Here is a 265821-nt window from a genome sequence, read left to right on the forward strand (position 1 = left end):
GCTTAACACATAGAACTTTAAAAAAAAAATTAAAATTATTATAATCAAATTTCGAGCAATCCAATTTACATCAATCATGAATATGGTGACATCGCAATTAACTTTTACATAAATCTCACGTGCAGCCTGATATTGATCTATAGCTTAATATTCAGAATTATCAGTTACATCAAACAGTTATCGGAGTAACTACAAATCCCAAATGAAAATTTATTTATCATGAAATATAAGTTTTTATGATATTCATCATTATGCCATATTTAATGCGAGTTTTATGGATCATCTAAAATATCAGGTAAGTCTCGCAACAAATTGTTTTTAAAATTTACATGTGAGTTTGTTGATAAGCTCTTAACTATATTTTTTACGATAAAGATATCGCCATACGGTTCCATGCCTTAGATTTCAAATTTCTCCCATTAATTTTACTAATCGTCAGTAACAATTTTAATTGTGACTGATTAAACTATTTTTACCATTTTTTTTATATCAATTTCTATCAAAAAGACAAAAACAATTGTTTTTCCAATCTCGGCGTGAAAAGGAACATCCCTCAACTGACTTGTGTCTTTATAGCCGTCTTGTACAACTGTCTTAACCATAGTAGTTTCGCCTCATCTTCGTTACGCCGATGAAATATTTTCCATTCTGGTGTGCAGCCCACAATCGCAATTTGCATATTTATTTTGCTTCACATTTCATCTTTCCAGATAATCTCTGCAATTAGACAACTAATTTCGAACATCTTGTTTCCAATCAGGGCCCGTAATATTATTTTATGTAATTAAACAATTAGTTTATGTTATATGCTTTGCATAATTCATGTGATAAATGCAGAATTTGCTTCTACTATTTGTTACCACACGCTTAACATAAATTTTGCATATTAGTCAACTTAATTGCTTGGTGATCGAAGAATATATCCCGTCAAATTTAGATGTCACATCATTATTGATACTCCTGCGATCTTGTTGATAAAATATGAAAAGTTCAGATTTTTATTCAGTTCAGTTGGAAAGGACAAAATTTAATCAGAATAAAGTAAAAATAATTCATGTATTTCTATAATCCTTATCCTGACACTTTACAATCTCGTCATGTACACTTCATAAAAAATTCTTCTATCTTTTTTTTTTCTTTTTTGTTTTGTTTTTCACTCAAATTGTTCAAACATCAGTTTTTCGATATTATTTAAGTATGGTTGGATATTATTTTAATGAAAAACTTAGAGTGAGAAGGTTTAATATCCGGAAAGTAGACGGTTAGAACCGTAATTACGCAAGTAAACTTTCAATAAGAGCTTGTTCTCTTCATGTTATCAAAACAAAATACTATTGCATGTTTGTCTTGGCTAGTGAGATTTAGCAAGAATATAGTTAATTATAAACGAGTTCACTTCTGCTGGGAGTAATTCGTGATAGACATACTATATGGGACCGTTTTGATGAGCTTAAAATAAGTGCTTTTTGTTTAAAGTAAAAAAAGTGAAGTAGAAGCTAGAAGTAAGTTAAGACTTATAAGTGATTAAAGTGTTAGAGAAAAAAGTGGAAACCACGAAACAAAAGCTAGGATCCCTAACTTTTTATAAGTGTCTCTTAACTTTTTACACAAACGATACAAATAAGTGCCGACTTATAACTCCAGAAACCAGACTTAAAAGCCTTGGCCAAACACCCACTATCTCTGCATAAAAGTCTGATCAAAACTTACACAATTGTAAATCAAAAAATTTTGAAGCTTTTCCCAGTAGCATAAATACAAGATTGAATAATTACACAACACAAGTGAGGAAACTAAAGAACTAGAGCTACAAATTTATCAGGTGTTAGTAGTGTTATAACAATTTTTCGAAATGATTGATAGAGGTATGTGAATAGTGTGACCTTTATCCCCGAAGAGTCCAATTTTTCCAAAGGTTACAACAGGGCTGTTAGCTGTGGCATTAATAGAAATGGTCAAGACTTGTCTCTCTCCGCTAGCAATGAAAAACTGCATTGGTTCTGCCTTCAAAGAAGCTCCCAAGGGAGCAGTCCATCCCACTCTGTACGTCTCATTCCTGGCGATGTTCATTACCGTTCTTTGGACTGTTCTTGACTGATTAAGTTTTGCAATTGTGATAGAAGGCAAGTTTAGGTCTGCGCCATTAATGGTAGATGTTTTGCAGCTCATACCAGTGAAATTTAGGACTACTGGTGATGACCCGTTTATGCTGCAGAGGAATGACATGTAGTCATCATAAGCTGCAATACAGAAAGCAGGTCCAGAGTTGGTTAACGTGCCAGCAGATACATCATACAAGTGACCGAGTGACAGTAATTTTATATACTTGAGCACAAATTTTAGAGTCCCGTTCAAATACTTTATTTGCATGATCACATCCCAGTTAGCCAATGCATTTTTCATGTATCTATCACTACGTTTTACTTTTATCATGATATTCAACTTTCGTTTGGTATAGTATCTATCACTAGGTTTTCCTTGTTGAGTAAGGCCTCAAAAGCCATAAAACATTCTTCATGTACTAGCTAACATGTGTGTATACATATATATTTAGTTATCTCCTATCTGGCCAAGCATCAAGGTACTTCAGAATGTATGCATAATAACAAAGGAATTGTTGGTTCAAATTCATGACCATGATAGTATATTCACACCAACAGTTATAGGACTCGAATGACTTACCCACATCAAAAATTAGTCCTGGATCTAATGCTGCAGTTGCATTAACGAAACCGCTCCCCATGTCAAAGGGTGTTGCAGGAGACTGATTCAAATCTGGGTTAGAATAAGCGCGTTGGGCCATCATGAGCTGACCATTTTTGTCATTCAGAGAAGCTGTTGTTGACAATGCAGATCCAATAGCTGAAGGACTAAAACTAGGAAATTTCTTTTTAATCAAAGCTGCAAGCCCTGCAACATGAGGAGCCGCCATACTTGTCCCAGACATCATTGCAAAATTTTCTCCTGAAATGTGATTGTAACAAATTAGTTCATCTTTTTGAAGCAGACTAGCGATATTTCACTCTTATACTTTATGACATCTATAGTGAAAGGTTGTGGATATTCTATATTAACTTACCCAGGAATTCAGAAGAGTCAGTTCCATGAGAACTCCAAGCAGACCAAATCAAGTTCCCGGGTGCAACCAGGTTAGGTTTTAGTATGTCAGCATTATCAAGAAATTTGTCTTCAGGATCTGGTCCTCTAGCAGAATAATACATAACCTTTGGAACAGAATTGCTAAAAGTTGCCTTCACTCCGCCTGAAATGGATGCAGCAGCCCCAAATTTGGTAATCTTCTGTGTGATGACATCTCTGCTCAAGGAAGAATTGTAGTATTGCAGTAAGATCTGCCAAATTGATCAGGAAATTTAGTATATAAAGATAAAGAAGATTGCTTAAACCAAGGTCATCTAGATTCAAATTGACCTTTTGTAGTTCAGAACAGATTCAGCGAGTATACAAAAAATTATGTTAAAATGAAAGTACACCTTAGAATCATCAGGAGATGAAAGTATTATCCCAGGAATCGCCATTGGAACTGGATTAAGCTGATAACCTATGACGAAAGGATCCAGGTAGAATACAACACCAACAGCAGAGAGATTTTTAGCTGTAGTTAAGGCCTGTTTGATGCTGGACATTCCTAGAACAAACCTTATTGAGTAGCTACAAATTAAGAGATTCCCTTGAATAATATCCCGGTTCAGGCTATTGGGGTCCTGGCATTCCCCCACATACATGTTATCAACAGCTGCTGTATCATTCAAAGCATGAACTGCAGAAACCATTGTGTACATTGAAGCATTTTTCGTTCCCGCTGAAAAGATCGAAGCATGTTAGAATATGTTCACATACTTGATACCTGTATCTCTATAAATAATAAACAGGTGAAAGTGTACAAGTAAACACAGGTACCAACAAATAAAGACTATGATAACTAAACAATAAAAAGTGCAAGCATAAGAACACTGATGTTGTTAGAAGATATTTAAAAGATACATTATTATTATATTTTATAAAATGTTTAAATAAAATTTCATACATTATAGGGAGATATAACTGATCAAAAATGAGTAAATTCCTAGTACATAGTACCTTAAAATTTAAGAATTCAGGACAAAGTTGGTAAAGTGTGGCCATGCTTTATAAAATTGGGGCAAGTCAACGGAGGTTGTTCAGTAAATAATCTGGATCATCCTTGCAAGTACAAATTCCTCGGGTGAAGGAGCTAAATTGCAGTTGGATCTAAGTAGTACATATTGTTCCTTATTTGTGTGGGAATTTAATTGGAAGAGCAATGAAGTTTTCCTGTTATAGGAATGAATAGTCTGCAGACTCCAAGATTCTTTTCATCACTTCTATTATTTTATTTTCATGGATCAATATATTCTAAAATGATTCATATTATCATTCTCATGCTTGGTTAATTCGATATCATATAATAATATATTGCTATTTAGAACTTTGAATTTGTAATTCTTTGAATTTTTATAATAGTATTGGTAAAACATAAAAGCTTGATTATATGCTGTTGAAAATAGATAATACTGTATAAAATAGGTAACTTAGAGAGTCAAAGGTCTAAAATTCATTCTATATCTGAAAGAAACGTGCTGAAATAAAAAAGATTTCACCTGAAACAGATGTACCATTTTTAGACTTGTAGAAAGTAGTTCCATAGCTTATAGCTACTGTATGCCATGTCAAAGATAAAGATTATAAAACTACTGAGCACACCAACTTACGTGCAAGCCCAACTCCAGGAATGGAGATGTTATTTCCAAGAAGAATAGAGTTACTATAGACCCTACCATGGGCTGCAGCACCAACAGTAAAGATCCATGGACTGAAAGAAGAAATGCTCTTAGCTGATGGTCCGGTATTTCCAGCTGCTTGTACAACAAATATACCTACTTTTACAGCTGCCAGCAAAGCCATGTCTATTGGGTTAAAGTAAGTTGCAATGCCTGGAGGGCGCCTGTTGGGGGTGATTGACAAGCTTATAATGTCTACTCCGTCCTGTGCTGCCTGTGTATAGAAAATTAGAGTTAGATTGGCTATTTTGAATTTTTGATCATTTCATATAGGTAGTTTATTACCAACACTAATGTAACAGACACAGGGTGTTAGTAAAGGTTCCCAGATGTGGATTGTTACTATGTGCTGCCACATGCAGGAGCAGGACTATTTGACGTTTAAGTAGCCTTTGCAGATATTCTTGGTAAAGTTTAAGATATCAGACTGGTAATTAACGTACATGACAAGCTTGCTCATTTTCTAGCATTTCATATGTATTGTTTTAGTAGCAGAGCTTTTTTGACTTATAACTGTTTTATCTGTATTCTTATCACCTGTATGGTTAGGTTAGCGTGTACAGCAGAACAATGTAACATTAGACGATGGACAAAATTAAGCCAGCCGAATAGCACGCCACTAAAAATTGCAATCCAATAAAGTAATTATGTCAAACAATTACCTGGTCTATGGCAGCAACCACATCTGCAGCAAACCCTCCAAAGCTCTTATACAGTGCTTTATAAACAGCAATGCTAAAGGAAAGTGAAATTTAGTTTAATACAGATGAGGTGAGAACCAGGACAGGATAACAAAATACACATTCATGAATTACTAATCACAGCAGTCGATATGAAATCAATGAAAAACTTTGTAACTGTTTCCTATCTATGATTCTCTGAGCATAATACTACTTTTAACTCTCTTGTGCACAAGAAGTTTAACTTCAGAATAAAGGTAGTAGCAAGTTATTATATATCCTGTTCTCTTTAAATTTAACAAAAAGGGAGGTCTGCACTCAACAGAATTTTATGCTTATTTGGCTGATTATATCATGCAATGATGCAAGGATAATCTTCAAAAAATGATTTGAAATATCAGTTTAAGAACAACAAGAAATGACATGAAGGAGTATCGGTAACTTACTGTGAACGGGGAGCCATCCCACTGGCATCTCCATAGTGATGCCCAGCAACTATAACTGGTATACCGTGGTTCCCTGCTGCAGTTGCAGCAGTGTGCCTACATTATTATTCGTCTATTTCAGAAACAAGATATGATCCACCCTCCACTACATAAAAAGAGTCTTATTTGTCAAATGGGTACTAACAGGACCGCAGTAAAGTACTGATACTAAACTTGAGGACAGAGTGTCAATTTTTACAATCAATAGTGAAAAGTGTACTTCCCGTGGAACACTAAAAAATTAAAAAGGAGTTCTGTGCAACACAATTACGAATTAAATAACAAGACATAAAGGGACTTCAGTAATGATAAACAAAGTCTGAAGTTTTTTATATCATTTAAAACAATAAGCTAGCCGGTCTCTAAATACTTGGGAAACAGCAAACAAATCTATGAGTAAAGAGTAACAACAGGAGGATTTTCCTTGGTGACTTGATCCAATATGATGCAAGAAAGAAATCTTCGTGCACTAACATGCAAGAGTGCAGAACGGAGGCAAGAATAGATAATTTCGACCTAATTTTTCATGTTCAGTACCCAAAAAGTGCATGGATTGGTTAGTGCGCGTGAGTATTCTTAAAATAAAATGTCCTAAGAAAATATTGCAGTAGTTTTTTTCTTGGAAACATTTGCAGGAAATTACATACACATACAAACTACCAAGTCTTGAACCATCAATCTCTTTCAATCTCTTGTACACCAAAGAAACTACTATTAAGAAGTGAAACCAAGAGATTTTGCTATATAACTCGGCATATGATAGTCAAGGGAATGAAATTGTTCCGAGGGACAATCATTTAAAAGTAGTACGGAACTACAAATTTGAGTTAGTTCTTCCGTTCCAGAAAGTGATCCTCACATAACCAGTAGGTGAAACTCACTTATTTTGACCTAACTCTAAGAAATTAGTGTTCAGTATAAAACTTCTAAGTTCCAAGAGCATTCAATAAGTTTTGTAATAAAACATTAATAATCTCAGAACCTACTAGATCCTCTTATCTCTAAGTTTTGCTGTTGACATAATCTATCATATCTATTCTATTATTTTCCTATATATTAAATTTTATCTTTTGCAGTCTATTCTAATAATTATTTTTCCTGGTTGATATTTTCCAGAGCTATATGGAAATTTGACTCTTCTCACTTACAAACAGTAATAATATTAATGCAAAAGTCAGAACTAATATAAACGATATAGACAAGCACAATTGTCCGTTAAAAAGACGAGTTGAGAATAAAGAGTATGTTACTAAACTCCTTTTAATCAACATCATTACTAAATTAAAAAGAATACTCACGTGCCATGGCCATCACCATCAGAAGGTGATGCATAGTCCTTAGATGCATTAAATATTCCACGTGTTATAGCAGATGCAGCAAAATGACGAGCACCAACAAGCTTTCTGTTGCATGAACCAGACGGGAAATCTCGAGTAATTTCACAGATCCCTGAGAAGTGCTTTGGAATCGGGTATGGATTTCCGGAACTATCATCAGAGAAGCTAGGGTGTTTTGGATCAATTCCGGTGTCAACAAACCCAATCACAACTCCTTCTCCAGCAGTCTCAAATCCACCATTTTTAGGCCACGCCCCTTGTGGTAGGCCCAAAAATTGTGGAGTATAAGTGGTTGCAGTTCTGACTGAGAAATCCAATACCACATTTGCAATTTCTCTCCTTTGTGAAAGTTTCACTGCCTTCATATTGAATCCATTGCAAATTAGTAAATTACAGTAAATTGCTTGATATTGAAAAGAAAATGACAAATCTACATGTAGTAAACATATTACTCTTATCTTTTAAAGCAAATTAGCAATGTAATAGAGTTGGTTATTAATGAAACCAGTGTTAATCTATAAAACACTACAACTAGCCAAACATATCCATTAAATTGTACCTGTGGAGGTGTAACCAGGACTGCAAATCCATTGATCAAGTAGTGGTAGCTATACAATTTTAGGTAATTTTCCCCTTTCAAAACCTCTCGTAATATAGAATCGTGGTAGCGGGAAATGTTATGACCATTATACCAGCCCCTTCTTGAGATATTGCTGATCAAATAAACATTTATATATTAAGATCATGATAAAAACTAGAGCAACCGCTCTCCATAGTCAATAAATAAACCCGAAACTGACAGTAGAAAGCAGCATAATAGTAAAACAAAACTTAGTGTCGGGCTAGATTAGTAGAGATTTGTAACCTATGAGGCTACTTATGTGACATGAATCATGTTCTTAAATTTGTATGAGCTCCATATAAAGAGTATTATAATGGAAAATAATATGCTTCCGCCAATTATTATCTCTTACTCCTAGTATCAAAATTCCAACATGAAGTGACTGAGCTAGAAATCCACTACAAACAAAAGTATCTGTTAAGTGTTAACAGACAGGAAGTACAGTCGATAAATTATAGTATTGTTCAGCAGCTAATTACTACAGAACTAATAACAGACAACTGTATATTGCAAAGTTGCAAACAATCCTTCAATGCAAAAAAATTCTAAAATACTAATCCCAACTATTTATCAAGATTCAATACATGTCACATGCTAATTAGTAATAACGAGTAACAAAAACAGCACTGCACTAATATGAGGTACTGAACAATAATGTGCATGATTAAATGATGATTATTCAAATAACTGAAAGAAAAATTCATCCCACAAAAACAACAAATATCTAAAATTGTACCTGGCCAATGGCTTGTCCAGTCTATTTACTTTCCCATCTTGTTTTAAAGGTTTAGTCTTTACAACAAACTCAGCATTGTAAACAGCACCAGGAGCTTCCTTCAGAGTCACAATATACACAGCAGTAACATTATCATTATCTTGACAGCAAACCCATCCCACTGAAATCCCCAAACAAAGCACCACTACTAAATGCACTCCATCAATCCTCCCCATATTTCAATAAATATTACTAAAAACCCAAGTCAATAATTCACTATTTTCTCAAGAAAAAACCACCTAATTACCCATATACAAAGATGCCACAAGAACTAAAAATAAACAATACAATGTGCTTCTATACTTATTTTTCAGGTAGTTTGACAAGTACCCAGAAGCTGAAGAAGCCAAAGAAACCTACCCAAATCTTGTGAGACACAAAACAGCAGAAAGGCCATTAAATAAAGAAGTGAAATTATGGGGTTTTCTTTAGTGAATAAAAGAAGACACCTTTTGTCACTTTGCAGAAAGAGAAGTAAATAGAAGTTGCATTCTGTGATGTGGGTATAAATTTAATAGTGCAAGGAAAGAAAAAGTGTACAAGTTTCTTGAATGCTGTGTACATAAATGCATTGTTTACTATTGTTACCTTAGAGAAGAAGACTGAAACTAGTAGGAGTATATTTTATGAAGGGCTTGTTCCTTCTACTTCTGTAGTGTATTTGTTTGCATACACATTCTTGGTTTTTGGCAGTTGGTTTGCATGTAAAAAATGGACTGAGAAGGCTTACTCCGAATAAAGATTAAGAGGGGTGTATTCGATTGGGATTTTAATATATTGTTTGATTTTAATGGATTGTGTCTGATTTTGATCTTGTGCTGATTCTTGATAAAATGTCGCAGAGTTGATAGGATTTAAGCACAATGCTTCAAAATCCCATAGGATTTAAGCACAATGCTTCAAAATCCCATTACTTTTGATGGGATTTCAAAAAACTTAAAACACACCGAATAATGCCACAAAATCCATCATTTTATGAAATGCAAAAAAATCCATCAGCATTTGAATACCATCAGATTTTAATGGATTTTAAACAATCCCAATTGAATACCATTGGATTTTAAAGCATAATTTAAAATCTCAGTTGAATACCATCAGATTTTGTAGCATAATTTGAAATCCTAATTGAATACCTATACTCTCGGATTTCATGAATGCAAAAAAATCCTTTAAAATCTCAATCCAATACACCCCTCTGGATTCATTGGTTTATTCAGTATGGTCTGTTTCATGGTCATGAAAGAGTCAATTTCGTGTAATAAAAAGAGAGGATTTTTAAGAAAATGTAGTAACAAAAAGAAGGGTAACCTTGTGACCTGAGTTTTGTACTGGGTTAATTTGATTTGACCCGTGATTTTGTTTGTTCTTGTGGTCATAGATATTGCAGAACACGTATGTTTGCAGGGGGCCAGGTGAGGTCTGAGGATTGGTGGGCACTGAAAAATCACGTGACAGATGCACTTTGTTTCACTCTTTAGGTTCTTGTTTAATGCCACCACTTTCATTAGGTCAAGCACCGAAATAGTGGTTCAGTTTTTTTGGGTTCGACATAAGCCCACTGAACATTTAGAGTTTGATTTTTTAATCTAACAACGTTGTTGGGCCAAGCACATATTCACAATTTTATCGAAATTCAGTTGGTTTCTGGATTGTGAATTTTTTATCCAGTTAACCGGTAATGAAAAGATTTTTCAGTCCATTAGTACTGATCGCAAATTTAGCCGGAAAAAAGCCCTTTTAGGGCTCATTTGTTTGCATCTTATTGATGCTTAATGGACAATATGCTGACCGCATCTGATATTAAGCTTGTTTGTCACTGAATTTCAAGCAGGCATGATCAATCAGATACCACTGAATGGCTCGGTTGCGAATTTGTAACTCAATGATTCAGCAACGACTGTTCGCATATAACCTTACATGTATAACTAACTAGTCTTATTATTTTAAGCTGTAACTAATTATCTTTGAATATTCATAGTAATATTTTATATCAAACAAATATATTTATTTAATAAAATTATTGTAAATTGATTTCATTCAAACATTTCAAAATTTATTTGACAAATGATATTATTGATTCTGAAATCAAATAACTTACTAGCTCAGATCATTCAGATAAAATAATGAATCAGATATTTTTAATTCAAATTTGTCAAATGACCCCTTAGTAACGAGTTTGAATTACAGTACTAATGTTGGGGTCGTTTGACAATAATATATTAAATTCTTAATTTAAACATATATAATAAAATTATTAATTATTAATTATTAAATACACGCTTACACCGCATATAATAAAATTATTAATTATTAAACTTTTACCCCCTCTGGATTATTTTTATCTTGGCGGGATTTGACATACATTTTAAAAATGCTATGAAGTATAGTTTTATTAATTATATTAAATTTATATATTTTGAATAATATTAAAAATAAAACTAACGAAAGAAATTGTAATTTACTTTGAATTTTTTTTGTTATTAATCGTAATAGTAAGAATTCACAAGTCAAATTTGACCTTTAACAATCAAAGTAGTTTAACACAGAATTTATTAAATCACGAAATTCCATAATTATTTCATTTGGGGGAAAAAGTCCATATAAAAGTAAATCAGAAGACTCTCCTTTCTTTCTTGCTCTCGACTTACTCAGCAAACAGAAAACACAAAGACACACGGATTAAGATCTGAAATCATGGCAGCAGCACCAGATCTATTGTTCTCTGTGAGAAACAATTTCTACCTGGGAGCCTATCAGGCCGCTATCAACAGCAGCAATATCCCCAATCTCTCTCCCGATGAAGCTGTCGAGAGAGATTCTATTATTTACCGATCTTACATTGCCCAGGGCAGCTATGAGGTCTCTCTCTCTCTCTCCATTCCTCAATTCATTCTTTCTAATTGTGTAATTTTGATCCGATCTGTGTGTTGTATGTTTAGCTTGTGATTAGCGAAATCGATTCCTCCGCTGCTACGCCTCTCCAGGCCGTCAAACTGCTAGCCTTGTATCTCTCTAATCCTGGGAATAAGGTGTGCTACATGCTCTCCTTTGATTGCATTTCGATTTCGGTTGAGCTTGTTTGGTTAAATGTATTGCTTATAGTGTGTTGAATTTACTATTAGTATGTTGTTACTAGTTCTAATTGTAATGTATGCTATGCATTTGGCTTATGATTATGTTGCACTTGTTATAAAATCAGTTTCTTGTTGTGCGCACAATTAACTTTGTGTGTTACTCTTGTGCATCGGTATTCTAAGATGTTTGCTCTGATCATTTGCAATAATTACTCTATTTGTAAAAACAATTGTATGAATGGATTGAGCGAGAAGAGTTAGGATCGTGTGGTCTTTGATGTTTTGAATGGAGTCATGAAGTTTACTGCGTCAGTGCTCTTATCAGAGTCTCATTTTAATGTATGGGTGCTTGGTTAGAAGACTTGTTTGCTTAGAATGGGTGACACATTAACATTAGGTGGGTGATGCATACCTTACTAGACCGATGCCATTCAATTTCATTCTCATTCCCATTAACATTTGAAAGACCTGTAAAATCATTGTTTACTATATTTGAACTAAAGTGTTTCTTAGCATTATGATCAGTGTGATAATTTTTTTTTAAAAAAAACTAACAATTGACGAAATTGTATTCTACTCACAATTGGTGCCTCAAGTAAGGTGGAATTATTCTATGTTCCTAAATATTTTTATGTTGTTGATCTCCCATGCATTTTTATATAAGTGGAACAAAGATTTGGTGGCTGACTTGTATAGTGTATAAGCATTAATTTTTCGATTTTGGACCAGATTATCCTGTGAATAGTGAAAATTTAAACAGATTTCGCAGCTGCAGCTGTCTTCATTGATTCTTTTATTTGTAGTCATCACTACTTAGCTGCAGTACCTTTTTCTCCATTCAAAATTTTCACACGTTAACTTCTGTCCGAACTCAGTGTTCTGTCTGAGTAAAATTATGTGCTTTGTTCTGTTACCCCCAATTATTATTTACTTGATTTCTCACCAATGATCCCGGTCTTCTATGCATCCATCTTGATCTTGTGATTTTGCCTCTCATTACTATCTACTTGATTTCTCACCAAGACACCAATGATCTTGTTCTTATATGCATCCATCTTGATCTGTGATTTTGCCAAAAAAACGTGAATCACTTTGTATTGCTTATGACTAAATGGTTGGCTTGTATGCTTAGCTTTAGTTTGTATTTTATTAATTCCACAGGAAAGTACCATCTCAAGCCTCCATGAGTGGCTGTCAGATCCAGCAATTGGAAATAACCCAATCTTACGGACCATTGCTGGGATTATATATATGCATGAGCAAGATTATAATGAAGCTCTGAAACACACAAATGCTGGGGGGACTATGGAATTGTAAGTTTTTCATTTTTTAAGGAATTAATTATCGGTCATTTTCTTTACTGCAATTAAGCCGAAATACTTGAGGGTATTACTTGACTTGTATAGTTCTAATCCCCATGCTAAGATAACTCTTACCTAAACTGTTTGCATTTACTGTTGCTTATATTTCCTTTACTTACATAGTACACACTACACAGACATGATTGCTTTTTTAATATTTTATAGGCTTCTGTTATGTCCGAACTCACGACTTCCTCAATTCTATCTATTTCTGCAGAACTTTGACAAGAATTTGATAAATTGGATTTTTTTTAGATATTTGACATTTTAGTACATTACTGATTTGGTTTTAGTGTTCTAAAACGATATATGAGCATGTAACAATTTAATGAATTCTTTAATCTAGTGCTTTGGAAAATTGACAAGCTTAAAGTTTTCAGTCTGTTACCTTATTATGGTAGCTGCTTTGTGGAGTCTAATCCGGATTTATGATGCTATATTAAATAAGATTATATGAGCTATTCTATACATTTGGTTCCTTATCTCATGGGCACCAAATCTCTTGGATTGACCTTAAACTACTAATGTCTCTGCCTCTCATAAGCTTAGGTGACAAATTTGGGAACTGTAAGTAGTACAGCTTACTTAAGTAAAGTGTAATAGCCTATATGCGGTATGTTGACTCGCTGTACAAACTGTGACCTAGTCGAAGGTATTCCCTGGCTTTATTTTGTTTGGAATATACGAATTTAGAACAACAATTGTTTTTTCTTTTCTTTTTTAAGGAAAAATTTGCAATATATATGCTAAATTTATTTCAAAAGCAATTCATTAAATAATGTTACTTAATTTTTTATATGAAATAGATCTTTATTGGAGAAAAATACTTATTATGATTATCATTTTAATTAGCTACTAAAAACTTATCCCTCCCTTACCTTAGAATGTTTAATTTAGGCTGTGAGTTGATCCCCTAAGCCGTTGCTTGCCAATTTTTATAAATTTTTAGATGTGTACTTGTTAAAACTGATTAAATGCATTAATATTCACAGGCGCATCAAAGTTGCTGTTTGAATTAAAATGACATCTTGCACAGTTAATCAGAATAAGATTGCAGTATGTTCAGTGCTTTTTAGCTGTGAACTATTTTTAATATGCAAGTTGGAGAAAGTCCAGTGATGTTTGGAAATAAGTGGAATTTATAAGAAGGTCAAAAGATCATACTCAATGCACTAGACAAGATTTTACATACAGCTTACTTTATATGATAGTCCAACAAGTCATGAAAGAAAACGTAAGAATTATATTGTCGCTACTATACAGTACATAGAGTCTAAGCCAAACGCCCCATACTTGGATGGCGGATTTCTGTTAAATAATTACTAGTCAAGTGACTTCTTATACGGACTCATACCACATTCTCAATATAAAGGGTAAGTTTTTAATCGATGACAATGCAGGATTCACCTTCCAATTTTTATTGGTGATTGTTTGGTTACTCTATTTTAATGAATGTAACGCTTAAGTTATTCGGCTTAGAAGATTAGCAAAAGTTAGGCACAATATCTTCTCTAGATGATTATATATGTTTTTAAGACTTCACTTATTGTTATTTCAGGCATGCTTTGAATGTTCAGATATTTCTTAAGATGCACCGATCAGATTATGCAGAGAAGCAACTGAGGATCATGCAACAGATTGACGAGGACCATACGTTGACTCAACTTGCAAATGCATGGATAAATCTGGCTGTGGTACCTACCCAAATTTCCTATGTTATTTTTTATAAATTGGCAAGAGGCTTCTAGTTTCTTCATTATAGTTTCTTTCTTTGTTTCAGGGTGGCTCAAAGATTCAAGAAGCGTATCTCATCTTCCAGGATTTCTCAGAGAAGTATCAGATGACTAGTTTGATTCTGAATGGGAAGGCTGTCTGCAGCATGCACATGGGAAATTTTGATGAAGCTGAATCATTGCTACTTGAAGCACTTAACAAGGTAAATGGATTAGTTATCTGATTGTTTTTTCCTAATTACCTATATGATCTAGAGCCCGTTTGGCTGAGCTTATGGCTTATGACTTAACGTGAATTATGTTATAAGCTGAGAGTTTAAAATGTTTGTTTGGGTAATTTTGACTTATTAACGGCTTATGGGTTATTAAAAATATAATAATAAAAATAAAAGTGTTTTATGAGTACCTTATGACTTATGAGTAATTTTTATCAAAAAAAAAGTTAAAAAAATTAAGTCAATGGAAAAGGTATCTCAAACTAACTTCTGGCTTTATGTCAGCTCCTGGCTTATTTTTGACTTTAAGCCGGCTTCTGACTAATTATACAAACAGACATTTTTCAGCTTAAAGTTGGAAACAGTTTTAAGCCCAAGCATAAAGCCGGGACAAACAGGCTCTAGATGCAATTTAATTTTACAGGTCTAGCTTAAATCGTTTTTTAGCTATTCTGTTCACATATATGCTAAGTTCTACACATTTTTTAAGTCGACTTCCTAAGGTTGACCCATTGCGTTTCTAGTTATAGAAATTGAGTCTTTTTGTGGTGTAGAGGAAGGAGGATTGAGAACTTGGAGCGTTGTTTGAAATTGATCATATCAATCCTCTAATGGCGTGTTTGGGAACTTGAATTTCATTTAAAATTCTGGATTTGATCAAATGACATGTTTGGATATACAAAAAAAGTTGGGTTTGGATTTCATTTGAAATATATGACATCTAAATATTAGTATAAAGTTGAGAATTTGAAATGACACTTTAAATCATGTCATTTGAAATTCAAAATTTAAAATGAAACACTTGTTCCCAAACGCAATTGAATGTTAATTGACATAGTACCACCAACCTTTTGATCTCATTTTGTGCAGTTTTTTCACTCAAATCAGTTCTTGGTCTATCATCTCTACTATTTCATTCCATATAAGTGTAAACTTTCTGTGGTTGGTGCAGGACACAAAGGATCCTGAAACATTGGCTAACATGGTTGTGTGCTGCCTTCATCTTGGGAAGCCCTCATCGCGTTATCTTAGGTAATCAGAGTTACCGTCTCTTTGCTTCTCTTTCTTTGTGTATGGAAATCATTATTGGAGAAAGTTGTTGGATTGTATTGGAAACTTAATTTTACACCATATAAGATCTTTCACTACAAGCAACCACTCCGTCAACTTTCTTAGAAACTATATATGTGGAAGTTCAATGTTCTTTCTATAAGGATATTCAAGTTTCATTCTTTCTTTCTCTTCTTTTAAATCCCAAATTGATGATGTGATTCTTGTTCTGCGCCCTTCTACCAAAGTGTTTTAAATTTTATGGATTGAATCATGCATATCATCATTACTTTGTGAGTGTTTCAGAGTGATAAGTTCAAGTATTCCTAAGCACCCTCAAGTAGCTTAATACCCATATGGTATGCTTTTAGTGGAAACATAGGCTGCAATATATATCAGTACATATTTGACCTTGCATATTTATTATTTTTCTTATAAAGTCAAAACCAACGCCTGCCTGATAAACGCAAGACTAATATTCGAAGGGAATTGCATTGCCTGATTTTACTCTCGCAGTCAGTTAAAACTTTCACAGGCAGACCATATGCTTGTTAAACGTATATCAGCTGGTGAGGAGGCTTTTGACAGAGCAGTGCAGACAGTTGCTTAAAGGCGGGCGAGAGATCCAATGAATGAACAGCACAACCAAAAAAATATGTATGTACTTTTATGTGTGTCTCATAATTAATTTTTGTTTTTTTAACTGAGCATTGGGCTTGGACCACATTACTTTAAATCCCTAATACTTGTTGGGTTATTTTCTCCAAACTTGCAGAGAAAATAGGCCATGAATTCAAGAATACGCGGGAGATACTGGATTCGCCGTCATTGGGCTGTATCGTCACAAGGATGCCTATGCTTTCTCTAAATGTGTTTATGACTTTTTCTTTACCCAGTTTAAAGTGATATTAGGATCATTAAACATCTTTTGCTCTTTTGCACTTTGACTGGATTGCTCGAATTGGTCTTGTGACCGGATTTATTGCGATAACGAATTTTGGCGTTTATATACATATATATCATATATCAATTGGAATGTGGTTTTTTTGTTTGCTGATGAAATGGGTCCTTTCTCAACATGAAGGATCTTTATTCCCAAGGTTCAAGGTTGCATAATCCTTGTTCCATTCTAGTATATGGATTAGTGCCTAGGATAATTTTGTGTGTTAAATGTGTCCGGTCTCCGGAGCAGTCAAAGTTTGTTATCTGAAGGTTCAGTCTGAATCGTCCTATCAATCAGGAAAACAGGGGAAATTGTGCCATCCCTCGAGCTCCTTCAGACCTTACAATCTCATTTTATGCTCAAGGACTGAACAAATAATTGCGTAGATAAAATATGACTGCCAAGAGTTATAACAACAAAATTTCGAATTAAAATATTTTTCTAGTCATCTTAAAACATTTAACTGGGTGTGCAGCAACCTTCTTCCCTCATAATTTTTTTCGTTAATAGGGGTACATATGTACAATCACTAATACAGAAATTATGGATCAAATTTAGGTATATTAAACTGTTTGGGAGTGCTGTTAAAAATTGTTGTGCTGTCAGAAAAAGTGCTGGTAAAATAAGTGCAGTTGAAGAAATCAGATAACTGTTTGGTAATTTTTTGATATTTACTTATTTTGAGTTATAATATAAAAAAATAATGATTTTGATGAGGTTTTATAATGAAATCTATAACAGCATTCTGCAAAAGCTGAAAAGCAGCTTTTTCCAAAAGCATGAAAGTACTTGCTTTTTCTAACAGCAGCTTTTCAGCTAAAAACTGCTGCTCGGAAAAGCTGCTTTTAGATTTACCAAACAGTTTTTCACTTGCTTTTCAGCAAAAAGCTGCTATTGCTGTTTGCAACAGCAACCCCAAACAATAAATAAGTAAAATTGAAGCCTTTCTCTTTAATTTCCCCGCATCTTATTTTGGAGCAGAATTAACTGTATGTTCTTATTTATAGTTTTTATATGAATTTTGCACGGAGGAAAAGTGTATATATAGCTCGATCAACATATTTTTAATCAACTTCTGTCAAAAACAACGCATTTTTAACCAACTGATATTGAAATTAACTGGTCTATAATTCATTTCTCGAGATTACAAGAGGTATTTACAAGAAAATGAATTAATTAGCTATTGTTAGCCTAGCACTAGCTACACTAAACTAAACTTACAGCAAAACAAATAACATGACGTTGATAAACAACATCTGCAGGATTACAAAAATTAGAAATGATTAGTCGAAAGATTCGAATTATTCGAAGAAGAAATCAACAATTAAATCAGCTTAATGAGATCCTTGATGAGCTGAGGATTGGACTGGAGTTGAGGCTTTTGGATTAAGCTCTTAACAAAATCTCTAGGAACCAAACACTTCTCTGCTGAGTAAAGCTTCTCCTGAACCAAAGGAGATGTCACCAAAGGTTCTAGTTCAGGACTCTGCATTCCCTCATCATTTTCCTCCTGCAATTAATATTATATTAATAATCGCGACTCGAACCCGAGATCCCTCCCCAACCAAAAAAGACACATGGACAAGGTCAGAGACAATTTTTACCAAAGAAAGAGAGAGTTGGTTATTGCATGGAATTAGTGTTGAAAATGGAAGCATTGTTTGACCATTTTTTCGTAGTCACGGTTAAGTGACCAATTCTCCCAAAAAATATTGGGAAGAAGACTTATCAGCATCATATTATATTCTAACAGCACATATGAAATTAAGAAATTTAGTAACAGATGAGTGAGCAATGCAAGTTACCTGCATAAGTTGAAGAAGCCCAATCTGGGCTTGCATGAATTTGATGTATTTAGAAGCAGCTTGAAACATCTCAGCAGTGTTCATTTTCTGTCCACCAGGAATTAGCTTCCCAAGCTCTTGTGTCTTCTCTGTTATCTTCCTCCTGCGAACCCTCGCGGCTATACTCTGCTGTGACAACTTCCCTCCTGCATTCCCTGCTTTCTTCACTTCATAATCATTACACCCCTCATTAAAAACTGCTGGCATTGGAACTGGAAGTTCCGGCAAGACAAATTCAGGCAGCAAAGGCCCCATGTCATAGTTGTCATGAAAGGTCATTTCAGGAGAGAAAAAATAATTTTCTTGAATTTTTGAACGTTTCCCAAAATGACCAAAGCATGCATCCTCCTCTGCCATTTCCAGTGCTGGAATGATGTTTAGGGGCACCGTAGCAGGCAAAAGGGCGTTGTAGGCATCGACATTTTCACCCGAGCAGAGGAAGTGGTTGTTTGGAGTGAACAATGTGTCGATGCAAGTGTCAAAGTTGTCATGAAAATTGAGAAGCTCTGGTGGTAGAAGCAGGTCTTCAGAAACTAATTGGTCTTGCTCAAAAAAAATATCATTACAATCAGTAGTTATAGTAGTTTCATGATCCTGTCTGAGATGCTGATCAAGTAGTTGAGTACTCCAGTTGTAGTAGTAGCTAAGTGCCATGTTTTGATGCTAATGAACTCTAAATCACTTCAAGAACCTGCAAATTAACCGCAAATTATAGTGTTAGAATAATTAAGTGAATGTTTAGTACAGTGTTAGAATAATTAAGCAAGACAAGACAAGAAAGAAACAGAAAATTACCTGAGAGAGGCTAGCTAGGAAGTTGTCTTTATGTTAATTACAGTGTTTATCTAGTCTAAATAGAGTAATAGACATAAAGACTCTGCTCTTGAGAAAACAGGACAGTTAATTAAGTGTTATATAGAGATAAATAATTACACTCTGGTTTTTACAGTGGGAAAAAAATAACTGACGTGGGTAAATAAGTAAAATAGGAAGTTAACTAACAGGCTATATAACCTCTCTCACACACGCACTATCTGGTACCTGTATTTCCGATTTTCTCTCCCCATTTCACTTTACAGTTATCAACTCCCTCCACTTCAGATTGCTGAAGTTACATATTTAGGTCGCGTTTGTTTCACAATTTTTGGTATTATATATTAATCTTAAGTTAGGTGTAACCAGGTTATAACGTTGTTTTTTTTTTTTACAGAAAGGTTATAACGTTGTTGAATAAATTAAAATTGTATATTTGTTTTATATACAGTGTGTGGTGTGTAATTAATATTTTTTAGAAAGTGATTATTTGTATAATATAAAAACAAATATATTCATACAAACATATAAATGAAATGAAATAATGAGATATATATTAGTAAAATAGAATGATGAATTTTATTGCAAAAAAAGTAATTCCAAAAATATTAAGATTTATAAAATATATTTGAAATGATTATTAAGATGAATTAATATATTTATATAATATTAATAATAATTAAATTAATAAAACCAACAAGTGTATAAAAATTATTTTATAACATTATATGAAATTGATTAAATATCATTACATAAATAAATTATTAATAGAAAATGATATATCTCTGTGTGTGAATATGATATTGTAGTGTAGTATTTCGAAAGAGAACAAACATATTTACAATTAATATTTTTCAAACTAAATAATAGTTTTCCCAAACTTAATAAATTAATAAATTACAATGTTATAGAGATTAAATTTTATATAATTTCCGGTTCACATAATAACAGTAAGATTGTTTGGGCATTCTTTTCCACATCGTATGGAGCAATGTTTTGAGCTATGTTGGCACGGAATTCATATAGGCCTCGTTTGGTTGGATGTAACCCAACACCGTAACCTAAATTTCCTTGGAACTGATCTAGGTTACAGTGTTTGGTTGTACACCTTTTTATTTAAACTATGTAACTTAGAATTACTACGTACTCCAACTTCCAGCAAAACACCGTAACTACGTACCTCAGACATGGTTTTTCTGAGTTACACAGTAGGTGTTTGATATTTTTTTTCTAACTTTCCTTATTTATAATATAATTATTATATATAAATAATATTTGATATAAATTATTCAGTTATATATGTTAATTTTATTTAACTTTTACTTAATATTTTAAATAATAATTATAACTAATTATATTTTAAGTAAGTTGTTTAAAATAATATACATAAATATAATTTTTACTTTTATTATTATATTAATATAATTATAGTTATTCTTAATTATATTTTTATATAATTAAGTTATCTTACTATAATATTTAAAATTTTAAAAAAGATGTGAATATAATTATAGTAACATACCAAGCACGAATTTCATTAATATATTAATATATCAGCTCATTTCAATCTTTTTATTTATTTTATAAATCTCAATATATAATATTTTGTTTTTAATATTATATTAAAATTTATATTATTTTATTTAATATTACATATCAAATAATTTTTATTTTTTATATGTTATATAAATTCATTAATTTTATATTATACATATGATCAAATTTCAATTATACAGTTACATGCAAGAAAACATACCAAACACAGGTTTCAGAGTTCCACGATAAATGAAGATTGTAACCTAGTTCCATGGAACTTTAATTCCTGTGTAATTTAAAATACTGTCAACCAAACGAGGCCATAGACTTGGTGTTCTTCAACAAAATTATAACAATGTATCACAATTTCTCATTTCTCCGACTTTTACCTCACTGTCATGCTTTTCATTTTGTTAATTTTACATCCTGCTAAAGAAAGGAAGGGTCTCAGGGGCATTATCGTCAATATGAATAATTTGACTGCCAAATATTTGAGCTAAAAACTAGGGGTGTCCAGTTACAAAAGAAGACGTTGGGGCCAAAATTAAGGAGTGATGGTTGTTTGCTTACAAGTTACAACTGGGATGCCATAAAAGGAGAGGTAGTTAAGCTATAAAATAATAAATAATATAACAAAAAATGAACTATATAAATTTCCCACCATGCTAGACATGTTATGCCAGGTAGAATAATTTTGGCTTAAAAACCAACACTTGAAAAAAGGTCTTTATAAGAATTTAATTCATAAAAGTTATGCAGGGTTGATAAAATTTGCGACAAAACAAGTTGTAAACTATGGAGCAATGTCCCAACTCCAACAACTTATGACAACTGACAAACATTGGCTAGCCTCGAGTTGTCCTCAAAGGCACGAACTCCCTCCTGATACAACAGTGTACAAGGGGGTCCAGTGCTGATGACCAAACTCACTAACACTGGCTAGCCTCATGTTCAAGAAGGCTCAAACTCCTTCTGATACAACATTTGGACAGGGGGCAGGTGCAGTCCCCCTGGTGACTGAATCATGTTTGTCTAAATTACAGAAATACATAACAGGAGAGAATATAATTATATAGTTAAACAGTCTTCCCAAGTTCCATACTTTGAGCTAAAGGTCCCGCCGCCACTCTGCTGTGCATAATCAGAAATGACAGCACGAGCACATCTGTCCCATGTCTTTGCTATATCCCCAATTGACAATGGCTGTGAAAGGGTTCGGAGTGAGGTGCTAAATCTTGACCTGGCCTTCATTGAAAGATCTTCATAATCCTTGCTGAAAGAAATGAAATGTAGGATAGAGTAAGGCTCGGTGCCAAGGGTAAGGTGCACACTGAAAAGTGTTGAGGAATGAAACAGAACGCAAGCATGCTACCTTAGTTAATAAACAAATAGATGCTACTTTATTAGCATCTAATTTGATGCAGGTTAATGACGCTAAACCAATCCTAAAAAAATTTGCAGGAATACCAGCTACTAAGATTTAAGGATAAAGGCAGCCAAAACACAAAGAAGTTATATTTGTTCTATAAAATATCAAATACACAATGGGGGCTACCCAGTGCACACTTCAATTTTTCTTACAATCATGCTGGATCACCACGAGACTGATCACTGATGTTATTTCTATTTACGACTTATACCACTATCTTAGGTGAAAATATAAAAAGATAGCAACGTAGAGCACTCTGACTTCATGCCCTATTTTCAATCAGTTATCTTCCACAATCAGTGGAGTGGGGATGTCAATTGAAATATGAAAAAACAAAGAGCCTTAGAGCAAATAACTTATTACTCGACGGACCCTTGAGAAAAATGGAATGTGGGGAGGAGTATTGACAAGAATATCACTGCGAAATACATTATGTATTCTATATATCTCTCGCTGACTTCACGATTATAAAAATGACTATTTTAAAGAAAAATACAACACAGAAAAATGCAAAAAAAAAAAAAATCCCATTTTCTTACCTGTCTTCAGTCGGGAACTTGTCTAACAGTACTGGGCTACAATTTGGATAATTTTTGGGAACGAGCAATCTCAATGGCTGAATTGGTGACTGCATAGTAACAAAAGAGACAGTTGGTCATAAGAGCTAAAACAATGCATACATGTCTGTACAGACACATCTTTATCCATTATCAAAGAAATACGAAGAAAAAAATAAACAAATTATTAGGATCGAACAAATACCATTTGGGATGAAGCATACTGCGACTTCAAGTTTGGACTCAGAGCTACTGCACTATATGAACACTTGACTATAGTGCCTTCACCTACTTCTATAGTTGCAGCAGTTGCAGTCGCAGTTGGATCCACGTCTTCATCACTGATATCTACCACAGTATCTATCAGTCGTTGATTTATCTCCTTTATCTCTTCAAACAGTGCAAGATTAGCCTGCAACAAAATGAAAATAAACTCATTGTCATCATCTGTTGCAGAACAGCATATGTAGGCCAAGTTGCTAAGGCAAGTCAGCAATGGATATTAAATACATACGAAGTATATACTACTACAATTAGAAGAGATTAGTATTTAGTGTTTCATAGAATGTAAACAATAGTCTGGATGGTTTAACAGATTTAGTATTTGAGTAGCAGCTAATAATATCAGATTTGAAGTGTAAATCAAGATCAACTGCATTGCTAATATTTTTGGAGTACAGTACGAGTCAGTTTTATTCACTATGAAACCATTAATGGGTGAGGGTTGGGGACCATCATTTATATCCTTGATTATATAAACAATTCTTGAATCTTAAACCAAGCCACCATGGTATTGTTACACAAAAGCAGAAAGCGAACAAGCAAATGTTGATTGTTGTTGACCAACACCCTCTAATTTAAAAATCAAAACCAAACCTTTAAAAAAGTATTACCACTATAATGGTATCATATAACAAACAAACAGACAAGCCACTAGAAGCTTCATAGATTTTGTTTTTTAATCGTCAATCAGGTAACCAAGCCCAAAAATAGAACACTATGTACATAACAAGCGATACAGGAATTTAACAAAGTATAGTTAGTAGTTACATATACACTCAAAAAGTCTAACCGACTCATGACACATCAGTATATCAAGTACTAATCCAGGTTATTCACATTCAAAGTAGATTCTACCAAAAAAATGAGAAGGTGCATAACTGGAAACCGAGTGGACATGTGTGTTAAAATTTCCTTTGTTCACAAGCTTGCTGGGTAGAGCTGGCCACCTCAAGATTTACTCAGCTTAATTAAAATCATTAATGATTATATTTTAAACATCAAATTTGAATAATATTTTTGATAAACAAGTTTTACACTAGCCAGACACGAAGTATGTAGTGATATCCATCTACAGCCCAAAATTTATGTTGTGCATTTCAGCTCATGAAGAACAAAACAGCAGATTTTACTTTGTTGTAAATCTTGAAACTTAAAATTGCAGTCCTGATTTTTAGCATTCCTAAGGTATACTTTTGAAGATGTTTATAACATCAATGTTTTCATTAAAAGGACTACATTTGTGGAAAAGGAGTACACGCTAAACTGATTCATAGCACATCTTAACAAATTATATCAAGTATCAAGCAACATATAAATTCATTTGTTTACGGAATTCTTATCCATTGAAGAGCCTGTTTACATAATGACAAGACTTTAATGATAGTTAATCAGGAAAGATGGTACCTCATTTCTTGGTTTCTTGGCGATAGATGTTGCAGTCGACTCCAAGTCAGACAACTCTGAACCATGGAATGGCTTAAAACTATCAGTCATACTGCCTGTAGAAGATACAACATCTGAAGGCATAGCAGTCGTATAGCGCTTCATCTTTTTCGTCCCAGTAGTACCATCTTGCGAGATAAAGTTTCTTGCCTGTAGACGGCACTTGGTCATTGCAACCAAATCCTCACCAACAGCAGCTCTTGATCCATTGCCTGGAGCAGATCCTGCTACTCTATCTATCATACTAACGACTGATCCAATGTCACGAACAGAAGCAGTTAATGCATCAGATGACATTGACTTCATCTGTAAATGAAACAATAAAAAGTACGATATTTCAAATCGGCAGGAATATATATGCAACACATAGTCATACCAAAACTAAATTGCACTGACCACTTTAAGTAAACGTTCAATAGGCTGTTCTGTAGCATTTGACTTGCCAGGTACAACTGTGGCTGGAACTGCATGATGGCCTTCAGGACTAGTAAACTCAGCCAACAACGGTGAAGCTGATATCCCAGGAGTCCCTATAGCAAGAGATTGGGCTGGTACCAAGGAACCTGCTGTTTGGTGTTGTCCAATATTGCCAGGATTGGACAATGTTGAAACACCAGAATTAACCTTTTCTGACTCTCCTGGCATAGGTGAAGGAACTGATGGAGTTGAAGGAGAAGGCACAATAAAAGGTGAGTTCACGGATTGCAGAGGAGTACCATTTTTCGTAAGAGCACTGAGCATATTTTGCTGGTCTATCTGAGGAGATGCGTGCTGAGAAATCTGTGGTGATGCAGGTTGCAGCAGTTGCGGTGAAGAAATATGAAACTGATTCCCTGGCTTTAACTGCTGATATGCTGACCGCTGACTTGCAGAGTGCTGTTGCTGGAAAGCACCTGATTTAGCACCCATTTGTCTTATCTTCAAGTCAGTTGAATCAGACATCTGATGAAGGTGTGGTGACTGGTTTGACTGCATCTGTGCTGGCTGCTGCAGCTTTGTTTGCTGGAATTGCTGCTGTTGTTGCATTATCTGTTTTTGGATAGCAATTTGTTGCATTTGGCGCTGTTGCATTTGCTTCATTTGCTGGCTCTGCAGCAACTGTTCTTGCTGCTTCAGATGCTGCTGCTGCTGAAGCATATTTGAACCTGGCTGCATGGAGTTATGGTTTGTCTGTAAAGAATTCATTCCACTTTGCGACGTCATTAGGTTTGCGTTTGCCTGTTGCGGACCACTCGCATGATTTTGTTGTAGAGATCCACTAGCAACTTGCTGCATTGAATTCATCGAATTACTCTGTCCTGGATCTAAAGCAGAACTTGGCTGTAGTGAATTTATCATATTCTGCTGTGTGTTGGGAAGCCCAGATACAGGAGAAGAAGGATTATGATGCAAACTGGCTATAGATTTCTGCTGCATTGTCCCCCCTGAACCTGGTAAATTCAGTGATTGCATCTGGGAATTCATTTGATTTTCAAGGGGTTGCAGTTGATTCATCTGAGACTGTGGTGGCTGTGACTGCTGCATTGGGTGCATATGTTGGGGGGGAAGTGCCTGACCTTGTTGCATTGGAGGAATAGGCTTCCGAGGCCTATTTGAGTTAAGAATGCTCATAATCTGCTTTTCATATGAGCCCAGTTTATCCTTGTATCCGATTTGTATATTGCTCTTGGAAACTTGTAATAATGATATAAAACGCTCCAGCATGCTCTTAAAAGCTTTAAGCTTCTCAAGTTGCGGGTTCTTTCCTTGCTGCATATGTGGCTGTTGCTGTAGAAGAGACTCATTCTGGAAGACAGTGAGCATAGTAAATAATTATAATATCAATAATGTAAGTGGAGATCAATGTATATTCCGCTGTCAACACAATACTCCAGAGAAGAGACTTGTCATCAGTTTTTAAATTTTCTATAAGCTTGTCAAAAGATTAAAGAGACAAATTCCTGAGATGGTAATGGTAGACTAAAGATATATGTTAGAACACAAATATAAATTTTAAAGAAAAATACCTGATGCAATTTAGCAGCAATTTTCTGGTACATATCATTTAGATCCAAAAAATACATATCCTTCATGGCCTTTATCTGCAAGCAGAAGCTATATAGTTACGATATGATTACCCAAAAGATATTCTTGAGTGCAGAAGAAAGAAAAGAACTACAGCCCACATGCAGCTAATATATTACATTAATAAATTTATGACTAATTCATTCTAAGAGATTACTAATTCTTTTTGAAGGAATATTACTATTCATCAAGTAGATTATTTTTAATTTTAATTATGATGAATCTTGCCTAATGGTAAAACCATGTCAGTGCTGTATTTTTCCCACTCTACATGTATAACCACTGAGTTCATGAACAAAATCACATCTATATACCTTTTGATATATCTCCTCTTGCCAATCTCCACCATTTGCAGTGGAATCCTGAGAAGCTGCAGGTTGGGAAAAAAAAAAATTCAGTTATCTTCCAAGAAATCTGCCCATTACAATAGAATTCACATGAAACAAGCTCAGTTTGGTTGGAACAAACTTGAATTAGAACATGATAGGCATTTTGGCTTGTGAACAGCTTCATCATAAGTAATAATTAACATTATATCATACTACTTTCCCCCCAACATAGTGTAACTTTACTCTATACAATAATTCAAAATTGAAATACAAATGAAATACTTAATATAGTCAAATTTACAAAAAACAAATTTTAAAATAATAATATATGATAGCTAATAAGTAGATCTTCAACCTAGAACTCCACATCAAAAAATGTGAAGATATGTGCATAGAATTGTGATAGAACAAACTTATCAGTTACATTGATATGGTTTTGTACCCTTAGATACATCAGATATTTCAAGAGAATTTATCCATACAAAGTTGCCTGAAAATATATTTTACTCCTAGATACATGGTGTAATAACTGTATAGTGTTAAACACCCTGATTTTGCGGCTAATCTGGTAGATTTTTGCGTAGCCAAGAGAAGTCGATTATTAAAACTTTCAATTTCCCCAAAAAACAATTCCCATATAAACACCTATAGATACCCCCAATTTCACAAACCTGGCTTTTCCATTAAAAATAGTCGTCCCAACAGGTAGACAAATCATGTAATTACTGAATTAAAAAAGTTCCACTACAGCTGCAAACAGGAGAGGAGCAGAAGGGGGTGAAAAAAATTGTGAATTATGCTACAATGTCCATTCACTGGCTCACAGGAAGTAGTCACATATTTAATTCGTAACAGAACTCAGAAGTAGGTCTACGGACTCGGCATTAATTAGATATCATTATTTTTGTCATTAACATTAATTTGAAATGTATCTTCTAGATCTCATATCTTAACTTTAATATGAAAGTTACATTTATTATAAACTATAACTTGGATACTATTTTATTATATTTATCATGTATCACTGCAAGAAACCTGCAAATTATCCACCATACACAATTAATTGAAATAAAAGTAATATAATCACTACTATCTCTTTTATTACCTATTATTTTTCATTTTTTGTGAAGTGAAATATATACCTACCACAGTACATTACAAAGATGCATGTGGGTATATTAACAGCTGGGCACCATTAAGTTATTAACTTAATAATATATAAGTAACATATCCAGATACATTGATTTGTTCAACATAATGCGTCTCTTAAAAACTGTTTATCATCTTCCTCCAGTCCTCGTGAAAAAATCATGGACCCGTTCTGTCTGTGTCACTGTGTGTGTGCTGTGAGCGCGGGGGGGGGGGATCTGAACTTTAAAAGATTGCTTTAGGACCGGTGAAATTTGTGGCAGTCTGTTTTTCTGATACCGAACAGCAAGAACTTACTATACCTATTCATTGGTGGTACAGATTCCAAAGGTTATATGTATGTGTAAAATAGTTCAGTGCAGCTTTGATACAAAACGTATAAAATATATAGATAAGTTATTTAGCAAATACACACACACACATATATATATCAGAGCAATTTCTTATACACAACTGAGAACTACAAGAAAGTAATAAATAAAAAAACAGCTATCCAAGAGTAATTTAACAGATCTTTGCAAGACTATTATCGATTTATAATCGAAATGTTAAAACCCCACGATTATTCATCACATATTTAAAAAGCTCAGGATGCATGTATGAGTGTCATATTAAAGAAGTGCAAGAATGTGGGATGACAGGGATAAAATTACATACTTGACGATGCCTCCGGCATGGCTCTTTGTGGTTGGAAAACCTGCTTCTGATCAATTAGGTTCTGCTGCTGAAGCAAAGTACCCGGTGTCTGGAGCCTTTGTTGCATATCACGCTGCAATGGATTTGGCTGTTGTTGCAGACCTAGTTGTTTATGCAATTGTCCTGGCTGTGACTGTATCTGAGACATCATTTGCTGTGACTGCTGTTGTGTTTGACTTTGATTTGGCAACAGATTTGACATCATCTGCTGTTGCGATTGCTGTTGCGATTGCTGACCTTGACTTGGCAACAAATTGGACATGCTCTGCTGAGACTGCTGCATTGGAACCTTAGGTTGTAGCATGTGTACAGAGTGCTGATTATTTGGCATGACAGAGGTACCAGACTGAGCTCCTAGCAATTGGTGGTGCTGTTGTTGCTGCTGCTGAAGCCCACCAACACCGCCTTGAGGTCCCAATTGTTGCTGATGCATATGTGGAAGGTTGTTTGGCAAACCAATTAGCTGTTGCTGTTGATTGGAAAGATTATTTTGTTGACCTATCAACCGTTGTTGCTGCTGCATGTCTGGTATGCTATTTTGTTGCCCAATTAGCTGATTTTGTTGAATATTTGTATTGTTCGACTGCCCCACAAGATGTTGCTGCTGCTGCTGCTGTGTAGGCAGTATTGCTTGCTGTGGCAATGATGGTTGCTGTTGATGAATATTTGACGCTTGTTGCTGTCTTTGCCTCAGAGCTTGTGGATGTTGCTGGAGAACAGATTGTGTGGATTGCTGGGCTGATGATTGCTGATTCTGCTGAAGGCTGGAAAGTGGAGCAGACTGCATCATACTAGGTTGCATAACAGATTGCTGAGAAGAATGCAGCTGATTTGATTGCAACAGATTTTGCTGTTGCTGTTGCTGCTGTAGTTGCTGAAGGTGAGATTGCATCTGGGATTGTGATATAGCCCCTGATTGGAACTTCTGCTTCAAATGCTGCTGATAAAGACTCTGCTGAGAACTTTGGGATTGTTGCTGCGGTTGCTGTTGAGGAACGCCCTGTTGTTGCCTCCCCTGCATCTGCCTCTGGGAATTGCCGAACATATTTGAAGGAACACCCTGTCCAATTGCACTTCCTACAGAGTTCTGAACAACCCCAGAAATGTTTGGTATGTTCTGCATGTTGTTATTCTGGTTAACAACATTAGGAATATTAGTCTGTGGTAAACTGCCGACCGGGGGCAACGAAGATGTCAAACTAGCAGATCCTTGCATTCCACCAGAGCCAATATTATTGGCAATGTTCTGGGTTAGTAATTGACCTGACTGGGTCAAATTACTTTGAACTGGAACAGAAAGAGGTGGCGCTTGGCTGTTCAGCTGAGATTGCATGTTCTGAGAACCTGTTCAACAAGAGGAGAGTGATGAAAAACAATAAAGAAATAAGACTGGCAAGAAAATATACAATGAAAATAAAATTGCATTTGCATGGCAGTTAATAGACAACATCATGAAATATTTTCACCAGTACAAAAAATGTTTGTAGCAAAAGTGATGCAGTATGTGATGCGGGACGACTAACGGAAGTGATTAAAAGTAACAACCTTGGGTGGCTGAATGGGAACTCATGACCACCACAATTTTAATCCAGCCACAGATGAGATAAATGGCACAATATGTATATAATTTCAAGTGTAATAGAAGACGACAAAGCGGAGTATAAATAGTGTCAACGGAACCCTAATGGACTAGGGCCCATAACAAATGAAACCCTAATGGACTAAGGCTCATAACAATTGGGCTTCTCGCGAAACTAAATAAGCATTTAAACGGTAAAATCATCATTCCTTGGAATTAAACATAACTAGCAATGTGTAAAAAAATGAGAACAAGTCTACAGATTAGAACACCCCACTATGTTTATGATCTGGAAATGCTAAGAGTAACACATGAAATGATATGCATGATTATGCCACCAAGTTTCAAATGTCAGGCTCCACATGCACATATCTACATCACAATATATATTACAGAATATCTTTGAAGTCAGATAGAGAACAGAAGCCAAGAAAACATGTGCTACTTAACACAGCTGATAGTGCACAAGTACATTTACCTGGATCTGGGGGATTTTGGCCATTATTAGAAGAGTTAGATTGCATGGCATTAGGCATCGGATTTTTTGTTTCCATGGTCAGCATCTTTAATGATATCTTTCTTAGATAATCGGACTGAAATTGAATAATTACACGATTTTAATAAACATATCATCACAGTAAAAACCATCTTTAGAAGTTACTATAAAGAAGAAAATATGACAAGATAACAGAGGAGTAAATGTAATTTAACATCCATATTAAACACGCAATGCGCGGCTATACAACCTGGCTTGTTGCAGCAGTATAAATTTTCTCTTCAAATCTCACAGCAATTTTCTCGAGCTCTTGTAATCCCTCCTGTCCAGAAAATGGGAGATGCCTCTTCAAAGTGTCCATTCTACACATAAAACAATAAAAATATTACGGAGTCATAAGCCATAATAATCAATAATATAGGTATGACAAATTCTAGAACCCTAATACATATGATATGACAATAGTATATTGCATAGAATCATGAAGCTATAATAATCAGTAATATATGTCTAACAAAACTTAAACTCCTCACGATGAGAATCTAGAGTCGAAAGGCTGTAATCAGAACTCCACAAAATAAAATTTATGACCAATATAACTAGAACTGATTAAATTTACTTAATCCAAAATTTAACCAAGATACGATAATTTGTGTATACACGTTCATATTTCTTTTTTGGTAACATACACATTATATGTATATACATGTATCCACACAACCATACATAAAAGCTTAGTGAGTAATTGATATACATACATCTTGGTGACAATTCGTTGACGGGAATCAGCTTGCAGCTGACTCCGCCAATCCCCGCCAGCATCCATAGCTGGTTCCCCACCACTTTGAGTAGGTCTCCAGTTGTTATTATCCATCAACCCTAATTTTTTCAACGGAACATGAAGATCATTTTAAATTGGAACACGTTTGACCAAGTCAGCATCTATTCCAAATTCACCACTAACCTCGAATTCACAGCATCTGTATCGTCAAATCCGATACAATTCTCTGTAAAGAAACTTGACTTTCAACCTTATCAAGCAAATTCAAGAAACCCAGGGTCACAAATTAGACCAAACACCAAAATTTAAGAATCACAAATCTTTGTACACATACAAGTAGATATAACAACAGATGAATCAAAACATACACATAAATAGCTGAAAACCTCAATTTCCCAGCTTCTAATTCACAAACCTGGATTTTCAGCTTCAATTTCTTCAAATTGCATACAATTCTCCACAAAAACCTAAAATTTTCGATTTCATCACAAAATCAAGAAATAAAAAAGACCCAAATCACCAAACAGCAAAAAAATCAAAACTTCATTCAATTCAACACAACACAACTTTGTGTATTATGTGTGAGTGTGAACAAATGAATTCAATCAGATATACAAAGATATGGAGAGAGGGAGAGAGAGATTACAGTGTATCAAAATCGAGAGAAATGCTGCCCAATGAGAAGAGATGCCTTTTGTGTGATTTGCTTATTATTATATATAGGCAGCTATTGGAAACTTTTTACCTGGTTCACAGGGGTTTGCTGTTAAAACTCTTTTTCACTGCTCCATGAATGAAAGTTAACTTCTTTTATCGATCTAGTTTATGAATATTTCTCTTCTTGTTGCTATTTGAGACAATAGGGATAATTAGCTCTACAAGAGCTATATTTTTTGTATGTGTTTTGTAATTTTGTTAAGTAAAATAAATTTTTTAACCCGTTCAAATTATACATGTATACTAAATTTTTATAAAATATTATTAATTTGTTATGTCATGTAATTTTATTTTATTTTTGATGGATTATGTCAGGTAATTTAATGAAGGTATATATTTATTTCAGAAAAAAACTGACGTTCAATTATTATTATGAATTAATACATCAATAAATATATTTTATTACTTATGCTACCCATTATTACTTGTTACTTTGTTAGTATAAAGGATACATTAATACATGATAAATATATTTTTATCATTTATGCTGTCAATTATTACTTGTTAGTATAGATGATGAATACATAATTACTACTATGTGATTATCCACGAGTGAATATAATGTTTCTACTACTATAAATGATGAATGTGTAATTATTATGTGATTATCCAGGAGTAAATAAAATGTTTGTGTTACTAATTGATCTTAGTTGTGAAAATATATTATCATAAAGTTTAGATCATTTATTATATTACTTATGGGAGTTTTAATTGAATATATATATAATTATGCTATATTATTTTTTAGGAAAATGTTAGGGATCCTAGAAAATGTTCCCAATTTTTTTTCTCAAATCCAAATGACAATTATGATTGGTTCCTCTCACACTAATAATAACAGGACCACATGAATCACCCAATTGAAAATAGCTATATGTATGCCACGTATTTGGTAAAAAATTTGGGAACAAATTTTGAGATACATAATATTACCCCAACTTTTATAATATATATATATAAAATATACTCTCTATATCTCGTAGATTGTTTACATTTGGAATAGAGGGCTCGATACGTATTTTAAGATTTTCCACCCGTTCAATGTGTCATCTCTACTCTCTAGACATCTTGCATTATTTTCGGAAACATGCAATACTCTAAATTCCATTTTTTTTTTGAAACCCAATATTTCAACGAACACAATACTCTAAATTCACACCATCTTTGACGGGTAGAAATGTGGATGTTATGAGAACAGAATGGTATGTCACAACAACGGAACACATCATTAATTTTTTTCCAATTTTTTTAATGTATCTCTTCAAATAATTCTAACTTTGAAAATTATAACGCGAGTTAAAATTTAAGACAAAGACATTAAATTATAACAGAGTTAAAGACATTGAGATGGCAAACAGGAGTGGGTCAAAACAGGTTTTGTAAAAACCAAACCCGAATCAGATTTTATATATATTGTAAACTCGAACCCGAAAAAAACGGAAATGGGGTTTGGGTTCGAGTTCGGGTTCGGTTTGAAACGGGTGTCGGGTTTTCAAGTCGGGTTTGGGTTCGATTTGAAACGGGTTTCGGGTTTTCGAGTCGGGTTCGAAACGGTATGACATAAACCCTACCCCGACCCAAAAATAGTTCGGGTTTAAAAATTAAACCCAACTCCGAAATATTCGGGTTCACTAAAATCCAATCGGATCGGTACAAATTGGCATCTCTAACAAGACAATTGTCTTTTTTTTTTTCAAAACAAACTTCTGAATACAGCCCTTCGTATATGCCTTCATGGACTATAAGCCCCGAACCCCAGCTTTGTACATTTTGTAAATATTTATTGTTCACTATAAAACCCATTCATTTGGACATACTAAATAAACAAATGTGTTTATTAAATTTAACGATATCTAAGATAATTCAGTAATTTTTAAATATAAAAATCAAAAACTAGAACCATGCGGAGCGGGCAATAATCCTAGTACATAATATTACCCCAACTTTTATAATATATATATATAAAATATACTCTCTATATCTCGTAGATTGTTTACATTTGGAATAGAGGACTCGATACGTATTTTAAGATTTTATAAGATATAGTTTCATAAATTATTTTAATTTTAACATAATTTAATTTTCATTTCCGTTTTTTTATCATAGCAGAAAAAAATATGTATGCTTAATTTTATTATATTGTTGCCGAGATTTAAATATTAAATCGTTAGTGGTAGTTAAAATATCAAAAATAACAAAGAATTTTAATCATACTAGATCTATCAGTTATGATGTATTTGAAATGCATTTTGTTATAAAGTATAGTTTCATAAATTATTTTATTTTTCTGTCTTTTGTATAAAAAATTTAATATTTGAACTTTTATTTAAAAAAAGAAAATTTTGAATCCTCCGTGTCTCATTTAAATTTTGTTTCTGCAAATCACATTGACAATACAATCATAGCCAGAACCATGATAACTATTGTCACCCCCACTATATTTAGTTCACATGGTCATTTGCATTTTATAATCGCCCCACCCCATTCAGAGGGCCAAATTCGACGTACCACATTTTTTTCTCTACCGTAGATCAAAATCAATCCGAATATTCATGAAAATAAAACCAAATTTAAACAGTGCGACGGCTTTCAGTATTAGACCAATCAACTATTGATCATATAGAACAATAAAAATCACAGTTCTTCAAATTCCAAGCATTCTCTAACATAAGGCGTGACATGAAACATGAATAAAAACTAATCATTAAAAGTCAGAATCTTTGGTACTTATTAAAGAAAAATCACTATCACCAACCAAGCCCCGAGGATCATTTTGCTCCAGTATGATAGAACAATACCCCGATCCACTATTACAAGTACTGCAGGAGTTGCTCAAAAAATCAGTGCAAGTCAACTTTATGAAGAAAAGGTACAATGAATCAAAGTTTCACAAGAGACACGAGCAAAGAGCCAAGTTATATGATACCTTATAATATATAATACAGTCTAATAGAATCAATTTGGCATAATGTTTCAACACTATGTTACTTCCGCACATGTGTTACAGTAAAAAGTTTTTACAGCTTTTGAAATATATTTTGCGTTTTTTCTGATATTTTGCCAGTGCTCAAAAGTTTTAGAGTGAAATACACATAACAGAAATTATTTCATGAAATGGAAACAACCTACATAGAAAATTAAGGAACTAAGCTAAGGGAAAACTATTGAATTTGTTTTCACAATGGAAACAAGATATACAATATAAAAGTGAGAGGACCATGTTATTACCTGTACAGGGGTGAGAGGTCCAGGATTACAGACCTCCCCGTCATCCAACTCCGTAGCGAAATCTGAAATAAAAAAGAAATATATTCAGCCTGTATAACTTTGTACTAACTAGAAATTTTGAAGGTTAACATGTTCCCAATCACCAAACTATAGAGATCTGCTGGCCCTAAGAATTAGGAATGAACAATAATCGAGCATGAGCAACAGTGATCTGACGAATCAGCCCAGCCTAAAATGTTAAAGGTTTGCAAGTTCTAAGGCTTTGGAAGGTAGGAGAAAAGCTAATGACATGTTCGACAATTACTCTACCAAGTGTCAGGCTTTTATCTAACTCTAAGATACTTATTATAATTCAGAATCAAATAAAGATAGAAAACAAGAACATGTGTGCTACATAACACAGCTAATAGTGCATTATCAGATTACACGGTCGTGAAAGTACCTGGATTAGGAGGATTCTGGCCATGATTAGCAGAGTTAAACTGCACAACATTAGGCAACGGGTTTTTTGTCTCCATTGTCAGCATCTTTAAAGATATCTTTCTCAAATAATCAGACTGCAAGTTAGTAATTGCTAGATATTAATAAAAAAATAAGGACCGAGTAGGAACACTATCAATAACCACCAAATTAAATAATAAGTAAAACACAGCAGAAGACACACACCTACATAAACATGATACACAGATGATTAATGGTCATAATTTTAAATTGAACACATGATTTACTGCAACATAACCTGGCTTGTTATGTTCAGGGTATTATGTTCTATGCTTGCCGTAGGGTCTTCTGAAGAGCTGGGCTTATTCTGGATTGTAAAAGCCAGCTCTTGTTTCGGATTTTTATTTTAATATTATTGGTTTATCAAAAAAAAAAACCTGGCTTGTTGCGGCATCATAAATCTTCTGTTCAAATCTCACAGCAATTTTCTCAAGTTCTTGTAATCCCTCTTCTCCAGAGAAAGGGAGATGCCTCTTCAAAGTGTCCAGTCTACACATAAAATTATTTATAGAATAAAGGTCAACTGCTCAGCAACAAAATGAAATTAAGAATAGAGGTCTCCCAGTACTTAATTTCTCGTACATGGCTCATTACACAGAATAAGAATCTTCAGTTGAAAGGGTGAGAGAATATATCAAGGAGGATAAAGGAGACAACAAATTCTTTAAAAACATCGAATGGAAGCACAAAATGTCAGCTGTAATCTTAAACACCATTAAAAAAGTGAGAATGATGCTTACACTGTACCGCAAAAAATTTAATGACCAGAAAAACCAAGACCATCTATCAACAAATGCCTAACAAATGTCGCTTCCAAATATCGTGAACACCAAAACCAAGTAGTTTGCTTTTAAAAAAGACCACACTAGTTTGACCACCACATTTAAAAGAATTCACATAAAATACAGCCTGAGCTCCTCAAACACATTACACACTTTAAAATAATCAGAGACAAACGATTAGTAACGGAATAAATATTAAATTCATAACTCGTTTGTTCAAATATATCAAATTAGTCACTCATTTCAAAATTGATTCAACTTGGTCACCACTTTTAAAATATATATCAACTTGGTCATTACAAATTTATAATTTTGTATCAATTTAGTCATTGACAGATGGTTTACTTGATAAAATAATTTAAAATTAGTAACCAAATTGAGTCAATTTGAAACGAGCGACTACTTTGATATATCTGAACCAAACAAGTAATGAATGTGATATATACCTCACTTAGTATTCAACTACAAGAATAACACCAGAAGTTTTATTGCATAGCAAGCAGTATACCTCCATCATATAGCCCAACATATGGAAGGAGATAGACAATCTATCCTTGAATAAAACAGATTGTAACTAATATATTTAATGTCGACCACGTAAAATATCAATATTAAAACCATAACACTCGTAAGGCCGCAATTCAGTAATCCTACAAGATAGATTCTTGAAATTGTACTTAACCAAAACAAGAATCAAAAGATAACAACAATGCACATACATCTTGATGATAATTCTTCTGCGAGAATCAGCTTGCAACTGACTCTTCCATCCAGTTGGAGCATCGATAACCACGGGTTCATCGAGCTGAGAAGAGCTCCTGTTGTTACTATCCATCAAAACCTAACAGAACCAAAATTAAAATAACAAAAAGACCCACATGATCATCAGATCAAATTAGCAAAAAAGACCCACCAAACCAAAATTTCACAGCTACAATTAGTCTATAATCACACAAAATTCTCAACATAAAAAACCCAACTTTTACCTTTAGCAACTAATTGAAACAATAATTACAAACAGCAAAAACCCACAAACAAAATTGAATAATACAAGATACTCAGATAAATAAATTACAAGAAAATGAATGAAATGAGAGAAATAGAGAAATTACCGTGGGAGATCGAAAGGGGGTTTGCTTGCAAGCTAAGGAGAAGGGAGACTTGTGGGTCTTTGTGTATGATGAGGGGTATATAATTGATTAATTGGTGTAGCACCTTGAAAGAATTTACTTATACACACACTTTCATTTTTGTTAATTAAGTAGGATATATTAGGCCGGCCACAGTTGATTAAAGAATGCAACAGCCAATGAAAGTGCTGCTAGTCATCTCACACGCTGAGTCGGCGACTTGGAGCATGTGATCCTATTACGGAGAGTTTCGTTAAAGATATCCGGAAGGTTTATTATATCTAAAATTTAACACTTTTTTATTAATATTATAATATAATATTAATGAATTGAATTTCAATTAAATTATATTAATCGAATGATTATAACTTTTACAATTAATTATCTATTTATATATATTTTTCTATTATTAATACGTGATAATTTATTATTCAATTAATTTTAAATCAGATTTTTCATATTTTGTATATCGTCCTATGTATAAAAATAGATATTTGTCATGTAACAGATCAAAGATAGAATAGATTACGTAACGGTTCGCGTTTTATGCGTAGGTTCTTGTTAAAAAAGATATTCAAAATTGTATATTTATAATTTTATTTTTAGCATAATTATAATTTTTTTATAAAATATTATATGATAATGTATTGTCATGAATGTTTTTAGTATATGAAACTGTTCAATAATATAAGAAGACTTTTAATTTTAAAGAAGAATACCAAATCAAAAAATATAACCAAAATTTTGTACTACAAATTATATACGAGTTTACGAGGAAAGTGCTTATTTGCTACTTATCTCCGCTCCACAATTTTTCTTCTTGGAAAAATTATAAAGTGTAGAAAGGGTGAAATGATGAGATAATTAATATTTAACTAATACATTGTGATTAATCAATCAAAATTTTAGAAAATGCAGGATTATTTTTAAAATATTTTAGAAGATCCATGTCCGTAAAACGATACCTAAATCAACATCAAAACTGAATCCTTGCATAATCAAAAATTTTCGAAAAACCCCAACATCATTTTAACTATCGAATAATGGCAATAAAGATTCATGATACTAGCGAAGGAAAAAACTAGAAATTTTTGAGCAAAAAGTAAATAGCTGATGATAATTGATACAGATACAAGAGAGTAAATGTGATCCATGGCTAATCGGGCTTCGAGGGTGGAGAATGCCCACCTCGACTTTGCATTATGTACTTTTGAACAATTTGCATGATTAATAAATTTTAATTCTTTACAAAAAATAGTGTTGTTTTATAGTAAGATAGAATTTTGATCATATTTTAGATACACAATACTACATTATAATATAAATAAAACAATGAAAGTTTTTAATATGAGTTGTTGAAAACCATTATTTTAAAATTTATTATTTCACGAGTTTAACAATATCAACATAAAAAAATAGTACATCATCACGACAAAAAAAAAATTATAGAATATTATAAGGCTAAGAGTTTTAATTTTAACTATAAGATATATAGGGCCGTTTGGGTTAGATTAAAAGAAGTGACTTCTTACTTAAACTAAAGAAGTGCAGTAAAAGTGAGAAATAAATAAGTTAATAAAGTGTTTGGAAAAGAAGTAGAAGCTATGAGAGAGAAGCTCATTCTCAACTTCTTAAAAATGCTTCTACTTATATGGGTCAAGAGAAGCAGAAGTCAGAAGCAGAAGATCATTCTCAACTTCTTAAAAATGTTTCTACTTATATGGATCAAGAGAAATAGAAGTCAGAAGCTGCTTCTGTCTGCCAAACAGCCCCCACAGTGTTTCGGAGTTTGATTGTGTCAGGTGATGATTCTTTAATTGGCATAAGATATACTCCTCCGTCCCTCCCACATATTTTGAGACTCTTGTAAAATATGATTTTATAATTTTTTTTAAAATTTTCTTTTCTTAAATAAAAGTTTAAACATTAAACCTTTATTCATAGAAAAAAAATATTAAAAAAACATATTATGAAACTATATTTTAAATGAGCGTGGAAAAACGTGTCAAAAAGTAACTTAAAAAAATGAGGATAGATAGAGTATTCAAAAATTATTAAGGGAAAGTTGTTTTTTTTTTTGTCAGGGAAGGGAAAGTTGTTTGAAAAGCAAAAGCTAATTAATTTATTTTTGATTTTTGATTTATAAAGAAGAATTAAGTGGAGCTAGCGGGTTTTTATATTATAAAATCTTACTATTTTTTGTAAATTTTAGATTATAAAAAGTTGAAAGAGACGATACATAGTTCTTTAAGCCACCTATAACATTTTATCCCTCAAGTCCTGCATTCATTTATGTTTTCTAATACAGTTCTGTAAATTAGGATTCGGTAAAATATAGATTTTGAATTATATTAAAAGAAAAATACAAAATAATATTGTAATTTTTATTTTTTTCAGAAATAATTTCTTTTAAACTATTATATTTTACAAGAATTATAAAATATGTGTCGTAAATTTTTTTATAAAAATGAATGAAGAACAGGAGCATGTTATTGTTATATTTATAAACTCCAAAGTTATAATAAAACGAATACTACAACTTAGGAAGGAGTAGTATAAACTGGGAAGTCTCAACACCAAAGTCTTCAGTCTGACATCACCATTTGTCCCTTGTCCGGTTGTCCCTGAGTAGTCAGCATACTCTGACCGACTAGTGAGGATACTATATTCATATGACACGTAGTCATATAAAATATACTCCCTCCGTCCCGGCTAACAGTATATATCGGGAGACCGGACGTGGCCAGTGGCGGAACTAAAAATTCATGTAATGGGGCGTCATATAAATAACATAATATTATAATGGTCATTAAATTTCTGATCGGAGCTTCCGGAGAATGGTGTTTTGTTTGCTAGGCGAGATGGGGAGTATCCTTACTCTGTTTCTTAACTCTATTTCTTGACTTTATGTTTTAGTGCGTGTATTTCTTTCTTCTGTTTTAAGTGAACTTGCTGGGTGGGCCTGGGCTATTTTAACCTATGGACTTAGGAAATTTATGTGTACAAAAGTTTTGATTTTATAATTTAAGCAGGGGCAGCCAGATCAATCAACAAAATGAAGCCTGTAAAATATTTTTACATACTAGTTAAGCATGGGCAATGGACCCCCCAGTCTCACTGCTCCTTCCGCCACTGGACGTGGCATGGATTTTAATATTTTATTTTGAAATAAGTTGTAAAATTATGTTTTAGACGAGTAAGAGTCTAAATAACGTGTTAGAGTAAAAAGAAATACTCCCTCCGTCCCACCCATTTCTTTACACTTTCTTTTTTTGGGTGTCCCATCTATTTCTTTACATTTCAAAACTTACCAAAAATAGTCAATGGGTCCCACCACTTCTTCACTTTTCTTTCCTTTTCACACTACTTTTACTCCACTATCTTCATTTTATACATTAAAAATCAATGGGTCCCACCACTTCATCCACTTTTTTTTCTTTTTTCCACTACTTTATATATATTTCTTGACCTCCGTGCCCAACCCATTTGATAAGAAATGGGAGGGACGGAGTGAGTATATACAATTGAATGGGACTCGGAACGAGTAATATAATACTGTAAGCATGTAGAACAGATTGTTCCTGCCACTTAATAAACAAACAAAACCAAATTGAAGAACCCCCTTTCTCCAACTATCAGCAATGTTTCTCCAAATCCTGCTTGTTTTTTCACTCATTTCTGTCACACATGCAGCCATTGATCCTGATTACACAGCTTTTGTTCAATGCCTAGTGAAAAATTCAAGCCCAGGTGACAAAAACATGGTCTCATCCATTGTCTACACCCCACAGAACTCATCATTTGCTAGTGTTTTACAAGCTTATATCAGGAACAAAAGGTTTAATACTTCAAGAACACTTAAGCCCACAATTATTGTCACTGCTACTAAGTATTCCCATGTCCAAAGCACTGTGATTTGTGCAAAGAACATGGGGATTCAGCTTAAGATCAGGAGTGGGGGGCATGATTATGATGGGATTTCATATGTTTCTGATGAGAAATTTATTGTTCTTGATATGTTTAATTTTAGAAAAATTGATGTTGATATTGAATCAGAAACTGTGGTTGTTGAGGCAGGTGCTATACTTGGTGAACTCTATTATAAGATTTGGGAGAAAAGTAATGTGCATGGGTTTCCTGCTGGGGTTTGTCTCACTGTTGGAGTTGGAGGGCATTTGAGTGGTGGAGGGTATGGTAATATGTTGCGTAAATTCGGGCTTTCGGTTGATCATATGATTGATGCTAAAATTGTTGATGTTAAGGGTAGGATATTGGATAGGAGATCGATGGGTGAGGATCTTTTTTGGGCTATTAGAGGTGGTGGGGGTGCTAGTTTTGGTGTCATATTGTCGTATACTATTAAGTTGGTTAAGGTGCCTAGAGTTACTACAGTTTTTCAGGTTACGAGGACTCTGGATGAGAATGCAACTGATATTGTTCATAGGTATCAGTTTGTGGTGGATAAGTTGGATGATGGTCTTTTTGTTAGGTTAGTTTTGCAGCCGGAGGATGGGAAGGTTGAGAGGATGAAGACTGTTAGTGCAACATTTATGGGCATGTTTCTTGGTGGTTCGACTAGGTTGATGAGAGTGATGGATAAAGGATTTCCTGAACTCGGGTTGAAAAAAGTTGATTGTTTGGAGATGAGTTGGATTCGATCATCAGCATGGTGGGACAATATTGATAATAAGAGATCGGTGAAGGAATTGTTGTTCTTAAGGAATTCGGATGGAGTGAATTTCTTGAAGAGGAAATCAGATTACGTGCAGACTCCGATACCTAAAGAAGGGTTGGAATCAATGTGGAGGAAGTTGACTGAGTTAGGTAAAGTTGGGTTTGTTTTTAATCCTTATGGTGGAAAGATGAATGAAATTTCTTCGTCCGCTACTCCTTTTCCTCACCGGGCAGGGAACATTTACAAGATTCAGTACACAGCGAATTGGCATGAGGAAGGTCCAGAAGCAGATAAAATCTACATGAGTCAGATTAGAAGTTTGTATAGCTTCATGACACCTTTTGTGTCCAAAAATCCTAGAGGTGCATATCTCAACTACAGGGACCTTGATATTGGTGTTTCTAATCATGGTAAAGATAGTTACACCCAAGGAAAAGTCTATGGACAGAAGTATTTTGGGGCAAATTTTGAGAGGCTGGTGAAAGTGAAAACTGCAGTTGATCCAGACAACTTCTTTAGAAATGAACAAAGCATCCCTGTTAAAATGCAGGGGTGAGGCGTGTAAGAATGCGGACATGAATAACATGGTGTATCGGTGTTTACATCAGTATGTTATCTCAATATAAATGAATTGCTATTTTGCTCAGTGAGCAGCTCAATTTAGTGGCTTGATTGTGAATTGAATGTTACTTGGTCTAGACACCAGCCTTATATATTTACTTCAACGTTAATTAAGCGTGATCATAGTAATAGTATATATATAGTCCTTGTATGTTGATGTATTTATATATAACTGTAACATATCTTTGAGATTTGAAATTGTGTTGTCTACTTATTCCCATATAATCTATTCATGTAATCTTTTGAATTTTTACTTGCAGCGCTTTAAGAGCATTGATGGCATAGGTTGTGATCCTAAAACCCGAGTCATCTAAATTTCAGCAAAATTATATTTTTATGGAAATATATATCATTCTAAAGCTTGAAATCAAGCCGACAAATATAGTGTTGACTTGATATAGGTGTACAGCACAATGTCGTATATATGACATGTTCAAGATTTCTTACCAGCTAGGTTTTAGTTTTTTCCGTTTATGTTTCTAGTTGTCTGGAAACTCATTCAGTGTTTTTAAACCACCAGCTGAGTCTAAACAGGAGATGTTATTATGGCACAATTACTTTTATTTGAGAAAGAACAAATTTGAAGAGGTATTTTTGATTTACTTCTCATATTGCATGATCTATACTCTTGCAAAGGACAGATGACGGAGGCAAGGCAGCTTGACATGCTATAGTAGTCAATTGAATGTACGACAAATAGGAGGTTTGCAGCTGTTCTTTTTCAATTTGTTTATTGTAGTTTTAGTTCATTGAATGAAACTGTTATTAGTTCTTCAAAATATTATCCCTGTTCTCAACATATTAATCTTAATGGCGCCTTTTTCTTGAATATAACTCTGTCTAATTTGCAAATCTGGGTTGGAGAAGATATAAAGATGGTGCTGGAACAAATAAAGCCAATCTTCCTTCATTGTATCCCAGTGGTATTATAGGGTAACACAGTTGTTCCTAAGAGAGGCGATAAATAACTAGGAGGAAAGCAATATCATTTACGTGCCTTGAAGGTCATTATCTAGTTTCGTTGTATGTAATTCTCCATGTTGTTCCAACAATGTAGGTTCATAATGCGTCCTTGTTGTTCCAATAGTGTAGGTTGCTAATGCATCGTCCTATGAGGGGGCATGGACAGGGGCATGTCCCGCGTAATCTATGTAATCTCTTTTCTTATGTCACCTAGGTTATTATAAGATTATGGGCCTGTTTATGTTTAGTTGGCTTTGTTGTATCCTTATGGGAGTATGGTCTTGCATCTGAGGTTTTCTTCCAGCATTGTATTTTATTGAACTTTTTTTTGAGTAAAACTTGCAGTGCTTTATGAGCACTGAAGGCATAGGTTGCACTAGATCATACTTCCATGGAAATATATATATACGATTACAGATCTTGAAATCAAGCTGACAAATATAGTGTTGACTTGATATAGGTGCATAGCGCAACATTGGTATATTTAACGTGCAAATTTTCTTACCTGCTAAGTTTCCATATTGTCCTGACTTATGTTTCTTGTTGTCTGGAAACTCATGCAGAGTTTTCAAACCACCAGCTGAGTCTATAAGGGGGTTATTACACAGTAACTACTTTTATATGACATAGAACAAATTTGAATCTAAATAGGTATTTGGTTTACTTCACATAGTGCGTGAGTACACTTGTAAAGGACAGATGATGGAGGCAAGCCAACTTGGCATGCTATGGCCAATTACAATGTACGACAAACATGAGGTTTGCTGCTGTTCCTTTCAAATTAATTATTTTGTTTCCTTGTTTTAGTTTATAGAATCATTGTACTTTGTTTTTAATTCTTCCAAACATTTTTCCTTGTTCTCTGCATATATCAGTGGTGCCATTTTTTGCTAGTGCATCAATTAATGGGAAACTTCATTATCATGGTGTTGTTCTTGAGTATGGCATGTCTGATTTCCGAATATGGTAATGATGTTACTTAATCTGGTAAGTATAGTGGAATTCATGGAGGTCAGGTACACTCCTCCTCACTAGGCAGGAAATATCTTCAAATCCTGTTCTTCTAAACTAACAGAAAAGAGGATTATAAGAGAATAGGATACCAGTCAGATAAAGAGTCCTGCAAAATCATAATAGCATTAGTCCAAGTCCCTGCAAATGCATTCTCGACAATAGGTAGGTATCAGTATTACTAACAAGAATGTAGTTTAAAATACAGTTTGGCCTATGTGAAGATGCATTTTATAGAGATTTTGAATGGGTTGGTGATAGTGGACATTTTGGCTGGTTCAAGGAGATTTAGAAATGAACAGATTATCCCTGGTATGTTTGACACTTTGGTTAAGTAGAGGTATGTCGTAAGTTGGACCTAATGTGCAAACTGTTGCATAAACTCTGTGGAAGGTCTCGTACGAATCACTGTTCTTAATTTGCTTGTGTATTTCAAATAATTGCTTAGTTTCTGTGCACTAGAGAAAGAAACTACTGCTAGTTAGTGTTTACATTGATATAGCTGGCGAAAAGGAGTGAAAGTATTTTTACCACAAAAAAAACAAATTCTGGCCCAGATATATTCCTATGATATATCAAATATAAATTTATTTATGGTAATTCATAATCCTAATGTTAAATACTAGTATACTAAGACGTCTGAATGATATGAGATAGCATATAGTTTGGAATCAAGTTTTAGGAAGGTGGGATAAAATTATTAGGGACTTAACTATAAGATATCTTACATGATAAGTTTAATATAAAGATTAAAAGTCACGGAATGCTCAAGCACCCTGAGCACCCCTTCTACATCAGTTATTGTATACACACTTGAATTTGCGTATTACACTATCACTTATTTCTTACTTGCATAGAGGGTGATGCGCATCTTTAACATGCACATCTTCTAAAATTTTATTATAAGATATGCATCTCTTGAAATGCGTGTCTCGACAGGGTACTTCCTTCTTTTGTTTAGTAGTAAATTTTCTGTGATTTTTCAGCCCTATCTTCCAACTTGTGTTATTTTGGTTATCTTTCTTGATACTGTATGTTTGGCAGAGTTGTTGTAGCTCATAACTAAAGTTTTACAAGAATAGGCATGAACGAGTCTAGATTAGAACCAAAATCTAGAGTTTCAAAACCTCTAATAGAGGCATAAATGAGTCCAGATTAGGTATATTTGATAACTGTAAGATTCTTACGAGCTAAGTTTATGTATTCTCTGTTTCTACTTCTAGTAGCCTGGAATCTCATGCAGAGTTTTAAAATAATGTGATGAAGTCTACAAGGGAGACATCTTTATTACAAATTATTTATATATGAGAAAGAGCACACTTGAAGTTGTGTTATATTTACTTCGCTTATTGCTTGATCTTGTAGAGACTTCCAGAGGACAAATGACGGAGGCAAGGCAGGTTGGCATGCTATAAGCCAATATAAATGTACGACACATGAGGTTCATAACTGTTTTTTTTCAATTTGTTTCTTTTGCAGCTTTAGTTTGTGGAATGATTGTAATGTAGCAGATCTTTGTTGCATTTCCTTGTTTCCAGCCGTTGTTCACTAGGCTTCATGAACCTAACTACCTTATTGAATTAATGTTGAATTTACTTGATTATATTGAATTTATTGAAATGTCTGGGAAAATTTGGGAAACAGACCACCAAGCTACGACAGGGAAGTATAAAGTCTCTTTATTTATCTCATGCTTGATGATCGTTGATGTTGTATATCCAACATAAAGTTTTATAATCGTTCTACAACGTCCAATGGCTTTCTCCCGTTTTCACATCCGGAATTTGTTCAGCCTCAGTTGGGAAGTTACTGTTCTGTGGAACGTCGTGAATCACTAGCTCAAGTTACTTTTAAAGATCGACTCAAGGTACCTTTCTTGTCATTTGAATATATGACTTTTCTGCAAATAAATACAAATTTCCATATACTTTTTATTCCTTCGTGGCATTAAGTTTCCATATAGTTGACCAAATGCAAAATAAACAATGGTCTTGCCAAGCAAACCGAAGGAACATAACAATTTAATCTGAATTTGTTAATCAGTCAACAAACTCTTAATAATATGTAATCAGAGTGATTAAGTAATCAAATTGAATTTGAACTAATCATCAAATCAAAGTTGGCATCAACTACAAGGACTGGTCTACAGAAACAATGATCATAGTTGAAAGTTCAAATATTAATTTGAACATCTGATCTATATAGAGATGTTAAACTTAACAAGAAGACTTAACAACAAACATGGCATTTTCAGTTGAGTCATCATGTCACAGTTTTTCAGGTTTTATAATTGTAGTTCTGCTGTTATTGGCTTCAGAAGTTGATTCAAGTCCAATCTGGGAAAAATTTCACAGATGTCTTTCCCTCAATTCTGAGCACTCTATACCATTCGAGACGACTTTCTACAGGCCTAACACCTCTTCATTCACATCTGTTCTTCAGTCTACTGCCCAGAATCTCCGATTCTTAACGCCTTCGGTACATAAGCCTGAGCTCATTTTCACACCACTGAGAGAATCCCACATCCAAGCTGCTGTTATATGCTCTAAACAGCTTAGTATCCAGCTTAGAATCCGGAGTGGTGGTCATGACTATGAAGGCCTCTCATTCGCCTCAGAATTTGGACAGCCATTTCTTATACTTGACCTTTCTAAAATGAGGTCCATAAGTGTAAATATGCATGAAAAAACTGCTTGGGTTGAAGCTGGTGCAACAGTTGGTGAAGTTCATTACAGAATTGCTGAGAAAAGCAAGGTATATGCATTCGCGGCTGGACTATGCACGACTTTAGGCGTTGGTGGGCACATTACAGGAGGCGCATATGGTCCTATGATGAGAAAATATGGTCTTGGAGCAGATAATGTTGTTGATGCTAGAATTGTGGACTCGAATGGAAACGTTCTTGACAGGCAATCCATGGGAGAAGATCTCTTCTGGGCTATCCGAGGAGGTGCTGGAGGAAGCTTTGGAATCATTATTTCATAGAAAATCAAACTTCTTCCTGTTCCATCAATTGTCACAGTGTTTACAGTTTCCAAGACCCTGGAACAAGACGCGATAAAGATTCTCCATAGATGGCAAAAGATTGCACCTAAGCTCGACGAAGATATCTTCCTCAGAATCACTATGCAAACAACTGCAGATCAAAAGGGTAAGAATATCACGACAGTAACAAGCTCTTACCAGGCATTGTTTCTTGGAAGAACTAAAGAACTTGTCAGAATCATGTCACGCGTTTTCCCTGAACTGGGATTAAACAAGAAAGACTGCATTGAGATGAGCTGGCTAGAATCAGTGCTTTATCATGCAGGATATCCAAGAACAACTCCCACAGAAGTATTACTACAACCAAAGCCTTTGTTCAGGTACTACTTCAAAGGCAAATCTGATTTTGTGAAAGACCTTGTACCCGAATCAGCTCTCCAAGGACTATTCACAAGGCTTCTGAAAGAGTTCTTCCCTGTAGTGCAATTCAGTCCTTATGGCGGGATCATGAGCAAGATTTCTGAATCCGAAATTCCTTTCCCTCACAGAAAGGACTACATGTATAGTATCCAGTACCTCACAGCCTGGAACGACGCAAACAAGGATTCGTCAACAAACCACATAAACTGGATTCGAGATGTGTACAAGTACATGGCTCCTTACGTTTCCAAGTCTCCGCGAGCTGCATATGTAAATTACAGAGATCTTGATTTAGGTATCAACAAAAATGGAAACACAAGTTTTGTGGAAGCAAGTGCATGGGGTCTGAAATATTTTAAAGGCAATTTTGAAAGATTGGTTCGAGTAAAGAGCGAGGTAGATCCAGATAACTTCTTCAGGCATGAGCAGAGCATCCCAGCATTGCCAAAAAGAAAATATTAGTTGTGCTGGCTTTGATTTTTCATTCAACTATCTTCCTGCAAAACTGAATTATTTGTTATGTTGGTGCTCTAGTTTTATTTAAAGAACACACTATATGTTGTCAAACAAAAATAACCATTGCTATTCAGTTCTCTACTTCCCTGACTGAAAATGGCTTTATGTAGAATCTGATTGGTATCATTATGTGTTAATCTTTTAAAGGTCCTGATGCACCATACCGTCCGCCGTTTTTTCCAGTTGGATGACTTTAATCCTTGATTTTTGATGAAAATGTAGTGTCTCAACACAAAAATTACTCATTCTAAGATTTTTACTATACTCATTCTAAGATTTTTACTATCCATTATATTTTTCCACTGAACATACGGCGTCTAATAGATTGTTGGTGGTCTGTTACCCATCATTTACATATTAAGAGCATAATTAATCTTTTTTTTTTTTTTTGATATGGCCTATCGGAAAGTGACATACAATTAATATGGATCACTGTTCATGACCAAATTTAATTGAATGAATGATAGATTTTGAAACACAGTTTTTTTGTACAACCATTTTTTATTAGATGATGAATTTTTATTGGTTATCACCTCATTAATAATGCCAGTTAATGAGATCTTTTTGCATTTGTCAAAAAAAATAATGCCGGCTCTATGCACAAAAATCTCCGTCAACAAAAATTTGTCACCGGCCACACGCTAAAAACCCTTTGAGAAAAGCAAAAAGACCCAGAATGTCTGCAGAATCGCAAAACATATACTGACCCAACACCTTGAAAATGTAACAAGGTGCTACATCTGCATAAATGAGAACATCTTGAACCTCAAAAACAGTCTTGAAATGGATAATTAAACAGTTACTTTCATGACATGGCTCCTGAGTTTGTGGTGGTTGAAGTGTACAATGTCATATTTCCGCACATTCAACATGACAAGCTGATACATGCTCAGATTACTAAAGAGATGCCATAGATACAGTAGTTCCAAGTGATTACCTTAGATGGTTGAGATCCAGATCTATGGGAAAATAGCCCTTTAAATTCAGAAAAAGTTAATGTGATAGAAATGGCAATCAACACAACATGCAATATCTACTAAATAAAATGTAAATAATGCCAAGGCATAGTCGAACCATAGGGACTCGATGAGGAGCAGGGGCGGAACCGGGGGGGCTAGCCCCGGCGCCAGCCCCGGCTGAAAAAAAAAATATAAGTAAAATTATTTTTTTTAATTTTTAAGCCCGGGTACAAATTTAAAAATAATTATATATAAAAAAATTTAGCCCTAATAAAAATTTGAAATTTAGAAAGAAAAACTGAAATTAGATCAAAAAATAAATTTTCAACTTTTATATAACTTATTTGAAAATTTGTGGGGTTGAGATTTTATAAATTCAAATAAATTGAATAATAAGTGAGTTAGTGATATATTTAGATATAAAAAATTAAAAAAATTAAATACACAACAACTCATACGCACACAGAGTCATAGACCATAGTGACTAGTGTTGAAATCTATTGTGGGGTAAGTTAAAGATTATCATTTTATTTTCTGTTTTTTTTTCCTATTTTTCTGTTTAAAAAATAGCATTATCTTGATGTTTTTCTACTTTAATAATTGTTTTCAGGTTATTGATCTTGTTTCTCAAGAGATGGATAGTCGTTTTTCAGAAGGAAACACGGAGTTACTTCTTTGCATCGCCTCTCTTGATCCCAGAAATTCATTTTCAAGTTTCGATCATGATAAACTTCTACAACTAGCCCAATTTTATCCACAAGATTTCTCTGAAATGGACCAGGTTTTATTAACAAATCAGCTGGATAATTTTATTTATGATGTGAGAAATGATAATAGCTTCTCTAAGCTTCAAAATATTGCAGAGCTGGCTATTAAAATGGTCGGAACACATAGAAATACAGCTTATCCTTTGGTTTACCGCCTCATTGAGCTAGCCTTGATTTTACCTGTCGCGACAGCTACTGTTGAAAGAGTGTTTTCAGCAATACTTAAGACTTATTTGCGTAACAGGATGGGGGATGAGTGGTTGAACGATAGCATGGTGGTTTATATCGAGAAGGCCATATTTAAAGACATAGAAGATGAAGTTATCTTGCAACGCTATCAAAGTATGCAGAATCGAAGAATTCAGTTGTCTTCCATTCCTTCCTCCAAAAAAGGCGGTAAAAATGTCACTGGTTAACCAATAAAGGTATGCATATTTACTTTTATTTTTTTTGCTGAAATTTTAATGATAGTTTAGCCCGGGGTCAATATTAATCCTGGTTCCGCCACTGATGAGGAGGCTTTACAAGTACACTAAGTCATAATTCTCAGAATATCAGAACTGTAAACAGCGCTTTGGGGATCAATAAGCAACCAAACACAAGCTACACTGGGGAAAGAGGTACGTTAAGAGTAAATTCAGGAGACTAGCACAAGTAAAGACCAAGGTTGATTATTCAGGAGAGTAGCACAAGACCAAGGTTGATTCACTCAACTTCAAGTATAAGCAAAGCATTCCACTTATAGCAAACCAAAGGTCATTACTGATACAGAAATAGAAGTACTGATTACTGCCAACCTCTCTCCCACTAAAAACAGAAAGAATCAGTCATATTTTTTTAAAAAAAGAAAAAAAAAAGTGAAACAAACATATTTCGCACCTGCTGAATAAGATCCGTCAGATAACTATAATATATACTCCTCCGTCCCATTTTATGTGAGCTGATTTGACTTTCACGGAGATTAAGAAAAAAGTAATAAATGTAGTTGAAAGGTGGGTAAAGTAGTGAAACCTATCAATATTAAATACTCCCTCGGTTTCATATTACATGTCCACTGTTTAGAACAAAAAATTGTTTCAAATTACTTGTCCATTTCAACTTTCAATGGAGTGTGGCCAATATTTGTATTTTCAAGATGAGTTTTATACCACACCTTACTAAATTATATTTCCTAGATCAAATATAATGCCACATATTATACTTGGTCAATGCAATAAATACAATAACAAATGAAAGATTTCTACAAAAGTTGGTTTTTCTTAATATGCGTAATTTGTTCAAAGTGGACATGTATTATGAAACAGAGGGAATAATAGATTTGAGATGGTGGAGGAAAGTATTGGGTGTAATAGTGTTTATTTAATAAAAAGAGAGTATAAAATATAGAGGTAGTGGGTGTAATAGTGAAAAGTAATGTTCAAAAATAGTAAGTATTATAGGTTTATTCTTTTTGGGACGTCTCAAAAAAGAAATGAGGTCACATAAAATGGGACGGAGGGAGTACTATTATAATAAGCTACATTTACAAAATATGTTATGAATATACTTACGTAGATGTTCATCTTCTTATTAAAATGGGCAAGCTAGAGTTGGAGCTGGGACCAAGTTTTTGCTGAGCTCAAAACGTGCTTGTAAAATAAGACACAACTAAAATTGCCAAGAATTTTTTCAACCAGTAAAAAAATTCATAAATAATACAAAATCTTATACTTTATTACTTAACAACACATGTCTATACATGAGTGAAATAAATAAAATATGCTTCTCCATTCATCATTTATATACAAATAGCTAAAACTGAAAAATAAATTAATTCATAGTATGATATGTGCATAATTTAATATAAAATTAAAACAATATAAACATCACTTCTGTTAGATACAGATTTTTAATATCTTATAACGGTTTTTCTATGGTGTGCCCATGGGCACACATTAAGCACTAAAATTTATGAATTTAGGGGATTTTGATTGGCTTACATTCTTTAATAATGGTGGTCCCCCTGCATTTACAACAACCACACCAATCAAATCCCTCCAATTTTATAAGTTTTAGTGCTTAGCATGTGCCCATGGGCACACACTAGACAAACCCATCTTATAAATCAGCCCATCCAAAAAAGTAATAATCAACTTGTTCACAAGCCTATTAATTGAGCCAACATAACATGTGTTCATGCATCAATTTGTGATTATTACAATAATGATTGCTCTAAGGCCAAGGTAAGTTCAGGAGGCTCAATTTTTGCTCAAGCTCGTCTTGTTCATTCATAAGCCGAACAAGATTACACAGACCAACTTTCAACTGAGTCGAGGTCCAAGCCATTCAAGAGCATCTTGACTCATTTACAAACCTTATGATTTGAGATAACTTATACATTATATATTTATAATAATAACATAATATTATATAGCAAATTAACAACTAGAATAGCAGTGTTTGAACATTGGGAATGATATATATATATATATATCTTATTCTAGGATCTTATAGACATTTTAACAAAAGCCATAAATGGGGAGAACACTTATATGTTAATAGCACATGTGATCAAATAATTTAGGATCCGTATTTAACATTGTACGAGCAATTATGTAACACGAACTGTCAAGGCATGAAATACACATGCTTTCAAGAAGAGGAATAGACTAGCTCGCTAGATTACCTAAGGAAGAGCTTTACACATTAGGAGAAAATAGGCAAAGGAAAATTAAAATTTCTTTCTCCTTGATCCTAACTACATGATTTCTATAATACTGCAAATCAAAGAGGCAACAAAAACTAAATTCCCAACACATACAGAGGCACAACATATGAGTAATTAAACCAGGTGTACAAAAACAAACAACTTTAGCTTTGCAAAATTTACGCTTGTAGCAGAGCACAATCCATTCTCAAACTAGCTACATTATTAAGCAAAAGTCTGATTGATAAGGACTGCTGTTCCTTGCTCAGTGAAGAAAACCAGTTCCTTATACAATCAGCAGGACCAGGATCTTTAACTACTTCCGAAAGCCCGCTATTACTCTTAAAAAGTTCTTCAAACCTGATGGGAACAAGTCCAAGTAAAGCAGTCACAGTTGCTATTTGAAATGGTAATCCTGTCACAGCCGAGGCCTTTTGGTGCAGGAATGAAGACAATCGACCTCGAAGGGTTTCAACTCCACCATCATCATACCCACTTGCATCAACACCAAACCTACAAACGGTATATTTTATAGTAAACGTCATCATAATACAAACAAGAGATATTTGCACAATTTGGATTCCTTTTCCAGGCAGCTGTATTACAATAGGTTGTGTTACATGAAGGAGTGAAAAATTTGAAGATTATTTCTAAATGAGAAGGTAACTTTAAGATGGTCAGTCTGATACTGTTCATGTATAACTCATATCAAAGATATTCAAAGGGTAAAAGTGGCAACTTTAATGTGCAATTATAAGAAATGAAAGACTATTAGATAGGACTGACACTGTTCATTAATAAGTCAAACCAATGATATTTAAAGGGTAAAAGTGGTAACTTTGGTGTGCAATTATATGAAAGACTATTAGATAGTACTAGAAAATATATAAACTGAAGGGATTGGGATCTATTCCTTGGCTGAATCTTGGCATGCACCTCATCTATACTAAGCTATAATAATCGAACCTAAGTATTATTTGAAGTTCAGTATGGTACCCTCATTTTTTGTTTCTCGTTTCAATCACATCCGTCAAAATTTTCAACTAAGATTGACGTAAATCGATAAATATAATACTAAAAGAAATTCATACAAATGCCTAAGGTTCGATTCCCACCAATAATAACATACTAATTTTAACTTTTACAATATTAATTTTAAAGATAAAAATAAATATAAAATCCTGACAGCTATATTAATTCTATTTAAAATTTATTAAAAAAATATTTAAATATAATAATTAAAAAACTTAAAAAAACAAACCATTTAAAAAAAATAAACAGGCTTTAAGCTAGTAATATATAAACACCAATCATGGTCGAGCTTCATTGGTAACAGTATACAACTTATTTTACAGAAAAAACATATACTGTTCTTTTTATACTATTCTAAAGGTCTCTATAACAAACACGACGATAAGACGATAAGAGAGAAGACTTATAGTAACCATGTTAAACTGATAACATTTTTGAGTCCATAAATCCCGGTGAAACATGAAAGGATAGTAAAAATAATTAGTAGTGTAAGTTCCAAGTGGTTTAAGTAGAAAAAATTTAGGGGTCATTTCATTCGGAGAGTGGTATGGAGTTGGAATCGGGAATCGGGTTAGGGTCGTACGGGGTTAAGGTATCATTTCTGATATCATGTGTTTGGTTGAGTGTTGGAATGAATCTGTTTAATTTTAAATATTATGTTGTTGATTATATTATTTTAATTTTTTAGATGAAAAATTGTACTTTTTTTTTTGTTTGTAAATGAAAATATATTTTTTATTTGTAAATGAAAATGATACCTTTACCACCTTCTCATGCCCACCTCTGCCCTTGGATTTCCAAAACTCATATCATGGGTGTTTGAGGTATGGATATGAGAATAAAAAAAGTTCAACCAAACACGAGGTATGGTTTTGGTTGATACTTGATTCTATACCCATATATGATGCCTGATACCACTCAACCAAACGACTCCTTAATTAGAGGAACAATCTGAAGGATATTGCATATCAGTTTTGTAGGCATCAGGATGGCATCTAACAGCGGACAAGGATTCTGACATAGCATCCCAATACTAAGCAGAAGTTGCAACTGTTTTTATGTAGTACGAAAAAAGACCAAACAAGCAATCGTAAAATCTAGATTGAAAAAAAAAAAAAAGTCTTTTAACCAGAGGCATAAAAAAAACAAAGTTACCTCCCCAACTGGCCCAGTAGAACAACGATAGCAGGCACAAGCTTCTCAATGCCACAGGAATCAAGTATCTCCAGAAGTTTCCGAACAATATTTGTGAACGACCAACTCCAGTTCTGAAAAGCGAGAGGAAAAACAGATATGTCAAGTGAAGCCAAGGCGGAAAAGTTCTATTGTTTTCAAGAGAGAAAAAGAAAACAAGAAATTCAAATGTTAGTTAAGTTGCAGTAAGATCTTCAGATCTCAATAGTTCCCTATATTGGAAGCATCACCAGATATGTTGGTTAAACAACTAGGATCGAAAGACTAGCACCAAATTTGAGAAAGAGACATCAACAATAATGTCTTCAATAGTTTGTCTTTTTGTGTTGTAGTAGTACAAGCAAGTTCAGACAGTGATGAACATATAAACCACCACACAAGCTGTAGGATGAAAGATCATAATAGATAATTTCAAGCATCTAAGATCAACACAATAAATTTGGCATTATAAGTCAAAATAGTGACTCAATAGATTAGATTACCATGTAGTTAAAATATGGAATAACACGGAAAACGGAATCTTGGAAATTACTTCTCTCTCCCAAAATCTCACCAATTAAGGCATCACTCTCACCAATAGAACAATTGTTCTGAAGTCCTAGGCCCCCCTTCCATTAACTTTGCTTTATCTTCTTTGGTAATTTTATGTTTAACTTTCAAAAAATTTACAGCTGAGCCCTGCTTAATGTGTGAGACATAGCTTTACGTGATTAAAAGACAGCCAACACACAACTCAAGGCACCAAGCATCTCTCTGATCTACAGATCTCTGGAGCAGTGCGTGCATAGAATGTTCATTGCGAGCAAAAAAAACTGAAAAAGCATAAAAACTAAGATCCCCAAAGGAAAAAAGTACAGTACTGAGATCCAAAGATTCCCCATCACTTCCTCTCAGAGAAATTTAAGTTATCTTGCTTGTTCGAACATGCAAAGAAGCAAAGATCAAACATGTTTATTAGCGACCAAATTTACAATGAACATCTGAGGTCCACTTGAACAATTTCAAGAATGCACTGTCAAGAGCTAATGGGTATACTAAGAATTTCAGTATACTGCCAAAAAATCATCTCAAATGTCAGATTGTGCAGATGTTCCAAAAAGGTATTAACTTAAAGAGTAATCTATATATCAAACATTTAGTGGCAAACAATATTCAGATGGCTGCCAAGTCTGGTAAAAACAAACACCTACCAACAGGTCAGTTAGATAATCATACACTAATAAGGCAAATTCCGCAACAGTAATTTCAATAATAATAATTGTAATAAAAAAAGGGTGAACTTTACCATGATAGATGCTACCAGCTCAAGTAATGACAGGACATCGCCCAAATATAACAGGGTCCTGCAGGAAGTAGACATTCTTGTTTTCTGGGAACAGGGGACATCAAACTTATGACATTGGACTTGCGGGTTTTCTCCATCACCTGAACTTGGTTCTCTGTTTTCACTGCCAATCGGAGCTTCATAATTCATGTAAACAGTTGCTTCCCTCAGATCTTCATATGAGACATTCGATAAGACATAGCTATGAAGTTTTTTTATGAGCAGTGAAACTACTATATCCATGGGAATTGCATTCCCAGAATATGGGCAATTTTTGCACCGAGGAAACCCAACTTGTGGCGCGCTAATCGATGACATTTCCCTCTCTAAAAAATTAACTAAAGATTTTACTACTGTCATGGATAAGCTGTAGTCACAATTGTTGAAGTACTTGTCTCCAGAGATATATGCAAAAACATGAAGAATAGCGAGTGTCGATGAGTCAATTCTTCGCATTTTCAACATGTTGTATGAGGTCTCACATACAACACCAATATGATCAAATGCTAAACATATAGAAGCTAGTACTAAGGATGCACTAATCAACTGTTGATCTGAAGCAGCTTGAAAGGATAGCATATTCCTTCCACTTGCATTATTGTCAAGTTTAGGATCATTTACAGCCAACGACTCAGACAATACATCACAATGTACAACTCTTCTATGAATTAGAAAATCTTCAATGAGGCTAAGAAGCTCGTCCAAGTTCAATAATTCATCAACACTTTTTGTCTCTAAATCATCCATCACTGCAACAAAGATTTTTTTTTTTTTCTTTTTACGAATTACGTAATACAAATGAAATTCAGCATAAAGAAAAGAAATTAGAAATCAAATATCAAAAAACAGGATAGAAGCAAAAGACCTGAGTGCACTTTCTGAGCAAATATTTCAAAGGAGCGGACCAAGCTCCCATCAGCGAGGTTCTTGAAGTCTTCCAATGCACACTCAGGAATGCTTCGCAATAACATTGAAAAGAACACGCATACCATTTCCCTGAAGAATTAGATTAAAACAGAGTTAAGAAAACTACCCTGACACCTAGATATATTATCAAAGAAGCAAAACAATCATCATTTAATTAATCAAGTAGTCCAACCTAATTAAAACAGAACCAAATATTCATTTTGTAATTTCAGTTGCACAAATATCAATACTCTAGCTTAGATTAATAATCGCTTTTCAATCTTGGATTTTCAGAGACAAGGAGCTTGTTTGTTTAACTAATACATCTTCTTTGCAAGTATTATCATTGCATGTAGAATGTGAGAACATTCTCATACAAGCAGTGATACAAATCCCTCAGTCTACCAGATTTTACCATGTGTGGCAGTGTACCAACTACCAAGTCAAAGTCTGCAGCACATGACGTATCAATACAAAAGATCTAGGTAATAGGTATCTAATCAAAGTTATCAAATTTAAGTTTTAAGTAAATTACAAACAAATACAGTATTAATTTATCTTAGAAAAGCTGTTTTGCCAAATTCAATATTGTTATAACCTATATCAGTGCTCTTTGATCGACGATTGCAACTGTTTGTTCATCTTATTCAGTACATTTAACCAAATCTCCCATACTAGCAACATATTAAATTTCTTCGTGTAGAGGACCCAGATCCTGTTCTCGATATGAAGTAATTTTTCCCAGAATATGAAAGCTGACACCTTAAAATATGCAACATCGGGAGTATACAATCTTCTGTTTGCATAAAAAGAATTTGACTTCTAAGAAGAAACATAAATTCTGTCAGCATATTAAAACGACCGGAAAGGTACAAAAGGATGTAACTTAAAGAAAATTGTAGAAGAGAAGTAGAAAATGTATTCTGAATGGATCATTTACCTGGATAGAAGACCTTCAACCTTCAAAAGAGTAGACATCACCTGAACCACATGATCTGTTTGAGGCAGCATAGAGCACTGGGCCAGACACGTTCTTGTGGCAGATGATATCTTAGAAATGCTGTTATTACTGGTGATATCTGAAAATATAACAATATAGCAAGGACTGCAAGCAGGCTTAGGTTTACTTCCACTTGCAGCATTGAGCCCTTTATGACCACAAAATGACTGGCCTAAATTGCCTGGATCACTTGTAAGAAACGTGTCATTATTTTCCGAAGTCACATTCAAACCAGTGACACCAACCTTCTCTGGAAATGGCAGAACATGGCAAGTCCCGGAGGTATAGGCATTTAATTTACTTGAATCAATCTCCTCATCAGCACTGCAAAATGGCACCATGGTATCATTATGTGGTGATGCAGCATTAATGGAGTCATTGTCATCTGTTTCATGTGCTCCCACACTTAAAGAGCCTATCTCAGGAAGAGTTGGCGACAAGGGCCTCTCCCTCGCCATGCGATAAGTTTCTTCATCGAGAGGATTATCTAAGGAAAGCAATTTAAGATAGTCACCATCTTCCACTTCATCAATACTACACAAATAATTCCTGCTAGCATCCCCAGTTTCTTCATTGCATGCATGAGTCGTCCCTGTTGCATCACACATTGATCGAGAATCAGTGGGGTGCGAATATGTCTTCAAATTGTTGGACATGGCTATTTCTTTTACAAAAACTGAATGTTCCCTTTCTTGATTAGCGTAATTTATATTAGATGGCACGCCTTCTACGCTACATTCCAGCATATCCTGCTGCACAGATACGTTTTCGGTTATTTGTCGACACCACTTCTTACCCTCATAATACATATATTCAAACGATTCAACAGCATCGAGACTCCTATTTCTATCTCTATCAAGTTCAACCTCATCCACAACAGCATTGATTCTAAGAGGACATCTAACGCTATTCTCATCCAACGGCGCAAATATTTTATTGTGCATAGGCTTGCTCATATTATTAGACGACCCTGGGACAGTAAGTTGCATGTTTATTCCCCCCTCTGCCAACTTATCTGATTCACCAACAGATAAGGCCCATCCTTCCTGTGATCCCAGTAACGCTTTATCAGAAAAAGATGCCATATTGGAATTTGCCGTTCTTAACAATGCTTGTTTGGTACCTCCAAGCAGAGGCATCGCTTTAGAGCCAATACCTGATAGGGGTTCAGTACAGTCTTTAGATGAAAGTAAAGGTGCACTACATTGCTTGTGATGCTTGTGGGTAACATAAGCATCCAAGGGTGAACTAGACTTCATAAGTTCATTTCCATTATGGTGTTGTACCTGACATAATTCTTCATCCATGAATTTTCTTTTTAAACCTCGACTCCTTGAAACATTGGAATTCTGCAAGCAAGGTGATCCCTTATCGTTAAATAAACATTAACAAAAGATATGTGCATGCTTCAAGGTAAGAAAGCTAGATAAAGTTAAGTCTAAAAGTTTATAAATAAAAGTAAAATGCTAAGAAAAATCTAAGAACTTCTCATTCTAATAGCTGACCAATGCATATGTTATGATGTTATCTATAACATTGTACACTTACCTGGTGTAAAATGGTTTCTATATTAGTACAATTAAGAAAAGAAAAATTCATTATTCAGAAAATGACGAGTGTGCTGCATTTAAATGACCTACCCAATCATTATATTGAAAAGCCTATGTTGAACTCCCTATATCAACTACACAGCAACCTTGCTTCTGAGGAGGGGAAAACCAGTATAGAATATAAGAAGAGTGTCATCAAACTTTTGTTCTTGGTGATCAATTAATGACATCTACATAGCCTCAAAAGAACAAACAAGCATAATAAAATTACAAAAGAAACAAGAATCAGAAAAATAGCCAACGAGATATGAACTAACCTTTTCAAGGTCATTTATACCTACATCCCGGTGTGAGGAACACTTATCTAGTATGTCCAGATGATCAACAATACCGGAAAACGCCTCCTTTATTCGACGAATTTCCTGTTGTAGTAAAATATTACGATCCTTTTCGAAACTAGCAACTTCTTTTGCATGCTTTGCTTGCATTCTTTCAAGCTCTAATGTTTTTTTCAGAAGCTTTATGCTAGTTATATCAACAGAAAGGTCGCCAGCATCCTTCCCTGTATCTTGGGAGGACACTTGTTCACCTATTTCTTCCCGTAATTTAGTAAGCCTTCCCCTATCTTCTTCCAACTGCAGAGATAAACAATCAGCACGAGTACGTTCCTCTACAATCTCCCTCCTCGTGGTTTCTAAAGTTTTACTTTGCTCTTCAGCTTTAGCCATCTCCATATCTGCCCGTTGTCTTTCTTTGACCACCTTTTGTTTTTCTATCTCAAGATTATCATTTGCCTGTAAAACTTTCAATGACTCCGACTTCAAATTTGCTCTTAAATCGTGAATTTCAGCCCTTGAAATCTCCAACTGCAGTCTAGCCTCCTCAACATTTTTTCTTTCAATATCCGCAAGCCTCTTTTCTTCATCAGCCCTAGTTTTTTCTGTGTCCGCAATCTTCTGGAATTCATTGACTTTCTTCTTTCCTGCCTCGGATTTTTTCTTCTCACATTCTGCTCTCTTTCTCTCTTTCTCAACAAGTTTCTTGAGCTTATTAATTTCAGCCTCCTTTTTAGAGACAAGTGATTGATAAAGATTTACTTCCTTCTTTTCATCTCGAACTGCAATTTCTTTCTGCAACAAATGTATTTGAGACTCTAGAGCAGAGATTTCAATACCCAGAGAAAGCCGAACAGCCTGCTCTTTTTCTTTCAAATCTCTCTCCCTATCTGCAAGCACTTTTTGAGCCCTACATTTCTCAGTCTCGGCATTTTTCTTCTCAGAATCTGCTCTTTTTTTCTCTTTCTGCAAAAGCTTCTTGAGCTGACTTATCTCTGTTTCCTTATCAGATATAAGCCTTTCTGTTTCCTTGTTCACATCTTGAGCTCCCGAGTTCTTGCTCACATCTTGAGCTTGTGAGACAATTTGTTGCTGCAATAGCTCTAGCTGAGATTTCAGGGAAGAAATTTCAATCTCTAGAGGAAGTCGTACAGCTGATTCTTTCAATATTATCTCACTTTCTTTCTCAGCAATCATTGTTTCTGCCCAAACCTTCTTCTCATCAACTTTCTTCCTTTCCTCTTCAGCTTTATTTTTTTCGGAATCTGCTCTATGTTTCTCTATCTGAAGAAGCTCCTGGAGCCTGTTAACTTCTTTATCCTTATCGGAAATGCAGTCTTGAAGAAGAACCATATCCTTGTTTACATCCTGAGTTCCCAAAACAGTCTGTTTCTGCAGAGGTGTTATCTGTGACTTCAGTGAAGAGATTTCATCTTCTAAAGAAACTCGGACAGCTGATTCTTCTACTCTCAAATCTGTTTTACTCTCAGAAATCACTTTTTCTGCCCGACATTTTTCATCATCAAGTTTCTTCCTCATTTCCTCAGCTTTCTTTTTCTCAAAATCTGCACAATTTTTTTCAATCTGAAGAAGTTCTTTGAGCCGATGTATTTCTGCTTTATGTTCAGAGACACTTTCTTGAAGAAGAGCTGCTTCTTTGTTTGCATTTTGAGAGCCTGAGACAGTTTGTTGCTGCAACACTGCTATCTCAGATTTTAGTGAGGAAATCTCATTCTCCAAAGAACTTCGAATAGTGGATTCATTCATTTTCAGCTCTCTTTCATTGTCTGCCTGAAGTTTTTCAGCCCTGGCCTTATCTGCCTTGGCTGATTGCAGTGCTTCATTTGCTATCTTCAATTCCCTCTCAGCCCTCTTCTTCTCATTCTCAGCTCTCGTTCTCTCCTTCTCAAGGTGTTCCTTGAGAATAGATATCTCCTCTTCCCTTTCAGAGACGCGTGTCTGAAGACCTGCAACTTGCTCATCCATGTCTTTAGATCCTGAACATCCCTTTTGCTTCAAACAGGATATCTCAGACCTCAATACAGATATTTCATTCTCCAAAGTATCTCGGCTAGCTGATTCTTCGATTATCTTCTCTCCATCATCTTTTGGTTTTGTACTTGCCAGCTCTAGTTCTTGAATCAAAAATTCAAAATAAAGATAAGGCATTGTGCATCAGTTGCAATGCAATATAATTGAACACCAATAATCTAGTCCTACATATTGTCTAACAGTAATTGATGACATATAGCATTTGTCTTATTCCATAATGACATCAGAAAATACTCATCAGGGAATCAAATAACATATCTAGATATGGAGTCAATAAAGCATTGTAAATAGATAATAACGTTAAATCTAGAACAAAATAATGTGAATTCATCATTCAAACAATTTCATTGACAAGAATCAATAATATGATTTGTATATCAAATAACAAAATAATGTAAATTCATCAATCAAACAATTTCCTAAACATCAACGATGCAACTCAAATATAACATTAGTTTGTAAAATGCTGCTTGTTTTGGACATTCAAGTGGTGCATGTGGTCTCTATGTGTACCTTCATCACAGTGTGGCTTCGATATTAATGAAATTAAGAGACTCAGAAAATGGCGATTGTGAGTGCCATTGCAAAAAAGGAAGTTTTTTGAGGGAGCATACCTCCAAACCACCAACACCTCAAAGTCATACAAAATACAAGAACCTAATAGAAAAAGATGGAAGCTACAAGGGTAAAAAAAAAAAAAAAAAGAAAAACAATACTTTTTTTTACATTTGGCATTCCCTTGTAAATTATATAAAATTGAAGGATAAAATTTTAAACAATTCTTGCATTGGATAATAATGATGACATGGAAAGCTAAATCTTAATCAGTATTTACCGTCAAGTATATGAATTGCATTTACGAATAAATATAATTGATGTGTGTTGCATACATACCTTCCTTCAGCTTGACATTTTCAGCTTCAAAATTGGCGATTTTATCCTGGAGAATCTCTATAGCCTTCTTGAGAAAATTGCGACCCTCTTCCGACTTGGCAAGTTTCTGCGACAACTTGTACTCTTTCTTTTGTAACTACACATTTCAAATCCATAATTATCAATTCATCAGGAAATGACATGAAAATTAGGAATTGGAAAAAGTTACCAATTCACAGCAAGGATTAAGAGGCACATGCCGCACAACCGCGTCCTGCGCCATGCCTATACAAATTCACGATCATTCAATTAGGTTTAATCTTTACGGAATAAAGATAGAGAAATTTTGTGTGTGTAAATGCAAACCTATATGTGTGAATAAAGAGGGACGGGGCGAGAGAGAAAGGGAAGAGAGAGAGACAGACAGAGAGAGGGTGAGAGAGAGAGCCTACCTGTTCGGATCGAAATTCAGATCAACAACAAGGCTAGTTCCATACGCCCCAAAGTTGAGAGACGCATATATGCAGAAGTGTGTGTATTTCGTTCACATGTACCAAATTGCTAAACCCTGCAAAGTGTAATTGTGTAAACCCCCCTTCCTTTGTCAGCAACACGCACCAAGTATTCAAATCTATTGTTTTGCACTGTACTTGGCGTTTTTCAAAGATTTTTCTGTCTTTTTAATTACAGGAGAGGGTAATTCTTGTAGGAGTTGTTACGCTCGTGCTCGTGTTTATTCTCGACAACCCGAAAAGAAAAAGAAAGGCGAGGGCTCAGAGCATCCCCGCTAAGAGCAACTCCAGCAGCTTCCCTATTTGGGTCTTAAACCAAAATATGAGGAATATGGGAAAATAATCCACTCCAACAGTATCTTAATGATTCTCTTTAGTGATTTCCTAAATCACTAAGATCCACTAGCCATGCCTTATCTTTAGGTAACCTCTCTCCTCTCTTAAATCTTACTCCCTCCGTTTCAAATTACATGTCCATTTTAAAAAAATCACATAGTTTAAGAAATGTGGATTTTGAGAAAGAATAGGTGTATTAAGTCATTAATTGAACCTAATATGTGGTGTATGATTGATATTGGAAATATAAATCTGAAATATGTGAAGGAGAGTTGATTTTGGAAATATAAATTTATATTGAAAGTTGAAGTTGACAAGTATTTTGAAACAAACTTTTTTTTATAAAGCGGACATCTATTTTGAAACGGAGGGAGTATTTTATAATAAATTTTGAATACAAACATGTTCTCTATCTTCACCTATTGCAATAATGGTAACTTTTAATAATAAAATAGTATATAAGGAATGAATATAAGGAATATTGTTGGAGGTGAGAATAGCTATTATTATCTTAAGTCACTAGGATCCAATATTTTATATTTTATTTAAAGAATGGGCTAAGATGCTGCTGGAGATGCTCTAATCTCCTAACTCACTCTTAAATATAATATAAATTATTAGCTCTTAGTGATTTAAAGTGGGTTAATCTGAATTAGCATGAATCTCAATGACCAAGAATTGGCAATTTATACGGAATCCTATCGAAAGATTTCTTTTTATGAATTGTGCATTTCAAATACTAATTTCTGATAAGTCGTATCTTACTCAGACCAATAAATAGAGCTGAGGTTACCGTTAAAGCCGCTAGTAGAAAATCAAAATAACTAGTTATAGTAGGCATGAAGGAGCAACTCCAACAATACTCCTTATATTTACTCTTTATTTTGTTTTATATTATTAAAAATAAATTATGTGCATAAAAGTACAAAAGAAAGTGGATGGAGAGAGAATGTGTGGTTACAAATTTATTATAAAATATTAGTTAAGAGTGAATAGTAGCTCTTAAAAGTGAGGAGAGAGAGGAGAAATTTAGTGGGTGTTTGGGAACACTTATAAGTCCAGCTTCCGAGATTATAAATTATGAGCACTTATTCGTACCGTTTGTGTAATAAGTCAAGAAGCACTTATAAAAAGCTAGGAAGGCTAGCTTTTGTCTCAGGACTTCTGCTTATTTCTCAAACACTTTAATCACTTATAAGTCTTATCTTACTTCTAACTTCTACTCCACTTATTTATTTTAAGCAATAAGCACTTATTTTAAGTTCATCCAAACGGCCCCTTAATAAACTTAGGAGCAACTAAGAGACTATTGGAGTAAGAAAAAATATCATCCTACTCAAATTTCAATTTAAGAGCCACTGTGAAGAGGCTATTGGAGATGCTCTTAACGTATTTTTTACAATTAAGTTAATTTTTTTAATATTCATTTCAATTATTTACATAAGTCCATGCGTTTATGAAAGTCCAAAAACCAGTCACACTATCTTTGTAAAGATTTTTATTCTTTATCCTTCATCTAATTTTTTGACCTATATATTATAATTATATTTATTTTTAAACAAATTTTTATGAAATCAAAACTTAATTAATATTAAATTCCATACAGACAAAATAAACCAGTTTTATAATATTCTGTTCTCAATTTTGTAATTAAAAATTCAATAAAATTATCTAAAACAACCACCATGCGAAGCGGGTAAAAATCCTAGTTTGGAGAGGGGTGATTCTTGTAGTAGTAACAAACTAACAATACGCTCGGGTTTATTTTCAACAACATGAAAATATAAAGAAAGACAAGGGCTTAAAGTATTTGAAAAATTATCCCAATCTCATAAAATCTTGGAGTAATATCCAGAATAATAGTGTTGGAAAAAATGTTTCTAAATACCAGTTGTTAACACATGATAAAAAAACAAAATGTTACATAATGCATAAACTAACGTTTTGTTGGGCTAAACCTAAAAGAATGCTAGACGATGTAGCATTTTTTACAAATATTCAAAACACTACACGATGTAGCATTGCTAATTGATATTTGGGACCAATTTTTTGAATCATAATATTTAGGACATTAATGATGGATATAGTGATAATGAGACCAACACCCAAAGTATTTATACTTTGCCAATATTATTCCATAAAATAGGAAAAACGAAATGAAAACACGTTTATGTTAGTTATTTTCCGGATACAAGGGGAACAAATGGAAAATTCAAGTTTTCCAGATAATTATAAGACTGGGTGAATTTGAATAAATAATTTATTATTATAAATAAAAAAAGTGGATAATAATTGATAAATAGACGATGACTTATGAATAGTAAAAATATTTGAATAATTTGACTTATCAATTATCAGAATCCTGGATATCTATATCAATATTACATTATTTGATTGATATATTAAAAAATGTTTTTTTTCATAAATACTCAGATCTAAAATTTTTTTAAAAAAAATGCTGTCATTTTTTAAAAACAAATTGCAAATATATTATCTTCCAAAAATTTTTGCAAAGATCTCAAAGTTGCATTTGCAACCATACTTATAGCTACCGGCAACTAACTGTATATACAACCACAAATACAAATTTGAAGAAATTCATTGAAAATTACATTTAATAACAAAATGAGTTGGAAGTGGCTGTAAATGGCAAAAAAACTGAGTATCCGTGCCGAACAATACTAATATCATAATAATAACCATGAAATTAATTAAAAGCAAATATGAAATTGACCAAAATCAACAAACATCTTCATATTCCTATTAATATCAGACCCCTTCCTTAGTCGATCTCAAATAATTTGATTGTGGTGTGATGTTTGTGTTGTGTCACTGCGGTGGTGGCAGATTTGTGGGTTGCGGGGTGCGTGAGCAGAGGTGATGGGTGTTAGAGGTTGCACACGGAGATTGGGGATATGTGATGATATATATAGCAGACAGAGATAGGTGATATGTGATTATATTATTATACATGCACAAAAAATACCACCAATTAAAATCTGCATTTATTTCTATAGAAAGATATGAATATATGTTTTTTTCCTCCTAGATAAGTCTTTATTTCAGAAAAAAAAGAAGTATTACCCAAACATGTACAAAATCCTTGAAAAGAAAGCAAGACAATATAAAGTATATCCACAAGAGCATGTTGTCTCTTCATGTTCATTGCAAAAATGGCATCCTGACAGAGTGACAGGTTACTTTCAATCCAAGATAATTTCTTTTATACATATTCATCCATAATATCAACTTTCGAACACATGGCAACTAATTTCTCAAGATTATACCGTAGCAATATGGTGGGAGGAAAAGAACAAATTTGAAACAAAAGAATGGCACAAACACTAATATCTGGTCACACTATCACTTATAAATGCAACCTTCCATTACATTATCTACTCTTTGCAGCTGATTTTGTTTCTGGTAGTGTCCCGAATACTCTATCCCAAAATGAGGAAGTTATACCAAACCCCATCGTTTGAATACGGAAGTGGTGGTTCAAGTGATATCTCTGCACAAGGCAACAAACTTGTAAGTTGATTAGTTTTATCCCAAATTCCCAATATCAAAGAGTTATACTAAAAAAGTCCAAATGGTTTCATCAGTTTTATAAGTATTTAAATAGAATGATTAATGGGGGTCGGATGATCTGAAAATTGAATATCAAGCTTCATTGTGCGAGGATAAGTTTTAAAACAATAATATGTTCACAACTATACATTTATACAGAGGGATATGAATGCATGAAGAAGAGAGCATAAGTTCCACATTAAGTCACACCTAACTATGTGTGCGAGTTTACCTTGAGGTATCTTGGTACTTTACTTGTTGGCTGTCCATGGTGCAGGTAATAATGGGTCATATCATAACATACATACCCAAATAAAATACCTCCAACCAAACCCGGAGTAGTAGAAGGTGTAGCTGCAAGTTTTACCAGATTATACAACTGCAAATTATAAAGTGCAACATGTGTCAGCAAATCTGTGGTCACCAAAGCAAATTATAGGGTGCAACATGTCAGTAAATCTGAGGTCACCAAGAAAATTTTAACTGGAACAATTTTGGTAGCACGAAAAAGATTGCTTATATACTCAATCCAGCTTGCTTTGTTACTCAATATTAATTTTTTCTCTATCCTCCAGAATTGGGTAGTTGCCTGTGGGGCAGTGAAAGAGTTTCTTTCTAGGAATTAATTTAAGACCCTCAATTATGTAACTAAGTTAAATTATCATAGATGTGTCTTGATCAGGGGTTCAGAAAATTTAGCAATAAACTTTAAACAATACAACAAATTCTGCAGTTACTGCTAGCTCTAGCTCCCTTATGCTGTGTTCCAGAGTTTTTTTATGACAGAAAATAAAAGAAAGAGATGGATTTAATTTCTTCAGCATGTTTTTGAGTGATATTTTGAGAAGGCAAGGAAAAGCAATCTAAAGATTTGGAAAGAATTCTCTTCTATATTTGTCCAACAAATTTTCTTTTAACTTCTAAGAAGATTTGGAGAGAAGAAAAAATAATCGATTCTTCGTTCTTTCCTTTTTTTTCTTTAACTCTGGAACACAGCCTTAGTAATAGTACACTATTATTTAACTGACCCAGTGAAGAGAAATAGAATAACCATCTTATGCATTATAGATCCCTTTAATAGTAGTATTGAATTTCCTACACCAGTGTAAAGAAAAATCATCTTATGCATTCCGACACCTGTACCTAAAAACTAGGAAAACTAAAAGAAAACTGCAAATCTTGTTACTAATTGATCAATTTTAGGAATTGGTGAATTCCTGAACTGTTTTGTGACTGTTTATTTTATTTTTTGGTTTACATAGACGGAGTTTAAAAGATAAAACAGAAAATTAGAGGTAGGTTGAGAAAGATTAGAGAGAACTTTAGTAAAATATAGAGAGAGATAGACAGAAATGAGAGAGAGATATAGAGCAGATAATACCGGCACCAAGAGAATAGCTGCAGCAGCAGGAGGAAAAACAAGTCGCAGGGCATCCTGAGGATGCTTATGATGGCAACCATGCAGAAGATAATGTAAGGTATTCGTCCTAGAACACATTGTTAGCAGTATTAGTGCAAAGCCTGACATACAAAGTATCTGCTTTATTATATCCTTAACGCGGCTCTTTATAAATAACAAACCTATAAATACACACACACACAGAGAGAGAGAGAGAGAGAGAGAGGGAGAGAGAGAGAGCAAACCAGTAACCCTTGGTCTTAATGTGAAAGAGGAAGCGATGCAAAGTGTATTCCATTAATGTCCATATTAAAATGCCACACACAACCATTAGGGCAATTTGGGGAAAGTCATGGCCCATCCGGAAAGACTTGAATTCAAAATAACATACAACTGGGAACCAAATGAGAGGGATCACCCACCAATCATTCAGTGTGAGAAACTGTTTTAAGAATGGCATGAGTTAGTCTCACGATAATATACACATGGTCACCATGGTTAAATAAATTGGCTAGCAATGTGTGGAAATGCTACCTAGGCATATAATTGAAGTTGAGGAAGGGTTTGAGCTAAAAACTGTGTGTGTGTGTGTGTGTGTGTCCATAGTACCTCCATGACATCATTCTCAAAAAACCGAGGACCTTCCTTTGTAACAATGGGCTTGTGAACCCATTCCTGATAAGATTCTCCAAGATGCCCAACCTGTGATGTTTAAACATTCCGCAGATTTCATAAGCATGAACTGTACAACAGTTATAATGAATAATAGACAGACAAGCGAAGAAGAGATTATGCCAACAAGGAGGTGAACCTAGTTTTTGTTTCCTTTTTGGAAAGAGACCTAACTACCTGAGGGATAAAGTAAAGACAAATGCTAATTTGTAACTGCCAAAGCAGATTGATATAATGAGGACGACATTGCAACGACTAGTAAACTAAACATTAATTGTTCTAAAACTGGGCTTGTTTGCCTCCTAATAAGCAATGTAATTGACAGAGCAGTTGGGTAAATTCTACTTCTTAAAATATTGGATGTAGAACATTGTGATATATATGTACATATATCCAAAAGGAGTGAAGTACCGTAACCATAGAATATGCAGTATTGCGGAGAGACAGTAAACATAGATACATATTACATAAGAAGACAAAGAACAGTTTTGTACCTGAGCAACAAGAGGTTTATTCAAGTCAACAGTATAGTCTTTAGCTACCATCTTGGAACCTCAAAGTGCAGCTATACTGCATGAGAGCATGTTAAAGAAATAGGTTACGCATTGTCTAAGGTCTAACAAGCACACAATTTAGGAGTATTTACAACCAAAACTCCAGCATCATCAATACAACAAAAACCATCACATAGCTTTTGTTTCCGGTCAATCAACAAAAACAGAGATCTTCGAATCATTTACTCTTGGAAAAACTATGACACTGCTAAACCTACATTATCAGTAATATGACACCAGATCTAACAGTTAACTCAATAAAATCAAAGAAAACCAATATCAAAATAATCACCCATAATTTACAAAATTCACAAACTAACAACTCATTAAAACCCTGACCGCAGCATCGAAATCTTAACAAAGCACAATTACCATCCCACCTTAAAACTAATCAACACTAAATCAAGATCACATTTTTCAACAATTCTTGGCATCAAATACTACCACAAGTCCACAATGCTAAACAAACAACATAACAATACAAAATTAATCACAAACCGAAGCAAATAAAAAAAACCCGATTGTTAAAACACACAATGTGATCCATAAATCAACTCAAACCCCTAAATCAAATTAAAAAAATCAAATAAAAGCGCAAATCTTGATTCCAATGATACGTGTATACATACAAACGCACACAGATCTAGAGATTAAAAAGAATTACCCAAATTAGATATTGTGGAGTTTCTCTCTCTAGAAAAGCCGAGGACTTTGGAGTAGAGTGAGAGAGTAGATTTTGGTGGACGAAGAAAGCTCTACGACACGAGATTGTGTTGTGATGGGGGGTTATATATTGAGGGGGTGCTGGAGTGATCCTGGCCGTTGATTTCAAGTGATTAGAATGGGGAAGAGATGACTCGGCTGTGTTTGAACTGGGACAGCTTGGCAGACCTGGATACAGTACATAACGGAACAATAATACTCCGTCCTCTCAAAAAGAGTGAGCTGGAGGTTCACGGAGATTTTTCCAGCTTCACGGATATTAAGAAAAATGTACTCCCTCTATCCTATTTTAGGTGTCCACTTTGCAATTTTCACACATATTAAGAAATAATTAATACTGTCTTTGGTCCTTATGATAAGTCACTAAGACTTTTTGCACACAATTCTAAGTGCTTTGACCACACACTTAAAATTATTTTTTTCTGAATTAAAATATATATCATATATTTTAATTCAAAAAAAGAAAAATTTTAAAAAAGCAATTTTAAGTAGGTGGTCAAAGCATCTAGAATTGTGTGCAAAAAGTCTTGGTGCAGAGGGAGTATAATCTTTTTATCATCATCTTCCAGAGCTAATCAGCTTAGTTTTCATACATATTAATTACACATCTCATTAATTATTGTGTATTGGACCTTCTCTCACTTCAAATTACACTCTACATTCATAATGCTTCTAAATATATATATATGAGGGGTTGTTGGTTGTATTTAATACTATATTGAAAATAGTATAAATTTTATATGGGTTAAAGAGTATGACACATAATTTGGGAATTTTTTTTTTGGCAAAGTGGACACTTAAAATGAGATGGACGGAATAGTACGTTTAGTTGAAAAGTAGGTAAAGTGGTGGGATCTACCAATATTTAGTAATAGATTTGAGATAGTGGAGGAAGATAGTAGGTGTAATAGTGTTTATATTATTATAGAATGTAGATAGTGGAAGAAAGTAGTGGGTGTAATAGTGAAAAGTAGTGTTTAAAAAAGGTAAGTATGGTAGGTTCATTATTTTTGGGACGTCCCAAAAAGGAATAAGGGTCACATAAAATGGGACGGAGGGAGTAATAAATGGAGAGATTGGAGAGATTCTTGCGGTTTGTATTTTTATTTTTTTTTTTGGTTTTTTGGTTTTTTTTTATAAACGAGTTAATTCAATAATAAAAAGTCATGCGGCATCTACATAAATAATCGCGTCGAATAAATAAAATACGGAAATAATCACTGATTAATCCATTTTCCTTGAAGATAAAATCACGTGGTTTGTTGAAGATGATATTTAGACATGCTTCGCCACTTCGCTTCTTAAAAGATATATATATATATATAGGCTCATGATCAAATAGAAACCAATTTTAAAATAAAAACTAGAAACCAATACAAGTTAGTGATATTCTCAGTACAATTTAGTGATATTCTCTTTAGGATTTAGTGATCTGTGTTGAACGAATTAGTGAAAACTTAATCTCCAGATATGTTCCAGCTTAGAATCTCCAGATCTGTTCACGTTTTCGATTCAGATGATGGTGATAGTGGTGGAGATGGTGGAGGTGAAGGTGGAGATGAAGGAAAGATGATTGTGGCGGAGGTTTGGGCGGCTTGAAGTAGGGGGTTGGAGCGTTGCCGGAATAGTGGCGGCTTCGCGTTTGAAGTTGAGTCGAGGTGGAGAAAGAAGTATGAACGGGGCTGAAGGAGGTTAAAACAACGATTAAGATGGGGCTAGTGAAGATGGAGGTGGAGGTTGTGTTGTTAGAGAAATAATGGAGGTGGAGGTGGAGATGGAGGTGGTGGTTATGGAGGGGGCGGGCGGCATAGAGGTGGTAGTGGTTATGAAGGAGGCGACGACTGAGGTGGTGGCGGTGGAGATGGGGTTGGTGAAGATGAAGGTGGGGTTGGTGAAGATGAAGATGAAGATGGGGTTGTTTAAGAATTTAGTGGTATTTGCTTTAGGATTTAGTGATATTTCAGTTTGGTTTTTAGTTTCTAGAATAAGGAGGTTTTTATTGGAGTAATACTCTATATATATATATATATATATATATATATATATATATATATAATTGGTAGAAATTGCGTATTGGTTGTGATTGTAGATTAGATCGTGTATTAAAATTTAATTTTCTTTTGAAAAAAATATGAGAAGTAAGAGTGACTCACCAAAAATTCATCAAGAATATATAGTACGATAAACGAGCAAGCCTTTTTGTTTTTTAAATTGAAACTGGTGTTATTATCATAAAAGACATATAATAGAGCGTATATGTTGAAAGATAAAATAAATACAGTATTATAGAATAGTGATGCCATATATTGAGCATGTCGGGCAATTTGTCCTTTCAAAATAAGCCCTTTATAAGAAAAAATATATTTTTTTGAATTATTTTTAATATAAATATTAAAAAAATGTTTCATATTTGTTATTTAACAAAAAAACGAGGACTTATATCAGAGGAAAGTATAGTTTTATTTTACTTTTTTCTTCAAAAAAAAGTTCTTATTTCTCAAAAATAAGATTAGTCAAATAACGCCTATATTGCATTGTCCAGTTATTTTTTTAAACTCTAACGACGGAATAATATTGTTGAATTATGGGGGATAGTTTTGCCATATATTAAAATATATCAACTGTACATTGATACCTATTTCCATGTGTGTTACATATATTATATTACATATATATAATTCAAAGTTTGAGCGAAATCAGAGAAACGATCAAAATTAACAGATGCAAAGTGCTTGCTAATCACTCAATATATATATTCACGTACGCATAATGATAAATAATTATATTAAAATTTGTATTTTGTTCTAATAAAATAAAAAGAAAACTTTTGTGTTTCCTAGACTTTTGTTTGTATGTAAATATTAAAAGTGAAACGTATAGATAATTACTAAAAAGAAATCGTCATGTTTGTTCATTTTATCATCAGAAATGGCATAAGTTTTGGTACTAACGTAAAAAAAAAAAAAGAAGAGAAATCCTAAAATAAATTTTATACGATGAATTTGCTGATTTTAATTGATGTAGGTAGGCACACTATTAATGTTATATATTAATGAGAATGAAATTAATAAAATATTATCCACCAAAATTCAAATATGTGGTTATTTAGTATCATTTTCTAAAAAGAAAGTCTAAAAAAAAATACAGAAATGGAAAGAATCGGGGCAGGATAAACAAGAGTGCGTTGAGTGACTCTGGTTATCGACAAATAAAAAAGAAACAATGAGCTTGTAATTGTTTATACAAGGTCCGTGGAACGTGGGGTGTTTTATTTCACTGGAAATTCGTGGTTAAGACAAAACCTGGATTTTTTTCAAAGGAGTGATACCTAATTTTTTTCTGTCAGGAGAGTACTACCTAAAATTTTAATTATCCAGAAATTAAGAATTTAGATAATATTTGATGAACAATTGTATTAACAAATCGCTCCGTATACACAGCAGAGATGTCTCGATTTGGCTGGGTATTAATGTTGCTACTGCATCTAATGAGTAATGCGGTGGCGTTTGCGCACTTGCATTCGGGGCTAGCGGAGGTGAATATATTGTTGCCTCCCAAGATGACTCATCCTGTTGCGTACACGCTACAGGGACATGGTGCATGTTTCAACTGGTACATGCATGCATGCAATTAATCATCCTTTCGATCTTATGTTTTTATTTTGTGTTTGTCTGAAAAATAAATAAATAAATTTGGTTCAGGTCATGTGATAATCCTGATATTTTGTCTATCGTGCCGACGTTCGATTCGAGTAACGAATGCTCTACGAGTTCGCAGTTGAAGTCGATAGCCCCGTTTAGTGGGAGGAAGGAGACTGTTGTTTATGCTACTGATGCGGATACAGGGAGGGTCCATCGTTGCAAAGTTTACATTGATGATATTGCCAGGATCGAACTTTTCCATACTTCTGCTAAACTTGATATAGATGAGTTTGCCACTCTGCGTGTGGGTGCCTTTGATAGACAAGGTACGTTGTACTGGTAGTTTGTGGTTTGATTTATGACTTGAAAATTGAAACCTTTGATTCTGGTGTGTGAGAGTTTGCATTCAGCATTGTCTCTGGTTCCTGGTTTAATTTTTTACCAGGCATTTATACTTTGTGCCTCTTTTGAACACATGACATAGTTAATTCGTATGATTATGCTGTATTACTTGACAAGCTCATCACTATTTATACTACTGTAGTGTGAGCAGTGTTGTAAAAAGCGGGAATCACTTAATCGGCGAAGACGTGAAGTCACGTGACAATGATTAATCAGTGATTAATTGAATTGATCGAAGATTAATCGGATGATTAATTGAATAATCAGATATTTAATCAGTTCGGCGAGTTATGAAACAGATATTAATTGGTGATTAATCGTAATTAATCACCGATTTTTAGAATAAAGAGTATGAGTAATGCTAGCAGAAACGGATACAGAATTATGGACAGAATGACTTGAATTCCACTGTTACCTATACTTTGCTATTTTTTCTTGAGTACAAAGCTAAAAGAAATCATTAATCAGTGTTTACTGGTCTGCAGAAAATATGTTTTCATCTCTTGTGGGCGTACAATTCAAGTGGCAACTCATTCCTGAAACTGAGGGATCCATTCATCACCTTGTCCATGTACCTCTAGAGTTTTCTCCACTAACTAATTGCGGCGGCTTGTGCGGTGATATAGATGTCCGAATCAAACTGGAGGAAGCCGGAGTATTTTCAGACTTGTACGTAGTTAAAGGAACTGAAATCGGTCATGAACGCGTTGCAGTGGAGCTGGACGAGCCAATGTATAACTATCAAATGGCAGACAGTTTTGTTTTTCATGTTGCCGAATCTGTGTCACTTAATCCATCATCTCAGGTGTTTATTCTTGTTGGGGCCGATGTGCAATATTTTCCCGAAATTGAACGGGGAAGTATATCTGTGCCTGTAAATCTACCATCTCCGCATTATCAATGGGCTGTTTCGAATGCTACAGTTTGTTGGGTAGACACAGCATTGGGCAGAGTTCATGCATTGAACTTAGGTGTCACAACTATTGGCCTTGCAGATACTAGAGTTGGTGGAATTATACAATCGGCTACTCTGCACGTTGTGCTGCCAGATTCTTTGTATATATTCATCTTGCCGCTATCGCTTTCTGGTGATATTCCTGAAGGGGCGACGCCAGTTCCATCTGTTTCGCCTTGGTATGTTGTTGTTGGCAGACCATATCTCCTTGTTATGAAAGTCTTCTCGCGAGGCCACGAGGCAGAGGAGATGTATATAACGGAGAGTGATAATATTAGTTTGCATGATAACCATTCTGAGTTTTGGAACTTGTATCCACTTTCAGAGAATTCCAGTTCCACAAACTGGTGGTTGAATTCTAAGATCCTGAAGACAAAAGCTCCAGGTTTTGGTGAACTGACGGCAACTTTATCATACACTAGTGGAGTTCATGAAGCCAAAGAGGTTCTCAAGGTTGTGCAACAAGTCATGGTATGTGAGCAAGTGAAATTTGTCACTGAAAATCGAAGTAGAATTACTATCAGCCAGGAGGTGGAGCTAAAGGTAACAGGAGGGTGTGCCGTGTCATCTAGTAACTACAAATGGTTTTCGACAGATATGTCTATTGTCTCTGTATCTCCAAACGGCATTGTCCAGCCAAAACAGCCAGGGAAAGCTGTTATCACCGTCGTGTCCATTTATGATACTTTTAATAATGACGAGGTAGAGATTGAAGTTGCTTCTAGCCTCAACTTGCGGCCATCTCCTTTGGTTGTCGACGGTCATTCTCATTCTCATTCTCATCCTCATCCTGCTGAAGGGACTTGCAAGAATAATGAGACTAGTACTATTAAACATGAAACGATACTGACTTCCAAAGTACCGAATACCTGGCATGAATTAGCCAAAAAAAACCACCTCTCACATGGCTACAAGAGGCACGGTTCCACTCTGGCTGCCTTACAAGAACATAGATATAACATCTCTGTTTCTGCTCCATCAGGGATTCTAACAAATGCCCCTTTCTTAACAGAAGGCTACAGCTTCCCTGTGACATTCGGTGATTCTATAGACCACGGTCACGCACCAATCCAGTACGACTGCAAAGTAGAGCCTGCTTTCCTCGGGTACACGAATCCGTGGAGGGCCGACAACCACAAGTCCTGTCTTTTCTTTCCATACTCTCCAGATCACCTAGAACGTTCTGTCGGACATTTAGATGGAATCAGTCAGAACATAAGTGTCACAATAACCGCTTGCGTGCATGGAGCCTTATCATGCGGCTCAGCTTTCTCCCTTTTCGTGGGAGGATTCGCCATCCTAGGAATGAACCACAACTTACTACACCTAGACCTCACCCGCGACCACGACAAGTCCATCATAACTCTAGTCGGCAACACTGATGTTACAATCCAGTGGAAATCTCAGAGTGTTCTCCACATAACACCTATTTTCACCCGAAAAGACGTAGTAGCAGGGCGGGTTGAATACGAGATCAAAGCGCTGAGCTCCGAGAGCTTGAAAGACAAAGTGATCTTCTCACTTGGAGCCAATGGGCAGACGGCCGAAATTGATGTCAATTTCGAACTTCAAAAGCCCATGCAGCTGCCTACTCAGCTTACTGCGTACGAGAAGCTTTATATGATATTTGTTGTGTGTGTGCTTGTGTCAGTAGTGCGTCTCTTCTACGTCGAAAAACAGCCGAGAGCCACCACAACCATCGTGCAACGAAGTGAATACTTGCCGCCTCAAGCAACTGTTTGATTTCGAGTTTTTAGTTATACCGGCTAATAACCGGGGGAAGCATGAGTGTAAATTCAACATGTTAATAAATTATAGAAGTTTTATGTAAAATATTGTAAACACAACACTACTTGTAATAGAGTTATATAGAAAAAAAATTTTACGCAACATCAGTTTGCAGAAGATTTATACAGTACTCCCTCCGTTTTAATTTACATGTCCACTTTGTAAAAAAAATTATGTTTCAAATTACTTGTCCACTTCAACTTTCAATGCAAAATCATATTTCCAAAGTCAATTATACTCCACATATCTCGTATTTATATTTCCTAGATCAATCTCACTCCACATGTTATGGTCATTTAATAGAATTAATTTGTGAACAACTACTTTTCTTAAACTGTGTGATTTTTTGAAAGTGGACATCTATTTTGAAACGGAGGGAGTATAAAATAAGAATAGCGGTAGCTAGCTCTGGGAAAGGCAAAATCGTTCTAAAGATGGAGATAAGGACAAAACACAAATAGAATCAATGTCGGGTGGTAGTATTTGTACAGCTAGAATGCCTAGATACGCATGTCGGGCTTGCTCTGCATGCATGTTTTTTTCTACATGGAAAGTGAAAACTTGGAAAGTCGTGCTGAGCATGTCTGATTATTTGTTATAGGAAATAGAGCAAATATGCAAATCTGTTTTAATATATTGAGCAGTGAGTATATGCAAGTTTGTTAATTTCTTCAGAGCTGAACCTCAAGTATGAAGCTGGAAACGCTTTCATCTGATTCTTCTCATTCTCCACCCGCCAAGACCAACCACTTCTTCAAGATTATCCTCTCTGATGCTCACTCTCAAACTAACCTCGTATAAATTTTTGCTTATTATTTATAACATTATGCGTTTTAATGTTTTTGTCTGCTTGTCGATAATCTTGTGACTCACTGCATTTTGTACAGATGATTCCAAGAAAATTTGTAAGGAAATACGGGATGAATCTAGGAGGTTTGTCCCGTATTTCCTTAAAGGTCCCGAATGGCTTAGCTTGGCGGGTGACATTGAAAACACGCAACGGCGATGTTTGGCTCAAAAATGGTTGGACTGAATTCGCTAGATTTTACTCTGTAAAGTTTGGGCATCTGTTGATTTTTAAATATAGAGGACATTCTGAATTTAAAGTACGTATATTTGATTCGAGTTCCACGGAGATAGACTATCCGTCATTCAGAAGTGCGAAGCTTGATATGGGGGAATCAAGCCAAATGAGGAAGAGAGCATCTGAAATTCACCATTCTGCGAGTTCTCATCTGATGAGGCCTCATAAAAAGAGAGTGAAAAATCATGCTCCTAATGATGCTGGCCATAGTGGAGTCTTTATGACGCAAAATTTGCAGCAAGAAACAAGTATGCACCAGCTCTACTATGGTTTCTCCTTAAAAGTAGACGTTTTCTTAGAATGCAACTAACATGCTCGCTGGTTTGACATTTTCCAGAAAAATCAGGAAATTGTGCAAGTAAAGAAGCCGAAGCTAGAGCACTTGCCTTGGCTGAAGCTTTCAGAACTGATAACCCCTTTTTTGTCTATGTTATGAGAAGAACATATGTAGATGGGAAAGGACGTGGCTTGGTAATCACTAAACACATATATAACATATTTCGATCTCCAGTAACTACTAATTTTGCTTGTGTTTTGTGTCATTTGAAGAAGATGTAAAAATATCATATGCTTGAACTTGGCTGTTTTGGCTGGAATGAGCTGGAACAAAATAACATGATACCGGGGATGAGCTACCATTAGTTATATAGTGGAATCATGCCTTGGTTATAAAATTTTAAATTTGAAAGAAAAGTATGAATGGAGCACTATGGACAGTTAGGAAACTTATTAGTTATTTCTGAATTTTGTGTGTTTTCGACAGAAAGAGTTTGTCATTTTCTCCTGTCTGGCAGGTTATAAAGAAGGCCTTTGAAGAAAGTTACAAGAAGTGGAAGGACAATGACCAGGTTCATCTTCAGGTTGAGGGGAAAAAATGGCTGGTTCATTGTGATATGAAGCAGGACAGTTGTCGACTAAGCTCTGGGTGGGACAAATTTGTGCAAGACAATTCATTGACTGTTGGTGATGTTTGTGTCTTTGAACTGGTTGATGAACGTAGAAGATTACTACAGGTCGTCATATTTCGAGCAACAAAAGGAACAAAGGGTTAGAATAACTGGCTCTGAACATGCCAACTTCTAAATTAAAGACGCCACTTCTTTTAATCATGAAGCAATTTGCTTTCGTGTAATTATATTACACATAATTACACGAAAGCAAATTGCTGTACATTCTATTTGCCTGATGAACTCTGATGTCGAAATTTTCAGGCCAAGAAAATGAGATATTGCCGAGGGTAAAGAGTGAAGCTAAGCCAGCTAGAGTTGTTGCATCAGTTAATGCTTTCGCATCCAAATACCCTTGCTTCAAAGCCAAAGTATGCCCATCTTGTTTGTATGGTGCATCCTTGGTAAGTTTTTCATTTGATCTTTGCTACCTTTTTTCCAAGTCTCAAAACTCATACCAAGTATTGATTCTTGTGGTTGCAGACTGTGCCGCGAAAATTTATCAAGAAATATATAACCGAAGACTGTTGTCATGTTACCCTTGAAAATTCGGATGGAGAAACGTGGTTGGTCAAGTGCAGTGCTTATGAATCTGGTACCAAATTCGGAGTTGGTTGGAAACAGTTTGCACGAGCAAATCAGTTGGCTGTAGGTGATGTTTGTGCTTTTGAGCTGATCAATTTCTCAGAGAAGGTGCTGAATGTTGTCATTTTTCGAAACATATCATCAGATAGGAAGTGAACTTTGATCATAGATTCTTGACATTATTCCTGCATTCTGAACGCTTATTTATCTTATAAATGTTCTCTCATCCTGGTGTAACTGATTGATAAAAGCAGTTGTCATGCGCAATATATGATTTTTGGTTAAGGCTACGTACTCAAAATTCATTCTCAAGACCATTTTCCAAATCACGTGGTGGTAGACATGTGACTATTTTTAATTAGGTGGCTATGTGCGGTGTCCTATTAATAACGTGAGAGGAACCAATATGAACCAAACTGATAGATCTGAGTAAAAGAACATTGATTTTGATCTGATGTACTCTCAAAGATTTAAGGTTAGATATGTGTTATTAATAATTCAAAATCAAATATTTATATAGTTCCGAATTTATTTTTATTGTTTTGATTCGACTTAGTCAAATACTAAATTTTAACTAGTAAGTACGTATATTAAAATATTTTTCATTTTTTAAAAATTATGAAAGAATATTTTTTTATTTACGGTTTTTTCATGGTGCGGACACATGCTAAATACTAAAATTTATAAGTTTGATTCATTTTTGATCGGCTAATATTTCTTAATAATGATGTACCACTAGCATATAAAACAATCATACCCAATCAAAAAGACTCACGCATATAAAATTTATTGCTTAGCATGTGCACAAAACAAACCCTTTTATTTACAATAAAAAATAGTCAATATGACTGTTGAAAATTAAATAAAACATACTCCTTTTGTCCTCTTTTAATTGTTCATTTTAAAAAAAAAACACACATACCAAGAAATAATTGGTTCTATAAAATACATGTCTCTTTTGAAAAAATTATGCATATTAAGAAGACATTAATTAGATAAAAATTTCTCACACATAGTGCGTGTTTGTTTAGCGAAGCCGGAGCTGCTTCTGGCTTCTGTTTTTATTTACCCGTTTGTGTAAAGAAGTAGAAACACTTTCAAGAAGCTGAGAATGCTAACTTCTGTCTCAGAGCTTCTGCTTCTTTTTCAAACATTTTATTAACTTATTTACTTTTCACTTCTAGTCCACTTCTTTATTTTAAGCACATAATCACTTTTTTTAAGCTTGCCCAAACGACCCCATACTCCTGGTAAATGCATGAGTGTAGACTCTTATTTAACTCTTATTAAATGTTATACAACTTTCAAGAAGGGTAATTTTGAAATAATGTCGATATATATGTATTGAAAATTAAAAATGAACAAATATTATGGGACAAAAATTTCTTTCAAAATGATACTTGTACTGGCGTACTGAATAGTAAGTTTTAAATAAGCTCAAATGAATAATTGGTTCTGGAGTGAATATACATAGACATAGTCACATCACATACATAAATTTTGTTCTTGACAACCTCAACCTCAACTCCTCAAGTATGAAGCTTGAAATGCCATGTTCTGATTGGTCTGATTCCCCGCCCAAGCCACAACACTTCTTCAAGATCATTCTCTCTGATACTGAATCGCAAACTAAACTTGTAAGTACTTCTTACCCCATCAAGGATTCATATTTTTAAGAATTTTGTATTTTAGTTTTAATCTTTTGCACAATTAATTTGGTGATTTACATATCATACAGATGATTCCAAGAAAATTCGTTCGGAAACACGGGAACAAACTAGGTTCCCGTATTTCCTTGAAGGCTCCAAATGGTTTAGTTTGGAAGGTGAATTTGGAGAGAGATGAGAATGAGGTTTGGCTACAAGATGGTTGGCCACAGTTTGCGAAATTTTACTCTATACAATTTGGACACCTGCTGTTTTTTAAATATCGGGGACATTGCGATTTTAAAGTGCGTATATTTGATCCGAGTTGCACGGAGATAAACTATCCATCATCCAAAAGTGCAAAGCTTAAAAGCGGGGAATCAAGCAAGAAAAGGAAAAGAGCAATTGAAACTGACCATTTGATGCTGAAATTGCAGAAAGAAAAAAGTATGTAATCTGTTTTGTTTTCTCCTTTTAAGTATATATTTTTAGAAATTGAAACTAACATGCTACCCCACTGTAACTTATCTGACATTTTCCGCCAAAATTAGGAGATTGTCCGCAGGAAATTGAAGAAGCCAGAGCCAGAGCACTTGCCTCAGCTGAAGCTTTTAAATCTGACAACCCCGTTTTTCTCAGGGTCATGAAAATATCACATGTAGATGGGAAAAGGCGCGGCTTGGTAAACACTAACTCATATTTATACATAATGCTAATCTTTAATTTGTAATGTTGCATGTGTTTGGTATATTTGAACTTGGCCGTGTTGAATTGGATGAAATGAAGGAACTATGCTCCAGTTTAAATTTGTAAATGTCTTAAAAAATGTTTTAGTTGTATTCTACTCCTTGATACCTTAAAATCAAATAGATTAATATGGAGAAAATAGTAAACTTATTTTTGAGTTTTGTGAACTCTTAAGTGCTTTTATACATGGGGGTTGGTCATTTTCTCTTGTTTTGGCAGGTTCTAAGTAAGGCCTTTGAAGAGACTTATAAAAAGTGGAAGGACAATGACCAGGTTCATCTTCAAGTTGCAGGAAGGATTTGGCCGGTTAATTGCATTATGAAGTGGAACCGGTGTAGGCTAGGTTCTGGGTGGGACAGATTTGCACAAGACAATTCGTTGTCTGTAGGCGACGTTTGTGTTTTTGAACTGATAAACACCTGTACTAAATTGCTAGAGGTCCACATATTTTCAGCGGCAGAAGAAACAAACGGTTAGTTACTGGATCTGAACATCATTACTTTAAAATTGAAACATGCCACTCAATTTAATCATGAAGCAATCTGTATTCTTGTTTTCTTTTTCCGTTTTTAGATTTCATATTATTTTGGTCGAATTATTGGCTTTATGTTGTTTGCCTGATGAATTCTCTGAAATTCAAAATTTTCTGTGGCAAAGAAAATACGAGACTGCCAAGGGTTAAAAGGGAAGCTAAGGAAGCTAAAGTGCCTGCATCAGTCGATGCTTTCACATCCAGATACCCTTTCTTCAGAATCAATGTATACCCATCTTCCTTGTCTGGTGGATCCCTGGTAAGTTTTCCAGTTGATATAGCTAGCTTTTAGATCATTTAGCAATCGGAAGTCTCAAAATTTTATACCATGCCTTGACTGTTGTCCTTGCAGGGTTTGCCGCAAAAGTTTGTAAAGAGATTTATAACTAAAGACAGTTGCAATGTTACCCTTCGAATATCGGATGGAAGAGAGTGGTCAGTTAGGTGCGGTGTTTACAACTCCTGTACCAAATTTAGTGTTGGTTGGAAAATATTTGCACAAGCAAATCGCTTGGCTGCAGGTGATGTTTGTATCTTTGAGCTGATCAATTTCTCCGAGAAGTTGCTGAATGTTGTCATCTTCCGAGAAGTTGCTGAATGTTGTCATCAATGTTAAGCACACTTGGTGAATGTGTTCTCCCAAGTGTAAGCGGTCTCAGTAAGGTGCAATATGGGTTGTTATGATATTGTGTGCTCTACTCTCCATGGCTGCCATGAATCAGTCAGTATATGTAGCAAGAAATCGAATTCATGATTACTGTTATGATCAGTGTCTTGGGTGTACTCGTTTTTTTATGCGAGATCTTCTTTGACTGGATAGTCAAATTCCCTTTTTCATACTCCAATGCTTGTTTGATCTATCAACATTGCCTGGCGAAGAATCAGGGTCTTCTCTTGCTAAACTAGCTCTGAGTCTTTTCAACAGTTCATTGCAAAGACCCGTTTTGTTCAAATTGAAATTACAATTCTATTTACTGTTCAAAAAAAGGAAAATACAACTCGGTTTTAATATTGTCATATACTCCCTCTGTTTTTTAATATATGACGTTTGACTTTTTGGCACATACTTTTAAGTGCTTTAACCGGGTAGTTTAAAGTATTATTTCTGAAATTTTCTTTTTCTAAATAAAAATATGTAATCAAAATTTTAATTCACAAAAAAAAAATCAATTAAAAATAATAATTTCTACTATCCGGTCAATTTATCTAAAGATACGTGCCCAAGTCAAAAGTTTCATATAAAAAAACAAGGAAGTACTTCCTCCGTCCCATTTTAGTTGTCACATTTCTATTTTTGTTGGTCAAATTGACTAACTTTTGACCAAAGATTATAGGCCATTCTTTCATTATTTTAAAAAACTGAAAATCACATCTTAAAGTAGATTAAAAGTTGCTTCCGGTGACATATTTTTTTTATTTTTTCAATTGATAAAATATTAATAAATTTCAGTCAAATTTTGGTCAATTTGACCGGCACAATACCAAATGTGACAACTAAAATGGGACGGAGGGAGTAGTTTTTTAAATCATAGAGTAATTATCACGCTATTATAATAAAAGAAAATGTGTAACCACAGGTCATGACTATGCTCTTTAATAAGATTCTACGTAACTGAAATGGCATTGATTATATTGTAATATTCTTTTCTTGATTCATAGAAATGCTCTTTAATAAGATGTAGATGTAAATTATACGGATAAATTGCAGTACATGATATATTATAGGTGTATATAGTGTAAAAAATTCTGAATATCTTCAGGCTCAGGCAACATTAGAAGTTGGACATGGCCAAACCATCCAGCTTTTTTAAGATCATAGTCTCGAACGGTGACCAACATCCTAAGCTTGTAAGAATTTAATCTGATCTTTATAGTCTTACAGATAGGATTGTTATTGTAATGCATATGTTACAGGTAAGTTTTGTGATTTATGTTTGATGCAGATGATTCCGAAAAAATTTGCAAGTATACACGGCAAGAACCTGGATGACAAAATTTCCTTGAAGGTTCCAGGTGGTTCAGTTTGGCCGATTAAATTAAAAAGACACAAGAACAAGGTTTGGCTACAGAAAGGTTGGCCAGAATTTGCAGAACATTATTCGATAGGTTTTGGTTATCTGTTGGTTTTTGAATATCAGGGTGACTCTAAATTTCAAGTTCTTGTATTTGACCCAAGTGGTTTAGAGACAGACTATCCACTAACTAGTACTACTGAGAATCGTAATGTTGTTAGATTAGGCCGAGCTAAGAAGAGAGTAGTTGATAGCGATGATTCAACTAGTGTCGATGTGGTTAGGCCCTGTAAGAGGACAACAGCAAGCTCTTCTTGCAAAGCAGGCGAGGATGGACCAAAAGTTAAGCAAGAAAAAGGTACTATTATGTGATCTCCTTCGAGTTGGTCTTTCTGTGTTGTATACGGTTATGACTAACCTAAATATTGGTCTGTGTGGATTGTTGTTTTCAGCAGAAAGAAACGGTGTAGCTCTTGCCTCAGCTAAAGCTTTTAAATCCAAGAACCCCTCTTTCATCCATGTTATGAAATCATCGAATGTTGTTGGAGCATGGCCTAATGTGGTAAATAATACACATAATTACATGTCTGAATCCCAGTTTTTATGATCCGATGATCGTTTCACCTAGAGTAGAAAGTATAGTGATTGTATTATATGGTCTTTGGATTTATCTTGCACTCCTCTCATATTTAGTTGTTAAATGGTTTCATATGTTTCGAAATTTCACTCTAACATGTGTAAGAATTTATCTGGTTTCTGCAGTACATAACAAATACGTTTAAGGAGGCCTATAAGAAGTGGAAGAACAACGACAAGGTTATCCTACGAGTAGAAAACAGACGGTGGACAGTATATTGCAGTGTGAATTCCAATCAGTGTAGATTTGGCCGTAAATGGGGTAAATTTGCCCGAGAAAATTCACTGAATGTAGATGATGTTTGTGTTTTTGAGTTGATCAACCCCTCAAGAAAATTGCTACAAGTCTTGATTTTCCGAGAAGAAGAAACCAGCTGTTAGTTCATCTGCTCTGAACGTGAAATGTCCTTTGTCGTGAAGAACCAATATGCTTTCGTCTGTTTCTGTTCTATAAACTTTATTATCAGAAATAGAAATGAAAGATTGCTGATGAAATATAAACTTTAACTTTCGTTAGTAGATAATAGAGTGGTAACTACTTTATTATACGCTACATTTCAAATAACAAATGAGTTAACGAAAAGGTTTTCAACTCTTGAAATTCTGGCTGTTTCAATTTCCAACACTAAATTTCCAGTGTAAATAACGTAAATTATGCAGGCTTTATATACTCCACTAATCCACTCCAAATCACAAATATTTTCACCAGAAGTTGAGCTTGACATGGCCTCTTTTAATTGGTCAAATTCCCCGGCCAAATCAATACGATTTTTCAAGATTGTACTCACTGACATTGGCTCACATACTAAACTTGTAAGAATTCCATCAACTTGCACATTATAATGTCATTTCTGTGTTTTTTTTTTTTTTTTGTGTGCTGTTTTCACTAGTGCAAGTTGATCTATGGATTCATATTTATGTGCAGATGATTCCCAGAAAATTCGAAAGGCTTTTTGAGAAGAACCTTGACAATCGTATTCAGTTGAGTGTTCCAAGTGGTTCAGTTTGGTCGATTGATTTAGAAAAACAACAAGACAAGGTCTGGCTGCAAAATGGTTGGCCGGAATTTGCTAAGTTTTATTCCATAGGTTTCGGTTACCTTCTGGTTTTTGAGTACCAGGAAGATTCTAAATTTAAAGTACTTATATTTGACCCAAGCGCTTCAGAGATTGACTATCCAGCAAATTGTAGTACCACTCTTGAATTTGTGAAATCAACCAAAGTGGAGAAGAAGAGGGAAAATGAGTTTAATATTTCAGATGATTCGGATGAAATTAGCCCTCGGAAGAGAACTAGAGCAAGCTATTCTTGTATAGGTATTTCTATGAGGTATTCTTTACTTTTTCACAGATTTTTTACAATCAAGAACTGATATGACTATTTGAGTGTAGCAAATTCTAATGGGAAATCGGCCTGCAATGTGAAGAAGGATCCCGCGCTTGCTGCTGCTAAGGATTTTAAGTCCGAAAAGCCTTATTTCATTGTTTCTATGACACCATCACATATCAAAGGATCGTCTGGAATGGTAAATACTACCTACCTTAATCTTCTTAGTTAAATCTTTTTTAATCTTACTTTTCATCATTTCATGAAATTGGTCATTACTTTTTGTTACAGCATATAACGAAGACCTTTGAAGAGGTTTATAAAAAGTGGATGAAGAATGTTGAAGTTATTTTAGAAGTTGGAGGGAAAACTTGGCCGGTGTTTAGTTATTTTAATTTGAGCAACGACCGATGTGCTTTTAGGCATGGATGGGCAGACTTTGCACGAGACAATTCGCTGAAGGTTGGCGATGTTTGTGTCTTTGAACTGATCAACCCCTCTAAAAAATTGCTTAAGGTTCATATATCAAACAATATGTGAAGCTGAGTACTCTAACCAGAATGTAATAATTTCTGAGTTTCACTTTATTAATCACTGAGTACACTAAGAATGCCTGGTCCTATTGTGTGTTATGTTGAAATCAAGCTCTGTTTCTCTTCATACAGCTTGTGCCTGTAATAAAGACAAGATGGAGAATTTCAGTATCCCTGTAATTGACCAGTAATAAGGATTTTTGTGTTTCTATTTTTCCAGTATCTTATAGGAGTACTGTTATGTGCAAGTTTTCTGTTGGTTTTCATTGAGTAAAGCACTCAAGCCCAGAGCATAGTGACTACGAAGCTTTGGAAATGGGAGACATTATTCAAGGTTACTCCCATCTTCAAGATACAATTTGACCCGGATGTGACATCAGAAAAACAGAGTCCCTTCTTAGATTACTACTCATTTTAATTCGTCCATTTTAATTTTTTAATAGTTGAATTAACAAAAAATTAAGGATAATTTTTTTATTATTTTAAAATACTGAAAATTATATTTTAAAATAGATTATTTGTATTTTATATTGATATAATTTTTTTAATATTTTTTAATTATTATTATTTTTCAATTATAACTCTAACAAAAACCTTGGTGAATTTGATCGTTAAAAGTCAAAACTGTACCAATAAAAATAGAGGCAAGAGTACTACTTTGTTGGCAGATAAATTTTGGAAATCCCACTTTGAAATCAGTCTTGGGAAGTAGCTTAGGATGCACATCCCCTCCCTGGTCTTCAAGCCTTTCTGCCCTTTCTTGACTCCCCCAAAGCTGAAACCACCTCTTCTTAGCCAGATCTTCAGCACATACATGCAATCCTGTGCTCTTCATTATTAATAGACTAACCTTCGATATATTGTCCAGTCCCTGCATGCATGGATCCTTTGGTGAAGCCCCGCTACTTCTTCAAGATGATTGTGTCTACTATTACCCCTCATAGTAGACTAGTAAGTCCTTTCATACTTTGCTTATTATCCTTCTTTTCATAAACTCTGTGTAGGTAGTTAAGGCAAGTTGTTGGCTTGTTGTATGTAGGATCATTTACAACTTATAGCAGATGTTGATGATTCTTTCAACATTTCCATATTTGCATGCAGTTTCTTTCTTATTTCTTCATTTGAGGGGATGATTCTTCTGGTGATTGAATGTAGGTGGCCAGAGCTATGCGGTTTTTGTGTTTCAGAATACATGTTTTTTTTAATGGATTTTCCATTTTTTCACTAGATATCGGGGCTATTAATATTTATTATGACATTATTGAATCATATATTTTTTCAAAAATACCTAATTTCAAATTATTGTGCATAGAATGCCTCCAGCATACTCTCTCCGTCCCAAATTACATGTCCCTTTCGGTTTTCAAGAAGTCAAATTGACCAATCTTTGGTTTTATAGGATGTGATTTATATGCGGCCCTGAAGTTACTTTCCCCGCCTTCTTGCAGAATGGGAGCGTATGACCTCTGTGAATAATTTAATACAAGCTGATTAAGAAGATAAAAATTAATACCAGCTTGGATGCTGCTTCTATCCTCATTGGTGTGATGACCTGCACAAGTGCATAAGAGTTGACAATCTATAACTAGACTGGAACTTAAAATTATTGAAAACGTTAGGGTTAGGCAGTATGATATCAACTGAATATAATATGTTGGGTTTGGTCCGTCGGGATTGGGCAGATTGGACCTTTGCATCTGGTGTCCTCTAATCTGAAAAATATTTTGATGTGTCAAGGTGGATTAGATTGAAATTTGAACTTATGACTCTGTAGAAGTCTAATTGTTGAATACTATCTTTATATTTTAATTCATAATAAAGTCCTTCAGCATTCCATGTACACTTTACGGATTACTATCCTGTATACCCCTCAAAGTTTAGTTTTCTAAAGATTTAACTGCTAATCAGATGATTCCCACAAAGTTTTTGACTACATGTGGAGATGACTTGGCAGACTTTATTTTTCTTGAGGCCCCGGCTGGTTCAATTTGGCAAGTGAAACTGGAGAGAAGTGATTCTCAGGTTTGGCTTCAAAATGGCTGGCCCGACTTCGCAGAACATTACTCCATATGTTTTGGTCACTTATTAGTATTCAGATACAAAGGAAATTCACACTTTCATGTAATCATAATGGACAAGAGTGCTACTGAGGTAGAGTACCCCTTGAGTGCTACTAGTCATAGTGAAGAAACTGACCATGTTACGGGCTTGGGCAAGGGAAAAGAAGTTGCTGCTGATGATATTGGAAGAAGAGAGGATTTTACAATTTGTTTGGCATCATCTGCGCAGTATACAAAAACAGTTTTGGCTTCTGCAGAAGCCAGCCATCAGGTAAACCAGAAAGCGCTGCAGGTAACAAGTGAAGCTGAAGTATCAGCTAAAGCATTCCGATCCGAAAACCCCTTCTTCAAAATCAATATGCGTCCCTCTTATGTGGATGGAAGATGCTTGGTAAGCTTTTCAACAGATGCATACAAATACTATGCTACTTTACTAACTAATTGTGCGTCTCTCAAAAGTATTCTATTGTGCGTCTCTCAGAAGTTCATTTCACTCTTTTTCTTGCAGTCTGTGCCAAAAATATTTGTCACTACACATATAACACGGGACCATTGCAATGTTATCCTTCAATCATCAGACGGAAGATCCTGGCCAGTAAAGTGCACAACATCTCGTAGTTATCGTACAGCAGCCAGATTTACTAGTGGTTGGCGAAATTTTGCTCATGCGAATAGCTTGGCAGTGGGCGATGTTTGTGTGTTCGAGCTAATTAGTCACTCGAAAAAGTTGATTAATGTTAGCATCTTTCCAGTGACCAGAGGTCCAAGACTCTAGATTCCTAGAAAGAATCATCAAAGTACAATCGAACTTGTAAGATTTTTTTTTTGTTGACAAAATCGAACTTGTAAGATTACTCATTGAACTACCAGTAAATACTGTCATCTTGATTTACCCTATCTATCTAATCTGTGTTTATTAAGGAAGCTCTGAGAACGTATATAGAAGGAAATACTTTGTAACGGTAGAATTAATTAGAGTATTTACTACTATCCACAATTTCTGCTACAAATTAATTAACCAAAACGGTTTTAGAACTATAGCCTTGTCCTCAGGATCTCAGTTCTCAAAACTCAAAAGTGCCTTGTCTAATGCATAATGTAACTTTGCAGACCTGCAGTTGAGCTAAACATGGCATCTTTTCCCAGGTCCAGTTCATCGAACACCAAACCAAAACGCTTTTTTAAGATTATACTCTCCGACATTGGCTCACATTCTAGTCTTGTAAGAATTTTGCACATCTTGTATGCTCCGTCCGGTTGGAGAATGGAATGAGGACTAAATTGATTTTGTTTACAGAATTCAAAGTATAAAGAGATATGATGAAAGAGAAAGGATAACAATTGAAAAAATTATGTTTGTGCGGGTTTAGATTGTATGAATAGAACAAAATTGTACAAGTTTCATTTCATTCTCGATGACCGAACGGAGCTATCAAAGATTTAGTATCTGTGAATTTATTTATTTATTTCTGTTTCCATATCTCTGTGTGATTGTTCTTGTAGTACATTTTGCTGGTTCATATGGGAATAATACTTTATGCAGATGATTCCGAGAAAATTTGTGAGTTTATACAAGAACCTAACGGATCGTATTTCCTTGAAGGCTCCAAGTGGTTTAATTTGGTCAATTGATTTAGAAAGAAACAGCGACGAGATCTGCTTAAGAAATGGTTGGCTAGAATTTGCGAAGTTCTATTCTATAAGTTTTGGTCATATGTTGGTATTTGAATACCAGGGAGATTCCAAGTTTCTAGTACGCATATTTGATCCAAGTGCTTCAGAGATAGACTATCCGTTAGCTACCACTAAGATTCCAAACTCTGTAAAATCGAGGTCCAAAGTGAAGAAGACAGTAATCGATATTGATGACACAACCAGTTCTGAGATGATAAGGCCTTCTAAAAAGATAAGAGCAAGCTCTGCTCCTATAGCAGCTCGCAATACTGGACCAAAATTGCAGCACAAAAAAGGTATACTCTCCTCTGAGTTAGTTTAATTATAATGTATACAGCGAAAGACTAAGATACATATTGGTTTTGTGTGTTGCATTTTCCAGCAATGGAAAATGATGAGCCAGCACCGGCCAGTAAGGAGGACAAAGATAGAGCACTTGCATCAGCTAAGGCTTTCAGATCCAAGAACCCCTTTTTCATTCATGCTATGAAACCAATTTATGTATACGAGAACGGGTCTGGAGTGGTAAAGATACACATAAATACACTACCTGAATCGCTAATCTCTCCTCTATTATATCTAATTGTTTTGATAATTTAACGAAGAGAAAATAGTATGCAATGTGTGTGAATTCACATTCTATTTTAGGCTATTTACATGCAAATACGCTATAACTTAGCTGTTAATTGCTTTTAAATACAAGGGATCACTTATTTTCTTGGTTTTGCAGTATATACCAAAAACTTTTAAAGAGGCTTATAAGAAGTGGAAGTACCAAAACCAGATCCTCCTTGAAGCTGAAGGAAGAATTTGGCCAGTTACTTGTAGTTTGTACTCACATTGCAACCAGTGTAGAATTAGACAAGGCTGGGCTCAATTTGCAAGAGACAATTCACTAAAAGCAGGTGATGTTTGTGTATTCGAGCTGATCAACCCCTCTACAAAACTGTTGCAGGTGTTAATTTTTCGAGCAACAAAGGAAGCTGAAAATCTGGAGTGCTTGCATCATCTGAAGCTTTAAAATCCAAGTACCTTTGTTCTTAATCAACATGCATTTCAAAGCCTTTCAGCTTATTTACGACTCTTATTAGCACATAAATTAGTTTACAGGCTTGTAGAAGAAATTTGTCTCTCAATTCACATGGAAACGAAATGGAAATATGTGAAATATGACAGATCTATTTACGTCGGGATCTGACATCCTGACAAGACATTTCGAGAGAACCTGAAATTTAGTTTTGAAAAAACTTTGTTACTCTGCAACCAAGCAAGCATGATTTGGTGATCGAATTGCTTTTTTAGTGATTGAATTAATGGGACATCTTTATACAAAAATTGTGATGGCATAGTCATATTTATAATATAAAAGCAGTAATAGTATAAATAAATTCATAAACAACAAAATTAACAATTTTTATAAACTCTAATCTTTAAAGTTAAATCGCACCTCTTTGAGTTGGCTGAGTCTTGTGCTCATAGTAGTGCAACAGAGATAGGCAGTGATGATAATGTTATTTTTGCGAATGTAAGAAGGAAGGAATACTCAGTTGTGACATACTCCAAATTTTTTTCCTAATTCGGTACTTTGACTTTTGACATGTAATTTACGTAATTTTAGATACAAATTTCTTGAGGTTAGCCATAATTACTTGTTCCAAAAAGACTGAAAGTCTGAAAGAGGTGTAATCACAGTTGTTGAAGGCTACGCACAGAGCTTCAAAGTAAATTGTCAACCTAGAACTCAGTGCTTTTACAAACACTCCATACACTTGTGTAGCCAAAATGCATGGTTCCATGCAAACGGACAGCAAATTACATAACCCAAAAATCTGGTTTACCCATCTGGCACAACTTACAGACTTGAGTAATAAATAGAGAAATAAAGTTCTCATCTGTGTAACACATATCTGAATGAAATGGATACACCTTAAATGCATCCAATTTATATCACCTAAGCCTAAACGCATGTACACAAACCTGCATTGCTTCATTCCTTGCAATTTGAGATGGATCCTTCTTTCTTCAAGCCCCTTGTAGGAGACTTCTCTCGAAAACTGGTGAGTTTTTTCCTTTTCTTAATTTGATTGCTTTTTTGTTACTTGTTGCATGTCTTGATATGGATTTGGAACATGCATGCTTTGCAGCTCATACCTCCGGCTTTTGTTGAGAGGATGGAAGGGAAATTAGGTTCCGAATTGGCACTTAAATATGAATGCGAAAGGGTGTACACTGTCCAGGTTGAGAAATTAGAAGAGGGGCGCTTCTTCTTTGTAAATGGCTGGCCTCAATTTGTTGCTGATCATGGACTAGATTATGGTGATTTTGTTGTTTTTAGGCTCGTTCAGGACTCAACCTTCCAAGTCACGGTATATGATCCAAGCATGTGTGAAAAGGATTGTTGCGATTCACATAGAAACAAGAATGGTGATCGAACTGCAGGGAAAGTAATCAAAGAGGAAGCAAGAACCAGCTTAGATCAAAATACCAGTTTAGACTCTCTCTCTCGCCCCCCCCCCCCCCCCCCCCTCTGGCTCTCTCCCCTCTCCCTCTCTCTGGCTCTCTCCCTCTCCCTCTCCCACTCTCTCTGGCTCTCTCTCTCAGCATTTCTTACCAAATGTTTCACTATCAGGGTCTCTCTCTCCCTCTCTCTGGCTCTCTTCCCTCTCCATCTCTCAGCATTTCTTTACCAAATGTTTCACTATCAGGGTCTCTCTCTGGCTCTCCCCCCTCTCCATCTCTCAGCATTTCTTTACCAAATGTTTCACTATCAGGGTTTTTTTGCATGTATAGGTTCTCGAGTGGATCTTACAGAGGATGACGAAGAAACTGATGCAAAGATGGAGATCGATGATGAACCAAAAGAGGCCACTTCAAATGATGATGCTCCATCATTTCGACTTCTTTTAACCGAAGCCAACAAAATTTGGATAGTAAGTCCATACATAAATCGCATTCATGCTCATTATGCAATCCGAACACAAATTACACAAATGTCATTCTAATTGTTGCACATTTCTTGTGAATGTACAATGGATCAGCCTCTCCCACTATTGTTCGTGAGAGAGAGTGGGCTAGCAGACAAGGAACAGATCAAGCTGAGAGATCCAGACGGTAAAAAGTGGCTGGTAAAAGTAATAAATGAAGGTAAGAAAGCAGCATTGACAGTTGGATGGACTCGTCTCTTTGTGGCACACAGACTCAAAAGGGGGGACACCTGTATTTTCACATATGTGAGAAGAGAAGGTAGCAGTGGTATTATTCAAGTTGATATGAAAAGAGGGAGAGGAAGGCCTCCCAAAAAAGAATCTAGCTAGTGTCTAGTGTTACCAAGTTCACAAAATCCTATATATCTTGCTCTGCTACCAGTATTATGTATGACCAGTGACTGACTGGCCTGGGATTTGACACAAGGCTGCTTAATGTTGTTTTCAAAAGGAAATTATTCTAGTGCAAGCTATCTAGCTCAACATTATTCCAAGTCGTTTATTATTAGGTGATCGATTCTCTCAAAATCTCGAGGTGCATCGAACTCGTCCGTCTGATACCACCATGTTAAGTGTTCAATTTTTTTAAAATCTCCGGGTATCAGGAAGAGGGCTTATATGACATGTTTTGTAGTATTGTATTGGCAAGGCCTTGATAACAATTTACTCCCACCGTCTTTTGCAACAGACAGCCTATGTCTATCACTCTGTCCCTGTAAATGACAAACAAATCTTCAAAAATAACAATTTTAACTACACAGTCAAAGCACCAAAAATTAGGTCGGATATTAGAAACGGAGAAAAATATTTGAGATGTTTGAAGTTATCTTAGAGAACATGAAAATATTTTAGATTGTGAGGAATATCAAGTCTGGGAGAGGTTTCCCTCTCGGATGGCTAGGATACAACTCTCTCAGATATTTCTCTAAAATTTGTTTGATTTTGCTCCCAAAATCTAAACATCAATGTAATTAAAAACGCGAACATATATAAATATCAAATACAATCAGGCATAGATATTAAGCCAGGACTATACAAGATAAATCTGATAACAGTCTCAGAACATGAACAAATTTAGAGCTCATCTTGTGTCCCTGTTGCTCTGATGTTATAACTCCAGTTCTTAAAGTTTCAGTTCCATGTCTCAACTGGTTCACTACTAGAAACAGCTGAGGCATGCTTCTGCTGAACAGATTGCGCAACAAGTACAGCAAGTTTCGCAGATATAGTTGAAGCAACATGTACAACTCCAGCTGCACAGATTAATATATGAATCTCAAGAAAACCTCAAGAATTCTACATACAGTATGAATTATGATCCATTAGTACATTACCTATTCACGTTGGCATTCGACATCTTGAGGGCTTTTCGAGCCGATGGGAACTTTATTGTTGAAGAAAAGATTATGATTCTAAGTGCTCAGCTTGCTGCTTCTCGAGTGAAGATAAGAAGAGGAGCATAAGAGCATCTCCAAGGCTAACAGTGAAAACTGTTAGCTAAAACATGATTAGTTATAATTTTATTGAACCTGTAGCGATTTTTGCTCCGACGGTGTTAGCTATAATCATTAGCTATATTCAAATATTATATATTTTTTTAATTTTGAAAATATCATGAAAATAAAATTGCTCGATATGGGTTAATGAAAATTAAATGTTATATTTAATAAAAAAATTATTTAATAATAATATTATAATACTTTTATATCTATTTCAATATTTTATAGTAAACATTATAAAATAAAACAAAATAACTATTTTACCAAAAGCATGTCTTATTTAATCATATCTTTTTATAAATATAGTTAAAAATAAATTAATATTTTAACACTTAATAATATTACATGTGACTTTATAAATTAAAAAAATAAATAATATATTTATATATAATAATATTGGTTGTTAGAATTTTATAAGTTTAGTTAACGATAAAATAATATTTTACACTTAATAAAATTAAATAATATTATAAATTGTAAATAATACATCTATACATATAATAATGATGAACATATATAAATATTTTGTATATTATAATATTATGTATTTAAAATATACATTAAATATTTTAAGTTAAATATTTAAAAATAATTCAAATTAATATGTTATATATTACAAATAAAAGATATTATGTTTTGGACCAATATTAGGGTTACATCTGGAATATTTCAAGCGGGAGATGACGTGGGCTTTTTAGATAACAGCAAAATCATCTGCAAATGTAGCGCACTTGTTTATCGGAAGCTAAATTTATAGCTAAGAGGACACTCCGTTGGAGTAGTCTAAAATTTAGATGTTAAGTATAATATATATCCACGTAGATTTTATACCTAAGAGGTGCTTAGGGTTGGAGATGCTCTAAGCATATATGATAAAGTCAAATAATTTAGGCAAGAGATTCCCACACAATGAAGCATAAAATTAAGGCCATTGATGACATCAATAAATTGTTCTAACCAGTGCCAACTGTGTGGGACTTGTATAGCTAAGGTGATTGGATATGCAGTATCCACGTTTGCAAATATTGGTTTGCATCATTTGGTAGCAGTGACGGCCTGCTACAGGTATCCAACAAAATTACAAAAGGGGTTGTTTAAGCTGTGCCCTCGTGGCACAGGTTAAGATGTACTTTAATAGGCGTTAATAGTTGTTGACAACTCATATGAATTGATAATACTGACTGTTTCTCACTCTTTTTTCAATGTTTTTATTTTTTCTCATTCTTCCCCACCTTTGAACACTTTCATGTTTACTTTTTAAATTTTTATTTTTTTAACCACCACATATAATTTTATTTATTATTTTAAAAAAGCATATTGAATAAAAGATTTATTTTAATATAATAATATATATCCAATCCTTGCATTTTTTACAAACTAGAAGAATAACATGTATGTGTATAAAAATTATAAATTATGATTTCATCCCACAAATAATAATGAGCCCCCCCCCCGCGCATCCACATTAATTTTCTAAATAAAATTAGCCTTCTAACTAAAATCATTTAATTTGATATTTAATAATAAATTTATTATTTATTATTTATTATTTTAATAATATTAATAATAAATTCAATTTTTAGTTAGAAAATTAGTGTGCATGCAGGGGGCCTCGTTATATATTATTTGTGGGATGAAATTAATTTATATTTTTTATACACATACTTGTTACTTTTCTAGTTATAAAAAATGCAAAGATGAGGTATATATTATTATATTAAAATAAATCTTTTATTCAACATGCTCTTTTATAAAAATAAATAAAATTAAATGTCGTGGTTAAAAAAATAAAAATTAGAAAACTAAACATGAAAGTGTTGAAAGATGAGAAAGAAAAGAAAATTAAAAAAACTCGGAAAAAAGGTGAAAGCAGTAAGCGCTATTCATTGTATGAGCTGTCAACAACCACGACATATATTAAATACACCCTTAACCTATGTATGAGGGCACATATTAAACAACCCGATTACAAAATTAGTCAAGTTACATATTCGGATAATTAGAATTTCAAATTTCTTAGCAAGTGTATTTGACAGGATTTTTAAAAATTATTATTGAAATTCAGAAATATTCAATTCGAATTTTAAAACTTGTATCAAAATTTTGAGAAATTTAATTAAAATTTTAGATTATATTATGAAATCTTATGATATTCAATTAAGATTTTTAATTATACTTAAAATTTCAATAATATCTAATTAGGATTATTAAAATTCATAAAAATATGATGGTATTGATTTTTTAGACTTCATAAAATGCTTGAAGAATTCTTTAATATATTTTCAAACAAAAAGACCTTCGGATTTAAGGGCACGCTAGCACAATTTATTATACAAAGGATTATGTAACAAATATAAAATTAAGTATTGAATTTTTAAAATTATATTTGTGATTGAATTTTGGTTGATCGATTGTAAATATGATTGAAATGATTGATATTCGTATAAATTTTTAAAATGCCATTTGTGATTGAGGTTGATCAGTTGGTTGCAACAGCTGCATAAGTATTTTTGAAAATATTTTATAAAAGTTCTTATTACAATTTAGGTGTTTTTTAGAAATACATTATATAAATCTTATATAATATAAATTAACATTTTACAATAACATCATAAGAAATATCCTATAATTAAACCTGGTTCCTCTAAATATTTCATCTCACCGGCGACGAGATTTGAATCAGGCTTAGCTTAAAATTAAAGATAAAAAAAAGTGTCAGTGACTATATTTTGGTTGGAAGCATTATTGATTCATGACTTACACACGTGTTTTCCATTGCTAGCCATGAAACAACACCACGTACATTTTATTTTGGTTTTAGCATCTCCTGCAATGATTGCTTTAATATTTCAGTTATCATAGTAATTATTTAATTTTTTTAAGTCAGGTTGTAAAATAGAACGTCTTAAATAATTACATAATTTTTTAATAGTTTATATTTAAATAAGTTTCCAATTCTCTTTCATGATCTAGATTAAATTATATAATGATTGAATATTGGTGTAATATTTTATTACCGATTTCAAGAAATTCGACGATTATTGGTTATAAATTTTTGTTAAGAGTTTGTAATAATTAAAGTCATGCAGATAAATAGATTATAGTCTCTTGGTTTCGCATAATTTGGCCAAATTCATTAAAATTTTGCTAATAATTATGTATATCATATAAATAATAAAATTTGAAAAAAATTATATCATTAGAAAATATATTTGATCTATTTAAAAATGTATCTCATTTTTTATACATTACAAAACAATACAATCAGCCGATAATCAATTTAATTATTAAAAAAGTCAAGATTATAATTTTGAAACTAAGAGAATATATAATTTAAATTATGAAAGTGTTTTTTAGTTAATAAAAAAGTAACTTATATATAAGTTTTTTCTTAAGAAAACAGGCCGAGTTCTTACCCACGAAGTAATTAGCAATCAAACATGTTACAAGTGTGTTTATACTAATCGCTAGTGCAATGGTGCTTAATTCTTGCCTTTATATATCAAAGCCTTCTTTTTATATTTAATAATCTCAGAAAGTTGATAAAGATAAAGGAAAGAAACGAAAGGAAATACAAACCCGAAGTGCATAATGGACCCGTGCCTAAACAAAACTACAAAAGTGACCATTGGGCCCAAGCAAGCACCGGTTAGCACGCTGCAATAATATAAAGTGACCGGATTATAAGAAATGTTTTTTTCAACTCCTAATTAATAATTATATAATATTGTGCATAACAAAACTATTTTATTTAACGCACACGTTCACTCAGCTTTTCAACTAAAGTAAATGGACATCTGTTAGTTTCAATTTTCAAGTGCTATTCCTTTACTTTAATTTCAACAAAAAGTAAATTTCTGCAAATTTAAACAAGATCATGCTGTGTTCCTGTTAATGTTAAACATGATAGTCCAAAATGGTTTTAAATAGAAGGCCTGGAATAACCTGGATATGATATTAAGTGGCATGATTAAAAACAATTATAATACTCGTATTTTATTTGGTGTAAATACAAAAATGTCTATCTCCCTAATTCTTGAATATTGCATAACTTAATTAATTATCTTTACACATTAAGATTTTTAAAACTATTAGCTATTAACTTGATTAATTTTGTACTGAAAATTAAACTTGCAGAAATTTTGTCTATTTATTTTCTTTTGTGGTGTCTGGTCTCCACATGTTGAACATTTTAAAATTTTAGAGATAAAATAATATTTTAAAATTTAAACTGAAAAAATATGCGTTTTCTATTTTGGTTATTCACTTGACACGTTTGGTCAAATATGACAACTGATGCTGCACTGTAAATGTTCGTTGACTTTCATTGTTTTGAAGTAATTAAAATTACACTCCAAACCATCAATTAATCATAGAAGCTTAATAGCTACCATGTCCCTCAAAAGGCTCTAGTGAAGTTTCTTCTGGGTTTCAATTATCAGAATGGTCTGACAAAAGTCCACACTTACCGACAAGAGATTAGTTGTTGTGGGTTCTGGTTGGTGAATTCTTTCTAATTGAAACCCTACAATTAGATATTTATGAGGCTACTTTGATACGCATATGATAGAAACAAAAAATAAGATGAGTGTATATATATTTATTAATTAATGGTAGCACTATAGCATATATTATGATGAATTTTCTGAGACCCTATGAATTATTGGCAAGTTTATTAAATTAGCTAGTACCACTACTTTCATGCAATTTCATTGATTTGGATCAGGACGGACAAATTCGTCGTCACGATTTCAATTCAATCCGGCAAATTTTTTATATGACACGAAAATAATGATATCAGTTGATTTCAAAAAAATATAGTTTCATATTTATCTTTAATATGAATAAGAATTAATTTGTATTAAAATTTAAAATATTATATAAAAACAAAAAAATATTAATGTATATTATGAATTATTAAGGATTTTTAACGATTTTAAACATTAAATACAGTTTGAAGAACATATAATATATTGACAGTCTAATAAATATAATTTAAAATTAATATTTTCAAATTATCTAGTCAAATCACTTAAAATTATAATTATAGGTCTAGTTTGTTTCGAGGTAAAGTGTTTGGTTAATGGATATCTAAATATGATAAGGAACTTTAGTGATATTCATAGTTACCTCAAAACATGAAAACTTAGTTACCTTCACTGTGATCACTCCAAGTTACATAGTAGCTTTTTTAATATCAAAATATTAAATATTTATCAAAATTAACTATATAACTTTTAATTACATAGTGATAAACTAAATACATAATATTTTATTTAAATTGAAACTCTGTAATGCAACTTAATTAAAAAGAAGTTCAATTTTCTGTGCAACTTGAAAGTTCGGCGAAATAAGTTTCCGGCAACTGTTGGAAAATAATAGATTAACGATACTCCCATTGATTTTTTATATGCCGATTAAAACTACCTAGTTAGAGCATCTTGTTGAGACCTGTTAGTTATAATATCTATGTGTCATCTATGTGTGATCTAAGTGGCACTTTTAGATGATATGTAAAAAGAAATACTCTCCAACCATCATCTTTTAGCTAAAAAAATATAGATAATCATGTTTGATTCAATAAGTTTGTTGAATTAGTAAAGCTGTTATGTATAATTTTAACTTGACATAATTACCTGTTAGCAAAAAACTTATATAAACAATTTACATAATCACTATAACTAACAAAAATTTAGAAATCACCCTTGCTCTTGTGCAAGCAAAATCGCACGATTTGATTTTAAAAGTGAGTCTGTTAAACATGCCTACGTGAAATATGTGTTTGCATCCACCTGTTATGTGTATCTATCTATAGAAGTCCAAAGTCTCGGTCCATCTCTTACACGTTTGTTTACCCTGTTCATTTACTAGGGTTTCCCAAACTTTCCTCATTGACTCCAACTCTCCAAGGTACAGTAACATTTACATACAGGCTCTATATATACAATCATTTGCTCTCTTTTATTCTCAGTCCCCTAACTAACAGTCTCTTTCATTCCCCCTTTCCTACATTATTTAATCTCATTTATGCACATACAATCTCACAAGAAACTTGCATTTACACAAGTTTTTCTTTTTCCTATGACTTTAGCAAAAGTATGAATTTTGTTGTAAATATCAAGACCCCATTTTGGGTTATGTCTTAAAGATTCAATCTTTGGCTTGTTTGGTTTCGATTTGCTGTGATTATCAAAACCCCATTTGTGTTATGGCCTAAAGATTCAATCTTTGGCTTGTTTGGGTTTGGTATGCTGTGATTATCAAATCTCCATTTCGGGTCGTGGCTTAAAGATTGAATCTTTGGCTTGGTTGTTTTGATTTGTTGTGATCAAAATTGATATCAAGAAGTATTAGCCATGCCATTTCCATGGAAGAAAACAAAGGGATCAAGAATCTCTCGGTTTGCTGATCAGTTTAATACATCGAAACATGGGGGTTCTCTTGTTGTTCAGACTGGATTTCCTACTTCAATTATTGATCTCTTTCATAAAAATCGAGATCGTTTAAAGAAGTCTGCCAAGAAAAAGCGATCTTCTGGCTTTGACTCGGTAAGTTATGGTAATTCAGATTCACAGTTAGGAAATCCAGAGAGGTGTGCAATAAATTCGGAAGTTGAATTACTAAATATGGATGTGGGAATGGTAAATTCTGATAGGTGTTTGACGAATCGAACGGAGGATGATCTGGTCAACGGCAAAGAAAGAGGTGGTGAGGTTGTTGATAATAGGGGTAATATTTTTATTGTTATCTTGAAGGTTTTACTTATGGTAATTCTTGCTTTGGTGACAAGAAGGTTGGTGGTAGGGGTCAGTGTGTCTGCATTTTCCTTGTTTTTACTTGAGTATGTGGGGAATTATGTGTATGGATTGTCGAAATTGTGTTCGGATTATAGAAAAATGCTGAAAGTGATTGTTGCAAAAGTTTTATGTTTTGTTAGGATTAAAGGGGGTGCTGCTTCGATTTGTCATGATTCAGTTAAAGACATTAACTTGAATGTTCAAAGTGTGGAGATAGAGGCTGATTTGGGTGATGTGATTGAGCCAGTTGTATCTTTGGATTCTGACAAAGGATTAGAATTTGAGAGAATGGAATTAAAGATCATAGATATAATGAAAGAAGATGAACCTAAACAAGAGGGTTCTCGGAAGGCTAGGCTGAAAACAAAGATGAGGAAACTTGTTCGGAAAAAATTGTGCAAGTCCAGGAGAAAAGGGTCTGGTTTGGAAAGTGTGGTGCCAGGTTTTGGAAGTGAAGTACCGGAGTCAATGGAAGAAGATACTTGTATTGGAAAAGATGGAAGCAATGAGCTTAGGGAAATTGAAGGCCAGGGAGAACTAAATGAAGATGAAGTTAACATTTCACAGATTAGTTTGGATCCTTGTGATCTGATTCTGAGTAAGGACAGTTTTGTGGAAGAATCAGGCAGAGAAACGTTATGGATTTCAAAATATTGGGTATTTTGTCTGATTATTCTTTCTGGGCTTGTTGGAGGTCGGATTTTTGCAATTGTCTTTACGTTAGCATGGTGCTTGATTTTGAAACCACTGGGAAACAAAGGAGATGCACAACCCTCGTTGCGATCCTCTGGTAAAAATTGTGCTTAGATTTTGGATGCTTTTGTTAAAGGCACTCCCTTTTTAATTCAATCAATGTAGTCGTTTCTCTGTGATTAGTGAATGTTCAAATTGTGTTCTGGATCCCACGATCATAGAGGGATCAACCTGGTTGGAAGTCCAGCCTTAGGTGTTGTATTCTGCACTGTAAAAATCTACAAACTGAAGATAATTCAATGATACCTTTTCTTTTTTTTCCTTTTATCATATCTGTGTTGCTTTTTGGTTCATATAATTGTCTAGGATCTATGTATTCTCTCTGACTTGTATCAGTGTTTTACAGTCTTCTTGAAATGCAAACGGTGAGTTTTATTTATGTTGATTATGATGTTTGATGCTCAATAATGCTCAGTTGAGGAGTTGAGGAGATGAATTGCATACATATCATTACTTTACAAAAAATTTAGATTCTAAATGTCATCTTCAGACTTTAATTCTGTTTCTTATTTGTTATGTATCACTTTCAAGTTGGATTAACTGATCTGGTACTCATTAAGTCATAATAATATAAAATTTAGCATGTAGATGATAGCTATAGATGATTTTGGTGGAAGCTTCTTTGATATTAAGGCATACATACATCTAACATCTGTAGATCAATTGAAAAATATCCTGTCAAGGGCCAACAACATAAAAAATATGTGCATAGTTACTATACAACATTACACTGCTCTGTCAATCTGTGATTCATTGTGGCAGCACATCTCTACTACTTTAGAGTTTTAGGTGTCGATTAGGACATAAGTTCTATGTAGCTAACACCTGTCTGCTTTTTCATATTGAAGTCTTTCATAACTTTTCTAGTCTCTTCAACCTTATACCAGAGACCTGCTCCAGCATAGAAGTTTGATAACAGGACATAAACCTCGTGACTAACTGAACCCGACTGTAGGATTTTATCTGCGATTTTCAGTCCTAGATTAATTTCCGAGCAACTCATACAAGCACTAAGCAGAGTCTTGTAAGCTGCTAGCCTTTCTTGCGGTACAATGAAGCTAATAAACTCCTCAGCCTGATGCCACATCCTGGCTTTACTTAACAGCTCTACTAGACTGGTGAAATGCTCCATACTAGGTTGAATTCTGTAGACTTCTATCATCCTTTTAAACAAGCGACAGCCATCATCAACAAGTCCTGCTTGTCTGCATGCTGTTAGTATGGAAACAAAGGTGGCCTCATTTGGCCTAGTTCCTTGTTTCTCCATTTGCTTAAAAAGTTCCAAAGCTTTCGTTTCCAATCCAGACCTGGCAAGTCCTTCAATTGTTGTTGTCCACGTAAAAACATCTTTAAATTTCATTTTAAAGAAAATAATCATAGCATCCTCGAGTCCCCCACACTTGAAATACATATTAATTAGAGCTGTTTCAACAAATAGATCTTGTTTGATATTGTTTCTGAGGGAGAGTCGATGAATGTATCTTCCATATTTAAGGTTCGACAAACTAGAGCAAGCTGCAAGCAAACTAACAATAGTGTTCTCATCTACCTGTACCGATTCATCCTCCATACAAACAAGAAGCTCCAAAGCTTCCTCTGGCCGCTTCTCCCTCACATAACCATGAATCATCGAGTTCCACATAACAATGTCTTTCTCAGCCATGTCATCAAAAATTTCACGAGCCCTATCAATCCTCCCTATCTCTATATAACTATTAACCAATATTGTATACGACACAACATCTCTTCTTTCGCGCATGTCATTAAACTGTTTCAACAATGTACTCATCTGTCCAAATTTCGCATACATATCTAACAATGCATTTCCTACATTCAATCCACATTCCATCCCCATCTTAACAATATAACCATGGATCAACCTCCCAAACTCTAGTCCCTTTATTTCTCCGCAAACTGTCAATAGAATCACCATTGTTATCCGATCAGCCCGAAAACCAACACGAACCATAACCCGAAACAAATCCATCGTTTCAGCCCCTAAACTTGCTCCACCACTGTAACTCCCTATAATAGTATTCCAACTAGTGACATCTCTCTCACACATTCCACCAAACACCTTACGTGCATTCATCACCTGTCCCGTAGCACCATAAAAATGAATGAGTGCATTCTGCACATACAAATCAAAATCCACACCAACTTTTACGCCACGTGCATGAGTTTCCACCCCTTTAGGCACACAATGAAGGCGCGTAGAAGCTGAAATAATAACTGGGTAGGTGTATTTATCTGGGTAGATAGAGTTGGATTGAATAAAGTGGTTGTAAATGATGATAGTTTGAATGGGTTTGTTGGATTTGGAGTAAGCTCTAAGAATGGTGTTCCATGCTTTGTTGGTGTAGATGAGACCAGTTATAATGGATTGAGCGAGTGTTTGATCAAGCTTTTTAATGCAGTGGGATGGTGCTTTGAGAGACACTAGTAATGCTTCTAGTGGCATACACATTTCTTACATTCAAATCATTTCGTGTTGTCAGTGGGATTTTCCTTTGTGAAGTTTCGTGGTTTTGTTGGATCATTTTTGAGCAAATCTGTGAATATGTGCGTGTACCTTTATGTTTTCTTTAATGGTGAAATTCATATTTATCCCTTTTGAATTCGTCTTACCTAATCTCTAATCCAAACCTGTTTCGAAACGTGTTATATACATTTCGTGTACATATAATATAAATTTAATAACAAAATTTAATTAAAATATATTTTAAAATTACAATTTATATATTGTATAATGAAATATATATATTAAATCTTCATATTTATGTACAAATTTGTACACACATATATCTGAACATAAGGTTGTGTTAACCATAAGACATAGAACCCTTAGAACTATTAGCTTATTTCTGGTATAAGTTAGGGTTCTACAGCAGAACTGCAATCTTATTTATATAATATATTTTGAAATTACTTTTGAACACAGATGAAAAAAACATGTATTTAGATTTAAATCCTGAAAATCTATGCAAAAAATAGGGTTCTGCGGCACTGATTCTATATTCTATTTTAAGCATTGGTTCTCTTTTGAACTTTAGTGGTTCTATGGTTCTATTTTAAGCATTGGTTCTCTATTGAGCGCGACCCCATTCGGGTCATGTTCAAGAGAGAATCACTAAGGTTCTGCTGCAGAACCTTAAAAAGAGAATCAATTCTTAAAATAGAACAGAGAACCACTAAGGTTCTGCTGTAGAACCCTATTTTCATGTTTTTTCATCGATGTGTGTGTTTAAAAATAATGTCAGCTATAATACATAGATATTGACATTTTTGCATGTGAAGTTCTGCCGTAGAACCCTACCTAATATTAGAAATAAGATTAGGGTTCTATGGGTTGTGTAATGACCCGGATTTTTAAAAATATTTTTATTAGTATTAAAAATATTTTTATTAGTATTAAAAATGATTTTTTTTTAAAGAAAGGAATAAGATTTAATATTTTATTCCAGTTTAATGAGTTTTCAAAGGTTTATATTTAAACCCCGGGTTATTGTGTTATTGTATTTTCAAAACTGATTTTCATATATTGTTTTGAAAATTCTAGATGATTATTATGTGAATATATGTGTGATGTGAGTAAGTGATATTGGTGGATTTGTTGGCTAATTAATTATGGTTAATTATGAGTATTATATGATTAATATATGAATTTTTGTGAATTTTATATTATCTGGTTTATTGCGTTAACTGCTCATATGTGTTCGTATTTGAGAGATTTCAATTTCTATATGCTCAGGAGAAAATATAGTTTATTTGGATATTTTCATATGGATTTATGGAATGTTAGATGATTTTATAATCGATTTACGGATTTAATTGCGTATATTTATATTTATTTATTAATTATTTGACTTCCGTAAAACCGTCCACTCGTAACGAGGTAGCAAATTTTCTTTCCGGAAGTTTCAACAAAACTCACCTTTAGCCTAATTTGAATATTCCGGACATTTTTCGTGTTTTGACTTTTTCGATCCGGAGTACGGTTTTCCCCGTAGCCGGTCCGGCGGAGTTTTTTGGGTATTTTAATTGTTGATAATTATCTGGTTGTCTCGATAAACGTGAAACTAGATATTTTGATTCATCCTTATCTTGTAATAATTGCAGTGGGACCCGCATACTAATGACTGATTAAAAAGCCCCGTTTTGATGATTATCTTGAAAACCAGTACCGATTGGACCCCGCTTTATTAATATAAAGCTATTAAATACGTATTTTCATGTCATAAACGATCCAAAGGGGTACCAAGTATTTGTAAATATAAATAGACTTTTCTATAGCTGATTTTCACCGTAGAAATCATTTTCACCAGTTTCTTTTCACAAATACCGAGAGAAACCGAGCGGTGTTCTTCGTGTTCTTCATAATCAAACGAGGATTTGGAGGTGTTATTGGAATCCGATGGAGGTGTACGAATAGTCAAAACGAAGCTATCGACGCGTAGAATCATGTTTAATCACCCGTTTGTATGCAGATTTATCAGGTGATTTTACATAAATTTTACAAAATTCGAGCTATTTTGATTTAAAGGATGAATTTTTGTAAATGATATTATTTGGTTGTTTTGATGATTCTATGTTGTAGAGCATGTTTTTCTCGTCGTTTTGGTATATTATATGTCGAATTTTGACTTCGATAACATATAGAAACGTTGGTTTAATTCTCGGAGTTGTGTTCTTGAATGTTCTTGGAGGTTTATGAATTTTCTTAATTGAAAAAGAGGCGTTTTTAATCTAGAAATTCTGGGCTATTGTGATCTATATCATTAGAAAGAGCGTGATGAGAGGAACTTGTGTGTATGTTCAACAGTTATGTGGGATGTCTGGAAATGGCTCGCCGGAGTTCAAAAGGAAGTCGCCGGCGGCGAGTTTTGTTTTGCATTCTATGGCCAAATATGGCCGCTTCTGATGAATCTGAGGGCGGTTTTACGTTTATGGTATTCCAAATATGCTATCTGGAGTTTGTGGGAGCTCGGGGAGGCCGGGAACGAGGTTTCCGGCGAGTTAGTATGGTGGCCGACGGCAAATTGCTGTTTGGTCACCGAAGTTGTGAAGGTGGTGAAGTTGTTGTACCTAAGTTTTGAATCTTACAAAACACCCCCTGTAACTTTTGAAAGTTACACTTTAAACCCTGGACAAAAACTTTCAAAAGTTTACAAAATAAACCTTTTGATTTAATTTTCTAAAAATTGTTTTATTTAATTATTTTAAATTCCAAAAATAGTTTTTAATTATTTCTTTATTCAAAAATAAATCTAAATTAGTTTATTAATTAATTTTAATTAGTAATTAATTATTTTAATTAGTCAATTAATTTAAATATTAATTGATTAATTATTTTAATTAATTATTAATTGATTTTAATTGATTAATTATTTGGATTTAATTATCCTTTTTGATTTAAAAATTCTGAAAAATGGTTTCGAGCTTTAAAATATTTTTCCAAATTATTTTCAAGGCTCGATAATTGTTTATGAATGATTTCAAGTCCAATTTCAAGTATTTGGGACTTGATTATTTATTCGAAAAGTGATTCTTTTATCGATTTTAATTCCGAAAAATGTTTAAAAATTCTGGAAAAATTCCCGAAAAATCATTTTTAACCCAAGAGTTGATTTGATATCAATTGGGGTGGGAAACCTTATGTGTAATGTGTTGTCTGCTATCTGTTTGATGTGTTATGTGCCGACAGAGGAGTGAGAAAACTGTTTTGAGCATAACTTTTGATCCGTAAGTCGGAATCAAGTGAAACGAAAGAGAGACAGAAGCTTATAAAGTCTAGTTTGATATAACATAATAATATGATGGAGTCGAGAATGTGAGTAATTGTTGTTAAAGGTGCCGAATGTGATTATATGTTATTGGATTGTTATTAATTGATGATTACGTGATATAGCTGTTTATTCTTGATATTATATATACATGATAAATGATTTGAATGACATAGTGTCATGACTTGACTGATATTGGATAAGATATATGGATTATGGTGACTGGAGTTGATTGATTGGTTGTCGATTGAAATAGGTTGACCGGAGGATAGTCTAATAAATAGACGAGACGCTGTCAAATTATCGATAGGATTTATATGATAATTGATTTGTGATATGTTATGTGGAATATGACTTGACTATATGATAAAGTCCAAGCATGATTATGTGTTAAGTGATATTTGATAGGTAAAGGGATATATAAGTGGGTATCGATATACGTGATATGTATATGCGATAAATTGATTAGTGATTATAGTATTATTTTATTCTCGTAAAGGATTTGGACGAGACGTGTACGCTCGAAGACGTCAGAAAGTCGGAATGGTATTGCAAAGCGAATAAGGGATGAATCGAGTAAGCGAAGCGATGTGGCGAATAGAGTATAGCTAGAGATGGTCTAGAGATTACGAGATGCATAGATTGTGAAAGTGGAAAGATGAGATAGAGATGTGAGACTGGAGTCAGATTTAAGGCAAGTATCCTACACCTTTCTTTTGGATATATTGCAATTATTCTGATCCATTCCTTTGGTATATGTTTCAAGTATTCATACCTTTCTTTTCAATGTTCGAAAGTGCGAGTATTCTGACCCGTTCTTTCTAATCTTCAAGTTTCTAAAGAATTTCCGTTTTACAAATTAATTCGAAGTTCAGATTGTCATTGAAGCATGTGTTGCTCAGTGATAGTTAGAGCTTTGAATGAATTGGGATCTTCTTGATTATTCAACCCACCATTGTCATGCTGGTTTAGCAGGCTAAATTCAGTTGCTTAGCCGATAATGGAGGATACTGAATAGTTGAGGATTTCCTGAACTGTGATTTATGAAATGATGGATCATGATTTATGAATAGATTATTATCAAAGTTTGAATTGAAGTTATTCTGTTGTTGATGATATTTATGATGATGTTCTGTTAATTTACATTGGCTTCTTGAATTGAATTAGAGAATTGGATTATTGTTTTTATATAAACCTGTGGACCAGATTCGTGGTCATGTTAGGCCAATGAGTGCCTTGGATCCAGTGATAGAGCATGGCGGGGCCTGCTCGGGGTTAGGTATGTCTGATCAGCATCCTAACCTTGGTTTTAATTAAAATGTGATAGTCCAATTCAATAATTCTTTTGGAAAGATTGAATTCCTCAGTATTCAATTGCTGCAAGGTATTGTGATTTTCTTATACAATACCTAAACTCGTGAACTCAGGTTGAATCCCTTTTATATCTTGAACTCGTGAATTTCTGTTATATCATTTCAGAATTATCATTGTTTATTATTACTTGCTGAGCATTGTTGCTCACCCTTGCTATTCCTTTCTAACCATTTCAGAAAGGCTTAAAGAGGAGATGATTGATTGAGATTGTGAGTAAGGCTAATGCTAGGCGAGGAGACAGAGTTGAGGATCCGGTGGTCGAGGAGTGTTCAGGAAAGTTGATGAGGTTGGTGCAAGCTAGAGCTGTGCTATGGAAATTCAAGTGTAAGTCATAGCTGGAATAGTTGACAGTGATTCTTCTTATCGAAGATGATCTGATTTGGTAAGAGATGTTGTGTAATAATTAGTGGTTGATTCTAATTTCAATACTGTAACCTGGATGCGATCCTGTTGATTTTAGGGGGTTTAAATGTTCTCTTTCGAATCATTTATTAAAGTTTAAATGTTCTCTTGAAATTCTCTTATTATGGCTTTCAAGTTTGAAATTCAGGTTTTGAAATCATTTGATTTATGTTCTTTTTCAAATATTTTCCGGTTTTAAATTATTTGGATTTCCATTATCTTTTAAAAGAAAAAAAAATACAGGTTTTCAAGAGTGTTTAAAAATGGGTTTTATGTGGTGACGTCAGAATCCAGACCCCCGGATTCCTGGACCGTCACAGTTGGTATCAGAGCCAGGTTACAAGTTATTGGAATTTGAATATAGATTATAGTTTTAAGTTTTATATAGGTTAGACGTTGTGTGACCTCGTATCGAGGTATTGTGAGACTATTTAGACATAGTCTAGAGATGTGAGTGAAGCATAGAGTCTAGTTAGATGATCAAGTTAAGTGTAGATATTTAAAGAGATTAGGATTCTTAAGGTTAGACATATGATTTCTAGTATGTTGACTAATTGAGATGGTGAATTGTGGAAAAGGTCAGTATTAAACCTATATAGAAGAGTTTGATAGTGAATGATTGAGTTGAGAATGGTGAAAATGCAGAGTTCAGAGTATTCTGATTATACTGCATATTTGAAATTGGATTATTGTATTGATTTGAGAATGATATAAATGCATGGTTCATAGTATGTTGACCATGTCAGATATTTGGAAGATGTATATTGTTTTGAGTGAAGATATGAAGAGTAAGTGTAGAGTATGAGTTGTATTTGATTAGAAGGAGAGATTGGTAGATAGAGGTTGATAGGTGAGAAGTGAATGATAGAGAGTACGTGGAATTGAGTCAAGTTATTAGAGATGATGTCTGCGAGTAAGTTAGAACGTTAGTCCTCGACGACAACGCTTTAAGTAAGCGGGACAAGGTGGGCCCATAACCCACAGGGTGACGATTCAGAAAATCGAAGATATGTTACGTGTTGTGTTATGGACTTCAAAGGCAACTGGATGAAGCATGAGAACGTGGACTACATGGGCGAGAGTTATTACGAACGATAACGTCTACGATGACATCTTACGAGCCTATTACGAGTCAAAGCGATTGATTATCGAGAACGTTGAAAGGATGACATAAATCGAATAACGATTTCGTAAAGTAGAGTGGGAATTTGAGAAGACCTTGGCAATACCTCTCTTCAACTAAGATTCTTTTGATTGTTTTCTCATCAGTGAGATATTATCATGATATCTTTTCTACAAAAGTTTTGATAAATGAGATCTTTAATTTCTCAAATTCTAAGATGACATTGATATTGATTCTTGGTATGAGTTGGAAAGCAAAGATGTGTGATAAAGGCATGTTTATGAAGAGACAGTGGAATTCCTTGATATTATTTGATATTCTTTGATATCCCTTGATATTATTTCATATTTTTTGATATCCCTTAATATTCGTTGATATTCTTTGACATTCTTTGATATTCGTTGATATCTTTTTGATGTTCCTTAATATATTCCTCGATAATTCTTAACATTCTTTGATGCTCCTTGAGATTTCTTGGATTCTTTCCATCTGATTGGGATGAACAACCCTATGTATAGGGGACACAAGGTATACCTGTCTGTGTGATAGGAGTTGGATGGGACGCCATCACTTGTGTGTGTTGTGATTACAAGAAGGTTAACAACCTTTAGTAGTGTCTACTGTGGACACGCAACATTAAGTTCATTTGATCGTATTGATCTCCCAATCACTCTTGTATTCCAATGTGACCTATTTTGAAAATATCTTGTTCTTCCGAAATTCCCAAAGATTGATTCTTGGAAATGAAGTTGCAATTGTAAAAGTTTTGATTCTCCTATTTCTTTAACTTTAAAGGTATGCCAAAGTTGATCAAAGGCGGATGAGCATGTGATATTATGAAGCGTGTACCACGATCTTCTAAATGATACGTTTGAGTTCTCTTTGCGGATTCCGAGGGCGGAATCCTTATAAGGGGGGTAGAATGTAATATCCCATATTATTAAATTTAGATGTGATTACTATAAATGTATTTGTCTAGATATTATTATTGGCTCTAGTTGAATATTGATGTGATTATGTGAATAGTTGTATGTGATTATACTTGTGTTGTGGATTAGTATGGATTTTACAGATTATGCGTCCTCCTTCTTTCTCTGATTCCGAGGACGGAATCCCTATAAGGAGGGTAGATTGTAATGACCCGGATTTTTAAAAATATTTTTATTAGTATTAAAAATATTTTTATTAGTATTAAAAATGATTTTTTTTTAAAGAAAGGAATAAGATTTAATATTTTATTCCAGTTTAATGAGTTTTCAAAGGTTTATATTTAAACCCCGGGTTATTGTGTTATTGTATTTTCAAAACTGATTTTCATATATTGTTTTGAAAATTCTAGATGATTATTATGTGAATATATGTGTGATGTGAGTAAGTGATATTGGTGGATTTGTTGGCTAATTAATTATGGTTAATTATGAGTATTATATGATTAATATATGAATTTTTGTGAATTTTATATTATCTGGTTTATTGCGTTAACTGCTCATATGTGTTCGTATTTGAGAGATTTCAATTTCTATATGCTCAGGAGAAAATATAGTTTATTTGGATATTTTCATATGGATTTATGGAATGTTAGATGATTTTATAATCGATTTACGGATTTAATTGCGTATATTTATATTTATTTATTAATTATTTGACTTCCGTAAAACCGTCCACTCGTAACGAGGTAGCAAATTTTCTTTCCGGAAGTTTCAACAAAACTCACCTTTAGCCTAATTTGAATATTCCGGACATTTTTCGTGTTTTGACTTTTTCGATCCGGAGTACGGTTTTCCCCGTAGCCGGTCCGGCGGAGTTTTTTGGGTATTTTAATTGTTGATAATTATCTGGTTGTCTCGATAAACGTGAAACTAGATATTTTGATTCATCCTTATCTTGTAATAATTGCAGTGGGACCCGCATACTAATGACTGATTAAAAAGCCCCGTTTTGATGATTATCTTGAAAACCAGTACCGATTGGACCCCGCTTTATTAATATAAAGCTATTAAATACGTATTTTCATGTCATAAACGATCCAAAGGGGTACCAAGTATTTGTAAATATAAATAGACTTTTCTATAGCTGATTTTCACCGTAGAAATCATTTTCACCAGTTTCTTTTCACAAATACCGAGAGAAACCGAGCGGTGTTCTTCGTGTTCTTCATAATCAAACGAGGATTTGGAGGTGTTATTGGAATCCGATGGAGGTGTACGAATAGTCAAAACGAAGCTATCGACGCGTAGAATCATGTTTAATCACCCGTTTGTATGCAGATTTATCAGGTGATTTTACATAAATTTTACAAAATTCGAGCTATTTTGATTTAAAGGATGAATTTTTGTAAATGATATTATTTGGTTGTTTTGATGATTCTATGTTGTAGAGCATGTTTTTCTCGTCGTTTTGGTATATTATATGTCGAATTTTGACTTCGATAACATATAGAAACGTTGGTTTAATTCTCGGAGTTGTGTTCTTGAATGTTCTTGGAGGTTTATGAATTTTCTTAATTGAAAAAGAGGCGTTTTTAATCTAGAAATTCTGGGCTATTGTGATCTATATCATTAGAAAGAGCGTGATGAGAGGAACTTGTGTGTATGTTCAACAGTTATGTGGGATGTCTGGAAATGGCTCGCCGGAGTTCAAAAGGAAGTCGCCGGCGGCGAGTTTTGTTTTGCATTCTATGGCCAAATATGGCCGCTTCTGATGAATCTGAGGGCGGTTTTACGTTTATGGTATTCCAAATATGCTATCTGGAGTTTGTGGGAGCTCGGGGAGGCCGGGAACGAGGTTTCCGGCGAGTTAGTATGGTGGCCGACGGCAAATTGCTGTTTGGTCACCGAAGTTGTGAAGGTGGTGAAGTTGTTGTACCTAAGTTTTGAATCTTACAAAACACCCCCTGTAACTTTTGAAAGTTACACTTTAAACCCTGGACAAAAACTTTCAAAAGTTTACAAAATAAACCTTTTGATTTAATTTTCTAAAAATTGTTTTATTTAATTATTTTAAATTCCAAAAATAGTTTTTAATTATTTCTTTATTCAAAAATAAATCTAAATTAGTTTATTAATTAATTTTAATTAGTAATTAATTATTTTAATTAGTCAATTAATTTAAATATTAATTGATTAATTATTTTAATTAATTATTAATTGATTTTAATTGATTAATTATTTGGATTTAATTATCCTTTTTGATTTAAAAATTCTGAAAAATGGTTTCGAGCTTTAAAATATTTTTCCAAATTATTTTCAAGGCTCGATAATTGTTTATGAATGATTTCAAGTCCAATTTCAAGTATTTGGGACTTGATTATTTATTCGAAAAGTGATTCTTTTATCGATTTTAATTCCGAAAAATGTTTAAAAATTCTGGAAAAATTCCCGAAAAATCATTTTTAACCCAAGAGTTGATTTGATATCAATTGGGGTGGGAAACCTTATGTGTAATGTGTTGTCTGCTATCTGTTTGATGTGTTATGTGCCGACAGAGGAGTGAGAAAACTGTTTTGAGCATAACTTTTGATCCGTAAGTCGGAATCAAGTGAAACGAAAGAGAGACAGAAGCTTATAAAGTCTAGTTTGATATAACATAATAATATGATGGAGTCGAGAATGTGAGTAATTGTTGTTAAAGGTGCCGAATGTGATTATATGTTATTGGATTGTTATTAATTGATGATTACGTGATATAGCTGTTTATTCTTGATATTATATATACATGATAAATGATTTGAATGACATAGTGTCATGACTTGACTGATATTGGATAAGATATATGGATTATGGTGACTGGAGTTGATTGATTGGTTGTCGATTGAAATAGGTTGACCGGAGGATAGTCTAATAAATAGACGAGACGCTGTCAAATTATCGATAGGATTTATATGATAATTGATTTGTGATATGTTATGTGGAATATGACTTGACTATATGATAAAGTCCAAGCATGATTATGTGTTAAGTGATATTTGATAGGTAAAGGGATATATAAGTGGGTATCGATATACGTGATATGTATATGCGATAAATTGATTAGTGATTATAGTATTATTTTATTCTCGTAAAGGATTTGGACGAGACGTGTACGCTCGAAGACGTCAGAAAGTCGGAATGGTATTGCAAAGCGAATAAGGGATGAATCGAGTAAGCGAAGCGATGTGGCGAATAGAGTATAGCTAGAGATGGTCTAGAGATTACGAGATGCATAGATTGTGAAAGTGGAAAGATGAGATAGAGATGTGAGACTGGAGTCAGATTTAAGGCAAGTATCCTACACCTTTCTTTTGGATATATTGCAATTATTCTGATCCATTCCTTTGGTATATGTTTCAAGTATTCATACCTTTCTTTTCAATGTTCGAAAGTGCGAGTATTCTGACCCGTTCTTTCTAATCTTCAAGTTTCTAAAGAATTTCCGTTTTACAAATTAATTCGAAGTTCAGATTGTCATTGAAGCATGTGTTGCTCAGTGATAGTTAGAGCTTTGAATGAATTGGGATCTTCTTGATTATTCAACCCACCATTGTCATGCTGGTTTAGCAGGCTAAATTCAGTTGCTTAGCCGATAATGGAGGATACTGAATAGTTGAGGATTTCCTGAACTGTGATTTATGAAATGATGGATCATGATTTATGAATAGATTATTATCAAAGTTTGAATTGAAGTTATTCTGTTGTTGATGATATTTATGATGATGTTCTGTTAATTTACATTGGCTTCTTGAATTGAATTAGAGAATTGGATTATTGTTTTTATATAAACCTGTGGACCAGATTCGTGGTCATGTTAGGCCAATGAGTGCCTTGGATCCAGTGATAGAGCATGGCGGGGCCTGCTCGGGGTTAGGTATGTCTGATCAGCATCCTAACCTTGGTTTTAATTAAAATGTGATAGTCCAATTCAATAATTCTTTTGGAAAGATTGAATTCCTCAGTATTCAATTGCTGCAAGGTATTGTGATTTTCTTATACAATACCTAAACTCGTGAACTCAGGTTGAATCCCTTTTATATCTTGAACTCGTGAATTTCTGTTATATCATTTCAGAATTATCATTGTTTATTATTACTTGCTGAGCATTGTTGCTCACCCTTGCTATTCCTTTCTAACCATTTCAGAAAGGCTTAAAGAGGAGATGATTGATTGAGATTGTGAGTAAGGCTAATGCTAGGCGAGGAGACAGAGTTGAGGATCCGGTGGTCGAGGAGTGTTCAGGAAAGTTGATGAGGTTGGTGCAAGCTAGAGCTGTGCTATGGAAATTCAAGTGTAAGTCATAGCTGGAATAGTTGACAGTGATTCTTCTTATCGAAGATGATCTGATTTGGTAAGAGATGTTGTGTAATAATTAGTGGTTGATTCTAATTTCAATACTGTAACCTGGATGCGATCCTGTTGATTTTAGGGGGTTTAAATGTTCTCTTTCGAATCATTTATTAAAGTTTAAATGTTCTCTTGAAATTCTCTTATTATGGCTTTCAAGTTTGAAATTCAGGTTTTGAAATCATTTGATTTATGTTCTTTTTCAAATATTTTCCGGTTTTAAATTATTTGGATTTCCATTATCTTTTAAAAGAAAAAAAAATACAGGTTTTCAAGAGTGTTTAAAAATGGGTTTTATGTGGTGACGTCAGAATCCAGACCCCCGGATTCCTGGACCGTCACAGGTTGCTTCTCTAATTGTTCTCTTTTGAACATGACCCTATATGTAGGCCTGTAAATGGATCGGATATCCGATCCGACCCGATCCGATCCGTGGTTAAATAAATGGATATGGATCCTTATTAAAAAAATCCGATCTGCTAATAATCCGATCCGATAATAATCCGGTCCGATAAAGAATGGATATGGATATGATCAAATCCGATCTGTTAACGATCCGATCCACATTCATACTTAACTATATTATATATTTTATATTATATTGTATTATAATATAATATAATATTATTAATATATTACATACAAAATAAAAATTTCTAAAGATACAAGACAAAACCCTAAATCATATTTTCTTATAATCTTCTAAAGATACAAGACAAAAACCTAAATCATATTTTCTTATAATCGATGAGCCGCTCCTAATTCTTGACATGGCTTTCACTCTTGTTATCCGGTTAATCTAATAATCACTCTTTTTTTATGTAGAGTGAGTATAAACACATGAGCTAACTCTTCCACTTAAAATCTCCTCAATTACCTGGTTCCGTATTTAAGACATATTTATCGATTTTAATCCTTATTAATAGAGGAGCAAATTATAATTTGCTTCCTCCAAAGTATTAAGCAACTTATTTATTATTTCTCTATTTACTTGATAAATTCTGTGTTGAAGTTTTTATCGGAACAACCAACAAAGTTTTTATTAAATACTGATTTATTAGTTTTTTTACCTATTACGCTAAAGTTTATGAATTAATATAGCTAGAAAATATCTCCTTTTCTTGTATGGAAGTTAAAACATTGTTCACGGTGAAAAAATATATTTCATATTTTTTAGTGGATCGGGGCTCCGATCCGATTATCCATGATCCGAGTGGACCGGATATGGATTGACTTGTAAAATATCCGACTCCTGATCCGATCCGATCCGAATCCGATAAATTTAAATGGATTAGGATATGGATTTAGCTAGATCCGATCCAAATCCGATCCGTTTACAGGCCTACCTGTATGAATGAGTAGAGTTACGAAGTTTTGACACAAATGTTAGATACTAAAGTTACATGTATGTTATATGTATATATAAAATCGGTTTGGCTAGTGTGTGCCCATGGACACTTGCTAAGCGTGGAAATTTTTGTATTTGGTAGATTTTGATTGGTGTGGTTGGTGTATTTGCAGGGGGGGTCCACCATTATCATGAGATAGGAGCCAATCAAAATGATCCAAGTACAAAATTTTCCGCGCTTAGCATGTGCCCATAGGCACACCATAGAAAAACCGATATACAATATAATTTCAACACTTTTTTGTACACTTTTCGCGGGGATGAAGATTTTCACATAGATATGTTATTTTTTAAAAATTTATAAAATAATGACAAATTTGCATCTGCGATTTTGTCAACGATTCGTATCTTTTAAAAGATATTTTATAATAAAAGATATTATAAAAGATAATATTAACAAATATCTTGGTAATCCCATATTATTAAATACATTTACCCTGTCGCACAACTATAAATTAAGAAGCGGCCGAGTTATCGGGTACAAAATTATTAGTACTATTAGAGCAAAATGTTTAAGATATTGATAGTAGACGATGACTCTACGTGTTTAATTATTCTCAAAACGTTTTTGCAGAAATGGAATTATGAAGGTATCTTCGGCAAATCTTATAATTTATGTAGTATGATTAAATAAACAGAATTTTCCTTGTATAATATAAAATTCTATGCTGTGAAGGCTTGTTTTGTTAAAGTATGCTTTTCGTGAAATTTATCACTTTTACAACCTCTTGTTTTGATTAAAATACATGTATCGAATACTTGAAACTTGAATATATGTGTACAAATTTACACTAACCTCTTGTTTTGATTCGAATACATGTATCGAATACTTGAAATTTGAATATGTGTATCAATTTACACTTAATCTTGTTCATATGTAAAATTTTAAAATTATCATGTATCCTCACTAAAACATGTATCATTATGTTCTTAAAATTCTGTATTTAACTTTGGCTGGCCAGCGGAGTTGAAAGTAGCTTGATAAAATTCAGCCAGATCAAGTATTCAGTGTTTAATTATTTTGTGGTTTTGTCTGCTAATTTAATCTGTTAGTTGACTATGAAATTTTGTGTTTTTTGAGCACATGTACATTATTTTTATGTAATTTCTAATAAATTTATGCGCTGGTAATTTCAGTGACCGCAGTAAAGCATCCTTATGATGCTCTGAGCGCACTTCGGGAAAATTCTTATGATCTCGTTATGTCTGATGTTCATATGCCGAACATGAACGGCTATGAACTGCAGAAACATATAAATGAGGCATTTCGCTTGCCAGTGATATGTGAGTTTTTATTTCCTGTGAACATATATTTGCATTATATGACTACAGTTAATTTAATTGATACCACTACTAATGTACATTGAACTTGAGCAGTGATATCTGCTGACAATAGAGCAGAATTGGAAGGAATTCAGAATGGGGCAGTTTATGTCATGATAAAGCCCATCTCAATTGATGATTTAAAGTATATCTGGCAGTTTTCTGTGTGGTGGCAGAAAAAAATTAACGGCACTACTCCGTCGTTTAGAGAAATTAATAACCAATCTGAAGTATATGTCAATACGGTACCTTCGAATGGTATTTTCAGCGGTAAGAAATCCTTATTCATTATAGATTACAACAATATAACATTTAATATGAATTTCAATAAAATCAGATGATTGCTTATTTTGACACAGAAAAAACTGGAAAAGTTATGTGGTCAGGCGGCCTCCATACTCGATTCGTGGAAGCGCTTTTCATCCTTGGTTATCACAGTAAGTCCAATATATCATATGCCTGTTACAATTGCAATCTCTAGTTATATGCATATATGACATTTCAAAAATACTTTTATGCAGGAGCTGTACCAAAAGACCTTGTGCAAGTCATGAACGTGCCTGGGCTTACTAGGGAGCAAGTCGCCAGCCATCTGCAGGTTTTTGAATAGTGATTAATTATATACATGATTGTTTAGTAGATTTATAATGAATTCACTAATGCAACTAAATATTATATGAATATATCATGTGTTCTACTCCTTATTTTTATGAGTTTAATAATGTGAAATGTAGAAATATAGGAGATTCGTTAAACGCATGATGGATGGTACTGCTACTGAAATTAGCATGTCACAGTGGATTTATATGCATTGCTACTCAACTGTGGTCAATGGAAATCCTCACTTGATGTTAATAAATCAAGTGAAAGAGGCCCAAAGAACTGGAAATTTGGAAGCCCCCAGTGCAGCTAGTAACGGCTCCTCATCCTCAGGTGGTCTCAGGATCCTGCCACCGTTTAACCCTGCTGGTAAGCGTAATTAGTCTTATCCATAAAACTAATTATATAAATTGATTCTGACCGAGTGAAGATTGTATATTTTTCTCGTCTTTGCAGATGCTTCTTTAGGGATGAATATCAGTCCAATGTGGATTCCAAGTAATTATGCATCTTCTTCTGTGGACATGACTGCAGAGGGGCTCAGCAATGCTGCTTTGGGAAGTGTTGGTAATGCTGCGATGGGTTTTTATACCCAAAACACAGTGATGGAACCGCAGAACTTCCCTTATGGCAACCAAGGATTGGTTGGAGGAGTTGACACAAATATGCTTCCATCAACATATCATAGCGGAACTTCTAGTACTGCTCTCTTGCGGAATAACTTCTCCTTTAATCAAGCAATCAATATCGGTGGGCAGGAAAGCAACAACCTCTTCGGTGGACAAACTAGTGGTGTTCAGGTAACTGAAGTACGATACTCTACATATATACCTCCAACTTCTAAGTTCTCATATTGATGTATTATTTTTAAAAAAAAAAAATTAGCGTGCTAAAGTTTGTCGCATGTTGTTGGACTAATATAAATAATGTTTATGTACATGTAGCAACTTGGTGCTGGACAGAGTGGTGCTCAAGAAAGCTGGTTTAATGACGATGAAATGCTCTTATCAGATGACTTTCTCTCAGACCCGAATCTCTTCCCAGAGGATGACTTTCTCTTAGACCCGAATCTTTTCCCAGTATGTACACATTCAATTCACTAATCTTATCGCGGTCATTTGGGTAATTGGTTGATGAAAATGACATTTTGGATTATTAATTTAGGGAGAAGACCATGATGTCTTTTGGGACGATATAATGAACCTTGTTGCTGCTGAGGATGAGGTCGCTGGTGCAGCGGATGCCATGGCTGTTGAAAACTCTGGAGGCAATGACGATAATGTCGGTCCAGCTGAGAACAAGGACAAAGCTGAGAAGAACTCGGATGATGACAACTTTGAAGATGATATTGATGATGTTGATTATGATCCCGCAGAGGACAATTGAAGAATGAGTAGCAGGATGCTTAGCTACACTCAAGAGATCGAAGTAAAAATTGCATTATTGGAGTAGTACTATGATCTTTAGTAAACTTGATTTTTTTTCTTATTTTTATTGGGTTGTTTTGGTTTGAAACTTTTGAAAAGATTTCTACATATACTTTTTCCCTAAAATTTTAATTATGTTTGAAATGTTATTCATAATTTCTCATTTTGATTTGTCTCCTTTATTAGACATTATCGTTAAATACAAACAAAGCCTCCGTCCAATACTATGTGTGACATGATCATATAGTACATATATTCACCGATGATTCCGAGGAAAGGTGCATACATACAAATATAATACATGGACAATGTTTTCTTAATAAAGATCATGAATCTGTTTTTATTCTTTGGACTGTTTGTAAAAGTAAAGGAAGATCAGGCCCATGAATAAGACCCATGGACTGGCCCAATATGGTTACAATGACTATGTGTCTGGTATTAAAAATTATAAAGAGATTCTGTATAATAAATAACATCGAAAAGAATTGGGTGCGAGAATAATATATATTTTAAGACATTTATTTTATATATGGAGAAACATTATTTCAGATGTATAAAAATCTGTATAATTTATCCAATTAAGGGTATTACGATAATCCATCAGATTTTTTTATCAAGTCTCGCAATTTATATGTGATCATTTCATATTTAATACTATCTTTGCGTGATAATTAGTCATATCATAATTAAATGACATAGCATTGAATCCATATTAACGACATTAATTAAATTAAAAGCAAAAGATAGAGTAATAGGTAAAAATAGAAACTGAGCCATCAGTATAGTTCAACATTTTTTTTAAATTATATAAAAATATTCTCTCCGTTCCCGTTCATTTTTTTATCTCTTCTGTATTATTTGGCACATATTTTAATATATTTATGAAATATAATTTCATAAATTATTTTCAATTTTTCCAAAAATATAAATATAAATATAAATTAAATTATTTAAATAGAAATGTTTAAATATTAAAATTTTCAAAAAAATTTCACACATGATTTATGAAAATATATTTTACAGAGTCCCGTCTTATATAAACAACCTCGGAGACCGGACAAAATAATACTAGTATGCATCACACAGTTCATTGTGAACTGGAACTCTGTAAATTTATGGTAATATCCAAAAAAAGCAAGGAAATCTGTACAAGGCAGTGCAAATCAAATGGGGCAACAGTTACTTATAATACCAAAATATACAAATTTCAAATACAAAAGGGAAATTATAATTTTTATATCCGAGTAAAAAAAACCCTCTTGCCATAGTCTCCGACTTCTTCGCAGCGCCATAATCTTGTCAGCTTCGCTTCTTAGGTACAATGTTATGTTATGTTTGTTTCAGTTCATGTTTTTTATTTCCTGAATTTTTTATTTTTTTATTTTGATCAATTGCCTTACTTTTCATCGTATAGTTAGTTTGTCTGTTTCTTGATGATTCTTGATACTTATGTTAATAATAATTGTGAGCATGATCTGTTCTGTCATGTTTTTTGATGTTCTGTCTTTGTGCTTGTGAAAAATTGAGTTTCTTGATGCTTGTCAGTGCAGTTGAAGTATGTAATAACTTATTCTGTTGTGAAACAAGTGGAATTTAAGAAATTGGTTTGGATGATTAATGTGTGCTGTAATGGTTTTCATGAACACATAGGCGTGAGACCACGTAGGGGATGATGGCGCGGAGGCCTCTTAGATACAGTAGACCAGGACTTTCGATAAGAGCTTTGGTTGTTCTCATTGTTCTTGCTGTGCTGTGTGTGTTTGTGATCATCCCCCATTACGAGAAGGTTGTGTATTTTCTTCGTCCTATTTGGGATAAACCGCCTGAGTCGTTTGAGTACTTGCCACATTACTATGCGGAAAATGTTTCAATGGAGACACTGTGTAAGCTACATGGCTGGACAGCACGTTTGGAGCCTCGTCGTGTTTATGATGCTATCATATTTAGCAATGAAATTGATCTTCTTGAATTGAGGTTGGGTGAGCTGCAGTCACAGGTTACGAAGTTTGTGATTCTTGAGGCAAATACAACCTTTACTGCTAAGCCAAAGCCTCTTTTCTTCACTGAAAATCGTGATAGGTTTGCTTTTGCTGAGGGAAAGATCACACATGGTGTGTTTCCAGGGAGTATTGCATCTGATGGATCAAAGATGCATCCATTTGATAGAGAGGCAGCACAGCGTAGAGCTATGAACAGTTTGATTAAGAAGTCTGGTATTTCTCCTAACGATCTCCTAATTATGTCAGACACTGATGAGATTCCAAGTCGCAATGCACTGAAAGTGCTGCAGTGGTGTGATGGAATTCCTGATGTGATACATCTGGAATTAAAAAACTATATGTACTCGTTTGAGTTCCCACTAGAATCAGGAAACTGGAAACCAGCGGTGCACATATACAGGCCATGGACAGTTTACAAGCACTCAAGACAGTCCGACTATGTTCTTTCTGATGCTGGATGGCATTGTAGTTTCTGCTTTAGGACTATACAGGAGTTTATCTTTAAGATGACTGCTTATAGTCACGCGGATCGGGTGAAAAGAACTGATTTTCTTGATGCCTCCCGAATTCAAAAAATTATCTGTCAAGGAGATGATCTTTATGATATGCTTCCAGAGGAGTATAGCTTTCGAGAACTGTTTAAAAGGATGGGATCAATTCCTCGCTCAACATCAGCTGTACATGTTCCGGCTTATCTATTAGAGAATGCTACAAAGTTCAAATTTCTTCTTCCAGGTGGTTGCGTAAGACAAGGTGACTCTGAATTCCTGGAAAGGTTCTGACAATTGTATGAACTTTTAAGTAATTATATAAATGACATATACTTTCAGGAGTACATTATTAGTCATGCGGACAACTATTAAGACACTTAGGTCTGCAATTTATAGTTGATTTAGGGACAAGTACCAATGTTAAATTATCTCTCCAAATTTCTGGTTCCTGGTGGATGTTTACGCCAAATGAATTCTTGGAAGGGTCTTACCATTTTACAGAACTTTTAGTTAGTTATATGAATGAAGAGGTAGCCTAAACTTTTGCTTCTTGCTACAGCATGTAGACAACTATTTTGACATCAAAGACTGCACTTCTGTATGTGAGTTAATGTCAGCCACTGTTAAATTATCTCACCTTACCGTTGTAGATAGATAATGTCCACTTCAGGATTGAACTTTACAATATTGGGGTTTTCCTTTTAAGGAGAAAAGACAGCATCAGCAGCGACTAATACGAAAAAGGTTAAATTTTCTGATGATCAGCTGTTGAACCTTCTTAATGAAGGTGAGAAAGTGTTGTGTGTACATATGATGCAAATTTGTGAAAGATGTTGACCCTTTTTATTTGTAAGGGTTGTAGTGTCTCAGTTTATTATGTTCATTAATCATTAACATCATTTTGCTTGTATCATCATCGTCATCATAATTTTTGTATCAAATCTGAAATTCCTGCAGGAACCAGGACTTTCGAATCAGTCACTTGAAGTTCATATCATCTACAAATGAAAAGAATGCGAGGGAAGCACTATTACTCTGTACTTCTCAAGATTTTATAGAATGAATACAATTTTAAGTATTTACACAGGCATCTGCTCAATTTTTGTTGTTGCAACACACTTTATTGTTCTCTTGATGACTATAAGATATCTCCATGTCCCATGGCGCAGATGTATTATTTTACCCCAATCCACAGATACACTTCACTTGTCCACTTATAAATATTTTGAATTTCAGAATTATAAGATCATTAAAGGTATGCGATATAGATATATTAATTATGTTTGCACAATCAATATATTGAAGTTCAAACATGAATTTTTTCAGTCACAGAGAGACATTCTTTTTTTTGCCTGTCAAGATTTGCTTTTCAGTGTCTGTGATGAGGAGCAACACAGGGACAAACACTTGCAAGAAAAAAAACCCATACGGCCATACCTATGTTTGGATGGAACAGAGTATGCCTTCGACGACTCTAACATACAATTTTCCTTCGAAGAGAGTACACAACTGTCATGATTCTACGGTTTTGGTATCCTGTAATATTTTGATCGTCGATAGATAAGATGCAATGTATTCTAGAGTACTGGTTTATTTTATATGACTGTTTATCTGGAAATGTAGAACTTTTTCTTTTCATTTTTATCAGTTTACCACCTTCAGTATAGAAATGGATAAATGTCTGTACAGCTTAAAACTTTTCATTTGTAAAGTTTGTAGATGCAAATGTGAGAAATGACTTTATATATATGAAGCTCATTTGATATATAAAGTCATTTGATTAAATGATTATTTTTGTGTGAATATAAGTGGAGCTGTGCATATGTGAAGTTTCAATATTTTATGAAATTAGATTTAGATCTATTGACATACAATAATATAAATCATGCAGACCAACTTGTGTTGCAGCTTAATTTTAGTGATATATCTAAAACATGTCCCGTGAAACACTGTCAAAGGTGTTGTTTGGACGGAGAAAAGTTCTCAATTCTCATTTTTCTTCTGTTACTTTGATCCTTCTTCCACTCCTCTATCTAAACTTTCTCTGTACTTACCTACTTTGTCCATTCACAGTTCTATCATTTGCTGTTAATTACACTCCATTCTTCTTCTTCTTGTTTCAAGATATTTTTCGTATTCTTTCACTGCTTATCTTCTTGATGTATCGATGTTTTTTCCAGCCAAAGTCTTTTTTCGGTTACATATTTACCACTGAAGTGTTGGATCAGAGAGTTGCGGAGAGGGGCTACTAGGGGTCATCTGAAATTAGATCTCTAGCTAGTTCTTCCCTCTCCAGAATCTCGTTTTTTATGTTTGTTCCATTTCCTATTGCAGGATTTTCCATGATGAATGTGTTTAAGAGATTGGTCCTGTTGAATGCTGTAGTGTGTTGATTCCTGATGGCGAAAGGAAAGATCAGGTCGAAGCTGAGGAGCAGTCTATACACTTTTTCATGCACCAGTACTCCGAATAAAGCAGCTGAGGCTGAAGAACTACAAGGCTCTGTGTACTCAAGACTAGTGTACTGCAACGAGCCTCATCAGCTCAGTTACAACTCTAATAGCACATCTACGACAAAATACAACATTGTCACATTCATTCCAATTGCACTCTTTGAGCAATTCAACCGCGTTGCAAATGTTTACTTTCTGATTGCTGCAATTCTCTCAGTTACACCATACGGGCCTTATGATCCTTTCAGCGCCATTGCACCATTAGCATTCGTCGTTGGCCTTAGTATGGTGAAAGAACTCATAGAAGACTGGCAGAGGTTTTTACAGGATTGGAAGGTTAATATGCGACCAGCACAAGTTTATACTGGGCATGGTATATTCGAGTCTAGACCCTGGAAAAAGATTATGGTTGGTGATATTGTGAAAGTCGAGAAGGATAAATTTTTTCCTGCAGATTTACTTCTGCTGTCATCTAACTATGATGATGGAATATGTTATGTGGAAACAATGAATTTGGACGGTGAGACAAACTTGAAGGTTAAAAGAGCTTTGGAAATAACCATGGATTTGGACGAGGATAATTCTTTCCGAGAGTTCAAGGCAACCATAAAATGTGAAGCCCCAAATCCCAGTCTTTACACTTTTGAGGGTGAGCTTGAATACAACAAGAAAACATACAGTCTTGACCCGATTCAGATTCTCCTTCGTGATTCTAAGCTAAGGAACACGTCGTATGTGTATGGAGTTGTGATTTTCACTGGTCATGATACGAAGGTTATGCAGAACTCGACAAAATCCCCTTCCAAGAGAAGCAGGGTGGAGAAACAGATGGACCAAATTATCTACATTCTATTCAGCCTCCTAGTAATTATCTCGATCATGAGCTCAGTCGGTTTTGCCTATTTGACAAAGTTTGACATGCCAGATTGGTGGTACTTGCATGCTCCGGATGATAAGAACTTGTATAATCCACAAAAGCCCTACTTGTCAGGTTTATATCATCTGATCACTGCTCTGATCCTTTATGGATATCTAATACCTATTTCACTCTATGTTTCGATTGAAATTGTGAAAGTCTTGCAAGCAAGTTTCATTAATAGGGATATGCACATGTACCATGAAGACACTGACACACCAGCTCTGGCAAGGACATCGAATTTGAATGAAGAACTAGGGCAGGTTGACACAATTTTGTCTGACAAAACAGGTACTCTGACATGTAATCAAATGGACTTTCTGAAATGTTCTATTGCGGGGATTTCATATGGACAACGCCCCAGTGAAGTAGAATTAGCTGCTGTGAAGAAGATGTCTATGGATTTTGATGCTGAGGATCATGACTTCTCAAGCGCAGTTAGTGGCTTTGAAGAAGAAGGTAACGCGGAGACAGAAGGGACATCTAATAATCAGGACCATGGACGTCAGATCAAAGGTTTTAGTTTTGAGGATAAGCGTCTCACTGGTGCATGTTGGTGGAAGTTACCTAAACCAGAAATTCATTATATATTTTTTCGGATACTTGCAGTGTGCCACACTGCAATTCCAGAAGAAAATGAGGAAGGAGACGGATACGACTATGAAGCAGAGTCCCCCGATGAAGGAGCATTTCTTGTTGCAGCAAAAGAATTTGGGTTTGAATTTTGTAAAAGGACTCAAGGAAGCATATTTGTTCGTGAGGCGGATCCTTCTTCTGAAGAACCAGTGGAAAGGGAGTTCAAGATTCTCAATATTTTGGATTTTACCAGCAAAAGAAAGCGAATGTCTGCTATTGTTCGTGATGAGAAGGGAGAAATTTTTCTCTTCTGCAAAGGGGCAGATGCAATAATTTTTGATAGATTGTCAGAGGATGGAAGAACATTTGAGAAAGCTACAAAAAAACATCTAAGTGACTATGGTGAAGCTGGGCTACGTACCCTCGTTTTTGCATATAAAAAGCTAGAAGAGGCTGATTATAATGAGTGGAATAACGAGTTTCAGAATGCAAAGAATTCTGATTCAAGTAACAAGGATGAAATGCTTGAGGACTTATCCGACAAAATTGAGAAAGAGCTGAATCTTGTTGGTGCTAGTGCCGTGGAGGATAAACTGCAGCAAGGAGTTCCTCAATGTATTGACAGTCTCGCGCAAGCTGGTCTAAAGATATGGGTGTTGACGGGTGATAAAATGGAAACTGCAATCAACATAGGCTTTTCATGCAGTCTGTTGCGTGAAGAAATGCAACAGATTTGCATATCTATTAAAGACGAGCAAGAACATGATGCAGAGCAGGATATAAAATCTGACATTTCGAAGCAAATTATGAGTGGAACTCAAAAGATGAAACAAGAAGAAGACCCTCATGCTGCGTATGCTTTGATAATAGATGGGAAAGCTTTGAATTTTGCTTTAGACGATGAACTGAAACATCAATTTTTGCATCTAGCAGTGAGCTGTGCATCAGTCATATGTTGCCGGGTGTCTCCCAAACAAAAGGCCCTCGTCGTTAGATTGGTAAAAGAAGGGACAGGAAAAACAACCTTAGCCATAGGGGATGGTGCAAATGATGTTGGAATGATCCAAGAGGCTGATATAGGCATCGGGATCAGTGGAGTCGAAGGAATGCAAGCTGTGATGTCAAGTGATTTTGCTATCGCGCAGTTTAGATATCTGGAGAGACTTCTGGTGGTCCATGGTCACTGGTTTTACAAGAGAATTGCTCAGATGATTTGTTACTTCTTCTATAAGAATATAGCATTCGGCCTCACACTCTTTTACTACGAAATTTGCACTGCTTTTTCTGGTAATGCAGTTTATGATGACTGGTATATGATTCTTTATAATGTTGCAGCTACATCTTTACCTGTCATGACACTCGGAGTCCTGGAACAAGATGTCTCCGCTGAAGTCTGCCTAGAGTTTCCAGCATTGTATCAACAAGGCCCGAAAAACTTATTCTTTGGATGGTACAGAATAATCGGATGGATATGCAATGGAGTTTATACTTCATTCATCATCTTCTTTTTCAACATACTGACTCTGTATACTGAAGCCTATCGCGTTGAAGGACAAACTCCTGATATGAGCATCATGGGCGCCACTATGTTCACTTGCATTGTCTGTGCAGTCAATACCCAGATAGCTTTATCACTCAGCCACTTCACCAGGATCCAGCATATTTTTATCTGGGGAAGCATAGTGGTTTGGTTTCTTTTTCTTATAATTTACGGGGCAGCTGTTCCTGAAACTTCAACAGGGTCATATCAGATCTTCCTGGAAACTCTTGCACCCTCTCCGCTATTCTGGATCACCATTCTTCTAGTCGTGATAGCTTGTAATCTTCCGTACTTCATGCACATCTCATTTCAGAGGTCTTTTAGTCCGATGGATCATCACATCATCCAGGAAATTAAGTACTACAGGAAAGATGTTACTGATCGACATATGTGGAGAAGAGAAAAGAGAAAAGGAAGACATGAAGCCAAAATCGGGTTCAGTGCAAGAGTTGATGCAAAGATTAGGCACTTAAAAGGTAGGATTCAGAAAAGAGGAGCAGTTATGGCTGGTCAGGAGATGCTTTAATCTTCCAAGTTTTCCATTTCATAGTGAGCCGAACTGAATTTTCTATATGTTTAGATTTTTAACAGGAGATTGAGTTTTTAGTACCATGTAAATATGCAGAGGTTTATATTTAAGTTTTAATATATAAATTCAAACTGCAAGTTTTTTCCAACTACAAAAATTACTTAATAAACAAAATTAACCAAGTGATGGACATCTCAATCAGACAAATTGTCTGAATTGAGCATGCAAACAAAACGTAAAGAATTACAAAAACGTAAAGAATTACATAAAATTAGAAAGATATGGGAATATCTAAAATCATCTAAAATTTGGATTGCATCTCAGAGATGATGTTCTTGTCCACCTGGAAAGCCCTGACAAGTATGTCGGTTGATATGTCCGGCTTAGAACCGAACACTGCATTAGCGATGGTAATGACTCCTGGATTTTGGCTGCTAAGACCCGCAATCGCCATTGCATTACCATTTCCTACATTTTTCTGGTAGTGTATGAGACCGATGGGGAAGACAAAAACATCACCCTTGTTGAGGATTTTTGAGATCAAACGATTGTCGGGATTGGAGGTGACGAATCCAACTTCAAGGCTGCCTTCAATGACGGTGAGGATTTCAGTGGCACGAGGATGGGCGTGAGGTGGGTTGATCCCCCATGGTGCATAGTCGATGCGGGCCAAAGAGATACCAAGTGTGTTGAGTCCAGGTATTTGAGTAGCGGAAACCAGAGTTACCCTTGACCCAACTGCATTGCTCGTGTTGCCTGCTATGTGAAGTCCACTGAAGGAGAAGTCACTGGCTTCAACCGAGCTTGCTTTCTTACATGCTAGACCATTTAAAAGCACTGCAAAATGCCAAGGCAAATGCGCCTATCAGTTTTAGACATGCATGTCAAGATATATACATGAGCACGATTGTATAGCCTAAGTGATGGGTTTATCCTCTGTTGTCCCGGGACACCCGCCGGATTCGACTACTCATCTCGAGAAATATTACGACATATATTAATCTGTAAGGCATGCAAGTCTAAGTTGATAAAATAAACACTCATACATACCTTGGCTGTTTGATTCAGCAACACAGAAATCTTGAAGTGCACTCTGGTCAGCCGCCATGGCAACGCAGAAGGAAAGAGCAAAAACCCCTACCAAAACCATCAATTTTGCCATTCTCTCTCAAATTTATTTCTTAAAAGCTTGTAAAAGATTGGATATGATTATGAGTGAAGTACATTTGCAGTGCAGCTCTTCTCTTATATAGAGAATTATAGTACATCCGGCTGCTACAACTTTGCATGCTGCCGTCCATTTATTAGTTTGGATTCGAAGAAACAGTCTCGTCTTCCCTTGCATGCGTAGTTGGGTGCGCTCTACCAACTCGAAAATAAAATTAACGATAAGACAGAGTAGCTAGGAAAATCTTTACTATAAAAACAGTAAAATAGTATTGTATATTTGTTTATTTTATATTTTGTATAGCTACTATCATTTTCGGCACGCTATATATGTGTGCGACTTTATTAAAGATATATATGTGTATATGCCGTTGGGTACACTGTAGAAACACGGTTGTGATGCTCGCTTTGATGATGAGCGGTTAATAAAAAAGAGTGGGAGGACGGATTATAAGTACAAAAGATGCATCTTGTTGATATCGCATTTGACCTTTTCATTATCCAGTGTGTATGATTTGATTTTATTAAAATTTTATGCAGGTTGATACTCTCTTTGTAGGCTACACTAATAACCAATTAACCAAATGGCGTAAAACTATCATATCAAATGTTAACAAATATAGAAGTACATGTGTACAAGGATTTGTACAAAAATTTTGACAAATTAAGGAGTGGAAATGTCTCGGCCGGATCGCCTTTCTTTTAGAAAATTGCTAACATACCCAAATTATTATCGGAATGAATAGTATTCATTTTGATTCTGTTGCATTATTCTCCATTTTATATGTGCAACGATCAGCATTAAATCTTATCTTTTAATGAGATGTATCACCTCGAACAAGATTGTAATCTAGGAGAAAGATAATTTCATGAAAAAAACTATAATTAGATAATCAGAAAGAATGCAAGATATGTCCTATAAAATTCCGATGATAAAACTTATATCCAAAAAGAATCAAAATGTACGACAAAAAAAGGGAAACAAATTTAAAAACATGAAAACCACAATACTTATAAACAGTCATAAACTATAAAAACAAATGTGTGATTGCTTTTTCTGGGCACAATATATAATCTAAATAGGTAAAAAAAAATTAGATTTTTGCTCGAAAAGTCTAATTAAAATAAGCAAATGGAATATTTTGGTTTTTTAATAAAATAAAGTGAATATGAAAAATATTATAAAAATTTATTAATGATTAACACTATTAAAGTCAAGAAAAATTATACAAAATCATCGTGAATGATATTTAAGGGATATATTAAATTAGGATTTCAAGATTTTTTTTCATTTTCGAAATACAAATATATTCAATTTGAATTTTAAAAGATATATTAGGATCTTTATATTCAAATAGGATTTGAAATTATCCTAACAAATCTGATAATAATCAATCATGATTTAAATTACTTAAAAATTTATAAATTTTTAATTAAAATTATTTAAGACTCATTAAAATCTGATACTACAAACATTGATGAATTTTTAGAATTTATGAGATGATGAGTTTTATAATATTGTTCACCATATCTTATTTTTCTTGAAATTAAAACACAATTCACATGATTGTGAAAGATAGCGCTTACATCCTAGAAAAACAAGTTTATTTTACATATTTTAGTCTGAATGTTCTAGATTTTGCATGAAATCATAATCACGTATGATACATTAAAATTCAAAAATTAATTCATTATCGATGCATTAAAATCTAGCCTAATTCTTTCAAAAATATAATTATCAGCGACACCATTAAAAAATAATACCTCGCGTACACAATAACCGTCATCAAATATATAACACAAACCCAATAAAGTGAATGTGCATATATGTACACACATAATATTAAAGAAAAAAAAATTCACGCAAAATATAAGACGCATCATAAATATATAAAACAACAAAGTATTAAAATTGAATAATTTGTTTACAAATGTTTTATGGTATATAGCTCCGATGCAAACTATAATATAGTACTCTCATCAGTATTTAAACTTCGTTAAGGCTACACTACTCGAATCATTTAGCTATGCACAATCCAAATCTTGAAACTTATTTTTCTGTCTGATACGATTGTAATACAGAACTAATATTATTATTTAATTTTATCTTATATAAAAATTACCAAAATACATGCACAAACAAATTAATGAACAATATTCAATTATACTACCAAAAGAATAAGAAACGACTGTATAAAGCATAAATTTATGCTAGATAAATAAATATCTTAATAATTTATTTCACGTCAAAAGATTTTATAAAAATAATTGAGTTGGGAGAAAGTCCATCCCAACTTAAAAAAGTCCGTCAGCCGTGGCCAAAATATATTTAGAAAGTTTAGACTTGATCAAAGTCGAATCTCAGACGGACTTCGAAAAGAAAAAAATGCATGGCTTTTCAAAGCCCTGGTCGAGGGGATTCTTGCGTCTCTTCATGTAAATATCGTTGAAATTTCTTGTTAGTGTTTAATAAGACCTGAACCCGCTAATATATATCTAATTGTGAGTATATTTTTATCTTGGCAATTCCTCACGCGTTTATATATAAAAAAAAAATACGTAAAGAAACTTAATGACGACTCTTTCACGAGATTATGAGTGCAGGGACGGCAGTCGGCATGCATGCACGCAGAATTCTTGCTGGAAAAACCCCCCAGACTTACTAAGTCCAGCATTATATAAGGACTCAACACTCGCAACTCCATATATATAAGCATAACAGATTTCTCCTCATCTCAGTCTATATTCGAAACCATTTCTAGAGTGTAAAAGGGAAATAATGGCAAGTTTACTCATCTTCGTAGGGCTTATAGCTCTTTCCTCCTCATTGGCCATGGCTGCGGACCATAGTCCTCTTCAAGATTTCTGCGTTGCTGCCTCCAATAGCCAAGGTATCGTAATACTAAATCATTTCTATTTATTTCCACCTTGCTAGCTCTGTATACAGAACATATACTTACTCAATTTTCATATTATAATTGGAAACTGCAGTTGTTTTGAATGGTCTGGCATGTAAGAAAGCAAGCACGGTGGAAGCCACTGACTTCTCCTTCAGCGGACTTCACATAGCAGGCAACACCAGCAATGCTGTTGCGTCAAGGGTAACTCTGGTTTCGGCCACTCAAATTCCCGGACTCAACACACTTGGAATCTCTCTTGCCCGCATCGACTATGCACCATGGGGCATCAACCCACCTCACGCCCATCCTCGTGCCACTGAAATCCTCACCGTGGTTGAAGGCAGCCTTGAGGTTGGATTCGTCACCTCCAATCCCGACAATCGTTTGATCTCAAAGATCCTCAACAAGGTTGATGTCTTTGTCTTCCCTATCGGCCTCATTCATTACCAGAAAAATGTAGGAAATGGTAATGCAATGGCGATTGTGGGTCTTAGCAGCCAAAATCCAGGAGTCATTACCATCGCTAATGCAGTTTTCGGTTCTAAGCCAGACATATCAACTGATATACTTGCCAGAGCTTTCCAGGTGGACAGGAGCATCATCAGCAGGACCCAGGCTACATTTTAAAAGATATTTTCAATCAAAATTGAAGTGCTTTTGAGTTTATTCGAATTCTACAATTGTTGTGAGAGTGATTGTTTCCAGTTAGTAGTAATTAGAAGTTTCAGAGACAGATGTGGATTGCTGGAGTACTATTTCCGTCAACTTTTTCGCTTCATTAATTCTTTGAAAAGTGTTAAAGTTCTGGTTTCGTGATTTACATTCTGTCTTTCAATTCGTCAACGTATATCTTGCTCAACACCCGGTGTTTATGTATAATTACCGTACTTGCAACAAAATGTTAAACGATATTTAATTAGTTCATTGAGTTAACTTTAAGTTAAATCTACTTCGATGATCTGTTTTCAAATTTTTTGAATTTAGTGATTCAACTGCAACTTGATCATGAGTTGAGTGATTTTTTGCCCATCAACCCTAATAATTATTAGCTAGTTTAACTGTACGAAGCGCACCATGAAATCCGTTGTTGTTTACCTCTTATAATATACCAGCTTAAACTCGTGAGAGGAGTTGGAGTGGAGTAAACTTAGGGCCTGTTTGTTTAACAGAAGCAGCTTCTGCTTCTGGCTTCTGCTTTTCTTAACCCGTTTATGTAAAGAAGTAGAAGCACTTTTAAGAAGCTGAGAATCCTAACTTCTCTCTCACAGCTTCTGCTTCTTTTCCAAACACTTTATTCACTTATTTACTTCTCACTTCTGCTCCACTACTCTACTTTAAGCAAAAAGTCACTTCTTTTAAACTTGCTCAAACGGCCCCTTAAAATTTGTAGTCAAAATTTATATCGATTTTTAAAAAATTAGTCAAATTTTCAAATTCTCATAATGATGCCCAAATTTTGAATCCGCTTTTTAAAAGTGTGGCTCCTGTTAAATGTTACTAATAGGAGTAATGGATAGAGGGTAAAATTGAGTTCCAAATTCTTAGAAAGGTGGCCAGACTTTGGCTCCGCTTTCTAAAAGTGTGGCTGGAGCCACATTTTTAAAAATCGGAGTCAAAGTCTGGCCACCTTTCTGAGAATTTGAAACTCTAACCAATTTTTTGAAAATCAGTGTAAATTTTGGCCACAACTCTGAAGTTTACTTTAATTTAAAATTTATTATTTATAATTTGATATCTAATATCATTTTATTAATGATTTAGTATTATTTGATATTCATAATTTGTTTGTATGAAGAATTATATAATATTGAATTAAAATTTTATTAAATTATATTGTCTTTAGAAATTTAATTTATATTTTCTTTATTTTAAATCGGTACTACAAATAATATATATTTTTATTATCTATATATGTGAGTTATAATTAAATTTTAATATATGTATCAGAAAGTTAAATATTAGTAAATAATCCTTAAGTTACCGAACAAAGGAGTATCACGGAACTACGCTCATGTATTGTATTGACAGTTATTTTAAACTCTCGCACAACATATGATATGATACGATGAGATAGATTGTAATAGAAACAAAGACTTCGGTACTGAATCTGTTAGTTAATTAATTTGGGTGCAAAGTTTGTACGTATATAGTTGACTACCAGTGAGCCAGAGGTTGGCTGTGTTCGAAGGTTAAAATATTTTAAAACGACTAGCTATACGAAATTTTAAATTATAATTTTCAAATAATACGATATTAAATATTATTTCAAAAGATTTCTAGCCGCGCGTTCTCTTATAAATTTAATATCATCCATCCATTTTTTATTTAATTGAAATTGAATTGTTTACGATGTACATGACACTCTTGAATATACTCTACCGGGTTCTTTCTAAACATATAGTTTCTGTGGCCAATATGAATCAAGTAGATTCTTTCTTTTCCCATATTATTTTTTTTTTTTTATTTTCGCAACCACCTGTGTGCTCATACGCGGAGACAGACAAGATGGTATCAAACGGCAAACAAACTTCTGAAATTAAAACAATAAATTACGGTCGTTGTCAAAGGAAAGCTCCAAATGGAATATATAGCTAGCTAGAGTAAGCAGACAAATTTTTTAAGTAGTTTTGTAAAATCCGTCCTCCCACCATGCATGGCCAATTCACCGAGATTGTGATAGCTCGCCTTCTCGTAAATTTAATTTTGTACTTTTTACACACTTTGATATGTCCAGATCATTAAAATTCCCAGTCTCGGCAGGATATACACATGCAGCGGAATACGACTGTTTCATGTAGTAATACAAATGCATGTATGTTTGTAAATATATATATATATATGAAATTAACAGGATAAAACGCACGTGTCACTCTTGCTGACCCATTTGCCTTGAAAATTTGCAGTGCTTTTGGTTGAATTAGCCGGCAAAACCCGACTTGAAACAAACTCAATTTACTCTAATTAGGATGATGAGTAGTACTATATGTGAAAGAAAAGTGGATGACCCTTTCGGGAGATAGATAATTAAAGGACGGCAGTCGGCGTCCACGCAAACTAAGAGCTGGAAGCAAATCACCCTGCACTGCAGCCTGCACTTGGTGTGTATAAATACTTCACTCACAACTCATTACTGAATATATAGCTTCAAGCATTCCACATTTATTTTCTTAAACATTCTTCTAATTCAAAAACTACACAGGATTTAATTTCCAGGGAAAGAATGGCAAGTTTACTCATCTTTGTAGGGCTTATTGCTCTTTCCTCCTCATTGGCTATGGCTGCTGACCATAGTCCTCTTCAAGATTTCTGCGTTGCTGAATCCAATAGCCAAGGTATCGTAATACTAAACCATTTCTATTTATTTCCACCTAGCTAGCTCTGTATTCACTATTCAGAATGAATAATTACTTAATTTTAATACAATATTTGGAAAGTGTAGTTGTTTTGAATGGTCTGGCATGTAAGAAAGCAAGCACGGTGGAAGCCACTGACTTCTCCTTCAGCGGACTTCACATAGCAGGCAACACCAGCAATGCTGTTGCGTCAAGGGTAACTCTGGTTTCGGCCACTCAAATTCCCGGACTCAACACACTTGGAATCTCTCTTGCCCGCATCGACTATGCACCATGGGGCATCAACCCACCTCACGCCCATCCTCGTGCCACTGAAGTCCTCACCGTCATTGAAGGCAGCCTTGAAGTTGGATTCGTCACTTCCAATCCTGACAATCGTTTGATCTCAAAGATCCTGAACAAGGGTGATGTCTTTGTCTTCCCTATCGGCCTCGTACATTACCAGAAAAATGTAGGAAACGGTAATGCAATGGCTATTGCTGGACTGAGCAGCCAAAATCCAGGAGTCATTACTATCGCAAATGCAGTGTTCGGTTCAAAGCCGGCTATATCAAGTGATATACTTGCCAGGGCTTTCCAGGTGGACAGGAGCATCATCACCAGGACCCAGGCTTTATTTTAATAAGTTTTAATTATTATGTCATGCACTGAAGAGAGTGGTCGTAAAACTGAGAGATTACAGCTACGATGTTAATTTTTTATATCCTTGAATTCTTTCATAATGTATTACTATTGTTCGGTTTCTTGATTTAATTATTAATGGAAGAAATCTTACCTACAGTTCTTTTCTTTATCTAGCCCTATAACTTGTCGAACTAACGTGTAAAATGATATTGTGCTCACACAGATATGCATGATCGATAAGAAGAAATTAAAAGAGGATAAACTCTGGAATTAGATCATAATTTGGAAACATAGTTGTGCCACAACAGATGGGTTTACATGGGGAAAACAATTACTCCCTCCGTCCCATTTTAACAGCCTTTTTAGAATTTGGTTGTTGTCCCAAAATAAGTGATTTTTTCTTGTTTTCGTGAACTATTTGGTAGGTGAATTTCAATTCTACCCCTCATTTATGCACCTTATATTTTCTATGCAATACAAATAGTGGTTTAGTTTGACTTTACTAGGGGTAGCTAGGTAAAGTATTCAAATAAACACCTCCATAAATGTAAAAATTGGTTTGTGTGCATCTCTCTAAAAAGGCAGTTAAAATGGGACAGAGAGAGTACAAGTTGATTAACAGACTCCAAATATCATCTCTTTCTAACAATAAGATGGATAATGCTAGCAAGAAGCTGATATATGACATGATAAAAAATTTCAAACGATACTGAAAGACGAATAAGTAAACCTGAACAAGAACAGCCCGTAAATAAGCCGAGTCGATTCTAACTTTACGTTGCTCGTATATTATTTGTTAGAAACGAAAATAAACTCAAATTGAAGCTCGAGCTTTTATCCAATCATAAAATCTATTTGAACTTGGTTCCTAAAAAAAAATTGTTCATAAATGATTCGCAAACAGCTTGTAAACATATACTCTCTCTATCCACGGCAAGAAAAGCACGTATTTCCGACCGTCAGAATCAGTCGGAAATGATAAGTTTTGGTCGGTTTTGAGGTCATTCCCGACCGCTTACCGACCAATAAGGTTAGTCCCATAAAACTGGTTCGGAAATAATACATCGGTTCGAAATGAGTCTTATTACCGATTGACTTCCGACCGTCATAATTGGTCCCTCTCATTTCTTTACATTTTTCTGCATTGCTCGACACGCATTTTAAGACGCATATAAAACATAGTTGCATAATTTTTTTTTGAATTTTTTTTCTTGTATCAAATATTTAGATAGTGAATATTTGTTGAGAAAAAAATTAAATTATTTTATCAAATTATATTTTACGAGAGTTTTAGAATGCATGTCGAATCTCCATTGTCCAATATAAACAGTTGAGGAAGACGGACGGAGTATTACATTCAAGGAAACTAGCATCTTATCAACGATCGAATATAAACGACCGGTAGCTAAATCTTGTGAGCAGTCGCTCTCGATCACTGAAAATGGTCGCAGAAAATCAAGTCGTAAGTTTTAGTTAAGTGTTTATATTATTAAAGATACTATCATAAAATTGATTTTTATAGGTCAAAAAGTAAGGATCCAATATTTATTTTGCTACGGAGTGTCCTAACACAAAATTTTACATCTTTTAATTTTTTGTTATCATTTCAGAAAGAGTGAGTCATTTTCTTTACTTGAACATATTATTTTTAAATATTTTTGTTTTATATAAAAATATAAAATCTTTCATTTTAGTCAAAAAAAAACTTGAAAAATACTAATAGTTACACGCACCCCTTGCGAAAAAATAATATTTTTTATATTTGACACGAAAGGAGTATCGTTTTATATGTCTAAATTATTAGAAGGAAAAATGGATATGTTATGGGTTGAACTAATCGAGACAAAAAGATATAGGTAAAATGTTCTTCAAAATGTGAATTACGAAACCACTGCTGTAAAGTAATACACTTTTAAAGAAATCATGAAGCAATGAAATTAATAGAAACTGTAAATATCTGCTCTCTCTCTTCCAGAGCAGGTTCAAGTGTCACAAGCAAGAAAACTACACACAGCTTAACCGGAAACAATAATTCACAACAATTCTAGAATTCAAATAAACTCAAATGCTCAATTTTGATTAAAATCTTTTAAAACATAGCCTGGGTCCTGGTGATGATGCTCCTGTCGAGCTGGAACGCCCTGGCAAGTATATCAGTAGATATATCCGGCTTAGAACCGAAAACTGCATTTGCAATGGTAATGACTCCTGGATTTTGGCTGCTAAGACCCACAATAGCCATTGCATTGCCATTTCCAACGTTTCTCTGGTAATGTATGAGACCGATGGGGAAGACAAAGACATCACCCTTGTTGAGGATCTTTGAGACCAAACGATTGTCGGGATTGGAGGTGACGAATCCAACTTCAAGGCTGCCTTCCATGACGGTGAGGATTTCAGTGGCACGAGGATGGGCGTGAGGGGGGTTGATGCCCCATGGTGCATAGTCGATGCGGGCTAGAGAGATACCAAGTGTGTTGAGTCCAGGTATTTGAGTAGCCGAAACCAAAGTTACTCTTGACCCAACTGCATTGCTCGTGTTGCCTGCTAGGTGAAGTCCACTGAAGGAGAAGTCAGTGGCTTCCACCGTGCTTGCTTTCTTACATGCCAGACCATTCAAAACAACTACACTTTCCAAATATTGTATCAGAATTAAGTAATTATACATTCTGAATAAAGAGGTAGCTAGGTGGAAATGAATAGAAATGGTTCAGTATTACGATACCTTGGCTATTGGATTCGGCAACGCAGAAATCTTGAAGAGGACTATGGTCAGCAGCCATGGCCAATGAGGAGGAAAGAGCAATAAGCCCTACAAAGATGAGTAAACTTGCCATTCTTTCCCTTGAAATGAAATTCTGTGTAGTTGAGTAGAAGAATGTTTAAAAAAATAAAATTGCAATGCTTGAAGCTATATCCAGTAATGAGTTGTGATGAGTCAAGTATTTATACACGCAGCTAGCTCTCTTGCTTTACTTAAGTAGCTAGTGCAGCCTGCAGTTCAGGGAGATTTCTTTCCAGCTCTTAGTTTGCGTGGACGCCGACTGCCGTCCTTTGATAATCCACGAAAGGGTCATCCACTTATTTTTACATATGCATAAACGCGTGATAAATAATTGATAGTATTAGCTAGTTTTTGTCTGATCAAACGAGAAAATGATATTTGTTCTGTAGTCTTCCCATTTGGTAATTAGACTGACATGCATGATAGGAGGGCGGCGTATATTTAGTTTAAGTTTAGTCGTAGAATTAATGTTAAAAATTATAGATATAGAAAACTGGTCTTTAAAATATTAGTGTAATTACATTTTTATACATTATAATTTATTCTTCGTGTTGTAATATATAGACTATATATAATTGATACTTGATACCTCTTGAAAGAGTTATGGTCTTCTTCTCTTCAAAAGAACAAAGTTTGATTTCTGATATTTCTGACCAAAGATTGGTCTCATGTAAGCAACCGGGGGCTACCCCCGGCTGGAAAAAAAATATATAAGTATAATTTATTTATTTTTAGTTTTTTAGCCTGGGGACAAAATTTAAAAATAATTATATATATAAAAATTAGTCCACTTAACATGGTGGTTTACATCGAGAAGGTCATATTTAAAGACATAGATGATGAAGTTATCTTACAATATGCAAAATCGTAGAATTCAGCTGTCATCCATTCATTCCTCAAAAAAGGTAGTAAAGATGTCACCACTTAACCAATTAAGATATGCATATTTATTTTTAATTTTTTTGCTGAAATTTTAATAATAGTTTAGCACGAGATCGAAATTAATCTTGGTTCCGCCACTGTATGTAAGCATAAGATAAAATTGAGCTAAATAGCCCAGCTGTGGGAGCTTGTGACACGTGCATTTTATGTTAATGCATGAAACAGTCGTATTCCATTGCACGCATGCACCGGCCGGGAATCAATATGACCTGGACATATATCAAAGTGTAAAAAGTACAAATTTAAATTGGACGATAAGACGAATTATGTTGGATAATCCTCAGTGAATTGACCGTGCATAGTAGGAGGACGGATTCGCGTACAAAACTACTTAAAAAATTTGTCGGCTTACTCTACCTACTTGTATATTTCATTTGACGCTTTCCTTTGACAGTGATTGTAGATTATTATTTCGATTTCAGCAGTTTTTTGCCGTTTGATACGTACTATCTTATCTGTCTATCTGCAGGTATGAGCACACACGTGGTTTGCAATGAACTTGAAGCTTTCAAATGCCACCCAAAAAAAAAAAAAAAAAAAAAAAAATGATCATATTTAGTCATACATACATATGTTTAGATACAAACTCTTAGTCTCACTAGTATCGGATGTTAGCCCTCGTTATCACAATTTAAAATGATTTGAAACACTAATGTCTCACGATCTGAAAAATACTCTCAGTATCGCTTTTTAACATATATCTTTACAAGAACAAAATGTTATTTAGTGTAACATTCTGTCTTGATTAAAACAACAAAACGTTAGGATTAAGCAAATAGACCTCTATTTCATGTAGGGTTCTGCTAGAATTAACTGGACAGAACGCTACTAGCGTTTTCTTCTAAAATTAGAATCAATGGATTATTATACGTTAATAAATGATATTTGGAATAATTTTCCACAATTATGTTCTTCAATGAATTACTTGTATTTTTGTGAAATGCATGGCCTTTTCTCCTTAGGCTCCGGACACAGCCAACCTCTGGAGCTCACCAGGAGTAATCGAGTACTGTATATACACTTCACCACCTACATTAATTAACTACTAGATTCGGGTGGAACACGATTGGATAGTTCATGTGGGGGGTTTATCCTCTGTTGTCTTGTCCCAGGACATCCGGGTTGGACTCCGAGAAATATCAGAACAAATTAGATACTCATTTAAATGAGTATTATAATTTCAAATTTGTGCTTTCGAATCCTTAATGATGGATGATGAACTATTTTCATTTCAAATTTGTGCTTTGTCCTGGTACGCTTATTACTAATATAGAATTGAAACTCATTCACAGTCGGTAAGGAATATGTTCTGAATGTGGATTGAGAACTTTACGTAAGGAATATGTTCTCTGCATCTTAATTTTGTTAAGAAACAGTAAAATGAATTATTAGGAAAATATTTAGAATAAACTTAGAGGAGTGAAATATGAAACTAAGAAATTGGAGAATCAGCCGAGTAGTCCAGTAATCGACTCTCTCTTAAGCATGCAAATTAATTCAAGTTACACATGTAACAAAATTCAACTGTCACTAAATTCCTAGCTGCTAGCTGGAAATAATTGTAGAATTCCAATAAACTCAAACGCCCTTCAATTTTGATTGAAAATCTCTTAAAATGTAGCCTGGGTCCTGGTGATGATGCTCCTGTCCACCTGGAACGCCCTGGCAAGTATATCAGTTGATATATCCGGCTTAGAACCGAACACTGCATTTGCGATGGTAATCACTCCTGGATTTTGGCTGCTAAGACCTGCGATAGCCATTGCATTCCCATTTCCTACGTTTCTCTGGTAATGAATGAGGCCGATAGGGAAGACAAAAACATCTCCCTTTTTAAGGATCTTTGAGATCAAACGATTGTCGGGATTGGAGGTGACGAATCCAACCTCAAGGCTGCCTTCCATGACGGTGAGGACTTCAGTGGCACGAGGATGGGCGTGAGGTGGGTTGATGCCCCATGGTGCATAGTCGATGCGGGCAAGAGAGATACCAAGTGTGTTGAGTCCAGGTATTTGAGTAGCCGAAACCAGAGTAACCCTTGAGGCCACTGCATTGCTTGTGTTGCCTGCTAAGTGAAGTCCGCTGAAGGAGAAGTCGCTGGCTTCAACCGAGCTTGCTTTCTTACATGCCAGACCATTCAGAAGAACTACACTTTCCAATTATTGTATTAAAATGTAAATAAACATTTCGAATACAGAGGTAGCTAGGTGGAAATAGATAGAATTGATTTAGTATTACGATACCTTGGCTATTGGAGTCAGCGACGCAGAAATCTTGAAGAGCACTATGGTCAGCGGCCATTGCCAATGAGGAGGAAAGAGCTATAAGCCCTACCAAGATGAGTAAACTTGCCATTATTTCCCTTGAAATGAAATTGTGTGTAGTTTTTGAATATATGAATTCTGATTAATTAAGAAGAATTATTTGTAGTGCTTCTCTATCCAGAAATGTGTAGTGAGTGAAGTATATATACACAGCAACTCTCCGGCATAATGTACCCTTCCAGCTGTTATAGCCGTCCTTCAATAATCTGGCGAAAGAGTCATCAAGTTTTCTTTACATACGTAAAATATTATTATAGGTTAATCACGTAATTAAACTTTGACTTGGTTAAGAAATGCGATGGAGAAGATATACGAACAATTAAGTTAAATAGCAGGTAGTTTTGTCAGCAGACCATCGGAAGACATTTGTACTATAACCTTCCGTCTGTTGATTAGGCTGACATGATGAGGCAGCTTGCAAGGGCGGACAAAGATGAACAGTACCATAAAAGTATGGTCTAATTTGCCCTTCATTTTTAGCTAATAATATTGAAGATATTATAAATCCATGATACTGGCTATTCGATTGATAATACGATGATAGCATTTCCAACCTCCAGTGAAAAAAAAAACATTTTCAACCATTTAAAATCCTTAACTAAATGTGGCAAAAAAAAAAATCCTTAACTAAAAATAACTAATATACATTGTAGATAAAATTATAGAAATTATGCTGGCAAAAAAACCAACTTGGATGAGACACTGGAGTTGTCTATAATTTTAGGCGCAGAGCTCCTCCAAGGCGCGTTCAAAAAAAAAAAAATATGTGACACGTCAAAAGTTATAAACAAGGAATGACTAATGAGAGAGGCTATATGTGGATGATATAAAAGTAAAATTCTAAGTTATTTAACTGTAATGTTTTCTAATTTATTAAATTTGTAGTTATAATGAAATTTAGTGCATTATTATTAAAAAGTTGAAATATCAATTCAAATATTTTATAATATATAGTACTCTCTTCGCCTCTCTCCAAAAAATGGCTATATACAGATGATTAGGGTTCTTCATAACCCGTCTTTTCCGTCATCGATTTTATCCATTTTTTGAACGCGAAATTCAATTAATCGTACCTACATATTTTCTACAGCCTACTGTGTTGGATCCCCGTGAGTAACACTTCCCAATCTGTCTTCGAATTTAATTTTTTATTTTTAAAACTGATATAATTTTTGAAATGGTGTTTTAAATGAGATCGAAAATTTGAGATCGACCCGAATAATATATTGGTGTGAAGTGAGTGCCTAATTAGATAATTAACCTGTATTTCTTTATAATTTGACACACATTTTGAAAGTTATATTATAATTTTATAATTTATTTTTGAAATAAATATTTTGATATATTTGTTTTAATTTACGGGTGCCCAAACTACTGCTTGCTTTTTTAAGAACCCTTCCATAGATCTGGATCAAAATTTTGAAAATATATTTCGATCACCAAAATCACCCGAGATGACCTTATGCGCTCTCTCGTTCTAGAATATGGCAGGACTCTGGAGGCTTAACACTCCCATATTTGACAGCATTTGCTCTTAGGTCAACACGTGTATCTCTCAGACTTTCACACGTAAGCATTTAATACCTGCTATGTGTATCCTCTATCAGACACTACAGTTCTAAATTCTTAAAATGTTAAAAATTTAACCGCCTGGCTATAAATATTTATAGAACATATAATTTTTAGTCGGTCTTTGGTTTCGAACATGGACGGGAGCGTCAACAAGATGAAGGCAAGCTCTATTTTCCATGTTTATTGTAAAGCTTAATGTCGTGTATCCTATATAAATATTTGTGAAATATGTACCCAGCAGTTTTATTATCTTGAAGGTGCAACAAATATAAATGGGTTGAAATTCTTAGTTTCTAGTTCAAATGTGTTGTGAGATGAATTTATGGTATTTAATTTTACAAGTTTGAGATTGTTTGTGGAAAATATTTTTCGCGAATTAAATTTTGCTACAAAATATTAGGAAGTTAACAAGTGTTGATTTTCATGTTCACTTGCAGAAGAGGAAATTGTCGAATATTAGAGGCAAAGAAAAATCAAAGGTACAGAGAGAATGATGAAGACTCTATATGGTTGCATGATTTATCCTTCTAATACTTTATGATTCATGTATTAAATCTTAGATAAGTTTTGTGGTTCTGGATGGTTAATGGTTCACAAGTTTGTGGTCTTGTAGTATAATGTTTTGTGTTATATGCCTATATTCCATTGGTTCATCATTATTGTAGAAGATAGTTATGCATTTACCCCATTGTAGCTAGCTTAGTCTGGATTCTTATGACTTATAAATTTGTTATTACTTATATCATTATATGATGCGTCTTTGGGTATATTTTCATGTGTAGCATGTGGTACACATGGGAGAGCTTAGTAAGGGTGACTGGGTGAGAGGGTAGCCCCAGAACTTTAAGGAAATGAAAAATTACATACAAAAATTTGTAATAAATTAATTTAGCCTCCAGAAAAATGTTGTTGTAATTAGATTTATTTTACTATATTATATGTAAGAAATTTAAATGATGAAGTGAATATTTTTTCTCATCTGTGATTTTTTTGAAGTACAAGTTAGCCCCAAGATTACAAATCCTGGGTCCGCCACTGGAGGTACAATATATGTTCCTGTGTTTGAATTGATTTACAACATGAGGGTTTTAGGAACTGTATATCCTAGTTACTGATTCCTTCTTCTGCAGATAAATTAATTAAATAGAATCAAATAGTTATGATGGCTTCTGGCTATAATTCTGCTTGTGCTTGTAGGAGGAAGGTGGAAGACTTCAGATGACAGTGGAGATGCAAAAGTGGTTAGTAGAGGTGATGCTGGACTGGCCCATGAAAATGATAGGAAATATCAAAATCGGAATGTCACACATGGATTCCATATGGTACGGGGAAAGATGGGTCACTGGATGGAAGATTTTATTGTCGCTGATAACAGGAAGGTTTCTGGGTATTATTTGGGGCTCTATGCAATTTTTGATGGTCACTCTGGTTGTGATGTTGCCAAATACTTGCAGAGTCATCTCTTTGAAAATATTCTGAGCCAGGTAGTATACAATATACATATTAGATCAGTTTCAAACCTAGGAAGAATGGATACGTGGATTACGGTTTCCCAACATCACCTCATGTGTCTGAATTCTCGGACACTCAAATATCCATATACGACAAGGGGAATACTTATATGATCCGTGACGATAGTGTTTATTCGTTCACGAGTAAACATTGGTGTTAAGTAACTATAAGTAAAATACTTATTTCTGTTTGTGAACTAATGACTTCAGTTCTTGAATTTTACTTTTTAATTGATAAAGTTGTGCATTTAACTTACTTTGTATACCTTTTTTAGTTTGGTCAAGTAACTTTTCATACATAAAATTAATCATGTATCAGTGTTACATAGATGACATATCATTTGCACTCAAATCCCCGTAATATCATGTTTGTCAAATTTGGTGACTCCCGTGCAATATTGTGCAGAAATGGTAAAGCCAAAGGAATAACAATTGACCATGAGCCATTAAAGGAGAAAAAACAAGTTGAAAACAGAGGGGGATTCGTTGTAAAATTGCCAGGTAACTTCCATCAGTTGGTCTGCAATGCTGACTTTTCTGGTATAAATTGTGCTTCCATTGAGCATTATGAACCTGTTGCCATTTGACATTTGCATCATAAAAAATTGTTTGTTATAATGCAAACTGCAAAAGTACCATTCCATGTTTGTTTTTAGCTCTGGATAGTGGCGTAATTTTTTATTTTGGAATTGCAATAGCATGATAATCTTAATAGGATGTGCACATTTACAATCTAGATGATGTGGAGCAGTTGGTGTAAATTTGTATGCGTCTATAGTGAAATTGCATAACTTTGAGTGCCATGACTGGTCTTTTTGCCCATGATGGGAGTTAGTTATACACTGGAGTCATTTTCTTGAGCCAAGTTTCCTTAATGTGATAAGTTCATCTAATTATGGTTGATAATTAATACACTCAAAAGTTATTTTGCCTCTTTATGAATAAGTGCAAACGTTAACTTGTCTATAGCTGAATGCCAAAAGCCATATTCGTGGATACGATACAGAATTGCAAACTACGAACTTTAACTTTGTCTCCAATGTTTACGATGGATGTCAAGATCCTTGTTCATGGATATGATAGAGTATTGCAACTATAGTTAGAATTGTTCTTAATGTCATACTTTTATTTAATGTTCAAATGTCATAAAATAGGGAACGTCCCTCGTGTGGACGGCCAACTAGCAATGACAAGAGCATTTGGAGACAAAAAAGTTAAGAAACACATTACAGCCAAGCCGGATGTTATAATCAAGAAGATAGACAAGGACATAAACTTCCTGATACTGGCGAGTGATGGTCTCTGGAAGGTAAATATCTGATGTTCAGCTTCACATTAATATTAGAATTGTAAAGATTAACAGCATTATTCACTGCTATTCTGTTGGTGGTTTTTCTGTTGCACTTTGGTTTGTTTCCGTGTTTGAATTAAGCATTTTGTTTATAGTTATAATTATCAAATAAAAGCAGGTGCCGAGGAACCTAATCCTCTTACACTTTTTCAGTTTCTGGTCTTTGCAAAATTTGATCAAACATGAACGTTAATATCACTTGGCCGTCTTATGTCTTTTACTGTGATATTAAAAGGTGTTTTCTACTTTGACCTTCTCTGGCATCTAAAAATGTAGGACGGATTTTATTTTGTTTTCTCTCAAGGGGTTGTAGACAAATCCGGTACATTGCAGCACACAGAACATATTTAGAAATTAGTGCAAAATGTAGTTTGATATATGTATATGTCAATACACAACTTCAGTGAAAAGCAATACAGTGCAACTGTCAAAGAAACATAGTGTGAGACCGAATGCAGCATTTCCCGGGCTTAAAGTTTCTAATGACTTGTTAAATTTGTATCTCTTATTCAGAAGGTTCCTTTGGTCAACATCCACAACAGTATGCTTGCTATGAATGCTAATAGACCTCATCAAAGTGCTTGATTATAGTTCTTCTTGTACTCAGGTGATGTCAAACCAGGAGGCTTGTGATTGCATTTGTAATATTACCAATGCTCAAGAAGCATCAGAGCAGCTGATTAAGGAGGCGCTACTTAGGGAGAGTCGTGACGATATCTCCTGTATAGTAGTCATGTTTGATGGATAATCTAATTGTCCTGTGTTGACGGATAATCTGATCATCCTTCAACCTCTATGGGGACTCCATATCGATGTCTGGACTGAGAAGCAATGCCTAAAGGGCATGAATGAAAGTATAGATCCTTATATAGAAAGCTTAAGTTGTCTGTAGAAAAGTCTCCTAGATTTTAAATAGTACTATCAAGTCAGAAGTCTGTATATCTGTTTATACTTTCGCTGAGATTTCCATATGGTGTTGTATAACTTCATTACGTTATGGTATTTTATTTGCCTCAAATTTCTTTGTTTGGTGGATTCATACTTGTAGTTTCATTTATTAGACATTCAAAATATACATACTGAATGACATAGTACAGTTTGTGATTTGAATTGAAAGTTCAGTTTAGCACATGTAAGAAACTAAAAATCTCAGTCTTCAATATGGAAATTTTGCTATTCCTGTGACCATCAGAAGTGAATTACAATTGATCAGCACATACTCAGCTTACTATAAAATCTTCACAAACAACCAATGAGAAAGCTATATCTGTCTTAGAATTGCACCAACAGGACCCTGGTATGATTTATTGTAAAATGAAAGAGCATTTACCAACTCGCATAGTAGTTGAATTGCTCTTCAATCAAGCACTAGAATCTGATTTACAGAGACAGAAAAAAACTACACACTATAGAAGCTATATCCATTCCCTCCCTGAGGAAAGAAATCAAATGAAGCAATTCTGAAGGGATCCAAACAGGGTATTTGTATGTTATGCACTTAAATTGTCAAAATTATATTCACTGGAAAATACTTCTTCCATTTAGCAAGTCTTGTTCTTCTTCTTCAGCAATATCAGCCCAGCTTTTTTTACCAGTCCAGGTGACAAAGTCTTGGTAGTCTGTTCCTCTAGGAGACTTTGATTGGCTCTGAATGTCATGGTGGACTTCTGAATCTGTGGCTGTCTCTTCTGTTGGTTCTGTTGATTTATCGCTACCTGTAGTATCACTGTTGGGTTTCTTAAAACCATCATCCCCGTCTGGTGGAGCTTTCATTCCGTTGATACAGTTAGAAGCACTTGAAGATTTTGAAGGGCAGTTTTCAGCATTCACCTGCCCAAAGATTAATTTCCGATGAACATCATGTACCACTGCCTTTTTCTTCTCTTCATTACCAAATGACCATGTGCATCTTCGTGGTTGTGTAAGTAACACTTCTGAATTAGCTTCATTGGGAACTGGGGAGGCGACGTCTTCCTTATTGAACATGAAACTCTCTTTTGTTGTACCTTTACTCCCCCACTTGCCAAAGGTAGCTTTTTTCCATTTATCACAGTATGGATACTGTGAAGACGGCTGAAACCAGTTATTATGTCCAGGTGAATCTACTCTGTTAGCATCCGAGAGCTCACCAAATCTTCCCTTTGGACCACCATTCTGGGCGAAACATCCTTCTGGGCCCCTATATTTAAATGGTGAAAAGGGTGCAGGGACATTCACATGTCTCTCTTCAGCTGATGCAATAAGCTTCTCACCTTGTCGTGATTCTAGTTTAGTCAAGGTCTCCATAGCACGTTCATAAGCCTTGGCAAAAGATTCATCCATCTCTCTATTTCCACTTGAATCTCTTACAGTCTGAAGCAGAAGTCTGGATTCTGTCATCCTGTTCATGTGCATTAAACAGACTGCAAGATTGCATTGTTTGTTTCTGTCTAGTTCAAAGGACAGTGAGTTTCTGCATCAAGATACACACCAGTTACCAGTGAAAAAGTTCCCCTTTATTGTATAAATTGCATACTACTGCAACATACCACATAAATCAAGCAAATGATAATACCTGTACATCTCTTCAGCTGATTTGTATCTACCCTGCTGTAGGTAAGCCCACGCCAAATTCCCCAATACCCTGCAATTGAAGATGTACAAAAGTTAAAAAAAAGCACAAAGACTTTAAAACTGGCAAAGATGTAGCACTTCAGAGATTCACCTTGCATACTCTTGCTCAATGGTAATATCTTTTTTCTTGCCTTGTGATCTACCTGCCTTCACCCTCTTCCCACCAAAAGCCGAACCTTTCTCAATTTGTTTGAGTTTTTCTTGTAAAATTTCAATAAGTTCATCAGTCCTCCCACATCTCTGTAATAAAAAACAATTAACCATTTCAGATGAAATTTACAGTTAACCATCATCCAAACTTCGATCAGCTATGAAAAATGCTCCGATCTTACTTTCGATTGAACATTCCAACAGCAATTTCAGTAGCATAAATAATCACAGACACAAGGGAAAACAAGATGATATTACCTTGAAAACAAAACCAAATTCCGAACACAATGTATTCCCCACATACAAAGAAAAAAGGGGTTACCTTGTAGAGTTCTAGGAGGATGTTGTCAAGAGATTCTTGTGATTCAGAAGGACAAAGATGTCTGAAAGACTTAATTGCCTCAATCGCCTCATCGGACCTATCCAACTGTTTCATCACAACTGCCATGTCTTTCAAAGCACTATCAACTCGATCACCAGCATTTATCGCAGTCCAGAACATCGAGACTGCCTTATTGGGATTCTTGTCCACCAACTGTCAATACAGAAATCAAAGTATCCATTTTGAAATTCCCTATCAACCTCATGAAATAAAGCTACTAACAATATAACAAGCTCTTTGTATCCTTTAAAGCATTTGAACTAAGAATATACAGAACAGCACATTACATTAGTTTCTGCAAAATAAAACATCAGAAAATGAATCTCAGATCATCAAGAAAGGTCAATAATCAAGCAATTCAAAAAAATAAAATTAAAATTAAAAAAACTTTAATTTAAACAAACTAATCATGAAAAAGAACTCAAAACACAAACAAACACACACTAATTGCCTAAAGATCTCCAAGATATTACATGACTGAAATCCCCAACTCAAAATAGACTCAAAAATCAACTGCAACCCGACCCGGACCGGATAAAAATTAAAGAAGCTGCAATAATTTTAAGCCCGTTGAGCTGGTAAACATCATGTGTGTGTGTCTGTGTGAACTCAATACATATACACAAACACACGTACATAATCACCAAAAATATTCAAGAATTAACAAGATCAAAAACCCCAACTCAAAACAAACTCAAAACCCAAAAACAACCCGACCCGGATCAAAAAACAAAAACAATCCACAAGAAATTAACACAACTAAAGCCAACAAAAACATAAAAAAACACACATAAATTCATATAATAATTACCTGAACATGCTTAGCTCTGCCATAGGGAGAGTCTGCGGAGGGCAAATTGGTAATAATCTCCGGTGACTTGGCCGGAATTGCAGTGCTCTTTCTCTCCGTCGCCGGCAGATTAGGAAGAAAACGGCGGGAATTACACGTGGCGGGTGGGGTCAAGAACGCCCTCGCCGGAATGTTATTGTGGACTACCGACATCTGGGTGATTCAAAGATAATCAAATCTTGGAAACCCTTTTTGTGGTTGAGTGATTATAGATACAGATTGAGTGTATGTGTAGAGAGAATGAGTTGATGCATGAAACAACAGAGATTATGTGGAGTTGTGTTTATATAGGCACACGCGTGGTACTGTTTGAAATTTAAATGTGTGTTTTCGCCGCTCTCGAAAATTAAGTGAGAAATTCATTGACTAATTGTGACAGATTAAATGGAAATCACAGTTTTAAGAAGATGATAGAATGAAGGGAGGAGTACTCTTGCGGGTCGTTTGGTTGGAGAGGGGGTATGGGGTTGGAACGAGGAATCAGGTTGAGATAGTATGGATTTGAGGTATCATTTCTGATATTAGGTGTTTGGTTAAGTGGTGGAATAAATATGATGGAATAATATTTATTAGCTATTAGTTGTAATTACTTTAAAATATCATTAAATTAATATTTATATACATTTTAAAGTCATTAATTAAATTTTGTATTAATAATTTACATGAAATGATATAAATAGTAATGAAATAAAAGAAAAAGAATTTAATTCCAGAAACCCATGTTTCATACCCACCTCCCCCTTGGTATGAAAATCTCATATCTTGTGGGTTTGAGGAATGGGGTTGATAAAAGAAAATTTTCAACCAAACACCAGGTATGGGTTTGGAATGAACAAAATCCATACATGTTACTAGAGACACTCCAACCAAACGACCCCTTAAGGTGTTTGGTAAAACTTATTGGTTTCATAAAAAAAAATTCAAATATTTTGTTTTGTGAATAATTATCACTATCGTAAAGTTAAGTAAATCAAAGACGTTAGCACTTCGCAACATAAAAAAGCTAGGTAAGATTACGATTTTCAGTATCACCGCACATAAGTCGGCCCCAAAAAAAATATATTTTCAAATATATTATTTTGTGAATAATTTTCGAGCTCTAATTCAGAAATATAAGCACTTGCGATAAACTTACAAATTTACAAGTTTCAATTTAACCACACACAACCCCCAAGCCAAAATATGCGTATTATATTTTAAAATAAGCACTGCTTACACATAACTAAGAAGTTCTCTCGAGCACGATTGGATAGCCCAGTGGTGGGTTTATCCTCTGTTGTCCCGGGACACCCGGGTTCGACTCTGGCTCACCCCGAGAATTGTTAGAACAGATACTAATTTGTAAGGCATATAAGCCTGCATTGTCAAAAAAAAAGAAGTTCTCTCATGGTTGTAAAAATCAGAGAAATTAATTGAACTATTTTAGTGTGCAGTTTATTTATTTTAGTGTTGAAATTAAATTTTATTTAAAAAATTATAAAAATAATATAAATTGATCAAAAGTACATCCAACAAAATTCAATACTTAAATGCTTTTTTCTAGTTAAAAATTAAAAATCGTTTAAAACCCGGTTATAACAGTCAGGCAAACACGCTCAATAGACAATAACCTCTGTTCAATATCCTCTGTTTTTTTTTTTGGTCAGGATTCAATATCCTCTGTTTGGTACAGCGTTTATCTGATATATCCTCGGTTAGTCGGTTGGGAACAGGGTTCACTATCAAACAAAAACTAAGATACCAGTGTTAGCTATGCAACACCTGCCCTTGCCCTGCATACAAAGGCTATAGAGAAATGAAAACTAAAGGAAAACGAACTTCATATGCTTTGAAAAATTGAAAAACAAGAAACCAAATCATAAAATGAAAGGTGATTTTCACAAGACATGCAGTCAATATAGCTCCCCCGGGACATAGGTAACGAGTGCACCACATATTGCGGTAACTTATGGCTCATGATTCCACAAAAGACAGCTATATAGTTTGCTACAACCGACTTTCTACGAGACTGCAAGCAAATCAACAGAAAAACTTGTAAACTACTGTAATGCACGGTATCAGGTCGAATATATCACTGAGAAATTAGCCTTTCTGACAAGGCAATTAGTTTTTAACTCCATCTTCTCCATAAACTAATGATGTGCATCCACTAGTCGTGAAAATGAGTGTCTCCAATATAAAGAGAATATATTAGAGCAAAAATTGAATATACTACATTTACTCGAGTGAACTTGAACTGTTGCTGCTCCAATCCCATATTATATCATAGTGATGAGCCGAGCTGACATTTTCCGGAAAGTCATCGCCTTCCCTCCTAAATACAGCAATTTGGGAAGCATACCCTGGTTCCACACCATCAACCCCGCCAACTCCACTGAATTTAACACTGTAGTTATGCCTCTCTGCAAGCTTTGTCGCCCAGTCATTGAATTGTTCTCTGGTCCACTCAAATTTGTGATCATGGTTGCGAAACTTAGAGGACTGTGATTGATTTTTCTCGTCTGGGTCATCTTCTGGACCTTGTACAGTAGATTTATGCAGTATTACATTGTACTCAAAGTTTGGGGTCGAAACAATCAGAACTTTCGGACGGAAGCTGCTTAGCACAACATCACCAAATAGAAAGGCTTGATCCTCCTCCATATGCTCAATCACCTACAGTTTGATAATCCATGCATGACAAATAAATACTTTAGCAAGTCAGTTTGTTCCAAATTAAAAAAAAAAAATCCAGAATAACAGAATTCCACAAGGTGTACCAAAATGGTGGATTTTATATGGTGGCTCAATATGTCCAAGTAATGACACATTTGACTGAGGTGATATTGATTATCAATAGGCAACACGATTGATTTAATCCTATAACTTTTTGTCCCCGTTTTAATCCTAACCACTGATCTCCTTCCATTCCTATCACAGTATCACTTCATCCCAACACCCTGTACTATTTCTATTAGTAACAAAAACATTTTCTTCACTTGGAACTAGTTGCAAAGGCACATCTATACGCCCGTCCAAAATTATCTATGCTTCAGGTTTATGTTTATTGTTAGTATACAGCAGAAGAAAAATCAAATCAAATATATCTGAAACTAAAAAATGGATGGACAGACAATTTATAAGCATATCCTTGGCTATTGCCAATATGTTGACCACTTGTAAGAAGCCAACTAAGATTACTAAGGCTAGGAAATGCTAAGTTCTGCACTAGATAATAACTGTCCATAAACTCAACTGGACCGCCCATTTTATTCACCTATGCCAGGAAGCCCAACAAAAGACAAATACCACCCCAATAAGCCAACAAAACGGCGACAATCAAAGAGGCAGATATCTTGATTCACAGCACATAAATATTGAGAAATCTTGATTCACAGCACATAAATATTGAGATCAAGAATAAATACCTCTAAACAAGTTCCAATATCAAATCCATACAGCCGAGAATCAAAACTTGTGATTGAACCATCATAAAGCAATGCAGATTTGATTCTACTACTTCCAGCTTCTGTTTTGGTAGTTAGTTTGGTATGTAGTATCTGCATAATAACACTATTATATCAGAAACTATTCATCTAATTAAGAATGATTACTTTGGAAGTGCATCCATATCTTTTATAGCCACTTTTAATGGAGAAACCTTCTGTATGAGGAATGACAAAAGTTGCAGAACTGACTACTATAGTCTAAAATTCATAGCATCCCCAAATAAAAAAAAATGTGATTTACGTGACAAATAGTCAGCCTGAATCAACTTTCGAAATTGAGTGTTGAGATCAACAGGCATTCAATATAACCTAACAAGCATATGTCACTGGAAAAGATGCACTTAAAAATAAAGATTAAGAAATAAAGCTATACAAGAAACAGAAACTGTTAAGGGATTGTAAGAAGATATATAGTTGTTTGAAACCTTGGCTGCCCGGGCAAGACTCCTCTGTGAAATATCAACGCCAACAATCGTTTCCAAAGAAGTCGGATATGCTAACAAGGATTCCAACAGGCTTCCAGACCCACATCCGAAGTCAACCTGCAGTATTTCAAAAATATCTTAATGCCCTGTATAGAAATTCTATGATTGTGACACGCAAATGTAATGGCACATACCAAGGAAGCTGCACAAGATTCTTTAATTTGTTGCAATGCAAAATCAACACGCTGCTTCGATAGAGGAGGACTAAAGAGTGCCTGCTCCATTCTCTCCTCCAAGGGTTCTGTCACCCGCAGTAAAGTAATCGAGTACTCCAAACTGCAGCCTCCTGCCACATACAACGAGTGGAAAAGGTAAAGCTCGGATAATAACCATGCGTAAGCAGAAAAGGATACATTTGATCAAGTAGATTTATACAATGCACTTGAAAACAGCTCAGTATAGAATAGAATTAGGCTTCAACTCACCTGAATTCAATAGCGAAAGAATTCTTTCAGGATCAGTAGCAGCAGCCATAATTAACTCAATGGACGGCACTTCCTTATTATAAGAAATTGACTGACCCAAAGACATCTGTGTCACAACAGCTTCAAAATGGGGGGACACGGCTTTAACCCCTATCTCAAATTCAAACTCTTCACTACTTTCAAGTTGTTCCTTCATGCATTCTCCTGCCAATAGATATATGCTATAACTAATGCACGCCAATGACCCAGTTGATAATGAAACTCCTAACATTTGATCATTGTCATTTACTGAAAACATGGTAGATTTTAAAAACCCTGTATTTCTACTCAAGCAGTCAGAATTTAGCAATCTGCTAGAATTATGCACTGATTGGTATAGTTTGAACTCCTTAAAGAAGCACTGCGGATAAAATTGGATATCAATTTCATGACCAGATGTAGTCAAGTTCTCAACAGATATCTCTGGGTTTTGAAAGTAATTATTCAGCCATGTGAGAATTTTCAGTGCAGCATCCTGGATGGCATCACTTTGCTTTTTAAATGATTCTTTTGGGGTGCAACACATAATCAGTTCCTGACTCCTTGAAAATATTTTTATTTTACACTTGAAAGTTCCTCCGACTCCAGCAACACCTAAAGCAACACCACCTCCATTTGTTTCTTGTTCACGAGGATCTGTAAGCTTCATTTTCTTATGTACTCCTGGCACTTCTGCATTTTCCAAGGAGATAATTTCAGGTACAGATAACCGATGCTGGCGGCAAATCGTACAGAGGATATCCCTGGGATAAGATCCCCTCCAATTGCTTCTTGTGGTGAATGCTGTAGGCATTTCTGCTGCCAATATCGCCTCCCTAGATAGCTTATAAACACCATCTGGCACCTTATTAATAAGTATCCTGCACACATCACGATAAAAAAGGAAATTTCATTATGTGTTGTAGAGAAAATGAAACGCTATTTCAAAGCTCTAGAACAAATAAAGGTAAACAGAAGATATACTCTCAAAAGAGACCATGTTAAAAACTTTTTAGAGATAAATAATAACTGATGCCTAGAATCCTTAAGCAGGTTAAATTCTTAGGATAGTAAAAACAAAATTCTGTAGTTTAAATCGACTGGAAAAAGGACACCTTCATCTTCCAGTCCTTGCCTTTCACTTTTTCCATAAACATGAAGACTAAAGAAAATTAAAGGACAATAAAGAAAGGTTACTTCATAGCAAAAATCAATGTGAGCCATCCAAGAGAACAAAGTAAATGATACAAAAAAGTGAAATCAAAAACTATAAGAAACAAGAAGTGAAAGGATTAACAGAGTGCTAAGGTGGTGAAATAGACTTCAAAACTTGTCAAAAAGATGTATTCATAAGGTATTATGAAACAAGCCTCAAATCAAGCATTTTATACAGTGACCACCCTGAGCCCTTACAGAATTAGCTATTTGGGAATAAAGAAATTTGCACTCCCCCATTCTAATGACAAGTAATTCCTATATAGATTAATCAAAAGCTCCACCAGTATAATGTTAGCAACACTAAAATGATTATCACACAATACATTACATACCAATAAATCTTTAATCCCACTCAGACATTATCGCAGCATGTTAGCTTATTCCAGCTCTTCTTTATGTTTGTTTTATATCTCGAAAAACATACCAGTTCCCACCAAGGCACCACTTGCAACAGCAAGAGTTATAGACTCAAAGTGAAGTAATAGTAGCAAGTAGAAAACACAAAAGCACATAAAGTTTAATTTTTTTAGAAAAAGTTGCAAGGGTCCATATTCCTGAGTATATCTTAATTCACAGCCATGTCTATATATTAATATCATTTATCATCAAAACGTGTTTACCAAAACACAAAGATTATAATAGTAACTATAAGTTAATTCCTAACTAGCGAACTATAAACAAACGACAAAAAATACCTAAAATATGAACGCAGGGATGCATCTTCATAGAAGATATCAGTAGACTTCCATGTGTACCCAACTGAGGCTAATATTGCATCCCCGTAGATCTTTTGACCAGATAGGAAAGTTGCTCTTGTATTTAAAGTTCCATCAGTTGTTATTTCTTCACCCAACTCCGAGGATACATTCAGCATATACGACTGTGGAGTACAGAAGTACAATCTAGTCTCTGATGAAGCTTTGCCAACACTCCTGTAACAATGAATTTAACAGTAATAACATTAATCAGAGGAAGTTTTGTACACCAACAATGTCTCAATCCTGGCTTCTTAGATATACTTGTATCTGTCCATATTGGAAGTAAATTGATAAATCTGGTTATATATTTAGCAACGATCTATCAATACAAAGACATGTGTATGCATGAAGCATGAACCAGGTCCTGTCATAGTCAGCGATGAACTAAATATCTATATATAGTTGTAATACATGATAACCTAAAATTATTAGATCTTTAGTTTGACTTTACACAAATATATTTCCAAATAATATTACCCATTATAATTCAAACAAAAGACTTGTGCACGTGAAAATATAATATAGAATATAGCTCGAGATTACTGCAGGACAACGTCAAGTTGGTGAAGGGAAACAAGTTATGGGTGTGTTGGAAAACAATAGGAAAGGCAAAATAGTAGCAGAAACATAATCTTTACCTGGAAACCAGAACTTTAGAGGCATCCGTTACACCAAGCTCTTGTGCAATAGCATCAAGATAGTACCCATTAATAGAAATATTAAAAAGCAAGGGTTCAACAATCTTATCAACTAAGCATGGGATGCGTACTGCTCTAATACAAGTGCTTTCTGGCAAGTTTGATAGCTGATTATCTACAGCCTGCAGAACTTCAGGAGGATAGGGACTTGGCCTTCGTATTGAAAGATGATCCTCAGAAATTAACAATGGTACTCTAGCAGCAGCCTTCAAAATTAGTGGCACCGCCAACCATGAATTGGTCTCAACTTCAGGATTTATGCATTTGCATAAATTTAAAAGCTTTGAATCAAAAAAGGATATCACGGAAACAGGGACATAACCATAGAATTGGTCCTTTCTCAGCAAGGCTGCCCTGAAGTGACCACTCAACGGATGAACAGTCGTATAGAACTTCATTAAACACATTCAAGTAAAACGTGTCAGAAACTGAGATAAACTTAAATAACTGTGGAGCACATTACCACAGACTTTACTCGCCAAAAATTGCCACTAACAGTAATCACATATACCAATACCACTATTTTACAAATATCAAATAAATGAGACATCGCACGAAGCCACTATCAGGACTAATTGCAGGTCACGTGTGTGCTAATCAAGTTCATCGATATAGATACTGCTCCTGCTTCTTCTAATAAGAAGTCCTGCAATCTTTAAAAAACCTTCTCAAATCTTTATAGTAGAAAACAAAAATATCCTTCACTGCCTAATCATCACACTATACTAAACCGCGACAAGAAGTACAAAAACTGTCTCACAAACAAACCAGTAATTTTACATTGTTTAACGAATAAGCAAGTACAACTAAATTACAAATACGAGACCAACTAAATTGATTTCTCATTTATTAAATGTCCAAGTAAATAGCTTAGATAGAATAATACTGATAAGTTGCCTACTTTATATTAATACTGTCCTAAATACTCCGAATCTTCGAAAGATACATACCGTATCTGAAAATAAATATGAGAGACGACCAACCACTTCATCCCCTGCTTCTTGCGCGGTGGGTATACTCAAGGTAATGCCGAGCTGCAATAGAAGACAATCAAATGCATCAAAACACAGTGGCATCATCAGTTCATTTGTAATCGCAATGGTTAAATAAATAGAACTTTGTGGCATATTGTGTGTGTATCTCACATCACGGATAAGCATGCACATAGTTCATGACCATAGAGTAAATATAAAGAGCATGTGCACTAGTAGGTGTTGTCGTAAAGGATCATACTCGTTTACACTTACATTCCTATGGTTGCTCAGGATATAGGCATTAAAGTGTCATTTGCATCACTAAATAGGCTAGAAGAAGCTTAAAATACATGTAATCTTCATGATTCACCTACTTTTTATACATAAGGAAACCTTAATAAAATGTTTCGCGGTATTCTGATTTCTAAAAGGCAATAATTGGAATAACTTATATGCAAGGGTACAAAATAAACCCGGACCTTTTTACATTTTCAATAAAAATGCAAGAATTTTCTTAAACAACATAGGCAATATTAATGAAGAGATTACATGTACATAGAAACGAGAAACAACTTGCTATCTTCGGTACTTTTGCAACATATCATTAAATACATACATGAGCATTGCCAGGTCCTTAGTCAAATCCAAAAAAACCCTAGCTGAAGCATTAAAAATAGTGACAAGTACCGAACACACACACCCTTTTCTCACAGAAACACATAAAAGCAACAGACAGACATTGACTAGCAATGAACATGAACTATAGAGCACTTTCTCGTGACAGCTTAAACAATAGCAAATGTTGTTATGTTTAATCATAATGATTCTAACCTTGCAAGTAAAACAAAAAAACGAGGTTTATGAATTAGCACTAATTACGCACTGCCCATCAAAGTATACTACTAGGAGGTCTGAAGAAGGATCTTTTGGGATTAAAAGACAAAACCTTTTCAATAGCCTTCTCCGCAGCAGATTGCTCAGCATCCTTTTTCTTTTTACACAGCTCAGAAACAACAGTAACTTCCGGAAGTTGCAGAGAACATTGAAAGAGGCAAGGACCCTTCTGTGGTAAATTAAGCCGCGGGCCTCCATCATCAGCAGACTTCTTTACTTCCTCGACCTTGTACACTGCATTGGCCCCAAATTTCTGGTGTATAATAGCTTTCGGGGTAAGCGTCTTTTGCTTCAAGGCAAGAACTGGGTTTTCTTGAGATCCCATTACACCTTTCCCAAATGATCAACAGCCCTATAACCTTACATGGTATATGAATTATTAATTTACTGTAGCCAAAACCCTCATCCAAAATACAAACAAAAACAACCCTTTGGCCTTTGAGTAAATAACCAAAAAACAAACAAACACACAACCAAAATCAATCAGGGTTTATTTAAGTAGAACATTACATCAATTAACAAAAAGGGGTTCGATTTTTGAAGAATGTCACAAGATAAAACAAGCCAAAATGAGAATGATAATTATAATCATAAAATGTGTACAATAAAGGGTAAAGACAAAAGGGGTTTATGAGAAACATAAAGTAAAGCAAGACAAACATACCTTAAAAATGGGTTGAATGTACGGACGTTGAAAGAGCGTATAATTGAGGTTGTTATGGAAAAGGGGTTTGATTTCAGACAAGAGTAAAACAAAAGAGAATCAGTCAGGTGTTTCAAGACTTCCACTTGACTGTCTGGGGTTTTAGAGGAGCGACTGCCGTATATAATCTCTTTTCCTCACAAGGAAATTGAATAAAAGATATTAGATTTTAAAATATTATCTGGAAGATATCAAATAGAATATTTAGATTTTATGAAATACGTTTTAAGATAAAGTATCACATATAAAAGATAATATCTCACTTCTAAAGTATGATATCCCAAATTATAAAAGTGTATTATACCAAAGTGATCATCGTTCTGCTACAAAAATTATCAAATTATTATCCGATTTTCTTGTTGACTTATTTAAGTCATTATAGTCATTATATATATATATATATATATATATTAAAATATTATCTGGAAGATATCAAATAGAATATTTAGATTTTATGAAATACGTTTTAAGATAAAGTATCACATATAAAAGATAATATCTCACTTTTAAAATATGATATCCCAAATTATAAAAGTGTATTATACCAAAGTGATCATTGTTCTGCTACAAAAATTATCAAGTTGTTATCCGATTTTCTTGTTGACTTATTTAAGTCATTATAGTCATTATATATATATATATATATATATATATATATATATATATATTAGATTTAGAAAAAAATATTAATAAAAAAGTTAACAAATAAATGATGTGTTTGTTATAATTTTTTTATATTTTTATAATCATGGATCCTAGTTGTTGTTTTTTGTGATTCGTGTGACTCATACATAGGATTCCATTAAATTTTCTATTAATTATTCAAAATTTTATATAGTGATATTTATATATAGTGATTCAAGTAGTTAAAACGAGTCTATTGAAGATGGGGTACTCCCATTATAGATTTTTAGCGAGAATAATGGACATTTTAGGAGGTGTATTTGATTGGGATTTTAAAGAATTTTTTTATTCTTGAAATCCGAGGGTATTCGATTGAAATTGTTTGAAATCCATTAAAATCTTGAAGTATTCAATTTGATTTAAAATTATGCTACAAAATTTGATGATATTTAGTTAGGATTTTAAATTATACTTTAAAATTCGATGGTATTTATTTGGGATTGTTTAAATCTATTAAAATCTGATGATATTCAAATGTTGATAAATTTTTTGGATTTAGTAAAATGATGGATTTTGTGGGATTTTTCAATGTATTTTAAATTTTCTGAAACACCAACAAAATTCATGAGATTTTAACGTATTGTGCTTAAATCCTAAGGTATCTATATCAAATTTGCTACCGTTTATCAAGAATCCACACAAAATCAAAATCATATACAATCCATAGACTTAAAAACAATCCATTAAAATCCATATTGAATATACCCCTTCGGTTTTTATCGGTTTCGGGTTTGAGTTCGGTTTTTTACTCACTCCTGCTTTTTATATGGGTTTGGTTTAGAAAAGGAGTTAAACGTTACATCTTGCAACGTTTACATTTTCTTTTTTAGAAAAATTGTAAACACCAAACAATATAATTTTATAAACAATATTATTTGAAATTATGATAACGAGGACCAATCATGTTAAATCTACAGCTCTTTATATCTACAAGACTATAAATTATGATGATCTATAAATATATGTTGCGATAGGAAGTCAGAGCACACTACTGGTTTGTTTTCACAATGACATGCAAACTTACCTGCAGATCAATTATGTTTATTTCCAAGAGGAACGGGAACAATAATACTTGTGTTTTTCCTCAGTTGGTATCCGAAAGCAATGATCATGCCAAAGAACAGCAAAACTAATAGTTTTATAAACAAATTCCCCGACTTCACGACAACGGCAAGTAAAAGAAGCTAAGTTAGGAAACTATAATATCAGACTAATTTAACCACAAAATGGAAACCAATGAACTATTGATTCCCCGTATAATTAAAAATGAGTTCCCAGAAGCACATCTGACTGTCTATATAGATGAAAGATCTTCATATATAGTCTTGATACCTGGTCTTTCAGATACAGACAGTATACATCTCAGAGCTATTTCAAGAACTTCCTTCGATCCTTTTTCTGAAGCTGGATTCATAAGCTCTGGGGCCAATGCAGCATCAAAACAATCTGAGCCACGACCTTCTGTTACCTTCAGCCGCACCCAGTCTGTTAAATCAACACCTCCATCATCAGCAGAAACCACATCGCCAGCACATTTTCCAGTTAAAAGTTCCAATAAAATCACTCCGAATGCATATACATCAGACTTGAAGTTTGGCAATGGCTTATTGGAAGTGGCCAGCTCAGGTGCCCGATAACCTAGAACCCCAGCATCAAGAATTTGTTCAATGGTACCTGCTTGGGTCATGAGGCGGTGAAGGCAGTAATCAGCAACACGTGCATTAAGATCTGGACCATCTAATAGTACATTGGTTGCTTTGAGGTCTCCATGTGGAAAGGCACGGTCAAAATGAAGATAATTCAGACCACGTGCAACATCAACTGCAATTTTCAGTCTTTGAGCCCAGGTTAGTGGGGGGCCCTTTCTTTCAGGACGATCTGCAAGTATGCAATATTTATTAGACATAAACATCAATAAGCCAACAAGGTCCATATGCTGATATGCATATATACACAAAATGAGTAAACAATGACATGCTCGTCTGAAACTAGGAAGAGAAGCAAAAAGCTTAAGAGCAATAGTTCTCAGTCCATCTTGCCGGAGCAATAATGATAGAAAAATATTGGTTTACACGGAAAATTTGTAAGCTTCTAGCCCTTCCTAAAGTGTAATATTAAGCTGAATTAATCGAGACTAACTATTTTAATGTGATTGCCACAAGGAAAAAAAGAAAGAAAATACCATTGGAAAGTAGAGGTAGAGGATTATATGTTCAATCACTTCACAAGTGTTATTAAAAGAGAAATAGGGAGTATGGAGAACTTGTATGTAATTTTTATGATTTGCTTTATCAAATTTCCCAAAGATAAACTTTCAGGCTGTCGGTAACATTCCATTGGTCTTAGCTTCTAATTTTATTGACAACATTAGCAAAGTTTTCACACTTCATCTAGGGAGAGGAAAAAGGATGAGCTAGAACCACAGAAAAAATTCTGAAAAAATGTACATTAATATATAGAAAGAACTGGGTTTAAAAACTCGCAAAGTTGTGGGGTAATTTTTACTATATTACCAACTGACTAAACCTGGCACAAATGACAACTATCAGAACAAAATTAAAAACTGAAAGGATAATAGGGCTGTGTGGAAGTACATGGAGAGGTTTACAACGTCCATAGGATTCTCGCTCATAAATTAATGTTCACTTTTTAGTTTTCTCTTTAGAGATTAACTTTTATCTGTGAATGTTTAAAACTGTAAGTATGCCATAAAAAGCCTAATGGTAAAACTTAAACCAAATTTGAGACTGACCTTGGGTGAGCAGTGAGCAGTATATGCAAGAATAACAAAAAACAAGAGGAAATTAAATTGCATGACATTATATGTTATCAGTGATGAATTCGACTATCTTTACTTAAGCTGATTATATTTTTAATGTCAGCTCAATTATGAGGGAGCCACTCTGCGTAATTTTCTATCCAAGCTTGACAAAAAAAATATATTACCAGAAACTATTCCCATGGCAAAGCATATAAACAACACAGAAAGGGTATAAAATATAAACATTTCAACATGCAAAAAATGTGCAAATGCGGATATAGCTCAGGCAGTGGAAAAATCTCATAATAATACATTACAGAGGTGTATAAATATATCAATTATGGGGAATAAAGGATCACCTAACTCTTACATAGGAAATTAGTAATTAAGATGTACAGATCTTGAACAATGAAGACACTTGCAGTAACAAAGGACATTGTTTTATATTGACCATGCTCACAAAAAATGATGGCTTGATGGGTCATATTATGCAGACTTCGGTCTATGGCTTGTCATATTATGCATTGCATTGGTATATATTGACTGTTTACTTTCTTGCAGATGTTACAGGCTAACATATTATGGATTTAAGAAATATTCGCTAAAACAGTTACTTACTCAAGGGCTTTATCAATTTTAGCACTCTTGTTATGATCTCATCAAGTCCATAAAAGATGAATAACAAACGAATAATACATGTACGTAACAATTAAGAACTGAGACCTCTCTTGATGTCAAATATGTATATCTTTCATATGTTAAATATATACAGAAAAACTTCATGCGTCCATTCCAACATATTGGTACTTGAGCTGCTACACTGAAGCAAATATATCTTCTAATTTTTTTTTTCTGTCAAACATATACAAAAGTTTTTGAAAGATATATTTAATGATTTAGAAGGCTAAACAACATTACATTTCAAATTATCTAGGATAAGCACAAAAAGTCATTAGCAAGTTAGCATATTTTCACAGCAAATTTTTTTAAACAGGAAGTTACCGAAAAGAAAACTTGCAAGACTTCCAGGTGAGATGTAATCTGAAAGAATAAGCTTCTCGTGCTGAGTGGGGCCCCAGTAATAACCCCGCAAACCAACCACATTTGGATGTCTAATATTTGAAAATTTCTTAGCCTCCTTTGCAAAATCTTTCCGCTGCTTTGCGACACCTTCTCTTAACCACTTTACAGTCAAAAATACCCCACTATCTAATGTGGCTTTATACGAAGTCCCATGGCTGCTTCTTCCCAAAACTTCTGCTGGGGCCCTTGATAGTTCTTCAGGTAAGAATGAAATTGTGTCATCAAGAAAATAAAGCTCTCCGCCCAATATCTCTGGTGACCTTACATCTAATCTAGATAGGTCAGCGGTATATGAATCGCCTGACTCTGATGACCAAGAGAAATGGCTGTTCTTAGATGGTGAAAATCCAGTAATGACTGCCATTTTCTCATCAGGAACAATAATTTCAGAAGAAGGTCTTTTTTGTGATGTCATAAGGTCATCTTCTGCAGAAACTACAAGACCACCACCACCAACTCGTCCAACCAAGCCAGAAGGATTATGTTGGACGTGCCTACGAATGTCTTTACTTGTAACACTTTGCTGACGAGATCTCCTTGATATGCGTATGTAATGAATGAAAATGGCAAGAAGGATAAAAAGTATGACAGCAATAACACAAGCGATTATCACCAACACCTTTACAACTGTTTTTATTGTTCTACTATTTTGTTGTCCAGATTCAGAGGGTGTTGATCCCGGAGGAGGATTTGGAAATTGTAAATCAGAATTGCCAGGGAAGAAAGATGATAGAGGAAATTTTCTTAAATTTTCAGGGACAACTCCAGAAAGTTCATTGTATGTTGCATTAAATTTTTCCATACTATCAGGCAAGTTCTTTGGCAATGGGCCAGTGAAATGATTCTGAGAGATGTCTAAAGAACTGAGGGAGCTGATGTTACTAATAGAGGTTGGTAAAGAACCTGAGAAATTATTTACGGCCAGGTTGAGATCATGAAGTCCAGTCAATGAACCAAATCCATCAGGAAAATAACCACTAAGTTGATTATGAGATATATCAAGAACATGAAGACTGGGCTCAGCAGATAAAGGAAGAGAAAACTCAATGCTTCCACCAAGTTTGTTGTTTTCTAGGTGCAGTTCTTGCAATGTGGGGAATGTCAATAAAGTAGGTATAAGACGTCCGTCTAATTGGTTATAACTAAGATCAAGGACTGTCAGTTTGGGGAAAGTAGTAATAACCTTTGGGAGCGAACTGCTAAGAGAATTATGTGAAAGATTGAGGTAATTTAAACGCAAAAATTGTGAAGTTACCTCAGGTATGGACCCTGTCAATCTATTTTGACTAAGATCAAGATATTCAATATTTCCCCATTTCAGCAGTTTGGTTAAGTTTCCTTCAAATTGATTATTCGACAGATCAAGTACTGCGCAATTTCCAGTCAACAATGGAAGATCGCCAGACAGTTTATTTGATGAGAGGTTAAGGGTGTGCAGAGTTGTTGCTGAGATCATACTTATTGGGCCTGCAGCATTAATAAATATATATTAACAATTGTAGTATGCAAGGATAATGTAAACGTAAAGCACCACAATTGCATTCCTATAAGAATATTTTCTCTGTTGTGTCGATGAAGAAATGCTTGATTTCGAACTGATTTATACTTAAGAAACTATGTCTGAGAAAAAACTAATCAGAATATCTTGTATATTAAACCTAATAGTACCTGTGAGGTTGTTGCCACTCAAATCTAATTCAGACAGAACTGATGAATCTCCTTTTAAGAGGTCGTTAGGAATGAACCCGGAAAATCTATTGTTACTGAGTTTGAGGACCTGGAGCTCATAAACAAAATCAAATCCAGGCAATTCTCCAGATAAATCATTGTTGCTTAAATCCAAAACTCTTAAGTTCCCAAAGACCTGAGGTTGATCACCGCCAATAAGAGACCCTGTAAGCTGGTTACAGCTAAGGTTTAAGTACTCAATACTATCTGAAAGACCAGGTAAAAACTTCTGCCTTTGAGAACTAGAACTCACGAGCAAATTATCACTCAAATCAACAAGCACTGCAGTAGTAAGAAGCAAGAATTCTGCATCAAGATTGCCCTCTAAAGAGTTTCCGTGCAAGTCAAACACTTTAAGATTCACCATGGCATCAAATCCTTCTGGAATTTTCTTTTCAAAACCATTAAGAGATAAATTTAGAGATACCAAATTAGTCAAGTCAGTTAATGATGATGGTAATTCCCCAGAAAAAGAATTGCGACTTAAATCCAAAGATTGAATCGAATTAAGCCCGGATATTGAATCTGGGATTGAGCCAGAGAAATTGTTACCAGCTAAAGAGAGGTTTTGCAGGCTCCCCAACTGACCGATCTCTGATGGTATAGATGAGAAGAACAGGTTCTCTGATATGTCCATATACACAAGACCTTTAAAATCACCTATATTGCTGGGGATTTTTCCAGATATAGAGTTATTCGACATTGAGAGCTTCACAAGCATTGTGAGATTTAAAAACACACTCAGATCGACATTTGCAGATAAACCCAGGTTATTAAGGACAACCCCTGCAACCTTATCACCATTGCAAACAATCCCATTCCATGACGCTGGACACCCATTGAAGTCGATAGACTCCTCACTCCATGAATCAACCACATAACCTGTTGGGTCATGAGTAATCCCCTTCTTGAATTCCAGTAGAGTCAAAATGTCCTGTGAAGGAAGCTGCCCCATTGTGCATGTTAGAACACAAGTCACAACCAAAAGCCTAAAAATCTCCATACTAACCCCCAGATAATACATGTAATCAACTAATTTTTTAGTGTTTGGTGCCTAACAGATTGATGGGCTCTCACTGCCTACAACATAAGCTAAAATATGCCCAAGAAACTGTCTCTCTTGCTGTAAAGAAGTTGAGCTGTTTAAGTCCAGGTATGAAAAACAACCAACTGGCTCACAAACCTGCTCATATCAAAAACCAAGCAGCAAGGAACAATAATCATAATCAAGAATGTGAAGCAACCACCATAAGAAGAATAAATACACTTGCACATAGGCACACACAAATACTTAACAAGCACATGTAAAACCCAGATTTTGAACTATAATATAAAATGACTGAACTGAAGCCTAAATCGAAAGACAAAATTTGAAGATAGTAGTACTTGAACAAAACTAACAATGTAAGACAAAGCATGAAAAAACACATTTAACTACAAGAACTAGCTGAATAAACAGAGTTGTTTAAAAGATTTAACCAAGAGAAGTACATAATGTACTAACCAGTAACCACACACAGCTGTTTGAAGTTTGAACAATGCCTCCTCCTACAGTGGGCCCTTTTGCACCCTCTATCTAGTAAAGTCTAAAGATGTGAAGCTCTATAAATGCACTGCAGATATGCATACAACTCTGCAACTCAACTCAAAAGAACATTCAAATGCAATATAAATGAAGCCAAAAATATAGCTGCAAAAACACATTAATGTCTCTGTAAAAATTAGGGATGGCAGTTTTACCCGACCCGATGGATACCCGACCCGTACCGACCCGATTGGGTCTACCCGAACCCGATTTTTTTGGATCTGGATCCGGATCTGGATCTTATTTTTAGACCCGAAAGAGTTTGGATCTGGATCTGGATCTCAGGTATTCCGAACCGAGACCCGACCCGAAACCCGAAACCCGATTAAAACCCGATCCGAACCCGAGACCCGATAAAAACCCGATACAAAATATTATATATATATATATATTATGTGTTTAATGTAAAGTATATATATTAAAATATTGTGAATTATTAGGTATGAATATTAACATTTTACTTAATTTTATATGCTCAATACATAATTTATATTTATTTCATCAATATTTTTCTCAGTTATTGTGCATTAAAAAATCTAAATATAATAAAATATAAATGATAAATGATAAGTTAAATGATTGTATACAATTAAGTTAACATGTTTCACGTGTTTATTGTATTAGACGAAACTTGTAAAACCCTTTTTTATGTTCCTAAATTTAAAAAAAAAATCAATCATCACATTTTTTATAGCTATATAATTTTTATTTTTTATTTAATTTTATTTTTTAAATACCCGAATGAGACCCGAACCCGAACCGAAACCCGAAAAAACCCGACGGATCGGATCCGGATCTTCATTTTCCAGACCCGGACCCGAACCCGAACCGACCCGAAATATAATGGATCGGGTCTGGATCTTAAGAAACCCGACCCGACCCGACCCGTTGCCATCCCTAGTAAAAATTAAAACCTAACCCAATAGGCCCCTTAATAAAATATTTATATCTATATACCTAAACCCAAAAACTCCAACTTTGCTTCTATCTTCTGTAAAATATTTACAAACCCATAAAAGAAAATGCCTTTGTCATTTTTAATCCAGCCCCTTTGTTCTCAGTCATGTAATCATTACAGTACTATTACTAAAACAAACCCCACTTTATATGAGCACGGTCACATGTCACCTTCTCCTTAACTAGAGTTTTTACTAATGTTCTCTCGTCCTAATTTTCACCTATTTCATCATTTCTTTTAATTATAAACTAATGTATATTCTCTTCCCTTCTCCTTTCTCATCTAAAATCTTAATTTCATATTATTTTATTTTATAAATGCTTATCAATTATTTTATTTTTAAATTCAAAAAATTATCATAATTCTGAACATTCAAAATATTTCAAATTATCACATTCAAATTTTTGTTTGAAATTTTAACCATACTTATACAAATAAATATATGATGTATAAATTTTAAATATACTACATCCACTTCATTTAAAATTTATATTTTATAAAATTTTCAAAGTCAAACTAACTCACTTTTAACTTATAATATATAAATATAATCACATTATAAAAAAAATGAAATAAATATCTTTAAAAATTATATTTGATTTATCTATCATATTTATTTTTAACATTTGTAAAATTGTGGATTAATATTGTATAGTTTGTAGGCATACTTGACTCTTCAATATATTATATCAACTTTTTTGTGAAAAATATGGAGTAATACGAATTGAAAAAGGGACAAACTTCCGGGAACTAAAATAGTATATTTTGTACTCATAAAACAAATAGAATAATATACATTTTAAGTAATATGGTTTTTTAAATAATTAAAAAACGTGTTTGGGTTAATACCTTTTTATTGATGTATAAAAGAGAATTTTTATTTAACATCATTGAATGAGATCTTAATAATTAATCTTAGTAAAGTAATAATTAGAAATCAGACCGCAAATATATATTCTTGAATGAAATTAAATTAATTTATTTTCAATTTATATAGTAAACCGTGTTATTTCTAATTATAATATAATAAACATCACATCATTATCCAGTACACTGTCATTTTCTCAAATATTAAATATTTAATATTAAACATGTATTTAACACCATTATTCAATGGTGTTATTTATGCCCCAATGTATATTCATGAATGAAATTAAAATAATCTATTTTTAATTTTTATAACAAATTGTGTTATCAATGATTATATAAATTATATGTGCTTAGTTTAAAAAGATTATAATAATTTGTTAATGTTTAGTTTTAATATAGTGTTAATATCATTTCTATATTTCAAATTAATAAAAGTATTAATTTCATAAATAAGAAAAGATAATCAACAAAAATAATGTCAGTTATTTAAATATGTAATTCATTTTAAGATAATTACACTAATATTTTTATTTTTAAAATATATAATTATATTTTTATTAAAACCGTGCATCGGCACCCCCAATGTCCATTCATAACTCATATGCAGACAAATATGTATGTTGAGTAATGATTTGTTTCTCTCAAATTTTTTTTTAAGGGTGTTTCCCTCAAATGTTAATAGCATTTTATATACAGGCTCTGTTTGGAAATTAGCAATTAGCGGTTAGCGGTTAACTGTTAGCGGATCGAATTAGCTGTTTTGACTAATTGATTGAATTAGATGTTTTGACTAGCGGATCGAATTAACTGCTTCTCGTAAAACTGTTTGAAATAACTGATTGATTAGTTTTTTCTGACACAAACCAAAACCGTTAACCCAAAAAACTCCTCAAAAGTAGTTTTTTCAAAATTAGCTTTTTAGATCAAAATCTCTATTTCAATCCGCTAACTACCAAATACAAATATGAGCTTATTTTAGTGGACAAACTTCTAAAACACCTCAAACTTCTAAATTTGTCCCAAACCTCTAAGGCTCTAACTTCCAAACAGAACCATACAAAATCGGATCATTTTAACAGCATTCGAAAATAATATAGCATTTTATCCCTGGAAACACATGTTAGTATAAGATTAAATTTCTAATTTGTCATAATATTATCGGCTACAAAGATCAGCTAATCGGTCGACAAGATTTTTGTCTTGTGACCCTTGGCTAGAAGGCTAGAAACGAGCTGTGGTGGACACGAAATTTTGTAACTTACAAGTTGAAAAAGAAAACAAAATTATAAGCAAAAAGAAATAATAAATCAGGGATGCCCCAATTGTGGATGGGCTAGTATAATGACCACCAACATAATCACTACACCACCGTGGCCAACCACCCCTACCCACCCTATCACCGCCGCCCTCCGCCGCATATCCCCACCGCTCAAAACCCCCAACCCATTTCGTGTCCAAACCTCAACTCAACCCAACTCCTCAAATCTCTCTCTCTCAAACCCCAACAACACTAATATTAGTAATAATAATAATCCCCAAGACCAAACACTAATCTTGCTTCTCCGACAGAGAAAAACAGAAGAGGCTTGGTTAGCTTACTCGAACTTAACTAAACTCCCCAACCCCACTTGTCTAAGCCGCCTAATTTCTCAATTATCTTACCAGAACACTCCTTCTAGCTTCGCTCGAGCCCAATCTATCATCACGCGTCTCCGTGATGCGCAACAGCTGCACCGCCTCGACGCCAACTCTCTGGGCCTGCTGGCAGTTTCCGCTGCTAAATCAGGTCAAATTCTTTATGCTACTTCGATTATTAAGTCTATGCTTAAGTCTGGTTATCTTCCTCATGTTAAGGCTTGGAGTGCTGTTGTGAGTCGATTAGCATCGTCTGGTGATGATGGCCCGGCTGAGGCTGTGAGGTTGTTTCAGTCTGTTGTTAAGAGGGTGAGGCGTTTTTCGGACCCGGATGTGGTGGTTGATTCGAAGCCTGATACGGCTGCGTTTAATGCTGTGCTTAATGCGTGTGCGAATTTAGGGCTTAGTAAGCGGTTCTTGGAATTGTTTGATGAAATGCAGGAGTTTAAGTGTGAACCTGATGTTTTGAGTTATAATATTATGATTAAGTTGTGTGCGAGGGTTAATAGGAAGGATTTGCTTGTGTTTGTATTGGAGAGGATTCTTGATAAGGGGATTCCGTTGTGTATGACGACGTTGCATTCTCTTGTGGCGGCTTATGTGGGTTTTGGTGATTTGGAGATTGCGGAGGAATTGGTACAAGCAATGAGGGAAGGTCGGTTAGATATATGTAGAGTTCTTAGGGAGTGTTCTGATTCGGAATTTGTTAGGAAGACGGAGAATCATGTGTTTGCAAAGTTGCTTCCGAATTCGGTTAGCTCAAATGATTATGAACCGCCAATGTTAAAAAAAGCTTACAAACCAGATTCTAGAATATATACGACGTTGATGAAGGGATATATGAAGCAAGGTCGTGTTTTGGACACAATGAGAATGTTAGAAGCGATGCGTCAACAAGAAGATAGTGGCAGCCACCCTGATCATGTTACATATACGACAGTAATATCTGCGTTTGTTAAGGTTGGAGCAATGGATAGAGCAAGGCAGGTGCTGGCTGAGATGTCTAGGATTGGTGTTCCTGCTAATAGGATTACTTATAATATTCTTCTCAAGGGCTACTGCGAACAACTTCAGATAGATGAGGCTAAAGAATTGATTCGTGTAATGGCTGATGGTGATGCAGGTCTGGAGCCTGATGTGGTATCTTATAATACTCTAATTGATGGGTGTATATTGATTGACGATGGTGCTGGGGCTCTTACCTATTTTAATGAAATGCGAGCAAGAGGAATTGCTCCTTCCAAGGTTAGCTACACCACCTTAATGAAAGCATTTGCTTTGTCAGGTCAGCCAAAGCTAGCCAACAAAGTTTTCGATGAGATGCTCAATGACCCAAGAGTGAAGGTTGATTTGGTTGCTTGGAATATGTTGGTCGAAGGGTATTGTAGGCTGGGATTACTTGAAGAGGCAAAGAGGATAGTAGAGAGGATGAAAGAGAATGGAGTTCATCCAAATGTGGCGACATATGGAAGTCTTGCAAATTGTATTGCATTAGCCAGAAAACCTGGAGAAGCACTTCTGCTATGGAATGAAGTAAAGGAGAGATGTGGAATGGAGGATGGAGAGTATTTGAAAGCTTCAGATGTCCCGCGATTACAGCCTGATGAAGGGCTATTAGATACACTGGCTGATATCTGTGTTAGGGCTGCTTTCTTTAAGAAAGCATTGGAGATTGTGGCTTGCATGGAAGAGTATGGAATACCACCAAACAAGACAAAGTACTCCAGAATATATGTTGAAATGCATTCAAGGATGTTTACAAGTAAACATGCGTCCAGAGCCAGACAGGATCGAAGGAAGGAAAGGAAAAAAGCCGCGGAGGCTTTCAAGTTTTGGTTGGGATTGCCTAATTCTTATTATGGGAGTGAGTGGCGCCTTGAAGCTGCTGATGGAGACGACTGAGCATTTCATTTTGTTTAACATCCAATTCACTGAAATATATTAACTGTTACGATTCTTGTTGGATGGATAGTGTAGAACGATATTGTAATACAGAAGCAAATATAGTATAATGTTGTGGATGTATCATATTATTATTTGTTCCATAATATTGTCATTTAGGTTCAATTTGAGCATACTGTGATTTGTGTTATTAGCATGAAGATATTACTGACCAAATGTGTACAAACAAAGAAAGGCGGGTGACTCTATAGATGTTTACTACTAGTTTACTGATATCACATTCTTCACTTGTTAAATGTATTTCTTTTGGTTATTTCAAAATGACCCGTTTATCAAAATTCCATCTTTTTTAAATGGGTCCTTTTTTATTTCACTAAAAGAACTCCGATTAGCAAGAAAAATTAGATGGGAGGGAAAGTAAAGAGGGAAACGATGGAATTTAGTGTGATTATATTACTCCCTCCGTTTCAATTTACATGTCCATTTTAAAAAGAAAATTGTTTCAAATTACTTGTCCGCTTCAACTTTCAATGCAAAATGATATTTTTAAAAGTCAATTCTACTCCACATATCTCTTATTTATATTTCCTATATCAATCTCACTCCACATATTTTGATCATTTAATGCAATTAATTCATGAACATCCACATTTCTTAAACTGTGTGATTTTTTTAAAATGGACATATAATTTGAAACGGAGGGAGTATTGTTTTTTACACACAGTGGAGGTGTAATAGGTGGGAAATAGGCATTGAGAATTTTTAATTTTAAATATAGAAGTGAGGTCCTTGTTTGGGGGACAAGTGATGTAGCCACTGAAGAAGAGCAGACAGACAGCAGCATGGGAGAGCGTGGACTGTCACAGTCTGTAATATATGGGCCCCACTAATGCCCTTTTGACTAGGTTTTGTGGTCATGTATAATGTGTGTATGGAATACTATGGATATTGGATGGGGTCTTGCAATTTAGGCAGAGATTCCTAAATTATTGTTAATGGAAATCTTAACAAAATGCGTTGCAATGTGAATTGAGGTTGATACTTGATATAGTTAAATTATCATTTTATGGTGGTTATTTCTTCAATAGATTTTTCTTCATGAGGAGGATATATTTGCCCGTAGTTTAATTTGAAATGCACGCTTTGATTTGAAATTGTACCCACAGTAGTATTTTCAGTGATTTCAGTAGCAGCAAAAAAATTCCAGCTCCGGCTCATGTGCAATCTCGATCCTATCACCGTTTCCGCCATCACAATTCACATGCCCCAAGAGAATGTGAAATTCACCAACTTACAGCTCAAGAAAAAGTTCGAGTTGGATTAGGTTAATCTTTATAGGCGACGCAGTTAATCATTTTGCAGAGGACAAATAAACCACCACTATGTCATTGTATCTTTCCAAAGCATATACATAATGAAAGACTTTGAAGGACAAGCAATATTACATTCCTAACAAAATAACTTTAAGGGCCAAGCATTTTTAGAGCACTAGCCATGGAACCGGGTGACATCCGGACTTGGAGAAGGCAGGACACAGGCAAAATCCATTCCGACTTCAAATAGATTATTGAATTTTACGACAACAGGACATGCCTCTGGCTTAGCAAGTGAATCAGACTTGGGAAAATGACAGACTACACACAAAATCTGCTAGATTGAATAGGTTCTAAATTTCACATCAAACAAACATGATTTAGCTTAGTAAGAAAATCAAGTATTACAACTTACAAGCGAATGTTACAAAACATGTATATTTTTCTCATAGGAATTAAGCTTGTAATTATAGATTCAATCTTTCTATTTCAGTAGTAACGCTTTCTTATTTCTTCCCTCCACTAGTTACATTGAATTTGAAATATATTATGTCTCCATCTTGGACCACATACATCTTCCCTTCTTGTCTGTACTTCCCGGCAGCCTGGATAGCAAAGAAAGTATTATGCAGTATTTTATCATATTTACATCAAAAATGTGTTGACCGGGGAAAGAGATTTTTAAATTAATGATATATAAATCATAGGTAAATATCAATGTTTCTTTAAGTAGGAGTGTCAGTGTGTGTATGTATATGGGGGTGTGATGATCATATACACATTTATTCTTTGGTTAAGTAATTCTGATATACAAAAACCAAAAGAAACACTAGTGCAACAAGCAAAAAATATTTCACCAGTTCATTTTACCAAATACCAAGAAATATTCTGAATTTTCAATGTAAGATGTCTCTTTACAGAGAGATACAGTATAATAAGAACCACAAATAACAAAAAAGATACCTTCACTGCTGATTCACTACCAAGTTCCTTGAGATCATCGAATTTCATTACCTGCCAACAATTACCACAGAGTCAGCAATTTAGCATATTGTTATTACTTCACTTGATAGTACTTGTAAGTAATTTGGTGTGTTCTTCAAGAATAAAATATACTCTTCTTGAAAATAATGAAAATTTGGCAAATGATGATGATGCTCCAGAAACTGTTGTGGAAAATTAAGAATCAAAGAAGTTCAATGACAGAAAAGAGACTCGGACACAAGTAATTTCATAAAGTTGCTCTCTGACTTAGACAGATACTATGAAGTAAGACCAGTTACTTAAATTGTTATTGTCATGATGTTACTCTTGTCTAATTTCGGAGAAAACTACAAATTCGAAAAAGAAATCATGCATCAATTTACCTCAGCACAAATAAAACCTCTTTCAAAATCAGTATGAATTGTTCCTGCAGCCTGCGGAGCCTTTGATTGACGCCTAATTTGCCAGCACTTAACCTGCAAAAGAATTAGTTATATCCATTGTACACGTATAGTGGCAGTCGGGTAGCATAAATGTAAATATCACTTAAAGAAAACATTTAATTTGGTGGTAATTGCAAAAAACGTAAAATTAAATGGTTTCTTTCAAATGACATTTACATTCATGTTCTTGACACAAAAATTAATAACATAAAATTCACTATATCAGAACAATTACGCAAAAGAAAATGCCATACCTCATCAGGGCCTGCTGTAAAAAAGTAAATGAGATTGATAGCTGCAAATCCAGTCTTGATGATCTTTGGTAGTGCGCTGCATTTCAGATAATAGATGTCATCTTAACTATTCATAATCACTTCTACGCTATTCCAATTGTACATTCAACAAACCATTATAACTCCTCAATAGCAGGCAGCATCCTGCACTAACCTTTGCAACTGTTTCTCCTCGCAGTATTTTGCAGCTTCATCTGCAGGCATATCAGCAAGATTCCTTTCTAGCACACAACTAAAAGGGATCATAGTTTCACCCCCATGCTCCTGAACCCTGAATTATACACACAGAAATTGTAACTGAACAGAAACCAGTATGAAAACTAATTGAATTTCTTCTTTAAGCATAAAGAACTTGGGATTTCATAGAAAGCCCCAAGAACATGATGAACATTATAGTTCAAAGAATCGGCTTTGACTGAGCTCGTGTATCCATTCGAAACGAGGGACTGTACTTTCTCTCACAGTAACTATCCAAGTTCAATCATATATTACGGGGAAACTACTGATTCAAGTTGTGCCAAATTTATAATCTATAGTTTTTGTGGAGACAGCTTCCATTATTTGCAGAAACTTGAACATGACTTCTATTCACTTGTATTCTCGAGTGTACATCATCTTCACTGAATATGTGAAAATTGTCAAAACTCTTATATGTGCTAATGGGCATAGCTTTTTCACAAGCAGTACTCTAATGATTACGCAAACGAACACTGGTATTATTAATAGACGCTCAAAAAACAGGACTATTTTTTGCTTAACAACTACAGGAACAGCAAACACAGTGATATGTAAAAGATGATACTCCCTCTGTCCCATTTTAACTGATGTTTGACTTTTTAACACGTATATTGAGGTGCAAAAAGACAATATCTACGCTTGATAAAAAAATTCAATTCTTATATCAAATAAAAGTTTAGATTCTAAATTTTTATTTGATATAAATTTTATAAAGAAAAATTATATTTAGATGTGATTTTTTTAACACCTTAAAATACGTGTAAAAAAGTCAAAAGCAGTTAAAATGGGACGGAGGGAGTATATAAGATGCGTACTCATCCTATATAAAGAGTTCAGCCTAAACCTCCCACTGTGACAGACAACAGAAACATTCTTGAAAAGCATGATACTATAATTCATCTTATATTAATGAAGAACCAAAATAACTTGGCCTTATCCCCAATCAGAGCCCCAGGAAATAACCAAACAGGCATATATCTGGACAAGTAAATAGCCAAAAAACGTTGTATCTGCTAAAAAACATAGCCATAAAAGAGGAATATGTTTTCTTTTCCTCTTGATCCTTTCTAATAACCTTTCAGGTACCAGTACAGTGATGATGTAGCACCAATAGTTACACTGGTGAGTAACCACTTGTGAAAGAACGCAACCATAACAAAAATTGTTTGACAAGAAAATAAACCTACCAAGCATGAATCTTGGGAAGAAACTTGTTCTTCTTTCTCTGATAATCTCTCTCATTCATGTTTACCTGCAAATAAACTAGATTATTTCTGTTTATGTGATTATAAAGAGGTAACCAACCGTGTTAGAGAAAGAAGAAAAAAATTCCATATTAGCTACAGAATGATCTTGATGTTTTTTTTTAGAACATTAGATTACTAGCTATTGATACAGATGTGGCCTACTTCGACATGCCTAATATTTGCCAAAGCTAAAATATATCAATGCCTATATTCACCAGACGTCTTTAAGGGAAGACAGGCTATCACTGAATCTGTATAAACGTATACATTCACATTCACAAAAAGTCTATACCAAAGACAAACTATCAGCTAATCTGTATATATAAGCACCACCACAAGCTCACAGCTAAAGTTATTGGGGATTGGGAATAGAGAACTCACCAAGTACACAACAGGTTTAGCAGTGAGCAATTGAAAAGTATTTAATATCTCAATTTCGGCTGCTTTCCATTCTCCCAAGCGCACATCCTTTCCCTGATCAAGCCAAGCTTTGACCTGAAATATTTTCGAAGCACCACATTTAAAATAATGAGCTAAATCTGCATACAGAATTTATATAATGGAACATCATAAAGCTACTAAACTAAATTAAGGTTTAATTACTGTTACAGGAAGATCATTTACATACATATCATACACAGCAATTAGAATTGTTTAGTTATAGGTCTTAGCAGATGAGGCACTTCTTAATAACTTGATATAATAAAGAGTAACTAATATAAAATAGAAAGAATAGGTTTGTCTAACTATATATGTGGCAGTAGTTATTACATTTTCGAGGCACTTGTTCAATTGCCACAACAAATTTATTCTGCAATGCACTGTACAATAAAAGATGATATATAAATTATAAGATATAATGAGATGCTAGGATATATCTTTATATATGCTATTTACATCAAGGGAGTATTGTGCATACAAAGAATATATCCTTACGTGGTTCTCTAAGAACTAAGCAGATACGTTCATGTTGGTGATGAGAGAACAAACATGCCAGAAACTTCTTTAAAGTCTAAACATATATGTATATAGCTACACACTTTTTTTGGGAGTTCGGGATCAGGGATACAGCTTTAAACCCCTACCTATGCCAATCTTGATGTAATATTAAATATTAATATCACATTAACAAATATAAAACTCGATTACTAAATATGTGGGGAACTAATTAAGGGAACGGAACAGATTTGATTATAGATAGTTCCAGATACTTTTTAAGTAATAAACATATACGCGCACGCACGCACACATATACATATATAATATATTAAGGTGTGTCACCGAATATGAATGTGATAAATGTCAGTTCTACAGACCTTCAGACACACTTCATGCTCTACTTTTAATTGCTTGTCGTTGCTCCTCTTCATGCTCTTCTCGACATCCTCAATAGTTCTTGCCATGAACTCAAGATCCTTGGTTGTAAAGATTAAAAAAAAAAATCACGATCATCTTTTACATGAGGAGCAAAATCGTTCACAAGTATTTGAAAGAGAATTTTTATTTATGTAAAAGACAATTGTGAGACAGCATTTTTAACAGACAAGTCAAGAATAAGTAATTTGAATTAACAAAGGTTGCCTGGTGGAAACTACAATTGTTGATACACAATCAATTTCATTGAATTGAATTCTAGCTTGCAGCAAATTTTACTACAAAGCTCAAAAAACTAAACATATGTCCATCATAATATGGCCAGCTGAGGGCATGTTTACTAAACAAAACTGTATATATCAGTGTTTCCATTCCACAAAGCAGATCAAAGGAACCACAAGATGCAAAAATTAATTAGAACACATGGCTAATCTTATATTTAGAAAAATAGTGCTTATTCCTCCAAAAGAACGAACCTGCCCAGGAACAGAGACTCTACGACTACAAAAGGATGAAAGCATGCCTATAAATGACAATTAAATTAAAAGGAAACAATTATATGTTTTAAAAAAGAGCCTGCCATATTTCTAACAATTTAATCACCATAACTAACCCCAGTGACTTTTATCAATCTCTAAATTAAAACATTGAAGATCACCCGGCTATAATCAAATCTTTTCCTTGTGTACCATTTACATCAGGCTTCAGGGTGAAGCTTTATTAGAAAGCAAAAAAAAAAAAAAAAAGAACTCGCCAACTCAACTTCTTGTGGAATCATAAAATTTATTAACGCATAAAAACATTACCTTGAGCCGTAACTCTTGACTTATGGTCTCTAGATCCCTCACCGGATCCACAGTGTCATCAACATGGGTAATTTCGGGATCATCAAAAGCACCTGATACAGAAAGAACATAAATACAAAGTATAAACACCAACAAGCGGGGGTGAATATTTGGCAAGTTACCTAACTCAAAAACTTCTATAATTTTGTTACTGTTATAAGTCTACCAAGTTTCCTACTTGAATACCTCTTATGTTTTAGTGTTCATTGTTCACTGTTCAGTGTTCATATTCATCCACATAAAAATTATTTATACTTTCAAGATTCCACCAAGAGAATTTGATTAACCCATTATAACATTGTTGGTATAGTAGCTACCACTAACCACAAAGTAGAGCCAAGAAAGATAATCGAAGATGAGATGTGAGCTTCCATGCAATTTTTCACTTAGATAGCAAATAACTAAATATTAAATAACTAGATAAGTATAACACCTACAAGTTACTTTTTAAAGCACAAACGTATAACCAAAAACATAGACATAGATTGACAAATCTTATACAGCTAAAAGTAATAAAAAATGAAAAAGAGCTTTAATACAATTACAGATTCAAATGGCTTATACAATTTGCATCTATTAAAAACTGATAAAGAGCGTGTCTAGATAAATAATAAATCCTAATTCACATCAACCTGACATAAGATACACTTGGCAATTTCTGATTAATAGTTATCTATTAGAGAATGGATCCATGGCTTCCGATGCTCGTACTATTTGATATGATCTAAGTTCTACTAAAATGAAAATAGAAAACAAATTTCGTGTACTGGATTAAATAACAGGCTATAGTAGCAAGTAGATAATTGACATGTAAAGATATAATAATAACAATTCCAAAGGCCATCTCAAAAAGAAAAAAAAGAAGAAAGAATGGTATTATTTACATAAAATGGCTTAAAATGATAATGCAAAGAAAAATAGCAATCTTACGCAAGACATGGAAAATGCCATCAACTGCACGGATGTGAGACAAAAAATTGTTCCCAAGTCCTTGACCTTCATGAGCACCTTTAACAAGCCCAGCAATATCATGGATTTCAAGAAAAGCTGCTACCTGACCAACCAAATAACAAAAGTAAATGCAATTGAATACATGGAATCTCAGCTATCTTTAGAAGGTGCAAGTCAGTACTGATTAACAACACAGTTGACCAGTAGCGACCTCAGCTACACCTGAGAATTCTAAGTTATTTATTGGTTCCAATCAAACCAATGAAAATGAAATTCATCAGCTAAACAATTACATATTATTCCAGTAACGTATTTGTAAATCGCATCATATATTGGGCACTGAAGTCACTAACCTCACTTTTTGGTTTATACATTTGGCAAAGCCATTCAAACCGTTCATCTGGAATGTACACTCGGGCCTCATTAGGTTCTATAGTACAAAAAGGGTAATTCTCAGCCGGTATTGACAATTTAGTGAGCGTGTTAAAAAGAGTAGATTTGCCAACATTTGGCATTCCAACCTGAAATCCAAGAAAAACAATAAGACTCGCAGTTAATTTAAAAGACCGGTCAAGAAAATAAGTAATCACCAATAAAACAAGATTGCAAACACCAATGCCATGTGAGAAGTTTAAACACAAAAACACACAGCAATGTGACTGGTTCGGTTCCAAAAGATGGTAAAAAAATTCTTCAAATTCCGTGTAATTAGTTCATTTCAGCATCAAGTTCTACATCAATATCCAAACTTTAACTTAAACACCGAGTCTACAAACTTTAAACAGTTACAAATCAGAATGACAACAAAACACATATAACTTCATAATCAGGTCGGTCTTAATAATTGCACGATAAACTTATCCTAGTCTCATAGATTAATGAAACTAAACGAATTCAAATCAAAGTTCAAATACATAGAAAATAAAGAATATATATCACAATTCCGATCTTCACATTTCACACAGTTGGTTAGTTACAACAGCAGGTAGTAGAATCATATATAGCTACATAACTGAGTCAATTACAGCAACTGAACAAAAATAACTGTTCAAGTTTCATATATAACTACGTCAAAACCTTTTCTGATCGGAGTTCAACATATAAACAAAAGAATAAAAAAACAGTTTGGTTCACAATCGCAATCTTCAGTCCATATAGTTAAGTCGCATTCTAGCTACTGCCTGTTTTACTTAAAGTAACTGAACCGAAATGATAGTTCAAATTACATACATATCTAAATCAATTTACGGAATCAGCTTGACCTAAAACGTACTTACAATTTCAAGTCCTAAAGTTCACACAGTTAATTGCAGTTATAGCTATACGATTGAGTCAGTTAAAGTAACTGAATTGAAATGATTGTTCGAGTTCCATATACAACTAAATCGAAACAAATTCAATAAAAATATACAAAAAACACATATAGGTAAAGACAATCAAGACGAATTAAGTTGTGAACAAATAGACAATATAGATAAAGATAAAAATGGGAGAGAAATGAGCATACGATTCCAATCTTAAGGTGAGAAGAGAAGCGACCGAGAATTGGCTTCTCAACGGGCGCAGCTTTAGCTGATTTTGGAGGCATCTTGAGATTTTAGATATAGAAAAAGAGTTGCAGTAGCTTCACTTTGCACTAGGGTTTTGCTGTTTGTTGATTAGCGTTGGGGGTAAAGCTGAGTCTGACTCGGTGGAGACTCTATGTATTTATACCCCCTCGCGTTTTAGGCCTCGCTAGTGAGATTTGTGCCTCATGTTCTTTCCGATTAATTTTCTTATACTTAAAAAGGGTTTTTTTTTTTTTGAAAGGTGGGCGATCCCGATTTTAATGCCTACAGGCCTAAACTGACTTTTGAATTTAAAAAATTATAAATATTTTTTAGAACTTTTTTCATAAATACCCAAGTTTAAACGACTTTTTACAAAATTAATGTCATTTTTTCAACAAATTGCAAAAAAAAATATTTCAAAAAATATTTGCAAAAATACGGAGATTACATATGCAACCAACTTATGGCAATCATATATACAACCTCAAATGCAATTTGAAAAAAATCTTTTAACAATTACATTTAATTGTATAATAAGTTGCAACTAATTGCAAATGGCTAAAAATGAAAGCCCCTGCGTGGCCATTAACAATAACACAAAAACAACTACAAAAATAATTGCAAAAGCAAAATCAATAAACATTACAACCAAAAAAACAACTAAAACAACAAACTAGAGATCAACTCAAAAACAACCAACACACTTTTTCTCCCTCTCCGCACTTGCCTCACTTCCTATACCCGTTCTTTCCGCCGCCATCGACGAGTATCAGCATCATCCTCCTTCACTCCCCACTATCACCATTAGAATCCACCTTCACTTCCTCTATCCAGCCCCGACTTCATCCTCCTGGCTTCATATCCCTATCTCAGCATCTCTTCGTCGCTGCACACGCATAGCTGCAACCTGACCATTTACAACTATCGGCGACGACGGCAATAACATATGCAATGAAGGGCGGCGACATCTGTAACAATTGGTGGCAGCCTCTTTCTCCGAGGACGTAGAGAGAGACAACGAGATTAGAAGGATAAGGAGAAGAGAGCGAGGATAGAGAGTAAGAGAGAGATAAAAAGAGTGAGTGGATAATGAGAGGAGAGAATAACTGATCTCGATGTGAATGATTTAAAAACATATTATAATCAAATACAAATACATGTTGTAACAATATATCATACGAGATTCTCAAAGAATTAGGAACGATGAGCCAGTAATTCTTTTAACATTTAAGTAATAATTTTTTTTATCAAGATGAAGGTATTGTTATTGAAAGACCGGCTATATAAAAGATAACAAATAGCTCGAGAAATATATAGAATTTTATGTCAGTAATATTTTCAATTTTTGGTCAATAACATGATAAACTTTCAAATCAGTTAAAAGTTAAAACATAATTTAAATTTAAATTTATAGATATAACAAGCAATTGACTATAATATGACACATAGTTTGTTATTTTAAAACACACATATATATTTTTTGAAACAATTTTAAAACACATATTGAAAAATCTCATATAAATATATTTTGTTCAGAAATATTCTTTCAAAACTCAAAGGAAATATTTGGTCAAAGTTTTGAAGACAATATAAAAATGGAGGAAAAAATTGTTGTAAATTAAATAGAGCGATGATCGAAAAAGAAGGGGTTAATTATCAACTTGGTCACTGAAGTGGGCTTAATGTATCAAGTTGGTCACTGAACTCAAAACGGTATCAAGAAGGTCACTGAAGTGGCCATAAATATCAAACAAGTACCTTGAAATATAAGTTCAAGCAGAAAAAATATTGTTTATAAAGTTTTACACATTATTTTTGAATGTTACCAAAACCAAGTAAAAGGTTATGACTTCTAATATTTATCATAATAAAATTAGATTTTATCAAGTTTATTTATTATTTATATTTTATTATATATTTATTTTTTTGTTTTAATTAAAAATAAATAATAAATAAATTTGATAAAATCTGAATTTATTATCATAAATATTAGAAGTCGTAACATTTTACTTGGGTTTGGTAACATTCAAAAATAATGTGTAAAACTTTATAAATAATAATTTTTTTGCTTGAACTTATATTTCAAGGTACTTGTTTGATATTTATGGCCACTTCAGTGACCATCTTGATGCCGTTTTGAGTTCAGTGACCAACTTGATACATTAAGCCCATTTCAGTGACCAACTAGATAATTAACCCGAAAAAGAAGTATGATAACGACACAATGAAAATGACGGATTTGATAAGATATTCATATGCCAACGACTTGCTAATTTCCCATTACTCGCCTGCACAGCAGATTGGTCACACACAACCCATAATCAAATCCAAGAAAATACACACAAACACTCCAATATTCAGTGAATTGGGTCAGTAAGTGATTGATGCAATGAATGATAAGCGAAGCAATGGGGGAATTACAAATGGGGTTGATGATGAATTGGGTGTGATTTTGGGTTTAGATGGTGGCACTACCTCTACTATTTGTGTTTGTATTCCTTTTTCCGGTCAACTCGCCGACCCAGTTCCGGTTCTTGCCCGGGCAGCTGCTGGCTGCTCTAATCACAACAGTGTTGGAGGTAGTACCCTTTTGTTTTTCCAAGAAAACCCTTTAATTATATCTTTTGTATTTGTGTGATTGTGTGTGTATGAGTTGATCACATCGTGGGGGGCTTAGGGGTGTTGATTTTTTGATATTAGGTTCATGTGAATGCATTAAATAAGAAGGGAACGTTGTGATGTTTGAGTATTTTGTGGGTTGATTATGTCGTATTATTGGGTTTTGTTTGTGTTAATCGGGTTATTTTAGGGTAGTGTGAGGCTGATAAGGATGTTCTTTTTCTCTTTGATATTGATGTAATGGAATTGAATTAGGCTTTAGTTTGGGAAATAATGAATGGTTACATTAGTCCTAGGATGTATGTAATGTAATGTTCTTGTTTTTGATTTTGCATAAATGGCGCTTGGGTTAAGGAATCTTACTTGTGAGTTGTTTGACTGTCTGTGCTTGCAGAAACAGCAGCAAGAGATACATTGGTACAAGTTATGAGTGAGGCCCTTTTGAAATCAGGATCAAAGAAATCAGCTGTTCGAGCTGTTTGTTTAGGTGTGTCTGGTGTCAATCATCCAGACGATCAAGAAAGAATATTAAATTGGTTGAGGTTGGTTCTAGCTAAGTTTCGAGCTGTCTATACACAGTTTATTATCCATCAAGTATTTCTTGCAATCCATATCCAGCTTCTTGACTGCAGTTAGGAAGGTAAAATGAATTGAGCGGTGCCTAAACACGATAGAGCTTGACCTCAATTAATCAAGACACTGCAGTGTTCAAGTTTTATTCGAAATTGAAAAATGTGTTTTTCCAAAAAATATATAGTGTTAAAGTTCCAATTCTCGAAGATCAGTTTTTAGTTTTCTACAAATTTTATTGAGTTTGGCTCAACGTAAGCTCGATTATCATGTTTGTGAATACTTAGTTTAGTTTGACTTGCCAAAAGTCACTGTATGCTTTTGTTTATTATATTCTATCTAGGTTTTCTATTGTTCCCTAACATCTATCAGGCTTGTCACAAGTTCAAATAACCAAACTACTCTTGTTCAAGTCCGGATCGTTTGTAGTTTGGAGCTCGACTGCAGTTTAATTTTTGAATAGACCACAAACAAGTTTTTATCAAATCATCAAGCCCGCAAAGAGCTGAAGTCCTTTACAGTCTGAACTGTAATGATTATACGACATAACTCGATTGCCTTCTTGAAAGTAAGGCAATATAATAAGATAATGGAGCTACTCAAACATTGATGTAACATGGTAGCAAGATGTGCTTTGTTGAAAAAGTTCCAAATCATACTACAAGATGGTTAGAAAAAACACTGCATCTGGAAATTCTGAACTTCTTGGTGGCATTTAATTTAAAATTGTAGCACTCCTTGATTTTTTATGTATCATATTTAGCTTCTGGAGAAACCGCATGGCGGCACGAGATAAATAATAGTTCGCCAGGTATATTATCTTGTAAGATAGATGAGCTAAATTAATCATACAAATTTAGGTATGACCCGCATCTCTAACATTTAAGAAAATTTTCAGTTTTTTGATTTTCTTACATTGTACTAATAAATTGGTGTCCTTTTTATGACTTTCAGTCAATTTTTTGCTTTTGACAGGAACATATTTCCAAGCCATGTTAAGCTATATGTTCAGAATGATGCCGTGGCAGCTCTTGCAAGCGGGACTATGGGAAAACTTCATGGCTGCGTTCTTATAGCAGGCACAGGGACCATTTCTTATGGATTCACAGAAGATGGCCGAGAAGCTCGTGCTGCTGGTGCGGGCCCTATATTGGGTGATTGGGGCAGGTTAGACCATGTGTAGTTTATTGCAGATTGCAGTACCTTATGTTTGTAAAACTTATATATTTATGATATGTCCTCATTTTCTGTGTTACTGATAATTTTATTATTTGTTTTTAACGTCATGGTTCAATCACTTATTGTAAATTCTCTTAAAGACTATCGGAATACCATTAAACTCAGCACTTAATATCAATTATATAAATCCTTTTCAAGCTGATTATGTAGTACATTTCAGGGGAAGTCTAGACCGGTCGTTTCATTAGTTAATAGTTAGTAAAGCATGCAACATGGTTCACTAGTGCACATTTATAATTTTGTTTGCTGATGTGTTTGTAATTTTTACTCTTAAGAGTCTCATAATTTGATTTACTTTCAAGGGTTACGGAATTATCAATTTGAATATAATACATGAAATATTAGCCCGATATGCTCTGATATTAAGTAGAGAAGCAGGAAAGAACCCAGTATTTATCGACATGATACCTTAAAAATATAATGAACTGCGAGTTTAATCAAGACAGATGAGAAGCTTGATTATGCAGATTATGGTTTGCCTGGAACATGTCTCCCTTTTTTTGTAAATATTTTTCTTTGTTCCTGCTTTCTTTGGGCCTTTTGTTAAGCAATCATTTATTTACCTGGTCGGTCTTGATACATTGTTTACATGCCTTCTGTCAGATTTATGTGTGCATAGTAAATTTGCTGATAATGATCTTTACATCTCATATATGTCTGAGGTGCAGAGACTCTAATGTATCATGGCCAAAGTAAAGTTTAATTTTGCTTCATCTGTGGCCGTGATACATATTCAGTACAGGTTGTGTGTGGCTTTAAGGGGGTAACGTAATTAAATGGACTCATGAAGCTATTTTACATCTTTACTGTACAGTGGATATGGAATTGCGGCAAAAGCCTTGACTGCAGTTATTAGGGCTCATGATGGCCGTGATTCACAGACAATGCTCACTGATAGGATTTTACAGACTCTTGGTCTTCCTTCTCCAGATGAACTCATAGGGTATGTATATTATGTGGTGTCCTTCCTCCTATGTAATCACTAGATAAGTTATTGTCCTGGCGACAATGTGATCCCTTTTATCTTCTGATGGCTGCCATTTTTATTATTATTAATATCAAATGAATACGGACTCCATAGCTTTTGTGGTTTAATACAATTAATAAGTTGGTCCATAGCTATTGCCTATTGGCTTGTATAGTAGTCTAGTTCATATAATACAATTAACAATTTAGTGGAATATTTAGAAATTGTGTTTGCAAATGAATATTTTCTATGGCAATGCTGTTTGTGTCTGACTACCCCCGTAAAATTGGATGATAACAAATCTCATTAATAAACCACTAGTCAAAATTAGTGTATGTTATACATATATGCCCCAATCAGTTTTTTTTTATGTTAGAACAAATTCAACGAGCTTGCTTTGTCAATTGAATTTATACAACAAAATTTGCTGACATTGGAGTTTGACAGCTGATAAGTCTATCAATTACAGGCACTCACCTTTTGTTCTTGTCTATGCTATTGTTGCTGATAAATCTCTAGTTTCAAGCTGCTACTTTCCCCGCTTTCAGTTTATTACTTCTTCAACCCTTTTTTTGTGTATAAATATACTATTCATTATGTATTCTGTATATTTGACAATATATTTTGCATGATTGATCTGGAGTAGAGGACTAAAAATTGAATCAACTGATAAACGTGAACACATAATCCACTTCTACGTTTATCTCTTTTTCCGTATCTGGATCTAGGTGGACCTATGCAGATCCATCTTGGGCAAGAATTGCAGCGCTTGTTCCAGTAGTTGTATCTTGCGCTGAAGCTGGTGATGAGATTGCAAATCAAATTCTAAATGACGCAGTGCAAGAACTGGCTTCAAGCGTTATTGCTGTTGTCAAGCGACTTGGCATGGGCGGGCAAGGTGTGATATCAACCTAACAAAATATTCACATTGATGTTTTCTTCTTATAAGGAAAATCAAAATGTCAATATCTTGGTCTGCCGGCACTTGTAGTGTGGACATGAAGTTTGAACTCAAGTTTCATAGTTCTAAAATGTCAATGCTGCTGCAATATCTTAGAAAGCATACCACTATGTTTTGACAACCATCTACTAGTTTGCCCTAGAAATAACTTAATTCTCATCTTCAATTCACTTGTAGATGGGAATTCGTATTTTCCTATTGTAATGGTTGGCGGTGTCCTGGAAGCTAACAAAAGGTGGGACATAGGTAAAGAAGTTATCAACTGTGTATTGAGGACCTACCCTGGTGCAACTCCAGTTAGACCAAAGGTTAGCATCGATACTTCAAATGTCACTATCTTTTATACCAAGGAGCCTAGATAATTTGTTAACCAAATTACTGTGGTATTCATTTATTCTTTACTCTTATTTACACCTTAAACTTCAAATTAGCAACAAAAAAAACCTTAAGTTTTTCTAAAGTACGTTATGTAAGCTTTATAATTTCATACACCATCATTATATCCTTCTATAATCACCTTTTCTCCCTCATAGTGCTCTTCCTCCACAATCTCATTACTTTGTATTACAAATGTTGAATATGGATTTTGATTTATAATTAACTAGTCTCCTGAATGCTTTGATGGTGTTGATCTGTCATGATAAATCAGTAATAAAGTTTTTCTACCTTTGCTCCATATAATTGATTAGTTATTATTGGATGGAGTCCTTAAGGTTATGCATGTTACTCTGAGGCTCTATATTATTGATTAATTATAATTGGATGTTACTCTGGATGGCCCATGGTGTTAGCTATCTAGAAAAAGAATGGTCTGGCAAGTGATAGGCTCTTTCTCTGTATATTTGTATACTCTCTCACTGTATATTTATATATAAATGCTTTAGGACTTTCTTCTCACACGGGTCTTAAGTGATCGTAAAAGAAAGAACTCATCTTCTTTCTTTTAGGAAGAAAACAAGAAAGATCGATTATGAGTTTTCTTAATTGCTTTTTTGTATATTCAAGTTTTTTATTTCGAAGAGTACATTCGTAAGACATTAATAATTCTTACTGCTAATGGAATTCATGATTATTTAGGTTGATCCTGCTGTTGGGGCAGCTCTACTGGCTTGGAATTACTTAACGAAAGAAGCAAATGGGGAATACCATAGACAGCCATAGTGGAATACGATAATAGTGTATAGTTACATCGGACGAAATTTAAGATTGATCTGCAGTACAGATAATGTTAGGTGCTTGCGGAATATACTCAAAATGTGTATTTGGTGTGTAAGCACAGGGAAGTAATACACAAGCCAAAACGTGGTGTTTTGAGGATTAGTTGAAGGCAACATCTATCAACTTGTTTGTGAATCTCTCGGTGCATAACTTTTTGGGCAGGTATCATCACTGGTAACTTGTAAGCTTATGAGCAGTAACACAGCCATAATGCTACACTCATCTAACATCACAGTGCATTGCAATTCCATTTCCGCGCTGCTCATGATTCCTCAGTGTTTTCCATTCCTAAACCTATTATCCCATGTTGCATGATAGTGGTTGGTTTTTCTTTCCCAGTATCTGCTAGTTTATTGACCACTAAAATTAATGCAGATCCATGAAAAACAATTAAATTCTGGAGCGTCTGGTATTTTCTGTCCAGTTTTTTTAATTCAGGGGAATAAGCTACTAGTATGGGACAAATAGACCTGACCAGCTCTCAGCCTCTCTAGTCTCTACCACCAGGCCACTATGCATGAAACAGCTCCATCATGCTATAACCAATTAATCATCATGAGGAAAGGCAGGCCCCTCCCCTGCCGGATATGATTATAGTAATTATTTAATATATCTGCATAAGTGTTTTATTAATTTATTTCTCTATGTTTGTTGTAAATACCAAATTTTTTACATGTTTGTCCATATGAATTCGTTCTTAAAATTTTGGTGACTTTAGGAATATACACACACCATGATAAAGACTTTCCTGTTAAGCTATAAATCAGCTAATGCATTTGTATCTTAACACACACACAGAACATATATGACAGTGGAAATTGGAATAGAGGATAATAGGATTCATACATGAACGTTCCCATCACTGTGGTATTGTAATAACCAGGACGAGGCTAGATAGAAAACCATGTTTCTTTTTTTCACTGCACTGAGGAGTAACTTTACATTGAAGGCTACAGAGAGACACATAAACAGGCATTAAAATGGAGAACTATATCGCTAAATATGACTTGTGCTGCTTAGCTGTCTGAAAACTAAAAAAAATGAAAGATCTGCCTATAAGCTATACCAATATAATACACCTCCAAATTGTATTAATTCTAGATCTGCTAATAACAAAAATGCCTACTCATCAGCATCTGGCCAAATCTGATTTGCTGTTTGCAAGGTTGTTCAGAAGGTACTCGCGTTCGGCTAGCCACAAGCCCACAAGGGTACAGTTCACAACACTCTCTGTGTCACCTGGTATGTGCATCTCGTTAGTCGGAGCAACTCACAACCAATCAAAAGTCAGAAAATTAACTCTATATTTTCGTCATCCATATTTTTATCTACTAATACAAGAAATTTGTTTCAAGCTTTATATGCTTGAAAAACTCTTCCTTCGAAGTTCTAGGTATCTAAGACTATGTTGCTATTGGTTAAAAAGAATACTAATGGTTAAAATTAAAACCAAAAAGCAACAGCTTTTACTGATGATATTTTTTGCAAAATTGATAAAAACCTCTCCATCACGATCTCTAGGTCTATAGGGAAAACACAATATTTGGCAAGCTTACCGGGCAAAAATATCACACCGATTTGCTAGTTTCCCCACTCAACTCTCTTCTCACCGTCTTCAGGATTTCAATAATCTGTAGAAGTAAGCGAACCAAATCAATAATATACGTTAAATTAATTTCACACAATAAAATATGCAATATTTTTACAAGGACTGTTAATGAAAATATTGTTTTAGACAATCAAACAATCTTGAAACTGGTGCAAAGTAGAGATTGAAGGAAAAATGGAGAAGAGAGAGAGAGAGTGGGAGGGAGCAAGAGACTGTAAATACAAAGGGAGATCATAAGATATTAGCGAAGTGTAAAAAGCTTACACCAGGATAATGTTGCAAGACTGGAGAATAATGATCAAGTGCTATATATATCTTTTCAAGAAGACCTAAAAGTTCTTCCACTTCATCCCCAAGAAGATCAACCTATATGGAAAGACACTATGGTAAGGATATGGGCTGCAAAATCCAAATTCATTCCATAAAATTCAGATAAACATGTTCAAATTGTAAAACATTGCATTACAAACTATAAAATTACATTATACCATTAGTTTCTAGTCTCTTTTTATAGTTGTAGTTGTTTTTGTTATGATACAACAAGGATGTGTTTCTAGCCCTTCTCCACTATTTATTCACAAGGTAATCAAATAGGTTATCAGCGCACGGTTGTTCCCACAATACCATATCACAAAATGTATTCCAAGAATAATGACATGGGATTTCATATGACTTGATATGTGTGTGTGTGTGACGAAAGACACACACCATAAACTCTTTGAGAAATGATTGATTTTACCTTTAAAAAGGTGAAAAGAATCATCTCTAATGACATACATCACACATGCAAGCTGTAAGGGACAACAACAATTTAATGAAGGTTTGTCTTTGCTGCTAGGTGGCCTCTCAATATACTTTTCACAACTATACCTACATCTTCACGAATTTTCTTTGAAAGGAAAGAACAGTCACTTCTACAGGCAAATGCTCTACTAAATTTTATTCTGAATTCGTTTTACGAATAAAACGTTCATCAAAACCACAATGCTAAACAAGCACATCAAAAGGGGTTTTCTCATTAACTTATCCAGTACATTCAACTATTCAAGGGAAATTTCAATCTGTGATAGGCTTCAGTTTCTGCATAAATCTGCAACTTTAGGCCTGTGCCTTCAAAATATTAAGTAATTGGAATTATAACACTAATCATTTGTAAACAGAGGAAACCTCAATTATGTATGCAAAATTACAAAGTTTTTAACAGTTTCTTTCTCTTTAATCCAAGAGCGCAGCAATTAATCATATCACCACACCATATTGTTCCGTTTGAACAAAGTGTTCATTAGTAAAAAGATTCGGAAGTACTTGAACTCAAAGTTCAATATTAATTTCTGCAATCCATTTTGTTTTCATTTCTTTAAGAAAGAGGCATGCCATAAATGGGCTTATAGCATGAAAAAAACATTCACTCGTTACCTCAGCCTCAGCCATTTTAAGATCAGAACATCTCTTTTCAAGCTTCTGTCTGTACTGACACTCTGCTTTTGTAAGTATGCTAGCCTTCTCAACAAGACAGCCCAGCTGATATTTTGAGAACAGCAACCTGGAAAATTACACATTATGTTTATAATACACAAAAGATATGTTTAAAAAAAAAAAGACAATTTAACGGAACATGTCTGAAAATTCATGACCACGAATTGGTGAATGTTTCAAAGAAGATCTATTTATAAGCACGCACATAAGAAAGATAAAAGAAAAACTAAATACCTTGAATTGTTTAAATTGATATCCTTGGCTACTCTGTGTTCCAATTGAGTAAACTGCTTAGACATTACATCAGCATAATGAGACAAGGCTTCAATTTGATTCTTCTGGACTTCTTCTTTTGCCTTCAGCAATTGCAAATCATTCTGCCTCGCTTCGTTTAGCTCAATATATGATTTTTTCAGTTTATTATTATCCTCTAGAATGTGCTTTTGTGATTCAAGATTTTTTTCCAAGCTGTTTATTTCCATCTCCTTCACCTCAACCTGTTCTAGTGCCTTCTTCAACTCACACTTCACTTCATCTAATTCTAAACAGGTGTCTGAAATTGTTTGTTGCTGCTTTTTTGTGTAATCTCTCAGGCCATTAAGCTCTTGAGAATAAAGGTCAAACTGCTCATTTTTCTTCATTAATGTCACAGACACTTCCTTCGCTGACCTATCTTTCTCTTCCATCAGTTTCGTCATCAACACTGCTTCTTGTTTTAATTTTTCGATTTCTACTTCTTTTAATCTGAGATTCGTTTCTCTCTCTGAGCCTTCCATCTCAAGAGAAACTCGATTGTTCTTTTCATCCAAGTACTCATGGTACAATTCTTTAAGTCGTCCAGTAGCATCCTTTACAATTTCTCTTAAAGCCACTTCGCCTATCTGTTGTGTAATCTGTAGTTCAATATCTGCATCCTCAGGCTGACACCTTTTAATATATTTAATAAATTGACGCTCTGATTTTTCGGAGCCAGATATGACGTGAGAACTCATCTCCTTTAAAGCACATTTATATACCTCCTCACGAACAAAAGTTTCAACATTTGCATCTTCCATAAAGGAACTTAAATTTGCCAGCAAACTAGAAAAGATTCCTTCAGCTATCGAATGTTGCAAGTTTTCCTCAACAGCATCTGAAATTTGAGACGACAAAGAGTTCACTTCATCATTCTTATCAGTGAGGAAGTCTTTAAGTTCCTGATTTTCCAACAGAAGTTTATCAACCCCATCTTTAAAACAGCTAAAAGTGTTATCACAAAAAGTATGTATCTTTTCATTATTAGAAAAAATACCATCTATTTTCAAAATAATCTCCGCAACCTTTTTCTTCATTATGTCAAATTCTTTATCCTTCCTGATTGGTAAAGATGGCCCCATTTTGTTTAAGTATTTACCCTTCAAATTGATATACTCCTCAGTCATACGTTGTACAATAGACTCGTGATCCCTCTTAGAATTCCTCATCATAATGGCAACATGTTTCTCCAGTTCATCTCTGCCCATGTGCTTAAATCTTGAAGCATCAAAGAGATCAGTCAGATCAGATTCAGGTCCATCCACAAAACCATTTCCTTCCCTGTGTGTATTTTGAAAAGACATAAGATTATTTAAGCCCTTCCGATAAGAATGTTCAAAATCACCAGATCCATGAGAAACTAGTTGTTCAGTTTCATGGCTGCCAAGCAACTTTACAACAGTTTCTAGCTCTTCGCGTAAATTTGAAATTTCATTGAACTTATCAAGCCATTCCCCACTTTGACAAAATCCAGCTTCTCGCTCTTGCAGTTTCTCTTCACATTCCCTTCTACTGCATCCAATGACACTTCGCATCACCACTGCTTCAACGTCCCTTTGAAACCCTTGCTCCTGCTGCAACTCACTAAAAGTTATATTGGAAAAATTAAGCATATCATCAAAGTGCTTGAAAATGGTTTCCAAAGTCACATTCAAAACGTCTACTGTTTTATCTACACCAGTCAAACTTCCATTCTCTGTGCCTACCAAAATGCCACTCAATCCCACCAATTCTGAGCTAGAGCTGATCTTCTTCATTGAATTACACCCTTGAACGCCATCAATTTCTTTCTTAAGCTTATTTAATTGCTCCTTGGCGGTACATTTTAAGTTAAAAAATGATTCTCTCATTTTATCATGCTCCACGTAGCCATTCGCTAAGCTCAAATACTGGCCATTATCCTCAACTTTTGGCTCACAAAAACCAATTCCATTCATACGCCCAGATGAAAACCTCAAAGACCCTTTCAACTTAGCCAGCTCCAATTCTTTGGCAGCAACTCTATCATCCGCCAATTGTTCAACTCCGTGCACCATCCCTTTAATAATAGAATCATTCACCATCCTCGAAATGAACAACCGTTCATTAACATCTTCCCAATACGAATCCAAATCATCCAGAAAGTCAACATCCACATCTCCACTTCCTTTTACACCACTATCCACTCTCTCTAACCCAACACTACCATTCGAAACTACCACAGTATCCAACACCTCTTGACTCTCCATCTGCGTATATAAATATGCTTGTAGTGTCTATAAATTGAATAACACGCCAAAGTATAAGTAAACAGTATAATTAATTAAAGATTACTAACAAAAGAGCAAACAAAACAAAAATTGGGCTACAGCATACAACACACACATATCGTATAAAAAGTTAAGAATTTTATACATTTATTAAGGTCAAAATTACACTGTCTCTATAATGTTGGGACCGAAGAAAATTATTCCTTTAACGAGGCTATCTATTTATCAAATATCCACCACACAATCAAATCAAATCGAGAAAACATTCTATTAACAAACCGAAAGCACTAAACACAATCAAGGTAAAATTAAGCTAAAGTTTAACCAAACATTTATCACTTGTTAATCACAATTTAGCAACTCACATTAGTCTATATAAACTGAACTATAAACACACACAAACACAAATATAATTAAATTAAAACGAGAAAAAACACAATTAAGCTCAATAATTAACGAATTGGAAACTTACAGCGATATAAATAGAGAATCTGAGAGCAAAGAAGCGAAATCAACGCTGAATTAGATTCGAGAAGCGATTAAATTCGGAGATTTAGTGTTAAAGTTCATTAAAAAAAGTGGTTAAGATGTTTCTAATTTGGGGTTTTAGGGTTTTCGAATATAGATACAAAGGAGTGTATGTAACTTTGTTGAAGACTACTTTTACTAGTACAAGGAAGAACGAGCGGGAGTAAAAGCTGGAGTAATTGACCTTGTATATTGAAGAAATTACGGTTATTGCCACTGTAGGTTTGAGTGAATGGGGAGTGTTTGAGGGGTAAATTTGGAAGAGTCAACGTATGATTTGGGATGAGGGTATATATTATTTGTCTTTATTAAGGTTGTATATGGTAGGTGATGAAACAGCTTGCAGCCAGATAATGTTTTGTATTTTCTACAATTTGTATTTTTCTCCTAAATTTTCAATAATAGAGAAAAATTCCTGCGCTAGGATTCAGGTTTACTCGATGGATTTTGATTTTTTCTATGTTAATAATCAGGTTGTTGCAAATTGATTAATATCTCGTTTAGATATCGATATAATCAATTTTTTTGTTTATAAGAGTACTCTTTGTAAACAAATTATTTGGATAAAATATTTTATGATCTTATAAGGATATAATTGAAATTGTAATAATAGTTGAGTGGTTGAACTTCATCTTCTATTTTACTCCATGTGTCCCCCAGTCCCCGTCAATTGTATACGTTTCTTTTCACTGCTCGACAAGCATTTTAAGACTCTTATAAAACATAATTGTATAACTTAATTTTAAGATTTTCATTTTCAGTATAAAAATATAACATCTATATTTTTATTTAAAAAAAAAACTTAAAAATAAGCTACAGAATTATATTATATTAAAGCATTAAAATCCGTGTCGCGCCCCCATCGATGTATACTGTTGACCCGGGGGAGTAGTTTATTGTAGGGGTTGTTAGGAATAATTGCCCCACAGTAATCATTCGAAACTTAACTAGTAATGATTGTTCAGCCGGAATTGAATTTTTTATTTGTGTATGTTTTTGTTGAATTAATTATTTAATTGTTGATCATCGGAAGATATAGGACCTGTCTGGACAAACTTAAAAAAAGTAATTATTGCTTAAAGTAAAGAAGTGGATTAGAAGTGAGAAGTAAATAAGTTACTGAAGTGTTTGGAAAAAAAACAGAAGTTCTAAGAGATAAAGTAACATTCTTACTTTCTTAGAAGTGCTTCAGCTTATTTCCATAAACTGGTTAAACTGGTTAAGAAAAGGAGAAGTAAGAAGCAACTTCCGCTTATCGAATACAAACAGGCCCATAATAATTCTATTACTGGGCATGTTTAACAAAAGCACTTCTTTTCGTAAGTTAGCTTCCGCTTTTTCTTAACTCGTTTGTGTAAAGAAGTTAAAAGCACTTATAAGAAACTAAACTGAGAATGTTAACTTTTCTTTGAGTACTTTTACTTTTTTTCTAGACATTTTAATAACTTATTAGTCAACTTATTTCTCACTTCTGTAGCGTTCTGTCAAGTTAATCCTAACAAAACGCTACACTACATCATGTAACGTTATCATGAGTTAAAATAACAAAACGCTGAACGAACAAGCGTTTTCTTTTTCAAATTAAAAAGTTAAATTATTGGATTTTAATAACTGATATTTGGGGTCTTTTTCGCCAACTATATTATTCTAGATATTAATTCTGGATTTTGCCAGATCTCGACAAATTTATCTAATTAATCTGGCTAAGACAGTTAGGGGCCGTTTGGTTAGGGGTATTCAGGAAAGGGAAAGGTAATCAGCCTGATTGATTCCTTTGTACGTGTTTGTTTGGTAAAAATCATCATTCCCTTTCCCCTTTTTTAGTAGTGGATTTACCTCATATTGCTCATAACTCATTCCACACCCCCAACTAGGTATTTGGATTCCCTTTCCTCACATTTTTTTTCTATTTTGAGTTATAATTCATATTTTAAACAATTAAAATAAAAGATTATCATATAAAGTATTTTTAAGAATTAAAAATAATTTTTAATTTAGTTTTTTAAATTAAATATAATTGTGACATAATTCACATGTTAATTTATTTAAAAAATTAATAGTATGTTTAAATAAATTATATTAATTTATTAGAATGTAAATAAATTATCTTGTTATAGATATGAATACATTTAACTCTTTTGAAATTATATAATATTAAGAAAATCGAATATAAAATTAATCGCACAAATTTTCATTCCGTTTCTGCAACAAAACCAAACAGGTAAAACAATTCAGGATCATTCCTTTCCTTTGTCCGTGTTTCCCTTTCTAGATTTCATTCCGTTTCCCCAAAACGAGCCAAACGGCCCCTTAATGTGTGTCAACATGTAGTATGGGCCGGGATAGCCATTTAACTAGCTCGTTGACTTCACAAGCAAGTGGGCCGACAGCAGTTGAAACCCATAAAGAGTTGGCACGTTACTGATCAATCAGATGATACTGCTCCACCTCGGATCAAAGCCGCGTGCAGACCAACAAAGGCAAACAATATACAGTATTCAGGGATCATTCCTTCCACGAGACAGTATGAATTTGAAATTAGGAATTGAGTTAACATGATATAGAAATGTGGAATCATTTTTTATATTGTGTGTTTCGTTCAATACCGAAATGTATCTAATTAAGAGTACACTTTGGAATTTCTCAAAAAAAAAAAAAAAAAGAGTACACTTTGGAATTAAATGAACACATACTGTTTGGGAAGCAGAAGTCATTTCTACTTCTGGCTTCTACTTTTCTTAATCCGTTTGTGTAAAGATGTAAAAGCACTTTTAAGAAGCTGAGAATGCTAACTTCTCTCTCACAGCTTCTGCTTCTTTTCCAAACATTTTATTAACTTATTTACTTCTCACTTCTACTCCACTTCTTTACTTTAAGTATGGAATCACTTTTTTTAAATTTGGCCAAACGGCCCCATAATCTGACTCTGGCCTATCTGTCTTGGTTACACATTTGATTGGGATGAAATCGAAAGACTAAGGACATCTCCAACCATGATCCAAAAATTTAAATTTGTGGTAATTTTGCTCCAAATCACTCCAACTGTGAACTAAAAAGTGATCTAAATTGAGCACGATTGGATAGACCAAGTGGTTAAGGGTTTATCCTCTGTTGGCCCATATCCAAAAAAAAGTGATCCAAATTTGGATCGGTGAATAGTAGTGATCCAAAAAAATTTTAAAATACTTAAAATTTCAACAATTTTTTAATCGCTATAGAAAAATCAAAGATAAATATGCCCATCTTGAACTTGAAAATGCACTAATTGAGCATTTGTGGGGAAAATATATTAATTCTTAGGGTTTTAATGTAATATTTTAATGCTTTTAATGTATTATTATGTACCGTTTTAATTTTTTTTGAATTATTTTGTAATATTTTATCTTTGTCTACTTGTTAATTGTATTGTTATAATTAATGATGAAATTAGTTAATCATTTTTTAAAATATTTAAAATCATAAGTATATGAATATTATAAAGATGAATGAATTTGGATTTATATTTGGATCAGTAGTTGGAGTTGGCCTGAGCACCTTTTATCATTCATTTTACTCAGACAAGCTCGGTAAATGTCATGAAATGATTTTGCTAATCGCCACTCAGTAACATTTTATATTAATCATTTCGAATAACATGTTTTTAAAAATTATTTATTTGATTTTAATATATCATACCGATGAGATGGTAAAGTGTTGTATATAAAATGAGATTCTACTCTTCCCATACGGTTTGCGTTCACTGTTTGCACACACTTTGAATTTTCTAGTTTCATGATTTTTTTTATATTTTTTTGAGTAGAAATTTAAACGTTAAATTTTTATTCAGAAAAAAAAATTAAAAATATATTAGAGGAAATCTAGTAGGTTAACCAAATGAGCTCCTAAACTCACATCTATTATATATCTAATAGAACAAGTGGGAGTAATTTAATTCGTTGAGACGAAACTACCCTTGCTCACAATACATATATATTCATAAATAGTGAGGCTATTATTGACTTTTTATTTTAACAAATTTATTAGACATTAATGTCTCTTCGTTAATATACATTAATTACTTTATAATTAAAACTCCAATATACATATAAGTATATAATATTTATAATTATGATTTAATAAACATGATCATTATTTGAAATTAATTTAATATTATATATGTTAAAACAATATATAATCATTTTTAAACTTTAAATTTTCCCCATAAATTTTGTAATTTTTTATATCATGGCTGATTTTCAAGCTATTAATCAAATCTCTTACCAATTAGACATCGATTTAACTGGATTTTACCAAATCGGATCAAAATCTGTCCGATTATCGATTATTCCGTTAATTCGGCTGATTTTTAGAATTTAATTATTATGATTTAATAAAATATATATATACATATACACACTCTAATATATACATATATATATATATATATATATATATATATATATCAGTGTTCTAAAAATCGCCGAGTCGGCCGAGTACTCATTCCGAGTACTCGTTTTTAACCCCTCGTCCGATCCGAGTTCCGAGTAATCGGGTTCAAAACCGATTTATTAAAAAATCGGTCAAACTTCGGTTTGACTCCGAGTACTCGAGGTCATATCCGAGTTTGACTTATCAATTTTTTATTGTTTTATTTGAAAATTATTTCAAAAGAGACTAAACGTAAATTTATGTATGTTTTGATCTTTTTTTGGTAAAGTATTGACATTAATTAGAAAGTATATGTGTTTTATGATTAAAACTTGTGAATGATTATTATGTCAAAAACTATCAAACAATTAACTTATATTTGAACTTCATTATTTCAAGTGTTTTATTAAAATATTAATATTATTAGATAGTTTTATTATTAATCAGTATATAACTATATATGAGAGAAAAAAATTAATTAAAAAAAATACCCGATTAGTTATCCGATTACTCATTCCGAGTACTCACCCGAGTTCCGAGTACTCATTTTTCCGGAACCAAACCGAGTTACACCGAGTTCCGATTTTTACAACCTTGATATATATATATATATATATATATATATATATTATATACTTATATATAATAAGCGTAAGGGAGATAATTTGGTCGCATGGTCCTCTGGTACAAAAGCTTATCATCCGTTGGATCTTATATTGAACAAATAAGCACCGTTAGATTGGAAAATTAACTTCTGTTCTACAAGGCAACTGATACATCACCTTGCATGTTTATAATTCCTTTTCTGAATCCAAAACAAATTCTGTGTTTCACGTGTATTTGATTTTTTTAATACCAAATAAATATTTCCTACCAGTTTTATTCGTAGAATCATATAAATCGAACCGTCACAATTTTTTTATAATATATTCTAAAATTAATAAGCCGTATTTATGTGATTAGCAAATACAAAAACTTTTTCTTAATCCAAAATAGATTCTACCTTCTTATTGCATGTTTATGATTCTTTTTCTTAATTCAAAAACAAATTATGTTTATCAATTTTAATTTAGAACCATATAAATTTTTTGAAAAATATTTAAATCACATTATATTTTCTTATTTATTTTTTTAACCTAAGAACCCGCAGCCGCTACCCTTCGGGTGCGCAAGAGGATGCATGTCCTCTCTTTAACCAGCTAAACCAACCCTTGCGGGCTATTTAAATCACACTATAATAATTCTAATATAAAATACATTTATAAATATAATCTAATAAGAGTTGCCAATAACGTATTCCACTCAAAATATATTAAAATTTGATAGAAAGAATTTAATACTTTGGCAGGGTACATACGAGAAAAGGAATGGCTTCATTACAATAGTTTATTTGAAGCCATTAATGGTTGTGATGATGTATTTACCACAGTTCTAACTTACAAACAAATTATAATTTCGAAATTTTATTTATTATTTATAAATTAAATTTCTTCACACCATTTAAAATATATTTAAAAAGTTTATATATAATTAAAAAGCTCCCGTGCCTTGCACGGGCTATAAGCTAGTATATATATATATATATATATATATATATATAGAGAGAGAGAGAGTAAAGTTCAATGGAGTACACAATATATTGGAGTATTGGAGTACAACGTTGGATAAAATGTAATCTATCATCTAAATTTCAATTTTTTTGTTCAATAATATTCAGAAACATTTAATAACCTGCACATTATGTTCTACACAACATAAACATTGTAATCAAAAGGTAGAATAATGACTTTTATAAATTACAGGACTCTATGTTCTGCAATATAACTAATAAGCAGAACAATAATGTTAATACTTGTTAAAGTTGAAAGATATTAAAGATTGATAGACAATTATGTGCAAGACAACTTATAAATGATAGATTGTATATAAATTTGTATAATCAAATATATTATTTATGATTAAACTAAAAAATTAAGACTTGTACTCTAATACTCCAATGTTTTTGTGTACTCCATAGAACTTAACTCTATATATATATATATATAGAAGAAAGTTATATGGAGTCCCATTTTTATTGGAGTCCTTGGAGTCCTGATCGTGACCCTTCATTTTATATTGATCCAATGGTTGGTTTTTATAGCTTTTTTAAATTTTAAATCTAATAAAACTGTTAAATGCTAATGGGTTAGGTGCGTGTTTTATGCCTTTGACCTTTTAGGCTAAAATGATGGGGCAGTTACAGATGTGTGTTATGTAAAATATCATGCACCGAGGAATTGCTATACAGTACAGTACGCAATACTAGTCTCTAATGTGTTTAGTTTTAATAAATGCTTGTCCTGCAGTTATTTATACAAAATATTCTCAATTACAGATGTGCAGTTCAATATGCCGCAAATATCCTGCACTCCTAACCTCCACATGCCTTCACTCATGTCGATGATTTTTGTATTTCTCGACTAGATCCCCAAATTCATATGAAACCTAAACATGTTAATTGAGAATTTTGTTCCGTGCTTGAATTGCTCTAGCAGTTCGACAAACTGAGTAGAAGATTAGGATGATGTTTGTCCTGCGGTTATTTATACAAAACATTCTCAATCAATGTGCAGTACAATATGCCCGAAATATCCTGCACCCTAACCTCCATCACATTCCTTCACTCAAGTCGATGATTCTTGTGTTTCTCGACCAGATCCCCAAATTCATATAAAACCTAAACAAGTCAATTGAGACTTTTACTCTAGCAGTTCGACAAACTGAGTAGAAGATTAGGATGATGTTGGGTCTTCAAAAACGTAATTAAAGATCTCTAAGATGCAGGACATGAGGATTTCAAATCTACAGGACTTGATAAGAGAAGTTATGTTGCTCTTATTATTTTTGATACAAAATTATAAAATATTATCTTTTAAATCGTGGCCGTTGCTTCTAAAAAGAATCCAAGGGTAGAAAACTAGGACTCCAACAACTCCAAAGAGAGTGGGTTTCCAAGGAACCCAACTCTATGTATATATATATTAGAATGATTATAAATAATATATAACTATATGACAAAGACTCTAATTCGGCAAGAACCTCATTTTTTTAAAACAAAATTTCAATAATTTTAGGTGAGTGGTATTTTAATTATATAATAAAAAATTTAAATAGTGTATATTTTTTGTAATTATATTTTAATAAATATTATTATAGTGAGGATATGTGTACATATATACATCAGCATAGGGGTCGTTTGGATAAACTTAAAAAAAGTGACTTTTTACTTAAAAAAAAAGTGGACTATTAGTGAGAAGTAAGTCTAGACTTTAAGTTTATTAAAGTGTTTGAAAGAAAGTAGAAGTCCTGATAAAAAGATGGAATTTTCGGTTTCTTATATGTGCTTTTGACTTTTTACACAAACGGGTCAATAAAAGTAAACTAACTTTCTTAGAGCATCTCCAAGAGCCTCCTTATTGGCTCCTAAATATAATATAAAAAATGTGGCTCTTAGCAATTTAGAGCAAAGTTAAGAGGGTGAACTCCAACAATACTCTCTACATCTCTTCTCTATTTCATATTTTATTCATATATTGGGCTCCACTACAACAAAAAAGAGAGTGAAAGATGGAGGTGAATTGGATGGAAAGATTTTTTCATTGTAAAAAAATAAGTTACGAGCCATGTGGTAGCTCTTAACTTTGAGGAGAGAGGAGAGAGAAACAAGAGGCTCTTAAGATTTAAGAGCCATTTAAGAGTCTCTTGGAGCAACATTTTTCCTCTCCCTCCTCAAATCTCAAGTCAGGAGCCTAAATGAAGAGGCTCTTGGAGATACTCTTAGAAAAGGAAGCCGGAAGCAGGAACAACCTAACATACACATGATATGACTTCAAATACAAACAAATATTACATTTAAATTACGTTTATAACACAAATAATCTTAATTTGAAAAAGATGAACAAAAAAATATGAGATATATTGAAAAAATAATTTAAAACAACCCGTGCTTTGCATGTGTTAAAAAGCTAGTTTATGTAATGTATCAAAAAAAAGGTACTCCAATATTATCCGAGTGATTATTTAAATTACTAGCACATACTCAAATTTCCTAGTCATTGTCTATTTTTAGCTAAACTCTGGCCATTATATATTTAATGTTTATGAATAAAAAATTAGTTTCCCTCTTTTTGCTTTATCTTTTCCCTTCTTTAATAGTTAGTCAGCTTCAAATTTATTATTTTATTTTTTTTGACGAAAAGATCCAAATTTATTATTAAAATAATAATAGAGAACAAAAAAACAGATTACAATCAAAGTTGACAATAGAAGTGAATTCTCTAAATCAACAGGATTCGTCGGAACTCAATATTTTATATTATTAATAGATAATGAGATATTAGATATGTATCTTATTAGACTTTTTCTTATGGACATATACTTTATAGCAATTTCAAAATAAGTGTCAAAAAATAACGAGAAGAACTTGCTGAGACAAAGGGAGTAATAATCTTGCCGTTTTTTGTTTCATCCGACATAGATTGAACTCATGCATGCCGTTGAAAGTAATCTTTTGCTCAAAGGCTTATCGAACCTTATAAACACCAAAAAGTGTCATCTCAGTCTCAAGATGACTAGATTGAGTGGGTTAGAGGGACCTCAGAGCAAACAAGCAGTCATCAAGGAAAGCAAAGAGAGTAGTTAGTCCCGAAGGGTTTAAGACTGATATAAATGAAAAGTTCATTTTTTTTAAATATTTAAGAATAATAATTTATATAAAGTAAAATGAAAAAAAATATATATAAAAAGGGTCTTTCTAATGTGTGCCCAAGGGCACACAATATACACAAAATTTGATGAATTTGGTGGATTTTGATTGGTTGGATTGATGTAAATGCAGGGGGGCCATCCATATTTATGATTACATGACCAATAAGAATACACCAAATTCATAGATGTTAGTGCTTATTGTGTGCCTATGGGCACACCATAGAAATACCAATATAAAAATTAGTAACTTTTGAAAGAAATAACAATCCCAGTAGTTAAATATTCTGTTTTAGACTCACGAGACGGTCCCCCAGAATAAGGCTAATGCCTCAAGTCGTGATGCGTCTGGCAGCCCATGAGTAAATTAAAAATGAATTGTTGCATGTGACATATAAGACAGTGGACATTTGTGATGGGTTTAACTTATCCACATATCTCTATTTCGGATTCTACGTTTTAATTATCATGTGATTAAGGCTGCTAAAATACTAGTTTAATTTATAATTCGTTCCAAGTAAGAAATGGCCTAGGGAGGTCGACACAAAAGTCCAGTATATTAGAGCTATGGGTATTATTCTACTAATATAAGTGGGAGTTGTCACACACTACTGGTGGCCATATAGAAACGGACACCCAGCATATGATATGCTTATTCAACTTTTGTTCATGTGATTTCAGGTTTGGTTTGGCAATCGGGAATATAGTATTATATGCCATTCCTTGCGCTTTAGTTCGGCTTTCTGAAAAATCACTAGATCTCTGCTCACGGATTTATTCTGTTCTACTGATCTGGTGATGATGTAAAAAATATATTAATTGTCAATATTATGTGAATAAAAAAGATAGGAACGGTCCCGATAAATAATTATTATGAATGATCAATACACAATTTTTTATCACGGAAAAAAGAGATCATATAACGAGTATTTGAAAAGGCTGGTCCTTGGATAAATAAACACACATCTAAAACACCACATCTAGAGGAGATCGAAATAACATATTATATACTTAGTAGACAATGATTCAGCTGAGTATATTTTGTTTGTAAAATATACTTAGAAAAATTGTTCAGCGCTACTTAGAAAGTGTAAGTGCAGAACAATTATTTTGAAAATTTTTCAATGTTATATTATTCAGCAGAATAATAATGTTCTCAGTATCCTCACGCTAAAAAATTATACTCCACTTAACGCAACCCTTATAATATACACACACGATATATTTATATATATTTTATGAGTAAAATAACATAGAAATAAAGTAAGAACTTTATTGAATTAGTAAAGCACGATCAATCCCGTGACCCCGGCTTCTCTCCCATACTGATTAGTGATCATTAATCACACAGTACTTCTCTAATCACTTTTCAATATTTTACACTAAATTCAAACTTTCACAAATCATGCTTCCCCCTTTATTACTAGACCAAAACGACAAAACAAACGCGGTGCTAAATTCTATTGGCGGTCACGACAAGACTCACGCGCCTTTCATTTTTTTTTCTAACAGAACTTCAACCTCAATTATCACTTCACACAATCACACCCATAAAACACTGTCTCTATACCACTATATATACGCATGCACTCTCATCTCTGCATCTTTTCCATCCATACACGCAAAAAACTGTACGTATATATTCACAACTCACTCTAAAAACAACACAAAAATCTCGAAACAAAGATGAACTTTCACTATACCTGCGCCACCGCAGTGCTGATACTCCTGTTCATCTTGTCCGTACAATCGGCCGGCAGAGAGCTCCGGCCGTCGGATCATGGCCTCACCTACCAGAACACATCGACTGTGACGGAGTCTCCTGATGCGACGTCGTTTTTTGAAGGAACTAAGTCGAAGGTGCCGTTGCCGGAGGCGAAGAACTTGACGGACGTGACGTGGCGGAGAAGCGACGGCGCAAGGAGTGGAAGCGGCGGTGGAAGAGTCAACACGGCGTGGCTGGTGGCGAGTTTAGTCTGTGGAGTTACGGGTATTGCTTTGTTATCTGTTGCTGCTTTTGTTTTCATTTTTAGGTTTCAAATGCAATCGAAACAATCTCCGTCTTCTAATTAATTTCCGATTAATCCAGATGATTGCATCCATTAATTTTGAGACGACTGTTGTATATAAATATTGTAATCTGATTTTGTAACGAAATATATTTACGAGTATCTCTCTGTCGGTTGCTTGATTATCAATACATTGCATTGAGATTATATTTTGTGTGTTTTCTACCAGTTGAGTAGTTAGATTGTTCGTTTAAGAGTACTTACATACACAATACGACACAGTTTATAGATAATAGATTAATAATTGTGTAGTCTGCTGTGCTCATGAAAGTGTTGTTACACTTGTGGGAGTGAGCATGATCGTGTAAAATTGGAAATCAGAATTAATTAGTTGATCTATCGATTTAAGATGTATTAGAAGATCTAGGATTTATTGAAGATATTGTCGTCAAATATTTTTGAAAGTTAGTCGACCTTTTAATAAATCGGAGATTTTTAGAACACTAATTGGACGTGGCCTTGTATCCGAGACGGAGCTGATAGATAGGCAATGCCAATAATTGGACACTCCTGCTCAGATAATTTAGGCTTTGAGCACATGAAAGTAGAGAATTTTAAGCCATGTACCATGGATGTCTTTTTACAAAGTAAGAGACCTACAGCCATAAAGCGAGAATTTGTTCTCTTTAGAACCATGTCCATACGACCATGGATCAAGAATGGGATATTATTTTTGAGAGGTCTAGAAGAATTTCGAGACCTAATTCTTAAACAGAAAAAAACAGATCCAAAAGAGCAAAACAAATATTACATGATATATCCGGCTCATGCAGACATGGTTATAAAAAAATATATATATGCAAATCTGCATTTGTTGTATAAATAACTGATCCAACCTTTCTTTGAAAGTATGAAAAGATAATTAGTTAATGTACATTATACCTCATCGTTCAACCTTGTCATTCAAGAGGCATCCACTCTAGTTCAATTTGTAATTCTCCAGACTCTACATTTTGTAGCTTCAGTGTCATGTCCTGCTTTATCTTCCCGTCAACAATATTTACTGTGCTATCGTCTACCAAAGGATTGTTGTCCGCTTTCACCCATTTTCCTATCTGCATGTTACCAAACATACTAGGATCGCCATATGACATTGCCGAGTTTATTATTGGTTGAAGATCTACATTAGCCTCCCCCATTATGTCATCAGCCGAAAATGTATCGTAGTCATAAACTTCCTGCAGTATAGAGGAATTGAGGTTAAGGGTAAAATTTAACAGTCATATACTCCGTCTGTCCTGGTCAATTTTATGTTTGGGACAGAGGATACGGCGGATATATAATTGGCATACCAATCTTAAGGCCCCATAGCTTTTTGGAATGGAAATCATTAATTCCTCGTTCCAAACTGGATTCAGGTTGCTTTGAGCGACAGTGGTTTGCACCTTCTATTCACATTAAGAAGCCAGTTTATTCAAATAAATGTCAATAACATTTTCAAACCTCAGGGAAAATGTGAATTTGAGTTTTTTTTTCCTATTTTTGTGTTTTAGATGCATAGTTGTAAGAGAAATTCACTGACCTGCATGCCCAGTTGCGCAATAACATAAGGGTCACTTGAGAACATATCTCGCACAGCTAAATTCTTTCCTTGGATAACTTTAAGCTTTATTAGTCCAATAAATTGCGCCCCTTTCTGTCATCAGTTTCACAACTGGATGTGAATAGCTCATAGAAACACCATAAACCAGCAAATTATTGTTATAATTGATTAAAATCAATTCATCCACTTGCACTCCAAGAAGCCACAAAAGAAACAAACTATTCAGAATGCATAGGAGAGAGATGCAAGTATTAAATGAGCTAGATGATTTTGGGCACACAACTTAAGATGCATTGACCGTCTAGTTCCATAAATTTTCTTTTGTAAACAAAAATGTCATATTTAAGTTTTTATATAGAAAAATAAAATTTTAAAAATAAGTTAAGTAACTATGAGGTCAATGCCTCTTAAATTGTATGTCCAAGGTCAACGAGCTCATCTAATTTGGGATGGAGGGACTCTATGTATGTTCCAATTGCTATCACCTCTAATATCAATTTAAAAAATTAAAGTCTAAATTAGTCGGAGGGAGCAGATTCTAAATAATTATATTTACCGATTTCTGTGATGAACTAAAAGAACTTCGAAAACTGTTCATAATCTTGTTGGAAAAACTTGATTGAATAGAGCTCTTTCCAGTTGACGAGATCCGCAAGCTCTGTTTCAGAAAGTCCTGACTCTCATACTTAGACCTACAAAAAAGAGAAAAGGAGAATGAACAAATTGTATCTGAAACAATAAACAATGAATTAAGTAGATAGCTATTAGTTTGACATCATATAATTCACACGTTAAATGGATTATTTAAAGATTGAACTGAAGAAATGAGGTAAAGATTAGCCATCTAACTTTATGAACTTTGAACGTTCTTCATTACTAGCACTTGGTCCAGGTTTTGAAACTCCTGCAGGGAAATATGCCTCGTAAATGGAATTCGCAAAGGCATTTCCTCCACATTCAACTACATGATCAATGTCTTCATCGGACCATTCATCTAAGGTCACAGACAAAACCTGTCCAATTTGCAAAGTTGTTCAGGTCAACTAGTATCATCAAGTAACGGTAGTGTAAGTCAGGAATATAAGCAAACTTAGACATTGTAACTGAGTAAACAGATCATATTGCTCCCTCTCACCATGATACAAAACAAGGTAAAATATTATTGAGAGACTCTACATATATATAATGAAAGATAAACACTATTTCCCTTTTCTATCTTAACTAAAAATAGAGTAAATAACAAAATCTTAACTCCATATTTCATTTTAATGGCTGGAGTTTCATATTTGTAATATAATGGTTAAACATTACTTTTATACATCAAAAGGTGGACGAGGGCCAGTTGTTTGAGGAAAAAACCACTGCAAAAGTGGCCCTCAACCACATTTTTGATATATAAAAATAATGTATGGCCATCATATTGAAAATTTGAAACTCCGGCCACTAAAATGTAAATGAGGTTAAGTTCGGCCACCACTTTATTATTTACTCTTAAATATATAAAAGTGAGTTTTGATATTAAAAAGAGTTGAACAACATATAAGTTCATGTACAATCGAACCATAAAGCTGTTTGTTTGGTGTTATAGACTTATAGGTGCCTCTCGTTTGAATGAATATTGAAAATTGGTGCTGAGTTTAACGCATATTATACAGTTATAATATTATACAGTTACATCTTAGAGCAATGGTCTAAAAGCTCAAGTTCCTTCTTTACAGAGTAGTCCTTCCTCCCTTCGATTTATTTTAATCAATTAAGACGGTTCCAACCTTTGATTTACTTTAATCAACTAAGATGGTTAAGAAAACCGTATTGCATAAAAATTCCTCCATTTAACCCTAGAACAGATGAAATGACAAGTATGTGTTAAGTTTAGACAAATTTATCTGTTCTTACTCTTCCCTGGTGTTTGTAATTGTTCGAAGGAAGCAAAATTCTTTAAAAGAAAGGCAAAGATACTAAGTGCAGTCAATGACACTATTATGATAAGCAGTAACCCGTTTCACACTTTGGCAAGTTAATGAAATGGTGAAAAAAGATGAAAAAATAATACAGTAAAGAATCACCTTTGAAGTACCACTTTTAAGGTTTCTGTGCACTGCAGCACATTTTAAACATATGAACACTCCAATATTAGCTGACCTGAAATTTTCACCAAATTTTATCATTTGAAAAACAATCCAAGGTTGGTCCTGCTAAAAGCTATAAAATATGTAAAAATGGGAAGCAAATAATTCTGACTAGGTAAATAATAAGTCTCAGATGTTCAGTAACTCTATATAATCTTTCCATTAGACAAGTTTGAGCTCAAAAGCACACTAGGTACCACCTCAACTCTACAAATTCTTATCGATCATCTGCACATATATTTCTTAATGCTCATTGTTTCCACAACTATATTTTTTGTCACAATCAGAATCATAATAAGCTCATATATGTATTTCAGGTAGGACAAGATTATAAAGGCTTTTCAAGTAGTTATATGAGAAAGAAGAGTAAATTGCAAAATGGTGGCTGAACTTTACCCGCTTTAGCCACCTTTTGCAAAACAAAAGAGAAAAGTGGCCCATATTCTTTTTAATAAAGAAATACTCCCTCCGTCCTTTCTTAGTTGTCACTTTGACATTTTGCACGCAACTTAAGGTGATTGAAAAATATACTTCTACTTATTATTTTCAAAAAATTTCTTTTTATGAATAAAAATATAAACTATAAACTTTAATTCATAAAAAGAAAATTTTAAAAATAATAAGTGGATGTATATTTTTTAATCACCTTAAATTACGTGCAAAAAGTCAAAGTGACAACTAATGACAACTAAAAAGGGACGGAGGGATAGTTACCATATCGCAAATTTGAAACTCCGGCCACCAAAATGCTAAACAGGGTTAAGTTCAGTTACGACTTTTTAATTTACTCTAAGAGGAATGGCTAAGAACCAATATTTTTTTAATTGATAAAGAGAGAGGACTAAGCAAACCATGAAACTTTAAACTTACTCTCTATAATGTCTTAAACTTTTTAGGATATTGACACATCAACTTATATAGCTTAAGCACTAATAATTATACGCTTTGCGTCCTGCAAAGGAATTTGTGAGGACCTGTCCAAGGCTCCAAGCCTACTTTATATATAGTATATCTAGTAAGGGAATCCACTGAAGCCATACTGAAAGCAAGTTCTCATAGGGAAATTGTCACTGCTTATGGACATAAACCTGGGTGATCTGATCTTACTATATAGTTCAACATGTTTAGATATTTCTTTTCTAAGAAGTGGAAACCTAATCCACACACTGAGGTAGGCTACAGCCACATGATTGTGGAGGGGCATGGTATATAACATATAGTGGGCGACGGGCCAGTTATGGTCTGGTTCCCTAGATAGGTATAGTTCATAATGACAACCATTTTTCTCTTGTTCGTTCAAGGTACACGTGCTAGTGTGTGCGCTCATACAAATCATTTAAGAAGAATAGTTTACTTTTTTGAAATCCATTACATCTTTTGCCTACAAGCAACAAGTACTGTAGGATCGCTGAGATGTAGTTTGGTTGTCAAGTGAGAACTTTTAATACAATTTTGTCAGTTATCAAAGACTCTACAAAAGCCCAATCCTCGCCCTAAATATTATTATCACAATTGCCTTTCTCATTGACTTTAAACCTCACAAAGACCATTGTGCTGTAGAACAGCAAAAACTTACAAGAAGCCTACTTAAAGAACCAGTCTCGCCTAAACTTAAATCTAAGTAAACAGGAGAACTGAAGACGTTTAGAAATAACTAAAAGATAGGGTGGAAAACAAAGGCCTAATACAATCGATGCATATACATAATAGAGCACAGAGTACCAGATTTTTGCCTCATATCGCATAGACATAAAAGACATACTGCAATAGACAAAAGGTAAAAAGAATATCTAGTTGGTGGAACGTACGCCCATTTGGGGTCTGGAGCACTACAATCCGCACAAACACGGTTATCTTTCTGAAGCAACAGATCCTGTAATTTTTTACCTGAATAAATAGGAAAATGAAAAGTTTAACATTACAGTCTTCCTTCAATATGTTCAAACTTTGTCTATATGATAAGCACAGTTATCTTTCTAAAGCAACACATCCTATAATTTTTACCAGAAAAAATAGCAAAAATGAAAAGTTTAACATTACAGTTATCCTTCAATTTTGTTCAAACTTTGGTTATATGATATTGGGAAATTTTTAAAGTGGAACACAATTAGCACAATACAGTATATTCGCCAGCGATGGACAAAATCATAAGTTTGTAATTACCTATTCAATATTTGCAATGGCTACACAGACTATTATTGATATTAGCAAACTCATAGTAATCAGTGAAGAAGTTGCTGGGCCTGAGGGTGCCCTCAAGTAACACCCCGGTCCCCGAGTTTAAAAGAATTATAATAGTAAATTAGGGATATTTTCGCAAATTACAGTGGGTTGAATCTTATATTTACAAATCTACCATCATTATTTTATACTGTAATCTGTTCTAATCTCAGAAGAACTCCCTGAGAGCACCCTCTGACCCAATTTTCTCATCAGTGAATTGTTCAAAGAGTTAAATAGATTTCAGAATCCCATTTCTTTCACGCGACCAAGATAAAACACGTTTTAGTTGGACAAATTCGATAACTTGCATACATATTTTTGAGAAACCGTAGATAATAACAACTAATATGCTACGAGGCAAATACTATCTGCGTTTGTTTTCCCTAAAGATAAGAGTAGAAGCATACTCATTCTGCAGCTCGAAAACCACTAATCATCCGAGAACACCTGTCAAGCCAAAAAGACTAATGATTAAACCAAGATACAAAAGTAATAACACCCCATAATCCCTATAACCCATTACATAAAAACTAAAAAGAAAACTCTGAAAATTCATAATTTTATGACATATGAATTTGACACAAAAAAAAAACATATCACCTGAACATGCAGATATCAATGACAGAAACTTCAAATGCGCGTCAATAGATATAAGAGGAATGATCATCATATGAAACATATATATAAATTGAGGAAAAACAGAATTCAGATATGATATTGAATAGAGACATTTGAATGGCCCTGAATCAACAAATATGAGAAGAAAGACAAATAAATTGCAGCATAAAATGAATGAAAAATTCGAAGATAAATTTATTTTACCTGATGATTGCGAAAAAGGGGAAGCTTGACTTTGAACCTTGTTTGATGAAAAAAGATTTGTCAGCCAAGTGGAGAAAAAAACGGAAGAAAAAGCTAGAAAAGTATGTGTATACATATAACATGCAAGTTTGGACCCGGACAAGTAAATTAACTATATATAAATTGTACAGTACGTTATTAATGCATGATGTTTAAAGAAACGTGATTTTTAATTTTAGTAATAATTGCACATTAGTACTAACATAATCTTACCAGCTAACAATTTTAATATAATACATACTCAAAAGTAAATATATATCAGTGCTAAAGGGAATAGAGCAGTTTTGGTGGTCCAAAAAAAAATTCCAAAATATGTATCCACCCTGGTTCATATTAACACAACTGCATATGCACATAAATCATCCGATTAAAATCAGTCACGTGCTTGTCCTATCATTTGAAAAAAAAGTTGGATCTTAAATCTGATTGATGATCATAACAAAGATGAAAAATAGTTACACAAAGAGTACATTATTCATCTAAAGATGCAGGACAACTGCTAATGATAACAACTCCTTGTAACATCAATTGATACAGACACATTGATAAATAAAAAATCAATAAACTTCTACATGCCATTGTTTGTTCTTTTTCAGCTGCGAGAGCTTTGCATCCCAGCTCTCCCCTCTCTGTTCTGCGACCCTCTTCAGGGTGTCTTGAATGCCAGGCATCATCCCCTTCAGCCCACAAAAATAAATGTGTGCCCCTCCATCCAAAAGTTTAAAGATTTCATCGCTGTATTCTTCTATCTTATCCTGAACATACATCTTTCCACCATTCTTGTTCTTTTGTTCTCGGCTAAGTGCACGGTCAAATCGAAAATTGTCTGGGTAGTCCTCAAGGTACTTGCTGAACTCGTCATCGTATAGCAGACTATCAGTGTTAGCTACTCCAAGGAACAGCCAAGCAAGACCATTGAACTTATACTTGGGGACAGATTCCATGAACATGCGGCGAAGGTAGCCTCTATATGGAGCCACACCTGTGCCAGTTGCAATCATAATGTGGGTAGCATTTGGATCATCTTCAGGTAAAAGCATGATTTTTCCAGAAGGGCCTGCACAATTTTGCATATGATAAAGAGGGAGAGAATCACATAGAAATACTCATCTATACTAACTTGCTAATTAGTTTACCTATTTCGAGAGTAAACCAAGTAACAACACAATATTTAGAGATATGCATGAATGCAAAATAAATGCATACGATACTTTAAAAGAAAGGTTGGGATCCAACAGATACATGTTTTCAGCATTTAAACAAGGCTCATCACCAAGTCATCTACAAACACATTTCAATCAGATTCAACTCGCACGCTGACATGAAAATCAGATACTTTCCATATGGCTTAAAATACAAAAATGTGGATATTACAAGTTCAACGGTTCAAATATATAGGGCCTATAGGCATATGAATTCATCAAAACTCGATAAGCGTACTAATTGCATACGAACAAACTGTAGACGAGCTCAAATTTCAATCAGCTATTAAACATAAAAAATACTTTCATGTAATAACAGATAAATATAAAAATATTTACTTCTGTGAGATGCTGGATTTACCTGCAATCTTAACCTTGTCTCCAGGTTTTGAGTCGCACAGAAAGTTGCTGCACACACCATTTTTAGTAGGATCTTCTTTTCCTGTCTCAGGATCATAATAAACAGCTCGTCGTACACACAAACTGGCAGTCTTTCCATCAAAAGAGTCTCCATACCTTGAGGAAGCAATTGAATAGAGACGTACATTCTGGGGATTCCCTGGCTTTTTTGGGTTGTCACCCTGAGAAACAAACAATAACACATTACAGAAAAGTGCCAAGGGTTTGCAAATAATGGACTGAGACATTAAAATCAAACCAAAAGAACAACTAGCTATGCAACTCTAAGAGCTTAACAGAATTTGCAGATTTCATACAAAAAGGTAACAAGCACAGAGAGCATAGACAGCGAAATAACCATGATATATTAGACAGTAGATGTGGTATAAATGGAATTCCAAAGGTTAAGTTCTAACTAATGACACTGGCAAAATCATATACAAGTAAGAAGTTGGATAACTATGTGAGACAGGAACAACTGATTAAAAAATAAGGAGGTTATGACTTACTGGAGGAATGACACCATAGCTTTGTCCTTCCCAATAGGGTACATTGCCACCATGATCTATTACAATGTGACAAGTCTCTCCTGGAGCTTTAGGACCAACAAGCCTATCAACAGAGACAATAGTTGCTGTATATGGTTCCTTTGGCTTGTGTAAGTTTAATGGAGGCTCTTTTGCATCTTCAAGTGCTAATGGCGAAACTGTAACCTTAGATTTCTGGGCTTGTTGCACAGACATGCATATAACAGACTGATCCCTTGAGAATGCGTTCTTTGCCTTCAAGTCCATAGGCAAAACAGATCTCCATGATTTATCACGAAAACTGATGCTATGTGTCTGCAACAAGTTGATTTCGAACTGCTGTTAGTATTAATTATATATAAGCCAGCCCCATTTTTTGCACCATATATTAAAATGGGGGTATATATAAGGGTTCGAAGACACACAAAAGACATATATATAGACAAAACAATTACATTTACAAGTATACAAAAATAAAAACTATTTATGTTCTGAGCAAGTATATAAATCTTAAAAGACAGGAGGGAAATCTACAAACTGGATGACTGGCTTTGAGATTATCCTGCTGGAGTATGGTTCGGCTAATAATTTAAAAAACAACTTCGCAAGGTCATCAAAAACTATCAAAATAATGGAGATGCGGGGTATCGATCCCCGTACCTCTCGCATGCTAAGCGAGCGCTCTACCATCTGAGCTACATCCCCGAGCTGCAAGTTCTTGTTGTTTGTTACACTAGATAGTTTAACGTAGCTCCTGATAATATTAGGAAAAACCAAATTGGGTGAAACTTGCGTATTGACCAATGTATAATATAAGCACTACTAGGCAAACAGCAAATGTGCTGCCTTCCCTAACTCCTATAAGGCCGAAGTGAACTTCAAATTTCATTCTTGGCAGTTGATCTTAAAAGAAACAATGAAATGCAGTCACTGGAATATTAAAAAGAATTAATTTTCTAGGAAACAAATAATTGCAGTCTTCTCCAAGTTATTTTTTGGAGAACAATATGGAACCAACCAGGAATCATGTAAAGGCCATTAAATTACAAGGTACACAGTGCTAAGTAATTCTAATTGACAATCTCTTTAATCTTCAGGAAGAAATCAAGAAATCGAAGCAGCACAATGTGTAGCAGCAAATGTAACGGAAATTAAAAGGATGGAGATGCGGGGTATCGATCCCCGTACCTCTCGCATGCTAAGCGAGCGCTCTACCATCTGAGCTACATCCCCGAGTTGCTTTCCTTGCAACTCAATTTCTACTGAACTAAGAACAACGGTTATCAATCTACTGAAATAAAATTAGCTATAGTGAGCTCCTATAACCAACGATAATTGATGGCCAGTCCTTTTCACAAAGCAAGTGTAACCAGCTTTTGTCTCACAAATAGTAGTCAAATTCCAACAAATGTTTTACAGAAATAGTCAAATTGCAACAAATGTCCCACAAATATAGTCAAATTGCAACAAATATCCCACAAAAATATTCAAATTGCAACAGATGTCTAATCCAATGTCAACATAAAACAACTATAGATCATTATCACATATTATTACCAACAACAAAATCATTAGATTACATATAACCAAAAAAACAGTAATCAGATCAAACTGATCTAAAACACCCTACAAATCATTTACATAAACTTAGCGCTCAAACGAGAACCGGTTTTAAAAATGAGAACAGGTCAAATGCAACTCAGTAGTAACGATTTAAACATCCCCTTAAGTCACACAAATCACTGGCATCTGCATCCAAATAATCGATCTCAACACAACAAATCACACATTCATTCTCAATTAAAATTCAGTTCTCGAGACTCATACACACACAGGCATACAAGCAAACCTAACAAAACCCACAAAATTAATTAATAAAAAGCACAATTACAAAACCTAATCATGATGATCACATAATTAACAAAAAATTACCTTAAACACCGATCTCCGAATAGACGGATCACTGAGGGAAACACCCAGGGAAATCTACAACAAAAAAACAAATAATTAATCAGATGACTAATTACAATCTAATCACAATTAAGAAACCAAACTTAAAAAAATCAGATTAGGGTAAGAACACTGACCTGTGCAATAGCGGAATTAGCCATGATCCGGTGAAGAGTGAGTCAAGAAAAGGGGTGATAGTGAATATGTAAGTATATGTGTGTGTATAGGTGTGTGTATTTATAGAAGAAGAGAGGGGGGTTTAAGAAATAAAGTGACAACCTTTAGGCTGATGGAAAGGACAAAAGTGGGTTTAGGCGGAGTTTATGAGAGACTTGTACGAGATTCGTTTGTTGTGTCAAGAGCCAACTTAAGCAAGCAGTCTTATTATTTTAAGGCTGTTTGTTTTGGTCTCACTTATTGCAAATTTTGCTAGAAAGGGAACAGGGGTTTTCTGAGAGTGTCGATGGGTCACTTTGGGTCCAGCTGCGATCGGGGCATTCTATTCTATAATATAACGAGCGATCCATGCCTGATTGCGTTCAAGGATGTGCGCTGCCAAACCCTGATTGGGAACCTCAAACCTGTGAACAACTCCGATTAGCTTGTCCAAACAAGTGACATTAATTTATGTTTTTCCGATTTTCTGTGTGCCGATGAACGCACAGCAACAACCACTTTTCATTGAGGTGGAAAGCTTTTATTCATTAAAACCTCATTAATAATCATGCCCCTGCATATGCACAAAAATCATAAGCACTAAAAGCCATACACCTCAACAAAAAGTACTTCCTCCGTCTCAATTTATAGGCTCATTTTGAAATAAACACGCATATTAAGAAAATGATTGGTTGGATATAATTTTATGTCATGTATCATTAATTGGTACATTGATAAGGAAGAATAGAGTTGAGTTTCAAAAAAATCACAATAAATATAGTGATTTAGTGCATTGAGAAATGAGAATAATGTTAAGTTTCAAAAAAGTCATAATTAATATAATGATAAAGTTGTATGGAAAAAAGAGAGGGACAAGTATATTGGGACAATTTTTTTTCCCAAAATGGACCTATAAAATGAGATAGAGGGAGACCATATGTTTTTTAGGGATATAAAATATGACGAAAAATGAGCCCAAATCTCACATATTCTTGAAGTAATGGTCAGGATGAGTTGAAAAAATACCCCAAATAGCGTTTTCAATTTTGACCAGAACGTTCTCAATTTTAGCTAAATCACCATGTAGCAGCCATCAGGGTTAATCTAATTAGATGCTAACCTAATTAGACGTTACACGATGTTCCTATGTAACGTTCTTCTAATTAGGATTAACCTAATTAGACGCTACACAATATTCTCTTGGGATAACCTAACAGAACGTGTGCAACGTTAACCTAATTAGACATGATGTGCGTTCGGTTGAACAGAACGCTGGATGATATAACGTTTTTGGTTTGGTAAATAATCAAAACGCTACACGATCTAATGTTGAAGACCATATTTCAGGCTCATGATATTGAGAGCATTAATGATGAATATATTGATAATCAGGATCGACACCCAAAATGACAGGATACAAAAGAAAATATAATTTTACCTCTTTTCCGTGTAAAGTTGTGGAAAAATGAAACCAGAAGAATATTTTTAGAACCTGTTTAGTTGAATTTAAAATTATAATATAACATATAATGCTTTTTAAATATTTATAATAATAAAAATAATTATGGATAATATGTAATTTATGAGTAATTCTTATTTAAAAAATTGGAGAAAAGGTAAATCACCAGAACAAATACATTTAATTAATTCTTAACTTTAAACGAGCTTCAGATTTATTTCTGATCAAAAAAATTATTAATTTTTTTTTTTTAATATATTCCCGTACGTAACACACCAACCATATGATATCATGGAAACTTATGCGTGAAGCTTATCACTAAAATATTGCTAATAATGTCATTTTTACGTATCAGTTTCCTAGTATAATATACATTTAAATAGTAATTTTATATTTGCTACTAATACTCTCACACATTCAATTCTCATGATTCACTAATCATCTCTTTTTTATTTCTCATTCTTCTTTTATTTCCTAATTATTTGCACATATTAAGTTATTTAACATTATTCCATAATACGTCAAAAAACATTATTCGATAAGCATTAATTTATATTTATATAATATCTCCTATATTTTATCACTTGATTTTCTATTTATTTATTTAAATATTTTGACCACATCATCAAATTATTATTATTTTCACAATTTATGATATTAATTAAAATTAATATATATTTTTTATATTATTATACTATTAAAATTATATTAATCTAAATTTAAATAACATATAATCATAATATAATCCGGCACCTGGCTAGTTAAAATTTCCCATGGAAAAACAACTGACCTAAACGGAGATCAATTCTAATTTTGTTGGACTTGATCCTAAACTAATACGGATTAAAAGGACAATTCGAACAGACCCAACATTTTCTTCCATCCAGCCCGTTTAAATACGAGAATGATGTTGGAGCCCCATCATCAAGGCTCAGCGTCCTCACCTTGTTTTTGCAATTGGACTTGGTGGGCTAGTTGGTTGAAATTGATATGAATTTTGTAATTGGACTGGTACAATATTCTTAAGTTTCATTGGCCCGAATACCGACCCACTGCTACTTTGGGCTCCTGCAATACAACGATACCCATTCTTATTTTTTTTCTTCTAAATGTATATGATTAATTACTTTTGCCTATTATCCTGATATTTTATCCAAATTTATTTTCTTTTATTAATTAATTAAAATAAATATATCCAGGAAAGTTCTTTGGAGTATATCAATAAATAAAATCACAATAAAAAAATTATACTTTTTGGAATGTTCTTGCAACGTAGCAGAATTAAAAAAATTCTTCCTTTTTATGCTAAACCGAAAGTAAGAAAATAATAACAATAACATAATTAAACAAATATTAAAAATCGATGACTAAGATCCCACGGGGGACCCACTAAAGTCAGCATTCTTTCTTTTCATTTCATTTCAGCTATCATCCTCAGCTTCCACGTGGACCCACACGAAGTTTCTGGGCGGAAGCCAGACTACCCACCTGTCAGTCAGTGGGGCCCCTAACAACAACGGCCACAAATTTAATACTCGTATATATCCTCTACCTGGATTTTTAACGGTCCAAATTGGTTTAGCTTGCGTTAACGTGTTCGTCCTTTTATAGCATTTTGTTACACACTCAAATGTTGCTATTTTAGTCTTTAACTCTCGTATAAAACAAATTTTGCATCATTTCTACTTTAAATTTTCTCATTTTAATATTTACTTTTAGTTAAAGGAACACAGTAGAGATATATAGTATAAAACCTTAGATATGCTCTGCTGTATTGGTTAACAATATCAGTTTTTTTATTGAAAAATGAATTAGAAATATTTGATAAATTTTAAATACAGATTTTCAAAGTAATAGGATTTTAGTATATTTTAGGATAAATAGGTTCTTATATTTTTGAAAACGGTTATTTCTCAATTTTTACAGAATATATGGACACTTTTCCACAAAACACTTGGAGATAAATTCTTAGAATCCGTCATAGCAAAGAATTTTTTCAAAAGTAAGGCATGTTATCAATTACCCTAATTTAACTAATTTTTTTGATTAATTTAAAATTTCCCGAAAAATTTCAATAAGTTCTGATTTACCTTTTAAAAAAGATAATGACTTTTTAACTCAAAAATAAAAAATAAAAAGAATAACGACTTCTCTTATTTACCGATTAACGGATGGAGAAAGAATATAAAAAATGAAAACAAAAATGCATATTAGTGGTGGAGAATAAAGGTGGGAAAGAAAGCTCTGTTTAACAAAACACACCCTTCATCCTCCCCCTCAGATTTTTTTTTTCTATTCCTAAGGTGATTTTCATTTCTAACCCTAATTTCTTTCTTTTCCCAATTCAATTGCCACATACTTAATTAACTGTTATTTTCATTCACGAAATTTTGTGTTATTTAATTCATAATTTTCTGCTTTAATTTCATGTTTGATCCCTCTGATTGGTGTTCAATGTTGTTGCTCTGTTTGTGATTTAGTCAGGCAATTTTGTTTTCTGTTTGAGATATCTGTTAATTATAATCCTGTGTAATTTGAGCTTTTAGAATTAGTGGTGTTAAAGTTGTTAGCTTAGTTCAGTATGCTTAAATGACATACAAGCTGTATGATCTGTGGAATAGCCTATGAGTATTGCGGTGTCGAATTATGAGTAGTTGTTAATGTTGCTGTTATCAGTAAAGGGAAGTGATACGAAAAATTACGGAGTTATATTTTGTTTTAATGATATGTTATGGGAATTTGATCGAGTAGTATTGGACTGACTTGGATTTGAATGTGGCGATGCGAAGATATAAAATGAATTTTACGACTGAAGATGAACTGATAATAGTAACAGATGCCTGTCAGATGGTTCCTTTGGGAATGTGGGGATGCGAAGATAGAAAATGAATATTACGACTGAAGATGCACTGATAAGAGTAACAGATGGTTCCTTTGGGTCCAATTTAGTTCTTCTTGGAAATAACACGACAACTGAGTGGGGGATATGGAAGAATTGTGGGAAGATGAAGTGGAGGTATTTAAGTCAGAAAGAAGGATGTAACAGTAACATGTTAGTGTGGTAGAATGATCTTACGTTTCAGAAGTATGCTAACGACGCCAGTTAACTATAATGAAGGCGTTGCATCTTTTTTGTCCATTGACTCGGAACCAACCAGAGAAGTAGAACCTAAGAGGAGTATCCAAGCAATTTAATAAAAGAAACGTATAACATATTTATGTACCTTTTGCTTAGTAAGTGAGATAAATAGCCAGTTATGCAGTATTTTCACTCCTTGGCCCTTTACATTTTTTAAGTATTTTTATTTCGTGTAGTACTTGTGCACTTTAATTTAAGGCATGGATTATACAGTTGCATGTTGTCTGCTTCACGACTTCATAATAAACTGACTCGTATTATGCTCCTTCTTCTTCTAGATCTGGCATTGGGGAGTATTCTGTGTAGCAGCATCATGACTTCTTCTCTTCAGGAGTATTCTGGTACGTGTCATATATTTTATTAACTTGTAATATATCCTTTTTGGAGAATAGTACTCGTTGCTTTTGGTTTGCCTTGTAAACTGGTTTTTATTGATCATCTGCTATTGAATGGCGATCACATAAATTTACATACTCCTGAACATGCTTAGATACTTAGAGTATCCTTTTTTGATGGGTGATTAGTTTGAATCTGTTCCCCAGGAAAAGTTGTATTGTCTGAACATATTACAGATGCATGTTCTGCAAGATTTTGAGAAAAAAAGAATTTCCCCTCTAGAAATTCATCAAAAAAAAAAACAGAATTGAATATTGTATTTGAAAAGGAGTGCAAGCATAACTTTTTAAGTGAGCTTAAACTTATATAAGGCTTTTCTTATTTAAATTTTAGGCGTGGTCTTCTATAACTATATATATGCACTTCCTACTTATATTGTTTGAGAACAACTTAGTTCCCATGTGATTTAGAGAAAAATAAAAGCTCAGTTTCCATGCCAAGAAAGATCATGACTGCAACTTAAGTCACTGTTTCAGAAGGATCTACTACTAGATACAGCCCATCCTTTTGTTTTAGAATTAGCCTAGAGTTTTTGATATATAACTAGTTAAGTTGTACCTTGGACAATATTGGCACTGTTGCATATATACAATTTTTAACAAAATGATACAGCTTTTTGTATGATGCATCAAATATTATTTATTGGCCACACAAATAACTGATCTGCCTGGTCAATTTTGCACGGGGCTATTTGCTATAATAAAAATTATGGTTTTATACCCTATATTTTGTGCACTCCCTAAAAAAACAAATAAAGAGTTTTATAGAGTAAAGGGTGGGAAGAAATTTAGAAAGTCTTGCTCTTGATATGATGCTGAGGCAGAATATCTGAAATAATAAGTTTTTTTAAAACTAAATTGTGAGGAGTCAATTATAAGTAGTAGTGAGTGGATTAAATTTCCATTCAGTTATAACCCTTAGTTTCTAGGTCTGCTGTCATTATTTTCATAAATGCAAATATTAAATATGAAGTATATAATAGTCCTGTCGTTTATATTTCTTAATTTGTTAATTTTTTTCCCCAGTTAAGTTTCTTGAACCTCAGTTTCCCATTTACAGATACTTGCATTCATGGTTGCTTCAGTTGTTTATACCATCATTTTACACTCCACTGGTTGATGAAAAGTAAAATTATTTTCAGATAATAGTGGCGAGGCTGGTGAGCTGCAAACTCATGCAGAATCTCAAACCCAGTATTCATCACCTGCAACTGAGATGTCTCATCCTTGTGTTCCAGCACCGACTGTGCAATACACATCTCCACTGCTTGGAGTGGGCAATACAATGGTATATAAAATATATATGTGTGTATATATATATATAATACATACATATATATATATATATATATATATATATATATATATATATATATATATATATATATATATATATATATATGAACTTTCCAGAAAAATGGTGATAATTTGCTACACAGAATATTCACTACTTCTCATTATTTGAAGGGAAATGAAATTGAAGTGCAAGAAATCTATATACCTTATTTTGGTCAATTTTGACCCCCTTTTAGCTCTAAATACTGCCAGTAGCAGGCACCTGAAGCTCGTTAACCAGTGTATGAATGCAGTAGTTTATTATTTTTGGTCATACAGTGACCTCTTTTACTTGCTGTTTTTTAGATTATAAAAGGTAAAGTTGATAATGAAAACTTCCAGTTAATGACATTTAAGGTATAAATAACAGATGGTGCTAATGCTATACAAGCATTTGATAAGTATACAAGCTTACACATGTTAGCTTGTCAACACATGTTAGCTTGTCAACACAAATTAAGTAGCCATCTCCCCTAAATAGCAACAGATACACTTGTCTTACAGTTCAGTAGTTTCATCTCTTATCTGGAAGCAAATGTTTACTGAGAATTAGTTACATACAGGGAAAGAGAATGTTATCTGACATATAGATGGTACTTTTCTTTATTAACATCCTCATTGCTGAAAACTAGCTAAAATTAAGTCTACAATCTGTAATGAAAATGCTGTTTCTAATGAAAATATATCCAAAATTTCCAATGTCTGTTAAAGTAAAAACTAGATTAAGTGATTCTCATCCATATGGATCGTTGAATATCTTGATAGCTTATAATCTTATGTCAAAGTTGGCTTGGGCAGAAAATGGTCAAGTCTATCATTGGTTCACCTCATAATTGAGGTCACTTGTTCTGAATTAGCTTCTCCATCACATAATTGTGCTTGAAAAAGCGTCAACACTCCTGACCAAAGATATACAATAGTCTACTAAGTATAATAATGCTTCCATAATAAATATATCCTGTATATCCTCTGTGAGGGACTGAGGGTGTGAAGAAAATAATGTGAAATATAGGTGTGTAGGAGTCCTGGTTCTTTCTAACATAATAATCTGTCATTATGAGATCTCCTTCAAAGTTCAGATATCTAGTATATAGATAGAAGTGCTTTCATGAATCCTTCCATAACTGAGAGTCTGTGACATCATCATAATCCAGGGGCAAGCGGCATACCCATATCCAGACCCATATTACAGAAGCATCTTTGCTCCGTACGACACACAGCCATATCCTGCACAGCCATATCCAGCGCAGCCAATGGTATGTATGCCTTCCGAGTTTCATTTATGGACCTTGACCTGCACAGCAGTTCGTTTATTCTTGGAGGATAAGGTTTTGAGTCTGGTTCAATTTGCTTTTTCAGGTCCATCTTCAATTGATGGGAATCCAACAAGCTGGTGTTCCTTTACCCTCGGATGCAGTCGAGGAGCCTGTCTTTGTTAATGCAAAACAATATCATGGCATCATGCGACGTCGACAATCTCGTGCCAAAGCTGAATCGGAAAATAAAGCTCTCAAGTCTCGTAAGGTGTACCATAATTTTTCTTAACATGTCTGACTCTGTTATGCAAAGTATGTATTTCCCATCTTTTCGTCATTTTAGTATGTACTTGCAATTACTATGTTATATATTTTACTTTACCATAAACCACACATGCTGTTATGTAAAGATATTTAAAATTGCCGGAGTAAATAAAAGGGACTAGCAAAATATGTAGCAACTTAATTATCTCTCTTTACCTAAGTATGCGGAGCACATTGGAAGAGACCCAAACATAGGTTTAAAACATTGGAAGAGACCCTTCTAGTGGATTTTATATTCAAGTCACTTCACCAATAGCATACAGTTATATACAACTGCCTTCTGACTGTTCTTCCCACTGTCACTAAACTTCGTTTGTCAAGGAGTGGAAGTATAAATTTTGGTTTGCAACATTTCATCATTACATTCCCATTTGTTGTTGAACCAATCTTTTTATGCAAGTAAGACTCTGTTGGTGACTTGTTTAGTTGATCATCTCGATTCCATACTCTGGGAGCAAGAACTTTTCCATGGGCTGACATTCTAAATACTTTTGCAGCCATACTTGCATGAATCTCGACATCAGCATGCCCTGCGAAGAGCCAGAGGAAATGGGGGTCGTTTCCTTAATGCAAAGAAAGATGAAAATCAACAAAGTGAAGCTTCGTCGGATAGATCTCAGGCCAATATTAATCTCAACTCTGACAAAATTGATGTTGCTTCCTCAGACAGCTGCTGTTGAGAAATGCAAAACTGTACCTGTTTCATGTCCAGATTAGAGTTAACTTTCGAACTCAATCAGGTGACTAAGATCCATGCTTATAGTTTAAGTATGTTGATTTGTAGGTTGATAAATCCTGAACTGAGAGCCAGTTGTGTGTATAGTTTCAGTCATTGGCTTGTTGAGGGGTCAGAAGTAGAAGCGAAGTATTAGATTGCGAGTGACAGTGTATTATGATATTGTGAGCTGTTTGTAATGAAATGGAGGTATACGATTGTAATTGAAGGGATTTATCTTCCTTGATGTTCTGCACTGCATCCTTGTTCCCTTTTTAGGTGTAGGATCCACACGTTCTTTTTTTGTAAATTCTTCTCCGCACTTGAGTTGTATGGTAAATTTCCAAATTTTAAATGTACTTTTAAAGGAATGGTAGCTCATCTCCTGTAAAATTCTCTTCGCACTTGAGTTGTATGGCTAATATAAAATCTCTAAACATTGAGATTATCATAGTTCATTAGTTCTCTAAACATTGAGATTAACATATCGAGATGATAGAATTCAGAATGTATTGAACTTCCAAAAATCAGATCAATATATGTAACTGTCAAATCAATAGACAAGTGCCAAAGTAGAGCATGTAAATAGGTGGAATATTATTTTAAAAGGATTGACGTGTTCTTGTAATGACTTGATCCACTGCTTACAATCTAAACTCTACAAGACATGAGTAGACAAACATATTAAACAAGCATCTGGAGGCCTTCTTTCTTTGGAGGCAGTACCGCCTTCTTGTTTCCGGGAAATGCAGAGCGTGATACATCAACCAAGGCCTTGAAACTATATGGTTCATGCATAGATAGTTCTGAAAGTACCTTCCTATTCAGTTGGATGTTCTCCTTCATCAGTCCATGCATAAAGTTACCGTAATTGACCTGATATTCGACAATAAGCAAACATATTAATGTCAACCTAACTTTCAGAACATGTAAAACATGTTAACTTCACAGCTTTCTGATTCACTTATCTAAATCATTTAATCGGGCATAAATTGCCCAATACATAGAAGTAAAATATCCAATGTCCCATCAAACTTCACAGAAAAAACCGTAAAGCCACAATTTGTTTGCAAAATGGAACGAGGGAGAAATATAAAGGAAAATTGTGAACAAAATCACAGGTAGGAGAGAAGTAAAATAAAAGTGTGTAAATTTGCTATAATGAGGATCTTGAAAATGATTAAAGAGAAGCGGACATCCATTCCCAAATTGGAAAGGGAGGAAGGAGTTACTCTTATAAACAAGCTTTATGGAAAAGAAACATGTGGTGAAAACGGTTATTCATTCCTAAACTGGACATACTAGTTCAAATTTGTGCAAATGAAATGGAGGGAGCACAAGGCTCTTTCATTTTCTTTGTATATGAAATTATGAATCAATGCAAATTCTCATTACTTCCTCCTTCCCATATAACATATGGCCGTTCCCCATCCTTTAACTTCACTATGAAAAAAATATATACATATTCCATCACATATATTAGTCTCTAACAAGTGACTTCAGACCTAAAAACTATACCACTTTTAACAAAACATAACAGTCCGCACAACTTTTTGAACAATATATGATGCATAAGCAGAGGACAAGATTAAAGTTTAAACTTACTCTTTCAAACTGGTTCAATTCTTAAGTCCAAAAAGTTTGAAACTTTTGACTTTTAGACAATCAAGACTCACAAGAGTTATTATCAGAACTATACAAGCGCAAGTCCAACAATGTCCAGTAAGTGTCTTATAATTATAATAAAAATAGTGTCCTAGTGATTTAGGACATTAGTTTGGTGTATGAACTCCAACAACATGCCTTTCAATTGTGCCTTATTAAAATAATAATATAGTTGAATTACAATTGGTGAGAAGAGAAAAGATGAGAGGAAAGAGATTTGTTGAAATGGAGGGAAGTGAAATTTTTATTGAGAAATAAGATTTAGGACATGCATAGTGGTGCCTTGAAAATAAGGTACATGTTAGATATCATGGTGTTTTAAGGCACCACTAGGACATTGTTGGAGCACTTATTTGTGTCAAATCCCTTAGAACAATTTTAACAATGTTCTAAACCAGAATTTAAGACATTTGAAACAAATGAGTGCTCCAGCAATGTCCAAGTGGTGCCTTAAAACACTAGGACATCCAACATGTGCCTTAATTTTAAGGGACCACTATGCATGTCCTACACCATTTTTGTCAATAAAAATCAGCTTCCCGCCATTTCAACACATCTCTCTCCACTCATCTGTTCTCTTCCCTCCAATACTAATTCAAATATATTATTATCTTAATAATAATGCACACTTATAAGACATGTGATGGAGTTCATATACCATAACAATGTCCTAAATCACCAAGACACTACTTTCTAATATATTTATAATGCACTTGTTAGGACATTGTTGGACTTCCTCAATTTCAGTTAACGACATTGTTGGACTTGCTCTAATGTAAGTTAAATAACTTATGAGTGAGGTATATGGTCAAGTCGTGCAATCCACACTTAATAAACCGAGTTCAACAAGCTAATCCAACTCATCTCCGTTAATTCCAAAACCTTGCAGTACTTTAAAAAGGAGATCTAACATCAATGCTTAAATGATACATAAATACGCATACACACATAATACATATGATACACCAATGTTGTTTGACACAACAAAACTTCAGAATTACTTATTACAAAGGCTTTGAGGGCTAAACAGTTGTCATCTTGAGGAACACCACCTTCACTAATCTCAACAACCTACTTCAAATCCATTAATTTTAAGCATTGATTGATAGCCTAGACCCTAGTGGCTCAGCTCTCCCCACGGCCAAACCTCAGAATTCGAATCCGCACTCCCCCTCTCCCTGTTCTTACGAAACTAATGTATTAAAACATATGCAAGTTACCAACAAAACAGTAATCCAGAGCTAACCTACAAGTTTCAAGTAAAATTTTCTATATAGCATCCCATCATTTCGAGAGCTGCCTGTCCACAAAAATTACATATTGCCCATATAAATCCCAAATCCCGAAACTTGACATTCTTAACAAAATTACCCTAAGTTTTACAAAACCACAAGACCCACAAAGCATTTCGACATTTCATTGATAACACATCATATTAAAAAAACTAAAAAAGAAACATAACACTAAAATCTCAAACTTTGATAAAACCCATCAAAATATACAGAGATACTGGTGTATTAGAAAGAAAGGATAAAAGGAAGATACTAACGCCGTGTAAACGAGAGCCAGCGTTGATGCGTTCGATCCAAAGAGAGCGCATATCACGCTTCTTGGTGCGACGATCACGATATGAATACTGGAGAGCCTTCTCAACTCTCTCTCGAGCTATCCTTATACAATTCTTGGCTCTTCCTCTGAACCCTTTTGCTAATTTGAACACTTCTTTCTTATTCATCTTTCTCTCTCGAACACTCTCTCTCTCGCTCGCAGAGGCTGAGAGATTAGTAAAGAAGAGGGAGACAGGGTTTTGGGGTGGGCTTTGCAGGTTTAAGCTCCTTTTTAGTGAAGCCCGCAGATATTCAAGGCCCAGTTATTTCTCTAAAATCCCGCCTTGTATTGAAAGAATTATAATCCGGATAAACTATTTTTTTTCTTAATTTGAAGAGGTACAATTTTATGAGTTGATATTATAATCATTTTATTATTTTTCATAAATTATACTATCATTTTTATAATAGATTATAACCTCATGAAAATGAATTAAAATAGTTATCGAAATATATATTCCTAAAATTATAATAATATATATCTACAATAAATAATATAATGACGTGGGGGTTACAACCCCATTAACTATGACAATAATAATAATTTCACCCTTAAATAGGTAAATTATAGTATTGAAATAAGAGTTCCATGCTAGGCTGAAGTATAATCCAAGTTTATTTAAATAGATAGAAATTTGTTTAGAAATAATTTGATTTGAAATTCGATGAATTTCCAAAAATTAGATATGGATTGAGTTTTTAAAAAATTTGATGTCTATGTCAATTCAATTCGATGAACTAGCATATGAATTTAGATTGAGAGAATCCATTCATATTACCTATATCTTCGCAATAAAGGTAATTCAATTTTGTTGCCAAAATTTAGCCAATTAACTCTTCAACAATCGAAACCACCTATGATATGAGACAAGAGAGAAAACTAAATTTTCTTAAATTTGAGCTATGATCTTGATATTAATATTTTTTTTGTCTAAAAATAATACTTGTAATTTTAATCTATAATTATATTTGCCAGACAAAGGAGGGGGTGTTGTGTTGACCAAAGTCAGTAGTAATAACTGAAATGTCATGTCCCGATCATATAACATAAGAATGGCCTGAATTTTCTAACACTTCAGTATCACAATAATGTTGTTTGTTCAGTACCATGTTCTCTAATTTGTACTGGTGTTCCTCCTTTGCATTATTCCCCATCTTGTCATATTTTTCTCAACACTCAGAAACAAAATTTTGCATGGATAGTCGTTCATTTCTTTATGTTTAGTTGGACTTATCAATATTTTATATTAAGGTTATTTAAACTAAAACTCCAATTTTGCATGGATAGTTGTTCTATATCTTTACGTTTAGTTGGACTTCTCGATATTATATATTAAAGCTTTAAAACTAATATTTCATTTGTCCATATTGTTTACACTGTTTGGAGGCGTTTTGGGATTGCTATAAAATATAATTTTATAACATTTTTTAATCAAAGTTTAAACATCAAAACTTTTATTCAGGAAAATGTTTCTTAAAAAAATTATTAGAAAACTATACTTTACATGAGTCCTAAAAAGGGTGATAAAAAAAATAACTTAAACATGATTAAGACCGTTTTCATAAAAATTAAATGATAATCAACAGTTTCCTATAATTTAAACATGTACTTCAATTTCTTTTTTTTTTTTGCCAAGTGTACTTCAATTTCTTATAACTGCATCTAGCTACTTAAATTTCTTTCTATACAATTTAGACATATATCTGATCAACAGTTTGATCGAAAGGGTCATGCTCATGCATGCTGCAGCCTGCATGCATATGTATACATAGATTTTAATCTAGGAAAATGCTTTGTGCACATAATTGTGTACAAAAACATGTACATAATAACATGGGGTGGATTCTAATTGGATGGCCCCCTGCATTTACACCAACCACCCCAATTAAAACCCACCACATCACCTGCCACGTCATTATGTACAAATTTTCTGTACACAATTATGTGCACCTAGCACTACTCTTTAATCTATATATAATCAATGATATTAATAAAGTTTGACTCAAGTATATATACCTCACATCTAGTTCTAGTTAATTTCCACCTTTCCTTTCTATTAAGTTTTGACAACTAATAACATCCACATACTTTAATCTCACTTCTAATCATAACTAACTAGCAAATCAAAGAATTTATGCCTTAATTATTGGTAGCAAACAAATATTAGGATCCTTCTGTATCACATGAGCATCCCATCAACCCATCAATCCCCTGGTTTTGTCCCAGTTTTATTGTCACCTTTACACCCCCTTGTGATCATTCATGGACCCTGGTACAACAGATCGAGCTAGCAAGAAATGTAAAATGCAAGCAAAGGGCATACACAAAGATTTAAAAAATGTGGAATGCATATCATGTCAACGTTAATTTAACTTGTAGGGTTTGTAGCTGTGGTCTGCTAGAGTGATTGAGAACCAAAATTATTGATGTTTCTCTAATAAAAACCTACTTTGGAGCATGAGAAGATGGGGCCATCGTTTTAGGGCTGGAAAGGGATATCCACAATGGTTTATTTTGCAGATTAACGTGATGAGATATTGGAACATATTATAGTGGACAGGACCCATCCGGGGAATGGGGCCTTTTTATACCAATTTACAAAATCACAAGTATAAATATTATCACTTACTTTTATTTTATTATGATGTATATATATAACTATTCAATCGTTTATTTATTTTATAAATTTGTTTGGAAATTTTAATATTCTTATATGAATTATATATTTTCATAATAATAAAACTAAAAGACTGAAAACTCTCGTATAAAAATAATAACAGATGATAATAATTTTATACATTTAAATATAATTATAGCATGTTCGCTTGCGCTTTAGCCCAGGTTTTAAGTCATTTCTGACTTTAAACTGAAAAATGTCTGTTTGTGTAATAGGTCAGAAGTCGGCTTAAAGTTAAAAATAAGTCAGAAACTGACTTAAAGCCAAAGGTTGGTTTGAGGTACTTTTTTCAGTGAATTAATTTTTTTGAATTTCTTTTATAAAAAAAAGTTCAATAAGTAATAAATTACCCACAAATCACTTTTATTTTTATTATTATAATATTTTCAATAACCCATAAGCCATCAATAATTCAAAAATTATCCAAAAGACATTTTAAACTACCAGCTTATATATCAAGCTTATCAAATAAATCACTTTAAGTCGTAAGTAATAAACTCACCTAATAGGTCTCCTAGTGGACATGATATATCCACAGTTTGGAAGGAAAGGGGAGATATTTGTAAATTTAATAGAAAATATTTATTGTTAAACATATTAGACACTATATATTATTATTAATAATAAAATGTTAATTAGTTTAAAATTAAAATTTAATTTAAGTTTTAGACGAGATTCCATATTTGATTATAAAGTTTATTCGGTGTTCTTCTTGTGGCAATATCATATATATACTCACTCCATAATTTATGTTTGGGAGCTAGCATTCGACATGTATTTTAAGTTTACTTAAAATAAAGTTTTATAAATAATTGTGAAATTCTTTTCAATTTGAATAAAAGTTTAATATTTTAATTTTTATAGTATATATAAAAATTTCAAAATTAATATGTACCTAGTGCAAAAAAATGTAGAGAGATAAATGGGAAGTATATATATTTTGCATGAATGAATCATTTCTTATGAATTTGTTCATGAAATAGTAATGAAAATTATCAATAAAACAAAAAAAATTGAATCGTAAAAGCTACCATAATTCAATGATTGTATGTTTCTTTCTTCTTAACGAATAAGGTTTCGGAGGAGATTAAATCATTCGTAGAATATAATGAATGTGAATAAATATGGTCTGTGCCAAATTTTCCAGACTAAAAAATGAGGTCAGATTTTCAGGCTTTTCGAAATTTGACTAATAAAATAATTTTTTAAAATTAATCGAGAATTAATTAAATTTGTGAATTTTTGAATATTACTTATGGTGTATGTTTCTCCCACCCTTTATGCATATATATATATATATATATATATATATATATTAAATATACCTCTAAAAATATATAGTACAAAACTATACTCGCTTCGGATGCTCTTAAAGGGAAAAAACAAAACCCTTCATGCAAAGCATTTAGTGCGTAATTACATAAAATTGATTTACTTTACTGAAAAATGTCAACCCAGTATTAGAAGCAAAAGTCAAGAGCTTTTTGAGCATGAACCAATGAGGCAGTGTGCTTTTGCAAGGAGTCTTTTGAGTGAAGAAATGGTGGGAGACACTCTCAATCGTTAGAAAAGGGGTTTGGTGGTTGCTACTGGCCGGCAGACCTTAACCACAAACAAAGTCATTCCCACTTTCTTACTGTCTTTCACTCTCTCTTTTACATTTACATTGCCACATCCTTTACTTTTAACACGCGCATACTACACATTTACCTTTTCTTGCCTTTGCTTATCTTCTGTCCGATCTTTCTCCTAGCAAGTAGATCATTTTTCTTTTCTTTTATACAAATGTTAACTACAAATATTGCAATATATATTCATGCTGTCGAGAATCGTTAAAATATAATATAATCCTGATTGATGACTTAACATGTTATCACAGCTCATATGCTAGCTAGCTCTCCTCAACAATTTTGAAATTTTTGGAGATTTGGTCACTTCTAACTCTCGAAATTTTATTACTAAACCATTAAGGGAGTAGACAATGGAATTCTTTATATATTGTGATTGTGGTTAATTTTCATATTTACCTGGTACTACAGATATGCTGAGACAGTGAGACCCTTCTTGAATACATGCAGAAACACATATAGGTAATATAGATACAATTGGGTATATGATGAGAGGGGTAAATGAACTGAGAACTTGAGATCTGATGATGATATTATGGCAAGTGCAAAAAATGAAGTGAAAGAGCATCAAGCACCAACATTCAAATTCTGAGTTCTTTCTTCTTTATCGCATGAGACTATATATAACCCAGACTTGCTTGTTCTTGTAATCAGTATGATCTCATGACACCTTTCTTCCCAAATCATATCACTTAAAACATCGTATAATACTAGTAGCATATATAAAGTTATCAACCAGAGAGAGAGGTCGTGTAAATATAGTCCAGGTAAAGTTTTTGAACTAAAGCTAATTAATGGGCCTTATTTGAAAAACATAATATATATATATACATCATCCTGTTAGTATTGATGATTATAGTGTAAATCTTTGAGAGTAATGCTAATGGAAAAACGAATGAGTTGGCAGCTCAGATGAAAGTTCCCCATTATCATTTACTTTTATTTTTCTATTTTTTTTATTTTATTATATCAATGATTTAATTCTATTTTTTCTATAATTTTATATTTATAACGTCTATATGAAGATAAAAGTATTATGAAATAAACAAAAGAGGATCTGATAGTCAATTCTTTTGTTACACAGTTTCAGTTTGTTTCTATGTTAACAAATTCTTTTTTTTTTTTGCCAGAGTTAACAAATTCTTTTATAAAATGTTATTATTCCCTTGTCTCACTTATTTAAATTTTGTTTGACCATATTTTAATATATGTATAAATAACAATTTTATAATTTATTTTAAATAATTTTGATAAAAATTTAAAATAATTTATGAAACTACGCCAAGCCCTCTTTTTCAAGTGTAAACAATCAAATGCAGCCGACAAATACTTTATAGCAATATATAATAAATCTGTTTAAGATCTTAACTCTACACCAGTCCTTCCTTAATTTGTACGGTTACTATGGCTAATTGAATACTAAACAGCTGTCTCCGTTTTACTATGTACAACTAACAACTGTCATTTTTCACCTTCATGCAAAGTTGCAAATTAGCAAAACAACATCCGTTTAAAATGCTTGACAGTACAAGATTAGCTAATCAAGAGCCTCTCCAACGGCGTTGTGGATATAAGTTGGTTAGATTGGACTTGTAAGACATTACGTAAAATTTGTTGAACCTGTAAGACATTTTGCTTCAATGGTACTGGCTATATTGGTTGGCTATAGTTTAAAAGTAGTATGTTATTAATATTTTAAATTGTTAAAATAGAATATATCAGTTCAATATGATAATAAATGTTGTACAATCTTCCTACAGATTTTCTTACAGACCTGTAGAGGTTCGACAAATTTAGCCATCCATAGGAGGTTGACTAAATTTATAGACAACAGATGAGCATGGTTGGAGTTGAGTTTTTGGACCTGTTGGCTAAATTTTTTATTTTAAGTATGCCAACTCATCTTTTAGTTTTTTTATTTTAAGTATGCCAACTCATCTTTTAGCCAAGGGTTTTAGATGGTTGGAGATGCTCTAACAGGCTAAGGGAGTAGTCTTCCCCCTCTAAAAACTTTTCTCATTTGATAGGTCGAGATTGTTCAAGACAAATTATTAACTTATATCTAATTCATAAGACTAAGAGGGGTGTATTGGATTGAGATTTTAAAGCATTTTTTTACATTTATAAAATCCGAGAGTATTCGATTGAGATTGTTTGAAATCTATTAAAATTTTGAGGTATTTGTAACAACCGTGAAATTTACACGTACGTAAAAATGCAGGTATTTAATTTAATTATTTATTGTACAAAAAGACTATTTTATCAGTGCGGATTTAAATTTATAATGCGAGAAATATTAGTTAAAAATGTCGTAGCTCCGAGAAGTTTAGCAAACGCGTAATATTATTCGGTGCGGGACCGTCTTTATATTTAAATATGTATATTAATGTGAAAGCAGCGTTTATACGGAAATGTAGCATACGTGAATTTTATGACTCATGAATAAACAGTACGTATTAACCGCGATGATTATTTTATCTTTATTATTTTATAGATTTGGGGATAGGCTAGAAGATATTAAAATGGTTAATAATATATTTAATTATTTTGTACGATATTTAATTATTTTATATTCGCGCTAATTAGCTCCGACACGAGAATAATGAAAACCGATGCAGGAATACGAGAAGCCGAGCTGAACAATTTTTTTTTTTTTTTTAATTATTCGGTATTATTTTTTTGGAGCCCAAGCAATACAATTTGGTGCCCAAGTTATATAACTTAGTGCCCAAGTTAAGGTCATAATTAGCAATATTTTAATGGAGTCATTAACTATTAATTGCAATTAGCGAGAGTAGTATAAAAGCCAAGAAAAAGCATGATAATTGGGTTTATTTTTCACAATAGAAAGCTGTGGAGTTAGGCCAGAGAATTTTGGGAGTAAAGAAAGAAGGAGATTTAAGGATTTTTACAAAAGAATCTAGCTAGAAGTTCCGTAAACAAGGTAAAATCTCACATTCTTACCTATTATACTAATTATGGAAAGCATTTATTTTGAATTGGGGATCCATTTGTATTCACTGCAAAATTAGGTAATTCAAGAGAATCTTTTTATTTATGGTAATATATAAATGGGAAAAGAAATAAATAATAATAATAAAATAGTTGTGTGCACGTAAATGAATTAGGAGGAAAGGGTGTGGTTATTATATTTTGGGGTTTCAACAGGGGTTTGGTTGATTTTTGGTTGAGTTGGGTTTGTGTTGAATGGAAGATTTTAATTGCGGCTTGGAATCAGAGAGGTGGGTGATTGGTAGTGGTGGTTGGCCGGAGTGCAGTGGCAGGGAAAAAGGGATAGAGAGAGATTGGAATAATTATATGAAAGTAATGAAAAGATTAAAAAGAAAGAGGAAGGATATTGAATTTTGGGGTAAAATATACCATGAGATTAATTAATACTACTAAATGAGAATGTAAAATTTTTTTGGAATAATTTGGGTATTTAGAAATTATATCATATTTTTATAAATTAAATAAATTGGTGATTCTTAGTATTGAATAAATGAATAGCCAAGAATAAATAGAGTAGAAATGATGTTAGATGAATGAGTATTTGCAGATAGTAAATGATTAGGAGATTATGGTAACGAGGTGAGATGTTAATTATTTAAATGTTAATACGGTGATAAATAATAGAATTTTAGTTAATTGGAATTATTAGATAATAATTAGAAGAAGTAATTAAGAGAGGATGGGTGTTACAAGTAATTAATATTTACCTTCTAGTTCTAGGTAATATGAATTGAAAAGTTGCAGGCTAGCACGAAAGAATGATTAATTAATATTGTTTAATCTATACACACATGAAGTAGGATGTCTAAGATTATTTATTATTTTGAAATGAGAATACTAAATCTATTATCTTGTGTGGCATAGAATATATAATATCTGGAAAGGCGGAATTCAATTATCAGTATTTATTTCGGGACGTAACATCAAACTAAGGATGTGAGGCAAGTTCACTATCCCTTACTTGACGTGAAGTTTTTCGTGCCTATTTGATAATTGTGTGAAAAGTATTGATTGTGAAGATATTACATTTCGTACCAATGTGAAACCAGAAAATATCCCCGTTTCATTTTGAAGGCTTTTAAGATATTGTTCATATATTACTTTTTTATAATTCGAGCCCTCCCATTGTACGGGAATGAGCTGATCCTAATAACAATAATATTTCGAATCTTCAAAACTTGAGGTGAATACATTGCAGCGATGATCTCAACACAATTAATTTACTCTCTTTTTGGAGATCATCTTATTCTTTGGAATCTAGTTCTTTTAATTATCCTTTACTTCTACCTTCGGGTAATCTTTGTTGAAAGGGTGCATTGTTCGCACTTCTTTGGTAGAGATCAGTAGTGATGATTGGTGTTTGTTTGGGAGAATTTCCTTGTACTCGGAGAAATCTGTTCAAGCTGGTCAACACGAATTTATTAAATTCGTGGTAGAGTTGAGAATTTACTATCTGGTAAGGCGGATAGTTTAGGGTTACAAATGTTAACCCTTATGCTAGCAAATGAGAGTGGTAGGTGTGTCTTGTGCGGTTACGATCAGACTGCAAAGATCACACAGGAGAACGGTATTCACGAAATGGTGCTGATCGAGCCATGTAGTGTTACCGAAAGGTGGAAGACCAGCGTTTTCTTTACTTGAACTTATGTTGTCATTTGATGGTAGCTGTTTTGTTGCTTTGACTTGAATTGTTTTCTATGCCTTACGTGCATATTCTGTTGATTGTTGTTTTGTTCTTTGTGGACTTGCTGAGCAATTTGATTGCTCATTCTTGCATCTATTTTATTCCTTTTTGAGCAGTAAATAGTGAGTATGGCACAGCCCAAGAGAACCGCCCGGAAATGGGTTTTTGGCAAAGGCAGGGAAAAGACGCATCACCCAAGCTGAGACTGCTAGACTACACCGCTGGATAGTACGAGCTATAGTTATTATAATTATAATGGTCTGAAATCAGACTTCCCTTTACGTAACAAAGTTAGATTCGGTAGTAATGTTGTAAGACGATCAACCCTGGACTTGTGGGGCAGAGTTGGATTATGTAATATTGATATGTAATGCAAGTGTTGTTTTGAGCCAAATGTTTAGTGGCAGACCAGATCTGCGGGATGTGGATCTGGGGGCGTCACAGATTTGGTATCAGAGCTGTAGTTATATCCTTAGGATTTGAGAAACCCTAGGAATATAGCGAGCGAGAACGATACGAAGTTTAAGATAGGTGTCCTAGTTGAACCTATCTCCATACGTTAGAGAACATATAAACTTGTAGCAAAGGGTTAGTAGTTCCTACAAATATAAACGATTATGGTTACGAGAAATAGTAGTAGTAACTACTAGTAATGATGTTTGATGTATTATTAAGATGTCAGACTATGAGGCTAATCTGATCCATCAATGGAGATTGAGATGATAAATAGCGAGTATGAGAGTTCTGCTATAGAGATATTAGAGCCTCCAGCACCTGCGATTATTGACTTATTATATGAGGAAAGCGAGGATATAGTATCTTTTGAGTTCACTAAGAATGATAAGATGGATATCTTTCCATCTTTACCTGAGTTGATTTCCATTTCTACTTGGACAACATCGTTTTCAGTTACCACTTCTACTGTTCCTCCACCTATTATTTTTTTAGAGTGAGGACCCTTCCATTTTAGGTTTGCTTCAACATTTCGGTCCTACACCTTTTTCTTATAGTCCTATTACCACACATACTTCTGATTGTTGTCATTTTGGGACTGATGTGTCATCTCTGATTGGAGATGCTCCTATACCACCTTTGAGTAGCCACACTTTTGTTTATACACTACCCCAAGTCTCGAGTTCGAGTTCCACCCATTGTTATCACTTTATTCGAGACTTTTGTACCATTTACAGTTTTATCCACTATTTTAGTTTTTTTACACCTCAGAAGACTCCTTTTCAGATTAGCGAATCTTCTTTTGTACCAGTTTCTATACCTCTGAGTGGCGACTTTGTACCACTTTCAAAGCATATGTCTCAGTAGTTGAGAGAGTCTATCTATGACTCCAAATATGGAATTCCAGGATCTTATGATCATATGTCTATTTCTGCGGGTTTAAAAGCCCGAGAGTTTAGTATGGAGTTTATATATTAGATGGTTGTTTCTGTATTTGAAGGACTCCGTACTGATATGTTAAACTTGTTACAATGCTGATAAATAAAGCCTTTTCTGAGTTCCAGCATAGGATCTCAGAGATATTTGGATGATAGATTTGCTTTTTGACTTTTGAGAGATAACACATATAGTCTGTGTGTATCTAAGTTATAGTATATGATGTATCTAGAGGATATAGAGACACTTTATAATATCGGAATAGAGGATCGTGCGCTTCTTTTTATTTTAGATACACATGCTACAGTTTCGATCAGTAGATCATTCTGCCAGTAGAGATTTATATAAAGTGATCTTTTGTATAGTGATGTCCAGATTAGATTTGATGTAGTCGGGTGATGACCAGATCAGATATACTTCTATATCATGACTTGTACCCTAAAAGTTTCGGATATTATGACACCTTTGGGAAGGATGATCAATCTTTTTGGTGTTTTTTTTTTTTTTGTCTATACCTTCCCTATGCTTCTTGCAGTCATCAACTACTTTTGACCTGCTTCATTTCTTTCAACTATCTTGCATTTGCTACATCAATGATTCCATGTGAAATCTCCTGGGATAAAAAAAAAAAAAAAGTATATGTGTTCAACCTTTAAAGTTTTTAGAGGTTTTCAAAAAGAGAATTGTTCAACTTGCTAAAGTTTTAGAGTTTTCAAAAGAAAAAAATACAACCTTTAAAGTTTCTAAAAATTTTCCAAAAATATACGGCTTTGATACAACTTGTCTTTTCAACCAAAATATGCAACCTGTTTTTTCAAAATTTCGTACCGAGTATTTTACAAAATTGCACCTGGTTGTACCTTTGGATAAACCTGGGATTTTGTATAATGAGACCTATTAACCTGTTTTGTCTACTCTTATCGAATCAAAATGGATTCAAACCTAAATGACAACCTTGTTAATGAATAATACCAGACCCAATAATGTTCAATTACTTGTTGATCTTCTTCAACAACATACGAATTTTCAAAACAATTTTGAAAGTAGTTATTCGAGTCAACTTACCAAACCTACTTTTTCCTTCAAATCTTTCAAATCTTTGCAACCCCCAGAGTTTAAAGGGACTGTAGATTCCGTTAAAGCCAAGATATGGCTAAGAGAAATAGAGAAGACTTTTGAAATAGTTGGTGTAAAAGAAGATAAGAAAACCATCTTTGATACTTATATGTTTAATGGAGAGGCTAATTATTGGTAAAAAGCTAAGAGAGTTCTAGAAGAGTCTAGTGTGATATCGTGGACTAGGTTTACAAAGCTATTCCTAGAGAAGTATGTTCCTAAACACCTAGAGAATCATATAGAGCTCAAATTTCTAGAGCCTAAGCAAGAGAGTATGTTAGTAGCTGAAGATGAGGCTAAGTTTATTGAACTTTCGAAATTTATTCCACATCGAGTAAATACGGACGAAAAGAAAGCTAAACGTTTACAGCCGGGCTTAAATCCCTGGATTCAGAGTAGGGTTACTGCTCTCTAGATTGTTAGCTATATGAAGTAAGTGCGCAAAACTTGTATAGTTGAGGGAAGCAATGAGTTGGTTAACAAAGAAAAAGTCGATAGGAAGCGGAAGCTCCTGCAAAATAATCAAAATATAGAAAAAGAAACGTTGGACTCATGGGGTGAAGAAACCTTTTGTGAAATAAGAGATGCCGCGAGCAGAGAATATAGGTGAAATACGAAGGAAATCAAAGGTTTAGAACTTCGCAAACTGTGAACGTGTTACAAGGGAGACCTTCGTTTCCTAAATAGAAGATCTGTGGAATACGCTATTTATGAATAATATTACGTTTCACACTGTTTCGGCTCAAGTTGACATCAAATCTCATTTTGAAAATTTAGAAGTTTATAGTGTATCTTGAGTCCTTCCTTTGTTCGGAAGTGTCTGCTCCTCATAATTAATATTTCTTTGATGTTACAAAATCTTTTGTGATTCATGATTTAATACTCGAGAATTGGAATAAATATATATACCACAATGATGATCTCAATCTAATAATTCTAAGAGATCGTCCCATATTTGATCCTATTTTCGATTATATTCACTGAAAATTTTTGATTTGTGATTAAAGGATGCATTGCTCGCATTTTTGGAAGAAGTGTGTTAAGACATAACTATGGTAGATCAAGGTTGTCCAAATTGTGAAATAACGATTCAAAAGCAAATCTTTGAAATAAATCTTCCTTGATATTTCTTCAATCTGATTGGGATGAACAACCCTAATTATAGGGGACACAAGGTATACCTATCTGTGTGATAGGAGTTGGATGAGACGCCATCACTTGTGTGTGTTGTAATTACAAGAAGGTTAACAACCTTTAGTAGTGTCTTAATTTGGACACGCAACACTTAGTTCATTTGATCGTATTGGTCTCCCAATCATCCTTTTATTTCAATGAAAGCTACTTTGAACACTCATTAATCGGTGATTACCATTGTGAAAGAATTCCATACATCCAAAAAAAGTTTTGAAATTATTATTTCCTTTACTTTTTCTCGAAATGCTCAAATTTAAAATTCTTTGGTTTTATTCTTTTCAAAAATACAGTTTTTCATAAAGTGTTTAAAGAAGGTGTTGTATGGTGAGGTCAAATCCAGACCCCCAGATTTGAAGATTGATACATCGGTTATCGAGAGTTAAATAAGATGACCCTTTACCTAGGGTTGATGATCTGTTTAATCAATTGAAAGGAGCGTCTTACTTCTCTAAGATAGACTTGAGATCTGGATACCATCAATTAAAGAATCAGATCTGAGAATGTACCTAAGACGGCCTTTGGGACCCGATATGGACATTGTAAGTTCTTAGTGATGCCTTTTGGGATTGACTAATATTGCACCTAAAGCATTTATGGATATTATAGTATATTTAATAAATATTTGGATAAGTTCATTATTGTTTATCAATTATATTTTGATTTATTCTAAGACGAAAGAGGAGGGCATGACGAGCATCTTAGCATACATTTGGAAATTTTGAGGAAAGAAAAGTTATGGGCAAAATTTTCGAAAGGTGAATTTTTGATTGAGAAAGTACAGTTTTTAAGGCGTATAGTTTCTAAAGAAGGTATATCTGTAGACCCTGCGAAGATTGAGGCAATATCAAGTTGGGAAAGACCTAGGACCCCAACTGACTAAGAAGTTTTCTTGGTTTAGCAGGATATTCTAAAAGATTTGTGAAAGATTTATCAAAGTTACGACTCCTTTGACTAATTGACTAGAAAAGAAGAGAAGTTTGAATGGGCCCTTAAATGCGAGAAGAGTTTTTAGGAATCAAAGAAATGACTTACAATGGCCCCTCTGTTGATCATACCTAAGGAGATAGGAAATTTTGTGATCTATAATGATACATCTCATAAAGGCTTAGGATGTATTCTTATGCAACATGAAAAATGTGATAGCGTATGCCTCAAGAAAACTTAAGGATTACGAGTTGAGATACCCTACCCATGATCTAGAGTTAGCTATTATAGTGTTTTCTTTAAACATTCGATACCATTACTTGTATGGTGAGAAAGGTGAGATATTTACGGATTATGAGAGTTTAAAATACTTGATTGCTCAGAAAGAGTAGAATATGAGACAAAAGAGATTGTTAGAATTGATAAAGGATTATGATTGTACAATAAACTATCACACAGAGAAAGCAAATGTAGTCGCCGATGCTTTAAGTAGAGAATCAAGGATCAATGTAATGTCTTTACCAAAAGGAATTGATTAAGGAAATTGAAAATCTAGGATTGGAAATTAGGGATTTAGAGCATAAGGAGGGGAAAAATTTATGAGATGTTAAAGCAACTAGAGTTAATAGAAAGAATCAAAAAGAGTCAAAAATTGATCTGAATTGACAGGTGATGAATACGTAAGTGTTAAAGATGAGAAAGGAATTAGGATATTTGCTAACAGGATTTGGATTCCTAACATGATAGATCTTAAAAGAGATATTATGAGAGAAGCTCCTAAATCGAGATATTTTATACACCCAGTAAGTACCAAATATGAACCAAGATTTGAAGAAAAATTATTAAAGAAATCACTGATTGGGTAAGTATATGTTTGAATTATCAAAAACTAAAAGCAGAGCATCAAAGACCTAGTGGATAGTTACAACCGTTAGAAGTCCCCGAATGTAAATGGGAACACAATACCATATATGGATTTTATAATAAGTTTACCAAGGACCCATGCCAATCATGATGTAAATTAAATTATTGTTGATAGATTGACAAAATCTGCGCATTTTCTTCCTATTAGTGAGAAATAAACCCTTGAAAGAATAGTTAAGACGTATATGAATGAAGTTGTGTCTAAGCATAAAATGCTAGTAACAATTGTTTCGGATAGAGATGAAGAATTACATCAGGATTTGTGGCAAGTATTTAAGAAATATTTTGGAACTAAGCTTAATTTGAGTACCCCGTATCACCCTAGATGGATGGACAAAGTGAAAGCACGATTCAGACCATAGAGAACATGTTAAAAGCTTGTTCTTTGGAAAATGGGATGATCATTTACCCTTGGTAAAGTTTGCTTATAACAATAGTTATCACTTTAGTATTAGAATGGCACCTTATGAATATTATATGATAGAAAGTGAAAATCGCCTCTTTTGGGATTAAGTTGGAAAGAAGAAGATTCTAGGACCAGAGCTAGTTCAACATACAAAACAATCAATTGAAAAGATACGAAAAAGGTTAGTTGCAGCTCAAGACAGACAAAAGAGATATACAGATTTAGAAAGAAAAGAGTAAACCCTTGACTGAGAGGGAAAAAAAAAAAAAAGGTTTGAAAGTGTCACCCTGGGAAGGAATAAGTAGATTTGGGAAGAGTAGTAAGTTGAAGCCGAGGTACATATGACCATTTGAGATTCTAAGGAAAGTTGGAAATGTTTTTTGTCTGTTGGCGTTACCCCCAGATTTACAACAAATTCACGAAGTATTTCATGTATATTTATTAAAAGCTTACATGACTAACAACCGTCATATTTTGAACTATGAGCCAAACATATCCAGTCTGATTCAACGTATGAAGAGAAACTGGTGAAGATTGTAAAAGCTTCAAGAAATGAGAAACAAGAAAGTGAAGTTAGTTAAAGTGGTATAGCGAAACCAGGCTATAAAAGAAGCAAAGAAGGATTAAAAGATGTAATGAGAAAGAAATATCTAGAGTTGTTTAGCACAAATCATGATTCCGAGGACGGAATCCTTTAAGGAGGGAAGAATGTAACAACCGTGAAATTTACACGTACGTAAAAATGCAGGTATTTAATTTAATTATTTATTGTACAAAAAGACTATTTTATCAGTGCGGATTTAAATTTATAATGCGAGAAATATTAGTTAAAAATGTCGTAGCTCCGAGAAGTTTAGCAAACGCGTAATATTATTCGGTGCGGGACCGTCTTTATATTTAAATATGTATATTAATGTGAAAGCAGCGTTTATACGGAAATGTAGCATACGTGAATTTTATGACTCATGAATAAACAGTACGTATTAACCGCGATGATTATTTTATCTTTATTATTTTATAGATTTGGGGATAGGCTAGAAGATATTAAAATGGTTAATAATATATTTAATTATTTTGTACGATATTTAATTATTTTATATTCGCGCTAATTAGCTCCGACACGAGAATAATGAAAACCGATGCAGGAATACGAGAAGCCGAGCTGAACAATTTTTTTTTTTTTTTTTTAATTATTCGGTATTATTTTTTTGGAGCCCAAGCAATACAATTTGGTGCCCAAGTTATATAACTTAGTGCCCAAGTTAAGGTCATAATTAGCAATATTTTAATGGAGTCATTAACTATTAATTGCAATTAGCGAGAGTAGTATAAAAGCCAAGAAAAAGCATGATAATTGGGTTTATTTTTCACAATAGAAAGCTGTGGAGTTAGGCCAGAGAATTTTGGGAGTAAAGAAAGAAGGAGATTTAAGGATTTTTACAAAAGAATCTAGCTAGAAGTTCCGTAAACAAGGTAAAATCTCACATTCTTACCTATTATACTAATTATGGAAAGCATTTATTTTGAATTGGGGATCCATTTGTATTCACTGCAAAATTAGGTAATTCAAGAGAATCTTTTTATTTATGGTAATATATAAATGGGAAAAGAAATAAATAATAATAATAAAATAGTTGTGTGCACGTAAATGAATTAGGAGGAAAGGGTGTGGTTATTATATTTTGGGGTTTCAACAGGGGTTTGGTTGATTTTTGGTTGAGTTGGGTTTGTGTTGAATGGAAGATTTTAATTGCGGCTTGGAATCAGAGAGGTGGGTGATTGGTAGTGGTGGTTGGCCGGAGTGCAGTGGCAGGGAAAAAGGGATAGAGAGAGAGATTGGAATAATTATATGAAAGTAATGAAAAGATTAAAAAGAAAGAGGAAGGATATTGAATTTTGGGGTAAAATATACCATGAGATTAATTAATACTACTAAATGAGAATGTAAAATTTTTTGGAATAATTTGGGTATTTAGAAATTATATCATATTTTTATAAATTAAATAAATTGGTGATTCTTAGTATTGAATAAATGAATAGCCAAGAATAAATAGAGTAGAAATGATGTTAGATGAATGAGTATTTGCAGATAGTAAATGATTAGGAGATTATGGTAACGAGGTGAGATGTTAATTATTTAAATGTTAATACGGTGATAAATAATAGAATTTTAGTTAATTGGAATTATTAGATAATAATTAGAAGAAGTAATTAAGAGAGGATGGGTGTTACAAGTAATTAATATTTACCTTCTAGTTCTAGGTAATATGAATTGAAAAGTTGCAGGCTAGCACGAAAGAATGATTAATTAATATTGTTTAATCTATACACACATGAAGTAGGATGTCTAAGATTATTTATTATTTTGAAATGAGAATACTAAATCTATTATCTTGTGTGGCATAGAATATATAATATCTGGAAAGGCGGAATTCAATTATCAGTATTTATTTCGGGACGTAACATCAAACTAAGGATGTGAGGCAAGTTCACTATCCCTTACTTGACGTGAAGTTTTTCGTGCCTATTTGATAATTGTGTGAAAAGTATTGATTGTGAAGATATTACATTTCGTACCAATGTGAAACCAGAAAATATCCCCGTTTCATTTTGAAGGCTTTTAAGATATTGTTCATATATTACTTTTTTATAATTCGAGCCCTCCCATTGTACGGGAATGAGCTGATCCTAATAACAATAATATTTCGAATCTTCAAAACTTGAGGTGAATACATTGCAGCGATGATCTCAACACAATTAATTTACTCTCTTTTTGGAGATCATCTTATTCTTTGGAATCTAGTTCTTTTAATTATCCTTTACTTCTACCTTCGGGTAATCTTTGTTGAAAGGGTGCATTGTTCGCACTTCTTTGGTAGAGATCAGTAGTGATGATTGGTGTTTGTTTGGGAGAATTTCCTTGTACTCGGAGAAATCTGTTCAAGCTGGTCAACACGAATTTATTAAATTCGTGGTAGAGTTGAGAATTTACTATCTGGTAAGGCGGATAGTTTAGGGTTACAAATGTTAACCCTTATGCTAGCAAATGAGAGTGGTAGGTGTGTCTTGTGCGGTTACGATCAGACTGCAAAGATCACACAGGAGAACGGTATTCACGAAATGGTGCTGATCGAGCCATGTAGTGTTACCGAAAGGTGGAAGACCAGCGTTTTCTTTACTTGAACTTATGTTGTCATTTGATGGTAGCTGTTTTGTTGCTTTGACTTGAATTGTTTTCTATGCCTTACGTGCATATTCTGTTGATTGTTGTTTTGTTCTTTGTGGACTTGCTGAGCAATTTGATTGCTCATTCTTGCATCTATTTTATTCCTTTTTGAGCAGTAAATAGTGAGTATGGCACAGCCCAAGAGAACCGCCCGGAAATGGGTTTTTGGCAAAGGCAGGGAAAAGACGCATCACCCAAGCTGAGACTGCTAGACTACACCGCTGGATAGTACGAGCTATAGTTATTATAATTATAATGGTCTGAAATCAGACTTCCCTTTACGTAACAAAGTTAGATTCGGTAGTAATGTTGTAAGACGATCAACCCTGGACTTGTGGGGCAGAGTTGGATTATGTAATATTGATATGTAATGCAAGTGTTGTTTTGAGCCAAATGTTTAGTGGCAGACCAGATCTGCGGGATGTGGATCTGGGGGCGTCACAGTATTCAATTGGGATTTTAAATTATGCTATAAAATCTGGTGGTATTCAATTGGAATTTCAAATTATGCTTTAAAATCTGATGATATTCAATTGTGATTGTTTGAAATCCATTAAAATCTGATGGTATTCAAATGCTGATGGTTTTTTTCCATTTCATAAAATGATGGATTTTGTGACATTTTTCAGTGTATTTTAAGTTTTTTGAAATCCCACCAAAATCAATGGGATTTTGAAGCATTGTACTTAAATCCTATCAACTCTGCGACGTTTTATCAAGAACCCGCACAAAATCAAAATCTCATACAATCCATTAAAATCCACAAACTAAAAACAATCCATTAAAATTCCAATTGAATACACCCCGTAAATAAAGTCACGAATGATCCGGTTGTTTTCATATTTATGAGTAATTTATTAAGTGACGGAGAAAATATGTATTTCGAATTAATCAGCTATACATTCAACACTCATCTAGCTAATTATACAGCGACAAGTTAGCAAGTAGATTATAAATCACATTACAGGTAAATAACTGCTCTAACAATAATTATCAGACAGTTAGTCGAATCCAGAATTATAAAACACCAACAGATTTTACATTTATTGATGATGAAACGTAAGATACTCCCTCCGTCCCCGTCAATAGTATACATTGGGGGACGGGGGCGCGACACGGACTTTAATGCTTCAATATAGTATAGTTCTGTAAATTATTTTTAAGATTTTCTTTTTTTGTATAAAAGTATAACATTTATATTTTTATACAAAAAAAGAAAATTTTAAAAATAAGTTGTGGAACTATGTTTTATAAGAGCCTTAAAAAGCGTGTCAAGTAGTGAAAAAGAAACGTATACAATTGACTGGGACAGAGGGAGTATCATTATTCTAAATGAGTTCAGAGCTATTAAAAATCCAACCATGATTATTAACCGTTACATGGGTATATAGGAGTAGAAATTACATAAATTTCTTTCACTTAAGCAACATAGAATCAAATTTTAAGTTTAAAACCACGTGCATAGTATTAGAGCAAGTCCAATGGTGATGTTAAAATAGATGTAGCTATTGTTATAATTTGAAACCAAAAAGTGATTTTTGGTGCTAAAATAGAACTTATGGTCCAATGGTAAATGCAAAATAGCACCAAACATATCCAAATAAAGCTATATTCTAATTACATAATCTTTAAGTACATAACTATATTTGTCACTATTACTTTATTAATACATTTTGTCACTTGCATGCTTATGTGGCAATTATAGCACCATCTATAGTTGGTTCTATATATAGAACCAAGTATAGCATTTTGCTATTTTACATTCAAGTTTAGCATCCCATTGGAGTTGAATTTTTTGCTTGGATGCTATATTATAGCAATAACACCTACTTTAACACCGCCGTTGGACTTGCTCTTACTCATACATGGTCCTGTTCATGATTATAGTGTTCCGAAAACAGGCCGTATACTTTAATTTCTTTTCCAAATTGTAATACACTTGAATTATTAAAAATTCTGTATTTTAGTATGCAGATAACTCTTGAATTATTTATTCACTGTTTTAAGAATCGCTTTTAAAAAGTTTCTCTCTTCTCACGCCTAGCATGCAATGGACACTTTGGCTTCATCCCCACATAGATATGCATACATCCATATCATCAATCATGCTCATGCATATCCATCATAGTATTATTACATCACAGCCCATAGATACATACATACGTTATACAAAACACATGACATCTGTAGAGAGAGAAGCAGCTGTTTCATTTTTACTCATTTTGTTCATAAATCTAGAGAGAGAAACAGAGAAAAAGCAAGAAAAAGTTCCCTCCTTTACTGTCCCCAAAATTTCTGTCTCGGCCTGCCTGCCTGCCTTCAATTTAAAGCCACATATACATACAATCTCATTATATATATACATGCAGCACAGCTCTTTCATAACTGTCTCTCTCTCCATCTCTCTCCTCCCCATCTCTCTCTATATATCTCTCTTGTTTACATCTCTCTCCCTGCCTTTGTGTCTTCCTTTCACTTCACACACTAAAAAAGCTTCCTTTTCACAAAAAACTCAAAACAAGCCCATCCTGCAGCTGGGTTTTCTCACAAACCTTTCAAACTCTTGTTCTTGATGAGTGATGAGAGTGGGCTCTCTCAAAGAGAGCCTGCCTTTTAACCAATTTTAGTTGCTTATAGTAAAAAAAAGTAGCTTTATTTTGTTTGATTAGTTGTTAGAATGGCTCTCACAATGCATAGAGATCAGGGAATGGATTCAAGCAAGTATGTGAGGTACACACCAGAGCAAGTAGAGGCATTGGAGAGAGTGTACACAGAATGCCCAAAGCCAAGCTCTTTGAGAAGACAGCAGCTCATTAGGGAGTGTCCTATTCTCTCTAATATTGAGCCTAAACAGATCAAAGTTTGGTTTCAGAACCGCAGGTATATACTAATCATAGTACAGTTTTTCTGGGCTTGAATTTGTTTTGAATGAGCATATTTTGATTCATGTAAATAGTCCATTTTTCAATTTTTGTTCTCATATAAAAGGTGGCTTTTGTTATTTACCATTGTTGATCTTGTGTCTAGTGTTTGTTTTTTTCAAATGGCTTGCAGTTCTTTTTTGTTTGTTTTACTTTGTAAATTAATTTTGGGTCAAGATTCTTTGTTTTATAAAAGAATTTGAAAGGCTGGGTTATTTATGTACTCTCTGCTTATTCTGCATGTACTTATACAACTATGGTATCCTTTTTGTGAAAGGGCAGTGGAATCTCTCAGTAAAACAGCATAATAAGTCACTATGTTAGCTTACTATTGTTTGGATTTGACTTAAGTAGCCAACTAGCCATCCCTGTTTACTTGATTCCCTTCATTATCTGTCATTTGAGTTCTATTAGAATTATTTTAAAGTGACTTATCCTTTAGTTTCATTTTTTTTCTCTCATATATTGTATTTTTGTCTTCGAATTTGGGCTAAGAATGATATTGAATTATTGATCTAAGAAGATATGAATATTCTCATAAATTCCCTCAGGATCTTATGTGTAAAAAGAAAGAATGCTATTTGTTGAGATCAGTTGGTTTTATTTTTCAAGCTTTATGCTGACAAAACTGAAAGATAATTTGATCCAGGTAGATTCAGATGGATAGATTTCAGTTAATTCAGTCTTTGATGTATTAATTTCTGCTAATTTTCGGGTTGTGTGCCTAGACTTGTATGGGTTATCTAGGTAGAACAGGTTGGAAATGTAGCAAGAAGTGTATATCGTTACTAATTGTGTATATTTTTCTTTAGATGCCGGGAGAAACAAAGGAAGGAAGCATCTCGTCTTCAGACTGTAAACAGGAAGCTGACTGCAATGAACAAGCTACTGATGGAAGAAAATGATCGCTTGCAAAAGCAGGTGTCTCATCTGGTTTATGAGAATGGATACATGCGCACCCAACTGCACACTGTAAGAACTTCTATTTCAAAGAGTCTTCCTTGTAATTATGTGTTAAATTGTATTTCTTGCAATCATCAATTTAACATGGATGTATATAATTTACATTCATCTATCTTTTAGCTGGGTTGTGTTTGTTAGAATGTCTTCCCCAAGTAGTACATAACTACATTCTATCCGTTGGTTATGTTATGGTTGATCAACTTGATGATTAGTACTTGATCCATCGTACATAAGTTACTTTTCATTCAAGGACCATCTAAACGTAATGTCAATGTGTACTTGAATACTTTAGTGCAAATTTTATGATGATTCATGATATTAAATGTTTTCTTCTGTTGTAATGCAGCGTTGTGTTTTTGACTCAAATACAATCTAACCACTTGAATTTTTACAGCCATCAACGACGACCACTGACACTAGCTGCGAGTCTGTGGTCGTAAGTGGTCAGCAACAACAGCAAAACCCAACTCCTCAGCACCCACAAAGGGATGCTAACAGCCCAGCTGGGTAACTATGATTATCTACTTGTATTGACTTCAGTTTTTTGCTTTACTTGTCTGTTTGATAGCTTATTATTTATTTATGGTGTATGTAGTCTTCTCGCAATTGCAGAGGAGACCCTGGCAGAGTTCCTCTCCAAGGCTACTGGAACTGCTGTCGACTGGGTGCAGATGGTTGGGATGAAGGTATGCGCAAGATTTTCACACTCTGATAACATAGTATACTCACAGATTTGTAGGAATGACTTGTGCTTGTGTTAAAAATTCAAGTTCTCTCTATCTCAGAGCAAATTGCCCACGTTACATTTATTCAACATCTTCTTTATAATATTTGCAGCCTGGTCCGGATTCTATTGGCATCGTTGCCGTTTCCCGCAATTGTAGTGGGATAGCAGCACGAGCCTGCGGTCTTGTGAGCCTAGAGCCCACGAAGGTATATATCTTAAGTTTTTTGAGCTTTTACTGCTTTCTTTTCCTGGTACATTTGATGATTGAAAAGTCCTTGTATGTTCGTGGAATATTAATGATCACCTGTTCCGTTTTAGGTCGCCGAAATCCTTAAAGATCGTCCATCTTGGTTCCGTGATTGCCGTTGCCTTGATGTTTTGAGTGTCATTCCTACTGGAAATGGAGGAACAATAGAGCTCATATATATGCAGGTTTGCATCATATTAAGCTGATATACTGTCCATTTTGAGTTGCTTAAATCTCAAAATTTTTTATATATGGAGTGTAAAATGCAAGGGGTTCATTACATAATTGTTCTCTCAGACTTACGCGCCTACAACATTGGCATCGGCCCGAGACTTTTGGACACTGAGATATACTACAACTTTGGAAGATGGCAGTCTTGTGGTAAGTCAATACCATTACTTTCAGGACACTCTTTATAGAAGTTTATTGTGAGTCTGGTTACTTTGGATCCAACACTAATGGAATTCAAAATTTGCAGATATGCGAGAGGTCTCTGACTTCTTCCACTGGTGGTCCACCTGGGCCACCTGCCACATGTTTTGTAAGAGCTGATATGTTACCTAGTGGTTATCTGATTAGACCTTGTGATGGCGGCGGCTCTATCATCAACATTGTTGATCACGTCGATCTGGATGTAAGTCATAAATGAATTCATGGTCTGCTTTTCATTGTTCTAGTACCTGATTTTCTTATGCAATGATTCGTATGTGTTATAGCCTTGGAGCGTGCCTGAAGTTTTGAGGCCTCTGTACGAATCATCGAGAATACTTGCTCAAAAGATGACCATGGCAGTAAGATCATCAACCCTGGAAATTACATTATTATGTGGCAACTTCTATTCTAAGTTTATTCTTACTAATTTTATCTGCAGTCTTTGAGACATATAAGACAAATCGCACAAGAAGCAAGTGGAGAAATTCAGTATACTGGTGGGAGGCAACCTGCTGTTTTGCGAACATTCAGTCAAAGACTGTGCCGGTGAGTTTTTACTCCAAGCTCTAATGAGAATCTTAGTTATAAGCCCTGTTTATAAAGACTTACCAATGAATTTAGTGCATTAATTCACTTTATAATGCTTATATCTTTATATTATTCTTCGTCTAAGATTAGATGTATTTGGATCACAGGGGTTTTAATGATGCTGTGAACGGGTTTCTCGATGATGGTTGGTCGATTTTGGGTAGTGACGGTGTGGAGGATGTTACCATTGCCATCAACTCGAATCCAGGAAAATTTGTTGGTTCCCAGTATAACAACACATTATCAATGCTGCCAACATTTGGAGGAGTGCTCTGTGCCAAAGCATCAATGCTTCTTCAGGTACTACATTTTCTCCACCAATATACATCTTCTATCAAATCATGGTCTGACATTATATTTTATTCCAAAAGAAACTTTCATTAACATTGCTAACGGACTCTGTGGTTATATGCAGGATGTACCCCCAGCTTTACTTGTTCGTTTTCTAAGGGAGCACCGATCAGAGTGGGCTGACTATGCAATTGACGCTTACTCTGCTGCATCTCTGAAATCAAGTCCTTATGCTATTCCCTATGCCAGACCTGGTGCTTTCCCTGGTACCCAGGTCATTTTGCCTCTAGCTCATACAGTGGAGCATGAAGAGGTAAACACCACATAATTTTTTAATTTCATATTACATAAATGTATTCTTCATTGTGTTTGGAACCATCCTGTTTAATTCTTGACTTCCTTTCTGTTAGTTTTTGGAGGTGGTTCGGCTAGAGGGTCATGCTTTTTCCCCCGAGGACATAGCTTTGTCACGCGATATGTATCTACTGCAAGTAAGATTTATCTTTCAAAACTTGTGATTTGAGATTACATTAGCTTGGTCTCTTAACTGGTTTTTAAATTCTGGTGTAAATATTTACTTAAATTATTTACAACAGCTTTGCAGTGGGCTTGATGAGAATGCTGCGGGTGGTTGTGCTCAGCTTGTCTTTGCACCTATTGATGAAACCTGTGCCGATGATGCACCCTTGCTGCCATCTGGCTTCCGTGTGATACCACTGGACCCTAAATCAGTTCAGTGACATCTCTGACTCTGTTCCACTTGTTTTTAGTCAAATTATCAATTAACCTCTAACAGGCCTCACGAAAAACCAAGTTTAACTTGATTTTATTCTCCCCTCGAAAAGTATGTTAATATTTTTCTGTTTGCAGGACAAGCCTGGTGCAAGTAGAACACTGGATTTAGCTTCTACACTTGAAGTGGGACCTGGTGGTGCACGCCCTCCTGGTGAAGCTGATTTGACCAATTACAATGTTCGCTCTGTGCTGACTATCGCGTTCCAGTTCACTTACGAGAACCACTTGAGAGATAATGTCGCTGTTATGGCTCGTCAATATGTGCGTAGTGTTGTAGGTTCCGTCCAGAGGGTTGCCATGGCTATTGCACCCTCAAGGCTGAATACCCATGTGGGTCCAAATCCAAAACAATTGCCGGGCTCTCCTGAGGCTCTCACCTTGTCGCACTGGATTTGCAGGAGCTATAGGTAATAACCACATTATACCATGTGTGAGTCAGGATAGCTTAGTCTAGCGATTATTTTCATCATATTGCCAATTTTGAAGTCTGAAGGAGTGTGCTTTCTTTTGCACAAATTTTTGCAAATAACTTGTGCTGATGATCATGTTTGTTTAGTTGTCTTTTCACCACACAATGTTTCCATGTTTTGGTTACTCATACTGCTTTTCCTATCAGGGTTCATATTGGGGCTGATCTCCTTGAAGTAGACTCTAGAGTGGGCGACGCAGTGTTGAAACAACTTTGGAATCATTCTGATGCAATTCTGTGCTGTTCAGTGAAAACAAATGTAAACGACATCTCATTACAACTTTGAGTTGCTTTTTTTTCTTCTCCTAGTTTTGTTTCAGTCTACTCAATTTTGCATAAATTTTCAAGTTTAAAAATGCCAAACTATAAAGCTAACAGACTGCGAATGCTACAATGCAGATATCACCTGTCTTCACTTTCGCAAACCAGGCAGGTCTTGATATGCTCGAGACTACACTTGTGGCCCTTCAGGACATAATGCTCGACAAGGTTCTGGATGAAGCGGGAAGGAAGATTCTTCTTTCTGAATTTTCGAAGATCATGCAACAGGTAATATCATCAAAATTTATAATCATATACCTCTTTCATCGTTATGCTCTTCCTTATTACTACACACTGTAGAATTAGATATGCAAGCAGACTCGAAATTTCCTCTTTAAGGCTTCTTTGTATTCATGTTCTCAAACATCCCAAGTAACACCCCTATGTAATTGCAGGGCTTTGCTTATCTACCAGCCGGGATATGTGTTTCGAGCATGGGGAGGCCTATTTCTTATGATCAAGCCATTGCTTGGAAAGTTCTGGCCGACGATAACTCCAGTCACTGCTTAGCTTTCATGTTCTTAAACTGGTCCTTTATTTAGATATGTAGTACCTAATATATCAGACTTAGCTATTACTAAATTCCGGATGTTTACATCGGCAAAATTGACATTAGCCGTCGGTCCTTTAAGTTATAATTTATGCTCTCTTATGTTGTAAACTTATGTAATGCCAGATGAACTTGTTACGTAGGTTTGAAACCCAGTGAACTTGCCTATTCCATATCATGGCTTTGCTTATATACAACTAATGATCTCTGTTTAGTTTGAAGTTTGATCAAGTTGTAAATATCTGTTGGTTACGGTCAGTGTTCTAAAGATCCTTGTTTAATTTTTTATGAATAATTTATCCAATTCATCTATTACATCACAATTTGACTAAAACCACTGGAAATTTTTAATCCGTAGGTCAACTGATTAAATTCTGATTCCTGATTTTTGCGATCATGTTACAGCCATAATATTACCCTTTTTCTTGATTTCTTGTGCAGTTTTGTAGAGACACTGTTAAAGTGTGATGACCATTAAGCAACAGCAACACAAAGGATGCTTTATCCTGTTTTATTTTGGCAGAAACAGTTTATGCAACTAAAATTTTAATAGAAATGAATATATTTACAGGAAAAATGTGAAAAAGATATCGACAGTCCACAATAATATGATAAATGATGAGGTCATAGATTTACTGCTACTGCAACTGGGTCTGAAACGCATGGGGACAAAAGTAAAATACGACTGTATGGGTTCAACTGTTTTGACAAATTGGCAGAGGTCCCCCTCCTCTACCCGCATTCTGGGCTTTCCTCCCATCACATGCCCTCTTCCCTCAATTTTCTAGCTACGGAACGTCAGTATGTTTTCATTGAAATTTGAACTCAAGACGAACAATTCATCCAAAACCTCAAAATGATGGGACGACTTATCAGGATCATATTATATTCTAAATTTTTTCTCATTTAAAAAGTATAATACCATATTAAGTGATCAATTCTCTGGAAATCTCAAGACGATGAGAAGAGGACATATCAAGATCGTATAACGTTAATACACACAGTAAAAGTGTTAACCGGACTAGTGCAAAAATTTTAAAAACATGTTCGCGGTCAATTAGATGATGATAGGTAAAAATGGTGGTGCAGCGGGAAGGAAGCTGAAAGATGACATAGGTGGGGATGGTGAAAGGTGACATTACAAATTTAAACTCACAGCTTGTCAGGCAGAGCAAACAGATGCAGGCACTAAACACAAACTAAAGTAGCTTTCTTTTTATTCTTGAAATGGAAATTTTGGTCCACATTATTCATGCTCCTCCTCGTTTATATGTTGGCTACTGCTGCTACATCTTCTCCAATAATGCATGGACCATTCCTCAATTGTCTTGGCTCATCTACTGTCTGTGATATAACATGCATAAGTTGTAGGGGTATGTAGGTACAGTTCTACTATGTTGACCGCCTAGTACTAGTAATGTTATGCAAGATAGGAAGATATTTCACAACAATTATATAGAATTTTAATATTTATATTAATTAATTTTAACATTTATATTTATGAGATTTGAAATCAACACTTCTATTTATATATTTAAAGTTACTGGTACTAATGCTTTTAGGTTTTTAGGTTACAATGTGATTATTAAAATCCGTGCCGCTTTCAGTCCAATATAACTTAGGGGGCGGAGGGGAAGATGAACTTAAATTCATTCATATCATTTGTTTTCTGTTTTCTTCAATTTTATCCGTATCATATTAAACGTACAATCCCTCCTTGTTTATTGTTTTGTTTTCCGGTACAACCAAACATATCATCATACTGTAACAAACATGTTGCGATCCATGCATGATAAATATGCATATACATGCATAGTTGCATACATACATTATACATGTATGTGTGATGATCAGGAGCTTAGGTATGGGGATGTCTAGGGTACTGAAATAGGCGATTCTAGTACAGCAACAGAGTTATAGTGACAGCATCTTTGCCTTTTCTGGTGGGTGGGTGTATCAATGTAGCTCTTACCCTTTTTTGCATTTGAAATTCAAGGCCAGTTTTAAAGGTGTTGTCTCCCTAGCTAACTTGTCTGCTTTTCGAGCCTCGTGCTTTCTCCATCTCCTCAACATTTATATGTAAATGCTACTAGGAGTAAAGCAGCAGGAATATCTTATTACATTGGAGTATCTTTTCTTTTCCCCTGCTGCTCTAGGAGTAGCTTTTAAACCACTGTTCCCCGCGTGGCCGTCCTTCCCTTTTGGCCTTTTCTTTCATCTCTCTCCAACCAATTCAAACACTGGACTATACACTTGTCAAGTCCGATTAATCTCGTTCATAAAATATAATCTTGAATATAAGAAAATTATGTATGCTATCTGTGGTCTTCGACGAGTGATATGAGGAAAATCTTCTTAACATTCGGATTTGAAAGATATTTTATATAATTATAATATTCTTGTAAAAATGTAGTATATATATTGTACTGTTTGTCTAAAAAAAAATTAGGAAACTAAACAGTATTGTTTGTCCACAAAAAATTTAGGTTCCTTGAGACTTATTTAGCCCGAATCTAAGAAAATGCTAGTTTTTATGTGATTTATTTTTAAATTTGATTTTAGAAAATGAAAAAAGTCAATTTAAATATAATTTATAATAATTTGGTATTATATTAACAATTTTAATACTAAAAATTATTCAAATATATAAATTAAAAATTATTTTGTATTTATAAATAACTTTTCATTTATAAGTAATAAATTCTTATTTTAAGTTAAGTCAGTCTGAATGTATCTTCATGTTTTAATATGTTATTCCTGTCTGTTTTACTCATCTCTCTCATACTTTTGCAGCCGGCCAGGTGAAAGATACAGATAGGCGTGCAAATGAATACTTTTCAGAGAAGCTGTTGTTCAACAAACCTACTTAAAGCTTTTCCTTGGCTAGGCTCTTGGGTAATTGGGTTGGGCTAGGCTGTTTAAATGACAATACAGATCTTTTAATTAAACAAATCCATTAAGAAATCTACAGTGCTTAAGATCTCCTAAAACCATAATGGAGTCTTGCAAGGACATACTATGCAGCATGCATTGAGAAAACACATAGAGAAAAGTAGGGTCTTTTTAAGTATCCATCAGTATATCAAGTTTGACTACTCAAGAGCTTTGCAGTGTAATTAGTTGCTACTGTATGGAAGAGTTATGGAAGTGTAATTAGTTGCTACTGTATGGAAGAGTTATGGAGGTAGCCAGGACGGTGGTGGTAGTAATAGCTGTCTCTAGGTCATTGGAAAATGGTGTGTTTGATTGCAAAGAGGCCAGCATGGAGGTCAGTTAATGGAATTTTAAATAAATATTAACGAGGTAATATAAATGAGCGGACAGAGTAGTAGAAATTATTAATAATATGAGGTAATTTTGGAAGACTATTGATATTTTATATAAAAAGATGAAAAGATCTGTTAATTTGAAATATTTTTCTTACAATAAGCTCATCTAAGTTTGAACACACATGCTAGGTTAATGATGTTTTACCCGTTCTGGGGAACTAGAAAGGGACAACGAGCTCGGATTAACCAGAGAAAGTGTAAAAGTTTAACCTGCAGGGTGAATCTTAGTTTCACGTAATCAACTCAAGGTTACCTGGTTTTGTGCCATTATGGAATAGACCGCAAACACATGTAGTGAGGTTATTAATCTGACGATGATGGCATGGAAGGCTTTTGAACGGTTGCGGACAGAAATGATGAAATGAAAATTAGAAATATATTTAAATAGAAACAATAATAAGGTAATGGGTTCACTTGACTTATTTTAAAAAATATATGAACATATACTTTTCTAAAAAGTAATATATCTGTGTATAAGTATGAAATATCAACAGATTCAACACCTATTAAATATTTAATTAAAAAAATATAGTATAAAATATAAAAAGAAATCTCTTGAAATAAATTTTTATTTTCGCCAAACTATGACGTCCAAACATACTAAAGAACGTATCAGTTTACATAATTATGATCAAAATATGAAGAACAAAATGATTTTTTAAAAAAATTTATGAATGTAGTTTAAATAATTAACATTAAAATAGGGATAAAATCCATAAAAGTTTTTTTCAAACCCCCGAGAGTATGAATTGCATCTTATTCTCTCATACTTTATTTGATTATTATTAGCTCAGTTTTGTTTGAATGACATATTTGTTTTGTTTGATACATTTTGAGTTCTCTCATACTTTATTTAATTATTATTAGCTCAGTTTTGTTTGAATGACATATTTGTTTTGTTTGATACATTTTGAGTAACGTTAATGACATACTTAAATATCAATCGATACAAAATATTCTATTGACTTATTAATTTTAGGTCTGCTGCTATTTAATTGTCGAACACAATATATTGTTAGTTTCCTCAAATCTCTCATAATTGTTATTTTATTTTATTCAAAAATATATTATTAAAACTATGAACTTGGTCCTATAAACATTATATACGTACATGGATCATTCAACCGTAACAATTGATACATTAAGCATGATTGTCTACCACTTTAATTATATGAATGATAATTATAAAAATAAATTAAATCACAGAATATACCTTTTATTTCTCCTTACTTTAATATATCAAGTATAACTACGTTTAACCACTGGGATCCGCTAATATAAGTGTTCGGTAGTTAGTGGATTGAAACAAAGGTTTGGACTCAAAAGGCAAATTTTGACAAAGGAGCTTTTTGGGTCAGAAATTTTGGTTTGTGTACGAAAAAGCTAATCAATCAGCTATTAATCAAACAGTTTTACGAGAAACAGCTAATTCAATCCGCTAGTCAAAACATCTATTTCAATCCGCTAGTCAAAACATCTAATAATAACCATTTTCTTATAATATTTATAAAGAGAGAGTTAAGAGTCTAGTGAGAGCATCTCCAAGAATCTCTCTAATTGAGCTTTTAAGTGGAAAAATAAAAAGTCATGTCCAGAAATAG

At 34.0% G+C, this 265821-nt stretch overlaps 37 protein-coding genes, 1 long non-coding RNA gene, 2 other non-coding genes and 1 pseudogene across 59 annotated transcripts; 20 read left to right on the forward strand and 21 right to left on the reverse strand.

Annotated features, from left to right (window-relative positions):
• Nucleotides 1–1662: 1662 nt before the first annotated feature.
• LOC108208601 (subtilisin-like protease SBT2.3) lies at nt 1663–9353 on the reverse strand. Of its 2 annotated transcripts, none has more exons than XM_064085774.1 (10): nt 8678–9353; nt 7879–8032; nt 7281–7678; nt 5944–6039; nt 5480–5552; nt 4815–5031; nt 3492–3820; nt 3080–3350; nt 2683–2964; nt 1663–2240 (listed from the first exon to the last, which is right to left on the reverse strand). In XM_064085774.1, exons 1-10 carry the CDS (start codon nt 8890–8892, stop codon nt 1819–1821), a joined length of 2457 nt encoding a protein of 818 aa, XP_063941844.1. In that variant the 5' UTR covers nt 8893–9353; the 3' UTR covers nt 1663–1818. The 2 variants fall into 2 exon arrangements, with proteins under 2 accessions (XP_063941844.1, XP_017234628.1); XM_017379139.2 differs by having other exon boundaries at nt 4749–5031; nt 8678–9351.
• Nucleotides 9354–11305: 1952 nt separating this feature from the next.
• LOC108216577 (coatomer subunit epsilon-1) lies at nt 11306–17185 on the forward strand. The gene is made up of 8 exons (XM_017389410.2): nt 11306–11575; nt 11656–11745; nt 12952–13103; nt 14710–14845; nt 14932–15087; nt 16052–16131; nt 16666–16806; nt 16925–17185. The coding sequence occupies exons 1-7, from the start codon at nt 11411–11413 to the stop codon at nt 16757–16759; spliced, it is 873 nt and encodes a 290-aa protein (XP_017244899.1). The 5' UTR covers nt 11306–11410; the 3' UTR covers nt 16760–16806; nt 16925–17185.
• Nucleotides 17186–18416: 1231 nt separating this feature from the next.
• LOC108223599 (transcription factor bHLH52) lies at nt 18417–19618 on the reverse strand. Its single transcript, XM_064086876.1, has 2 exons — nt 18874–19618; nt 18417–18602 (listed from the first exon to the last, which is right to left on the reverse strand). The coding sequence occupies exons 1-2, from the start codon at nt 19588–19590 to the stop codon at nt 18417–18419; spliced, it is 903 nt and encodes a 300-aa protein (XP_063942946.1). The 5' UTR covers nt 19591–19618.
• A 2380-nt stretch (nt 19619–21998) lies between these two features.
• LOC108201674 (mediator of RNA polymerase II transcription subunit 15a) lies at nt 21999–32838 on the reverse strand. Of its 2 annotated transcripts, XM_017369964.2 has the most exons (14): nt 32737–32838; nt 32506–32557; nt 32274–32340; nt 32068–32188; nt 31560–31671; nt 31292–31406; nt 29196–30578; nt 27375–27430; nt 27003–27077; nt 25393–26781; nt 24958–25302; nt 23477–23683; nt 23254–23342; nt 21999–22558 (listed from the first exon to the last, which is right to left on the reverse strand). In XM_017369964.2, the coding sequence occupies exons 4-14, from the start codon at nt 32181–32183 to the stop codon at nt 22354–22356; spliced, it is 4092 nt and encodes a 1363-aa protein (XP_017225453.1). In that variant the 5' UTR covers nt 32184–32188; nt 32274–32340; nt 32506–32557; nt 32737–32838; the 3' UTR covers nt 21999–22353. The 2 variants fall into 2 exon arrangements, with proteins under 2 accessions (XP_017225453.1, XP_017225459.1); XM_017369970.2 differs by lacking the exon at nt 32737–32838 and having other exon boundaries at nt 32459–32557.
• A 2564-nt stretch (nt 32839–35402) lies between these two features.
• Nucleotides 35403–38577, reverse strand: LOC108201692 (mediator of RNA polymerase II transcription subunit 15a). 2 transcript variants are annotated; one of them, XM_017369981.2, is made up of 6 exons: nt 38431–38577; nt 38038–38159; nt 36914–37025; nt 36478–36592; nt 36036–36097; nt 35403–35626 (listed from the first exon to the last, which is right to left on the reverse strand). In XM_017369981.2, the coding sequence occupies exons 2-6, from the start codon at nt 38151–38153 to the stop codon at nt 35618–35620; spliced, it is 414 nt and encodes a 137-aa protein (XP_017225470.1). In that variant the 5' UTR covers nt 38154–38159; nt 38431–38577; the 3' UTR covers nt 35403–35617. The 2 variants fall into 2 exon arrangements, with proteins under 2 accessions (XP_017225470.1, XP_017225477.1); XM_017369988.2 differs by lacking the exon at nt 38431–38577 and adding an exon at nt 38305–38406.
• Nucleotides 38578–42017: 3440 nt separating this feature from the next.
• Nucleotides 42018–43952, forward strand: LOC108197935 (berberine bridge enzyme-like 21). Its single transcript, XM_017365673.2, has one exon. It carries the CDS (start codon nt 42090–42092, stop codon nt 43677–43679), a length of 1590 nt encoding a protein of 529 aa, XP_017221162.1. The 5' UTR covers nt 42018–42089; the 3' UTR covers nt 43680–43952.
• A 3919-nt stretch (nt 43953–47871) lies between these two features.
• LOC108195936 (monolignol oxidoreductase AtBBE-like 15) lies at nt 47872–49699 on the forward strand. Its single transcript, XM_017362961.2, is given in 1 exon segment — nt 47872–49699. A coding segment is annotated over 1 exon segment (1626 nt). The 5' UTR covers nt 47872–47959; the 3' UTR covers nt 49586–49699.
• Nucleotides 49700–51090: 1391 nt separating this feature from the next.
• Nucleotides 51091–51871, forward strand: LOC135151064 (uncharacterized). Its single transcript, XM_064088583.1, has 2 exons — nt 51091–51105; nt 51209–51871. Exon 2 carries the CDS (start codon nt 51233–51235, stop codon nt 51779–51781), a length of 549 nt encoding a protein of 182 aa, XP_063944653.1. The 5' UTR covers nt 51091–51105; nt 51209–51232; the 3' UTR covers nt 51782–51871.
• A 2190-nt stretch (nt 51872–54061) lies between these two features.
• On the reverse strand, nt 54062–65118 carry LOC108203823 (uncharacterized). 2 transcript variants are annotated; one of them, XR_010288097.1, is made up of 10 exons: nt 64770–65118; nt 64547–64602; nt 64339–64474; nt 61375–63527; nt 59448–60856; nt 58467–58597; nt 57563–58350; nt 56239–56351; nt 55842–56133; nt 54425–54564 (listed from the first exon to the last, which is right to left on the reverse strand). XR_010288097.1 is itself a non-coding variant. In XM_017373018.2 (9 exons), exons 2-9 carry the CDS (start codon nt 64598–64600, stop codon nt 54231–54233), a joined length of 5118 nt encoding a protein of 1705 aa, XP_017228507.1. In that variant the 5' UTR covers nt 64601–64602; nt 64770–65117; the 3' UTR covers nt 54062–54230. The 2 variants fall into 2 exon arrangements, 1 of the variants encoding a protein (XP_017228507.1); XM_017373018.2 differs by lacking the exon at nt 55842–56133 and having other exon boundaries at nt 54062–54564; nt 64770–65117.
• Nucleotides 65119–68297: 3179 nt separating this feature from the next.
• On the reverse strand, nt 68298–72262 carry LOC108204907 (dihydroceramide fatty acyl 2-hydroxylase FAH2). Of its 2 annotated transcripts, none has more exons than XM_017374590.2 (7): nt 72025–72262; nt 71301–71376; nt 70744–70836; nt 70380–70576; nt 70117–70222; nt 68968–69114; nt 68298–68676 (listed from the first exon to the last, which is right to left on the reverse strand). In XM_017374590.2, the coding sequence occupies exons 2-7, from the start codon at nt 71349–71351 to the stop codon at nt 68557–68559; spliced, it is 714 nt and encodes a 237-aa protein (XP_017230079.1). In that variant the 5' UTR covers nt 71352–71376; nt 72025–72262; the 3' UTR covers nt 68298–68556. The 2 variants fall into 2 exon arrangements, with proteins under 2 accessions (XP_017230079.1, XP_017230088.1); XM_017374599.2 differs by having other exon boundaries at nt 71301–71371; nt 72025–72120.
• Nucleotides 72263–82944: 10682 nt separating this feature from the next.
• On the forward strand, nt 82945–85255 carry LOC108194898 (B3 domain-containing transcription factor VRN1). 2 transcript variants are annotated; one of them, XM_017361843.2, is made up of 6 exons: nt 82945–83122; nt 83224–83578; nt 83686–83813; nt 84098–84350; nt 84536–84669; nt 84763–85255. In XM_017361843.2, exons 1-6 carry the CDS (start codon nt 83021–83023, stop codon nt 85024–85026), a joined length of 1236 nt encoding a protein of 411 aa, XP_017217332.1. In that variant the 5' UTR covers nt 82945–83020; the 3' UTR covers nt 85027–85255. The 2 variants fall into 2 exon arrangements, with proteins under 2 accessions (XP_017217332.1, XP_017217327.1); XM_017361838.2 differs by having other exon boundaries at nt 82946–83122; nt 83683–83813.
• Nucleotides 85256–86121: 866 nt separating this feature from the next.
• On the forward strand, nt 86122–89128 carry LOC108223601 (B3 domain-containing transcription factor VRN1-like). The gene is made up of 9 exons (XM_064086880.1): nt 86122–86258; nt 86354–86780; nt 86875–86984; nt 87185–87434; nt 87579–87589; nt 87719–87871; nt 87984–88374; nt 88450–88583; nt 88676–89128. The coding sequence occupies exons 1-9, from the start codon at nt 86196–86198 to the stop codon at nt 88922–88924; spliced, it is 1788 nt and encodes a 595-aa protein (XP_063942950.1). The 5' UTR covers nt 86122–86195; the 3' UTR covers nt 88925–89128.
• Nucleotides 89129–91047: 1919 nt separating this feature from the next.
• LOC108223611 (B3 domain-containing transcription factor VRN1-like) lies at nt 91048–93878 on the forward strand. Its single transcript, XM_017397954.2, has 4 exons — nt 91048–91368; nt 92521–92947; nt 93034–93176; nt 93382–93878. The coding sequence occupies exons 1-4, from the start codon at nt 91048–91050 to the stop codon at nt 93670–93672; spliced, it is 1182 nt and encodes a 393-aa protein (XP_017253443.1). The 3' UTR covers nt 93673–93878.
• Nucleotides 93879–94340: 462 nt separating this feature from the next.
• Nucleotides 94341–96366, forward strand: LOC108197860 (putative B3 domain-containing protein At5g66980). The gene is made up of 4 exons (XM_017365591.2): nt 94341–94708; nt 94796–95138; nt 95442–95581; nt 95690–96366. Exons 1-4 carry the CDS (start codon nt 94658–94660, stop codon nt 95963–95965), a joined length of 810 nt encoding a protein of 269 aa, XP_017221080.1. The 5' UTR covers nt 94341–94657; the 3' UTR covers nt 95966–96366.
• A 237-nt stretch (nt 96367–96603) lies between these two features.
• On the reverse strand, nt 96604–97399 carry LOC108197515 (uncharacterized). Its single transcript, XR_001802019.2, has 2 exons — nt 96970–97399; nt 96604–96888 (listed from the first exon to the last, which is right to left on the reverse strand). It is a non-coding gene; the product is annotated as an uncharacterized LOC108197515 (long non-coding RNA).
• A 5657-nt stretch (nt 97400–103056) lies between these two features.
• LOC108205491 (uncharacterized) lies at nt 103057–104952 on the forward strand. Its single transcript, XM_017375472.2, has one exon. It carries the CDS (start codon nt 103491–103493, stop codon nt 104736–104738), a length of 1248 nt encoding a protein of 415 aa, XP_017230961.1. The 5' UTR covers nt 103057–103490; the 3' UTR covers nt 104739–104952.
• Nucleotides 104953–105480: 528 nt separating this feature from the next.
• LOC108223621 (pentatricopeptide repeat-containing protein At1g31430) lies at nt 105481–107151 on the reverse strand. Its single transcript, XM_017397963.1, has one exon. The coding sequence runs from the start codon at nt 107149–107151 to the stop codon at nt 105481–105483; it is 1671 nt and encodes a 556-aa protein (XP_017253452.1).
• Nucleotides 107152–108053: 902 nt separating this feature from the next.
• On the forward strand, nt 108054–123588 carry LOC108214992 (two-component response regulator ARR2). 7 transcript variants are annotated; one of them, XM_064085780.1, is made up of 13 exons: nt 108055–109180; nt 109507–109751; nt 110967–111165; nt 112022–115642; nt 118480–118627; nt 121227–121373; nt 121467–121682; nt 121772–121849; nt 121934–122010; nt 122147–122381; nt 122469–122812; nt 122957–123091; nt 123177–123588. In XM_064085780.1, exons 5-13 carry the CDS (start codon nt 118585–118587, stop codon nt 123396–123398), a joined length of 1497 nt encoding a protein of 498 aa, XP_063941850.1. In that variant the 5' UTR covers nt 108055–109180; nt 109507–109751; nt 110967–111165; nt 112022–115642; nt 118480–118584; the 3' UTR covers nt 123399–123588. The 7 variants fall into 7 exon arrangements, with proteins under 7 accessions (XP_063941852.1, XP_063941850.1, XP_063941849.1 ...); XM_064085779.1 differs by lacking the exons at nt 109507–109751; nt 110967–111165 and adding exons at nt 115969–116213; nt 117429–117627 and having other exon boundaries at nt 112018–115642; nt 118484–118627; XM_064085778.1 differs by lacking the exon at nt 109507–109751 and having other exon boundaries at nt 108057–109180.
• Nucleotides 123589–124526: 938 nt separating this feature from the next.
• Nucleotides 124527–127088, forward strand: LOC108199261 (uncharacterized). 2 transcript variants are annotated; one of them, XR_010288098.1, is made up of 3 exons: nt 124527–124755; nt 125090–126717; nt 126888–127088. XR_010288098.1 is itself a non-coding variant. In XM_017366997.2 (3 exons), exons 2-3 carry the CDS (start codon nt 125109–125111, stop codon nt 126914–126916), a joined length of 1113 nt encoding a protein of 370 aa, XP_017222486.1. In that variant the 5' UTR covers nt 124527–124755; nt 125090–125108; the 3' UTR covers nt 126917–127088. The 2 variants fall into 2 exon arrangements, 1 of the variants encoding a protein (XP_017222486.1); XM_017366997.2 differs by having other exon boundaries at nt 125090–126192.
• A 144-nt stretch (nt 127089–127232) lies between these two features.
• LOC108199252 (probable phospholipid-transporting ATPase 4) lies at nt 127233–132070 on the forward strand. The gene has a single exon (XM_064085783.1). It carries the CDS (start codon nt 128330–128332, stop codon nt 131939–131941), a length of 3612 nt encoding a protein of 1203 aa, XP_063941853.1. The 5' UTR covers nt 127233–128329; the 3' UTR covers nt 131942–132070.
• Nucleotides 132061–133193, reverse strand: LOC108198463 (putative germin-like protein 2-1). The gene is made up of 2 exons (XM_017366220.2): nt 132995–133193; nt 132061–132781 (listed from the first exon to the last, which is right to left on the reverse strand). The coding sequence occupies exons 1-2, from the start codon at nt 133104–133106 to the stop codon at nt 132246–132248; spliced, it is 648 nt and encodes a 215-aa protein (XP_017221709.1). The 5' UTR covers nt 133107–133193; the 3' UTR covers nt 132061–132245.
• Nucleotides 133194–135810: 2617 nt separating this feature from the next.
• Nucleotides 135811–136912, forward strand: LOC108223628 (putative germin-like protein 2-1; annotated as a pseudogene).
• A 2251-nt stretch (nt 136913–139163) lies between these two features.
• Nucleotides 139164–140159, forward strand: LOC108223637 (putative germin-like protein 2-1). The gene is made up of 2 exons (XM_017397988.2): nt 139164–139343; nt 139451–140159. Exons 1-2 carry the CDS (start codon nt 139232–139234, stop codon nt 139984–139986), a joined length of 648 nt encoding a protein of 215 aa, XP_017253477.1. The 5' UTR covers nt 139164–139231; the 3' UTR covers nt 139987–140159.
• Nucleotides 140160–141898: 1739 nt separating this feature from the next.
• LOC108223645 (putative germin-like protein 2-1) lies at nt 141899–142909 on the reverse strand. Its single transcript, XM_017397999.2, has 2 exons — nt 142714–142909; nt 141899–142613 (listed from the first exon to the last, which is right to left on the reverse strand). The coding sequence occupies exons 1-2, from the start codon at nt 142823–142825 to the stop codon at nt 142078–142080; spliced, it is 648 nt and encodes a 215-aa protein (XP_017253488.1). The 5' UTR covers nt 142826–142909; the 3' UTR covers nt 141899–142077.
• Nucleotides 142910–145155: 2246 nt separating this feature from the next.
• LOC108198533 (putative germin-like protein 2-1) lies at nt 145156–146138 on the reverse strand. Its single transcript, XM_017366291.2, has 2 exons — nt 145959–146138; nt 145156–145861 (listed from the first exon to the last, which is right to left on the reverse strand). Exons 1-2 carry the CDS (start codon nt 146068–146070, stop codon nt 145326–145328), a joined length of 648 nt encoding a protein of 215 aa, XP_017221780.1. The 5' UTR covers nt 146071–146138; the 3' UTR covers nt 145156–145325.
• Nucleotides 146139–148405: 2267 nt separating this feature from the next.
• On the forward strand, nt 148406–151483 carry LOC108223653 (probable protein phosphatase 2C 28). Its single transcript, XM_017398011.2, has 5 exons — nt 148406–148424; nt 148809–149095; nt 149452–149623; nt 150277–150431; nt 151081–151483. Exons 1-5 carry the CDS (start codon nt 148406–148408, stop codon nt 151219–151221), a joined length of 774 nt encoding a protein of 257 aa, XP_017253500.1. The 3' UTR covers nt 151222–151483.
• A 150-nt stretch (nt 151484–151633) lies between these two features.
• LOC108194220 (protein POLLENLESS 3) lies at nt 151634–154968 on the reverse strand. Its single transcript, XM_017361155.2, has 5 exons — nt 154430–154968; nt 153559–153771; nt 153178–153326; nt 153028–153096; nt 151634–152925 (listed from the first exon to the last, which is right to left on the reverse strand). Exons 1-5 carry the CDS (start codon nt 154619–154621, stop codon nt 151992–151994), a joined length of 1557 nt encoding a protein of 518 aa, XP_017216644.1. The 5' UTR covers nt 154622–154968; the 3' UTR covers nt 151634–151991.
• A 1519-nt stretch (nt 154969–156487) lies between these two features.
• Nucleotides 156488–164228, reverse strand: LOC108204981 (small RNA 2'-O-methyltransferase). Of its 2 annotated transcripts, none has more exons than XM_017374711.2 (10): nt 164091–164228; nt 163479–163785; nt 162509–162592; nt 161499–161950; nt 160798–161034; nt 158867–159765; nt 158576–158727; nt 158382–158498; nt 157876–158007; nt 156488–157123 (listed from the first exon to the last, which is right to left on the reverse strand). In XM_017374711.2, exons 2-10 carry the CDS (start codon nt 163749–163751, stop codon nt 156686–156688), a joined length of 2784 nt encoding a protein of 927 aa, XP_017230200.1. In that variant the 5' UTR covers nt 163752–163785; nt 164091–164228; the 3' UTR covers nt 156488–156685. The 2 variants fall into 2 exon arrangements, with proteins under 2 accessions (XP_017230200.1, XP_017230201.1); XM_017374712.2 differs by having other exon boundaries at nt 163479–163778; nt 164091–164224.
• A 1589-nt stretch (nt 164229–165817) lies between these two features.
• On the reverse strand, nt 165818–172072 carry LOC108214371 (LRR receptor-like serine/threonine-protein kinase GHR1). 2 transcript variants are annotated; one of them, XM_017386338.2, is made up of 4 exons: nt 171890–172072; nt 170326–171568; nt 168577–170124; nt 165818–166691 (listed from the first exon to the last, which is right to left on the reverse strand). In XM_017386338.2, the coding sequence occupies exons 2-4, from the start codon at nt 171407–171409 to the stop codon at nt 166108–166110; spliced, it is 3216 nt and encodes a 1071-aa protein (XP_017241827.1). In that variant the 5' UTR covers nt 171410–171568; nt 171890–172072; the 3' UTR covers nt 165818–166107. The 2 variants fall into 2 exon arrangements, with proteins under 2 accessions (XP_017241827.1, XP_063941854.1); XM_064085784.1 differs by lacking the exon at nt 171890–172072 and having other exon boundaries at nt 170326–171873.
• Nucleotides 172073–175063: 2991 nt separating this feature from the next.
• Nucleotides 175064–177508, forward strand: LOC108205215 (pentatricopeptide repeat-containing protein At3g09650, chloroplastic). The gene has a single exon (XM_017375075.2). It carries the CDS (start codon nt 175140–175142, stop codon nt 177333–177335), a length of 2196 nt encoding a protein of 731 aa, XP_017230564.2. The 5' UTR covers nt 175064–175139; the 3' UTR covers nt 177336–177508.
• A 1482-nt stretch (nt 177509–178990) lies between these two features.
• On the reverse strand, nt 178991–186777 carry LOC108205028 (obg-like ATPase 1). The gene is made up of 12 exons (XM_017374775.2): nt 186530–186777; nt 185376–185543; nt 185002–185125; nt 184033–184124; nt 183169–183267; nt 182234–182347; nt 181793–181857; nt 180523–180639; nt 180330–180405; nt 180016–180108; nt 179612–179662; nt 178991–179253 (listed from the first exon to the last, which is right to left on the reverse strand). The coding sequence occupies exons 1-12, from the start codon at nt 186608–186610 to the stop codon at nt 179155–179157; spliced, it is 1179 nt and encodes a 392-aa protein (XP_017230264.1). The 5' UTR covers nt 186611–186777; the 3' UTR covers nt 178991–179154.
• A 2039-nt stretch (nt 186778–188816) lies between these two features.
• Nucleotides 188817–194281, forward strand: LOC108206469 (uncharacterized). Its single transcript, XM_017376783.2, has 7 exons — nt 188817–189151; nt 189586–189733; nt 190737–190928; nt 191815–191943; nt 192696–192865; nt 193106–193236; nt 194006–194281. Exons 1-7 carry the CDS (start codon nt 188962–188964, stop codon nt 194087–194089), a joined length of 1044 nt encoding a protein of 347 aa, XP_017232272.1. The 5' UTR covers nt 188817–188961; the 3' UTR covers nt 194090–194281.
• A 669-nt stretch (nt 194282–194950) lies between these two features.
• Nucleotides 194951–200489, reverse strand: LOC108204571 (WPP domain-associated protein). 2 transcript variants are annotated; one of them, XM_064085785.1, is made up of 6 exons: nt 200247–200489; nt 197466–199780; nt 197172–197298; nt 196020–196121; nt 195703–195777; nt 194951–195385 (listed from the first exon to the last, which is right to left on the reverse strand). In XM_064085785.1, exons 2-5 carry the CDS (start codon nt 199751–199753, stop codon nt 195715–195717), a joined length of 2580 nt encoding a protein of 859 aa, XP_063941855.1. In that variant the 5' UTR covers nt 199754–199780; nt 200247–200489; the 3' UTR covers nt 194951–195385; nt 195703–195714. The 2 variants fall into 2 exon arrangements, with proteins under 2 accessions (XP_063941855.1, XP_063941856.1); XM_064085786.1 differs by having other exon boundaries at nt 197466–199753; nt 200247–200415.
• Nucleotides 200490–210981: 10492 nt separating this feature from the next.
• Nucleotides 210982–211668, forward strand: LOC108194621 (uncharacterized). The gene has a single exon (XM_017361578.2). The coding sequence runs from the start codon at nt 211139–211141 to the stop codon at nt 211523–211525; it is 387 nt and encodes a 128-aa protein (XP_017217067.1). The 5' UTR covers nt 210982–211138; the 3' UTR covers nt 211526–211668.
• Nucleotides 211669–212148: 480 nt separating this feature from the next.
• On the reverse strand, nt 212149–218342 carry LOC108196247 (ADP-ribosylation factor GTPase-activating protein AGD12). 2 transcript variants are annotated; one of them, XM_017363445.2, is made up of 9 exons: nt 218239–218342; nt 217824–217863; nt 217002–217080; nt 215131–215206; nt 213914–214077; nt 213621–213756; nt 213044–213157; nt 212814–212909; nt 212149–212699 (listed from the first exon to the last, which is right to left on the reverse strand). In XM_017363445.2, the coding sequence occupies exons 2-9, from the start codon at nt 217825–217827 to the stop codon at nt 212421–212423; spliced, it is 948 nt and encodes a 315-aa protein (XP_017218934.1). In that variant the 5' UTR covers nt 217828–217863; nt 218239–218342; the 3' UTR covers nt 212149–212420. The 2 variants fall into 2 exon arrangements, with proteins under 2 accessions (XP_017218934.1, XP_063941857.1); XM_064085787.1 differs by lacking the exon at nt 218239–218342 and adding an exon at nt 218017–218210.
• Nucleotides 218343–218686: 344 nt separating this feature from the next.
• LOC108205117 (ferredoxin--NADP reductase, root isozyme, chloroplastic) lies at nt 218687–222836 on the reverse strand. Its single transcript, XM_017374915.2, has 5 exons — nt 222493–222836; nt 222338–222391; nt 220388–220720; nt 219841–220060; nt 218687–219334 (listed from the first exon to the last, which is right to left on the reverse strand). The coding sequence occupies exons 1-5, from the start codon at nt 222514–222516 to the stop codon at nt 218835–218837; spliced, it is 1131 nt and encodes a 376-aa protein (XP_017230404.1). The 5' UTR covers nt 222517–222836; the 3' UTR covers nt 218687–218834.
• On the reverse strand, nt 221038–221110 carry TRNAA-AGC (transfer RNA alanine (anticodon AGC)). Its single transcript has one exon. It is a non-coding gene; the product is annotated as a tRNA-Ala (tRNA).
• Nucleotides 221566–221638, reverse strand: TRNAA-AGC (transfer RNA alanine (anticodon AGC)). The gene has a single exon. It is a non-coding gene; the product is annotated as a tRNA-Ala (tRNA).
• A 3298-nt stretch (nt 222837–226134) lies between the features above and the next one.
• LOC108205224 (nuclear transcription factor Y subunit A-7) lies at nt 226135–231381 on the forward strand. 2 transcript variants are annotated; one of them, XM_017375085.2, is made up of 6 exons: nt 226135–226273; nt 227388–227450; nt 228647–228792; nt 229994–230095; nt 230199–230363; nt 230917–231381. In XM_017375085.2, exons 2-6 carry the CDS (start codon nt 227423–227425, stop codon nt 231097–231099), a joined length of 624 nt encoding a protein of 207 aa, XP_017230574.1. In that variant the 5' UTR covers nt 226135–226273; nt 227388–227422; the 3' UTR covers nt 231100–231381. The 2 variants fall into 2 exon arrangements, with proteins under 2 accessions (XP_017230574.1, XP_063941858.1); XM_064085788.1 differs by lacking the exon at nt 226135–226273 and adding an exon at nt 227000–227204.
• A 246-nt stretch (nt 231382–231627) lies between these two features.
• Nucleotides 231628–234608, reverse strand: LOC108211795 (uncharacterized). The gene is made up of 2 exons (XM_017383484.2): nt 234349–234608; nt 231628–232010 (listed from the first exon to the last, which is right to left on the reverse strand). Exons 1-2 carry the CDS (start codon nt 234532–234534, stop codon nt 231819–231821), a joined length of 378 nt encoding a protein of 125 aa, XP_017238973.1. The 5' UTR covers nt 234535–234608; the 3' UTR covers nt 231628–231818.
• A 20336-nt stretch (nt 234609–254944) lies between these two features.
• Nucleotides 254945–261112, forward strand: LOC108205069 (homeobox-leucine zipper protein ATHB-14). Of its 2 annotated transcripts, none has more exons than XM_017374848.2 (18): nt 254945–255467; nt 256321–256480; nt 256866–256978; nt 257067–257157; nt 257309–257404; nt 257517–257630; nt 257743–257826; nt 257924–258079; nt 258162–258236; nt 258317–258423; nt 258573–258765; nt 258881–259069; nt 259167–259247; nt 259353–259487; nt 259627–259958; nt 260168–260279; nt 260420–260569; nt 260737–261112. In XM_017374848.2, exons 1-18 carry the CDS (start codon nt 255265–255267, stop codon nt 260881–260883), a joined length of 2538 nt encoding a protein of 845 aa, XP_017230337.1. In that variant the 5' UTR covers nt 254945–255264; the 3' UTR covers nt 260884–261112. The 2 variants fall into 2 exon arrangements, with proteins under 2 accessions (XP_017230337.1, XP_017230338.1); XM_017374849.2 differs by lacking the exon at nt 254945–255467 and adding an exon at nt 256033–256157.
• The last annotated feature ends 4709 nt before the right edge of the window (nt 261113–265821 follow it).

Source organism: Daucus carota, chromosome 1 (assembly GCF_001625215.2).
Source record: "Daucus carota subsp. sativus chromosome 1, DH1 v3.0, whole genome shotgun sequence".
Taxonomy (NCBI): domain Eukaryota; kingdom Viridiplantae; phylum Streptophyta; class Magnoliopsida; order Apiales; family Apiaceae; genus Daucus; species Daucus carota.

Excerpts from the sequence above, each read along its gene's own strand:
- LOC108208601 (XM_017379139.2), bottom strand. The coding sequence starts at position 8,892 with ATGGGGAGGATTGATGGAGTGCATTTAGTAGTGGTGCTTTGTTTGGGG. Across the intron at positions 3,351-3,491 it reads CATCTCCTGATGATTCTAAG|ATCTTACTGCAATACTACAA; the intron begins GTGTACTTTCAT and ends TCAATTTGGCAG. Across the intron at positions 2,241-2,682 it reads AGGACTAATTTTTGATGTGG|CTTATGATGACTACATGTCA; the intron begins GTAAGTCATTCG and ends TCTGTATTGCAG.
- LOC108216577 (XM_017389410.2), top strand. The coding sequence starts at position 11,411 with ATGGCAGCAGCACCAGATCTATTGTTCTCTGTGAGAAACAATTTCTAC. Across the intron at positions 13,104-14,709 it reads GCTGGGGGGACTATGGAATT|GCATGCTTTGAATGTTCAGA; the intron begins GTAAGTTTTTCA and ends TTGTTATTTCAG. Across the intron at positions 16,132-16,665 it reads CCCTCATCGCGTTATCTTAG|TCAGTTAAAACTTTCACAGG; the intron begins GTAATCAGAGTT and ends TTACTCTCGCAG.
- LOC108223599 (XM_064086876.1), bottom strand. The coding sequence starts at position 19,590 with ATGGCACTTAGCTACTACTACAACTGGAGTACTCAACTACTTGATCAG. Across the intron at positions 18,603-18,873 it reads CTTGCATTGCTCACTCATCT|GAGGAAAATGATGAGGGAAT; the intron begins GTTACTAAATTT and ends TATTAATTGCAG.
- LOC108201674 (XM_017369964.2), bottom strand. The coding sequence starts at position 32,183 with ATGGATAATAACAACTGGAGACCTACTCAAAGTGGTGGGGAACCAGCT. Across the intron at positions 30,579-31,291 it reads CCAAAATCCCCCAGATCCAG|GTTCTCAGAACATGCAATCT; the intron begins GTAAATGTACTT and ends CTTGTTGAACAG. Across the intron at positions 23,684-24,957 it reads CCAAGAAACCAAGAAATGAG|GCTAATCTTGCACTGTTTGA; the intron begins GTACCATCTTTC and ends ATTTTGTTGCAG.
- LOC108201692 (XM_017369981.2), bottom strand. The coding sequence starts at position 38,153 with ATGGATAGTAACAACAGGAGCTCTTCTCAGCTCGATGAACCCGTGGTT. Across the intron at positions 37,026-38,037 it reads AGAAGAATTATCATCAAGAT|ACTGGACACTTTGAAGAGGC; the intron begins GTATGTGCATTG and ends TTTTATGTGTAG. Across the intron at positions 36,098-36,477 it reads CCAGAATCCTCCTAATCCAG|ATTTCGCTACGGAGTTGGAT; the intron begins GTACTTTCACGA and ends TTTTTATTTCAG.
- LOC108197935 (XM_017365673.2), top strand. The coding sequence starts at position 42,090 with ATGTTTCTCCAAATCCTGCTTGTTTTTTCACTCATTTCTGTCACACAT.
- LOC135151064 (XM_064088583.1), top strand. The coding sequence starts at position 51,233 with ATGGATAGTCGTTTTTCAGAAGGAAACACGGAGTTACTTCTTTGCATC.
- LOC108203823 (XM_017373018.2), bottom strand. The coding sequence starts at position 64,600 with ATGGCGCAGGACGCGGTTGTGCGGCATGTGCCTCTTAATCCTTGCTGT. Across the intron at positions 58,598-59,447 it reads GTTGAAGGTCTTCTATCCAG|GGAAATGGTATGCGTGTTCT; the intron begins GTAAATGATCCA and ends CTAATTCTTCAG. Across the intron at positions 54,565-56,238 it reads CTACTGGGCCAGTTGGGGAG|GTTTGGTGTTGATGCAAGTG; the intron begins GTAACTTTGTTT and ends TACCGTTTGTAG.
- LOC108204907 (XM_017374590.2), bottom strand. The coding sequence starts at position 71,351 with ATGGTAGCTAAAGACTATACTGTTGACTTGAATAAACCTCTTGTTGCT. Across the intron at positions 70,577-70,743 it reads TTGAGAATGATGTCATGGAG|TTTCTCACACTGAATGATTG; the intron begins GTACTATGGACA and ends TTCTTAAAACAG. Across the intron at positions 69,115-70,116 it reads CAGCTATTCTCTTGGTGCCG|TTGTATAATCTGGTAAAACT; the intron begins GTATTATCTGCT and ends TATAATTTGCAG.
- LOC108194898 (XM_017361838.2), top strand. The coding sequence starts at position 83,021 with ATGAAGCTTGAAATGCCATGTTCTGATTGGTCTGATTCCCCGCCCAAG. Across the intron at positions 83,814-84,097 it reads ATGGGAAAAGGCGCGGCTTG|GTTCTAAGTAAGGCCTTTGA; the intron begins GTAAACACTAAC and ends TTGTTTTGGCAG. Across the intron at positions 84,670-84,762 it reads CCTTGTCTGGTGGATCCCTG|GGTTTGCCGCAAAAGTTTGT; the intron begins GTAAGTTTTCCA and ends TTGTCCTTGCAG.
- LOC108223601 (XM_064086880.1), top strand. The coding sequence starts at position 86,196 with ATGGCCAAACCATCCAGCTTTTTTAAGATCATAGTCTCGAACGGTGAC. Across the intron at positions 86,985-87,184 it reads TTGGAGCATGGCCTAATGTG|TACATAACAAATACGTTTAA; the intron begins GTAAATAATACA and ends TGGTTTCTGCAG. Across the intron at positions 88,584-88,675 it reads TCAAAGGATCGTCTGGAATG|CATATAACGAAGACCTTTGA; the intron begins GTAAATACTACC and ends TTTTTGTTACAG.
- LOC108223611 (XM_017397954.2), top strand. The coding sequence starts at position 91,048 with ATGGACAAGAGTGCTACTGAGGTAGAGTACCCCTTGAGTGCTACTAGT. Across the intron at positions 92,948-93,033 it reads AAAATTGCAGCACAAAAAAG|CAATGGAAAATGATGAGCCA; the intron begins GTATACTCTCCT and ends TGCATTTTCCAG. Across the intron at positions 93,177-93,381 it reads ACGAGAACGGGTCTGGAGTG|TATATACCAAAAACTTTTAA; the intron begins GTAAAGATACAC and ends TTGGTTTTGCAG.
- LOC108197860 (XM_017365591.2), top strand. The coding sequence starts at position 94,658 with ATGGATCCTTCTTTCTTCAAGCCCCTTGTAGGAGACTTCTCTCGAAAA. Across the intron at positions 94,709-94,795 it reads GAGACTTCTCTCGAAAACTG|CTCATACCTCCGGCTTTTGT; the intron begins GTGAGTTTTTTC and ends CATGCTTTGCAG. Across the intron at positions 95,582-95,689 it reads AAGCCAACAAAATTTGGATA|CCTCTCCCACTATTGTTCGT; the intron begins GTAAGTCCATAC and ends ACAATGGATCAG.
- LOC108205491 (XM_017375472.2), top strand. The coding sequence starts at position 103,491 with ATGCCATTTCCATGGAAGAAAACAAAGGGATCAAGAATCTCTCGGTTT.
- LOC108223621 (XM_017397963.1), bottom strand. The coding sequence starts at position 107,151 with ATGTGTATGCCACTAGAAGCATTACTAGTGTCTCTCAAAGCACCATCC.
- LOC108214992 (XM_064085780.1), top strand. The coding sequence starts at position 118,585 with ATGAGGTTGGTGCAAGCTAGAGCTGTGCTATGGAAATTCAAGT. Across the intron at positions 121,683-121,771 it reads TTCGAATGGTATTTTCAGCG|AAAAAACTGGAAAAGTTATG; the intron begins GTAAGAAATCCT and ends ATTTTGACACAG. Across the intron at positions 122,813-122,956 it reads GACAAACTAGTGGTGTTCAG|CAACTTGGTGCTGGACAGAG; the intron begins GTAACTGAAGTA and ends ATGTACATGTAG.
- LOC108199261 (XM_017366997.2), top strand. The coding sequence starts at position 125,109 with ATGATGGCGCGGAGGCCTCTTAGATACAGTAGACCAGGACTTTCGATA. Across the intron at positions 126,193-126,887 it reads AGGTGGTTGCGTAAGACAAG|GAACCAGGACTTTCGAATCA; the intron begins GTGACTCTGAAT and ends AAATTCCTGCAG.
- LOC108199252 (XM_064085783.1), top strand. The coding sequence starts at position 128,330 with ATGGCGAAAGGAAAGATCAGGTCGAAGCTGAGGAGCAGTCTATACACT.
- LOC108198463 (XM_017366220.2), bottom strand. The coding sequence starts at position 133,106 with ATGGCAAAATTGATGGTTTTGGTAGGGGTTTTTGCTCTTTCCTTCTGC. Across the intron at positions 132,782-132,994 it reads TGCTGAATCAAACAGCCAAG|TGCTTTTAAATGGTCTAGCA; the intron begins GTATGTATGAGT and ends GGCATTTTGCAG.
- LOC108223637 (XM_017397988.2), top strand. The coding sequence starts at position 139,232 with ATGGCAAGTTTACTCATCTTTGTAGGGCTTATTGCTCTTTCCTCCTCA. Across the intron at positions 139,344-139,450 it reads TGCTGAATCCAATAGCCAAG|TTGTTTTGAATGGTCTGGCA; the intron begins GTATCGTAATAC and ends TGGAAAGTGTAG.
- LOC108223645 (XM_017397999.2), bottom strand. The coding sequence starts at position 142,825 with ATGGCAAGTTTACTCATCTTTGTAGGGCTTATTGCTCTTTCCTCCTCA. Across the intron at positions 142,614-142,713 it reads TGCCGAATCCAATAGCCAAG|TTGTTTTGAATGGTCTGGCA; the intron begins GTATCGTAATAC and ends TGGAAAGTGTAG.
- LOC108198533 (XM_017366291.2), bottom strand. The coding sequence starts at position 146,070 with ATGGCAAGTTTACTCATCTTGGTAGGGCTTATAGCTCTTTCCTCCTCA. Across the intron at positions 145,862-145,958 it reads CGCTGACTCCAATAGCCAAG|TTCTTCTGAATGGTCTGGCA; the intron begins GTATCGTAATAC and ends TGGAAAGTGTAG.
- LOC108223653 (XM_017398011.2), top strand. Across the intron at positions 149,096-149,451 it reads TTGAAAATATTCTGAGCCAG|ATGACATATCATTTGCACTC; the intron begins GTAGTATACAAT and ends AGTGTTACATAG. Across the intron at positions 149,624-150,276 it reads ATTCGTTGTAAAATTGCCAG|GGAACGTCCCTCGTGTGGAC; the intron begins GTAACTTCCATC and ends GTCATAAAATAG.
- LOC108194220 (XM_017361155.2), bottom strand. The coding sequence starts at position 154,621 with ATGTCGGTAGTCCACAATAACATTCCGGCGAGGGCGTTCTTGACCCCA. Across the intron at positions 153,327-153,558 it reads TCCTCCTAGAACTCTACAAG|AGATGTGGGAGGACTGATGA; the intron begins GTAACCCCTTTT and ends TTTTTATTACAG. Across the intron at positions 152,926-153,027 it reads TCAGCTGAAGAGATGTACAG|AAACTCACTGTCCTTTGAAC; the intron begins GTATTATCATTT and ends ATCTTGATGCAG.
- LOC108204981 (XM_017374711.2), bottom strand. The coding sequence starts at position 163,751 with ATGGGATCTCAAGAAAACCCAGTTCTTGCCTTGAAGCAAAAGACGCTT. Across the intron at positions 161,951-162,508 it reads CATATTTATTTTCAGATACG|TTCTATACGACTGTTCATCC; the intron begins GTATGTATCTTT and ends TGTTTAATGAAG. Across the intron at positions 158,499-158,575 it reads AATCTTGTGCAGCTTCCTTG|GTTGACTTCGGATGTGGGTC; the intron begins GTATGTGCCATT and ends GAAATACTGCAG.
- LOC108214371 (XM_017386338.2), bottom strand. The coding sequence starts at position 171,409 with ATGTATTATCTGGGGGTTAGTATGGAGATTTTTAGGCTTTTGGTTGTG. Across the intron at positions 170,125-170,325 it reads GAGTGGCAACAACCTCACAG|GCCCAATAAGTATGATCTCA; the intron begins GTACTATTAGGT and ends TTAATGCTGCAG. Across the intron at positions 166,692-168,576 it reads TCTTGCAAGTTTTCTTTTCG|ATCGTCCTGAAAGAAAGGGC; the intron begins GTAACTTCCTGT and ends GCATACTTGCAG.
- LOC108205215 (XM_017375075.2), top strand. The coding sequence starts at position 175,140 with ATGACCACCAACATAATCACTACACCACCGTGGCCAACCACCCCTACC.
- LOC108205028 (XM_017374775.2), bottom strand. The coding sequence starts at position 186,610 with ATGCCTCCAAAATCAGCTAAAGCTGCGCCCGTTGAGAAGCCAATTCTC. Across the intron at positions 184,125-185,001 it reads TGGCATTTTCCATGTCTTGC|GTGCTTTTGATGATCCCGAA; the intron begins GTAAGATTGCTA and ends TTTCTGTATCAG. Across the intron at positions 181,858-182,233 it reads CTAAACCTGTTGTGTACTTG|GTAAACATGAATGAGAGAGA; the intron begins GTGAGTTCTCTA and ends GTTTATTTGCAG.
- LOC108206469 (XM_017376783.2), top strand. The coding sequence starts at position 188,962 with ATGAATGATAAGCGAAGCAATGGGGGAATTACAAATGGGGTTGATGAT. Across the intron at positions 189,152-189,585 it reads TAATCACAACAGTGTTGGAG|AAACAGCAGCAAGAGATACA; the intron begins GTAGTACCCTTT and ends CTGTGCTTGCAG. Across the intron at positions 189,734-190,736 it reads AGAATATTAAATTGGTTGAG|GAACATATTTCCAAGCCATG; the intron begins GTTGGTTCTAGC and ends TGCTTTTGACAG.
- LOC108204571 (XM_064085785.1), bottom strand. The coding sequence starts at position 199,753 with ATGGAGAGTCAAGAGGTGTTGGATACTGTGGTAGTTTCGAATGGTAGT. Across the intron at positions 197,299-197,465 it reads ATCAATTTAAACAATTCAAG|GTTGCTGTTCTCAAAATATC; the intron begins GTATTTAGTTTT and ends GTAATTTTCCAG. Across the intron at positions 196,122-197,171 it reads TTAAAATGGCTGAGGCTGAG|GTTGATCTTCTTGGGGATGA; the intron begins GTAACGAGTGAA and ends CTTTCCATATAG.
- LOC108194621 (XM_017361578.2), top strand. The coding sequence starts at position 211,139 with ATGAACTTTCACTATACCTGCGCCACCGCAGTGCTGATACTCCTGTTC.
- LOC108196247 (XM_017363445.2), bottom strand. Across the intron at positions 213,158-213,620 it reads TTAGTTCATCACAGAAATCG|AAAGGGGCGCAATTTATTGG; the intron begins GTAAATATAATT and ends AACTGATGACAG. Across the intron at positions 212,700-212,813 it reads GCTATGGGGCCTTAAGATTG|GAAGTTTATGACTACGATAC; the intron begins GTATGCCAATTA and ends TCTATACTGCAG.
- LOC108205117 (XM_017374915.2), bottom strand. The coding sequence starts at position 222,516 with ATGGCTAATTCCGCTATTGCACAG. Across the intron at positions 220,721-222,337 it reads TTCGGAGATCGGTGTTTAAG|ACACATAGCATCAGTTTTCG; the intron begins GTAATTTTTTGT and ends AACTTGTTGCAG. Across the intron at positions 220,061-220,387 it reads GCTATGGTGTCATTCCTCCA|GGTGACAACCCAAAAAAGCC; the intron begins GTAAGTCATAAC and ends TTTGTTTCTCAG.
- LOC108205224 (XM_064085788.1), top strand. Across the intron at positions 228,793-229,993 it reads TTGGAGTGGGCAATACAATG|GGGCAAGCGGCATACCCATA; the intron begins GTATATAAAATA and ends ATCATAATCCAG. Across the intron at positions 230,364-230,916 it reads AAGCTCTCAAGTCTCGTAAG|CCATACTTGCATGAATCTCG; the intron begins GTGTACCATAAT and ends ATACTTTTGCAG.
- LOC108211795 (XM_017383484.2), bottom strand. The coding sequence starts at position 234,534 with ATGAATAAGAAAGAAGTGTTCAAATTAGCAAAAGGGTTCAGAGGAAGA. Across the intron at positions 232,011-234,348 it reads CTGGCTCTCGTTTACACGGC|GTCAATTACGGTAACTTTAT; the intron begins GTTAGTATCTTC and ends GTCGAATATCAG.
- LOC108205069 (XM_017374848.2), top strand. The coding sequence starts at position 255,265 with ATGGCTCTCACAATGCATAGAGATCAGGGAATGGATTCAAGCAAGTAT. Across the intron at positions 256,979-257,066 it reads GATGCTAACAGCCCAGCTGG|TCTTCTCGCAATTGCAGAGG; the intron begins GTAACTATGATT and ends TGGTGTATGTAG. Across the intron at positions 259,488-259,626 it reads TACCACTGGACCCTAAATCA|GACAAGCCTGGTGCAAGTAG; the intron begins GTTCAGTGACAT and ends TTCTGTTTGCAG.